At 44.0% G+C, this 288,358-nt stretch overlaps 4 protein-coding genes across 4 annotated transcripts in view; 3 read left to right on the top strand and 1 right to left on the bottom strand.

Annotated features, from left to right (window-relative positions):
* Positions 1-11,580, top strand: part of ZFAND1 (zinc finger AN1-type containing 1) — a 41,390-nt gene extending 29,810 nt beyond the window's left edge. Inside the window, exon 8 of the mRNA XM_082257768.1 lies at positions 11,346-11,580. Within this exon, the coding sequence (XP_082113894.1) occupies positions 11,346-11,516 (171 nt within the window). The 3' untranslated portion in view covers positions 11,517-11,580. The remainder of the gene's footprint in view (positions 1-11,345) is intronic.
* A 44,856-nt stretch (positions 11,581-56,436) lies between these two features.
* LOC309555711 (aquaporin-4-like) lies at positions 56,437-78,406 on the top strand. The gene is made up of 4 exons (XM_082257769.1): positions 56,437-57,009; positions 61,716-61,880; positions 76,142-76,222; positions 78,076-78,406. Exons 1-4 carry the CDS (start codon positions 56,644-56,646, stop codon positions 78,262-78,264), a joined length of 801 nt encoding a protein of 266 aa, XP_082113895.1. The 5' UTR covers positions 56,437-56,643; the 3' UTR covers positions 78,265-78,406.
* Positions 78,407-122,113: 43,707 nt separating this feature from the next.
* IMPA1 (inositol monophosphatase 1) lies at positions 122,114-151,019 on the top strand. The gene is made up of 8 exons (XM_082257767.1): positions 122,114-122,226; positions 128,425-128,558; positions 128,693-128,797; positions 129,850-129,899; positions 132,610-132,714; positions 141,753-141,861; positions 148,391-148,542; positions 150,621-151,019. The coding sequence occupies exons 1-8, from the start codon at positions 122,164-122,166 to the stop codon at positions 150,731-150,733; spliced, it is 831 nt and encodes a 276-aa protein (XP_082113893.1). The 5' UTR covers positions 122,114-122,163; the 3' UTR covers positions 150,734-151,019.
* Positions 151,020-153,160: 2,141 nt separating this feature from the next.
* LOC309555716 (E3 ubiquitin-protein ligase RNF31-like) lies at positions 153,161-271,427 on the bottom strand. The gene is made up of 16 exons (XM_082257775.1): positions 271,336-271,427; positions 256,925-256,963; positions 251,055-251,100; positions 219,810-219,877; positions 211,180-211,350; positions 207,096-207,260; positions 205,630-205,812; positions 203,821-203,919; positions 201,900-201,989; positions 200,335-200,431; positions 198,011-198,129; positions 180,053-180,166; positions 174,206-174,254; positions 173,232-173,307; positions 156,701-156,869; positions 153,161-153,369 (listed from the first exon to the last, which is right to left on the bottom strand). The coding sequence occupies exons 1-16, from the start codon at positions 271,378-271,380 to the stop codon at positions 153,316-153,318; spliced, it is 1,584 nt and encodes a 527-aa protein (XP_082113901.1). The 5' UTR covers positions 271,381-271,427; the 3' UTR covers positions 153,161-153,315.
* Positions 271,428-288,358: the final 16,931 nt, after the last annotated feature.

The following is a 288,358-nucleotide window of genomic DNA, read 5'->3' as shown; positions in this document are numbered from 1 at the left end:
AAAAAATCGCAATAAGCGTATTTTGATTGGTTTGCGCAAAAGTTATTGCGTTTACTAACAAAGGGAAAGATTTCTGTCATTTTTGGTGTTTTTTTTTTAACGCGTAATGGCGGCGATCTGCGATTTTTTTTTTTTTGCGGGACTGCGACATTGCGGCGGACAGACCGGACCCCTGACTGACATTTTTGACACTTTTGGGGGTACCAGTGACATTACTGCAGTAATCAGTGCTATATATATGCACTGTTACTGTAAAAATGACACTGGCAGGGAAGGGGTTAATTTTATTGGAGAGGGAGGGGTTAATGTATGCCTGGTGCTTACTGACGTGTAGGGGGGGAGGTGACTATGTGATTCATGGACAGATCGGATGTCCAGCTATGCTGAACAGTCCGATCTGTCACTCCCTGTCACTATGGAGATCCGCCCGCTGTGTTTACACACAGCGGGCGGATCTCCAGACTCGATCCCCGACGATCGGGTAAGAGCAGCGGCGATCGCCGCTGCTCCTCCCCTGGCCCGACTCCCGCTGTGAATGAAAACAGCGGGAGCGAGCCTCCGGCGGCGCGCAAGCGCCGCCCAGAAGGGGAGGAGTCCAGTCACGTTAATACTACGTGACTGGACGGGAACGAGCCACTCTGCCGCAGTAGTATTACCGTGAGCGGTAGTAGAGTGGTTAATCCCCTTTTTCTCTTCAGTTCTGTTATATACAGGGATAGAGACGCTGTGCAGTGCTCGCCGGTGTCTCATGTAAAGTCCCAAAATTGCCCAAAATGTTCCACTGATGGGGACACTTTCTCTTAAGGTGCACATTTTCTCTAAAGGGACACGCTGATGGGCACATTTTTGTTTAAGGTTCACTCTGATGGGCACAACAAAATGGGCTTATCAGCATGCCCCTTAACATAAAATATGCCCATCAGCATATCCCTTTGCATAAAATATGCCCATCAGTGTGCCCCTTAACATGAAATAAGGAGCATTCTGATGGGCACATTTTATGTTCGGGTTCACTCTGGGGGGCATATTTTATGTTAAGGGGCACGCTGGTTGGCACATTTTGTTGTGCTCATCAGAGTGCCCCTTAACCACATCAGCTCCAGAAGGTTTATCCCCCTTTCTGACAATTTGACCAGACAATTTTTTGTGATACAACGCTGCTTTGCTTTAACTGACAATTGCGCAGTCGTACGAAAGTGTACCGAAATAAAATGAATGTCCTTTTTTTCCTACAAATTGACCTTTCTTTTGGTGGTTTTTAGTCACCTCTGCAGTTTTAATTTTTTGCGCTAGAAACAAAGCACAACCATCAATTTTGAAGAAAAAAAAATTTCTTACTTTCTGCTCTAAAACACATCCAAAAAAAATGTAACATATTACATTTCTTCATCAGTTTAGGCCAATATGTATTCTGCTACATATTTTTGGTAAAAAAAAAAAAAAAATCCTAATAAGCGTATATTGATTGGTTAGCGCATACCTTATAGCTACAAACTATGGGATGGGATGTTTTTTATATATATATATATATATATATATATATAATTTTCTCTGTCGCTCATTGACAGACGTAGTCTTCTTGATTCACAAGAACTGGGTTATGTTGTCTCCGCAGGAGCAGGACTAGGCAGAAAGAAAAAACGTTCTGGCTCCACCTTAGGGGCAGTCCCTGAGGGTATATCCTCCCTCTCTCTGCTACAAGGCATCAGTTTTTTTTCTGTCTAGTCAGGAGTAAGGACCTAAGTTCCTTGCTGGGATCTTTTGGGTCCTGGCAAGATTTTTTCTTTAGAAAAAATATTTTTTAGGCCGTTTTCTCCAGTGTTTTTTTCCTGTGAGATCTTCAAGCAAATACGCCGGACTGGGCGACACTAGTGGTCACCCCAGCCGGCCTACGAGCGCGCGCAGACCATTGCATCGCGCTTGGTCGGCCGCGACACATTCAAGTAAGTATGCGGGGCCGGGCGACGGGCTGGATGTTGAGATCCAGTGGTCACCCCGGTTTCTGCCTACGAGCGCGTGCAGACCAGAGCTCCGCGCTGGGTCGGCCGCGACGGAGTCCCATTGGAGGGACTGACCTTGCGAGTTAAAAGTCTCGCTTGGACGCCAGGAACCAGAGAGTCGAGGCGTCCGGAGTGGTCCACAACCCCCCACCCCGGTGGAGAGGGTATTGTGAAGAGAGGGTGCCTGTCAGTTCGGTATGGTGAGTAAACGTTCCCTTTTTTCCTCGTTATGAGGCAGTATGAATTATGGGCCCCTCCATATATGGTCAGTATATATCTGACACTAAAAGTCCCCCTTGTAAATACAGTATGTGTTTGGTGGGAAGTGGACTTGGTTTGAGAGCTAACACTCTACCCAGCAGACTGTAGTATTACAGCAGACATAGGAGGTATAATCCTACCTTAATTGTAGTGTACCTCCTGCAGATCGATAAACCGCCACTTAGCAGAGATGCAGGTGGATGTGCTGGGAAAAACTATTTCGGCAGTCCGCCGCCATTTTGCCGTAGACCAGGTGCATGTATGTCCTCAGGTCACGCCGGCCGCCATGTTTTTGGAGTCTATTGTCTCCTGTATGGGGGCGGCCATGTTTGATGAGCCCAGCTACCTCGTGGAGAGCTGGGAACGCCGGAAGGCATACACAGGGGGCGGAGCCACGTCCTTCTACCCGGATAAACGAACACAGCTCTTTCCAGTCTGTAAAAGACAGACGCTGACTGCAGTTGGTTGGAAACTTCTCTGCATCGGGTGGTGAGCCTTGGGTGTCCCTCTCTCTCTCTGTGGGGATCGAGAAGCAGGTACTCTGAGGGGCGCTATTGCGCTAGGGGGAGACACATAAAAAAAAAAAAAATAAAAATATATAAAAAAAAAAAAAAAAAAGTTTTTTGTTTTTTCGGGCAGAGGTGTCCTGAATTAACATGGACCCTGCCACTCATGTATCTCCACCGGATCCCCTCGAGGTGTCTGCAGGATCCTCCAGCACCCCACTGACGGTTGAATCATTGTCAGCTATTATGGAAACTTTTGTGTCCCGGGTGGAAGTGGCTTGTCAGGGACAGGGCGCAAGAAAGCGACCCCCACCTAACCCCTTATTATCTGAAACTTCGGATTCAGACTCTGAGCCTATTTCTGCAGTTGCAGGTACTTCATCTGGGATTGGTGTCTCGGGTATTGTCTCTTCAGACAGTGAGGAGGATGTTTCGGCATCAGCCATAGCCCGAGAGGAAGCGTTGGTAAACGCACTCATTGTATCTGTTCAAGAAACCTTAAGATTACAGGGTATTCCGTCGGAAATAGCTGAAACTGAAATCCCTTTTGGGACTAAAAAACGCATGAAAGTGGCGAAGGTTTTTCCATTGCCCAAATGTTTTGGCAATCCAATCAAAGAAGAATGGAGTCTGCCAAAACGCACCTCTGCTATTTCTAAACGCATTAACAGGCGTTATCCGTTTGAGGAAACCCTCATTAAGAAATGGACAGAACCACCTGTGGTGGATTCACCAATTGCTAGACTGAATAAAGCCACGGTTATTCCTTTAGAAGACGCTCCGTCTTTTAAAGATCCAGTGGATCGCAAGATAGAAGCTATGTCTCGCACCATGTTTTCCTTGATTGGATCAGCTTTCAGACCAATAATCGCTATTGGTCTGGTTTCGCAGACTGTAACTGAATGGACCAAGTGGTTACGCCGGGACTTAGAAGAGGTCCCTCAGGCGGTATCAGATTTGTTGGAACAAATGATACAGGGGTTACAGTTTGTGTGTGATGCGGCGTTAGACGCCACTCCATTATTGGCGCGAGCATCAGTTTCAGCAGTGGTTCTCAGGCGTACACTGTGGCTAAAAGGTTGGTTAGCCGACCAAGGTTCCAAAAAAGCATTGGCTAATATCCCCTTTTTAGGAGAGCGTCTATTTGGAGCCAACTTAGATGAGATCATTAAGGATCTCACGGGTGGAAAGAGCACCTTTTTACCGCAAAATGTTAAGGGTAAAGGAACTCGTCAAAGACGAGGGCCTTCTTTCTCTGCTCACAAAAAGTTTTTTCGTCCCGCGGGTGAAAAAATTAAGTCCTCCAAAGCTCCTTCAGGAGGCTTCAGGGGACATTGGTCAGGCAAGCAAAAGCCCGCCCCCTCCAGACCTGAAGATAAATCGTCCAAAGCCTGAAGGTGCGCCCCCACCCATAATTGGGGTGGGGGGACGTCTTCGCCGGTTCCCGGATCCATGGCTTTCCAGAATCCTGGACAAGTGGTTTTGCGAAGTCATAAGGTCAGGGTACAAGATCGAGTTTCGATCTCTCCCACCGGCGCGATTCTTCCCTTCCAATATCCGACTATCCCCGGATCGTTTAGAAGATCTGCGGAGAGCAGTCACGGATTTACTACAACAAGGAGTGGTAGTCCACGTTCCTTGGACAGAACGTTTTCAAGGGTTTTATTCAAACCTATTTACAATACCCAGGAAAGAGGGCAAAGTGCGTCCAATTCTGGACTTAAGGGCACTCAATTCCTTTCTCAACATAAGGAAATTCAAGATGGAATCCATTCGCACAGTAGCAGCCTTCCTGCATCCAGGGGATGTCCTAGCGTCCATAGACATCAAGGACGCCTATCTTCACATTCCCATTTTCGCAGGACATCAGCGGTTTCTACGCTTTTCCGTAGAAGAGAACCACTATCAGTTTGTGGCGTTACCTTTCGGTCTCGCCACGGCTCCTCGGGTCTTCACGAAGGTGTTGGCCCCAATGTTGGCACTACTGCGCCAAAGAGGCATATCGATTCTAGGTTACCTAGACTATCTCCTGCTTCATGCAGAGTCTCCTCAGACCCTGCTACAAAACATAGAAATTACTATAATTTCTTTACAGGAATTCGGGTGGCTGGTGAACCAGCAAAAGTCATTTCTGGTTCCCACCCAGAGGCTCGAATATCTGGGTCTAATTCTAGACACAGTCAGGTCAAGAGTTTTCCTTCCGGTAGGGAAACTCCGGAAGATTCAATCAGCAGTCCAGTTGTTACTATCCAACAGCTGGTCTTCTCTTCGAACTTGCATGAGGGTTCTGGGGTTGATGGTGGCTTCCTTCGAAGCAGTCCCATTTGCCCAGTCCCATACCCGAATTCTTCAGCAAGAGATTCTTCTCAGATGGAATCGGAATCCGGAATCCCTGGACAATCGGATCCGATTGAGCAAACAGACCAGAGAGTCTCTGGTCTGGTGGCTTCGGTCTCCGATGCTCAGCCAGGGAAAGTCATTTCTGCCAATATATTGGACGATAGTGACCACGGATGCCAGTCTATCCGGATGGGGAGGAATTCTCGGTCAGTTATCTGTCCAGGGACTTTGGTCCCTGGAAGAATCCAGGTTGCCGATAAATGTATTGGAACTGAGAGCGATCAAACTTTGTCTGATTCACTGGACCGAGCAGCTCCAGGGCAGCCCGGTTCGGATCCAGTCGGACAACGCCACGGCCGTGGCTTATGTCAATCACCAGGGGGGCACCAAGAGTGTCCGAGCGGCCAAAGAAGTGGCTTGCATTCTTCGCTGGGCGGAACGATTTGTTCCAGCTATCTCTGCGGTGTTCATTCCGGGGGTGGAGAATTGGCAGGCAGATTATCTCAGCCGTCAGACTCTGGATCAGGGGGAATGGTCCCCCCATCCAGAAGTTTTCCACCAGTTGTGCCTACGGTGGGGCACCCCGGATGTGGATCTGTTGGCATCACGATTCAACAGGAAAGTACAGAGATTCATGGCTCGCTCCCGCGATCCTCTAGCAGAGACCGCAGACGCACTGATCGCCCCGTGGGGGCAATACCAGCTAATGTATGCCTTCCCTCCTCTTGGGTTACTGCCAAGACTTCTTCGCAGGATAGAGGAGGAAGGAATTCCAGTAATCCTGGTAGCTCCGAACTGGCCTCGCCGAGCTTGGTACGCCGACGTGGTCAGACTGGTGGCGGACGTCCCGTGGAGACTTCCTCTCAGGGAGGACCTACTGTCTCAGGGACCGATCTTCCATCCTGCTTTACGATCGCTGGCTTTAACGGCCTGGCTATTGAGACCCAGGTGCTGAAGGACAAGGGATTGTCAGCTTCAGTTATTCCTACTCTAGTTAAAGCAAGGAAAGCGACTTCCAGAAAGATTTATCATCGTACATGGAAGTCCTACATTGCATGGTGTGAACCTCTGGGGTTCCGTCCACGGTCTTATTCGGTTAGTCGAATATTAGCTTTTCTGCAACAAGGGGTTGAGCAGAAACTGGTCTTGAGCACTATCAAGGGTCAGGTCTCAGCATTAGCTATCTTCTTTCAGAAGCCTTTGGCTACTCATTCCTTGGTGCGGAATTTCATCCAGGGGGTGCGACATCTGGCTCCGCCAGTGTGCGCGCCGTTACCACCCTGGGATCTTAATTTAGTATTGTCGGTTCTTCAGAAACCTCCCTTTGAAGATATTAGGGAGATTCCTCTACCTACGTTGTCCCAGAAGGTGGCCTTCTTGGTGGCTATCACTTCTGTACGCAGGGTGTCAGAACTGGCCGCTTTATCTTGTTGTTCCCCATATCTGGTGGTTCATAGAGATAAGGTGGTTCTTCGTCCGAATCCATCCTTCCTACCAAAAGTGGTTTCAGAATTTCATCTGAATGAAGAAATTGTATTACCTTCCCTGTGTCCTAAGCCCAGTCATCCTCGGGAGTTTGCTTTACACTCCTTGGATGTGGTCCGGGCGATCAGGGTATACTTGAAAACGACAGACTCGTTTCGCAAGACGGATTCACTTTTTGTGATCCCGGATGGACCCAAAAAGGGGTTGCCTGCATCTGCCGCGACTATTTCCAAATGGATCAGACAGACGGTGGTACAGGCTTATTCTATTAAGGGTCGGGAGCCCCCGTTCCCTGTTAAGGCGCACTCCACTCGGGCACTTAGTGCGTCATGGGCCTTTCGCCATCAGGCGTCAGTGGTCCAGGTGTGCAAGGCGGCTACCTGGTCGTCGGTGCATACCTTTACAAAACATTATAAAGTTGATGTAATGGCATCGTCTGATGCCTCGTTTGGCCGCAAGGTTTTGCAGGCCGCCATTTGAGGAGACCAGTGGTCTGCCTCGAGGGTTTTTTTCCGTTGGAAATTTTCATTTGAGTCTCATTCTTTGTTTATAATGAGCCTTTAAAACTTCTAGTTTGGCACCGGTTGGGCCTTCTAGATTGGATTTTGATTTCGGTCAATCCCACCCCTCATTTGTGGCACTGCTTCTGGATGTCCCAGTTCTTGTGAATCAAGAAGACTACGTCTGTCAATGAGCGACAGAGAAAATCGGATTTTTGTAAGATCTTACCGTAAAATCCTTTTCTCTTAGCTCATTGACAGACGTAGTACCCGCCCCTCTATCATTGAGTTGGGTTGGGTTAAATTCTCTGTTGCTGCTTTGTGACAGAACTGATGCCTTGTAGCAGAGAGAGGGAGGATATACCCTCAGGGACTGCCCCTAAGGTGGAGCCAGAACGTTTTTTCTTTCTGCCTAGTCCTGCTCCTGCGGAGACAACATAACCCAGTTCTTGTGAATCAAGAAGACTACGTCTGTCAATGAGCTAAGAGAAAAGGATTTTACGGTAAGATCTTACAAAAATCCGATTTTTTACTAGTAATGGCGGCGATCAGTGACTTATAGCAGGACTGTGATATTGCGGCGGACAAATTGGACACCTAATTTACACTTTTTTGGGGACCAGTGACATTATTACAGTGATCAGTGCTAAACATATGCACGGTCACTGTGCTAATGACACTGGCAAGGAAGTGGTTAACATCAGGGGCGATCAAAGGGTTAAATGTGTGCCTAGGGAGTGCTAACTGGGAGAGGTGCTTTTTCTACCTGAAGACCTGGATCGGTGTTCCTGCTTTACAGGAACACATGGTCCATGTATTCTTTACTTACAGAATGTCAGCCCGCCTTGTTTACATACAAACGATTGGTGGGTCCCAGGGGGACATCGGGTCTGCGAGACCCGCTGATCCGCCCCCACTGTGTAAAATCACAGCAGGAGCACCCAAAAGGGCAGGATCACTTACTGTGTATATATACGTGATTCTGCACAGAGCGTCACCCCTGTAGCAGGAAATCCGCTATGGGGCGGTCGTAAAGTGGTTAACATAAAATGTGCCCATCAGAGTGCCCCTTATTTTATGTTTTTTGATTTTTAAAACAATTTTTATTGAGGAAAAAAGAATGCAATACAGAAATGTATAAAAACAGTAAATGTGCATCTGTTGTACAATTGGCAAAAATCCACTCCAAAAAACATACAGAAAAGTAAGGACAGTGCAAATGGTAGGTGAATATCTTTCAACAAACTCAAAAAGAACTCTCATAACAGAACATATTTTTGACATAGTACCATTCCCGTTCATCCTGCCGGGCCAGGAGCATGTGCTTCATGTAAGTACAGTATTCATGGCAGCTCTTAGATTTGGATCGGAGGCATAAGGCATGTACAAACCGGAGGATGCTAGGGAATGGAAATCAGGTCTAATATGAGTGGGTCCTGGGGTGAACTCCTGTCCTGGGTAGTAGTATCCATCATGGGGTGGGGAAAGTTGTCTGTAAAGCAATTTGGCAGACTAATAGTGTGCAAGTGATGTTGCATAGTCTGTAGGTATTCACCCTTTATCTTATGTTAAGGTTCACTTTGATGGGCACATTTTATGTTAAGGGGCACTCTGATGGGCACAACAAAATGTGCACATCAGGGTGCCCCTTAACCTAAAATAAGGGGCACACTGATGGGCACATATGTTAGTAGGGGTACGCTGTTGGGCACATATGTTTGATGGGGGCACGCTGATAGATATATTATATTAAGGTGGCACTGTAATGGGAACACCTGCTGTAAGAGGTACTGTGATGGGGACACCTGATGCAAAGGATCCCTCTGATGTGCACACCTGATGTAAGGGGGTCCTCTGATGGGAATACTTGATGTAAGGTGGCACTGTGATGGGGAAACCTGTGGTAAAGGAGCACTCTGATGGGCACACCTGATGTAAGGAGGCATTCTGATGGGGAGAAATTATGTAAGAGGGCACACTAACGGGAGACACAGTTGTAAGGTGGCCTTTTGTTGAAGAAACCTAATGTAAGCTGGCACTCTGATGGGGACACCTAATATAAGGGGGTACCCTGACAGTGGCAACTGATTTTTGAGGGCACCCAATGTAATAAATTACTTTGGTAGGTGCACCTGATGTAAGGGGGAACACTATTGGGGTCATTTACATTTAAAGAGTATTACCAGAGTTTGTGGAGAAACCAGTAAGAAATGTGCCAAAAAAAGGAAAGGACGTGTACAATCTTCCTATATCATATTTAATAAGGATATATATATATATATATATATATATATATATATATATATATATATATATATATATATATATATATATAAGGCTGCTAGCCATGCATTGCAGTAAAGTTCCATTATAATATGGTTAATATTATCCGATTACACTGTTGAAATAAGATAAATATATTGCAATGTTTTGCAGTATACACAGATGGTATCTCTATCACACATACATTACCACAGCATTTCATCCTCCACCCCAAATTGGTTTTCAAGCCATCCCCCAGTGCAGTAACTGTGGTCATCCTTGGGAGATTTTTGTGCACCTTTTTGGTGGTGCCCAAAATTGAAGAGATACTGGGAAGGAGTGATTAAAACTCTTAATGATCTTTTTGTTATTAAAGCGGTATAAACCCAAGACCACAAATGTACTATATTGCAGCTTACCAATCATTAGATGTGGTGGCTTCTTTAGTTTTCCTGTTTTTATTCTTTTTTTTGTGTTTTTTCCTTGTGATCTGGCCAGTAACACACCTCCTGTATTAGAGTGCCTCACTCTGGATGAAGGAGCACAGGGGTCACCTTTGGACAGCAGCATTGTCAGTCTGTGAGGAGGGGCATGTTAGACGTATTAGCAGATTTAGATACACTAACACATTTACTAACAAGTTTACTCACACAAGCAGTTACAGTAACCGTTTTTTTTCTTTTGGGATTTTTGAATAAATAAAAGCTGATCATTGTAAGCACCCCTGTCATTTGTAAATGGTTTATCTCAACCTTCTAATTGATACATATCCAGCTTGTTCTGTTGAAAAACCAGCTTGGGGCTCTTTCACACTGCTCCGTTGAAAAATTGAGGTAAAAATACATGCGTTTGTCTTTTCTGCCTGACTCTAATCATGGACATGTGATTCACAAAGTGCACCAGAAACGCAACCCTGGGATATTGATCTGGTCAGTTAAGTAGCAGAGGGGGTTAATCAGTTAATCAGCATGATATTTTTCCCCATTGAGATCTGATGTGTTTTCAAAGTGTTACTTTATTTTTTAAGTTGTGTATAATAAATGTTTGATTTTGGGATTAATATTGCTTTAATGTAGTGGTGGAACCACTCACCTGTATTCTAGGTTACTGTGATCTTTCCCTATGGATGACTGTCTGTCCCTGGTGATCGCTAGATCACTTTTTGTTGCTAGCTTGATGCTTGCACTCTATTGGATATCAGTAACCCCTCTCTCTGTATAGAGCGTTGGCTGTCCGGAATGAATAGATGTCTTTTATTAGAAAAACACATGTACGTCTTGGGGTCCTTTCACACGAACGATCGGATCAGATCCGCCTGTCAGTTTATCAGGCAGACCTGATCGGATGCTCCATGCATCCCTATGGGGCAGCGGATGTCAGCGGAGACACCTCTGCTGACACCCGCTTCCGATCCTATCCGTGAAATCCGGACGGATGGAAACCCTGTTTTCCATCTGTCCATCGGATCGGATGAGAATGGACAGGCGGTCCGTTCTCATCCGATCTCCCTATAGAGGACAGCAGGGATCTGACAGCTCCATCTCTGCACATAGAGCGGAGACGGAGCTGCCATCCGCCTGCTCAGCGGGGATCGGTGGATCGATCCCCCGCTGAGCAGAATGGACCTCATCGGACACACCACCGTGTGAAAGGACCCTTATGAAATGCAATGCATAAATTTGACTCCATCTGGTGTCGCTGGATGGAGCTGATGTGTCTCCTTTTTAACCTAATAGTGGGGTTTCCTGACTTTCTCCTATTATATGATACTTTCTTCTATTGTATATTACTGAACCATGTTCTGTTTTTACAGAGGTAGGACACCCAGTGTAATGAATCGCACATTGTCTTCTCTTCTACCTCCCTGTCTTGTGTGACAAGTTGTTTCTTTGTAGATTTTAGAAAATTGTTTACTTAAAAAAAAAAAAAAAATGTGGTAAAAAAAAATATAAATATATTGCATTCTAAGTATTCTTTCCTGTTTCTTGTAGAAGCTAAGAGTTTGTCACCCAGAAACAGGACAGGCTCTGCCTTTGGACAGTACAGTGGAAACATGGCTTTCAAGTCCGGAAAATACTTTGTACAACGGCGGAAATATTATCATAGAGTACCTGGATAATGACTGCAGTGCTGTTGAAGATACCAGTTCCTATTTAAACTAGTATTAACTAACACTGGATGAATGCTCACGTTTTTGTACATATTTATACATACAATAAATATTTTTCTTTTAAATATTTGCAATTCGCCTCTACCATACCCACTTCTTCACACAGGGATAATAGGGAGTTATTTAGGTGTAATGACAAGTACTGTATGTATCACAAAGAATTTTTCCAGAATATAAAACCATCCACTGAAAAATGAATGTACTACATAAAAAAAGTAGAGTACTGTTCTAATGGCAATGCAGGATAAGGTTTTAAAAATAAGGTGGTGTTTAAAAAAAATAAAAAATAGAAATCTTCTTAAAAAATAGGCAATGGTTTATGATAGACAGTTCTTTAGCAAACTAAGAGTTTGTCAACTTTAGGTTGTTAAATAGGGGAGTTGGAATATGATTGCTGCATCGCGATTCAGACGTTAGCGATTCTGCATCAATGCTGAGAGTCGGCCGATTCGATTGCTGATGACATCATCCAGCACTCTGCCTCTCCTGGAGAAAAACAGAGGCAGAGCCTGCCTGGTGAATAAAGCTCCCCCCCCTTCCAGATGGACACTGGAGCAGAAAGTCAGCTGATGAGCCAGTAGAATGAAGGGAGAGGAGCTGGAGGAGACCCAACGTCAGGAGAGGCATCACTGGAGAAACTGGAAGGGAGAAGAGCAGCAGAGACACACTGAGCATGGAGGAGGGGGAATCGTCTGACACTGAGAGCAGGTGAGTGTCAGTATCACTGATCTCATCCCTCCACCGCCATCCCTCTGCCTGATCTCATCCCCCCCCCCCAACCATCCCTCTGCCTGATCTCATCCCCCCCCCAACCATCCCTCTGCCCGATCCCATTCCTCCTCACCGCCATCCCTCTGCCCGATCCCATTCCTCCTCACCGCCATCCCTCTGCCCGATCCCATTCCTCCTCACCGCCATCCCTCTGCCCCATCTCATTCCTCCCCACCGCCATCCCTCTGCCCCATCTCATTCCTCCCCACCGCCATCGCTCTGTCACTTCTATTTTGTGCATTTAGGACAGGAACACATTTCAGGTCTTTGTTGAAACAATGTAAGTGAGCAGCCCAGAACTAGTTTGTGAGAGAGTCAGCCTATTCCACATTTGCACAGTTCTTACGAGAAAAATAAGCCTTTCTGCTTTTCCTCTAGATGTAAAGAATGCCCCTTTGTTCTCTGTAGTGAACTGAAAGTGAATAACTTGTAGCAATCTTATGGGATAGTTATGAGAATTCCCCTCCCCAAATAGGATATTGCGCTAAGAGCAAATGGCAATAAAAAAATTGAGTTCTTCTGACTGCTTGAATTCTTGGATAAAAACCGTGAGCGTTAATCGTGATACATCGCAGAATCAAATTGAATCATTGATAGGGTAATCAAATCGTGAGGCCAATGGAGAAGCACACCCCTTTTATTACATTTACAAGCTTTTAAAACAGCACCTGTGTTTAGTTTTTTTTTTTTTTCCTCTTTGATTACCTAAGTTAGCCCAAAAAGGTACTGGTTGTTATCCAAATGTGCCCAAAATGCATGCAAGTAACCTTCCCTTAAACTAAGAGTGAAAGTGCTGCCATTTTGTATTTTGACACTAGGTGGCAATGGTGATCTGTATTCGATGAAAGGGGCTTCCGTGTTACAGAGCATTATGCCTATTAGGTGCTGTGCAAAAGCTGCTAGTAATCTAATGTCTTAACCACACACACGCTTTTTAGACCAGCGTGCTCAGACATTATTTAACCAAAATATCATTTTATTTATCCTTTTATTTAGTTTGTGTTGTGGGGGGTTGGGGATAAAGTTAAGGTTTTTTTCCTTGTGTTTTTTTTTATTTTTTATTAACAATGCATACTGTATAGACACATAAGTCATGGAGCTTACAGTCTTAAGGTCCCTATCTCGCATACATACTGTACTGGGGCCAATTTACCTACCAGCATGTCTTCGGAGTGTGAGAAAACATAGGCAAGTACAGGGAGGCCATGCAAACTCCATGCAGATAGTGTCCTGGCCGGTCAGGTTTTGAACCAAGAACCCCAGAGCTGCATTCAGAAGTACTGATTTCCTAATGTCACTTCTGCACTCCTTTGAAGCTTAATGAGCACAAACCATACTCAATCCGCTTCTTCCCCGGTCATAGCAGCCACAAAATGACAGAGCTCTGATCACTTCTGGGTCCAGCACTAAGTTTCCAGAATCATTCTAGGGAATATCAGCCAACACATTTAGTTGGGGATTTTTTTCCTTCACTTCCTGTACTGTAGACACAACAGTAAGTGAATGGAAATTTTTCAAAAGTAACAAAAATCCTGTCTTAGTTGTCACCAGGTGTCCCCATTTTAAGATTTCCCCCTATTGCTGTTCTGGTAGCAAGTTTGATTCTTAGAAAATCATATAATAAATAACTCGTGCAATGTGAATAAATAAATACATCAAAACATCAGTGAGCAGCTGCTGTACACCAAGTGCAAAACTCAGAAAATTACAATCACAATATTACATCCATGTCCTTTGTTGAAGCCCTGGAGGAGGGGCGAAAAGAGTTGAAGCATTTCTGGTTTTCATCTAACCAACGACGTCGCTTCCTGTCTGCTGTGGAACGCACGCTACCAGTGCTGAACCCGGAAGAGCCTCTGACATTGATATATGCCTGTATTTTCTGCGAATCTTGTAAGCGAAATAAACAGTGTTTTATTGTACTTCACTATGGGCAGTGGCGGTCGCTTTATATGGGCGCAGGGGCGAAGCGCCCCCCCCCCCCCCCCAATCTGTGGCAAAGAAAAAAAAAATTAACATTTGCAGCCCACTAGGGGCGCCGGACCTAGTACTGGCTATGGGGGGCTATGGGGGGGTTTGCACCCCACGTGCACCAGGCAGAGGCGCCGATTGGCGGCCTTCTGGGGGTCATCAGGGCACAGAGCAATGCGCCCGACACTCCCCACTGTAGTCCTGTCCTGGCTTTGATTGGTCCAGACTCCAGCCTGGACCAATCATACAGGAGGACATCCTGGGTGACGTCGCGTGGGGGCGGTGCGTGCGTCAGTCACTCACTGTCCCGGCGTTACGTCATCACCTTCCCGCCCGCCGTCAGACGGTCAGAGAGGAGGAGCAGCGGGCCGCCGCACGTGATCGAGGAGGAAGAAGAAGACGTCTCGTCTCCAGACTCCTGACTCTGAGTCCCATCAGCAGCAGCACGCCAGGAACCAGGCAGTGTGAGTCGGTCCGGTTGTCATGACAGGAGAGCCAGCCCAAGAGCAGGAGGTAAGTGAAGTGATCAATGCTGCCTCAGACTCAGTGCCTCCCTCCTCTCTCTCCTGTGTGCGGGCAGCGGGACTGCGGACTCGTGTCTGTCCAGCGGTGGGGAACTTTGCAGACTCAGAGTCTGTGTGAGTCTGACCAGGCCAGCCCAGCCAGGACACCTCTTCTTCCTCCGAGTCCTCTCTCTCTCCAAGCCAGCAGCAGCCAGCCAGTCTCCTGGAGGAATGGATATTCTCAACATGCCAGCCACCAGAACCATGATGTTGGGATTGGGAACCATCTTATACCAGGCCGCTGTGTGCCATTTACTATAAATAAATATATAGTGCCAGGCCAGCAGCCTGCTTAGCAGTGAGTGTACACAATATAAGACAGAGCAGGCCAGGCCAATTACATTGTACATCAGGTAAAGTGCTATGCTAACTTAGCATAGCACTTTACCTGTGTACAATGTAATTGGCCTGGCCTGCACTGTCTTATATTGTGTACACTGCTAAGCAGGCGGCTGGCCTGGCTGGCACTATATATTTATTAATAGTAAATGGCACACATCGGCCTGGTATAAGATGGTTCCATCATGGGTATGGACTGGTGGCATGATGAGAAGTCCTTGTAGTAGTTCTGGCCTCATCCAGGACAGGGAAGGATGCCACTGCCCACTCTGCTATTAGGGATGCCCCCCTCATATGATAATAAGGAGTTCAGACAGCCTGCTGAGCCACCCTCCCATTCCTGGATTCACACAAAGGTAAATTGAGTAAACTTGCCACATTTTAATTCAGTTTTAATAGTTATCACTGATGGAAGTCACACAGTCTAGGAATGGGAGGGTGTCTCAACAGGCTGTCTGGACTCCTTATTATCATAAGACGGGGGAGACATCCCAAATAGCAGAGTGGGCAGTGGCACCTTCCCTGTCCTGGATGATGGAATGGATCTTGAGGACTTTTTTTATAGTGACCTGTAATTCGTTTCTTTATTTTCATTTGCTGATCCTGCTAGTAAGTTCATTGTTTTCAATAGAACAAGCTGTCCTGCAGATGTAGCACTGTTCCTTGATTACTGAAGGCCCCTTTCACACTTGTGTGACGTCAAAGTAATGCAATTTTTTACCGCGTTTTTTGCCGCGAATCAATACCTATTACATTTTTCTTTTTGCGCCCCCCCCCCAACAATTTTGAGCACCAGCCGCCACTGACTATGGATACCATTTTATCTCATTGAGCCCGAAGGTCACTAAAGTCACCCCAAGACCAACAGTTGGTGGGACTCGATTTAATTGTTTAGCGAGCTGGTTTCAATCTCACCAGACACAAGCTTGGTTGACCCCCAGACTAAAAAGCTGTGGGTCCGCTATTTCCGGTGAGTGGGGATACGAGAGGGGAATGTGGCGCTCTTCACTGCATGTTTTACATGAAACACTTCAGCACTTTGTACTTTTGAGTTCGGAGCACTTGAGCACTTTATATTATGTTTTTTTAAAGATTTTTTTATGATTTTCACCTATGGCACATAAAATTATAATTTTTTTGAGCAAGCGCTGTATTATTGTGATTGTAAGTTTTTCCTTTTTGCATTTCTCTTCACTTTTTGTCCTGATGATAATGATCTGAGTGAAGCTCTCCAGAGGGGACACAGGCAGCAATGAAAGTCTGACAGGGGGTCTAACCCTTCCATACTCCACCCAAAATTTAAAAAAAAGCTTGGGTTATATACAGTTAAATATGTATTTTAACGACTTTTTAATACTTGTAAATCTGATTCTTTCATTAATATAATCCCTGGTGATCCTGCTACAAAGGTCCTTGTTCAGGCACTTCTTGTTATAGGGTGTTCTGTCCCTGCTTTTTAACTGTGCTCCTGCATTGCAGATTTATGTAAGAGACTAAAAGTGGCCTTTTCAACACCCATTGCACAGGCATTTTCCACTGCCTTGAAAAATGCCATGCAGCCATCGATATATATATATATATATATATATATATATATATATATATACAGTGGGTACGGAAAGTATTCAGACCCCCTTAAATTTTTCACTCTTTGTTATATTGCAGCCATTTGCTAAAATCATTTAAGTTCATTCTTCTTCCTCATGAATGTACACACAGCACCCCATACTGACAGAAAAACACAGAATTGTTGACATTGTTGCAGATTTATTAAAAAAGAAAAACTGAAATATCACATGGTCCTAAGTATTCAGACCCTTTGCTCAGTATTTAGTAGAAGCCCCCTTTTGATCTAATACAGCCAGGAGTCTTTTTGGGAAAGATGCAACAAGTCTTTCACACCTGGATTTGGGGATCCTCTGCCATTCCTCCTTGCAGATCCTCACCAGTTCTGTCAGGTTGGATGGTAAACGTTGGTGGACAGCCATTTTTAGGTCTCTCCAGGGATGCTCAATTGGGTTTAAGTCAGGGCTCTGGCTGGGCCATTCAAGAACAGTCACGGAGTTGTTGTGAAGAAACTCCTTCGTTATTTTAGCTGTGTGCTTAGGGTCATTGTCTTGTTGGAAGGTAAACCTTCGGCCCAGTCTGAGGTCCAGAGCACTCTGGAGAAGGTTTTTGTCCAGGATATCCCTGTACTTGGCCGCATTCATCTTTCCCTCAATTGCAACCAGTCGTCCTGTCCCTGCAGCTGAAAAACACCCCCACAGCATGATGCTGCCACCACCATGCTTCACTGTTGGGACTGTATTGGACAGGTGATGAGCAGTGCCTGGTTTTCTCCACACATACCGCCTAGAATTAAGGCCAAAAAGTTCTATTTTGGTCTCATCAGACCAGAGAATCTTATTTCTCACCATCTTAGAGTCCTTCAGGTGTTTTTTTTAGCAAACTCCATGCAGGCTTTCATGTGTCTTACACTGAGGAGAGGCTTCCGTCGGGCCACTCTGCCATAAAGCCCCGACTGGTGGAGGGCTGCAGTGATGGTTGACTTTCTACAACTTTCTCCCATCTCCTGACTGCATCTCTGGAGCTCAGCCACAGTGATCTTTGGGTTCTTCTTTACCTCTCTCACCAAGGCTCTTCTCCCCCGATAGCTCAGTTTGGCCGGACGGCCAGCTCTAGGAAGGGTTCTGGTCGTCCCAAACGTCTTCCATTTGAGGATTATGGAGGCCACTGTGCTCTTAGGAACCTTAAGTGCAGCAGCAATCTTTTTGTAACCTTGGCCAGATCTGTGCCTTGCCACAATTCTGTCTCTGAGCTCTTCAGGCAGTTCCTTTGACCTCATGATTCTCATTTGCTCTGACATGCATTGTGATCTGGAAGGTCTTATATAGACAGGTGTGTGGCTTTCCTAATCAAGTCCAATCAGTATAATCAAACACAGCTGGACTCAAATGAAGGTGTAGAACCATCTCAAGGATGATCAGAAGAAATTGAAAGCACCTGAGTTAAATATATGAGTGTCACAGCAAAGGGTCTGAATACTTAGGACCATGTGATATTTCAGTTTTTCTTTTTTAATAAATCTGCAACAATGTCAACAATTCTGTGTTTTTCCGTCAATATGGGGAGCTGTGTGTACATTCATGAGGAAGAAGAATGAACTTAAATGATTTTAGCAAATGGCTGCAATATAACAAAGAGTGAAAAATTTAAGGGGGTCTGAATACTTTCCGTAACCACTGTGTGTATATATATATATATATATATATATATATATATATATATATTCTCTGCCTTAAGACCGCCTCCCATGCCTCAGACAGCCTTGTGTACAGCCAGCTACAGTCCGGTCTGGTTATGGTGCCAGCCATCTATCCACCCACAGGCCCTAGTTTCAGCCACCCACAGGGTGCCAGCTGCCAGCCATTTGACCTACAACAACAGAACAGGCCAGGGAGCCAGCCGGCCAGCATCCAGCCACCCAGCCACCCAGCCCACAACAGGGTTCCAGCAAGCAAGCAAGCAAACCAGCCACCCAGACCCAGATGACACCAAGCCAGCCACCTACCACCATAACCAGTGACCACACAGTGTTCCAGCAAGCCAGCTACCCACAATAGGCCAGGGTGAGTGAGTGACACCAAGCCAGCCACCCACACAACAGGGTGACCCCCCCAAGCCAGCCACCCACCACACTGTTCCTGCAAGCCAGCCACCCACCACAGTGTTCCAGCCAGCAAGCCACTCACCACAGTCTTCCAGCTACCAAGCTACCTACAACAGGGGGACACCAAGCCAGCCAGCCACCACAGTGTTCCTTCAAGCTAGCCACCCAGAACAGGGTGACACCAAGCCAGCCAGCCAGCCACCACAGTGTTCCTGCAAGCCAGCCACCCAGAACAGGGTGATACCAAGCCAGCCACCCACCACAGTGTTCTTGCAAGCCAGCCACCCATAACAGGGTGACAGCAACCCAGCCAGCCACCACAGTGTTCCTGCAAGTCAGCCACCCATAACAGGGTGACACCAAGCCAGCCAGCCAGCCAGCCACCCACCACAGTGTTCCTGCAAGCCAGCCACCCATAACAGGGTGACACCAAGCCAGCCAGCCACCACAGTGTTCCTGCAAGCCAGTCAGCCACCACAGTGTTCCAGCAATCAAGCCACCCATAACAGGGTGACACCAAGCCACCCACACTGCCAGGCGTCAGCCACCAACTCACACTGCCAGGCGTCAGCCACCAACCCACAACAGGGGGCCAGCAAGCCTCCACCCACATTGCCAGGCGTCAGCCACCAACCCACAACAGGGTGCCAGCAAGCAACCCACACTGCCAGGCATCAGCCACCAACTCACAAAAGGGTGCTAGCAAACAACTCACACTGCCAGGCGTCAGCCACCAAAGCACAACAGGGTGTCAGCAAGCAACCCACACTGCCAGGCATCAGCCACCAACCCACAACAGGGTGCCAGTGCCAGCAGCAGCAGCAACTTCAGCAAGCCATTTTTTAAATTTTTTTTTGTGTCTTTCAAATTAAAATGGAGATGGATGAGGAGAATAAAAGTAAAAGTGTGGTCTGGGACTATTTCTCATCTCAACCTTCTCCAGGAAAAGCAGCAGTGTGCAAAACATGTACAAACAACATAAGCATGGGATCAGTAACTGCAAAAAACAAAAATACGTCAAATCTTTGGGCCCATCTAAGAGTTCATCATATTGAATTGTATCATGCAGCACACAAAAAACTAAATTAATATCAATGTGATTTTGATTCAATACCTCCTCCACTATCCCAGGCAACAATAACAGATATGTTTGTGAAAAAAAAAAAAAACACATCACTGTCTAGATTCAGATGGAAGATCCCAACTGCTGGACAGAGTAATTACAGAGAAGATTTTTACTGATAACCAGCCATTTACAATGGTGTCTGACTCAGGATTTCAGCGGTTGATGTCCATACTTGAGCCAGGCTACACACTGAAGAGTGAGAAGTATTATCGAACCGAAATGCTGCCAAAGCTTCACCAAAAGGTGGCTGACAAAGTAAAGGCTATGCTGCAACCAGAGAATGCTGGCAACTCTCATTCACGACAGACTGCTGGTCACAAACAGAGTCAGAGTCACTACTCATTCTTACATGCCACTTCATTGACTGCAGATGGACAAAACGACAATTGGTGTTGAATACAAAAGTGATGCAAGGATCCCACACTGGGGAGTACAGTAGAGAAATGTTTCTAGGCATGCTTGAAGAATGGGGAATCGACAAAGACCGTGTGATGCTTGTGCAACTTTGAGACAGTGGAGCAAACATGCAGAAAAGAATGAGGCTTGCTGCTATGTCAGACCTCTGTGTCATCATGGCACACAACACTCTCCAACTTTCAAATGATGGTCTGTCAAACCAAAGAGCTTTGATTGATATATGTTTTGAGAAGCATGAAGAGATAAAATGTTGTGCTTGCAAGTCTTTTGAATCCTCAATACCAGAACCATGCTTTCTCTTCTGATGATGTTTTGGCTAAGGTAAAACAATGGCTGACAGAAGATATTCAACAGGAGGTGCAGGAGGTTCCTGCCGAAAAGACAAGTCCAGAACACTATTTTTATAAAGAGCAGCATGCTGCAAAAACAGAAACATTTCCAAAAATACATTAACGAACAGAAGAGAATCGTCTTCATCATCGTCAAATTGATCAGGACATTTTCTGTGTTTTATTGGGGCCTCATGCAGAGGATTCAATTTCTTCTGAATCTGCAACTATGAGCCTGGATGATGAACTTCATCTCTATTTGAAATAAGCCGTAATTGACAGAAGAAGTCATCCTCTTCAATGGTGGAGAGAAAATGAGGCACGCTACAAAAGACTTGCTTCCCATGCTAGAAGATACCTCTCTCTTTCTCTCTCTCTCTCTCTCTCTCTCTCTCTGCTCCTCTGTCCTCCACTCCTCCTGGCAGCATTGTATGAACAAAACAGAAGACCTTTAACAGGTGACCATGGACATGCTGAAATGTTCTGCTTTCTGCATTATAATATTGTTCTTAACTGGGAGTATTGAAAAGAGTCGTGTCCACTCCAATCCACTGTCTAGCTTTTTTTCTAGCACTTTTGCACTGACTGCTGTAGTTGCAGTGAGTGACCTACTGCAAAGAGTCCAATCCAATCCACTGTCTAGCTGTTGCCTAGTTTTTTTTCTAGCAGTTTTGCACTGACTGTTGTAGTTGCAGTGAGTGCCCTACTGCAAAGAGTCCAATCCAATCCAATGTCTAGCTGTTGCCTAGCTTTTTTTTTCTAGCAGTTTTGCGCTGACTGCAGTAGCTACAGTGAGTGCCCCACTGCAGAGAGTCCAATCCAATGTCTAGCTGTTGCCTAGCTTTTTTTATAGCAGTTTTGCACCGACTGCAGTAGTTGCAGTGAGTGCCCTACTGCAGAGGTAGTCCGCTGACTCCAATCCACTGTGTAGCTGTTGCCTAGCTTTTTTTCTAGCAGTTTTGCACTGACTGCTGTAGTTGCAGTGAGTGCCCTACTGCAGAGGCCATCCACTGACTTTAGTCCAATCCACTGTGTAGCTGTTGTCTAGCTTTTTTTTTTTTCTATCAGTTTTGCACTGACTGCACTGCAGTAGTGATTGATTACAGTGAGTGAGTGCAGTACTGCAATATGCATTGCATAAATGCATAATCAGATGATGTGAAACTGATGTCCCTGCAAGTGCACTTTTCCTATCAGTTTTCATGCAGTTAAGGTGTGAAGAATGTTAAAAATGTTAATAAATAAAGATTAACATGTTTATTAACAGATTTGTGTCGAAATTTGTGTTCATTTTGCAAAATTTTAAATGTGTGAAAATCTCGGCCAGTATTGGCCGATACCAATATGCGATCGCCAAAATATCAGTATGGGCAACGAAAAACCGATATCGGTCGATCAATAGTACACTCCCCTCTCTTGCCAGTAAAGCTTATAGCAAAACAAGGTACTCTACTTTGTATCATGGTAATAAAGCTTTTTATACAGGTTAAAGCTAAATACACAAAATATAAATCTATGTTTTTACCTACTAAAGGATTTGTATTGCTGTCCATCCAGTTCTGAAATTTAAACAGATCTGTCACACAGCACAGACCTGTTTACCAGGATAGTAAACCAATTTTCATTTTCTCTGCTGCAGCTAAGCTAAGCCCCTTTCACACGGGCTTACCGATCAGGTCCGCCTGTCAGTTTTTCAGGCGGACCTGATCAGACGCTCCATGCACCTCTGCTGACACCCGCTGCTATCCGATCCTGTCTGTGAATTCCAGACAGATGTAAACGCTATTTTCATTCATCTGGAGGATCGTATCAGAGACAGATCGGATGAATATGGACAGGCGGCCCATTGTGAAAGTTCAATTTACTAAGGATTTAGCGTTTAATAACGAATGCAGTATTTTTTCGATTGTTCGGTAACTACCGCATTTTCTCATGCGGTAGTTTATCGCACCTGTCAGTGGTTAAGGTTTTTTTAAGGTAATTTCCTTTTTATAATATTTTACTTTTTAACATGTTTTTTTTTTTTGCAAGAAAATGTTTTATAATGTAAATTTTTTTACAGTAATCTGTATTTGAAGGCAGAACTACCGTCTCAAATCTCTCCTGATGTTTGGTAATCAAAGTTCCTTTACTAAATCTATCATGCCATACATTCATAAAAAAGGTGTTTTTTTTTTTTTTTTGTTTTGTTTTGTTTTTTGTAAATGTATGGCCTACTAGAGTTGTTGAAACTGCTCTTTTCTATGTTTTTTTGGCACAATTTCGTGCTGCTGCCTATGCTTATAATTTTTTAAACATTTTTGTTTATTTTTCATGTTCCTTTGCAAATTTAACTTGTAAAGTGTGCATATAACCAAAACTAACACAGTGGCCACTTCAAGAGGTCACTTCTAGCTGGAGTAATTGTAATGGTTGACATATTCCATTGTTGCACTTTTGTAAAAGTTTACTTTACTTTTTACTTTTTTTCTTGATGTTAAATTTCAGCCAACGTTAGCATTTAATTTGCACTGGACGTCATGGCTTTTTGATTTAAAAAAAATACTTGTGTACTCGTGATGTATAATGCCACATTTTTGTGTGTCCACTGCTGGTGGAATAGTGTCAACTTTCTGTGGGTGGAATTAAACCCCTCTCTGAGGATAGTATTGCACCCCTTCCTGTGGGTGAAATAGTACCCCTTCCTGTGGGTGGAATTAGGACCCTTTCTGTGGGTTGAATTAAGCTCTCGTGGGGTGGAATGCCCCTTTCTAAGGGTTTGAATAGGCCCCTCTTTCTGGTACCGCACTGGTTACCGCCATCAAAGGGGTGATGCTAAATATTGCACCTTTTTTTTAGTTCCTCTATTGTTTTGAATTGGACTCAACAGATTAAGTTTTTTTGTGCAATATTCACAAACAATTTTTTTTCTTTTTGTTGTTTACTGCAAAATACTTTTTTTTTTCATGAATTGGACTTTACCAAGCAAGCATGCAATAATTTTTGGCAATGAGTAACATGATAGCATTACTGCATGTGAAAAAGCTTAGTGAATTGACCCCAAAGTCTTGTCTAGATTTGAGGCCTTTGTTTCTATCTACTGTCGTTTAATTCTTACTGTCCAGAATATTGCTTTTATTGTGCCTTAATATCACTTCGCTAGATAGTCCGCAGATGTTAATGTTGCACAGGCATATAAATACAGCTGCAAGAAAAAGTATGTGAACCCTTTGGAATGATATGGATTTCTGCACAAATTGGTCATAAAATGTGATCTGATCATCATCTAAGTCACAACAATAGACAATCACAGTCTGCTTAAACTAATAACACACAAAGAAAGAAATGTTGCCATGTTTATATTGAACACACCATGTAAACATTCACAGTGCAGGTGGAAAATGTATGTGAACCCTTGGATTTAATAATTGGTTGAACCTCCTTTGGTAGCAATAACTTCAACCAAACATTTCCTGTAGTTGAAGATCAGACGTACACAATGGTCAGGAGTAATTCTTGACAATTCCTCTTTACGGAACTGTTTCAGTTCAGCAATATTCTTGGGATGTCTGGTGTGAATCGCTTTCTTGAGGTCATGCCACAGCAGCTCAATCAGGTTGAGGTCAGGACTTTGACTGGGCCACTTCAGAAGGCGTATTTTTTTCTGTTTAATCCATTCTGTTGTTGATTTACTTCTATGCTTTGGGTCATTGTCCTGTTGCAACACCCATCTTCTGACCTTCAGCTGGTAGACAGATGGCCTTAAGTTCTCCTGCAAAATGTCTTGATAAACTTGGGAATTCATTTTTCCTTTGATGATAGCGCTCCGTCCATACCCTGATGCAACAAAGCAGCCCCAAACCATGATGCCCCCACCACCATACTTCACAGTTGGGATGATGTTTTGATGTTGGTGTGCTGTGCCTCTTTTTCGTCACACATAGTGTTGTGTGTTTCTTCCAAACAACTCAACTTTGGTTTCATCTGTCCACAGAATATTTTGCCAGTATGCCTGTGGAATAGTGATGGACGAACATCAGCCGGGGCGGTTCGCGAACGTCAGCCGCAAATTTTCTCAAATGTCCGCGAACTGCAAGTTTGCGGCGGGCCCCGTTGACTTTAATGGGAGGCGAACTTTAAAAACCTTTTTAGGTCATATTTGCAGCCACAAAAGACTTACTAGCTATGCACAAATAGTCCCACCACATGGACAATGTCATAACAGAAGTATTGCAATTGGAAAAGTTGCCCTAAAATTTTCTTTTTTTTTTTTCATAAATCAGCTAGAACTGACAGCAGCCGGTAAATACATGTCAAATACATATAGGGTCCATTCACACTGTAAAATGGGTCAACATCCATTCCACATTTTGGCAGAAAGTTTACAGACCCATTGATTTTCATTTCCAGTCTTAAAAATTAGGCATTCACAGCCATGAAAGGCCCCAAAAATTAGCCCACATGGGTTTACCTGACAGCTAAGAATGTTGTATTCTGTGGCTGAAGGTACATTAGGCATTCACAGGATACAGAAGTAAGTGTCGGTCATAAAAGGCCCCAAAAATTAGCCCACATGGGTTTACCTGACAGCTAAGAACATAGTATTCTGTGGCTGAAGGTTCATTAGGCATTGACAGAAAAAAGAATTGTCGGCCATGAAAGGCCCCATAAATTAGGCATTCAATGGACATGAAATGCCTTTTATGCCTTTTATGCCGCTGTAAGACAAGGACCAGGAATTGTTGTGGGTGGATGGCGGTCTGGCGGATATTTGTGGCCTGTCATGAGGAATTTCAATGAAACATGGTCTACTGGTCACATGTGTTCAATTCCTCAGAGATCCATGCCTCATTCATTTTTATAAATGTGAGGTATCTAAAAAAGGTGCGTACATAAACAAAAGCCCATATATGCACTAGCAGCGCTAATACGCCCTTACTTTCAAGGGCGGCGAATATATAGATATAATTTATAACAAGTAGTGAACTCAATAAATAATGTTCTTTTATCTGGTCATGCAAAACAATGGTGGTAAAAGTCTTTCTCCAATGGAACAAGGTGGGAATGGTGTAGAATAGACCCAGGATATTCTCCTTTAATTCAACCAAAAACTGCCAACAATTGCCTTCACCACACCGCCGTGCTCCCCCCTAGGTATTAAACACGTACCCTTGTTGAAAAGGTCAAGCGCTTTAAGCAAAAACAAGTGATCCTCCACTGTCCAATGGCGATCCACCTTTTGATCCTGGTATCAACCCGTCAAATAGGAATCAGCACCTCCTGATCCACGCTGGTGGCAGACATTCTCCTGCGGAGCGGCCTGTGCTCCGTACGATGTCGGTGTGTGTGTGTGGGGTGGAGGTGCGTACAGAGCCGGGGGGGGAATCGCAGTCTATAGGCCCGCAGAGGGCTGAGCGTTCATGTAGAGGTGGATCGCACACACATCGGAGGGCCCCGCTAGGCACACATCCTTAGTCTGTAGACAGGGCCTCAGTGGGGGGCTCCTGGACTCCTCCTGAGTGCGGCGCCCTGACAGCTGTGTACAGGGAAAGGGCAGTGAGGACACCGCCTCCTGTCTCTGGTGCTCCTCGGCCCCGGCTCGGCTTCTTCTGCTCGGGACAGGATCTCTCTTCTCCACAATGGCGGACGAGGCCTCGCACTCTCACTTCCTCTACCTGGTAGAGGAAGTGAGAGTGCGAGGCCTCGTCCGCCATTGTGGAGAAGAGAGATCCTGTCCGGAGCAGAAGAAGAAGAAGCCGAGCCGGGGCCGAGGAGCACCAGAGACAGGAGGCTGATCTGCCAGTGAATACAAAGCTGAAAGGAGTGCAGGACCAGTGTAGCTCTTGGCTTCCAGGCACAACAGACGCAGCACAGCATGGCAACGTCTCACCTGGCATGTGGAATAGGTTCTGGGGATCTTGGGTGGCGCAGCGGAAGAAACAGTAGCAGCGGAAAAGAAGGATTCAGCCGAGGAGGAGAGGGAGGATGGAGGAGGAGGAGAAAAGGCAGTCCTGCATGCAATCCGTGGCGGTACAACCAAATCTACATGGGTGCCACGGGTTACATGCTTGACAGCCATCAGAAGGTTCACCCAGTGGGTATTAAAACTGATATACCTTCCCTGCCAGTGTTTGCTAGACCATGTGTCTGTGATCAGATGTATCTTGGCACCAACACTGTGTGCCAGAGATATATTCACTTGCCGCTGAACATGGCCATACAGCTCTGGAATGCCCTTCTGCGAGAAATATTTCCTGCCTGGGACCTTCCATTGTGGTGTTCCAATGGCCACAAATTTACGATATGGCAGTAGTTGGCGGGCTATCAGTTCCGACAAGCCAGCAGTCAAACGTTGGGCAAGAGGGTTATCCGGCATCATCATTTTATTCCGCTCCAACATTTGGGCCACAGAAGCCTGCCTTCTTCCAGAACAACGTGACGACGGCATCATGGAAGGTGGAGTGGAGGACAATTGTGAGGAGAGAGGAGAAGGAGAAGAGGCTGGACGGTAAGAGACTGGAGTGTGGCTTTGTAGGTTCTGACAGTGTTGCTCCCACTGGGCTCGGTGATGGGAGTTCAGGTGCCTTCTTAAGGCGGTTGTCCTTAGGTGAGTGTTGGGCTTAGCACGACTTATGTATTGACTGCAAAGGCTGCAGATGGCAACACTGTTGTCAGCAACGGACACATTAAAAAAAGCCCAAACTGCGGAGCCATGTGCCGTCATCCTGGGAATGCCAGATGTGACTGTACATGGTTGATGGCTCGCTCCTGATACATTTGCAGTCTGCTTTCTACCTCTTGAGCAATGCAAGTTCCGCCTGCCTCTCCTCCCTATCTGCTGGTTCGTCTATCCCTCTGAACTCCCCTCTTCCTCTCTTGTGGCCACGTGACGTCCATAGACATGTCATCATCCACGTCACCTTCCCCACCACTAACATTTGAGATCTCGGAGTAGGCAGCAACAGCGGGGACCAACCTCCTGGGGCTAATCTGGGTACTGTCGTCAGACTGCTGAGTGGTGGCTGTTGCTACCTCCTCTACCTGATCCGCTGCGTATCACAAATGTCGTTTGATGGATCGGAAAATAATTCCAGTGACTCAAGCAGAGGGTATATGGTGGTGGTGGTCGTGTTTGTGGTGGTGTCTTTGGGGGTGCACACAGCAGAGAGTGAAGAGGGTGCAGATAGAGAGGATGAGGAGGGTGCAGAAGAGGAAGGCTGAGTGAGCCACTCAACCAAGTCTGGTCCGTCCTTTGACGTAATCAAACGCCCCTTCTGAAACTTCACACTTTGGCTCCGGCCTACTGCTCCTGCCCTACCGCTACCACCCCTGCGGAAGGGCCTGCCTCTTCCTCTGCCTGTCATTTTTTAAATTACCCTGTGACAAAAGTCTCTAGAGAATCACAGTATATCTGGAAAAAGGTATATAACAACCCGCTTCAATCTGTGGTATTGGGGGGCCACAGGTTTATCACACCAGTTCTACAAATAATTGGCCAGTAACTGTTGTCACTGTGTGGAGCACAGATAACACAGCAAAAGAGGCCAAATTTTTGCAGGACTAAAATACACTCTTAGAAAAGTATAATGTTAAATTACACCCCACTTCAATATGTGGTATTGGGGGGCCACTGGTTTATCACACCAGTTCAAAAAATTGGCCAGTGAGTTTGGCACTGTGTGTAGCAGATTTAACACAGCAAAAAAGGCAATATATTTGCAGGACACAAATACACTTATGAAAGTATACTCAAATAACACCCCGCTTCAATCTGTGGTATTGGGGGGCCACAGGTTTATCACACCAGTTCTACAAATAATTGGCCAGTAACTGTTGTCACTGCGTGGAGCACAGTTAGCACAGCAAAAGAGGCCAAATTTTTGCAGGACTAAAATACAATCATGTAAAAGTATACTGTTAAATAACACCCCACTTCAATATGTGATATTGGGGGGCCACAGTTTTATCACACCAGTTCTACAAATAATTGGCCAGTAACTGTTGTCACTGTGTGTAGCACAGTTAACACAGCAAAAGAGGCCAAAATTTTGCAGGACTAAAATACACTATTAGAAAAGTATAATGTTAAATAACACCCCACTTCAATATTTGGTATTGGGGGGCCACTGGGTTATCACACCAGTTGTTCAAAAAATTGGCCAGTGAGTTTGGCACTGTGTGTAGCAGAGTTAACACAGCAAAAGAGGAAATATTGTTGCAGGACACAAATACACTTATGAAAGTATACTCAGATAACACCCCTGTCACGTACCTGATCCGAGGCTGAGATGCAGAGAGGGCTCCCCTTGCGGCTGAGTGCGGCACACCGCTGGGTTTGAGACAGAGGGTGTAGCGCCCACAGAAGCACTGGTTGCCGGCAGGGTACTGATGGTAGACAGGCGGTCTCTAGCAGAGTGCTGGGCAGGAATACACCGGACAGTCCAAGGAGGAACCAGGAACAACCAGGCAGTAGGTGCAAGACCGGCCGGGGGTCAAACACAGGGCTCGGCAGGAAGATGCAACAGGTGCAAGCCAAAGGTATAGCAGGAAGGCCAGAAGCAGACAAGTCCGTAGGAAAGCCAAGATCAGGTACTGGAGGGCAGGTAGATAGGAAGCAAGTCCGTGAGCCAAGCCGAGATCAGATAACAGGAGAGCCAAACTGGAGCAGGGATGGTCAGACGAAGCCGGGGGTCAAAGCCAGGAGAGAGAGCAGACAGGAAGTAGCAATGCTCAGGAAACAGGAAGAGCTGAAGACAATCCAGCAATCTGATGGGCTGAGCAGAGTCCTTTTATAGGCCAGTGAATTAGTCTATGGCCTGAGTCCATTGCGGCCATGGGAAGTACTGGCAAAGTTGCCAGTTGCAGCACAGCCATTTCACTGACAACGAGTCTATGGCCTGAGTCCATTGCAGCCATTGGAAGTACTGGCGGAGTTGCCAGTTGCAGCGTGGCCGTTTCTCTGACAGTGTCCCCCCCCAAGGGGCAGCCTCCGGGTGCCCAACCGGGCCAAGCTTCCCGGGAATCTCCTGTGGAATTCCTGTACCAGCCTGGGTGCATGCAGGTTACTAGCGGGTTCCCAGGAATTGTCTTCAGGGGGTAACCTTTCCATTTAATGAAATACTGAGTTTGCCTCCCTTTCTTTCGGCAATCCAGTATGGACTCAACTTCAAATTCCGTCTCACCCTCGATCGAGACAGGAGGTGGAGGTAGCTCGTCTCTCCCAGGAAATGGACTGGGGACAACTGGTTTGAGCAAGGAGATGTGGAAAACTGGGTGTACCTTAAAGGAGTCGGGAAGTGCCAGCTCAAAAGCCACAGGATTGATCACCCTCTTGACTTCAAACGGACCGATGAACCTTGGCCCAAGCTTCCTGGATGGGCATGAGAGTTTAACCACTTAAGCCCCGGAGGATTTGGCTGCTAAACGACCAGGGGGTATTTTGCGATTCGGCACTGCGTGACTTTAACGGACAATTGCGTGGTCGTGCAGCGCTGTACCTAAACGAATTTGGCGTCCTTTTTTTCCCACAAACAGAGCTTTCTTTTGGCGGTATTTGATCACCTGTGCGATTTTTTGATCACGTGCTATAAACAAAAAAAGAGCGTCAATTTTGCAAAAATAGCAATATTTTTCCCTTTTTTTTATATGAAATTCCCCCAAAAAAAATGTAAAAATCAAAATTTTTTAACATTTTCGGCCAATTTGTTTTATGCTACCTATGTTTGGTAAAAAAAATCGCAAAAAGCGTATTTTGATTGGTTTGCGCAAAAGTTATTGCGTTTACTGACTAAGGGAAAGATTTTTGTCATTTTTGTTGTTTTTTTCTTTAACGCGTAATGGCGGCGATCTGCGATTTTTTTGCGGTACTGCGACATTGCGGCGGACAGATCGGACCCTTGACTGACATTTTTGACACTTTTGGGGTTACCAGTGACATTTCTACAGTAATCAGTGCTATATATATGCACTGTTACTGTAAAAATACACTGGTAGTGAAGGGGTTAACTTTATTTGAGAGGGAGGGGCTGTGTGTGTCCCTAGGGGCGTGATTCTTACTGTGATTGGCTGTGGCTTCACCTGTATGCAGAGTGATCAACGGATCTACATAGTAGATCCATATGATCAGCTCTCATACAGAGGGGAGAATGACAGGCAGCTTGTTTACACAAGCTGCCTGACTTTCTCCCTCTCCCCCGCCGATCGCAGAGTGGCCGGCGGACATCTGGTCCGCCGGTCACACGCGCGGGGGGGTCCGTGACCACGTGGGAGCGGGAGCGCGCCTCCGGCGGCGCGCGCTCGCTCCCTAGACCCTCACAAGCTAGTGACGTAGCCCTACGTCACTTTGCCTGTGAGGGGCTGACCGCCGACGTAGATCGGCGTGCGGCGGTCGGCAAGTGGTTAAGGTTCAAGGCTGACAGCCAGACTTTGTCTCCAATCTTGAGATTCGGACCTTTCTTTCTTTTACAGTCATGAAACCGTTTATAGTCCTCCTGGGCCTTACGCATGGCTTCCTGTAGGGTTTGATAGTTGGTTTGAATGAAGCTGATCCGATCTTTGACAGCAGGGACTGATGCTTCCGGAAGGGTGTTAGGCAGAAAGGAGGGATGAAGTCCATAATTTGCCCAGAAAGGGGACTGGTTGGTGGATGCATGAAGAGAATTGTTGTAAGCAAATTCCGCACAGGGGAGGAGCGAGACCCAGTCGTCTTGGGAACAGGTGCAAAAACATCGTAAGTATTGTTCTAGAGTTTGATTAGTCCTCTCTGTTTGCCCATTGCTCTGAGGATGGTATGCAGAAGAAAGAGAAACTTCAATGGACAGGGATTTACAGAGATCCCTCCAGAACCTGGAGGTAAATTGCACTCCTCTATCTGAGATAATGTTGTCTGGAAGACCATGTAGCCTGACTATCTCCCTTATGAATATGTTGGCTGTGTCCAGGGCTGAAGGTGTGCCAACCATGGGTAGAAAATGGGCCATTTTGGAAAATGATGGAACCAAGATGGTGGAAAATCCTTCTGAAGGGGGTAGTTGAACAATAAAGTCCATAGATATCTTTTTCCAGGGTTGCTCAGGAATGGGAAGTTGTCTTAGCAAACCCCAAGTCTTGGTACTTGACCCCTTGTTACGTTGGCAGATGGTACAAGAGCCGATGTAATCCTTGCAATCCTGCCCAAGGTTGGGCCACCAAAAAGAGCGTTGGATAAGCTCCGAAGTCTTCCGCACCCCAAAATGCCCAGCAAGTTTACTGTCATGAAATATTTTAAGAACTCGAGGTCTTACTTGGGGAGGGACAAAGATTTTATCCTGATGCCACAGCAACCCTTCCTGTTTTTTCAGGGAGGGTACTGCAGGATCCAAGCAAAGGGCTTGCCATCATCAGGTCAGGCTGGATAAGGAGAAAATTATGGGCAGAAAGGATGGTATCAGGTTCTGCTGTTTCTGGGGTATCTGGAAACATCCGGGAGAGAGCATCTGCTTTCCCATTCTTGGAGCCAGGTCGATAAGAAATATGGAAGTTAAACCTGGAGAAAAACAGCGCCCATCGGACTTGTCTGGGTCTCAAACGTTTGGCAGTCCTGAGGTACTCCAAGTTTTTGTGGTCTGTGAAGATCATAATAGGATGGGTGGCTCCTTCCAATAGATATCTCCACTCTTCTAGTGCAAATTTAATGGCCAACAGTTCTCGGTCGCCAACGTCATAATTCTTCTCTTCGGAGGTGACATTTTCCTAGAAAAGAAGGCCACAGGATGGAGGAGAGATTTGTGCCCTTGACGTTGCGACAGGATTGCCCCGGTGGCCACTTCCGAGGCATCGACTTCCAACACATAGGGCAGAGCCGGATCAGAGTGTTGTAGGACAGGTGCAGAAATAAATAGCTGTTTAAGTTTGTCAAATGCCATTTGGGCCTCCTGAGACCACAGAAAGCGGGACTGATGGCGGGTTAACTGGGTGATGGGGGAGATGATGGAAGAAAAATTTTTCACAAAACGCCTGTAAAAATTAGCAAAGCCCACGAATCTCTGAACACCTTTCTTGTCACAAGGAGCAGGCCAATCTAGGATTGCTTTCACTTTTTGTGGGTCCATTGCGAACCCATCGGTGGAAATGATGAGTCCCAACAACTGAATGGACCCCTTTTCAAAGTCACACTTCTCCATCTTGGCATAGAGTCCGTGTTTTCTCAAGGTAGAAAGGACTTTTCTAACGTGAACCCGATGGAGTTCCAGTGAGGCAGAAAAAATTAGGATATCGTCAAGGGCTGAGAATAAGGCTTACTGGGTCTCACGGGGCAGTTCCGAAGAAAATGTCCAGCCCCGCCGCAGTAGAGGCATAGGTTGGCCTGCCGACGTCGTAGTCTCTCATCAGGAGTCAGGGAGGAGCGGACCAGGCCCAGCTGCATAGGTTCCCCTTCAGATGCTGCCATGGGGGAAGAGACCGGAGGTGCAGGTGGAGCAGAAGAGATCTTGCTTGTGAAGCGTCCAGGTAGGCCAGAATGTTTGGAGACGCTCAGAGCGTCGCTCCCGAAGACGTCTATCAAGTTGAATGGCGAGTTGAATGAGGCCCTCAAGAGTAGCAGGGGTCTCCACTCGAGCCAGCTCATCTTTTAATGTCTCAGAAAGTCCTTGGTGAAACTGATACTTGAGGGCAGCCTCGTTCCAATCAGTGTCAGCAGACCATTTACGGAATTCAACCATGTAGTCCTCTACTGGGCACTTGCCCTGTAGCAGGGTGTGTAGGGCAACCTCTGCAGTGGCCGTGCGCTGGGGATCGTCGTAAAGCTGAGCCATAGCCTCAAAGAATGTGTCCACAGAGTCAAGAACAGGGCTCTTCTGTTCCATTAAGTTATGAGCCCAGGTTTGGGGTTCTTCAGACAGCAAAGAGATGATGAACCCCACTTTCACAGAGTCCAGAGAAAAGGTCCGGGGTTGCAAAGCCAAGTATAGCAAGCAGGCGTTCTTAAAGGCCCTGAACTTCTTTCGATATCCAGAAAATCGCTCAGGCATGGGTACTCATGGTTCAGGAGGTGGGACTAGCATGGAGTGGGCGGAGCTAGCGTGTCCTTGTGGTAACGGGGATGAAGAGGTGCTGGCAGGCGATAGATTGGAGTCTGTAGGAGGCGAAACGGCCAGGTGTTGCAGGCGACCTTCCAACTGGAAATAACCCTCCTGGAGTCTTTGCACTGCCTGAGTGAGGGCGGTGACTTGCTGGCCCAAAGCCTCAATTGGGGAAGCACTTCTGTCGGCCTCTGACATGGCTGTATTGTACTGTCACGTACCTGATCTGAGGCCGAGATGCAGAGAGGGCTCCCCTTGCGGCTGAGTGCAGCACACCCCTGGGGTTGAGACAGAGGGTGTAGCGCCCACAAAAGCACTGGTTGCCGACAGGGTCCTGATGGTAGACAGGCGGTCTCTAGCAGAGTGCTGGGCAGGAATACACCGGACAGTCCAAGGAGGAACCAGGAACAACCAGGCAGTAGGTGTAAGACCGGCCGGAAGTCAAACACAGGGCTCAGCTGGAAGCTGCAACAGGTGCAAGCCAAAGGTATAGCAGGAAGGCCAGAAGCAGACAAGTCCGTGGGAAGCCAAGATCAGGTACTGGAGGGCAGGTAGACGGAAAGCAAGTCCGTGAGCCAAGCCGAGATCAGATAACAGGAGAGCCAAACTGGAGCAGGGATGGTCAGACGAAGCCGGGGGTCAAAGCCAGGAGAGAGAGCAGACAGGTCAGGAACAAGCCGGGTCAAACTGGAATCCAGGAAGTAGCAATGCTCAGGAAACAGGAAGAGCTGAAGACAATCCAGCAATCTGATGGGCTGAGCAGAGTCCTTTTATAGGCCAGTGAATTAGTCTATGGCCTGAGTCCATTGCGGCCATGGGAAGTACTGGCAAAGTTGTCAGTTGCAGCACAGCCATTTCACTGACAACGAGTCTATGGTCTGAGTCCATTGCAGCCATTGGAAGTACTGGCGGAGTTGCCAGTTGCAGCATGGCCGTTTCTCTGACAACCCCACTTCAATATGAGGGTATTGGGGGGCCACAGGTTTATCACACCAGTTCTACAAATAATTGGCCTATAACTGTTGTTACTCTGTGTAGCACAGTTAACACAGCAAAAGAGGCCAAATTTTTGCAGGACTAAAATACACTCTTAGAAAAGTATACTTTTAAATAACACCCCACTTCAATATGTGGTATTGGGGGCCACTGGTTTATCACACCAGTTCAAAAAATTGGCCAGTGAGTTTGGCACTGTGTGCAGCAGAGTTAACACAGCAAAAGAGGCAATATTGTTGCAGGACACAAATACACTTATGAAAGTATACTCAGATAACACCCCACTTCAATATGTGGTATTGGGGGGCCACAGGTTTATCACACCAGTTCTACAAATAATTGGCCAGGGAGTTTGGCACTGTGTATAGCTGGGTTAACACAGCAAAAGAGGCAATATTGTTGCAGGACACAAATACACTTATGAAAGTATACTCAGATAACACCCCACTTCAATCTGTGGTATTGGGGGGGGCTACAGTTTTATCACACCAGTTCTACAAATAATTTGCCAGTAACTGTTGTCACTGTGTGTAGCACAGTTAACGCAGCAAAAGAGGCCACATTTTGCAGGACTACAATACACTCTTAGAAAAGTATACTGTTAAATACTACCCCACTTCAATATGTGGTATTGGGGGGCCACTGGTCTATCACACCAGTTATAATACATTAAAAGTGTTTTTGTCACTGTTTGTAGTATTGCTGCAGAAACGCTCACCACACCTGTCACAATGCTGCACAGTGCACAATACAAATCCACTATAATATAATTTCTATATTACAAAGTATATTATACGTGGATTACACCCCTATATAGTGCACTGAACACCTATACCAAATAGCAACCCTTAAAATGACTTCTGTGGACCTTAACAGAGCGATTTGTGTCACTGACTATCTGTCCCTGGTGCACACAGCATACCTGTCCCTAAACTGAAAAGAGACTGCAGACCTACGCCAAATACCAGCCCTGAAAGGGACTTCTGTGGATCTTAACAGAGCTATTTGTGTCACTGGCAATTTGTCCCTGATGCACTTGCCAACCTCTCCCTACGCTGACAAAAAGCAGAATGTGAAATGGCCGCCAGCTCTGGTCCATTTATAAGGTAGGTAAAATGTTTCAATTGACTGTCCCGTTCCACCTGACGGCTGTGTCATGGGTCAAAGTTCCTCCCAATGTAAACTAATATGGCCGCCGCGAACAATGCCATGTGTTCGCAAAATTGGCGGGCTGCGAGCAAGCAAAATTTGACGCAAACCGACCGCCGGGCGAACCACAAGGCCATCCCTACTGTGGAACATTCAGGTGCTCTTGTGCAAGCTGTAAACGTGCAGCAATGTTTTGTTTGGACAGCAGTGGCTTCCTCTGTTGTATCCTCCCATGAAATCCATTCTTGTTTAGTGTTTTACGTATTGTAGATTTGCTAACAGGGATTTTAGCATTTGCCAGTGACTTTTGTGAGTTTTTAGCTGACACTCTAGGATTCTTCTTCACCTCATTGAGCAGTCTGCGCTGTGCTCTTGCAGTCATCTTTACAGGACGGCCACTCCTAGGGAGGTTAGCAGCAGTGCTGAGCTTTCTTCATTCATAGACAATTTGTCTTACCGTGGACTGATGAACAGCAAGGCTTTTGGAGATACTTTTATAACCCTTTCCAGCTTTATGCAAGTCAACAATTCTTAATCGTAGGTCTTCTGAGAGCTCTTTTGTGCGAGGCATCATTCACATCAGGCAATGCTTCTTGTGAAAAGCAAACCCAGAACTGGTGTGTGTTTTTTATAGGGCAGGGCAGCTGTAACCAACACCTCCATTCTCATCTCATTGATTGGACTCCAGTTGACTGACATCTCACTCCAATTAGCTCTTGGAGATGTCATTAGTCTAAAGCAGTGATGGCGAACCTTGGCACCCCAGATGTTTTGGAACTACATTTCCTATGATGCTCAACTACACTGCAGAGTGTATGAGCATCATGGGAAATGTAGTTCCAAAACATCTGGGGTGCCAAGGTTCGCCATCACTGGTCTAGTGGTTCACATACTTTTTCCACCTGCACTGTGAATGTTTACATGGTGCGTTCAATAAAAACATGGCAACATTTCATTCTTTGTGTGTTATTAGTTTAGCACACGATATAGAGCATCCCATCGGCAAGCAGCGATCCACAAAATAAGATTCCTGTCAATGGCAGCCCAGCAAATGGAAACCCTGAGGATGAACAAAATGGACAGAAAGTAAGCGAAAAACAGCCTCAATGTCCTCAGCGCCCCTGCCATACTTGCGAACTCAAGAAACGGCTGCATCAAATGATGTATAGGTAACCGCACATGCCCGCGGGTCAATACCATCATTTACTGAGCCCCCCCCCTTCAGATAAGAAAGATGGTGAATCAGGCAAAATTTTCCCGGTTCCTTTTTGGGCACTACCCCTAATGGTGACACCACCAGCCCTGAGATCAGGGGGTCAGAAAAAAGACCACTTATCCATCCCAGAGCTACTTCCTTAAACAGTTTCTCTGAAACCACCTCTGGTTTGTATTCTGCACAAATGCAGAATACAAATTTGAAAATAAGGGCAGAATTCTATTTAAATTGCAAGGAATACGAAAATTTGCTTTGAGAAGTCGAGCAGCCCCTTGATCGGGGTACCTATTTAGAAAAGGAACCATCTTTTCCACCCTCAGCGGTGTCCTCCCCTTTTTGGAGCTGCATCCCCAGTACGCCCTTTTTCTTGCTTAAAACAGCGTGTGAAGAAATGGCTGCTGCCGCATCCATCCAAACTACAAGAACTGATGAAATGACAAGTTCTGTCGTTTGAACTCCCAACATACCCCTTTCTTCCAAGAGGCCGACGGTACCGAGGTGACGTTACCACCGGCCCCACCTGGAAAAAACTGATTTCCAACCCTGGATAATGTCATCAACATAATCCAAAGGCTGGTATCTTTATGATCTCAGTGGATGGATGGCCTCACTGCTTGTCGCTCACAAAACTGTTAGTCGTAACGAAGCCACTCAACGTGGCCATACACCCTATGGGGCTCTCCAATGGCATCTAGATAACAAAAAGGAGAAACAATTTTCAGGCGCCTTCTCCCCAATGACGCTCGCCAGAATTGCAAAGGCTTGCAACCAATTGGCAAACATACGAGGAATAAGGCGATACCTCCGCTTCTCTTCATCTTCTTGCTTTCATCCTGTTTTACCCTATCCAAATTAAATTTTTCAAGCGGGAGGAGGGAAAAAATCTTGATATATTTGCCTCTCCAGATCTTTTCCCATATGTTGGGTTTAGGATGAGCTCCAAGGGGTCCCCCGAAGCACACGTACACCTCACACTGCTAAATCTGCCAGTCTCACCTTGTCTGCTTCCTTGTTCCCATCTGTGCACTTATCCGCGACAGATTAAACTGGTTCAGAAGCATCCTCATCCGTCTGTGTACCCACCACTGACTGCCCCCTGGAGGCAGAAGGAGCGACATTGTTTGACTTTACTTGTCCCTGTCGCGTGGCCCACACTGACACAGGTGGAGGGTCCCTCTATTTACTCGCCCCCAACTTACTTAGCAAATGCCCCCAGGCTCACAAAAACTCTCCCTGCGCTCTGCCTGTGACTTGGGGATTCCCCCCATGGCTCCCACCCGCAGAAGCAAGCAACCTCTTGACAGGGGCGCCTTGAGGGTCTCTATTGGGGCTCCCACGTCGGCGCTGAGCCCTAGGAGCATGGTCAGGACTGAAGCGCACTGGGGGCTGAGACCTCAGAGCATGTGCAGAGGCAGGCCTCATCAGAGGGGGACCCTGTCTTGCCCTTAAGCTGAGACCTGGTTTTGAACCCATGCAGCGCCATGAACAGCAGCCACCTCCCTAAGCTGGGAAAGCAGTCTATCTAAATCACTTATTTTTTCTCACAGGTTGAGACGCAGAAGACGACTAGACTGATCTGAGAGTGAGCCAAAACCACTCCTCCCTAGCAACCAAATTCTCCAGCTCTACCCCATCACCACGTCTGCTCTATCAATCAGGTAAGGTTCATTCATTGACTGCCCACTTTCAAATAGTTAGCCCCTCCAGCTTGGTTCCCCTTCCACACAGTCATGTATGCCCTCTACGTAATTCGTTCCTCATTAGTGCCGCGCCTATCTTTCAGCTGATGTCTACATTTTTTCTATTTGAACTGTTCGATATAGTCAATAAAATCTTTGTTAAAGAAAAATAATGTTGTTGCTGATTGGTAATAATCACCATTCTTTTAACCACTTGCCATACCCGTTCGCCAGCCTGGAAGCTGATCTGTGGGGCCGGCTGCATCGATTGCTCCTCGTGGAGACAGAACAACGGTCTTCTGTTTTAAACACTGCAGACCGTTGTTCTGTCAGCAATCAACACACTCCTGTGTTTCTCCCATTTAGGAACACAGGTCCCTGTGTTGATTCCATAAGCCCATCCCCCCCACAGTTAGCCCCTGGTATAAACCCCTTCCCTGCCAGTGTCAGTAGTGTATCAGTGCATATTTGTAGCACTGATTACTGTAGCAATCTCACTGGTCCCCCCAAAAGTGTCAAAAATGTCAGTTAGGTGTCCGATCTGTCCACCGCAATGTCGCAGTCCCACTAAAAATCGCTGATTGCCGCCATTACTAGTAAAAAATAAATAATTAAAAATGACATAAATCTTTCGCCTAGTTTGTAGACGCAATAACTGAAACCAATCAAAATACACTTATTGGGATTTTTTTTTACCAAAAATATGTAACAGAATACAAATTGGCCAACAATAATGAAATTAGATTTTTACATTTCTTTTTATTGGGAATGTTATATAGCAAAACCTGAAAAATATTGTTTTGTTTTTTTCAGAGTTGTTGCTCTTTTTTTTTTTTTGTTTATAGCGCAAAAATTAAAAATGGCAGAGGTGATCAATTACCACCAAAAGAAAGCTCTATTTGTGGGAAAAAAAGGACATCACTTTTATTTGGGTACAGGATCAAACGACCGTGCAATTGTCACTTAAAGTAACGCAGTACCGAGTCGCAAAAAATGGCCTGGTCATTTAAAGGGGAAAATCTTCTGGTCCAGCAGTGGTTAAAGTAAGTAGTGTTTAGCTACCTGAATGGCAACTTGTATAGACTTGACTAGTATAAATATGACAGTTCTGCTTATATGTATTACTGATTGGGATGAACAAATGTTATAGGACTGTCAAGTCGAGGCCAAGATCTGTAATGAAAAGAATGTATGCCTATAGCTATGTAAGATAAATACTGGGCTAAACTCCAATCTTTCCTCTAAATATGTGATAAAGTTCTATTGCAGAAGTCTCGAAACTTTCTAAATAAATTACTAGTTTACTGTCCTTCAGACTTTAGGCGGGCTGGACTGTGATCAGTGTATAGAAAATGTCCTGGCGTCAGTGAGAGTACACAGTTTCTCAGGACTGTGGTCAGTGGGAATATAAATTTACATATCACCTATACTTAGTCGGAAAAGGAATAGTGCCCCATGATTGGTATTAATGGGAGGAATAGTGCCCCATGATTGGTATCAGTGGAAGGAATAGTACCCCAGTATTGGTATCAGTGGGAGGAATAGTGCTCCATGATTGGTATTAGTGGGAGGAATAGTGCCCCATTATTGGTATTAGTGGGAGGAATAGTGCCCCATCATTGGTATCAGTGGGAGGAATAGTACCCCGGTATTGGTATCAGTGGAAGAATAGTGCCCCATGATTGGTATCAGTGGGAGGAATAGTACCCCAGTATTGGTATCAGTGGAAGAATAGTGCCCCATGATTGGTATTAGTGGGAGGAATAGTGCCCCATTATTGGTATCAGTGGGAGGAATAGCGCCCCATGATTGGTATTAGTGGGAGGAATAGTGCCCCATTATTGGTATTAGTGAGTGGAATGGTGCTCAAAGGTTTTTTATCATTGGGAGGAATAGTGCCCCATTGTCGGTGTTAGTAGTAGGAATAGTGCCCCATCATTGGTTTCAGTGGGGAGAAAAAAAGCCCTATCATTGGTTTTAGTGGAAAGAATAATGTCCCACTCTTGGTGTTAGTTGGAGGAATAGTGCCTTCTATTAATGGGAAGACCAGAACCTCATATTAGTGGGAGGAGCCCAGAAGGGCACATACAGGCAAGCAAAGGGCCACATTTGGCCTACAGGCCGCAGCTTGGAGACTACTATTCTATAGAAAATGTTCATAGAACTGAGGCAGAACCCTATGTGAAGTGTATTTGTTGTCATTCTCCAGTTTCCATAAAGCCAGCCAAAGGTGTTTAATCTGTTTTTGCAGAGTGTCTAATCTGCTGAGAATGTGTACGATGAAAGTTGAGAAGCGCTGTGGGTTCAAAGAAATAATGTTGAATCATTGATAAAATCAATAATTTAAGATTTCTAAATGTCTAATAATTCTGGTTAGGGCTTGAGACCTAAAACCTCACATATAGTTACAGTACATAGTAATAAAACTTGGTGTTCACACTGACAAATAGCAAATCTGTATGTTTGGTGAGCATCAGCAAAAGAGAGGCTTTATAAATGTGGTATTAGATGTCATAGGAATTTATAACACTCTTGGTATCGGTCAATGGAGTTCAACCTCATTTTTTGCAATACTTGTAAAGTTTCAGTTGAGAATAAATGCTGGCCTATGCACATAAAGTATTTAGGATAAAATCCTGATTCGAAGGGTGTCATGAACAGTGATGAGCCAGCAGGATCCAGAACAGCAATTCAACTACAAACACTAGCGACTAATCACTGCTAAAATCAACGTGTGACCATTAGGTATCAGTAAATGTTTACTATGGAAACATTTTGTACATTAAACTTTGAAAACAATGTTGTACTGAGACTTGGGTTTCCCAATGAAGAATATTAAATCCAGATATGTAAAGGATGTTGGTGGAAGACACTCAAACAAACAATGATTGTTTAAATGATACTACCTCCTTTAGTTCTTCTAACAGATACCTGTTGGCAAATATGTTGTGAAATGTTGGTGAACTTGTCATTTCCTGTTTTTAGCTATGCCTCACACACTTTCTTGCACAAACCTAAATGTTTTACTGACTATTGTAAAATATATTAAAACAATGATTACCTCTCCTTCTCTGCTCAGTCTGTGCCCTTTGGTGTCCTTCATTCCCGATTAATTTTTTTTTTTAGTGCATTATACTGGATAATTATCATCTCCCCGCACTTGCCATTCTAGACTGTTCCTCGCTTCTTTTATTATGAGAATCAAAGCCCCCCCCCAACTCTCCCACCAATTCCCCCCTCCTCTCTTACTAATGCCCCCCCCAACTCTCTCATCAACTCCCCCCTCCTCTCTTACTAATCCCCCCAGCTCTCCCACCAATTCCCCCCTCCTCTCTTACTAATGCCCCCCCAGCTCTCTCACCAATTCCCCCCTCCTCTCTTACTAATTCCCCCCAGCTTTCTCACCAATTCCCCCTCCTCTCTTACTAATGCCCCCCAGCTCTCTCATCAATTCCCCCCTCCTCTCTTACTAATGCCCCCCAGCTCTCTTCCAGATTCCCCCTCCTCTCTTACTAATGCCCCCCCAACTCTCTCACCAATCCTCCTCTTATCTTACTAATGCCCCCCCCCCAGCTCTTTCCCCATTTCCCCCTCCTTCCTTACTAATGCCCCCCCCCCCAACTCTCTCACCAATTCCCCCCTCCTCTATTACTAATGCCCCCCAGCTCTCTCATAAACTCCCCCTCCTCTCTTACTAGTGCCCCCCAGCTCTTTCCCCATTTCCCCCCTCCTCTCTTACTAATGCCCCCCCAGCTCTTACCAGTTCCCATTCTCACTTACTAACCCCCCCCCCCAATTCTCTCACCAATTCCCCCCTCCTCTCTTACTAAGGCCCCCCAGCTCTCTCACCAATTTCCCCCTCCTCTCTTACTAATGCCCCCCCAGCTCTCTCACCTATTCCCCCCTTCTCTCTTACTAATGCCCCCCCCCCACCTCTCTCACCAATTCCCCCTCCTCTCTTACTAATGACCCCCCCAGCTCTCTCACCAATTCCCCCCACCTCTCTTACTAATGCCCCCCCAGCTCTCTCACCAATTCCCCCCTCCTCTCTTACTAATTCCCCCCAGCTTTCTCACCAATTCCCCCTCCTCTCTTACTAATGCCCCCCAGCTCTCTCATCAATTCCCCCCTCCTCTCTTACTAATGCCCCCCAGCTCTCTTCCAGATTCCCCCTCCTCTCTTACTAATGCCCCCCCAACTCTCTCACCAATCCTCCTCTTATCTTACTAATGCCCCCCCCCAGCTCTTTCCCCATTTCCCCCTCCTTCCTTACTAATGCCCCCCCCCCCAACTCTCTCACCAATTCCCCCCTCCTCTCTTACTAATGCCCCCCAGCTCTCTCATAAACTCCCCCTCCTCTCTTACTAGTGCCCCCCAGCTCTTTCCCCATTTCCCCCCTCCTCTCTTACTAATGCCCCCCCAGCTCTTACCAGTTCCCATTCTCACTTACTAACCCCCCCCCCAATTCTCTCACCAATTCCCCCCTCCTCTCTTACTAAGGCCCCCCAGCTCTCTCACCAATTTCCCCCTCCTCTCTTACTAATGCCCCCCCAGCTCTCTCACCTATTCCCCCCTCCTCTCTTACTAATGCCCCCCCCCCACCTCTCTCACCAATTCCCCCTCCTCTCTTACTAATGACCCCCCCAGCTCTCTCACCAATTCCCCCCACCTCTCTTACTAATGCCCCCCCCCAGCTCTTTCACCAATTCCCCCTCCTCTCTTACTAATGCCCCCCCAGCTCTCTCACCAATTCTGCCCGTCCTCTCTTACTAATGCCCCCCAGCTCTCTCACCAATTCCCCCCTCCTCTCTTACTAATGCCCCCCAACTCTCTCACCAACTCCCCCCTCCTCTCTTACTAATCCCCCCCAGCTCTCTCACCAATTCCCCCCTCCTCTCTTACTAATTCCCCCCCAGCTCTCTCACCAATTCCCCCCTCCTCTCTTATTAATGCCCCCCCAGCTCTCTCACCAATTCCCCCCTCCTCTCTTACTAATGCCCCCCCAGCTCTCTCACCAATACCCCCTCCTCTCTTACTAATGCCCCCCAACTCTCTCACCAATTCCCCCTCCTCTCATACTAATGATTCCCCCCCACCTCTCTTACTAATGCCCCTCCCCAGCTCTCTCACCAATTCCCCCCTCCTCTCTTACTAATGCCCCCCCCGTTCTCTCACCATATCCCCCCTCCTCTCTTACTAATGCCCCCCAGCCCTTTCCCCATTTCCCCCCTCCTCTCTTACTAATGCCCCCCAGCTCTCTCACCAATTCCCCCCTCCTCTCTTACTAATGCCCCCCAGCTCTCTCACCAATTCCCCCTCCTCTCTTACTAATGCCCCCCCAGCTCTCTCATCAATTCCCCCCTCCTCTCTTACTAATGCCCCCCAGCTCTCTTCCAGATTCCCCCCTCCTCTCTTACTAATGCCCCCCCCAACTCTCTCACCAACCCCCCCCCTCCTCTCTTACTAATGTCCCCCAGCTCTTTCCCCATTTCCCCCTCGTCTCTTACTAATGCCCCCCAACTCTCTCACCAATTCCCCCCTCGTCTCTTACTAATGCCCCCCCCAACTCTCTCACCAATTCCCCCTCCTCTCTTACTAATGACCCTCCCCTGCTCTCTCACCAATTCTCCCCCACCTCTCTTACTAATACCCCCCCAGCTCTCTTATCAATTCCCCCCTCCTCTCTTACTAATGCCCCTCCCTTGCTCTCCCACCAATTCCCCCCTCCTTGCTTACTAATGCACCCCCCCAGCTCTCTCACCAATTCCCCCCTCCTCCCTTACTAATGCCCCCCCAGCTCTCTCACCAATTCCCTCCTCCTCCCTTACTAATGCCCCCCCCAACTCTCTCACCAACTCCCCCTTCCTCTCTTACTAATGCCCCCCAGCTCTCTCACCAACTCCCCCCTTCTCTCTTACTAATGCCCCCCCCAGCTCTCACCAGTTCCCCCCTCCTCTCTTACTAATGCCCCCCCAGCTCTCACCAGTTCCCCATTCTCACTAACTAGTGCCCCCCCTCCAGGTCTCTCACAAATGCAGATTGATTTGAATTCCTGTGCTGCTGAAGCTCCGAGTGTCGGAACTGTAGCATGGAGGCAGGGAGGAGTTTCACAGCACTTCACTCGGCTCCATGCTACAGTCTTGACAGGCGGGAAAGAAGACCCCTCCAGTCCCTAATTAAACAGGAGTGTGCCCCCTTTCAATGCAGAATGACCAGCGTGCCCCCCTTTCAATGCAGAATGACCAGTGTGCCCCCTTTCAATGCAGAATGACCAGCGTGCCCCCTTTCAATGCAGAGAGATCAGTGTGCCCCCTTTCAATGCAGAATGACCAGCGTGCCCCCATTGGATACAGAATGACCAGCGTGCCCCCTTTCAACCCTTTCAATGCAGAATGACCAGCGTGCCCCCTTTCAATGCAGAGTGACCAGCGTGCCCCCTTTCAATGCAGAGTGACCAGCGTGCAGTGCCCCCCCCCCACCCCGAGACCAGTGCACTTACCTGCAGCGGCGGCCTCTCCTCAGTCCCCCGGCGTCTCCTCGAGTCCTCCCGCCTCCTCCTTCAATGCAGAATGACCAGCGTGCCCCCCTTTCAATGCAGAATGACCAGTGTGCCCCCTTTCAATGCAGAATGACCAGCGTGCCCCCTTTCAATGCAGAGAGATCAGTGTGCCCCCTTTCAATGCAGAATGACCAGCGTGCCCCCATTGGATACAGAATGACCAGCGTGCCCCCTTTCAACCCTTTCAATGCAGAATGACCAGCGTGCCCCCTTTCAATGCAGAGTGACCAGCGTGCCCCCTTTCAATGCAGAGTGACCAGCGTGCAGTGCCCCCCCCCACCCCGAGACCAGTGCACTTACCTGCAGCGGCGGCCTCTCCTCAGTCCCCCGGCGTCTCCTCGAGTCCTCCCGCCTCCTCCTTGGCCAATGGCATGGTTTTGCCTTTTGGACAATCAGGAAGTGGGCCTTGGACCCGCTTCCTGATTGGCCAGGAGGAGGATTCGTGTGACAATAGCGAATTTTCATTCGCTATTGTCCCACAATGGGTGGGCTCGGGGCGCACTGCTCTGCCCCCCGGGTCCACCCTTTTCTGAAGCCTATTAGAGCCTCTGGCTCTAATCAGATGACTCAGAAAAGAAAAAACCCCATTGAGTTCCATGCGTCCGGCGCCCCGCTTGTAGATTAGGGGGCCGGACGCATGGATAAGGGGGGCGGCGCTGCGCCCCCAACGCACCAGCCGCCACTGATCAGGGCAGCCGAGAGGCAGGATCAGGAGCCACCGAGAGCGGACATGAGAGGGAGCTGCCAACTTTAGGACAGCTGAGAGGCAGGATCGGGAGCCGAAGACGGGGGCGGAGCTGGGGGGAGGAAGGGGCAACAGAGATGGCCGGCCAGATTTTCCAGGACTTCAGCCCAGCGCCGCAGGACCCCGGGACTCACTTCAAATTGCGGGACAGTCCCGCGGATTACGGGATGGTTGAGAGGTATGCCTAGCTTGAGAAACCAGCAGAGTTGTATAAAGTACTCGAAACCCATACTTGAGTAAAAGTACAAGTGCTCAATCAAAAAGTGACTTGAGTAGAAGTGGAAGTGCTCAATCAAAAAGTGACTTGAGTAGAAGTACAAAAGTATTCAACATTTTTTGTACTTAAGTATTGCAAGTAGTTTTTTTAAAAATTTTGCTACTCAAGTACTGAAAGTAAAAGTACCAGTAGTTTTAAAAAAAAAATTGCTACTCAAGTACTGAAAGTAAAAGTGCAAGTACTGTGTTATGTAGTTATTAAAGAAAGAAGTCAAAAGTTTGAACATCATATTGTTTTTTATTATTTCAAATGCAGCTTTCCTGTCAGTCTCCATGGCAGCCTACGTGTGGGTTAACCCCGCCTCAACTCCAAGGGTATAGGACCCCCCTCCCATAAATGTCAGCTCTCAGGTACAGCAGGTGTTCCTTTTTTGTCCTCCTCCAAGGACCTACATTTCTGATGTTTTACTATCGTCCGGCTTACCTTAGGATACTTTAGATGGTGTCTGCATGTCCAGGGCCCAGCCACGGGCGGGTGAGTGACATTTAAATTCCCCTGCTCTCTGCGGTTGACTGAAGCTTGGCCGGCATTTCCTGACATGGGTCTGAAGATTCGCATTGCATCCCTTCATGGCAGCGGTATTTGTCATTTATGTGCACCTTGTTTGTCTCTCTTTTCTATCGCTTTGCAAATGTTTGTTTGGCCCCAATGGCGCTGGAACGCTTCCTGCGTTCCAGCAACCCTTCCTCTTCCTCCTCTGCTTCTGGCGTCCAATCGGTAGACGCTTCGTGGTCCCGCACATGCGCAGTATGTTGCGAGCGAAGCCGAGGCTTGGTTCGCGCATGCGCATTAGCGTTTGTGGCCGCATCACCGATGACGTCATTCCGGCTGGAGATTTAAACAGCTGACGGTTCCCCTGTACTTTGGGAATGTACTGTGGGCGTTGCGGCAGCTTCCCAGTGTCTCTGGATTCCTTGCTACAGGTATGTTCAATAGATACTTGACTGCAGAGGGGGTGGGGGGGGCGGATGGTTGCTACCTCACAATGTATCACTGACATGGCGTCTGATGTGTATTACCTTTCTTTATCAGTCTGGTTGTTTGGCCTGAAGTATGGATCCTGCGTCACCGCCCTCCTGTGGCCAGCCCTCTCACAACAGGTGGGTGCTGGCGTTTTTCAGGGGGGGGGGGTGGGGAGGGCTTGCTGGTCCCTATTTCATGGCTAAATCCAGTGTCTCCCCGATTTTCTCTTTCTCCATCAGCTCTTCCAGGCCTGATTTGCCACAAGAAAGAGACCCTGTCAGACCTCGTGGGAGTTCATCCTCCAGATCAAAGCGCCATGAATCTCCATCAGGGAGTAGGCAGCAGGGGAGACGCTCTAATTCCTCCCCCAGACACCACAAACAACACCAGAGTCACCGCACATACCAGAGAGCCTGTTGAGGTTGCGGGGCGTAAGTCCCGGAGGACAAGTCCCTATGTGAGCCATGTTTTGCTCAAGCAGCCGGTGAGAGGGTGCATGAGGACCAAGGATTGGAATCTCTAGTGAAGAGAATAGTACAACAGTCCCTGAAAGAATGGGGTACAGTCCCACCACCTGGTCCCACTACATCTAGTTCTCCAGCGGAAGTGCAGGAAGATCAAGGCCCCTCTCAACCGAGCATTACTTCTGCAAAATCATCCGACAGTGATTCGGAAGAAGAAGGGGCTGTAGGCGGCTTTGAGTTTGCCCTGGTTTCACCCCTGATCAGAGCCATTAAGGAAGCTCTAAAATGGGAGGATCCTGTGTCTCCTCAGAAAAAGCAGCGGAAGTTCTTCAAGCACCTTGGCAAGGAGCGTGTTAACTTTCCTTCCCTCTCTGAATTACAAGAGGTGATTACTGAAGAGTGGAGTAAAGGGGATAGTAAGTCTTCCTTATCCTCCAAACTTGGGAAATTATATCCCTTTAAACAAAAGATGTCGCCCGTCTGGAATCTGCTCCCCTTGTGGATGCGGCAGTTACAAGATTAGCAAAGCATGTCACTTTGCCCCTAGATGACGCGGTCTCCTTCAAAGACCCCTTGGAAAGAAAAATAGATCTAGACCTAAAGAGGATCTATGTGACAGCCGGCGCGGCCTGCAAACCCGTTATGGCATTAGCTACGATGTCTAAAGCCTTGGAAGTCTGGGTATCTGATATTGAGACTAAACTTGGAAGCCTCTCAGAAGAAGCTGTGGAAAGTTACCCTATTCATGAACTCAAGTTGGCTTCAGTATTTTTAGGAGAAGCATCTATCGATGTTCTGCGCCTTCTGTCCAGATCGATGTTATCCTCAGTGACAGCAAAAAGGGCCTTGTGGCTTCGCCCGTGGCTTGCGGATCCAGCTTCTAAACAAGCATGGTGTAAAATCCCTTTTGAGGGTACTTCCCTTTTTGGGAATAAATTAGACAGTGCCATTGCTAAGGCTACTGGCGGAAAGTCAGGCTTCCTCCCGCAGGACAGACGATTGTTCGGTCAGAAGAAGCCCCAACCTAGGAGGCAATACACGGAGAGATCAAGAGATGCACGCTCTTACAAACCTAATAGAGACTTCCGGAGAAACTGGAGAGGTGGTCAATCCTCTACTCGGAGGTCATCGAAAAATCCAGCGCCTGCTGGACAAGATTCCACTAAATCTTTTTGAGATTGGGCCCGTTCAGGCATGTCAGGTGGGGGCACGTCTTCTCCATTTTCAGCATGTATGGACGGCCTCAATCACGGACTATTGGACCGTAAGGACGGTCTCTACAGGCCACAGATGGTCATTTCTGGCAGATCCAGTTCCACGATTTATCTCAACTCATTTGCCCTGTCTAGAAGAGAGAAGAGAAGTTTTGCTCGCCTATGTAGACGCTTTGGTGGCTCAAGGAGCGGTAGCTCCAGTTCCAGAACAAGAAAAATTTCAAGGGGTTTACTCACCCCTCTTCCTAGTCCAGAAGAAGAACGGGGCCTGGAGGCCTGTTATAGATCTCACATACCTGAACAAGTTCATAAAGAATGAAAAATTCAAGATGGAAACACTCTCAACTATTCAAAAGGCAGTACTGCCGGGAGACTGGCTCGCCTCAATAGATTTGAAAGATGCGTACTTTCATGTACCTGTGGCAACCGACTTCCACAAATATCTCCGCTTCTGTGTTCAGAATCGGCATCTACAATTCATTTGCCTACCCTTCGGCCTGTCTACCTCGCCCAGAGTATTCACCAAAGTTCTTCTGGCTGTAGTAGCCTGCATAAGATTGAAAGGTATACGTCTACATCATTACTTAGACGATCTTCTGCTGCTGTCTCAAGAGAAAGATCAGTTATTAGCACACAGAGATCAGGTCATTTCGACCCTCAAAGAGTTTGGCTGGCTGTTAAACCTACAAAAAAGTCAGCTGGAGCCCACTCAGTGCCTAGTCTATCTTGGAGCGCAATTCGACACCGTCGAGAATTCAATCTCTCTCCCATTAGAGAAGATACCGGTAGTGAGGGAGAGAATCCTTCCGGCTCTTTCTTCTCCTCGGCTGAAAGCCTCTCAGTGCCTCAAAATCATTGGCACCATGGTGTCTACGGCTCCAATGGTCAAATGGGCTCTTTGGCATATGAGGCCTTTCCAGAAAGGGTTCCTACAGCAATGGAACACAGAAGAGAAGGATCAGTACATTCATATCTCCTCCTGCATGAGATACAGTCTTCTTTGGTGGCTGCAACGCAGGAATCTGCTCAATTGTCACTCTCTGATTCCAGTCTCATGGACTATAATCACAACAGACGCCAGCAACTCAGGTTGGGGGGCTCATTGTCTGAAAGAGATGACACAGGGAAAGTGGTCTTTTCAGAGACACACACCAGTCTCCAATATACTGGAGCTCCGAACAGCCTACCAGGGTCTTCGGTCTTTCCAACACCTGCTAGAGGGGAAATCTGTATTAATTCGGATGGACAACACCACGGCAGTGTCTTATGTGAAGAGACAAAGTGGGACACGGAGTCTCTCTCTGCTACGAGAGTTAGACCCAATCATGTCCTGGGCCCAGACTCACCTAGTAAATATCTCGGCAGTCTACATTCCAGGTTCACAGAATGTTCAAGCAGATTTTCTGTCCAGGGTCCAGTTGAACCACAACGAGTGGTCTCTCCATGTGGAGTCGTTCAAATGGATCCTGTCGTTGGGAGTTTCTCCCGAAGTCGATCTGTTCGCCTCTCCTTGCAACCACAAGTTGGAGAAGTATGTCACGAGAGGCAAATGCCCTCAAGCCTACGGGACAGATGCGCTAACTGACAGGTGGGAGTTCAGCAGGGCTTACGCCTTTCCTCCAGTACCCATCATTCTCAAATTTCTGCAGAGACTTCAAGCGGAAGATGTGGAGATAGTGATGGTGGCGCCTTTCTGGCCGAACAGGCCATGGTTTCCGCTGCTCCTACAGCTGAGTTACCGGGACCCGGTCCCTCTTCCCCTCAGACCAGACTTGCTTCTTCAGGGAACATCAGTGCACCCCTGCCCTGCAATTCTCCGGTTGACGGCCTGGTTCTTGAGAAGGAAAGGTTGGAATCGCTCGGCTGCCCATCTACAGCCATTTCCACCTTGATGAATGCTAGACGACCAAGTACTAATAGAGTAGAATCTGGGCAAGATTCATGAAGTCTGCATATCCAGAAGGTATGTCTTCCTCAGTCCCTGGGATTCAAGAAATACTAAGTTTTCTTCAGGCTGGTCTGGATATGCCTCTTTCAGTGGCAACCCTTAGAGTCCAAGTTTCGGCTTTGTCTGCCTTCTCTGGGGTCATGTGGGCCCAACACCCACTGATTCAACAGTTCTTCAAAGGAGCAGTCAGGCTCAACCCTCAAAGAAGACCTAGGTTTCCGAAATGGGATCTACCTCTTGTCCTAAATGCCCTCTCAAAAACGGGCATAGATTCCTCTTCTTCTATCAAGGATTTGACCATCCGAACTGTTTTCCTGGTAGCCATTACTTCGGCTAAAAGGGTCTCTGAATTAAGTTCTCTCGGATGTAGAGAACCATTTTTGACTTTCTTCCCGGATCGGGTAGTACTAATACCCAGGCTGAATTCAAATCCAAAAGTCACCTCGGTGTTTCACCAGAATCAGGAGATCGTCCTGCCTACCTTCCAGTCATCTAATGAGTCCAATCCTCATCCGTTGGATGTAGGAGAATCCTTGAAAGTCTATCTTCAAGCAACTGCACCATTCAGGCAGTCTGACAACCTCTTTGTCCTGTTCTGGGGAAAGAACAGAGGTAAACCTGCTTCATCCAGGACTATCGCATCATGGATAGTGGCAGCTATCCAGCAGGCCTATAGAGCTGAGGGGCTGGCTCCTCCGGAGGCAGTGACGGCGCACTCTACAAGGAGTATCTCTACTTCCTGGGCGGCCTCGCGGCACGTGGCTCCAGATGTAATTTGCAGAGCGGCTTCGTGGTCATCGGTCAATACTTTTATGACCCACTATTGTGTAGAGCCTGCTTCTCTGTCCTCAGTTAATTTTGGTTTGACTGTTTTGTCTGCAAATAGCATGAATTAAAATTTTCTTTGCTAAAGCATTCCCACCCGTGTGGCGTGAGCTAGTTATTTCCCACACGTAGGCTGCCATGGAGACTGACAGGAAAACGGAAAATTCCTATCAATTACTTACCGTAATTTTCCTTTCCTGATAGTCTCCATGGCAGCCGGAGTACCCACCCTCTCGCCTTGGATTCGGCTAAGATATGGAACACCTGCTGTACCTGAGAGCTGAAATTTATGGGAGGGAGGTCCTATACCCTTGGAGTGGAGGCGGGGTTAACCCACACGTAGGCTGCCATGGAGACTATCAGGAAAGGAAAATTACGGTAAATAATTGATAGGAATTTTCAGTTTTTATTGATACATACAGTAGCATTTATTTTCGTATGCGCTGATAATACACATGTTTTGAGCTTCATGAAACATGCCATCTACTGTTCTGGCAGTGGTCATTTTTATATTTGTAACGAGTGACTATGCAGCACAAAAAAAAATATCAGAGTAGAAGTATTGAAATCATCGAAAAAATGTAGTGAAGTAAAAGTGGAAGTAGGAGAAAAAAATTCTACTCTAGGAAAGTACAGATACCGCCTTTCGGTACTTAAGTACAGTAGTGAAGTAGTTCTACTTAGTTACTATACATCTCTGGAAACCAGCCATACCGATCCAGGAATTGGGACAAGATATCCCATAGAGATCTCAGGAGGACTTGCAACAGCCAGATCAATCCATTGATTGGGACGTGACACCCCTGTAGGGGTTTTCCGTTCTGATAAATGCAGTACTGGGAGAGCAGGGAGCACAAGCACTTTTCACCATCCACTTTCAAGCTTTGTCTGGGACTGGCATTCCCATGAACTATATATTTATATATTCTTATTAAATTTAAAGAGTGACTTCCTCTCTTTTTTATTTTTTTTATTTATTCATACAATGTAGCACTTTATCACGTTATTGGATATATCACCATAAAATATTTTTGTGTAATGGTCCACAACCCTTATCACACTTTTTTGCACTCTAGTCACTTTCAGGAGTAGTGTCAATGAAGGAACTTTATTGATTGAATTATTTATATACAGTTTATTCACAGATTTTAATTTATGATTATGGTGTGTATTATTGTTTTTTACAATGGAAATTAATTATTTATTACTCTTTAGCACACGTCACTTTGAATAATATCAATTACGTAAGAGCTATTATTATTTATATGTGGTATATTTATTTATAATTGAAACTTTCACTTTTACACTTTTTTTTCTCCTTTTTTTCACATTTGCATAATTCAATCATATTTTTAATTTTCAGGTGGTAGTTCACCAGACTGAATTACCACTCACCATTTTCTCCATATGCAGCGCCATCTATCCTTTCCACCTTCTTTGTTTATATCCTTTGTAGTTATTGGGAATTTTATTTAAATTAAAGTTTTTTGTGCTTAGATACAGTATATGGATGTGAATAGGGTTCAGAAGAGCAGTATTTTTAATATGAATCAAGAAAACAGGGACATGACTTCAAACTAGCAGGAGAAAAGTGAATACTATTTAAGGCCCGTACACACGTACCGATCGTCGGCATACAAACGTCGGCGGACGAAAGATCTGCCGATTGTACGCGTGTTAGTATGGTGCCTCCGACAGATGTCTGCGCACAATCCGCGGACAAAAGTCTTTCTTGCAAACATGAAAATTTTTGTATGCCGACACCAGAACGGACGATTGTTCGCCTGTCAGTACACAATTCGGCCGACAGACCGCAGATTTGCAAGACTGGGCATGCTCAGAAAATTAAAAACACAGGGAAAGTTAACCATTACATGACATCACTTCTGCAGTCAGCTGAAGTCTGCAGACAAAATTCTTGTGCTGTCCTTGTGCTGTCTTTGCACTTTTCAACAGACACCGACATCCCGGGGAGAAAAGAGGAACATTTGTATGCCGACGATCGGTACGTGTGTACGGGGCTTAAGACTTACAACAAAAGTACTGAGCCATTCAACAGTATGTGGATTGAAACCCTTGTAGGGCAAACATAAATAACTTTGACATAAAATCTATCTTTCCATTTATTTATCTACCGTGATTGAATCTGATAAATGAGCGATTTTCCACTCTGCCTATTGCATCTACATCTTTCCCTCCAATGAGTTTTGGGAGTACAATCATTTTATATGTAGCACTGATTCCTTGGGGGCTGCTGAATGATGGGTGTTCCTCAGCACTCCTGTGACCCTGTGAACCATCCAACCCACCTGACACTCTAGGCTCTGACATTATATGTATACCTTTAAGAACAGACTAACATCAGATAAATTAGATTTTGCTGATTACTTAAAGAATAATACAGGTACAACTCTATCAGTCTGCCGAATCCCACTTAAACCAGCAGGGTTCAGCAAGATTGATATAAAGAAATACCAAATAGAGAACTACAATATCAATAAACAGTGGTAGAACAATATTCTAAGATTTGAAACAGTGACTGATGACCTTTATAATAGTATTATGACTGTTAGTGTAAAGGAAAACTTAGAGCTATCCTAGTGCTATTAGTGTTCTTACTATCAATCCTGTAAACAAACCAAGTCTGTCCCCTTTAAGATGTAGCAGGTGTCGACCCCCCTCGCCTAGCAAGGCCTTCCTAATCTTTACCGGCAGTTGGAGCTCTTATCACTGTCCAAAGTGATCATTTGTAATCCCAAGGGAGGTGATGCGGGCAATAGTGTCTGCGGTCAGTGTGCTGATGGGAAAGGTTATGCTTGCAGTCAGAATTCCACACAGGCACCCTCTCTCTCTTGGATGTCAATTTGTGAGGGTCCTATAAGACAGGCGTCTGGGAGTGAGCGATACTCTGTTTCCTCAGGCTGTCAATCTGTCCTTCACTCACTTCCTCTTCAGCTATACTGCGACAGCATCCACAGTGTAGCTATTAGCATCCGCTCCGCTGAGGACGAGCTCCGCACGCAGGTTAGGCCTCGTGTACTAAGCCTCAGCCACCACCAGTCCTGTACGCACACAACAAGCTGATCCACACTTATTGAGTCCCGGAAGCAAGAGAGCATTCACACTGTGGAGCAGATAGGTTTATAGTCTCTCCCATGATCCTTTACTTCCCTGTTGCTCCCTGGGAGAACAGTTCACTCAGCAATCCAGAAAACTGTCTGCTCTTGATTCAGAACTACATCTTTCACAATCCAGTTCTTCCACTTCCTGTGAGAGGCCGATTTCCACTGAAAGCAATCTTAAAGGGGCACACAGACAACTCCAACAATAACGATAGGCATATAAATATATATATATATATATATATATATATATATTGTAGAAGTCCGATCCCGGCTACATTTATTTCCCCTAATCCTGTATTTTGGAGTTATTAACCACTTGCTGATCAGTCACTTATCTGAGTGGTTATACCGGGATGTTTTTTAGAGTTGACGTTCAACTCTCCTGTAAAAGCAATCCTAGTAAACCAGAAGCAATGACCTTTATATCACTTCCGATTTACCTGGATGTAAACGGTGCCATTTTCAAAAAAAGCAAAAGCATTTGGTCACAATGATCTTAGTGTGATCAAATGCTTTTAAGGGCAGAGGAGGGATCTGGGGTCTTATGGACCCCAGATCTATCAATAAAGAATACCTGTCACATGCCTATTGCTGTTAAAATGAATGTTTACATTCCTTCTAACAGCAATAAAAGTGATAAAAAAATTAAAGCAACAGTGTAAAAATAAAAATAAATAAACATTTTAATGTGCCCCTATTCCCCCACGTGCTCAAACACAAAGGCGAACACACGCATTGGTTCCTCATGCATGCACTGCGAACGTCAGATCATGGGCAGTAATTCAAGCACTAGACCCCCTCTATAAACCTAAAGTGGTAACCTGTACAGGCTTTTAAATAATTGGCTATGGATAGTAAAATTGACATTGTTTGTCGCCATTGCATGGGCATGCTCAATTTTAAAGCATGACATGTTTGGTATCTATTTACTCGGGGTAACATCATCTTTTATATTTTACCAAAAAATTAGGTTATGTATTGTGTTTTTTTACATTAGAATTCAAAGAAGTGTATTTTTCCACAATAATTTTGTTTAAAAAACAGCTGCGCATATACCGTGTGCATAAAAAATTGCAAAACCCACCAATTTATTCTCTAGGGCCTCGGCTTTAAAAAAAAATATATAATGTTTGGGGGTTCTACGAAAATTCCTAGCAAAAAGTGCTGAGTTACATGTAAATAAAAAGTGGCAGAAATGGCCTGGCCTGAAATACTAATTTGAAGTCACTGCTCATCTTTTTTCTGTAGATGTTCCTAGCAGATTTAGCTTCCTCCGCAAAGTGTAACCTATGAGAATCACTCACTATTATGAGTTATGTACTCTAGTAATTACCTTCCCTATTCAGATTTCCTAGAAATTATAAGTTCTCATGTCTGTACATACAAGACACTTCACAGGACACTGCAGAGAATGGTCTAGCACTTGCAGCAAAGTTGGTAAGGATGATTTGGGTGGGACCAGCAATGACATAGAATAATCCTCTTTAGATTTTTCTATATTATCCCATCCATGCTTTTACAGGCCTGCTTCTCTCGGAGATCAGAGCACATTCCTTCAGGCTATAGACCGATAAGTTATTTCTAGCAAGAAGTTTCTGGTGTAAGGAAGGGGTTGTGTCACCAACACGTCAATACCTGCTCAACCTGTTTCTCTGCTGCCTTTTTTCAAGTAGAAGAGCCCCTCGTCTACCAGATCTTTCATTACTCCTAGAGTGTCCTCTCACAACTTGCTGAAAATGACAGCCTTCAAGGGAATATGGACCAGAGAATTCTGGACTTCAATGGCTGGAGAATTCTTAGCTGTCTTCTTGTTCCTGGTAATCAGTTTGGGATCCACAGCAAATATGAATCCAGTGGGAAACAGTGAAACCCATATTGCCTTCTGCTTTGGACTGAGTATTGCCATATTAATTCACTGCTTTGGACATATATGTGAAGCCTTCCTGAACCCTGCAGTAGCAATGGCCATGATATGTACCAGGAAGATCACAGTGGCCAAAGGACTCTTCTATATTCTCATTCAGTGCCTGGGGGGAATTGCTGGAGCTGGAATAGTGGCCCTCATTACCCCACAAGACAAATGGCCAGTCGGTGTCACCAAGGTAAGTGCACAAACTATAGTGGAAAGAGCTTGAAAGTCCTCCCTAGTTTTGTAGAAGATTTTTGGTTGTAGTAAGTAATTGTGGGTCCGTATAGGAAGATCTAGCCATCTGGTAGTTGTTTCAAAGGATCATGGAAAGAAGTTAAGCCTATGTTCACACTGCTCTGTAGCAAAAATCACTGTAAAAATGCATCTTTGTTAGTTTTAGATGCTCTCCCAGTGTGTTTTTGGTGCGATTTGTCACGTTTTCTATTTATTTCAATGGGTTGCTGCGTTTTTGGTGTGGTTTTAACAACTGCACTAAATACTTCTCAAAATGCACTGCACCTGCATTTTGGGGTTCCTTCAGTGTTTTCTAGGGATTCCTTGAGGATTGAGCAGATTTTGCCTCTCAGGTAAGTTACCACTGACACCAATGATTTTTTTAGTTATGTTTAAGGGGGAAATTTTTCGCACTGTCCATCTATTGAGGAAAATTGTTCCCACAGGCCACCACATTAACCACTTAAGCCCCGGAGGATTTGGCTGCTAAAAGACCAGGGGGTATTTTGCGATTCGGCACTGCGTGACTTTAACGGACAATTGCGCGGTCGTGCGACACTGTACCTAAACGAATTTGACGTCCTTTTTTTCCCCACAAACAGAGCTTTCTTTTGGTGGTATTTGATCACCTGTGCGATTTTTTGATCACGCGCTATAAACAAAAAAAGAGCGTAAATTTTGCAAAAATAGCAATATTTTTCACATTTTTTTAAATGAAATTGCCCCCCAAAAAAATGTAAAAATCAAAATTTTTTAACATTTTCAGCCAATTTGTTTTATGCTACCTATGTTTGGTAAAAAAAAATCACAAAAAGCGTATTTTGATTGGTTTGCGCAAAAGTTATCGCGTTTACTAACAAAGGGAAAGATTTTTGTCATTTTTGTTGTTTTTTTTTTTAACGCGTAATGGCGGCGATCTGCGATTTTTTTTTTTGCGGTACTGCGACATTGCGGCGGACAGATCGGACCCTTGACTGACATTTTTGCCACTTTTGGGGTTACCAGTGACATTTCTACAGTAATCAGTGCTGCACTGTTACTGTAAAAATACACTGGCAGTGAAGGGGTTAACTTTTTTTTGAAAGGGAGGGGCTATGTGTGTCCCTAGGGGCGTGCTTTCTACTGTGATTGGCTGTGGCTTCAGATGTATGAAGAGTGATCAACGGTTCTACATAGTAGAACTGTATGATCATCCTTCATACACAGGGGAGAATGACAGGCAGCTTGTTTACACAAGCCGCCTGACTTTCTCCCTCTCCCTCGCCGATCGCAGAGTGACCGGCGGACATCGGGTCCGCCGGTCACACGCGCGGGGGGGGGGGGTCCGTGACCACGCGGGAGCGCGCCTCCGGAGGCGCGCGCTCGATCCCTAGACCCTCACAAGCTAGTGACGTAGCCCTACGTCACTTTGCCTGTGAGGGGCTGACCGCCGATGTAGATAGTCGTGCAGCGGTCGGCAAGTGGTTAATGTGCCCTAAGCTGTGAGTGTAGTAAGAGCGTTTCCCAAGAGCTGAAAGTTATTTCAAGGAATCCTCTATGTAAAAAGGTTAGGAAAAGCTGGTTTAGACATCTACACTGACAACTGTTTCATACTGCAGTTTCAGTACATAGATAAGATGTGCTAGGTGGGGAACACGTGCTACTGTGCTCTATGGAAAATACAGCCAGACTGCTGTATGCAGGGGTTTGAACCCGCTCTGTCACAGTGCCCTGCATGTAAGCACAGATATATTGTATAGCTAGCTATAATGCATAGCTCCCAACTGTCCCTGATTTCGAGGGACTGTCCCTGATTGGAACAAAGTACCTCTGTCCCTTATTCCTCCTCATTTTTTCCTCATTTTGGTCTGATCTATATAATTGTATACAAAAGGCACTTTTTATTTTTCAAAAAGTGTTTCCCAGTGCTAAACCTTTCATTCAATTTCTAAATGGCTGTATTTGTAAATTTCAAAGGCCAGTAAAAAGGTATAGTAGTGGTTAAAAAAAAAAAAAAAGCAATTCTGGGTTTTACTAATTAATTTTTCTTGTATAATTCTCCTTTAAGGGGGTGTGACAGGGGGTGTGCCCTATGCCTACATACTTTAGGTGTCCCTCGTTCCCATCTCAGAAAATTGGGAGGTATGCTATAATGTCGCTGAACAGTACCTCACATTTACTGCACTTACAACATGCAGACACACTACAATAATATAATAAATCCTACAAATGTATTTTTTTCCCGGGTTTTATCAAGAAATCACATATTAAATTATTGATTTGGTTGCTGTAATTTGTGACTAATTGCCACATTGCCACTTTCTTCTACCTGGAAATGAGGAAATGATTCTGTTTTGAGATCCCTAAGGACAAGAGTTAGAAAAGACTGTTATCTAGCAAAGGTGTTCCCTACAGCAGGGAACTCAATTTATCAGCCTCGGTAATAGATTTTTTGATGATTCATTTTGTTTTTAAACTGACAATGAGATTTATTCCTATGTTTTACTTTATTATTAAAATGCTATGTAAAATTGTTACATATCAGCAGCTATGTCATCTTAAATAGTCTTATTTATTTATGCCTCTTTAAAGAACAACGCCCCACCACTGATACTCCCTATCCTGTGCTACCCCACCTCTCCATGTCTTTTGTTGTCAGAAGTTGTAACCTTGCGTAATTTCCATATTGAATGGTGTTGAAACTTGCACAGAGGCAATGACTTGCCATTTGTAACAGTGTTTGGTCCCATACTCCTCCATACTTAAAAACATTGGGTATTTCCAAGCAATGGAGCATCTTAGGAGAGTATTAGAAGGTTAGGATGTGTGGGGTATTTTTTTGTTTAAGAGAATTTGTCACTTTGTCCTAAATAGGTAAAGTGACAGAGTCTCTTTAAAGCCTAAATACTACTAAGGCATTTTTGCATGGCTTGTTAAAAGGTGATGCCCAGGTCTTTTTCTCATTTATCCATAAAGAGAAGTTTGGTCAGGCCCATGGAATCTGTAAGGGATGTATAAAGGGCAAACACTAAACCTCTGGAGTAGGGGTCCCTCTGGCAGTGGATCTTGAAGGGGGTCAGGTTTTTAGGGTTAGAAAAGAGAAATGGACAGAGGGCGCACCAGCCTAGTGCATTATCTTTAAAACATTTTATTGTAATAGACATATATACACATTATACTCACAAAACGATTATGAAACACGGGCAATAAGCAATGAGGGACCACCAGGGGTCTCTACTGGGCATCCTCAGCTGCCGCAGGCCGTGGAAGGATGTAGACCTCCAAAAAACAGCTTACGCGTTTCGGAGTGTTCCCCCTTCATCAGAACTAGCTCTGATGAAGGGGGAACACCCTGTAACGCGTAAGCTGTTTTTTGGAAGTCTACATCCTTCCACGGCCTGCGGCAGCTGAGGATGCCCAGTAGAGACCCCTGGTGGTCCCTCATTGCTTATTGCCCGTGTTTCATAATCGTTTTGTGAGTATAATGTATATATATGTCTATTACAATAAATTGCTTTAAAGATAATGCGCTAGGCTGGTGCTCCCTCTGTCCATTTCTCTTTTCTAGTATCTGCTTTGGGTTACCACGACCCGTTGAGAGTGGCAGCACAGCCTGAATTTACTACAATGTGCGTGGAGGTGTAGCGCTAAAATGTAAAAAGTCAATCCGCAAATAGTAAGAGTCCACATTGTTATTAGTGATTTTGTTCAAAGATCATTTTGTGTAGCTGCTTCACACATAATACGGTTTAATATTATTATATTAACTTATATTTTTTAATGTTAGCGCAGCAATATCTGGATTTATATTATTGAATTTACTACAATTCGACCTGAATCGCATTTTCAGGATACCAGCCGCAAGGCCACCCCTCAAGTGCAGGAGTCATTTGCTCTTTGTAGGTGTTTAGGGTTGTCTGTGCGGCGAGTAACCAAGCTAGAGAAGGTATGCCATATATGTGCACACCAGAAAAAAATTCTCCTCCTGGCAGGTTCCAGTGCTTATGTAAGTAATTGAAAGGTTTCATTCCATTGAGTTCGAATAGTATACGTGACTCCTCTCAAGCTCCACCATTGGTAGGCTAAGGGGTTGTCATGTGCCTGGGTAAATAAGGGGTTATCCAGAACAACTAAACATTTTTGATAGGATAGGGAAGGGTTATAACCTCCATCTAATCTCCAAGGTGGGGAAGGGTTATAACCTCCATTTAACCTCCAGGGAAGGGTCAGAATCAGAACCTCTATAATGCTTTTTCCTACCATCTGTCTGTGACCCCAGAGGGGACATTTCCTCTCATTTTCTGTCATTTTGATACTAGGTGACACCAGGACAACATGTGTTGTTGGACAAGGAGAAAAATCGAACAGAGGTTCCATGTAAAAAGATGTCTTGCTGTCTCAGACATTAGTGGAGCTATTTGTCATCCCGTCTTCTGTAAAAGTTCTCATTATCCATGTCATGGTATAGCTAGTAGAATTTGGTCACTTTCAACTGGACTGTCTGAGGAAGTTCTGTGCTGTAAATTGTTGAGCAGTTTCTAAACCCTACAAAAATGCTTTGTATATAGAAGTTATTATTGGTCAGTATAGCAACTGCTGCTAACTGCCCAACCGCAGTTATTTCATGAAGAAATTATATTTTTACAAATAGTTTATTCAAATTCTAAAGCTTTATTTCTGTTGCAGGAGAATACAACTATCTCACACGGACAGGCTCTTCTGGTGGAAACGATCATCACTTTCCAGCTGGTCTTCACAATTTTCGCTTCCTGCGACAAGAAAAGGACTGATATTAAAGTCCCCATTCCTCTAATCATTGGCCTTTCAGTTACCATCGGACATCTTTTTGCAGTAAGTGGAATTGTTCTAAAACCTTTCTATAAACTAGGCTACTTTTTATTTAGTGCCTATGTAGTCTGCTGAGAGCCAGAAGGACATGTGATCTGGGGGGAAGTTAAAGCGGAGTTCCGGCCTCAAAAACAACTTTGCCCATCCGCTCGCTTTTTTTTACCTGAAAAAGAATTGGATGATTTACATTTTTTTTTCAATTTACTTACCTTGTTTTTAAAGAAAATATACTTACCTTCCTTCCTCTTCCTCCCTCTGCGGCCACGGCCTGCGCTGTCTCTTCCTGCTTGCATTGACTCCTGGGAGATGAGCGTCATCGCTCCCAATAGTCAATGCGCCTGCACCGGCCCTGCTCGTTACTTCCGGTGCAGGTGCGTCATTCCCTGCAAAACAGCTTCTGGGACTCCAACGCCACCGAAGAGGACGCCCTGGCTTCAGCTGCCCACACCTGAGATGGCAGTGCTGGAAAAGACATTTTCAAGGTAAGTATTTCTTCTAAAAGGTGAGTGAAACAAGGGACAGTTCAGAGGCTATCGTTGCTGAAATGCACTAGCCCTGACTGTCCCAGGGGTGTTTTTATCTAAAAGTTTTTCAGGGTGGAACTCCGCTTTAACTCAAAGGTGTACAGCTACTCAGTGAGTTCACACCAACTATAAAGACATGCCCGGTGCTAGGAGGAAAGGACTAAGCAGAGGGTATACATGACTGGGTGAAAGGGGAATTGTGCAGCAAAGGTCAAGTGGGGGATAAAAGTAGGTGGTCTGTTAAGGGGTACTTACCTTATTGGTCAGTTGTCCGGGCAGGGGGTGGAGATGTTGAAATATAGGTTCAGGGTAGGAGGGGTCAGGTCAATCTTGAAGGAGAAAGCGTGGAAGAAAGTCCCTCCCTCCCGCCCTATTGTTTGTTTTTCATGGGGTTAACACTTTTTGGGGGGGAATGTCAATTTTTGCTTATAAAGGTGGGCGGTTTGGGGTCCTTGACAGGGGTTCATCAAACTGTTTTTTTTGGAAAAAATGGTGGGGACCCATCCGGGGTATGGCGTCCTCTAATTGGTACAGTTGGGTGTCTGAGGACGGCTGGGTTAGTCTCCGAGGCGGTGCTTAGCGGCTGGGGAAGTAACTAAGCCAAATGGTGATCCAGACACAGAAGTTGGTTTATATGGTACTGTCAAGGATCTACAATCATGAGTATCTGGGTTATTGTTATATTGTTATTCAGTGTTTTATATTTTGTTATTTAATAAAAGGCCATGTCGAACATTTTTACTCCAAGATGAGTAGCGTGTTTATTATATAGTTATAAGTGTGTGTGGGTATTGGGGGGATAGGAGGTATTTATAGTAGTCCAGCACGGGAGCTCTGATCTACCCAGATCAAGTGCAGTTTCAGGATTTGATGGCCCACTTTAAAATTTAAATACATTTCAAACAAACAGTTGTTCTTGCAGAGGGATTCCACCATAATTTCAAAACATGACATGTGTGACAGGTCAAGACTCTGTCACGGTGAAAGTGGATGTTTAAAGGACACAGAGTGTGCACATTGGCTCTGTGCAAGACTACAGCGCATAGATGTGCAGTGGAGAAGACTGCTGTTGCAGCTTTCTCCAGGTTTTGGTTTACCTGAAAGGGGCTCTGTAGTTTGGAGATTTCAAAGTGTCTTGGGAGGGACGGAATCTCCAACTCTGTGTCCATGTTTTGTTGATGACCAGCAGGGTGTGTGCTCAGGTGCACACAGCCCTTATAATCAAGGGTTAGGAAGACATCAGGGCTCCCAGTTGGAGACTGTTTCAGCCAGCAGACAGGAGGTCTGTTCGTGGGGAGTCAGGAGGACTCCGATAATCTCCGGGAGTCAGTGGCTGCAGGTGGCAGCGAGAGCACATATGTGTGTGTCTGAAGAGACAGGAGACGGCCTGAGGACCGAGGCCACAGTGAAGCTGTCAGCTTTAGACAGTCCATGGTCTGGGGACCAGCATAAAGTGCAGAGGTACTGCTGAGGAAAAACTGCACGTTTTGTATTTACTGGCGAAGAACCCCTGCATGGGAAACTATGTTATGGACTTTCCTTTCGTTTTAATAAAAATGGGCTGCCTGCCATGCCCTTAAACCACAGTCCTGACTACAGTGAATCAATGGAAAAACGCATCTCCCACTGAGCTAATGGTCCCCCATGTTACACATGATTATCAGCCTCCTGGCTGTCTATTGTAGAGCTACTATTTACACAGTGGCAGGGCCTAGCAGTGTCACAGACATCATAATGAAATACATATCCTCACATTCTAGAGGTTGTTTACTGGGCCATGTCACTTGGATTTTGAAAGCACCATTACAACAATAAAACAAACAAACAAATATACTCACCTGTAGAAACAAATGGCCACTGCCCCCACCTATAACTGGCCTTCGCGGCAAGAAGCACATGGAAGGGAAATGCATGTAAAACAAAACCAAAGAAAATTCCAAGCTCAACTTGTCAGCCAGCCTGCAACCAATCAAATTAACCTGTCTAACAGTTTCTGTAAAAAAAACAGGTTTAGTTTGCACACATTTGCAAATACATGCGTAAGTTGCTGAGGCTATGACAAGGCGGCACACCATTATTATACTTGTGGGGGGCGCGCTGGACACCTTTGCTGCCATAGTGCTGGGTGTCCAGTGAGCCCCTGTGCCTGCCCTCTGCCTATCCATTATAATGCATGTCCTTCCACTATGGAGGCTCTCAAAAATGTATAGTGTTAGGACTGCAGATAACACTGGGGTGCCTGGTTGCAGTCTCTGCAGCTTACGCATGTATCTGCAAATATGTGCAAACTAAACCCGTGTTTTTATTGGAAACTGTTAGACAGTGAGTTCAGATGGTTGCAGGCTGGCTGACAAGTTGAGCTGGGAATTTTCTTTGGTTTTGTTATATATACTCACCTTCCTGCCGCAGCATCGGTCTGATGCTGCAGCTGCCCCATGCAGCTCTAAGCCCAAGAACCGAGTGATCACATGACCACTGATCGCTCCGTTCTTAGTCAGCCCTGAGCAGTGACAGTCAGTTACCGCTCTCTGCTCTGCCCCTCCAGCACTTACTGGAGCTCCAGCCTGGGTAGGGTGCCCTGAGAGGTTTGAGCCAGCAGCCGATCAGGCATTGGCCTGGATCCCAATATTATTGTCTGGATCCTTACAGAAACTTGAGTGGTTCAGTGACTTCATCCAACAGCGGACTTCAGCCCACCATCGGCTGATTCTGGATCACAGGAGAGCATAAGTAAGGCTCCGTTCACCCCTGGGTAATTTAAATCAGAGGTGGGATCCTCTGCCCACAATTCCAAATCAGGGCAAATCACGGGACGCGTGTGAGATGTCATTACTTCTTACTGGCACCCCAATCGGGCTGTGTTTGTCGCGCAATAAATTGTGCAGCAATATCAGCAAATCGCAATTTTTGCCGTGATTGCAGCGTGATTTATCATGCTAAAATTGTGGTGCGATTGGGGATGCCATTAAGAAGTAAAAGCATTGCACATGCGCCCTCCAATATTCCATGATTTGGAATCGTGGGCAGAATAGCAGCGATTCCACCCACTATTCAAATCGCCCAGGTGTGAGCAAAGCCTAAGCCCCCGTTCACACTAAGGCGACCTGTGAGGCGACCTGGTCGCCTCACATGTCGCCGAAGGTCGCCTCCCATAGGGAAGCTGCGGACCCGTTCTAATAGGAGCGACACAAGTCGCTCCGACTTAGAAAAAGGGTCCGGAGCTTCTTTGGGGCGACCAGGAGGCGACCGCCATAGACGTCAATGTTATGAAGTCCGTGGCGGCCGCTCCGAGGTCGCGGCGCGCTGCTCGCACCGCGATCTCGGAGGTCGCCCCGGGAAGTAGCGTCGCGGTAGTGTGAACCGGCGCTAAGTGTACTCCTGTGATCCAGAAGAGAAGTATGGGCAATAAGCTTTGTCAAAACTTCTCTTTTAAAGTACAAAAGTAGAAATGTGTTATTTATCTGTCGCTTGTGCCTGTACATTTCATTGATAGTAAATTGGAGGATTGAATTTTTAGTTTGTCTCCCACAACCAGGTTTACAAAATGTGAAATCTTTGTAAATACTTGTCACAAGATTTGTAATGTTTTCAGGTACAGTATTGATTTATTTCCCAATACAAGTAACCTGTTGTACTAGTGGGGAGTACAGGGATGTTTCTTACTCCACCCTGATTACATCATTTAGATGTATTTTTAGTAAACCCTGACAAGACAATGATAAGATTTTTCACTGCCTATCACAGTAATAAGCCCCTAGTGAGGTGTTAATTAATGGTGATAAATCAGATAGGAACTAAAATCAAGGAATATTGTTTTCTCAGGACCATAAATTCTCAATGATAAGCACACAGAAAAAAATAGGAATGTACAGAACTTGTTTCACCTCTTCAGCTTTTTGAATGTGTATGGAACATCCAGAGCTTGAAGAGCCGTGAGCTTTGTATTAGTTTTGTTCAGCTGACTATAGATAACTTTTAGGGCTCTGCTACAGCGGTGACATCATCACGTCTGCCGAGGTGCTGATCCGTAATTACTGGTGTTTTAATGCAATTTATCTGCCTATGTTTGTGAGTAGTTTTCACTTTTTTAAAGGCTGGATCTTAATAACTGCTATGCACTATCAGATATTTTCTTGCTCTTGCCCACTACTGAGTTGTAAATACCATGTGGTAGATTACTGCAGCCAGTGGGATGAGTTCCATCTGATACCTAGGAGTCATTATCCATCCATCCTTGTGGGTTCTTTTCCAAAGCGCAGCCAGACCTCCTTCTTTTGAGGTCTTAGGCCCCTTTCACACAACGTCAGTTGTCATCCGTTTTTCGTCAGTTGTTATCCGTCTTTCATCCGTTGTCATCCGTTTTTACATAGAGATGCATTGATGTCCGTTTTTCATCCGTCAACGGATGGATGAAAAACAGATAAACGGACAGCGTGTGTGAAAGGGGCCTTAAAGCATTACTGGTGGTGCACACCTGGGTGAAAAGTGTCACTTATCTTGCTGGATTACTGGAATTTATCAGCAGATGAATTTTTCTATGGACTTTGCACTGAGCACTTTCTTGATTATGTGGGACTTATCTGAATTGATTTTCTGAGCACTTACATAAAACTTTTATTGATCTGTATTTTTGAGGACGTATATGTATCCATTTAATTTTATTCTCCACTTGATGTATTTTCATATACTGTATTTATTTAGGCATTTGCACTTTAATTGTGGGAGAATACCTGACAAAGCTAAGTTAACGTGTGATTTACTAAGAAAACAGCACACACAACTAGCTGCATTAACATAACAATTAAAAGAAACACTCAAAATACAGAAAAAACAACCTAGAAAACCTTTATGAGGCTAGGTTCACATCTGTGCAGTTTCCCTACTGTCAGGTTTGCTCAGGCACAGCAGCCCATTTGTTTGAATTGGTTGCTGTACCCAATGAACTTGCAGGCAAAAGGTCCCTGCACCTTTTAAGAAGGCACGACTTGCAGGGAAACCACATAGTAAAGTGCAATTTCCAGTGCCTGGGGGTGCCATTAGGATTAATGATACCCCCACCCATCTCCTAACCTGCATTACATTTTTAGTGCGGGTGTGGTTTACACGCCATCCCATAGCCCGCACTAATGTCTAAATACCTAGCCTAAAAATGAACCTAACCAGTAGAAGTGACTCCAACTAAAGTAAACAAGATTAAACCTTCCTAAAATTAACGAATTAAGCTGTGTACAGACTGCAGGATAAATAGGGCAGAGCAGGATAAGGCTGAGGAGCAAGGATTAGCAGGTCAGGTATCGGTTAGGATGAGGAGACGGTACATAGGAGCTGGTACAAGCAGGCAGGATCAGGGTTACAGCTTACCAGGAAAAGAGCACATGGGCACACATGCAAAAGGTTGAGGCACTATGGAAAGCTATAGGAGGGACTAAATACCCTCCCAGAATCCAGAATCACATACAGAATTATTCCTGGAACCTGCTGACTGATGGGAGACACCCGCTGGTTGACACTGGCACTACACCTTTCTTGTCTGAAGACCAGTGTTACCAGTAGGTGTTTTTGTTCTTGAGAGTTTCATGTTATATGTTATATTTCATGTTATATGTGGCACATATAAATTGAAATTAAACATCAGAGGAGAAGCTGCAACACATGCAGGAAATCCAGAAATTTTGGAAAGAGAAGGCCAGGAGACAGGCAGCACTAACAATGCGAAAAAAAAAGTATGTTTTAAGTAAGCTTTTTTCGGATTGTCAAAAATAGCTACTGTTGATATTGCTATTTGTATTCTGTGTAACAATACAGTGCACCTAACACTTTATATCATTCATATTCAATGCATCCACCTATCCCCATAGATATAATTAGATAAGTCAGGCATACACCAGTTAAGACCTATTTAAAATTCATTCTTAAAAGAAAACCCTCAAATGTGTATTTTGTCTCTAGCAGCTTTGGACATAAAATTGTATTTAATTCTTAATGAGAGTTTGATAAAAAAAAAAAACAACACTTTGGGAGCCTCTAGTGATGTATTGGAAATAATAAATACAAGTAAAAGTAGAAAATAAAAAAGGTTTAGAGTCAAATAATGTTTACAAATTAAAGTTTAAATACATTTATTTAAAAAATACTGGGGGCTTTTCATGTGGCTTAATGGGCAACGATGAAATTATACAAATCCTTGAAGTAATTTGCTTGGGATATAGCTGCATATGTGGTTAAGAAACAGTATGATTTAATGCTTTTGATAAAAAAGGGAAAAAATGACATGGAGTTCCCTGTAAAACAGCCAGGCCCTTATCTGGGCATGTGACCTGGATGGCTAAGAAAGGGAGGGCAGTGAGCATGTGCCCTCTCCCTTTCTGTACAATGCAAGGCTACATGCCTTGTTAAAATGTTGAAGGACAAGGGCGACTTCCCCAAACCAGGACCACCAAAAAAGGTTATGGGGTTTGAGGGACTTATAGGATTCTGGAAGCCTCTTTTATAATAAGGATGGCCTTCTATATCTGCACCCTCCCAGGTGAATGAATACAGGGGCACATTATTATCCCTTATTACCTATCCCCCTCCAAAAAGAAAAAAAGCAAATATGTAAAGTTACAATGTCCCCCAATGTAACCAGTGTCAATGACAATGAATGCTACCCAAGAATGGTTCCCTGTTGCAATCTTGTCACTAGAGGAGAGATTCCTGGGGGCGTAGCTAGCAAGGGCATGTGAGCGATTGCACCTTCACAAGGCTCCCAACTCTTACCCTGCACTGATCCTTACCTCCCCCTCTGACTGGCACCTCTCCACTCCTGCCTGTGCCCTGTGAAGCCTCCGACAGTTTCTTCTAAACCCCCGCCGCCGTTATGATAACTAACAAAGGCCGAGAAGATGCAGCGGCCTCAGCGGCTCCCGAATTCCAAGATGGCGCCCAGCTGCCTCTGCAGCAACAGATCCCATGAGGAGGAGGGGAGAAGACTAGAGTGTACGTGAGTGGTACTCCTAAACCCCCTGAACAGCTGGGGAAAGACCCCCCAAAGGACATACCTTACTATGCTCAAAAACTTCTGTGGGTCAGCCTCTGTGGGACAAGCCGCTCAGGAGGAATGTGTCCCCTCCCCAGATCCTGTGCAGTACACTGAGGCAGCTGTGAGTGGGGAAGAAGAACTCCTGGAGGGTATGCTGACACTTGAAGGATCCTCCACAACCCTCTCTTAGTGAAATTTTGCACGCCATACATAAATGCACAGCATAAGTGGATGATTTAAAGGAACGGTTTGGTGGTTTGCGTGAGGAAGTTTCACTCCTTCGTCAGGGCCTGCAAATGATAAGGGAACGAACTGCTGCGACTGAGAGCAGAATTAGCGACATAGAAGATCAAATCCCTGGACTTACCTGCAGAGATGGTGGACCCGGGCGCCCGGGGGGGGGGGGCTGGAGCATGCACCTGGGACGTCTTCCCCAACGGTCTTTTCCTTTCCTCCCTTCCACTTTCGTCTCCTCCTATAGCCTTCTCTGTTCCCCCTGGACCTTTCTCCTAATCCCTCTCACTGACCACCGCCTTCCCCCCCCCTTTTTTTCTCCCCCCCCCCCTTTTTTTTCTCTTTCTTCTCTCTTTTCTTTTTTCCCTAGCCCTGCCGGTTCTGACGTGTTGGAGAGCCCGACTGTGATTGACCCCGTGGGCAGGTTGGGCTGCTCCTTTCCTCTGCATATGCACTGTTACCTCCACTTTGATTGTTGCCCACATGGCCACAATATGTGTCCCATGCCTGTCTCGTCAATGTAAAACGTGTTAATGTTACTATCCAAAATGCTTATGTGATATTTTCATGCGCTCTTTAGAGCAAAGTTTGTAAACCCCTTTTTCTTAAATTTGAATAAACTAAGAAAAAGAAGATCAAATCCCACCCCTCGCCCGAGATGCCAAAATGGGGCTCAACAAGTAGCTGTCCCCAACGACAAAGCTGATGACATAGAAAACCATCTCTGTCACAACAATGTGCGCATTGTAGGGCTCCCTGAAAAGGTTGAGGGGCGGGACCCCACTACTTTCATTGAGAATTGGCTGCTGGAAATCTTCGGCAAGGAGATCTTTACCTCTCTCTTTGCAGTGAAAAGGGCACACCTTATGCCACCAATGCCTTTGCCCCCTGGAAATCAGCCTTGATCCATGTTGGCCTGTAGGCTGATTTACACGGACCGTGAGATTAAATTGCGGCGGGCAGGAGAAAAAGCAAACATCCAGTACAATGGAGTGCGGGTTTCCTTCTATCTGGATTTCTTGGGGGAGGTAAAAAGCAGAATGGCAAAATCCCAGGATGTGAAAAGAGGCTAATACGCCTTCAACTTCCATACGCCATGTTATATCCTGCGAGTTTGAGAGTTATCGCAAGGGGCTAGACCCATTTCTTCGAATTTGCTCATAATAACGCTTCGTGGTTGGATCAAAATGAACAAAGCCTACGGAACCAACGTGCTGGAGGTGATCAAGGCTGACATACCCTACTCTAATTTCTGCTAAGTGAAAGTGGACCAACCCTCTTTGTCCATCTTCTACTGGGAATCGATTTTTATTTGCTGGGAGGGTTTTTTACTTTGTTTAAGTGTGTTCAACGTCCGGTGGACTACTGCTTTCCCACATACACCAGCTGCTATACGTGTTCTTAACTGGGGGGATTGCTACCAGATGGCTTCTAGGGGACTAAGCTGTCTCTGTTTGTATACCCTGGCCCCTGTACTAGCCTTGACCTGTGGTTGGGGACTTACCATTGTACATGTTCATACGATTGTATTTTTAGTTTGCTATGGCTGATATTCCTCTTAATCATGAAATGTCAGGGGTGTTAAGGATCTTTTGAAAAGGGCCACGATCTCTGCCTGTATTAGATGTTTCCAACCTGCTATAGTATGCCTCCAGGAAACTCACCTTACTCCGTCTCCCGCCTTTAGTATTATTGTCTATTGGGGAGCTATTACTCCACACATACAGCTTCCTCCCGCAATGTCAGTATCCTGATTGTTAGGGCCCTGACCTTTCAGGAATTGGGCTCTAGGGTGGACCCAGATGGCCGAATTATTTCCCTGTACTGTCAACTGTATATGATTTCTGTTGTGCTGGCGTTTTGTATATATACCGTCCCCCTTTTATGGGGAGGCGTTACGGGAACTGCTGTCGTACCTGGCTGACAAACCAGAAAGCCCAATACTCATTCTTGGGGATTTTAATTGTTACCTAGGGAAACTAATATCGGAGGTGGGTTGGATTGATTTATGGAGGTTTAGAAACCCCCTGGATAAACAATGTTCTTGCTTCTCTAAAACACATGGGTCGTTATCCAGTATTGACCTTTGTCTTGTTAGGACGTCTAGTATTTCCTTGGTGTCCCGACTGGAACATTTTCTGGGGAGAGTATCTGATCATTCCACCATGTTGGTATTGTTATGAGCTCAGCCTCCCTCATCACTCCCTAGGGCCCCTTGGAAACTGAATGCCTTTTGGCTGCAACTTTTTTCTTTCATGATAGAGTAGTTACACAGATACAACATTTTTTTAAATAAAACCCCCTGCCAGGGAATGAGTTGGTGTGTTAGGAGGCTTTCAAAGCTTTCTTACGGGAAGTGTTAATAGTGGAAATACATGCCATAGAGCAATCTTCATCTGAATTTATATTACAGGTTGAAAGCAAGGTACTAGAGTTTCTCTACCTCACAGGATTCCATGAGGGAGGCATGGGTGTTGACTCAGGACTCGATGGACAGGCTGAGAGCCTCCGCCACATGACGTAAACGGCTCTTTTCTAAAATGGCGTTTTACAAGGAGGGGGAGAAAACAGGCCATTTATTGGCTATGATAGCTCTCTCACACCAGGCCTCTCTTGCCATAGGAGCAGTTCTTGCTGCTGATGGCCATTACTAAACTGCCCTGACTTTATTGCAGCTGAGCTGAACAGGTACTACGAATCCCTTTACAAATCGCAGTGTCACTATTCCATGGACGAATTGCATGCCTAAATCTCTGGAGGTTATTTCTTAACATGCAAACACCCGCTGACAACATGGGACAAAGGGCGCTACTATGATTCGCTGTAATCATTCAGTAGCGTAGAATTTAAGTATTTATGGGCAGTGCTGACCAGATTTGGCTTTAGCGAGGTTTCTTTCGTGGGTAAAGCTTCTGTACAATGCTCCCAAGGCCGCTATAAGATATGCTGATAGGGTTTCTCCTGTCTTTTTGCTGGGATGGGGTACTAGGCAGGGGTGTCCTCTTTCCCCCCTGCTGTTTGCAGTTGCCATAGAATCACCGGCTGCCCTGGTCTGCGCCAATCCACTAATTACTGGGTTCTGCTATGGCGGTCTCCATGAAAAGCTCATGTTGTACGCAGTCGACATGTTGCTTTTTCTGGGTGACACCAATGTGTCTCTGGAGGCTGTCATGGCTACGATTTCTAGATTTGGATATTTTTCTTGCCTTAACATGAATTGGACGAAATCCGCACTTTTGATATTGGAGGGCGGCGAAGGCCAGATAGTCTTATCAACCTATCCCATCCCCACCGTATCCTCATTTAAATATCTGGGGGTTCATGTTACCGCCAATTTGCTTGATTATTTTCGCCTTAACTTACACCCCTTATTGTCCAAATTTAGGGATAAGGTGTATACTTGGAGTAAGTTGCGGCTGTGAGTAGCCGTTAGAACCAATTTAATTAAGATGATTCTAATGCCCCCAACTGTTCAATCCATGCATAATTTGCCCATGGTGATTCTTTGGAAAACATTCAGAATAGTCAATTTGATTTTTAGAGCCCTGATTTAGAATAGTGGAGCCCCTAGAATTAAACTGGAGCAACTATAGAAACTAAAGGATCAGGGAGGCCTGGCACTACCTAATCCCTGGTTGTATTATGTTACGGTCCAGTTACAGCACCTTGTGGGGATGTCTTCCACACCTTCCACTAGCCCTTCCAATTTACCATTCTCAGCGGCTTGATTTATGCTGCATTGCACTGGTGCGGACTCCATCCCAGAGGGCTTGGAAGCGGGGTTATTTGCCAAACCACATAGACATTTTCCTACATATAATCTCTTAGATAACATTTGGTGGAAATCAAGGCAGCTACAGTGGGTGGAGGGGTTCACTGCATATAGCCCAATCTGGGATAACGGATCTTATAAGGAATTGGGCAAATTGACGCAGGGTTATAGATGGAGGAGGTTTGGGGTGACTCATCTGACTCACGTTTTCCAGAATGGGACTCTGCTACCTTTCTCAGATACCCAGAGGTTCTCCCTTCCCTCATATATGAAGTTCTACAACATACAATTAAAGCATGCCATTAGGGCCCAGGGAGTGGAGGCTGTATGGACCCTGTCGCCAACCCCTATTTTGCATTTAATTTCTTCAGTTACTCATGCTAAGGGCCTTATCTCCCAGTGTTACAGTATGTTGCTGAGTACACATTTGGATGGCTACCCCTCCAAGGCTCGGGAAATGGGAGGGAAACTTAGGTCAACTTTCTGGGGACCCTTGGAGCCTAAATGTGGTCTATTGGGCAATGCATCCTAAGTGACATCATCCCAGAGGAACCCACATGGGTGGCATTTAACCGTGCCCTATTCGAGGCTCGGAAGGTGATTCTTCTGCTCTGGAAGTCATCTGACCCCTCCATCACATCTGCTATGGATAACACATATGGGAAACACCCTAATATTTGAAAAGTATGTATATCAACATAGTAAATGTCCTGGAAAATGTGAAAGATTATGGGCACCTTGGTTGGATACCCGGGTCTTAGTCCACGCAAACTTGTACAGACGTGGCTTCTGCAGTGTCCAGGTCGCCCAAAATGATCCCCATATGGCCTTAAATATGCCTAATGGCTGGGTTATTTCGGTCTGACTAAAAAGCTATACCCAGTTTACACTCAACTGTGGGCTAGAAGGTGTTATTATTGTACTTATTGATGACATATTGTTTTTTTTTTTCTTTATGTTAATGCTTAATATAATGCGGGGGTGGAAAGTGTTGTCTTCCTCCCTTACGATGTTTTGTATCGATCTGAAATGCTACCGGACTGTGTTTGTTTGTACTTAACCTTGTCCTTTTTATATGCAATAAAGAACCTGTTTGATTTTAAAAAGAAATGAGAGATTCCTGGCTGCTGTGGTATTGTAAACACGGGGCTTAGGGATCCCGGTTGATGTCATCCACCATCATTTTTTTTTTACAATGGTGGGGATTTTGCAGAACTCACTGGATTCACGGATCCTCTCACAAACTGAACCTAATCCCATTCACCCATCCCTATTCACATCATCCAGCATTGTAAACCCATCTTCAGTCATGATGACCTGCCACCAAATTATATATCCCTGCAGCACTCCCATCGCTAAATGACAGATCCCCCTGGCACTGTGGGAATGTAAACAAATCTAGGATGTTTTTACTTTTATTAAATTCATGTTTAATCCATATTATATTCTTTATTATCTTACAAAAAGTTTGGATTGTGTTTCTCTTTTTTTTACCTATTTCTAAAGAATATCCTATGACCATTAACTGTGGGTCATAGGTTTCCTCAGACAAGACATTGCTGTGCACCTTCATGAACAGAATTCCCATGTTCCTTTCTGTGCTTATCATGTACAGTGGTATATTTGCTGCCTTTGAACCTGGCACTTACTTGTAAGATGAATACCAGAGGATGCTTATGTGATCCTGCAATACAAGCTTATCATAGCAATTTATCCTTCCTGTTATTCATTTAATTTAGTAGACCAGGACTGTTATCTCCATGCACAATATGAGGTCTACTGGGCAACTGCCAATTCCATCATAATTGTAAATAGACTTTATGCCCAAAAGTAATATTTCAGTAATACGTGTAGTTTCATGGATTAGATAAAAAGAGTGGGGCCACCTTGTAGTTGTGGTGGCAGCTGTACAGAGTGCAGACCATAGGAACTTAAGTTCCAAAGTTCCAAAAAGACCTAATTCTGTGTGGTGAATTAATTTTCCAACATTTGCACTGTCCATTTCTTTATCAATTTTGAAGTGTACCTCTCGTGAGGGAAATCTAACATTTTAGAATCGTCTCAAGAACAAGAGGTTAGGGAAATTTTCCAATGGAGACCCCTGTTTTGGGGAAATCTGTGTAAGAGTGAATTTCACCTCTTGTGAAGTAAATGGAAATCTCTCCAATGGGACACATACTGCAAAAACTAATCTAATAGGTTTGATCATTCCCTACTCTACCCAAAAAAGGTTTGGCTACAGATATACTTTAAGGGCATAGAATGCCAACATCCGCTTCCTCTCCAAAGGACTCCTTAGCACCTACAAAGATTGTTTTATTTATAATTGTACTAAATTGATATTGGTCAGATGACAACCCTATCCCTAAATATTTTTACATGTTACGCTCAGTGACCTGCTGTGTGGTTCAGATGCGATGCCTTTACATAAAACTCTTCTATTGATGCATGGTGACCCTTGTTTGAAGATGATCTATGAGTATAGAAATATGGAAGCTGCCATTGCTGACTTATGCAGAACATTGTGCAAACTCTGACATTCTGATTCTTACTTCATTGCTTAGTGAGTCATTGATCTTGTGTAGGCAGAACAGGAGTAGAGACTTTTCAGTCTTCACTGACTGCATGCTTGTACCTATTCTCATAGTTACACATTAGCTACTGTATTCTTATTTTTAACTACTGTATATCTCATTTTTTACCTCCTCTTTAGATTCCATACACGGGTGCCAGCATGAACCCAGCACGATCTCTAGCGACAAGTCTTGTGTTTAACCAGTGGGATAGCCATTGGGTAAGTGTGAAAAAGTGTGCATACATTATACAGTATATGGATTATATATAACAAGAGAAGGAAAACTAATAAGAACTGCTTAAAGTGGAGTTCCGGCCTATTTTGCAACTTTAGTGTTTCCTGGAGTGCTCGCTATGCTGATCTACAATTGGGCATTTTCAATTTTTTTCGGGGGTCCCTTACTTTACTTTCAGGGCATTTTTGATTGTACTTCCTCCTTCTCCCCCCTCTGTGGCCACGGCCACCGACATCACTTCCGCCTTTGCATTGCATCCTGGGAGCTGTTTGTCATCACTCCTAGGGGGCTGGAATCAGGAAGAACTCCCAGAACACTCCCTGGATTTAGGAAGAAGAACACAGCAGATTACACTGTGGCTTCAGATGGCCGCGCCCAGACAGCGTTTTTAAAAGTAAGATTTTGAATAAAATCCAATACTGTACACCTTGTAAGAATGAGAATAGTGGTTCTGTAAAGGGCGATGGATTAGTACTATAGGGGTATTTTTAGTTAATAAACGTATTTTAGGCTGGAACTCCGCTTTAATGGATTTAACCAGTACTTTGCAGACTACTACTGTTTAAGTTTTGAATAGACACATGAAGAGTAAATACTTCTATCATTCTATTCTATCTTCTTATTTCTGTGTGTTACCTAATTTGATATTCTCACCTTTCCTGTCTTTGTGATGGCAGAACAAAAATGTGGGGAGCTGATGTCACTGGAACAGGGAGATACAGACACTGATAACCTAACCGAGAGAGTGAAGATATTTCCCATCACTCCCTGTCTCCACAATGGGGACACAGACCACAAATAATTATCAAACAGAGATTTTCTTCCTTGCCTACTTTGTCACAAACCAGAAAAAGTTTTAGCTGGGCTTTAAAAAAGTTTTATCCAAATATTGCTTTTTTATCAAACAAACTTTTTTCTGTCCTGTCTCCTCTTCCTTCCCTCTCTTCTCTCCTTTTCTCTCCTTCACTTCTCTTCTATACTTGGAAAAAAAAGAAACCGTATAACCATACAACAACTCTGGTTGAAAATTCTAGCTCCTTTATTCAATCAATTAAGACCACAATCATCTTGAAGACATCGCAGTTCATCAGGGATGCCTGTACAGGTCTTAATCAATTGAATAAAGAAGTTGGAGTTTTAAACGGGAGTTGGTGTGATGTTATCCAGTTTCTTTTTTTTTTCCATATGCACACAATCACAATCTGAACCTGCACCCATCTATGGATTCAAGGGTTGAGGCAAGGTGGACCAACCTGGAGCAGTGCCTACTTGTCCGTCACTTCTATACTTCTCCTTTCGATCTCTTATCTCCTCTCAGCTCTCCTTTATTCATGTCCTTCTCTTCTCCCCTCTTCACCTCCTTTCTAATTTTCTTCCCTCCCTTCTTCTCCCCTCTGCTCCCCTTCTTTCTCTCCTACATTAATCTCCTACCATAGTTCTCTTCCCTTCCCTTCCCTTCCCTTCCTTTCCCTCCCCTTCTCTTCTTCTCCTTTACCCTCCCCTTCCCCTTTCTCCCCTCCCCTACCCCTACCCTTATCTTTCCTTCCCTTCCCTAACCTTCCCTCCTCTTCCCTTCCCTTCTCTGCACCCCTCCCTACTTCTCATCTCTTCCCCTCTTCGTGCTTTTCTTTGTCTCCCATCTACTTTTTTTCTCCTCTCTCTAATTTGTCTTCTTCCCTCTCTTCCTATTTTTCCTCTCATCTCTCTACCTTACCTTCACTTCTTCCCAATCTACCTCCCAAAGGAGAATTTTCAAAATTAAACATTTTATACAATAAACAATATCAGAAATCATATACAGTATGTTGCACATTTATTTTTCTTCAACTCTCTGCAGGTTTACTGGATTGGTCCAATGATGGGTGGTATCCTCGCTGCTTTTATCTATCAATATTTATTCTGCCCAGATCCCGAAATGAAGTTTAGAGCTAGCTTTAGGAGACCTCAAACTGAAGATGAATCTGTTCAGTTGACAGTGGTACCTGGAGGAGAATATAACAAGCTGACATCCTCGTCTGACACATGAGACGTTATTATCCAGTATGCTGCCATATGTTGGAAATATAAACTTTTGGAGCTTAGTGCTCCAGTTCCTACTACATTACAGATGGTCAACTTTGACTGCGGACGAAGTATAAAGCTGCTTATTACTACTGAAATAAAATCTTAACTTTATTCAGTTGCAAAAGAGCCAGTAACATAAATTACAAGCTGGTTTACATAAAGATGTCTTAAAGTGTATGTATAGCTAAAACTTTGAATAGAGTAGGGAATGGTTTAAACCCTTGTCAACTTCTGTTTTGCTCAGTGTGCCCCTTTGGAGAGATTTCCTTTCACTTCCTGTCCCTAAGATGCAAAGGGTAATATAAAATCTCTATAAAGAGAGCCAATCTCCTCCAAGACAGCTGTCACTGCAACTGATTTCCCTTTGAAAGATTTACCCTCCTCTATGGTGATGACTGTAAAATTGTGGGTTTTTCATCACGTTGTCTTTGTGGCAGTACTCATCAGAATAAAAGAATCTCCACCAAGGACACAGAAAGCAGTATAAAGTTGACAGAGGCTCTAAACCATTCCTACTCTATCCAAAATAAATGGTAAATGAGTAATACGGTTTAAAAAGTTTACCTTTAATATATTTCAGATAAAAATTTGGTAGGTATGTGAGGGTGAATTTTACGAAATCCTGACAGAGGTTCTAAACCTTCCTAACACTACTAAAAAATGTGGGTTTTTTTTTTTCTTTTTTTTGTTGGTGCTTGTGCCCCAGATGGGGGATATCTCCTTTTTCATGGACAGAACATGGGGGAAATCTCTCAAATGGGGACATAGGAATAAAACCAATCACATGTTCTTGCTTTTTCATGCTATCTAAAACCTTAAAAAAAAGTTTGGGTTGTAATTTGACCTTACTTAACCTGGGAAGCAATCGTCTTGAACTATCTCCTGGTTTCCCGATGATGTCATAGAAAAATTCCTTTAAAAACAAAGTTAAAAAAAATACATAGAAATGCATTTAAATTCTGCAAAATGCAACACTGTACTTCAAAGTGCATTAAAGCACACTGAACACGCAAGTAACTCTACAGATATTGGTTATGGATGGTTTTTCATATGCATTTCTAATTCTTAGTAGCGCTTGTAAAAATATATAAATTGATCTGTATTTTGTTTTACTGGTCCTTTAATAGTTGTTTTTTTTTTTCTGTAGGTCTTGACATGTTCGTTAATATGTTATTGCCATATGAATAGTGTTTCTGTATTTAATGGTTATATCAAACTATGGATCAGCTATATTAAATGCACTGGTTAAAGCTAAACTCGAGGCTAAACAAAAATGTTTTATGTACAAGAGGCACATGTATATTTCCTTGAATCTTGGAATATATAACAAAGCATATCTTTCTAAAAAGGGTACTTGCCTCATTCTAAAGCACTGTGTGTGATCTCTGACTGTTGCAGGCCTGCTTTGCTATGTGAGTCATTTCTCACAGCTAATGCAAACTCCAGGGAATAGAGGGGGCAGGGAGGGGAGCTTCAGCACACTTCCTGTGATTGTCAGCCTCAGATGTGCGTCTTTTCCTATGAGTTTGTGCAGGCGGGGGCAGGGTGTCCCTTCCCTGCACTCGGGTCTCAGGTTACACTCAGCTCCCTGCCCTATGATGTGTAGTTTTGATGCCAGATTACATAGTTACATAGTTACATAGTTAGTGAGGTTGAAAAAAGACATCAGTCCATCCAGTTCAACCTATGATGTGCGTGTGTGTTTGCTGTTAACCGTACATTGTATACCCCTGTATGTTGTGGTCTCTAAGGTGCCCATCTAATAGTTTTTTGAAACTATCAATGCTTCCTGCTGACACGACTTCCACATCCTTACCGCTCTTACAGTGAAGAACCCCTTACGCATTTTAAGGTTAAACCGCCTTTCCTCTAGTTTAAGTGAGTGGCCACGTGTCTTATTGTATTCCCTTACTCTGAATAGTTTGTTCCTTATGCTAGGGTCGCCAGTACAGTATTTGTACATTGATATCATATCCCCCCCTCAATCGTCTCTTCTCCAGAGAGAATAGGTTCAGTGCTTGTAGTCTTTCCTCATAGCCGATGTCCTCCATTCCCCTAATTATTTTTGTTGCCCTTCTCTGGACTCTTTCCAATTCCAGCACATCCTTCCTGAGCACCGGTGCCCAGAACTGGACAGCATACTCCAGATGTGGCCGGACCAGAGTCTTGTAGAGTGGGAGAATAATCTCTTTATTTCTGGAGTGAATCCCCTTTTTTTATACATCCCAGTATTCTGTTGGCTTTGCTTGCCGCGGCTTGGCATTGCATGCCACTGCCAAGCCTGTTGTCTACCAGTACCCCCAAGTCTTTTTCCATCCTAGACTCACCCAGAGGTTCCCTCCCTAGTGAGTAGCTTGCTTTCTGGTTTCTGGCCCCCAAGTGCATTACTTTACATTTTTCAACATTAAACCTCATCTGCCATGTAGTTGCCCACCCTGTTATTTTGTTTAGGTCCGCTTGTAAGGTTTCCACATCCTGTCCAGAAGATATTGGCATGCTTAGTTTAGTATCATCCGCAAATACTGAGATTGTACTCGATATCCCCTCCTCTAGATCATTTATGAATAAATTAAACAGGATTGGTCCCAGGACCGAACCTTGGGGGACCCCACTTTCCACACCCGCCCAATCCGAGTACTCCCCATTAATCATCACCCTCTGGACTCTCCATACCCACCCCCTGCCTTCTGGAGCTCTAAAATGCTCTGCAAATTGTGTGCTTTATGAGGCTGCAGAGAAGAGAAGACTGCAGGTAAACAGATACAGCTTATGTAGGAAGATTTGTCTCATTACTGTGTATACCCTTTTGCTAGTTACTTCATTTCGTATATGTAAGGTTTACAACCACTTCAAGCCTTAGAGAGGATCAGTCACATTCTTTTGTGTAACCCCCCATTCACAGCAGTGTGATGTGAAATTGGGTGCAGCTCCAAGGTGGTTATGCTCCTCTTTACTTATGGTGAGTGTTTGGTACATTTGGAATACATGCTGTCCATGATGGACTGGAGTTAACGGCAAGTTGTTGTGAATAAAATGTCAGTTTTTCTCCTATTTTAAAAAGTTGTGTAGAAAAGTTACCAAAAAATATTTGATACTGAAAATATTACTTATTTGGATCAGTCCACTCAGGAATCTAGACCCGAAGCAGAAAATAGTTTGTTGGAGCTGCATTGCCCCAATGCATTGGTATGGCATTCAAAATGACATTATGTATGTTGCATTAATGCAAGCATTATTCTACCGCACCAACAAGGTGTAAATGGGCTCTTAGTCATGGGTTCTTCAGTTAAAGGTGAAAACCACACCAGGGAGATTAATGGCTATAGAAGAAGGGTGGAGTTACCCATCAGAGAAATATGACATTATCGGCTGATTCAATCTTCTTGTTTGTAGCCAAGCCTGAATTATGTCTTTTCCATATCAAGGATTCACTGCAGAACCATATTAAAGGAGTTGTAAAGGCAGAAGGTTTTTTATCTTAATGCATTCTATGCATTATGATAAAAAGCCTTCTGTGTGCAGCAGCCCCCCTCGGCCCCCCTAAAACTTACCTGAGGTCCCCCTAGCTCCAGCAATGTTGTGGGAATGTCTCGGCTCCCCTCCTCATTGGCTGAGACAGCAGCGCAGCATCATTGGCTCCTGCTGCTGTCAATCAAAGTCAGTCAGCCATTGAGAATAGAAAGAGGGCGGGCCAGGCCGCAGCTTTGTATCTGAATGGACACAGGGAGCTGTGACTTGGCTCGGGTGCTCCCATAGCAAGCTGCTTGCTGTGGGGGCACCCAACAGGAGGGAGAGGCCAGCAGCACCAAAGGGACCCGAGAAGAGGAGTATCCAGGCTGCTCTGTGCAAATCCACTGCAACAGAGCAGGTAAGTATGACATGTTTGTTTTTTTTTATTAAAATAAAAAGGAGACTTTACAATCACTTTAAGGCCCAGTGGAGCTCTGAATAAGATGATGTGCCTTATACTCCACTTCATTGTTGGTTATGTAAACTGTAAACTGTAACTTACTTTGATTTTGATGACTATGCATCTTTGTAAAGACACATAAACCAACTAGACTGAAAATCAATAGTTATAACTGCTAATGATAAGTGTGCATGAATCTCAAAGGCCAAAGTGCAAGCAACCGAGCAGTGCCAAAGATCGGAGACAGGCGAGTAAAAGACTAATGGCTGGGGGATTAAATAAATAGGTATACCTACACTATTAGTGCACTGAAGCCTTGTACACATGATCAGATTATTGGACGAATCTTCATCCGTTTTTTGTTGCATGCTAGTCTCATATCGAAAATGAAGAGGTTACTTTCATACGAAAACTCTCATACAACAGAATTCAACTTCAGAAGTGATGTAATGTTTTGAATTGTTTTGTATGTATTCTTTTGTTTCTGAGCATGCTTAGTCTTGCTCTTACAGTTTTTTTTTTTCGGATGAATTAAACTAAAATCATACATTGTGTTCACGTACAATACAAATTTTATAGCCTGCACATTCAGTTTTTGACGTCCAAAAATTTTTAATCGGCTGTCGAAAGCACTATACTAACGATATGAAAATTAGGCAGATCGTTAGGATGAAATTTTACTTCTGATTTTCTTACCGTATTGTGTGTACGGGCCTTTACACTTTGGAATTGGGAGGACAAGCACTTACCAGGTTTGTATCTATTGCTTTCTCTCCTATAATCCCTTAAAATCTGGTGGGATGACCTAATTTTACTTACTGTATATCATCTAATTTTCTACTGCCAAGCCCATACACATCCAACGGACGCCTAACTTATCATTATACCTTGTTGTATTGGTTGATAAAGGGGAGAATTCGATCATTCAGACTGAATAAACTAACAGAGTAGAATGGATAATACCATTTAACAAACATTTCTCTGTTAATGCTTCCTTTAAAACCAAGTTCAAACATAAAACCTAACTGAGGACAACAATGCCAAGAACAATATGGAATCAAAGCTACGGTATCCCATAGCAGCCCATTAATAATAGAGTTTTTTTAGTGATTTATAACTTCAGTAATCAATTCTTATAGGTTGATGAAGGTTACTGTGTATTGCATGCTATCATTACTCGTTACAAAAACACCAGCACAATCTAGAGTCCTACAAAGTGCAAAGCCGATTACCCACAGACTGTAGGAAGGGAGCTTTTTCCACTATTTTTGAAACACAACACATACATCCAGACTTCAATGGATGCAAGCTTCATCTTCTCTTTTATATTCAAATACATAAATAAATATAAATATTTCAATTAATCCGATAAGATCTTATCTTCTAAAATCTTCCAAAGGTAAAAATGTAGCATTAAATGCTTTTGAATTTAATGGTATATCAGTGTCCCTGATCACACAATAGTTCTCCTTATAGAAAGCATGTTACTATAAAATACATGCCAGGATGCAGTCCTTTAGCCAATTCTAAAACTTTGAATAAATTCAGCAGAACTTCCATGGAATCAAAAATAAGATACTTATCATATAAAGTCCTCTCTTGCAGCCATTCCTCCCGATGGTCTTCTACTCATGAGGTATATCTTTGGAGTATGACAAGATTCACAAGTATAATGCCATTCAAGGGAGTCAGTAGTAGCAAAATGCTCAGAGCCTGACCAGTTTCTTCAGAGGCTGTCATACTTATGTTTCCTGTTTTCTTTGGAATTGGGAGGACAAGCACTTACCAGCTTTGTATCAATTGCTTTCTCTCCCTTCAAATCCCTTCAAATCCGGTTGATGACCTAATTTTACTTACTGTATATCCTCTCATTTTCTACTGCCAAGCCCATAAATGTCCAACTGATTCCTAACTTATCATTATACCTTGTTTTTGGTTTATAAAGGGGAGAATTAGATCATTCAGACTGAATAAACTAACAGAGTAGAATGGATAATACCATTCAACAAACATGTCTATGTGAATGTTTCCTTTAAAATCAAGTTCAAACATAAGACCTTACTGGGGACAACAATGCGAAGAACAATGTGGTATCAAAGCTGCAGTATCCCATAGCAGCCCATTAATAATAGAGTTTTTTAGTGATTTATAACTACAGTAATCAATTCTTATAGGTTGATGACGGTTACTGTGTATTGCATGCTATCATTACTCTTTGCACTTCCCTTAGTAAGTCCACAATGTCTGTGCTTTAGAAGAATGACTGATTGTTGCACGTGTTATATATATCAATGCTATCTTATGTATACACAGTATCTCACAAAAGTGAGTACACCCCTCACATTTTTGTAAATATTTTATTATATCTTTTCATGTGACTAAGCTGAAGAAATGACACTTTGCTACAATGTAAAGTAGTGAGTGTACAGCTTGTATAACAGTGTAAATTTGCTGTCCCCTCAAAATAACTCAACACACAGCCATTCATGTCTAAACTGCTTGCAACAAAAGTGGCAACAAAAGTGAAAATGTCCAAATTGGGCCCAATTAGCCAATTTTCGTTCCCGGTGTCACGTGACTAGTTAGTGTTACAAGGTCTCAGGTGTGAATGGGGACCAGGTGTGTTAAATTGTGTGTTATCGCTCTCACTCTCTCATACTGGTCACTGGAAGTTCAACATGGCACCTCATGGCAAAGGAATCTCTAAGGATCTGAAAAAAGAATTGTTGCTCTACATAAAGATGGCCGCCCTAGGCTATAAGAAGATTGGCAAGACCCTGAAACTAAGCTGCAGGCCAAGACTATACAGCGGTTTAACAGGACAGGTTCCACTCAGAACAGGCCTCGCCTTGGTCGACCAAAGAAGTTGAGTGCACGTGCTCAGCGTTATATCCAGAGGTTTTCTTTGGGAAATAGACATATGAGTGCTGCCAGATTACTGCAGAGGTTGAAGGGGTGGAGGGTCACCCTGTCAGTGCTCAGACCATACGCCGCACACTGCATCAAATTGGTCTGCATGGCTGTCGTCCCACAAGGAAGTCTCTTCTAAAGATGATGCACAAGAAAGCCCGCAAACAGTCTGTTGAAGACAGGCAGGGTAAGGGTATGGATTACAGGAACCATGTCCTTTGGTTTGATGATGCCAAGATAAACTTATTTAGTGCAGATGGTGTCAAGCATGTGTGGCGGCAAGTAGGTGAGGAGTACAAAGACAAGTGCATCTTGCCTACAGTCAAGCATGGTGGTGGAAGTGTCATGGTCTGGGGCTGCATGAGTGCTGCTGACACTGGGGAACTACAGTTCATTGAGGGAACCATGAATGCCTACATGTACTGTGACATACTGAAGCAGAGCATGATCCCTCCCCTCAGAGACTGGGCCGCAGGGCATTATTCCAACATAATGACCCCAAACACACCTAGCCGACCACTGCCTTGCTAAAGAAGCAAAGGTGATGGACTGGCCAAGCATGTCTCCAGACCTAAACCCTACTGAGCATCTGTGGGGCATCCTTAGACGGAAAGTGGAGGAGTGCAAGGTCTCTAACATCCACCAGCTCCATGATGTCGTCATGGAGGAGTGGAAGAGGACTCCAGTGGCAACCTGTGAAGCTCTGGTGAATTCCATGCCCAAGAGGGTTAGGGCAGTGATGGAAAATAATGGTGGTCACACAAAATATTGCCACTTTGGGCCCAATGTGGAAATTTTCACTTAGGGGTGTACTCACTTTTTGCCAGCGGTTTAGACAATAATGGCTGTGTGTTGAGTTATTTTGGCGGGGACAGCACATTTACACTGTTATACAAGCTGTACACTCACTACTTTATATTGTAGCAAAGTGTAATTTCTTTAGTGTTGTCGCATGAAAAGATATAAGAAAATATTCACAAAAATGTGAGGGGTGTATTTACTTTTGTGAGATACTGTATATCAAATAATTATTTGAAGGAATGAGGTGGAGAGGATGGGATGGCGTCATCACAATCTCTACCTCGTCCAATTAGTGATGTTGCTTATTCAGGTTGTGCATAGACTAATAATGTAATAAACACACCAAGTAACCAGCAGTGTAAAGTAACCCATAACAATCATATAAGATTTTATTAGCTGCTATGGGTTATTGCTGTTTGCGCTGTTGTTAAATAATTAACCGAGTTGTAATGTTATTGCTACATTTTGCTTTAAGGATTAAACTCAATATATAGAAATGATTTGGATTCCAGAGCTGCCAGCAATATGGAAGATTGTTTTTTATATAATATTATCCTGTAAAACCACTACGACTTTCCTTGTAAATGCATTTTGCTATTTTCAGCCAAAGATAAATAAAGATCTGCCTACATTTTTGTGTACTGTTTGTGTAAATGTACATTTTATGTTTTGCATTATCTAAAATCAGACATTTGCATGTATACCACTGCCTACCATTACCTTGAATAAAAGTATTTTTTTTTTTTTATAATAAGGTTTTGGATTGTTTTCTGTTGTTGAGTGTCCTCTTGTATATATATATCTATATATATCTATATATATCTATATATATATATATGTTAATAGAAATGAAATGCATAAATAAAGGTTTATGAGGAAGGCACTGTGACATATGGAGGGTCTGTCACTGTGTAAAGATGCAGTTAGGGCCTGTTTTAGCAGTAAAAGTGTCCCTGATTAGGTGTAAGGGTCTAAAATCCAGTGGCTGGTGTGCAGTGCAATCTGGCCTGGATAACTGCAGTGCCGATGCATTATACTGTTACCTTTTTTTTTTTTTTACAAACCTTATTGAAATGTCACAACGGTGACATTTCAAAAAGTTCTCTTGACCGTCATGTGGTGCAAGGCAATCCACTGCCTTGCACCACATGACGGTCAAGAGAACATTTTGAAATGTCACTGTTGTGACATTTCAATAAGGTTTGTAAAAAAAAAAAAAGGTAACAGTGAGCTGCATTGGAAAAAGTATCCTGTAGCCTGTGGTGCTGTACATTTCTTTCATTTCTTTAGTGCACACTGCCCGCACACCATTACAATGCAGTGTTCTGAACTTGGCACATAGGAGACAAGTCATAGCCACTAACACAGTCCCACTGCACCTGGTGTGAGTAGGCCTGAAATAAATAGGGGTGATTTTTGGATCCCCTCTTTTATAAATTTGTACTATCGTGTCTGTTCCTATAGTTAGCTAGTCTATCAAAGCTCTGATAATATTATTGGTGATGGCAGTGGCGGCTGGTGATAACATTTCCATCTCCCACCAACATCCCTCCCCATCCCCCAAGCACCTGGTCCTGCTGACTTCTTCTATCTGGTGTCCTTGTGCAGCGCTTCTCCTGGGGGGATCTTCTTAAGCTGGGAGCCCAGGGACCGGCCAGAAGCTCAGCTCCTCTAAAACCTTTGCTTCTTCCTCCTGGGCACTGAGTTGAACAGCCAGGGGCAGAAAGCAAATTTTTTAACCACTTACGGGAGTAATCTGCAGCCACATGTCCAGATAATCACATTAAAGTCCCGGTTTCTTCTCTATCGATACTACTTTAATGTAATTGCCTGAACATGCGGCTGCAGATTACTCCCGAGAGTGGTTAGTTTGCTTTCTGCTTCACCCCCCCCCCCCCCCCCGCACACACTAAGGCATGGGACTCGAGCGCAGGTACAGGAAAGCTGGTGGTACCCCTTATAGGCAGCCCTGAGCTAGATAAACAAACCCCCCCCCCCCCCGCCAGGTCCACACTTACCCCTTCCAAGTCGCGGCTTTCCTGGCTAATCTGGTCTTAAGAGTCACCTCCTGTCCTGATTGGCCAGGAGGAGAAGCCGGAAGACAATAGCGAATATTGTCACCCACTTGTGACATTAGCGAATCGGAGCACTGCGCCCCGAACCCAATCTTTTTAAAGCCAATTAGAGCCCCAGGCTCTAATCATGTGCTTCAAAAAAAAAACCTTATAGAAACCTATGAGTCCCTCGCTCCTTATGAACTGGCCACCACTGGGTGATGGTATAATAACAATACAATGCTCAAAGAAGCAAAGGTCTTTTTACAGAGAAAAGAGAACACTAACAGAAATCAAAGAATTTTACAGAGCATATAAAACAAAAGAGCAGAAATGATACGTTGCGTAAGTCCGTCCTCAGTGTTTTGTGTCTCTTAGCTAGGCTCAATTATAATGATTGAATAGGTTGTTCATTGCTGGCCTTTGCATCTTTTACCATTCACAAGCAACACCCATATCGCCAACCTGTATAGTTTCATGTCCAATGAGCAAAAAGCAGTAAACTATCAGGACTTTTGTTGCTATGCCGATATTCTCCAGCAAAGGTCATTGACATATTACGGGCAAACGCCTGGCCCAGATCAGAATTCCAGCAACAGCTGGCCTTTTGATGTATTGGTTGCAGGCAAGGCAATTAGGCACTTTAATCTTCACATCACCAGGTAGTCTGAAGCAAAGCTCTCCAAGTCCCATACTCCACTGCCAGGAGGGGGTGATCCTCTTTTTTCCAGATGAAGAATTCTGATATTCGCTCTTCTGTTATACACACCCAGCTGGGTAATCCTGCTTGGAAGGGCATCCCAAGACTACCCCCAGCAATATCCAGATGGCTTAGGTATAACCAGGTTTCAACAGTCCAGAAATATCTGATATTAAAAAACATGTTGCACCTTCCCGCAAGGCCCTAAGACTTATTGGGGACAGGTGAGTGAGCGCACAAAAGAGAGTATCCTCCATTTAGCCCATGATCCATGTGTGTAGACAAAAAAGCAAGGAGTGTGTGTCCAGGCCTGTCTGGCCTTCCAGATAGGCAATTGACCAGGCTGATGCTAAGAGATGCTCAGTCTGGGCCAAAGCAGAAGGCTTAATATTTACTGTATCTGATTGATGCTGAAAGCCCTTGCAAGGATAATCCCACTCTTAAGTAGCTAAAAACATACAGTAAGTTGGCAAATGTATTGAGTCAGTCATAACCCTCCATTTAGAGATAAATAAATCAACTTTTGTTAAGCCGATTGGTGCTGACAAGGCCACCGTGGCTCGAATTGTGGCCAAGAAGTCAATTTATTTAGGGCCATCTTACCGCATGGCCAAGCATTAGTCCCACTGCCATGTCCCACCTGAATGGTGACACCCAGAGCCGACCACCGGACTGCCTCCACCGCTCACTAACACAGGAGAGCGGAGCAGGAGGCACTGAGGCAGAATGGGAGTGAGAGAGACAGCAGCCCTGAATAAACAGTGGGAGCTGCCGGAGTGAACTTTCTAAGTTAAGGAGTAGGTGATTGGTTGCTAGGACCCCTTAGCAACCAATCACCTGCTGTGAACTTGGAAAGTTAACTAAGGCAGCTCGTGTTGTCTATTCAGGGCTGTGGTTTCTTTCTGCCTTAGTGCCTCCTGCTCCCTGCCCTGCTGTGTCATATAAAGGGGTCCATGGGGGGCTGTGTAATGTAAAGGGGTCCATGGGAGAGCCTGTATAATGTAAAGGGGTCCAGAGGTGTGGGGTGGGGAGCTGTGTAATGTAAAGGGGTCCATGGGGGGCTGTGTAATGTAAAGGGGTCCATGGGGGGGCTGTGTAATGTAAAGGGGTCAATGGGAGAGGCTGTGTAATCTAAAGTGGTCCAGAGGTATGGGGTGGGGTGGGGAGCCGTGTAATGTAAAGGGACCCATGGAGGGACTGTGTAATGTAAAGGGGTCCATGGGGGGGCTGTGTAATGTAAAGGGGTCCATGGGGGGCTGTGTAATGTAAAGGGGCCCATGGGGTGCTGTGTAATGTAAAGGGGTCAATGGGAGAGGCTGTGTAATCTAAAGTGGTCCAGAGGCATGGGGTGGGGAGCTGTGTAATGTAAAGGGGCCCATGGAGGGACTGTGTAATGTAAAGGGGTCCATTGGGGGCTGTAAAATGTAAAGGGGTCCATTTGGGATGGCTGTGTAATGTAAACGAGCCCACAGGGGGCCGTGTAATGTAAAGGGGTCCTTGGGCGGGCTGTGTAATCTAAAGGGGTCCATGGGGGCTGTGTAATGTAAAGGGGTCCAGAGGTGTGGGGTGGGGAGCTGTGTAAAGTAAAGGGGTCCATGGGGGGTTGTGTAATGTAAAGGGGTCCAGAGGTGTGGGGTGGGAAGCTGTGAAATGTAAAGGGGTCCATGGGGGGGCTGTGTAATGTAAAGGGGTCCATGTGGGGGGGCTGTGTAATGTAAAGTTGTCCATAGGGGGGCTGTTTAATGTAAAGGGGTCCATTGGGGAGCTGTGTAATAAAAAATGAGCTTTGCAGCACAATGGGGCAGCAGCGTTTGAACTGGCTTTCACTCATGTGTATAGAAAATTACATCCTGAAGACCTTTGACTTCAAGCAAATTATAAAAGAATTCTCTACAAAGACGTATCGCAAATTTAATAACTAATTCATAGTGTTTTCGTACTGCGCCATTTCAGTCTGTAATTTCTTGTTTTTCAAGCCCGTGTTATAGTGTCCAAACATTCTGTTAATGTTTAAACACTGATTTTGTTGGAAGTACCGATAAATACAGACTTTTTTTTTTTTTTTTTTTTTTTTTTTTTTGATAAATACAGACTTACCGATAATTTGCATTTTTATTCTCGTGGGTGATTGTGTAAGCAGGGCCCCAGTGCACTGCATTGCCCGGGGCGCCTATAAAGCTCTTAAGATGGCACTGAATTTATTTAGCTCCAAATGGAGAGTTTTAACAGTCTCCGTTCACTCGCTAACTTGTGCCTTTAGAGGTTACCAGCCACATTTAATGACACCACTTTGAACCATCCAGTTTGAGTAGTTTCCAACACTTGGGTCTGGTTTGTACACATCTACGGTAATAAAGCTTTTTTCATTGTCTGTCATCTAGGTTCCTTCTCATCCTTTCAAGTTTCAATCATTGCTGGTGGGAGTAATCAAGACCTGTAATATACAGTATATGTAATTGGTAGGTCCCACTTCTCCAACCCCGACCAGGAGAGAAAGATGTTTGGTATGCCTTTGTCTTATGGTACAAGTAAAATTCATGTCCTGGAACCTGTACCAATGGAAAGGTCTTTGTCTCCACTTTGGGTAAAAAAGCAATCCTCTACAGATCAGTTACATACTTAGCAAGGATTTTAGGCCTCATGCACCCAGGTGATTTGCTCCATCAGCATCAAATCCGACCATTTTTGGGTTCCTGGGCAGCGGCGGAGCTAGAATTTTAAAACAGGGGTGGCAAAGGGGTGGCAAGGTATCCACCCCCCCCCCACGTCAACACCGGTGATGGGGCACTGTGTCGATCCCACCACCCCCCCCCCCCCCCCCCCCGCCAACACCAGAGATGGGGCATTGTTTGGGAATAAAATCATTGAAAGTAACACTTGCAGGGCACATAATGCTCCCAGTACTTTTATACCAAAACGTTTTTTATTTTTAATTAAATAATATAATAAACACTTATCCAGATAAAATAGTTAATATTCCTTATAAAGTGCAATATTATAATAGAAAAATAAGTGAATAAAAACGTCAGTGTCAGCCAGCGATATAAAATAGGTAGCATAGAAAGACCCACTATATATGCTATGTGCTACACGGACGTTTTTAATCACTTATTTTTCTATTATAATATTGCACTTTATAAGGAATATTAACTATTTTATCTGGATAAGTACTGGTATATATTCTGTTTTTTGGCGCGCTGCATTGATTCTTGCATGGACACTGTATAGCTATAGCGCTGTAAGGGGCAGCTCGGCACTCACATGATCGGAGCTGCTTTTCTCCTCTCTCTCCTCCCTCGATCTGATTCACTCCCTCACTGACGTCAGCAAGAAGGCGGAGAGGAAAGGAGGAGAGGGGGGTCGGTCATGTAAGCGCCGAGCTCTGAGACACAGTGTGTGCAGCTGGCGGCTTTACAGAGGAGACGGCGCTGACAGGCGGGGAAAGTCCAGAACGCAGCGTAACTAATCGTTGACAACGACTTTCATTATCGATTATTATCGATTTCGTCGATTAGTTGTTTCAGCCCTAAATCAAACAGTGTAATGTTTTCAGCGGGGTGGCAACAGGGGTGGCAAGGACTTTTTCTGGGGTGGCAATTGCCACCCCAGCTAGCCCTCCGCTACTGTGCCTGGGAGGCATAGGTACAGCCTCCAACCCTGCTGCCAGCAGCCTGTCAAAATCTATAACAGGCTGCAATACGTGAGAATTAGACGTGGCTCAACACTGTATTGAGCGGTACTCAACACAGAAATACTGCGATCAGGGCATACATCCCTGAATGCTTTAATATCACTTTTGTAGTAGGGTTCTATATTTAACACGGAAGTCAATTTCACAGTATAAAAACACACACATGTCCACTATATTTTCTCTGGCTTTACAGCAAGGTTGAGAACTATGCAATTGCAGACATACCCAGCTCTACCCACCTACAGACAGTGTGACTTCAGCAGCACACCTAGACTGTCAAGCTCTGACTTCAGATACAACTGGATTTTCATGACACATCATGAGTCAGTCAATTGTGTTTCCTGCTATGGAGGAATTTCCTGTGGTATAAAAGCAACAAAGGTAAACCAGTAACAAAAATGCATATTAGGGACACTCCCTGCTCTCTACACCTAGAGGCAAGATATACGGTGACAGTGACATTCCTTCCAGTATGCACTATGCAGTATGATGGTTTAGCAATGACATCGCTGTATTGACACAGTAAAGGTTAAGTAGCGTCAAACTGATAAAAAAATAATTCCCTAACATAGGGTGCAATTTAGTGGATCCCATTTTTATGCAGAATGGTATATACCAATTTAATAAAGTTCTGGAAAATCACAAGATTTAGTGTCGGTTCACACATATGCGATGTCAGACATCACGTGTGATTCGCAGTGCACTGCGATTCCTGTCCGAACTGACAGTTCGCACTGCGATATGCAAACTGATCTGGGGGTGTCGTTAACTTTGTATTGACACCCCCAGCAATTCACATATGGCAGTGTGAACTGCCTGTGAGTTGAGTGCGATGTGGGAACCCGCAGTGGATTCTCGCATTGCATATGTGTGAACCAGCACTTAAACTGAACATAAAAGCCAGAAGTCTGCTTTTAATGTTGACAAAAATGCAAAAAAAAAACCCCACAAATAGTCAAAGTAGTGGGAGTAGGTGATTAAAAGCACAGAACAGGATGTGTTGGTCATCCCATAGCAACATTTATTACAGCTCCAAAATTCTGCAGACATCTTTGTACATAGGACAAAACTACTTATTTTTTAAACATAAATGTTATTTTTTAAAGTACCAGGATTTCATGTCCAGCAGTACTGCAAAGTTCATTTCACCACATACAGTCCATGTACAAAAATGAAAATTAATGTATAGCACTACTCCCATAGGAGCAGCTGGCTATTTGGGCCTATTTTCCTCATTCAGAAATGTACAGCCAGGCACACAGCGTTTTCAGCATCCTTTGGCTCAAAAATCAGTCTAGGCGTTTCTTGTTGTGTTTTTATTAAAGAACAATGAACTTGGACAGGATAGGGAGCATGGGATACCCCCAAACTGTAAAAACAGTACTTGAACATCTTGAGCACTACTACATTTCTGGCAGTTCAGCACAACCCTTGAAATTCTGGCAGAACTTTGTCTGCACTCTCCAAGCAAAGTCCCATAGAATCTCCAGCTGCATGTGACCTGCACTAAGTCCCAAGTACCTCACTGTTACCCTTGCAGCACTGGGGTCTTGTACCCATTTAGCCACCAGGATCATTGGTTGCCTCCTGCCGATATCCTTCCATGCTCGTCCTAGTGATGGAGATGTAGACTCACACCGCATCTTGGACAACTTGGGCTCTCTCCCACAGTTTCCCACCGGCTCTATCCTGTGAACTGTCTCCTGACCCTCTGGATTCTTGGGTTGCTTTGTAATAGGCCCCCTAGTTAGGCTTAGCTGGGACCTCAGTGTCTTCAGGCTGGCCTTCATTCCCCATTCCCTGCCTTCTGCCCAGGAAGGCAAGGCCCCTCAACAGGAGTCTCCTCTAACAAGTTGGATCCAGGAACACTGCCCTACTGCTACATACAGCAAGCTGCTCTTAATGCACAGGACTCAGACTATTTATAGACTTACATTCTCGGCACATCTCCCCAGGGATTGGATGAACTTCCATAAATATTCAGGTTACAGTCTATGCCCACCATCCCTCTATGTTCTAAGTATCAGAGCAGCAGCCTGTGAAACCCTGAGCAGCCCCGATTAATCAACCCCTCCTCCACTGATCCTCCACAGGATATGGTTCCAGTAATCCATGTCCTTAGTCTGCTTGTCTTCAGCAAACTGTTTGTTGGCTTTCTTGTGCATCATCTTTAGAAGAGGCTTCCTTCTGGGACAACAGCCATGGAGACCAATTTGATGCAGTGTGCAGCGTATGGTCTGAGCACTGACAGGCTGACCCCCACCCTTTCAACCTCTGCAGCAATGCTGGCAGCACTCATATGTTTATTTCCCAAAGAAAATCTCTGGATATGATCAATCAACTTCTTTGGTCGACCATGGTGAGGCCTGTTCTGAGTGGAACCTGTCCTGATAAACCGATGTATAAACCGCTTTATGGTCTTCGCCACCGTGCTGCACCATGCTGCAGCTCAGTTTCAGGGTGTTGGCAATATTCTCATAGCCTAGGCCAAAGATGGCGAACCTTGGCACCCCATCACTGGCCTAGGCCATCTTTATGTAGAGCAACAATTCTATTTTTTAGATCCTCAGAGAGTTCTTTGACTTGAAGTGTCATGTTGAACTTCCAGTGACCAGTATGAGAGAGTGAGAGTGATAACAGCAAACTTTACACACCTGCTCCCCATTCACACCTGAGACCTTGTAACACTAACGGGTCACATGACACCGGGGGGGCAATGGCTAATTGGGCCCAATTTGGACATTTTCACTTAGGGGTGTACTCACTTTACACTGTTATACAAGCTATACACCCACTACTTTACATTGTAGCAAAGTGTCATTTCTTCAGTGTTGTCACATAAAAAGATATAATAAGCTATTTATGAAAATGTGAGGGATGTACTCACTTTTGTGAGATACTGTATATATATTTATATGTATATATTCAGATATAATGTAAAACTAAATATTAAATACAGACCATAGCTAATCAATCAAAGCTGCTCTGTACTTGAAGCTGAATTCCAGGCAGATGCTTAAATACACAGATGAAATACATACTGTATAGGGGGGCTTCTTCCCTGGATTTGTTTTCCCTTCCATTCAGTTCTGGGTTTTACACGGCTGTACTACATAGCACAGTTCTGTTTGACAGGACATGGGAACTGATTTTTCTCTACTGCAGTTAAAGTCTGCAGCCTGCTAGTGACATACTGCTACTCTTTGCTCAATTGTATCATCTATCTGGTACTACAGCAGTTGGTCCAAGTATTGCTGTAGCAGAGTGCCCATTTACTAACCATACTCGGATGCAAGTGTAGGCCCAACCCTTGGGTTTCTAGACATGCCCAGTGGGTATAAATTCCTCAGGCTCTCTCCCTTAGCAGCTTAGAGAGGACATACCAGATGAGGATCTGCAGCCAGGAGAGCATCTCCCCACCATCAGAACTGGGGTGCGGGCAGTCGGGCTTGAGCCTAATAACATACCGTACAGCTGTTCCCCGGAAGACCCAGCTACTGTAGGAATCACCTCCCTGATTGCTATCAAAGTATTCCAGTTCCATTCGGATGCCGCCTCCATTCCCCCCTCCTCCACGGTAACCCCCCATCTCTTCATATGTCCCCAGTGACTTTCCAATAGTAATATATCAGGCACTTACAGATCACAGAATACCAGAGGAGCACTTCCTTAGGAGGTGGCTATGATATTGTTTGGTCAAACTGTGACTCTCAAATGACCATTCAGATAACTGACTGCCAGTGTGATACTGTTCTAGGATGAGGAGACACCTTAAATGGCCCCCTCAACACAAAGGGACACTTCACATATATTGCCAATACCTGCTGTAACACCCTACAGGTAGGTGCTAGGTAAAGGTATAGTAGGCCTTGTCTGCCTAACAGCAGGGCTGTGATTTATTAGTCAGGATGTCATGGTTTTCAGGTGTGCCTGCTGAAGGGGGAGTCTCCTCACTGGGTCCTGTGAGAGGCTTCTCATAGGGCGGTGGAGGAAATCCAATCAGGGGACACATCCAGGCTTGTAACTACCCCAGAAGGCAGATTGTGCTGCAAAGGATTCTGGGAGTGGGTATAAGTTTGGGGGTGGCACATGACACGATGTCTTTGGCGGGAGCACAGTCCCAGGATGGAGAGTGAGGCTGTCTCTCCTCCTGTCTGAGGGAAGAGGATGTCTCAGGGTGTCGCCTGAGAATCCAGAGAGTGCTGAGTTGAGCTGAGGGGATCTGGTGTCCCGAGAACCTGCGGAGAGAGAAAGGGGTTCAATCCCAGGAAAGCCTACACAGGTCGTGAGTACTGCGGATTGCCCCTGGGGGTCTGACAGAGTCAGAGGGGACCACTCCGGAAAAAGTTCTGGGATCCAGTGGCAGCTAGCTGAAAGGGGGTGCCTAGGTTGAGGACCCTGAAGTTACAGAGGGAGGTGCCTAGATAGAGAACTCCGAAGAGTTCAAAGTTAAAGGGGGCACCAACTATTGGGCCCTGAATTGTACAGTGTGTGCCAGTTGGAATGTACAGTTTGACAGGATTCTACAATATACTACCTCAAGCCAAAGCAAGGCAGGAGGGAAGTATTTAGCGACTTGTTGCAGTATAACAGTGTCATTGGTTCTACAATTTCACAGTCCTGGATCTTCTGGACTACAAGTCAAGGATTCAGCACTTCCCTTAAGTTACAGAGTGTTCTCAGAGATAGTGGGCGTTGGCTGGCGTCAAGGAAGCGCCAACAGGCATTTTTCAGGAACGAAGTCCGAAGTGTATATAGTTGAAGCCTAAAGGAGTATCCCACTCATTCCCTTCTCCCATCCCCTTTTATCTACAATAAAACAACAACACAAAGATGCCGGAGTGGTTCATGCCTCAGTCTTCACACTCAGGGCCACAGCTCACATGGGCTGGAAAGGTAACCGGTAACTGGCAGACCCACATCAGGCCACAGGCCTGGAAAACCTGCTACATTTGGGGGTTCGTTCGGGATTTTGCCATTAGTTACTGGGCCAGTTGCCCTTGGCAACGGCACAAGAAAAAGTCCAAAAAATACATTTTTGTGTCCGGAACTGCTATCCAAGCGCCAGGCCGGGTGTGAGACTGCAACTGCGGGAGGCAGGGAGAGTGGGTTTAGGCTGGAAGCCCACATAGAGGGATGCTTATGGCAGCTCAAATGCTCTCAAAGAGACTGTAAAGTGACCAAGATTTTCCATATGGACTATGAGATGTATTCTGCTGTCAGAAAGTGGAGAGCAGGAGGCAAACGTCTCAGGATGCATGAATGCAGCCACTGTCTAATAGTAAAGAGTCCGGGTGTGGACAGTCAGGATGGCGTCAAGGGTCCAAGGGAGGACAGAGAAGTGGACACCGGAGGTCCTAGTGAGGACAGTGAAAATGGAGGCCAGGGGCACTGGGAAAGAGGTGCCAGGGGCTGGGTGGTGGTGCACGCTATGTGGAAGAATGTTGACCGTGCATTTGACAGCAGAACATTTATTCTGTATAGTTTCTGCACGCATACTGTGGGGATCGTAGTCGGCCATGCCAAGACGGGCAGTGGGGCTAGTCCTGGAACCAGTATGGAAGATGAGAATTACATGTGTGTAGCAAGGAAGAGGAGTATCGACCGTGCAATTGGTAGCGGGATACTGCTCTTGCCGAGCAAGGAGGGACAGCTGGCTTTAGTCGGGAAAAGCGCAGTGGAGACCCTAGTGCAATTGAGGTGGGCGGATGTATATCTAGTAAGGGATATACTCGGCTTTGCAGCTACTTCCCAAGTGTTTGCAGCGCAGCAGCATGGCAGGGGAAGAGTTACAGTATCAATCAAGAAAGCGCGCCATGAGCGGGACTGCACAGAGGGAGGAGCAACCACCCAGTATGGTGAATGGGTGGAGACCGTGGGAACATCCGGCAAATCAGGAGTGGCCCACAGGACCCTATTAATATCCCCTCCTCCGGGCGCGGCCGTCCGGGAGACACGTGTAGGAGAAGGAGGCATGTCATTCACAAGAGGAGCGAAGAGTGTTCCCACTATGGCTGCCACCATGGCCAAAAACCCTGCGGAGCAGAGCCGAGAGCAGATCTACCCACCCTATCCCCCGTTAGTTTGGGATATCGGTATTCAGATGGTGCCAGGTGGCGGACTCGGGTTGTGCACCGGAGGAGGTCGGGAGTTTCTTTGGAGTGGTATGTCCCCAGTGTGCCACTGTAACTCTGAGGGTGCAGGCGTGGGTTCAATGTGGGCAATGTGGTGATTTGCTGCTCAGGGCAGAGAAGAGCGAGGACCATCCCAAGAAGCTTACAGTTATGTGGGAGACAGGCCTCACTCAAGAGGTGACGGGGAACGAGTCAAAGTTCCTCCGCAGAACAGGAAGAGGCATCTTCAGGCTGATGATGCAGATGGAGGCCCTGCCTGTAGTTGGTGGGCTTACAGTCTGAGGGAAGAGAGTTAGATCGCAGAGCTCCATAGGGAGGGGATCCGTGTCTACCCAAACAGTAGGGACCCGGCCAGAAGTATCGTCGGTCAGGGCCCTAACGGAATCTGCCCCTATAAGTATTCCCCAGCCTGTCCAGACAGAAGTTGCCAGGGTGTCTTCTTCCAACGCCAGTAGTAGTAGTAGAGGGTGAGAAGTGCCCTGTCAGAGTGGATTCCCCATCCTTCACTTGAAACATGGCTCCTTGGAAGAAGGTATGGATGACTGGGGATCCATGGAGGAGACCGAGTGGGAATGGGGATCAGAGACTGGAAGCAGCTCCCCAGGTCCCGAAGTTGTTGTACCCCTAGACCGGGAGGCTCAGGAGGCTATTGAAAGAGGGGAACTGGCCCAGAAATTGGGGTTCTGTGGTGCCTATGTCACAAGGGTCCCAGATCTCATCCCCCCCCCCCCCCGGGGAACATTGCTAGGGCCAGGGACCAAAACACGGCCTATGAGGAGATGATCCAAAAAGTGCACACCCCATTTTCTCCACCAGGTTATTTAGGATGCAGCGGTGTATGCAAAAGAAGGTGGCATTGGAGTATGGCTACGACTACCCATATGCTCCCAGGGAAGTCATGCTCCTGGTGGAAAAGTTCAGAGACTGGTGGAGCGATGAACTTATTTGGGATTACCTCTTTGTCCCAAAGCCGTACCAGGACTCTCCGGAGGAAGGGTTAAAGGAGAAGATTTCTAAGGTTAAAGCTCAGTGGTACTACGGATGCTCCATTTACATAGATAGAGTGGAAGTCACTCGCCCGTATAGGTATATATGTATGTACACATGTATTGAAATATGTTTTCCCAAGCATATATGGGTATTGTGCAGTTAAATAATGTTTTTTCAGCAGATCCAGATGTGGTAGATGGGATGTGTATTCTTCTGATTTTTCAGGAAGAAACTCCCTAGGCCCCCCCTTTCCCTCCCCAATTTTGGGAGGGGAATTTGGGTGTTATATTTACACGTTAAGCGCCTCCACACTGGTATCTCTTTTGACTTTCAAATATGTGCAGTTGTGCTCACGTCATGTGTCGAGTTTATCTCGACGTGTGGGATGGATACTGCTGCTTATTATGACTTAGTTAACACAATTGCATGTATGCCAATTTCATTTGACAGGACAGCTGCATACCACCTGTGGGCATCGTATGTGTGGTGTCCATTGGAGCAACATTATTCCCCAATTCCCTATTATGCAGTGCCCCGCTCAATTCCCATGAGGTCAGGGGATATGGCTATGTCATTTGCCAAATTCGATTTTTCTGATCCCCTTCTTTTTCATCTTTGGGTTAGACCATTTTGAGGGGGTTCTTTTTCTTAATTATTTATTATTATTATTTTATTTTCCCCCCCCTATTTTCATCCCCAAGTAGTGACCAAACTGCTCCCTGGTTTTCTTTTGGGATGGGGTTTTTGTCCCATGTTTCTCCTGTCCAGCGCAGTTGGCTGGTACTTCACCCTTCCATGTCCTGATGTGGATGAGTGATTATGTTCGCCCAGATTTTTGTGGGGGATTTGCTCTTTTTCCCTCCTTGGTCTGGGGGACAACCAGCACCCGCGCCAGCGGGAATCGGTCCTCTCTGTGTTAATGTCTGGTAATCAGCGGTAGCCTCGGCTTTGCGGCGCCCGCTGATCCCGACATTTCCGGTCACTTCCGGTTTGGCGCCACGAATGTGACGTCACTTCCGGCGGAAGTGGGGGCGTCTCCAGTGCGGTTTTTCCCGCGTTGGCGCCCTTTTTGAGGACGCCGAGGTCCGTGACTGGCGTCAGTCTCTTGGAACTCCCTTGCAGAAGGGGTGTTCCACTTTGTGGGGACCACTAAGCACATGATTGGGGGTGGCCTAACTGGAGCCTCTTTTGACCTTAATCGCAACTAACCAACAGAAACGGACTCTGTGTCTTTGGACCTATGCCCCCATTGGTGGAACCGTTTTTCTCTGGGATACCATGTAAGTACAATTACTGCATAGTTGATCTTTGATAGATCGATAGTGTTACGGAACAGGGCACCCCTGAGCAGGTACCTCCGTTGACAGATGCTCCTAGTGCTTCCCGAGGGCTCCAAGCACTCCACCAGACACCGTAAGCACTTCAGACTCCACGAACCGCCCCAGCTTGGTTAGGGTCTTGGCATCTCCTACCCACCCTGGACCAACGACAAGGCTCCAGGTTCCTGTGGGTGAACCTCTCTTTCCCCAGAGAGTGCAGCACGAACAAGCTCTACACAAGCTCTTATAAGAGCTTAGTGATTCTCTAAGGGAGTATGGAAGACCATAGCAATCCCTGCAGCAGATTCCCCCAATAACGAGACAAAGCTCCGAGATGAGGGTAAAACAGGAACAACCTTTATTGGAAGAACAGAGCACACTTTTATACAGAAATTGGAACATCCCTCCCCCAACAACCGCCTTCCCATTGGTCAATTGCAAAGCACTTGCAGTTCTCACCAAGGTCCTCTCCAGTATATGCAGATGAGGGCTTAAAAATGAGTCAACAGGGATTGGTCAGATAGCTTTGACCAATGCAAGGAGACAGAAGCCCCAGGGGGCAATCAATGCACACAACAGTCAGACACAGAACAATGGTTCCCTAACGAGCCCTCAATACACATTACTCTGAGTGTCAATAGACCGCCCGTCTCCTCAGAACTTCCTGTAATGCCCATATTAGGAGTTGGCTTCCTGTTCCTTACAGTTTACAGGAATACGTTTTAGCTTCCAGGAGAGGCAAGGCTCCATTAGCCACATGTTTAAAGAAACACAAAAAGACACAAAAAATGCATAACTCCCAGTCTACTGAACCGAACCCCTACATTCAACCCATCCCCAGATAGCCTGGATCTGAGCGCTCAACATATCCAAACAGCGTTCCGATGCCACAAACAGTCAAATTGCCATGGGGGTTTACGTTTAGCCTGGGCTGATGAGAGGGTCCATAGTCATATTGCAGGAGGTGAGCAACCAGGCTTCTCCAACGCCCAGTGGCAAGATTGGTCTCGTCACAGATAGGTTATGCATTCAATGTAACATTCATAACAGCATTTGATGCCCTTCCTTTTTTAAGGTGCATCAGTTTATATGCTGGCCTTTAAACAATGACCCAGAGACCGTTAGCATTAAAGACAATGTACAGTGATTTGAGCTGCAACTATTGTCTTTTTACTATACACATATATATGTATATTTTTTACAGTGCTTCTGCTGGTCGGTTGGTGAACATTTCTTATTTTTCCTGCGGCCCTACAGGAGAACATGGGACCTACCTATCTTAGAAAAACTTGGATGCAGACACTTGGAATTCATCCCAAGTAAAAAAAGTTTTTTACGCATGTTTTTGCTCCTAGAGGAATGATTTATGGGGATTTTCATTTGTTTGTTTTTCCCTTCAATGGTCAGTCTGAATTTGGTAATCATATCCATACATATGTTGCCATTACCCATATATGGACATGCTTGCGTTTTGTATGCAGCTGTTTTATTGTGTTTTCTATTTTATTTCTCTAGAGTTGAAATCTATCTTTCCCTGATGAAGAACAGAACTGTTAGTTCTAAAAAAGTTTGAAACGCGTTGGATCAGGATTTATACTCTGCTAAAGGGTTTTTTACTCAATGTAATATTGGTTCATGTATGGTAGCATATCCTAGTGTTCCATGACATGTTTTATGCTGTGATATATATGTATAATTTTGAATCTTATCTATGTATTTTTGAATAAAAGCAATGATTTTTTACCTTTTTGTGTCTGTTTGCCCACAAAATCCCAAACTGAGGAGACCAATCCTTTTACTCTTATATATAACCAGGGATGGTGGCAAACTATACCAACCTTAATCTGAAAATTTTTTGTGCTATTGAAAGAGGGGAACTGGCCCAGAAATTGGGGTTCTGTGGTGCCTATGTCACAAGGGTCCCAGATCTCACCCCCCCCCCCCCCCACCGCGGGGAACATTGCTAGTGCCAAGGACCAAAACACGGCTTATGAGGAGATGATCCAAAAAGTGCATACCCCATTTTCTCCACCAGGTTATCTAGGATGCAGCGGTGTATGCAAAAGAAGGTGGCATTGGAGTATGGCTATGACTACCCCTATGCTCCCAGGGAAGTCATGCTCCTGGTGGAAAAGTTCAGAGACTGGTGGAGCGATGAACTTATTTGGGACTACCTCTTTGTCCCAAAGCCGTACCAGGACTCTCCGGAAGAAGGGTTAAAGGAGAAGTTTTCTAAGGTTAAAGCTTAGTGGTACTACGGATGCTCCATTTACATAGATAGAGTGGAAGTTGGTCGCCCGGAAGGGTCAAGACATGCTTGGTCCATCTGGGTCAGAAATGAACAAGGAGAGTATGTCCAAGTGCCCCACCCGGAGTATTACATCTGAGTTTGTCAGAGTTCTTTGAAAGCAAGCGTAAAAAAAAAAGAAAATTGTGTGGCCGGCTGGCTACCACAACTGACCAAGGAAACTTTTTGAGATGATATGATACTGAATCCAAGTTGAAAAGTATTGGGAGTTCAACCAGACCCCTTGGGCCATCGGGTCAGGGTCCTTTTTGCAAAGTCAAGTGCTGTGATGTCGCGCTTTTAGGGCCATTGGGTCTGGGGCTTTTGGGAAGTTATTTGTGTGCTAGGTCTTTTGGGCCATCGGGCCGGGGCCTTCTGTGGATTACAAATGGCTGTGTGGGACCTGACCCACAGTCTGTACAGATTAAGATGTTGCTACAAGTTACAAAGTTTGTGAGTGTCCAAGAACTTTGGGGTTGGGTGCCCTGCTGAACCCCTGAGATGTTTCCCTGACTCAGCAGGGCTGTAGGCCATGAGAGACTATGACCTGCCCTGTTTCCTCACCGAAGTGCACAAAGGGACAGCAGAGGGTGCTGTGTTTCACTTCAACAAAGAGGACTCTGTCTAGACAGCTAGTGTTAGGGGACAAGTTCTTCCAAGTTAAAGGAGGACCCCGGCGTGTCAAGACACTGGTTGGCAGAGGCAGTCAGGGAGGGAGTGGAAAGGTCACCCTGGTATTTTTGAAGGAGGGTCTTTCCATTCAATTGTTCAGCTAGTTAGATATGTGATGTGATTCTTATGTGAAGTGATGAGATTGACTAACATTTGCTTCCTTTCTCTATACAGGTGGGACCACCTTAGAGTTAGACAGTCAGGATGTTATAATGTATTTTCTTTGTGGTTCCCCACCAAGTTCTCATGCACCTTAAACTGTGTATCATATATGTACAGCAGATTGTAAAGATATATTTTTTCAAGCTAATTTATTTGTAAATTCGTTTTTCCCTTTTCCCCTTCTTCAGGTTTTTGGGATACTCCTGATTTTTTAAAGTTGGTAAAGGTATAGTGGGCCTTGTCTGCCTAACAGCAGGGCTGTGATTTATTAGTCAGGGTGTCATGGTTTCCAGGTGTGCCTGCTGAAGGGGGAGTCTCCCCACTGGGTCCTGTGAGAGGCTTCTCATAGGGCGGTGGAGGAAACCCAATCAGAGGACACATCCAGGCTTGTAACTACCCCAGAAGGCAGATTGTGCTGCAAAGGATTCTGGGAGTGGGTATAAATTTGGGGGTGGCACATGACACAATGTTTTTGGCAAGAGCAGAGTCCAAGGATGGAAAGTGCGGCTGAGGGAAGAGGATGTCTCGAGGTGTCACAGTGCAGATGGACAATGACCCGAAGCATACTGCGAAAGCAACCAAAGAGGGAAAGAAGTGGAATGTTATGCAATGTCCAAGTCAATCACCTGACCTGAATCTGATTGATCATGCATTTCACTTGCTGAAGACAAAACTGAAGGGAAAATGCCCCAAGAACAAGCAGGAACTGAAGACAGTTGCAGTAGAGGCCTGGCAGAGCATCACCAGGGATGAAACCCAGCGTCTGGTGATGTCTATGCATTCCAGACTTCAGGCTGTAATTGACTGCAAAGGATTTGCAACCACCCGTATTAAAAAGTGAAAGTTTGATTTATGATTGTTAATCTGTCCCATTACTTTTGGTCCCTTAAAAAGTGGGAGGCACATATGCAAACTGTTGTAATTCCTAAACTTAGAAAAGTTTTTGATCTCTATGATCCTATGTATAGTCGGGTTTGCTGTTGTCCCTGGTTTAAATTATGTAAGTTGTTGGTACCTCAGGCCAATGAGAAATGGGACTTTTAAGGCAAGTATAGGTAATCGGGAAAAAGTACAAGCAAAGTAAATAATAAAGTAGCATTTAATACTTAAAACACATGTACAGATGAGTACATTAAGTGATAGGGTTATAGACCCTTGTGAAAGTGTGTAGTAGATAGAAGGTTGGTGACACATGGTTTATGGTGACTTAAGGGTATATCTCTGTCATTCCATGCTGTTTAAGCATTAAGGTAAAAAAAAAACCTTAAGCCTTGATCAATGTATATTTCTTGCATTTTGGAAAACCTTAGTTGGACATACTGTAGTCTGCAAAGGGTCTCTGTATACAGAGCAAAGCAAGGTAGTCCGGGCACCAGTAAGAGCCCATCACCAGCACCCTTTGTGTGGGAAAGTCTCCTGTCTGTCCTTACCAGGAGCTCAGCTGAGACCTGCACTGTGCTAGCAAATATATTGCTGGGTGTAAATCTCTACCTTCTCCAAGGACATCTTGATATCTCTCTGTGTCTATACCCTGGGTAAATCAGATTCTTTTATATGTCTACAAGACTGCTGAGAACTTAGCACTTTATTTCATCTCATTTCTGCTTACCTGCAGCATCCTAGCATCAAAATGGAAACATTCAGGGCCTGTATCCATGGGCTTGAGGCTTGTGTTGATGGCATCAGTTTGAGATCTGAGATCATTCAGAAATTCATAGATAAGGATGAGACCTGCAGGTGACCTCCTTCTGACCTGCTTTTGACCCGCTTCAATCAGGTTTTTCATTCATATAGACTTGTATGGGACTGAAAAAACATTTTGAAGTGAAAAAGCCCATCAACCACTTGACCTCTGGAAGATTTACCCCCTTCTTGACCAGGCCATATTTTGGTACTTCGGCACTGCATTACTTTAATGAACAATTGCGCGGTCCTGCGATGCTGTACCTAAAAAAAATTGATGTCCACAAATACAGCTTTCTTTTGGTGGTAATTGATCACCTGTGCGATTTTTATTTTTTGTGCTATAAACAAAAAAATTGCGACAATTCTGAAAAAAATTAAAACAATATTTTTCACATTTTGCTATATAACATTCCAAAAAAAAAAAATTTAAAAAATCAAAGTTTTTTAACATTTTAGGTCAATTTGTTTTCTGCTACATATTTTTGGTAAAAAAAATCGCAATAACCGTATTTTGATTGGTTTGCGCAAAAGTTATTGCGTCTAATAACTACAGGAAAGATTTATGTCCTTTGTATTGTTTTTTTTTTTTTACTAGTAATGGCAGCGATCTGCGATTTTTTGCGGGACTGCGACATTGCGGGGGACAGATTGGACCCCTAACTGACATTTTTGTCATTTTTGGGGGGACCAGTGACATTACTACAGTAATCAGTGCTATAAATATGCACTGTTACTGTAATAATGACCCTGGCAGGGAAGGGGTTAACACTGTGGGTGATCAAGGGGTTAAATGACCATCCTTCTCTCGAAGCGGGGAGCGATCGTGGGTGTCAGGCGGCAATCAGAGCCGCCTGCCCGCTGCATCGGCTTCCCTGCTGCCGAGCCTCCTCCTGCCTATTCTGTATAAAAAAGATTACAGTCTGCTTACATGAATCTGCAGATTTACTCATCTGTGTAAGGGAGTCCTCAACAACGACTGTGAGTTTGTGGAGCAGTGACATCATCTATAGGCTTCTATGGCTCAGCCGTTATCGTTATCGGTGCTCCCTCCTCTCCCCTGCAGGCACCACTCACTCAGACACAGGGGAGCCAGAGCTATAGGATCACATTATTGGACCGGAGAGCATTAAACGTAAGTATGAAGATCTTTATTATATAGGTAGGATAGGTTGGAGGGGGGGGGGGGGGCATTTTTAAGAGTAATTATGATTAGGCTTTTCCATACCTCCCAACCGCCTATTAGCAAAAATATGCAGGCATAGGCCACACCCCCTGCCACGCCCCCTTAACCACTTGCCGACCGCTCACTCGAGCTCTACTGCGGCAAAGTGGTTTGTTATTGTCCAGCGACGTAGACCTACGTCGCTGGACTCCTCCCCTTGTGGGCGGCGCTCGCGTGCCACCGGAGGCTCGTTCCTGCTGTATTCATTCACAGCGGGAGTCGGGCCAGGGGAGGAGCTCAGTCACCTCCCCCCACACATGTTAGTAAGCACCAGGCATACATTAACCCCTCCCTTTCCAATAAAATTAACCCCTTCCCTGCCAGTGTCATTTTTACAGTAACAGTGCATATTTATAGCACCGATTACTGTAGATATGTCACTGGTACCCCCAAAAGTGTCAAAAATGTCAGTCAAGGGTCCGATCTGTCCGCCGCAATGTCGCAGTCCCGCAAAAAAAAAATAAATCGCAGATCGCCGCCATTACTCGTTAAAAAAAAAACACCAAAAATGACAGAAATCTTTCCCTTAGTTAGTAAAACGCAATAACTTTTGCGCAAACCAATCAAAATACGCTTATTGTGATTTTTTTTTTACCAAACATAGGTAGCAAAAAACAAATTGGCCAAAAATTAAAAAAAAATTAGATTTTTACAAAATTTACACACTTTTTTTGTTTATAGCGCAAAAAGTAAAAATCGCACAGGTGATCAAATACCACCAAAAGAAAGCTCTGTTTGTGGGAAAAAAAGGACGTAAATTTTGTTTGGTACGGCGTCGCACGACCGCGCAATTGTCAGTTAAATTTGCACAGTGCCGAATCGCAAAAAGTGGCCCAGACGTAAGACAGCAAAATCCTCCGGTGGTAAGGTGGTTAAAGAAGAATTATACAAAAAATGATTAGTTATACTCACAAGTGCTTTTTTTTTTTTTTTTTTACTACTACTATTTCTTAATACTGGTTTTTGAAATTTACAAATACAAGATTTTAGAAATTGGATGAAAGATTTAGCACTGAGAAATACTTGTTGAAAGATAAAAAGTGCATTTTATATACAACTATACAGATCAGACCAAAATAAGGGACAAATGAGGAGGAAAGAGGGACAGATGGACATTGTTCCAAATCAGGGACAGTCCCTCGAAATCAGGGACAGTTGGCAGCTATGGTTTTCTTCCACTTTAAGGATGTAGATATGTTCTTTATTTCATCGCTGATTTTCCCAGGGTCACCTCTATCTAGTTATTATGATGTATATTGAAGAAATAACTTCCTCTGGGTAAAGCTGTGATCGATAATTTTTTACTTCAATGAGGACATCTGGTGGACATTTTTGGCAATACATGTTTTGAAGTGTTAACCCCTGCAGTTCAGCAATTTATATGAACTTTCTGTGCTTAAAGCGCAACTCCACTTTTGATTAGAAAAAAAAAACCATTCCCCTCTGGGTGATCTATGTACATTGCAAGGATTTTGCTGCAGATTCCTACCTTTTGTTATTCTGAAGAAATTACTGTTTGTTCCTCTGTGCTGAGTGGGTCTAATGGGAGTGGTTTCATAATTATCAATCAGCTGTGCAGCTTCAGAGCTGTGCTTCTATTGGGAGTATCTCACCAAAAATGACATTTGTGTTGCAGGGGATGCCTGAAATCTGACTTGTATCTTAGTGCAGACTTCTGGGAAAAATCAGCGAGCCAATCACACAAGCAAGAAAATGATGTTTCTGGGGTGTGGTCAATATACATTCTGTGTACAGAACACCTCCAGGTAGCCATTTTGCATTGCATTTATAGAAAATTACAGCCGCTGCAGATTGAAAAAGGAAAGGTCATTTTTAATAACAATCAATCACAATATGATTTGTGTCACAATTGTATATGTAGCAAGGTTTCCAGGCCTGTGGCCTGATGTAGGTCTGCCATTAGTACCGGTACTCTCTCCAGCCCATGTGAGCTGTGATCCTGGGTGTGATAACTGAAGCAGCGACAACTCTGGCATCTTTGTTTGTGGTTTTTACTTGATTTAAAAGGTATGGGAGAAGGGAATGAGTGGGATACTCCTTGAGGCTTGAACTAATTACACATGGGACTTTTACTCCTGAAAATGCCCGTTGGCGCTTCCTTGCCACCAGCCGATGCTCATTAACGCTGAGAACACTCTGTATAGCAGACGAAGTGCTGAATCCTCGACTTTTAATCCAGAAGACTCAGGACTGAGAACTGTAGAACTCCTGACACTGTGATGCTGTATAAATCACTGAATACTGCCCCCCCCCCCCCCCGCTATGGCCAGATTGAGGTAGTATGAAGTAGAACTCTGTATAGCTGTACTTCCAACTGACACACTTTATACAATTCAGGGCCCAGCTGCAGGTGCCCCCCTTTGACTTTAACTCTTCAGGGTCCACTGACTATGTACCCCCTTTGTAATTTCAGGGTCCTCAACCTAGGTACCCTGTTTGCAGCTAGCTGACACTGGATCCCAGAATCTCTTCCAGAGTGGTCCCCTCTAACTTTAGGCAGACCCCCAGGGGCAATCCTCAGTACTCACGACCTGTGTAGGTTTTCCTGGGACTGGACCCCTCTTACTCTCCGCAGGCACTCGGCACACCGGATCCCCTCAGCTCAGCTAAGCACTCTCTGGATTCTCAGGTGACACCCCGAGACATCCACTTTCCTCAGACAGGAGGAGAGACAGCTGCACTCTCCTTCCTGGGACTCTGCTCCCGCCAAAGACACCGTGCCACGCACTTCTCCCCAATATTATACCCACTCCCAGAATCCTTTGCAGCATAATCTGCCTTCTGGGGTAGTTACAAGCTGGGATGTGTCCCCTGATTGGGCTTCCCACACTGCCCTATGAGAATCCTCTCACAGGAGCCAATGGGGATACTTCTCCCCTCAGCAGGCACATCTGGAATTCCTGACACCCTAACTAACAAATCACAGCCCTGCTGTTAGGCAGACAAGGCCCACTATACATTTACCTAGCACCTTCCTGTATGGTCCTACATATACGCTATATTATTTTTTTTATTTGCTATTTTTTTTCCCCACAAAAGTGGAGTTACCCTTTAAAGGATAAATTCACCCTTGAGAACATGTTACATGTTCCTTTCATTTTTAAGGTGGAACATGTAACATGTTCTCACTGCTGCAGCCTCTCCCTGACCCGCCGCCTCTAGTGACAGCGAACCGAACTTGCTGTCACAATTTAAAAACACAGAACATTGCTGTGCATGGCTCCACTCACCCAGGCCGCGTCATTTATTCACAGAGTTCTGTGCTTGAGGTGATTGTAGCTGTATTAGTGTACTTGCGACAGAAACAATTGAGTATTGAGTAACAATACTGCTGGGACCATGAAGAAGGGGACATACCTGAAAGTTTGTATGTTCGTGCAAATAAAAGAAGTATCACGGACATTACTCAATTGTTTCTGTTATAGAGTTCTGTAAATGGGAGAGCTACAAATACCAACATCCTCTGCGGCTGTGGGCTTGTAGTTCTTAATGATTTACCACAGCACTGTTGCTCTGGTAGTTCATTGTTTCTTCCTGTCATTGTGTAACTGCCTGCCTGTATGAGGTACGAGCAGACAGATACACTGACAGTCTGCAGGATCACTGGCAATCTGCTGATCGCGGGTGCAACGCTTTACAGGCTCCTAGTAAAAAAATTATAAATGCACATATTTTTACCTGCAAACAGATGTGCATTTATTATTTTTTACGAAGGTGAACTTGTTCTTTAAAGCGGAACTTCACCCAAAAGGGGAAGTTCTGATTTAAGTCCCCCCCCCCCCATCATATTTGGCATGCCGTTTTTGGGGGAGAGGGGGGGCGTGTACCTAGTTTTTACATCTGAGCAGAAGTTCTCCTCAAGCCCCCCCAAGCCGCCCACCCCAGTGTTTGGGGGCACAGGTCCCAGAAGTCTATGGGACTGTTCACATAGTGCATGTGCAGTGAGCAGCCAGCTTTAAAGCCTAATAGCTTGATCACACCTGACTACATTTCTAACGCTTAAAGAGGAAGTAAACCCTCCTCTGCAAGTTTTACCTATAGGTAAGCCTATGATAAGACTTACCTATAGGTACTGTAAATATCTCCTAAACATGTACCGTTTAGGAGATATTTACCTTAACCACTTAAGCCCCGGAAGATTTTACCCCCTTCCTGACCAGGGGGTATTTTGCGATTCGGCACTGCGTGACTTTAACGGACAATTGCGCGGTCGTGCGATGCTGTACCTAAACGAATTCGACGTCCTTTTTTTCCCACAAACAGAGCTTTCTTTTGGTGGTATTTGATCACCTGTGCGATTTTTTGATCACGCGCTATAAACAAAAAAAGAGCGTCAATTTTGCAAAAATAACAATATTTTTCACATTTTTTTATATGAAATTCCCCCCCAAAAAAAAGTAAAAGTCAAAATTTTTTAAAATTTTCGGCCAATTTGTTTTATGCTACATATGTTTGGTAAAAAAAATCGCAAAAAGCGTATTTTGATTGGTTTGCGCAAAAGTTATCGGGTTTACTAACAAAGGGAAAGATTTTTGTAATTTTTGTTGTTTTTTTTTAACGCGTAATGGCGGCGATCTGCGATTTTTTTTGCGGTACTGCGACATTGGGGCGGACAGATCGGACCCTTGACTGACATTTGTGACACTTTTGGGGTTACCAGTGACATTTCTACAGTAATCAGTGCTATACATATGCACTGTTACTGTAAAAATACACTGGTTGTGAAGGGGTTAACTTTATTTGGGAGGGAGGGGCTGTGTGTATCCCTAGGGGCGTGCTTTCTACTGTGATTGGCTGTGGCTTGAGCTGTAAGGACACTGATCAATGGATCTACATACTAGATCCGTTTGATCAGTGTCTTTACAGCGAGGAGAATGACAGGTGGCTTGTTTACACAAGCTGCCTGACATTCTCCCTCTCGAGTGACCGGCGGACATCGGGTCCGCTGGTCACACGCGCGGGGGGGTCCGTGACCACGCGGGAGCGGGAGCGCGCCTCCGGGGGCGCGCGCTCGCTCCCTAGACCCTCACAAGCTAGTGACGTAGCCCTACGTCACTTTGCCTGTGAGGGGCTGACTGCCGACGTAGATCGGCGTTAGGCAGTCGGCAAGTGGTTAAATGCAGCCAGTGACATCACTGGCGCATGCGCTCTGAAGGAACGGCTGCTGGTGCCGTTCCTTCAGAGCCCTGTGCCGTCACCGTCGGCTCCCGCGCACATGCACGGGAGTGACGTAATCGCGGGTCCAGCCAATCAGATGGCCGGATGCCGCAATCCCGGAAGACGGGTGACTAAACATGTCGCCCGTCATACAGGTAAGCAGGTGGCACGGCGGGGCTCGTTCTAAGGTAAGTATTTCATAATGAGCTAGTATGCGATGCATACTAGCTCATTATGTGTTTCTCTTTCAGGTTGGAAAAAAAATAAAACATTTCAATGGAGTTTACAACCTCTTTAACAAACGCTCCTATAGCATTGCTATGGGCATTAGACTCACGTTAATGAGCTTTAGTATGGGCTTTAGACTGGTGTTTTACAAGCCTTAATGAAAAGTTAAAAGTGCTCCCTAAATGCCCTATGGGCAGTTTTGAAGCGTTTTATGAGCGTTAGGCCGCATTCTGCTCCACAAATGCCTTTTTTTTATTACAGTTAATAAACAAATCTTAACACCCTGCAACTGCTCTGCAACTGTGTGCCAGAGCATTTGCAAAGTGTTACCATTGACTGGAATGGAAGGCGTTGAAAGACTTCAAATGCCTTCTGACTCAAAATTAGGTTTCAAATTTGAAGTAGCGTGACACTAACGCTTCATGTTTTGATAGTGCGAACAGCACTGTGTGCTGTCCATTGTATTATTTTCATAGGCATGTGAGGGGCATTTTAAATGCCTGCTTTTAATGCCAGGGTGCCAGTTAGCCTAAAGCGGCATAGCTGGCTGCCCACAGTTAGGATGCGGTGCTGGGAACCCAAAGGCTAGTGAAGAACTAGCTTAAGTGAGGACGTGCTGGATTCCTGGACAGGTAAGTGCCCTTTTATACACTGACCTTCTTTTCTTCTGCCAGATTATACTTGCATTACTCTCCAGGCTGCTAGAAAGGAGCCAGTGCTACCAAGGAAGCATTGGCATGTGGCTCCTGCTCCCTTCACCATTACCTGCTTTTTCCACCACTGCTGTCGGCTCAATGCACTCTGATACTTTGGAAAGGCGGGCCAGCAAGCCCAGGTTGCAATCAATGGGTTGCTGGCCCTGGGCATTCATTTCCCTGGGTTGAGAGCCACAGGTTGAGCACCCCTGCTATATGCTTTGTTCATATTCCCTGTCTGAGGTTTACAATCACTTTAATACCATTAGTTCCACTTTAAAACTCCTATCCATGTGCCTGTCAGTGTGATGACACAGGGGGCAGGGCAAGAGGGAGGGCATGTACTAAGGAAAGAGGGCCCAGTGTTGTTAACATCAACGCATTTCCTGTACCTTTCTCTGATTGGGCAAAATCCACTGTCACCGCTGTGCCCCAAGGGGATTCTATTGGGGGGTATGACCTCAGATTGTTTCCATACATTACACTGTTAATGACTTACAGGCCTGTGTAGCACTACTCCCTTGGGAGCTGCTGGTGACAGGTTCCCCTGGGTTACCCATAGCAACAGCACAATAGTTTAGTGACTTTAAAGTGCTTGACTCAGTCAACAAACAGTCTGGGGGTTTTGTTTTTTTTTGTTGTTTTATTGAGAACTTGGATAGAAGGGAATGAGTGGGATACTCCAACTTTAATACACTATGCACAATTTGCTGCAATGTTTAACTGCACTTGAATGCGGCAAGGCCACTGCTTCACCTTGTCAATAGCAATGAAGTAGTAATAAATGAACCACTTTAGATAAACTGTACTCTACTACAGAACACTTTTCAGGGTCCTTCCTGGCACCCCCTTTTGTTCCTATTCTTCAGGGCTTTTTACATGGCACCCCCTTTACTGTCATACTCTCTGTGTGAGCTGGCTCCTTGATCCCCTGACATCACTGGAGTGGTCCCCCTTCCTGGGCCGACCCTTTGACAGGTCCCTGGTACTCAGGGACATTGTTTTTCCCGAGAGACTCTGCCAGCAACTCCACTGTCAGCACTCTGGATCCTCTGCAGCTCAGCTCCACACCCAGTTCACAAGGCCGACCGCCTAAGACCGCTTTCCTCTCACACTGCAGGGGCAGAGACAGTCGTCCACCTACTCCTGGGACTCTGCTTCCCACTAAAGATGCCCTGTCACATGTCCAATCCGTGTTTATGGTAAATCCCAGAATGCCCTCCCACTGGGACTGCTATAAAACATGATATGTCACTGGCTGGGTTTCCTCCACTGTCCAACAAGCTCCCTCATTGGATGCAGTGGAGATGCAGTGGAGACACTCCCTCAGTGAATCACACCTGGAAACATGTGAAGGCAACCTAATAGATCAGGCTCCCCTGATAAGCAGCAGGAGCAATACATGCTTTACCTAACTCCTACCTACCTAGGAGGGTGCTACACCTGTAACAAACAGCTTTATTGTGCTGATCACATGGCCAGAGAGAAATGATCCCAAATAATCGGATTTGTAGTAGAAGTGAGACATACACGAAAAAAAGAAACAGTACTACTAGAGTAACAAAATATTTCGTTGTATTTCAAAGTCTATCAGAAGAAGCTGAGTGATGGCTGAGATGGAGCGGAAAAACACAAGGGAACCGCACATGCACACACTGGCCAGAGGTGGCAGTAATGAGCCCTATGCTAACGCCACCTGACGAGCACAGCACACTCTCGTCTTCTACGGTACCTGGCTGAGCTTCATTAACATATAACACGCCCACACACCAACACGTTACTTCCCCGTGACACGCCTCTTTAGGAAGTATAGGAAATGGATGACGGGAGCTGTAGTACCAGCCGGTTTAAGGAAGTGACGTATTTTTCTATGAGCCCGCCCTCCGTTGCTTAGTGATGTGGGCGGAGATGTGAGGTTACTGTGTGGAGGAATGGTACAGTGAAGAGTATACGGAAGAAGTGGAGAAGAGCGGACAGAACGTCTCATCCATCCAGGTAACCTATACACCAGGGCTTTGTGTTCAGCGGATATACCCATAATACACCGGGGCCGCCCCCGGCACTCCGCTCTACTCTGATCACAGACGGCTGTCATGTCACCATTATGTGTGATCATTGTACTGTATGAGGAAGAGTCTGAGCCTCCTCACCCGGCGTGCATGTCTATGGGACAGAGTGTGTGTGCTAGGAGCATAGCCTGTCTGTGAGGTGGCCCGTGTGTGAGATGACAACCGTGTGTGAGGTGACAACCGTGTGTGAGGTGACAACCGTGTGTGAGGTGACAACCGTGTGTGAGGTGACCCCCGTGTGTGAGGTGACCCCCGTGTGTGAGGTGACCCCCGTGTGTGAGGTGACCCCCGTGTGTGAGGTGACCCCCGTGTGTGAGGTGACCCCCGTGTGTGAGGTGACAACCGTGTGTGAGGTGACAACCGTGTGTGAGGTGACCCCCGTGTGTGAGGTGACCCGTCTGTGAGGTGGCCCGTGAGGTGACCCGTGTGTGAGACACCCCATCTGTGAGGTGACCCGTGTGTGAGGTGGCCCGTGTGTGAGATGACCCGTGTGTGAGGTGGCCCGTCTGTGAGGTGACCCGTGTGTGAGATGACCCGTGTGTGAGGTGGCCCGTGAGGTGACGCGTGTGTGAGACACCCCATCTGTGAGGTGACCCGTGTGTGAGGTGGCCCGTGAGGTGACGCGTGTGTGAGACACCCCATCTGTGAGGTGACCCGTGTGTGAGGTGGCCCGTGTGTGAGATGACCCGTGTGTGAGGTGGCCCGTGTGTGAGGTGGCCCGTGTGTGAGGTGACCCGTGTGTGAGGTGGCCCGTGTGTGAGGTGGCCCGTGAGGTGACCCGTGTGTGAGGTGACGCGTGTGTGAGACACCCCATCTGTGAGGTGGCCCGTGTGTGAGGTGGCCCGTGAGGTGACCCGTGTGTGAGGTGACGCGTGTGTGAGACACCCCATCTGTGAGGTGGCCCGTGTGTGAGATGACCCGTGTGTGAGGTGACCCGTGTGTGAGGTGACCCGTGTGTGAGGTGGCCCGTGTGTGAGGTGACCCGTGTGTGAGGTGACCCGTGTGTGAGGTGGCCCGTGTGTGAGGTGGCCCGTGTGTGAGGTGACCCGTGATGTGAAGTGTGAGATGACCCGTGTGTGAGACACCCCATCTGTGAGGTGACCTGTGTGTGAGGTGGCCCGTCTGTGAGATGACCCGTCTGTGAGATGACCCGTCTCCTCTGTCAGTGCTCAGATCTGATCATATTATAATTACAGGTGACAAAATACTTCACACTCCTACTTCAGTCTCTGCACCCAAGGAGCTCACAATCTAAGGCCCCTGTCTCACATACTAGGATCATAGACCTTATCCTACCAGTATGTGATGGAGGAAAGCAGAGTGCATGGAGGAATCCTACACACTCCATGCAGACAGTATCCCGGCTGGGATCACTGATCACAGAGCACACAGGTGCAGGAATGAATCATATACAGAAGGAGAATGTCTGAGCTCACTTCCAGTGCAGTAAATGATTGGTATCGGTGCTGATACTAAACATTGGTACGGGTACTTGTTCTCTGATACTGAAACCCAATACCTTCCGGGCTGGTTTGCAGTTGGGTTGCAGGTGCGATTCCAATGTGATTTGTAGTGTATGAAATCACACAGGACTCTTATTCAAATTCACTGCAAACAGCCTGTAAAAAGTAAAGGACAACGGATGTCTCTGCAAGCGAAATCTGTGCAGTTTTCCCATCAGTCTTTTTGCATGTATAATTACATATATAGTTAGTGAGGTTAAAAAAAGACACCCATCCCTGCAGTTCAACCTATGATGAGTTTGTTTGTTTCACTAGTACATCGTATATTCCTGTATGTTGTGGTCAAGGTGCCCATCTAATAGTTTTTTAAACTATCGACGCTCCCTGCTGATACCACTGCTTGTGGAAGAGAATTCCACAGCCTTACCGCTCTGACAGTAAAGAACCCTTTATGCAGTTTAAGGTTAAACCACTTCTCTTTTAATTTCAGTGAATTCGCGCTTGACCTTTTAAATTCCCTTTCACCAAAAAGTTTGTTCCCCCTAGGGTCACCATTACAGTATTTGTACAGTGGGTACGGAAAGTATTCAGACCCCCCTTAAATGTTTCACTCTTTGTTATATTGCAGCCATTTGCTAAAATCATTTAAGTTCATTCTTCTTCCTCATGAATGTACACATAGCACCCCATACTGACAGAAAAACACAGAATTGTTGACATTGTTGCAGATTTATTAAAAAAGAAAAACTGAAATATCACATGGTCCTAAGTATTCAGACCCTTTGCTGTGACACTCATATATTTAACTCAGGTGCTTTCCATTTCTTCTGATCATCCTTGAGATGGTTCTACACCTTCATTTGAGTCCAGCTGTGTTTGATTATACTGATTGGACTTGATTAGGAAAGCCACACACACCTGTCTATATAAGACCTTCCAGATCACAATGCATGTCAGAGCAAATGAGAATCATGAGGTCAAAGGAACTGCCTGAAGAGCTCAGAGACAGAATTGTGGCAAGGCACAGATCTGGCCAAGGTTACAAAAAGATTTCTGCTGCACTTAAGGTTCCTAAGAGCACAGTGGCCTCCATAATCCTCAAATGGAAGACGTTTGGGATGACCAGAACCCTTCCTAGAGCTGGCCGTCCGGCCAAACTGAGCTATTGGGGGAGAAGAGCCTTGGTGAGAGAGGTAAAGAAGAACCCAAAGATCACTTTGGCTGAGCTCCAGAGATGCAGTCAGGAGATGGGAGAAAGTTGTAGAAAGTCAACCATCACTGCAGCCCTCCACCAGTCGGGGGGCTTTATGGCAGAGTGGCCCGACGGAAGCCTCTCCTCAGTGTAAGACACATGAAAGCCCGCATGGAGTTTGCTAAAAAACACCTGAAGGACTCCAAGATGGTGAGAAATAAGATTCTCTGGTCTGATGAGACCAAAATAGAACTTTTTGGCCTTAATTCTAAGCGGTATGTGTGGAGAAAACCAGGCACTGCTCATCACCTGTCCAATACAGTCCCAACAGTGAAGCATGGTGGTGGCAGCATCATGCTGTGGGGGTGTTTTTCAGCTGCAGGGACAGGACGACTGGTTGCAATCGAGGGAAAGATGAATGCGGCCAAGTACAGGGATGTCCTGGACAAAAACCTTCTCCAGAGTGCTCTGGACCTCAGACTGGGCCGAAGGTTTACCTTCCAACAAGACAATGACCCTAAGCACACAGCTAAAATAACGAAGGAGTGGCTTCACAACAACTCCGTAACTGTTCTTGAATGGCCCAGCCAGAGCCCTGACTTAAACCCAATTGAGCATCTCTGGAGAGACCTAAAAATGGCTGTCCACCAACGTTTACCATCCAACCTGACAGAACTGGAGAGGATCTACAAGGAGGAATGGCAGAGGATCCCCAAATCCAGGTGTGAAAGACTTGTTGCATCTTTCCCAAAAAGACTCCTGGCTGTATTAGATCAAAAGGGGGCTTCTACTAAATACTGAGCAAAGGGTCTGAATACTTAGGACCATGTGATATTTCAGTTTTTCTTTTTTAATAAATCTGCAACAATGTCAACAATTCTGTGTTTTTCTGTCAGTATGGGGTGCTATGTGTACATTCATGAGGAAGAAGAATGAACTTAAATGATTTTAGCAAATGGCTGCAATATAACAAAGAGTGAAAAATTTAAGGGGGTCTGAATACTTTCCGTACCCACTGTACATTGATATCATATCCCCCCTCAAGCATCTCCTCTTCAGAGAGAATACATTTAATGCTTGTAGTCTTTCCTCATAGCTGAAGTCCTCCTTTCCTTTTATTATCTGTTGCCCTTCTCTGGACTCTCTCCAGTTCCAGCACATCCTTCCTGAGGACTGATGCCCAGAACTGGACGACGTACTTGAGATGCGCCAGAACCAGAGTCTTGTAGAGTGGGAGAATTATCGTTTTATTTCTCTGGAGTGAATCCCCTTTTTTATATACATTCCAGTATTGTGATGGCTTTGCTTGCAGGAGCTTGGCACTGCCAAACCTGTTGTCCAATAGGAACCCCAGGTCCTTTTCCATCCTTGATTCACTCAGAAGTTCTCCCCCCCCCCCCCATTTATATTTTTGGCACGCAAATGCATTACCCTAAATTTTTCAACATTAAACCTCATCTGCATGTAGTTGCCCACCTCATTATTTTGTTCAGGGCTTTTTGTAAGATTTCCACATCCTGCATAGAAGTTATTGCCCTGCTTAGCATTGTGATTGAGCTGTTTATTCTCTAGATCGTTTATGAATAAATTAAACAGAATTGGTCCCAGTACAGATCTTGGGGGACCCCACTTTCCACACCAGACCATTCCGAGTACTCCCCATTTATCACCCTCTGGACTCGTCCCTGAAGCAAGTTTTCAATCCATTACTGATTACAACCAATGATCCTGTTTTGCATTACTAATATCTGTCCTTATCATCCCCTCCAATATTTTACAGACTACTGATGCCTGAAGTTCCCAGGGATATGTCTCGGCCCTTTTTTAAATATTCGTGCCACGTTGGCTTTTCTTCAATCAGCTGGCACCATACCCGTCAGTAAACTGTCCATAAAAATTAAGAACAATGGTCTGCCTATCACCTGGCTGAGCTACTTAAGGACCCTCAGGTGTAAGCCATCCGGTCCCGGGGACTTATTTATGTTAAGTTTTTTTCAAGTCTATTTCTGACTCCGTCTTCTGTTAACTGTGAGGGTGATTCCTGTGATGTGTTAACTTTAACATTACAGTCTAGGTAACTGATTCCCCCCTAATACTTTTGAAGACTGAGAAGAATTTATTCAGAACCTTTGCCTTCCCTCTGTCCTTTATAGCCAAGTTTCCTTTATCATTCTATATGTTCTGGCCCCACTTTACTATTTATTTACTTAAACAATTTCTTTGTTTTTTGTTTTTTTTTTTTTTTTTTTTTTTTACTCTCTTCTGCTATGTGCCTTTTGTGTTCGCCTTAGCAGCCCTGATTTGCGCTCTTACATTTCTTATTGCATTCTTTGTAATTTTGAAATGCTGCCAATGACCCTTCAGCCTTGAATTTTTTGAAGGTCTATTCTTCTTCTTCTTCTTTTTTTATTTTAATGCATTTTTATGTTGTAGTTTAGCCACCCAGGGTTTATTTTAGCTTTTAGACTTATTCCTTGGTGGAATGGTGTGAACAAGTCCTAAAAACACGGTCACATGACACTAAAAAGAAGTATCGGTAATTGGTATCAACGAGTACTTGAGAAAATGTATCGGTATTTGTACTCGGTCTTAAACTGACATTGGTGCAACCCTACTATACCATATAGACCGCCCTTGATCAGTATTATGAGGTGTGTGTGTGTGTGTGTGTGTGTGTGTGTGTGTGTGTGTGTGTGTGTGTGTGTGTGTGTGTGTGTGTGTGTGTGTGCTGGCCACTGGCACCATAGCAATCCATGATGCTGTAGGGACAGGACATGCAGCATTGGTCATTGCTATACTGATGGTGACTGCCTCACCTGCACCATAGCAACGCATGCAGGGCCAGACCCAGCAATCAGGAGAAGATGGGAGTCCACCTCCCACCCTTGGCCATGCTGCTAGAGCCAAAAGGTTGGGATCTGATGTGATTAGGGGGGGGCTCTGTGATGGGAGGAATGTGTGATTGGTGGGGTGGGGGGAACCTATGGCATGAAGGGGTGAATCTGATGTGATAGGGGGGGAGACTTCTGAGGAATGTGAAGTTGAATCCAGAAGATTGTGTACATAGTCCCAGGCTCAGGTTTCCCATTGATAAATAACATTAACGATTTGTATATTTTACACTGGAGTGTATTGAGATTTTGTAAACTTTAAAGGGAGCCGGGACTGAACATGGTTAAGAAATGCTGCTCTATCCGCCTCCCGGTGATGTCACTACTACTACTACGATCTGTGTATGACTGAAGTGACATACCGTGCGGGAGGGCTGGCGCGCGGCCGCTAATACGGTAGCTGTAACTATGTGAGCGCTTCACTTCCCTGTCAGTGGGAGACGATGAGCATGAATGAACTGACCTGACACCGGGCGGGAGAGCGGGGGCAGCGGCTGCTAATAGCTGTAACTATGTGAGCGCTTCACTTCCCTATCAGAGGAGATACCCGCATGACAGGGAAGTGAAGGCTAACATAGTTATAGCTATTAGCGGCCGCTCCCCCCGCCCTCCCGCCCGGTGTCAGGTCAGTTCATTCATGCTCATCGTCCCCCGCTGACAGGGAAGTGAAGCTCACATAGTTACAGCTACTGTATTAGCGGCCGCTCGCCCGCCCTCCCACCCAGTATGTCACTTCATTCATGAACAGATCATAGTAGTAGGGACATCATTGAGAGGCGGGCGGCCGGCCAGAGGCGGGACTTTTTAAACCTGCTAATTTCGGCATTTTTAACCCATTATCAGCCAAAATGGGATAGGCCCATTTTCGGCGCATCCCTAATTTTTAGGTGTTTTGCCACGGCACCCTGGTTGAAAAAGGCTGCTCTAAAATTTCCACACTAATTATATATTCCTGGAGTAAAAGTCTAATAATATTATTTATGATATTAAGGTTTGAACATGCACTACACAGATTTGGCCATTGTGATATATAACGTCTTAAAAATCAATATTTTTTTTTTTTTTTTTTTAGACAAACAGCGCAACTTTAAAATAGAATAAGCTGTGAACTCTACTGGCTGTATTTGCCCTCGCACATATTACCTGAATATATTACCTATATTAAGAAAAAATATAAAAAAAGTATTTTCTTAATTTTTCTCCTTCAGCAGCTTAGTAGATGCCCCTTACTTATGTGGCAGTGCAATACATGTTTAAACTTTAATGTGCTCTTATTACAGGCTCTGAATGAAATTGTGTTGCTGGTTTAGAAATGACCAGCAGAGTAGTGTTATTTTGATGTCAATTTTCGATTAGTTTTAGTCTTAGTCTTTTGACTAAAATGTAATTTTAGTTTTAGTCATATTTTAGTCATCTCAATTGTTTTAGTCGTATTTTAGTTGACTAAAATAGTTTTAATTTAGTCGACGTAATTAACACTGATGTAAGTGTACTTAGTAAATGACTGCAGATGCATCTCTTGTCTATTGATACTTCTTTATTGGAAGGTTTTACATTCTTTACATTGAGAAAAGACTAAACTTCTTGTTTGTTCAACTCAGGTAGACATGGCAGACCTGTGGCAGGAATGTCTGGATTTTGCTGTTCAAGTAGCCAAGAAAGCCGGTGCAGTATGTATCTTATATTTTTTTTTTCTCCCTCTATATATATATATATATGTGTATATGTAAAGATTAGCAGAAAATTTTTCCTTTCCTTTTGAATATTACATGAAATGTGGAAGAGCTTTCTAAAACAAGTCTTGAGTACAGTTTTAGTCATATGATGAACAGTAGATCCTTTTTAAGAATTGTGTAGACAACAGACTGAGAAATATGTAAGCTTTTATGTGCAGGGTCCTCTTAACCAGTGGTAGTTGGTGCTAAAAAAATTTTGGGGGGCGCAAGCAAATTGAAAAATGAAACGGTTAGTAATGGAGGACTGTAAATCGCCATTTATCAGGTGATTATGTATCCTTACTGCTAGATCAAATATTGAAAATGTTAGTCAACTGTAATGCAATAAATGTACCATGAATCAGTGAATTTGAGTTCAATGTGGATTTATTATCTGTATCCATTTTATAGTAGTATTATCAGTATGAGTTAAGAAATTTTGCCCTCCCTTCTTTCTGGCTTGTAAATTTCTCAACGACCTTCTGGTTGAAATCCGTCATCTCAGTCACCACTGCTACGCTTCCCAAAAAACTGGAGCCTCATAGTGTTGTCAAGATGGCTTTGGCTACTTTCATGCCACTTGCACTTTTCAGATGTTTTAAGTCGCAAACCATCTCTAGATTTTACAGAGAATGGTGGGAAAAAGAGAAAATATCCAGTGAGCTGTAGTTGTGTGGGGGAAAATGCCTTGATGAGGTAAGAGGAGAATGGGCAGACTGGTTAGAGATGATAGAAAAGCAACCGTAACTCCAATAATCACTCGTTACAACCAAGGTATGCAGAATACCGTCTCTGAACTCACAATAAATCGAACCTTGAGGCAGATGGGCTACAGAAGCAGAAGACCACACCGGTGCCCCTCCTGTCAGCTAAGAACACAAAACTGAGGCTACAATTCGCACAGGCTCACCAAAATTGGACAATAGAAGATTGGAAAAAACGTTGCCTGGTCTTATGAGTCTCAATTTCAGCTGCGACATTCAGATGGTAGGGTCAGAATTCGGCGTAAACAACAACATAAAAACATGGATCCATCCTGCCTTGTATGAATGGTGGTGGTGTAATGGTGTGGGGGATATTTTCTTGGCACACTTTTGGACCCCAAATCAAAATGAGCATCGTTTAAACGCCACCACCTACCTGAGTATTGCTGACCATGTCCATCCCTTTATGACTACAGTGTACCCACCTTCTGATGACTCCTTCCAGCAGGATAATGAACCATATCACAAAGCTCAAATCATCTCATACTGGTTTCTTGAACATGACTATGAGGTCCATGTACTCCCAATGGCCTCCACAGTCACCAGATCTCAGTCCAATAGAGCACTTTTTGGGATGTGGTGGAACGGGAGATTCGCATCATTTATGTGCAGCTGACAAATCTGCAGCAACTGCGTGATGTTATGTCAATATGGACCAAAATCTCTGAGGAATGTTTCCAACACCTTGTTGAATCTATGCCACGAATAATTAAGTTCCGAAGGCAAAAGGGGGTGCAAGGTGTACCTAATAAAGTGGCCGGTAAGGGTGTGTAAATATTATATAAATACAATATCTCACAAAAGTGAGTACATCCCTCACATTTTTGTAAATATTTTATTCTACCTTTTCATGTGACAACACTGAAGAAATGACACTTTGCTACAATGTAAAGTAGTGAGTGTACAGCTTGTATAACAGTGTAAATTTGCTGTCCCCTCAAAATAACTCAACACACAGCCATTAATGTCTAAACAGCAAAATGTCCAAATTGGGTCCAATTAATAATTTTCCCTCCCCGGCGTCATGTGATTCCTTAGTGTTACAAGGTCTCAGGTGTGAATGGGGAGCAGGTGTGTTAAATTTGGTGTTATTGCTCTCACTCTCTCATATTGGACACTGGAAGATCAACATGGCGCCTCATGGCAAAGAACTCTCTGAGGATGTGAAAAAAAGAACTGTTGCTCTACATAAAGATGGCCTAGGCTATAAGAAGATTGCCAAAACCCTGAAACTGAGCAGCAGCACGGTGGCCAAGACCATACAACGGTTTAACAGGACAGGTTCCACTCAGAACAGGCATCGCCATGGTCGACCAAAGGAGTTGAGTGCACGTACTCAACGTCATATCCAGAGGTTGTCTTTTGGGAAATAGACGTATGAGTGCTGCCAGCATTGCTGCAGAGGTTGAAGGGGTGGGGGGTTTCAGCCTGTCAGTGCTCAGACAATACGCCGCACACTGCATCAAATTGGTCTGCATGGCTGTTGTCTCAGAAGGAAGCCTCTTCTAAAGATGATGCACAAGAAAGCCTGCAAACAGTTTGCAGAAGACAAGCAGACTACGGACATGGATTACTGGAACCATGTCCTGTGGTCTGATGAGACCAAGATAAACTTATTTGGTTCAGATGGTGTCAAGCGTGTGTGGCAGCAACCAGGTGAGGAGTAAAAGGACAACTGTCTTGCCTACAGTCAAGCATGGTGGTGGGAGTGTCATGGTCTGGGGCTGCATGAGTGCTGCAGGCACTGGGGAGCTACAGTTCATTGAGGAAACCATGAATGCTAAACTCTACTGTGACATACTGAACCCGAGCATGATCCCCTCCCTTCGGAGACTGGGCCGCAGAGCAGTATTCCAAGATAATGACCCCAAACACACCTCCAAGAGACCACTGCCTTGCTAAAGAAGCTGAGGGTAAAGTTGATGGACTGGCCAAGCATGTCTCCAGACCTAAACCCTATTGAGCATCTGTAGGGCATCCTCAAACGGAAGGTGGAGGAGCGCAAGGTCTCTAACATCCACCAGCTCTGTGATGTCATCATGGAGGAGTGGCAGAGGACCTCAGTGGCAACCTGTGAAGCTCTGGTGAACTCCATGCACAAGAGGGTTAAGGCAGTGCTGGAAAATAATGGTGGCCACACAAACTATTGACACTTTGGGCCCAATTTGGACATTTTAACTCGGATACCCCCCAAATATCAAAGTGAAAAAAATTATGCAGCAGGCTAGTCCATTTTGCTGAAATTTCATTGCAACAACTCAAAATGGTACTCAGTAGTTTGTATGGCCCCCATGTGTTTGTATGCATGCCTGACAATGTTGGGGCATGCTCCTAATGAGATGACGGATGGTGTCCTGGGTTATTTCCTCCCAGATCTGGACCACGGCATCATTGAGCTCCTGAACAGACTGAGGTGCAACCTGGCGGCGTCAGATGGAACGAAACATAATGTCCCAGAGGTGTTCTATTGGATTTAGGTCAGGTAAGCCTTGGGGCCATTCAATGGTATAAATTCCTTCATTCTCCAGGAACTGGCTGCATACTCTCGCCACATGAGGCAGGGCATTGTTGTGCACCAGGAGGAACCCAGGACCCACTGCACCAGCGTAGGGTCTGACAATGGGTCCAAGGATTTCATCCTGATACCTAATGGCAGTCAGGGTGCCATTGTCTAGCCTGTAGAGGTCTGTGCATCCCTCCATGGATATGCCTCCCCTACATTACATTAATCAGTCAATCCAAAATAATATAAAATAGCTGCGCTATGCACCACTTAGCTAAAATTCATATAACACTTGTTTGAATAAATTACATAAATGAATATAAATTTGTAAAAAGCAGCCACACAAATTGATACTGAAAATATAAAGCATGAAAAGTGTAAAATTGTAGCGCTTAAAACTATTAATAATAAAAAGTCAGTGTGATTTAAAAGGAACAGTCTTGGTCTGTCCCAAGTTCCCAGGGCCCTGTCTGCAGAATACACCGGCTGTCCTATCACTGCGGGAAAGTCCCATCCCAGGCAGGAGACACCCTGGCCACTGTCCTCATCAGGGTCACCAGATCAAGTGCGAGAGGATATCAGCGTTTATGATTTAGTGTGCCTTGGATATCTGCTGGGATCGATCCTATGCCTTTGATGTCTATATCTGTGTACTGCTTAATACATGGTGAGATCTGGTAAGGGTATTTAAGATACCTCTCTTGGTGGTGGTCTATGTCACGTGGCCTTTTCAAGGGAAAACGGACTGTACACTATAGTTTCCATCCACACGTGGTTATCCATTGCTTGGATTGGTTTTAAGGACTTTTCCTTTTAATTACACAGACTTTTTATTAATAGTTTTAAGCGCTACAGTTTTACACTTTTCAGTCAATCCAAAATGTTAATAAACCCCGAAACTGAATATTTAAAGTGTTAGTCCACCCTAAAATGGAAATCCCTGCTTCTTTAGACATCCATGATCTAACACTAACCTATCTAGCCCTGTAAAGAAGAAATCAGGCAGTCCTCTTTCACATAAAAGTGGTCCCAGCGGCGGATTGGCCACGGGATCACTCTTATGGGCGGTGCCCATCCTCCTCCTGCCGCTTCCCAGTCGTTTTCCCTGCTTACTGGAGCTGTCGTAGCAGGGAAAATTATCTGATCCTTTCGCCTGATGGGCAGGAAGTCGAGTGAGAGCAAGATGGCCCCCACTCGACTCTATGCCCTTGGAGGACCGGAGCAGCGTTAAACGTCACATGAGATTTGAGGTCTCTTTGTCCCCAGATCTCAGATTAGAGGTCCTGTCCTGCTTATTGAGAGCAATAATTCTAGCACTAAACCTCCTCTGTAATACTAAAATGGTAACCCCTAGAAATTTCTAAACCTTCGCCTATGGAGATTTTTAAGTACCAAAGTTTATCACCATTCCACACGTGTGCGCAATTTTGAAGCATGACATGTTTGGTATCAATTTACTCTCCGTGACATTATCTCTCACATTTTAGAAAAAAATTGGGCTAACTTTACTGTTTTCTAAATAAATAAATATATATATGTGTATGTAAGACCGCTGAGCAAATACGATGTGGCATAACGTATTGCAACAATCTTCGTTTTGGTCTCTAGGTCTCTGCTAAAAACTGTTTGGGGGTTCTAAGTAATTTTCGAGCAAAAAATACTGAGTTTAACTTGTAAACAACATGTCAGAAATAGGCTTGGTCCTTAAGTGGTTAACCCATTAGCAGGACCGGTATCTGCTCCTTTTGTATAAGGAGGATCAGGATGAGTCACTGGTGTGAATGTCTGACTGAACAATCAAAAACAGACTTCATGACGGTAGCCTGAGAGCTCGACATCCTCTAGGATATCCTCTGGGCCCTGTCCTCACTGACTGGCACAGTTGCTTGATTGGCATTTGTCATTGAACACCAGATTTGGCAGGTCTGCCACTGACACCCTGTGCTTTTCACAGATGAGAGCAGGTTCCCCCTAAACACATGTAACATACATGAAAGAGTCTGCAGAAGCTATAGTGGTGGGTTAGTGATGGTCTAGGGAGGCATAACAATGGAGGGATGCACAGACCTCCTACGGGCTAGATGATGGCACCCTGACTGCCATTCAGTGTCGGGATGAATCTTTGGACCCATTGTCAGACCCTACCCTGGTGCAGTGGGAATACCCCAGGACACCATCCGTCGTCCCATTAGGAGCATGTCCCGACGTTGTTAGGCATGCATACAAGCACGTGGGGGGCCATACAAACTACGAAGTGCCATTTTGAGTTGCTGCAATGAAATTACAGCAAAACGGACTAGCCTGCTGCATCATTTTTTTTCACTTTGATTTTCGGGTGTCTGAATTCAGCCCTCTGTAGGTTGATAATTTTCATTTCCATCAAACGATGTGGCATCCTTTTGTTCTTAACACATTACCCAGTCAATATCCGTATTGATATGCAGCATAATATTTTTCCCAATTGAGATCTGATGTGTTTTCAAAAGTGTTCTTTTAATTTTTTTTTTTTTTTATATAATTTACAGAAGACTGTTATTGGCAAGATATGCTAGAGCTAACGATCAGAGACTGTTCTAAAGGAGTGGTTGAAGAAAGTCAGAGACTAGATCTGTTGCATGACACTGATAGAGATTACTCCTTATTAAAGGCCCTTTTTACTAATCCTTGTTTCCACTTCTGACTGATGGGACCACACGTGGCCCTCTTGTTGCAGGTTGGGTACCAGGGCTTTAGAGTCTTTGTTGTAACCTATGTTCATAGTCCGGGCACAGGTGCACTTCGTCTGTAATGCCTCTTGCATAGATAAACCATAGTAGTAGTCGTAGTATAATAGTCTTTGCCATGGGTTAATAGGTGACCTTCTTAGTGTACGCTTTGTCTTGGCAGGTGGTATGTGCAGCACTGAAGGAGGAGATGTCGATAATGGTGAAGAGCTCTCCAGCAGACCTGGTGACAGCAACTGACCAGAAGGTGGAAGAGATGATTATCTCATCCATCAAGGAGAAATATCCAACTCACAGGCAAGGCTACGATTCACTATAGACCACACTGAATGCCATTCGGATATTTGTATTGTTCCAAACGATGCTATGTATGTAGGCTGACCAATATCCTTACACACAACTAACTTTGTGCCCCCCCCTCTCTCTTTCAGCTTTATTGGTGAGGAGTCTGTAGCAGCAGGTCAGAAAAGCATACTGACCGATAACCCAACGTGGATCATTGACCCCATCGATGGCACCACTAACTTTGTACACAGGTAGTTTTTATTTTTTAACAATCGTAACCTATAGAAAGGAACGTTTTCCGTGGCATATAATTTATCTATATAGGTGATTTTGATATGATTGGTCAAAATCTATTGCATCAATGTGGTTTTTAATCAGTGAAACATCAATTTTATTAGTTGTACAACTGAATATCCCAAAACTGAATTTGCTACCAAACTAGTCACAAAATGTAGCAATTCCGTTGCTCAGACCGCCATATAACTGCAGTGTCTTCTCTACATTTTGTTCTTGCATGTGACTACTACTCCTCAAGATGCCGCAGTTGGGCTCCTTTCACAAAGCCAGTTTGTTACAGCCTCCAGGTTCCTACAACAAGAATTTGTGTCCAGGCTTGGACCTCTGTCCCAGAACTGCAGCTAATCCCAGTGTGTGTGGCTGCATGCGATCAGCAGCGACCGTTGTCAGCCCACCTTTAGTTTAAATTGGCTGAGAGACCGATGCTGATCACAAAACCCAGTCTATCCTGCAGCAAGGTTTAGTGAAAGAGGCCTTAAAGCGTAACTCCACTTTTGTTGGGAAAATAAATATTCCCCTCCTATGTGATCTATGTACATTGCAAGGATTGGAACAACCTTTGTTGCAGATTCTTACCTTTTTGTTGTTCTGAAGAAATCCCTCTGTTTCTCTGTGCTCCTGTGGGAAAATTAGTCTAATGGGAGTGATTTCATAATTCTCAATCAGAAATGTTTTTTTTATTTTTTTATTCAAACATAGACTTTATAGGCTATGTGAACCTCTTTTCTTAGTACTGGATGGATGCTGTGCAGCATGTCCTAGCTGATCTTTAGACTGCTAGGAAAAATGTATTGGAATAGTGGAGTACTTGTAACTCTGCAGACATCGGTTACTTGGTGGAGTTTCAAAATATAGGCAGTCAGCAGGTTCTTCTACCTTCCAGTCTCCAGACATTACTGAACAATCTGTTCTGGATTGACCATTCCAATTCAGTGCAAGAGGTTTAGGAGGGCCCTGCTCATGAGAACTTACAATCTAGATCTTATTGTGTCATTTGTTTGCCTAGGTTTCCATTTGTGGCGATCTCTATTGGATTTGCTGTCAATAAGAAGGTAGGTTGCACAAACACTTTATATATTGATTTATATTTGCATCGGCCACTTTTATTAGGTACACCTGTTCAATTGCTTGTGAACACAAATTGCTAATCAGCCAATGACATGGCACCAACTCGCTGCATTTAGGCAACTAGACATGGCATGTGGCATGGTTGTTGGTGCCAGACAGGCTGGTCTGAGTATTTCAAGAACTGCTGTTCTACTGGGATTTTTACGCACAACCATCTCTCAGGTTTACATAGAATGCTGGGAAAACGAGAAATCAAGTTAGCGGCAGTTGTGTGGCTGAAAATGCCTTATTGATTTCAGAGGTGAGAGTAGAATGGGCAGACTGGTACGAGATGATAGGACAACAGTAACTCAACTACTTGTTACAACCAAGGTATGCAGAATACCACTTCTAAAAGCACAACACATCGAACTTTTAAAACAGATGGGCTACAGCAGCAGAAGACCACTCCGGGGTCCACTTCTCTCAATTAAGAACAGGTAACTGATGTTACAATTCACACAGGCTCACTAAAGATGTTTGCGTCATGTCTCTTAATGGCAGTGTCTTGGTAGAGGAGCTAGATTTTGCTTTTGTCATATCCGAGCTGCCCCCCTGGTGATTGGCAGGGTAATAATCAAGAGGAAGCAGCAGGAGAGGTTTAGGAAGCACAGTTCCACAGAATGAGTGAAGTGGAAGCAGAGAGATCCTCACCTACAGCAAGGATAGAAATGATCAGTACAGTAGTGACATCATCAAATTTCACTACAAATCTTGTAAAATTAGCAGTGGAAGGCAGCAGTGCTTTGGATCCCACACTTCTAAAAAAACAGCTATGAGGCTGTAGGCACAGGAGGGGCAATGAAAAAGAGAAACTTTAAGATATGTTTAAATCTTTCAAGGTGTTGCCTAATTCAGGGGTGCTCAACCTGTGGCCCTCAACCTCAAACCAGGGAAGTGCATGGGTTAGCAGCCTGTTGTTCGCAATCTGGGCTTTGCTGACCCGCCATTGCAGAGCATCAGAGTACATGGAGCGGGCGCCAGCAGCGGAGGAAGCTGGCGGCTGTGGAGGGAGTAGGACCGCAAAAGCCGATGCTGCATTTTTGCAGTGGGCATTTCAGCACCTGTATCAGGCTGCTGTCACACTGTTCTGCAGCTGCGGCTTTTCTGCAGGTTAGCTGCACTGAGCCATAGACTTCTGTTATATCCTGGGGGTTTGGTGAGCTTTCTGAAAGCACACCAAAACTCGTGAATGCAGGCGTTTTGGTCCCTTCGGAAAATCCAGCACACCCGCAGGATATACTAGAAGTCTTTGACAAAGGTGCGCTGCACTGCATCAGCCTTATAAGGGGCTCAGGACAGTAAGGGCTTGTCTACATTTGCGCTTTGGGGGGGGGCGGGGCAGTAAAACCCCATAGTTTTTACCACATCTCTCGACCAGTCTTGTAGAGGTAGCAATGACAACCCTGTCTAATGCTCCAGGGGGCCTGTGTGACCTACCTGTCACATTCTGTTTTACACTTGGACAGGAAGGGTGGCAAGGGGGACATATACAGGACCTGATTTCCCCCCCCCCCCCCCTCCATTTTGCTCCTGCAACCACTGAAAGCCGGATTCTCCTCCTCTCCCTCCCACCGGCATTCAGCGAAAGCAGGAGGCAAATGTTCATTGTGCTATTCAAAATAAAAATAAATTGAAGTTCTGAACAATGTCATTTAATTGTGCCCCCGTGACCAGTAACCAAATCGCTCGATCTTCAAAAGGTTGAGCACCCTTGGTCTAGATGTTTCCTATTAGATGGCAAACCTTCACTATTTTGAGTTTGGATCCAATTTAATTTAAATTTAAAATAATATAATTTCCAGATTTAGCATAGTTATATATTTGCTGGATAATTAAAAAATCAGTCGCGGGCCCTGATGATGCAATGTCAGGAATATGGTGGTAGCGTACAAAGCGGCTTAGATCCAGGAATAGTTACACATGTTGAGCACAGCTGACGAACAGAGCTGGCACTGATGCAAAGCAAACACACAGTCAGAACTAGTCATTTGCCTGACTTTTTTTTTTTTTAATTGAACTAAAATATTCATCTTTATTTTCTCTCATCCACATTGACTACACCCAGTCATTAGAAATGTGTAATTCATAACAGAATCCCTCATTTATAGCAGACTGCTAACCATAATTATACCTCAAACATGCTTCTCTGTGTTAATATAATGCTGTGATTCATTGATGTGTACAGTATATAGTTTAAGGTTTTAAAGCACCAATCATAAAATGTCAGTAAATCTATTGGACACTCTTCTGTAATTCCTTCTGTAAATGTTACTTCTGTGTTTTGTCTTTTTCCAGCAGTCTTAAAAAGAAAAAAAACACATACCGACTTAGTAAAACCATGCAGTACTTTACCAGTCAATCATATTACAAGTTACTGGAGTCTGATCATTAAAGTAGAACTAAAGGCAAAACTTTTTTACCATCTGTGTCCTCTTAGGGAGATTTCCCTTTTACTTCCTGTCCCATAGCCTAAACAGGAAATGAGAGGAAATCCATCCAAAGTCACTGAACTAGTGACTAGAGCTAGTGTCCTCCATTGGACGTTTTCCCCACTTTTACTGTTCTGGAGACAATGCAAAGAATGGGCTTTTATTTTCAATGACAAACCCCTGACATTAGATAACAAGTCTGTGTGTGTATATCTTTCCTTAGGTAGAATTTGGAGTTGTGTACAGTTGTGTAGAAGATAAGATGTACACTGGCAGAAAAGGAAAAGGAGCCTTTTGTAATGGTCAGAAATTGCAAGTCTCTGGACAGAAAGGTAAGTGTCTCTTCAGGGTCTCAAACTGATGTCAAGCTAATACCATCAACACAAGCCCAGAGCCTATTGACACGGGTCCTAAAAGTTGACTTTTTATCTTTTTGCCCTGATTACATTAGAGGTCACCTCAGTTGGTGCCAACAGCAGGAAGCAAACATACAGACAGGGAGGGGACTAGAGAGGGGGACGGAGTGCTTCATTTACAGCATGGGATGGTTTAGGGAAGTCGAACACCATCAGATATACTAAGTGTAGTGTTGTATGCAGGGCTGCGGTTATAAAACACGGGCCCCATACAGCCAACCTAACAGGGCCACCCTCAAATAGTATACTGTGCTTCAGTTGTGAATGACCACAGTGAGTGAGACTAGTACCAATCACTTCTTCTGTTTATTTAGGAAAGGATTGGGCTGGTAAATGACATTTATTGGACCCTTACCCTTCTTTCCATCCTTAAGGATCCTATTGTGTGCATGCAGATGCCACTGGGAAGGAAAGGAGGGAAGTCGGAGGCACTGTAGGGGTGGGGGAGCACACTGGGGGGCCTGGGCAGCAAGGGGAAACATGGTGCACAGGTAGGGTAATCAGTGTGGGGGGGGGGGGGATGCAATTACTGGAACTGATCTCCTGTTTGGCTCTTTCTGCAGCAGCTGAAAGCCAGTGGGAGGGGGAGAAGATTCCAGCTTTCAGCTGCTGCAGAAAGCCATACAGGGGATCAGTTCCAGTAATTGCACCCCCCCCCCCCCCGCCCGCCCTAATTTCCCCTCTTTCCTGCTCTATCTACATGACAGTGGGGCATGCACAGAAAATTTACTAAAATTATAACCCTTCCCTACTGTTCAATCTTTCTACTACTGATATTCAGCAAAACCAGTGTGAGCGATGTTGCCCTTTGCTCTCCACTGCTAGACATACTGCTCACTGTAATAATGCCCACATTCCTCTCCAGCAACTACTCAGTGCTTTCATATATTTTTGCAATCAATTCCTTCAAAACCTGTCCATCTTCTTTACCTCTGACCATCTCTAGCACATACTGCTCAATACCATTGTGTCTGCACTCCTGTTCTGCACATGCTACCACTTATAACATCTACACTCCTCTCCTGCACACATACTGCCTGCTGTCATACCCTCTGCCCTTCACTCCTGTACATACTACCTGCTGTCATACCCTCACACTTCTCTCCTGCACATACCGCCTGCTGTCTTACTCCTTACTCACTCCTCTCCTGTATATTCTGCTCACTGTCATACCCTCTGCACTCCTCTCCTGTGCATACAGTGAATATAAAGTCTACACACCCATGTTTAAATGTCAGGTTTCTGTGATGTAAAAAAATAAGACCAAGATAAAAAATTTCAGAACTTTTTCCATATTTAATGTGACCTATAAACTGTACAACTCAGTTGAACAGCAAACTGATATTTTTTAGGTGGAGGGAAGTAAAATAATATGGTTGCATAAGTGTGCAGAGCAGACCCTTAAACTAATACTTTGTTGAAGCACCTTTTGATTTTTAGCTGCGTACGAAAAGGTGCTGGTGGACTCACTGATTGTGTCTGTGCGTGAGACTTTTAAAAAAATGGAGGATGCAGCTCAAGCTGCGGCGGAGGCGCCGGTTCTCTTTGGCACTCACAAGTCGTCTGGAGCGGCGAAGGTGTTTCCCTTCTCCTCCTATTTTGAGAGATTTGTCGCAAAAGAGTGGGAACGTCCAAAATGTCCCGATTTGCAATGAGGTACCCTTTTGAAGAGTCCCTCCTCAAAAAGTGGACTGTTCCCCCGATGTTGGATCCCCACCAGTTTCCAGGTTGAATAAGACAGCCATGATTAATGTTGAAGAGGATCCGGCTGACAGGATGGTGGAGGCTGTGGCCCACAATATGTTTTACTGTTGCGGGTTCGGCACATGCTGTTCATCATTGCCCTGGTGTCACAAACTCTGACCGAGTGGACTAAACTTTTATGCCGTGACCTGGAAGGTGAGCAAGTCCCCCTGGCCTTTGCTAAGCTGGCAAACCAGTTGGTCCAGGGGCTGCAGTTTATCTGTGATGCCTGCTTGGATGTGGCTCCCCTGGTTTCTATACTGTCTGTCTGTTTCGGCAGTGGTCCTTGGGCATGTTTTGTGGCTCAAATGTTGGTCTGCGAACCAGATCTCTAAAAAAGCCTTAACTGATCTTCCTTTTCCTGTTTGGAGCTACCCTGGATGACATCTTTAAGAGTCTTGCAGTGGGGAAGAGTACTTTTTCTTCGGCAGGCTAGTAAGGGTAAGGAACCTTGTCGCAGACTGGGCCCTTCCTTCTCGGCTCACAAGAAGTTTTTTTTATCCCCCAGGGTTGGCTGACAAGGGTTCAAAGCCTTTTAAGGCCTCTTCAGAGGGATCCAAGCTTCCTTGGTCTGGCAAGCCAAGAGCAAGATTTTTCAGACCCGCGGACAAGGCTCCTTAAGCATGAAGGCATGCCCTCACCTGTGCCTGGGGTGGGGGGACGTCTTTTCTGGTTACTGGACCCATGGATTTCCCTGGTGCAAGACAAGTGGGACCACAAAGTGATATGGTTCAGGTACAAGATCAAGTTTCATTCTACCCCTCTGGAAAGGTTCTTTCCTTCCAACGTGCGTCTGTTTCTGGACTGATTACAGGTTGGAGGCAGTGCAAGACCTGTTACTTTGGAGGCAGTGCAAGACCTGTTACTTCAGGGGGGATTGTCCCGGTTCTAACCTCTGAATGCTTTCAGGGGTTTTATTCTAAACTGTTCACGGTCCCAAGGAAAGAGGGCAAGGTGCGTCCAATTCTGGACCTCAAGTCACTAAACTGCTTTGTGCAGGTGCAGAAGTTCAGAATGGAGTCCATTCGCACGGTGGTGCCATCCCTGCATCAGGGGGATTTCCTTGCCTCTATCGACATCAAGGACACTTGCATACACATTCCAATATGTGTCTGTCACCAGCACTTCTTCTGCTTTGCCGTGGGAGAGGAGCATTATCAGTTCATTGCGTTACCTTTTGGTCTCACCTCAGCTCCTCGGGTCTTCACAAAAGTGTTGGCCCTGGTGCTGGCATTGTTAAGCCAGCGGAGGGATCGCAGTACTGGACTACTTCCAAGTCCAGAGTCCCCTACTGCTCTGGTGGACAACGTGGAAATCCATATACAGACTCTGGAGTTCAGCTGGCTTCTGAATTATCAGAAGTCTGCTCTGGTTCCTTCCACAAAGTTGGACTATCTGGGTCTGGACTTGGCTTTAGCCAGTGTGTTCCTTCCTCTGGACAAACTCCAGAAATGGCATGCTGCTTCATCTCCTGGTGTCCAGCAGGTGGTCTTCCCTCCGGACTTGAATGCGGGTGCTGGGCCTGATGGTTTCCACCTTTTGAGGCAGTCCTGTTTGCACAGTTCCATACGTAACTGCAAAGGGAGATCTTGGCCAAATGGGACAAGTGTCCGAAGTCTGGACATTCAGATCCGGCTGAGCCAGGAAACAAAAGGGTCCCTGATCTGCTGGCTTCGCTCTCCAACTCTTCGACAGGACAGATCCTTTCTCCACTTGTATTGGACAGTGGTCACCATGAATGCCAGTCTGTCCGGGTGGGGAGGTGCCCTGGGCCTGAGCTCCGCTCAGGGGGTCTGGACACTGGAATCCAGACTACTGATAGATGTCCTGGAACTAAGAGCGATCAGGCTGTGCCTGGATCACTGGACAAATAGTCTTTGGGGGTGTCCAGTGCGAATTCAGGGGGGCACAAGAATTGTTTTGGCAGCTCTGGAGGTAGCTGACATAATACGATGAGCAGAAAGATTTGTTCCAGCCCTCTCCACAGTACACATTCCAGGGGTGGAAAACTGGCAGGCAGATTATCTCAGTAGCAGGCGTTAGACCAAGGGGAGTGGTCCCTTCATCCGGAAAGGGTTTCATCCGTTGTCTCCGGTGGGGCACCCCCGAGGGGGGTCTGTTGGAGTCTCGACTCGACAGAAAGGTGCAGAGGTTTGTGGCACGGTCATGGATCCTCTGACGGACGCCACCGACATGCTGGTGACCCCATGGGCCCAGTATCATCTAATTTTACGCCTTCCCTCCTTGAGCTTCTGCGGAGAATCTTGCGCAGGATCGAGGCAGAAGGGATTCCACCTTAAATACCATCAAGGACCAGGTGTTGGCCTTGGCAGTCTTCTTTCAACGACCCTTGGCCACACACTCCCTGGTGCGTTTTTTTTTTTTTATTCAGGGGGTTCAACATTTGACTCCTCCAGTGCAGTCGCCATTACCGCCTTGGGAACTCAACTTGGTGCTTTCAGTCCTCCGTAAGCCACCATTTGAAAATATTCGGGAGATTTCCCTGCTTACGCTGTTCAATAAGGTGGCCTTTTTGGTGGCAATAACCTCTGCGTGCAGGGTGTCTGAATTGGCGGTGTTATCTTGTCACTCCACTTACTTGGTGGTCCACAAAGATAAGGTTGTTCTTCGCCTTGTCCATTGTTTCTTCAGAAAGTTGTCTCTGATTTCCATTTGAATGAGAACATTGTATTACCTTCCCTGTGTCCTAGGCTGGAACATGCTAAGGAAGTGGCGTTGCATGCCTTAGATGTGGTTTGGGCGATTCGGGTGTACCTGGCAGCTACAGTCAGGTTCCTCCTTTCCCTGTCAAGGCGCACTCTACTCGTTGCTTCCTTGGCCTTCTATCATGAGGTGTCCGTGATGCAGGTTTGCAAAGCTGCCACCTGGTCGTCAGTGCACACTTCCACAAAATTCGATAAAGTGGATGCTTCTTTTGACCACAAGGTTTTGCAGGCTGCTGTTTAGAGGACCTGTTCCCTCTTTGGGGGTGTAATGTTTTCAGGTGGGTTGCAGTTGTTGAGCTCCTGTTACCTGGTTGGCTACGGTTTAGCCTTGGGAATTTTCTCTTGCTGTTCCCACCCCTCATGTTTGACACTGCTTTGGGACGTCCCAAAGGTCAAGAAGATCAGGAGCTTTGTCCGTCAATGAACAAAAGAGAAAATGGGATTTTTGACTCGCCGTAAAATCCATTTCTCTGATTTACATTGATGGACACAGCACCCACCCCTCTATGGAATTGTGATACTTCTGACTCTGCTTGTAACAAAACAGAGTACCTACAGCAGAGAGAGGGAGTATACCTCCAGGGACTGCCCATAGACGTAGCCAGTCGTGTTTTTTTTTTTTTTTTTTCTCTGCCTAGTGTCCTACTTCTGTAGGGGGCAGTATAACACAATGGTCAAGAAGATCAGGAGCTGTGTCCGTCAATGAACATCAGAGAAATGGATTTTACAGGATGTCAAAAATCACATTTTTACCACAAGCTTTTTGAAGACTTCAGATGTTTTTCTTAAGAAAAGTCTTCCATCGTGCCACACTACCCCATAGCCCAAACGTATAAAGAATACGGGAGTTGCTGTCACATGTACTTGCCAGATATTCCTGCATCTCCTTTAATGTTGCTGTAGGCCTCTTTGCAGCCTCCCTGACCAGTTTTTTTTTTTTTTTTTCTTGAATTTTGAAGGGACGTCCAGTTCTTGGTAATGTCACTGTAGTGCCATATTTCCTCCACTTGATTAATGACTGTTTTCACCGTGTTCCATGGTATATCTAAGGCTGGATACGCATTATACAACTTTGGTTGTTTGATTTCCTTTAGATTTACCATCAACTGTGTAGTGTAAGAGCCTGCCTGATTGCATACAAATTGAAAGTGTTTAGGTTTAACCTCATATTTTATGGTTTTGATAAATTGTAAGATAAAAATCTAAAGATAATTGTATAGTGCGTATCCAGCTTAATGCCTTGGAAATTCTTTTGTACCCTTCTCTTGACTGACACCTTTTAACAATGAGATCCCTTTGGAAGCGCTCTGCGGACCATGGCTTTTGCTGTAAGAAAATGTCAAAGACCTACTAGAACTGCTGAACTTTATTTGGGGTTAATCAGAGGCACTTTAAATGATGGCAGGTGTGTACTGCCTCCTGTTTAACTATTTAACATGAGTTTGAGCCTAGGTTTACACTGAATGCGGGTTTGAAATCGTCTGAGTTCAGCTGAATTTGCACGATTTCAAACTGGCATTTCAGTTCGACTTCAGAGGTGATTTGAGAGACATCTGTGCGAGTTCATAGAGTTCTATTGAAATTGCCCCCGAAGTCCCCAAAAATAGTGCAGGAACTACTTTTAGGAATCAGTGCGGCGCTGTTGTCTGCAAATCGCATGTCAAATTGACTCGATGTCATTGGGGGCTGAATGTGATTGCTTAATTCTGAACACAACTACATCCCCAGGTGTAGGGTGTGCACACTTGTGCAACCACATTTATTTATTTGAATTTTTTTTTTTATGATTACTAACTCCCTCTAAGCGCCGGTTCACATTACCACGACGCTACTTGCAGGGGCGACCTCCGAGATCGCGGTGCGAGCAGCGCGCCGCGACCTCGGAGCGGCCGCCACGGACTTCATAACATTGAAGTCTATGGCGGTCGCCTCCTGGTCGCCCCAAAGAAGCTCCGGACCCTTTTTCTAGGTCGGAGCGACTTGTGTCGCTCCTATTAGAACGGGTCCGCAGCTTCCCTATGGGAGGCGACCTGCGGCGACCTGTGAGGCGACCAGGTCGCCCCAGTGTGAACCGGCACTAAAAGATTTTAGTTTGTTTTTTCAATTGAGTTGTACAATTTTTATAGGGCACAGTTCTGAAATGATTAATTTAATCTTCGTCTCTCTCTCTATAATATAATATTATATATATATATATATATATATATATATATATATATATATATATATATATATATATATATAAAATCACACACAGAAACCTGACATATTTTAACAGGAGTGTTTTAGACTTTTTATATCCATTGTACTGCCTGCTCTCATGCCCTCCACACTTCTCTCCTGCACATTGCCCCCATTTTCTGTGTGTGGAGACAGAGCTGTCAGGTCCCGCTGTTCTCTATGGGGGAATCGGATGAGAACGGACCGCCTGTCCGTTCTCATCCGATCCGCTCGACGGATGGAAAATTGGGTTTTCATCCACCCAGATTTGACGGACCAGATGTCAGCAGACAAGTCTCCGCTGACATCCGATGCCCCATAGAGATGATTCATGGGGCATTCATTCAGATCCGCCTGAAAAACTGACAGGCGAATCTGAACGGTCCGCAAGTGTAAAAGGGGCCTCACACAGATCAAGACAGATTTGTGAACAATATTTGAGAGAAATAGGCCTTCCCTGTATATAGAAAGTCTGAGTTCAGCTCATGAAAAATGGGGGCAAAAAAGTGTTGTGTTTTTTCTAATTTTGTTCAGTGTAAAAGACTCAGTATTACACTGAAAAGTACCCAGGCCATTCACATTCTGAAGCCAAAAGCATACATATATGTAGCTAGTACAAAATTGTTTTTATTTCATATAGTGGACTATAATAGCTTAAAACTAATATTGCGGATACAAAATGCCTTTTTTTTTTTTTTTTATTGCAGACCAGGATTCAATCCTGTAACCCAAGGTTGTTAAAATGTACTTTTTACAAAGGTTGGGGGATTAGGGACACTAATGATCCTATTGTCCAATTGATGTCTTCTTCTAATCCCGTGCTGAGGGCTGGTTCTCACCTGGGGATGGGTCTCCCAAATACTGTATCCCCTTTTTCTCTCCCAACAACAAATCTGCTTAGGAAGGTTTGGTAGGCAACCAGGGAGGCACTTTCCATTACCGGACCTATGGAGTTCACTCCATTGTGGAGAATTACCCTGAAATGTATATAAGCTACAGGGATTTTCCTTATGGAGGCAGCAGGGGATATGGTTTTTCAGTCAGTTATACTATAGTAGGCACTCTCTAGGTGTATGATCATTTATGTGCGGAATTCCGATTAACACACACAAATTTCTATCAATATCTCCATCTCAGGCAGGTGATACAGACCCAAAAACAAACGCTAAATCTGGCCGTCTCTAGCTCCTTGCTGCTGCAAGAGGTTATGCGGAACCCATTGGACCACTGATATTGGATATATAGATAGTGATCAATGGGACATGATCCTAGAGGTCTCCTCCAGTTGTGTCAGTATCGGCTTCCCATAAACTTTCCCAACTATTTATCCTGCACAGAACTTCTCATACGTCTACTAAACGATTTGATTGGGGCCGGAGGGATTCTCCGCTATGCCCAAAATCTACAGTCCACAAAGGAGACTTTATACACATGATATGGTGTTGCCTGAAACTTGCACGATATTGGGCAGAGGTTATGCAGACTATTTCTGATCTAGCCCAAGCACCTATACCGCTCACCCTGCTGGTGTCTGTTGGGTGCGATCGATGCTAAAATGTATCCAAAAGGTATTTATATCATGGAAACCAGATTACTATACCTTACTAGAAAGTTGAATGCCTGATTTTGGTTGGCATCTACTTTGCCCACTAGGGCCCAGTGGGTTGCATATGTTAACGCTAGTCTTCTTGGGGAAAAACTGGCCTATCGCCATCGTAATGTGGTCAAAAAATGTAACCTGGTCTGGCAGAACTGGCTAGATAACCCTAGCCTTGCCCCTCCACAGCTAGTGATGGATAGATTGTTATGAATTTAAACCCACCAAAAGTCTTGTTGAGGTTTGCCGGAGCTTGGGACTTTTCCTATGTTCTATATATCGGCGTAGTTAAAATGATATCTTGAGCAGATGTCCATTAACAAGCTTTTTTCCCTGTTTTTTGCCCCAAAAACTGCATATGTGCTACATATCTGACTTTTATTTTCCTGTCTATATATGTAATACTATGTACAATACTTGTGTTCTGATTGATCTGTATATCGTATTATTGTACTGTATGGTAACTTTTATAATTGTCAATAAAAAAAAAAAAAAATTTGATTGGGGGGGAAAAAAAAATGTACTTTTAAATGAGTGCTTTGGATTCCTGATGGTTGTTGGTTTTTTTTTTTTTTTTTTTTTAACCCTTTAGTTAGTCAAGTCCTCTATTTTTGATTTACAGCAGTGCTGAATGAATATAACATATATTCCTGCTTTATATTTTGCAGATATAACCAAATCCATGATTATCACAGAGCTTGGATCAAATCGTAACCCAGAGGTCATTCAAATTGTTCTATGCAATATGGAGAGACTGTTGTGTATTCCAATTCATGGGTAATTTACGACCTAGTACTACAAATATTGTGACTGTTTTTATTTCCTTTGTCCTTTTTTTATTTTTATAATGGTCCAAATTGGTAGAACATGTGCCATGATGTGTTCTCAGCACATGCTTACAGTTGGTTGTGATTTTCAAATAGAACAATGACATTCTTTTCAGCCCCGGCTCACACTTGTGCGAGTGCGGGGTTCGCATGTAATGTCGGAGCGCACTGCTCCTTCATTACATGCGATCGGCTGTGCGGTGCGAGTTTAGCCATACACTTTGTATGGCTAAATTCGCACCGCAGCCGCAGCAAACACGCACAGGGACCCTTTTTGGAAGCCGCATCAGGATCGGATTGCACAGCTGTACACACTTGTGCGATCCGATCCTGTGCGAACTGCACGATCGCACTGCGATATGCGATCAAACTGGGGGTGTCGTTAAGATTACATTGACACCCCCAGCGTATCGCATATGGCAGTGTGAACTGCCGGGGGTGCGTGTGCGATGCGGGAACAGGCTGCGGATTCGCAGACTTCCCGCACTCGCATAAGTGTGAACCGGGGCTAATACTGCTTTGCTCTGATTCGATATTTTAAAGTGATACTAGACAGATTTTTTTTTGTTTATTTTTTTATTAAAAATAACAAACATGTCATACTTACCTGCTCTGTGCAGTGGTTTTGCACAGAGGAGCCCTGATCTTCCTCCTTTCGGTTCCCCTGCCGGCACTCCTGACCCCTTGCTCCTGTTGAGTGCACCCATATCAAGCAGCTTGCTATGGGGATACCCGAGCAGGCTCTCTACTGAGGCACTGCTCTGTCTGTCCACTCACACATGGAGTGTGGCTCAGCCCTGCACTCGCTCTCTCCTCAGTGGCTTACTGGCTGTGATTGACAGTAGTGGGAGCCATTGGCTCCCACTGCTGTCTCAGCCAATGAGGAAGAGAACCAGAAGGTAAGTGACTTGTATACATTGCTGAATCGAGATGGGGATCAGGTAAGTACAGGTCCCTCTCAAAAAATTAGCATATTGTGATAAAGTTCATTATTTTCTGTAATGTACTGATCAACATTAGACTTTCATATATTTTAGATTCATTACACACAACTGAAGTAGTGCAAGCCTTTTATTTTAATATTGATGATTTTGGCATACAGCTCATGAAAACCCAAAATTCCTATCTAAAAAAATTAGCATATCATGAAAAGGTTCTCTAAACGAGCTATTAACCTAATCATCTGAATTAACTAATTAACTCTAAACACCTGCAAAAGATTCCTGAGGCTTTTAAAAACTCCCAGCCTGGTTCATTACTCAAAACCGCAATCATGGGTAAGACTGCCAACCTGACTGCTGTCCAGAAGGCCATCATTGACACCCTCAAGCAAGAGGGTAAGACACAGAAAGAAATTTCTGAATGAATAGGCTGTTCCCAGAGTGCTGTATCAAGGCACCTCAGTGGGAAGTCTGTGGGAAGGAAAAAGTGTGGCAGAAAACGCTGCACACCGAGAAGAGGTGACCGGATCCTGAGGAAGATTGTGGAGAAGGACCGATTCCAGACCTTGGGGGGACCTGCGGAAGCAGTGGACTGAGTCTGGAGGAAGACTGGGGAGAGGGAAATGCCAAAATGCCTGAAGTCCAGTGTCAAGTACCCACAGTCAGTGATGGTCTGGGGTGCCATGTCAGCTGCTGGTGTTGGTCCACTGTGTTTTATCAAGGGCAGGGTCAATGCAGCTAGCTATCAGGAGATTTTGGAGCACTTCAAGCTTCCATCTGCTGAAAAGCTTTGAGATGAAGATTTAATTTTTCTGCACGACCTGGCACCTGCTCACAGTGCCAAAACCACTGGTAAATGGTTTACTGACCATGGTATTACTGTGCTCAATTGGCCTGCCAACTCTCCTGACCTGAACCCCATAGAGCATCTGTGGGATGTTGTGAAGAGAAAGTTGAGAGACGCAAGACCCAACACTCTGGATGAGCTCAAGGCTATCGAAGCATCCTGGGCCTCCATAACACCTCAGCAGTGCCACGCCGCATTGAAGCAGTCATTTCTGCAAAAGGATTCTCGACCAAGTATTGAGTGCATAACTGAACATAATTTTTTGAAGGTTGACTTTTTTTTGTATTAAAAACACTTTTCTTTTATTGGTCGGATGAAATATGCTAATTTTTTTAAATAGGAATTTTGGGTTTTCATGAGCTGTATGCCAAAATCATCAATATTAAAACAATAAAAGGCTTGCACTACTTCAGTTGTGTGTAATGAATCTAAAATATATGAACGTCTAATGTTTATCAGTACATTAAAGAAAATAATGAACTTTATCACAATATGCAAATTTTTTGAGAGGGAGCTGTATTTGGGGGGGGGGGGGGGGTGATTGCTGCACACAGGTTTTTTTCCCTTTTATGCATAGAATGCAGAAAGGTTAAAAAAAACCATAAGACTTTACAACCACTTTAAATAGTGTTGTAAAAAAGTGGCAACCACCCCAACCTAATAACTGGCCTTTGTAGTAAGATGCACATGGAAGGGCAATGCACATCACAAACTCACAAACAAAGGTTTGCCCAGCACACTTGCCAGCCTGCAAAGTCATCATGAAGGCCAAGAAACACATCAGACAGGTCAGGGATGAAGTTGTGAAGAAGTTTTAAAGCCGGGTTGGGGTATAAAAAAAATATCCCAAGCTTTGAGCATCTCACGGAGCACTGTTCAATCCATCATCCGAAAATGCAAAGTGTATGGCACAAATGCAAACCTACCAAGACGAGGCCATCCACCTAAACTGACAGACCGGGCAAGGAGAGCATTAATCAGAGGCAGCCAAGAGGGCCATGGTAACTCTGAAGGAGCTGCAGAGATCCACAGCTCAGGTGGGAGAATCTGTCCACGGGACAATTATTAGTCATACACTCCACATATCTGGCCTTTATTGAAGAGTGGCAAGAAGAAAGCCATTGTTGAAAGAAAGCAATAAGAAGTCCTGCTTGCGAGATGCCATGTGGGGGACACAGCAAACATGTGGAAGAAGGTGCTCTGGTCAGATGAGACCAAAATTTAACTTTTTGGCCTAAAAGCAAAACGCTATGTGTGGTGGAAAACTAAAACTGCACATCACCCTGACATCGTGGCATCATCATATTGTGGGGATGCTTTTCTTTAGCAGGGACAGGGAAGCTGGTCAGAGTTGATGGGAAGATGGATGGCACCAAATCCAGTGCAATCTTAGAAGAAAACCTGTTGGTCTGCAAAAGACTTGAGACTGGGATGGAGGTTCACCTTCCAGCAGGGCAATGACCCTAAACATCCAGCCAGAGCTGAACGCCACACTTTTCAGATATTTATTTGTAACACATTTTGATGACCATTTTATCATTTTCTTTCTACTTCACAATTGTCACTTTGTGTTGGTCTATCGCATAAAATCCCAATAAAATACTTTTATGTTTTTTGTTGTAACATGACAAAATGAGGGAAATTAAGGGATATAAATACAAGGCACTGTAAGTGTTCCAACTTGGGAGGATCTGAAAATTTATAGTTAGAACCGCAGTATACAGAGGCACCTTGACGTGGGCACTGCGGCTTACACATTTATTTGCAAATCTGTGAAAACAAAACCCTCTGTTTTTATGTGAATTGATGGACCGGATCAATTTGGTTGTTTTGCAGTCTAATCAGTAAGTGGGAAATCTTCGTTTTGTAAAGTAATGCTGTACCTTAAATCAGGGCTCGACAAACCCCAGGCGCCAGGTCGCATTTGCAACTAGAATTAGTGACCTGGCGCCTGGGGTACCCTGCAGGAGGTGTCCTGTCCCTTTTGCGCCCCCACTTCCTCCCCGAGTGTACGGACTTCCGCGCCGTCCAAAAATTGAGGCCCCGGCTTTTCGGCCTTCTTCTGTGAGTGAGAGAGGCTTCCAATGGGGAACTGGCGCCCTCTTGTGGTGGCCGGGAGTAATGACTTTCCACTGCCTGTTCTCAATGCAAGGAGAGGGAAGTTTTTGCAGGCTTCATCTCCCTATCCAGTTACCTTTGCTTAAAGGTAGGTGGACAGGGAGTGTGGTTATTATTATTATTAATAAATGTTTTAAATTAAAAAATAAATAATAATTTTTTTCTTTTTTTTTTTTTTTTTTTTTTTTTTTTTTAATTATTAAAAAAAATTATATATATATATATATATATATATATATATATATATATATATATATATATATATATATATATATATATATATATATATATATAAATTATTTTTTTCCGTCATCGCCATGGCACAGCCGAAGGCCCCTTTCACACGGGCTGTCTGATCAGGTCCGCCTGTCAGTTTTTCAGGCAGACCTGATCGGACCCTTCATTCTCCTCTATGGAGCAGTAATCTGCCGCCATCTGATCCTGTCTGCCAAAAACAGACGGATGGTTGTTCTATTTTCTATCCATCCCAACCGTGGATCGGCTCAGATGGCAGCGGATGGAAAGACAGTCTGTTTCCATCCAATTGCGCTATAGAGGAGAGTGGGGTTCTAGTCGTATTTATGTGTAAATTTAGTATCAGTTTTATTAACTAAAGCTTGGTTGTTTAAAAAATAAATAAACTGGCTCCTAACTTTTTTAGCTGGCTCCTAGATTTCAGGCAAATTTGTCAAGCCCTGCCTTAAATACTAAAAACCTTGTATGGGTTTCCCCACGCCATTCCTATCTATTATACTTGATCTTTTCAGAAATGCTTTAGCCTTTTCCCTTCCTAATGGCTGACCTGAAAGGGAAAAAAAAACAAAGATGGATATAATTGTAGTCCTCCCTGGGTGACCAACCATGGCTCCCTACATAGATAGTTGAGACGTGAGCATAGCAACACTAAGAGCCCTTTCACACTGAGACGCTTTTTCAAGCTCTTTGGCACTAAAAAGAAAAAAAAAAAAAACGCCTGAAAAGCTCATAAAAATCTATTGCCATTTAAAATCAATGAATGCTTTGACACTGGGTCTGTGCACTGGCAGGGCAGTGAAAAAATCCTGCAAGCAGCATCTCTGGAGCATGTGTGGAGCACTAAAAAAGCGCCTTAAAACTCCCCTCTCTATTGAAATGAATAGGTAGAGCCTAAAGTGCCGGAAAATCGATTTAAAGGCACCTCAGTGATTCTTGAAGCAGTTTGAGTCATGTGTCCTTAACCACTTTACGACCGCCCGCCGCAATTATACTGCGGCAGGCAGCTGCTCCTGCCCGAACTGCCGTAACAATACGTCGGTCGCGCGCAGGCAGCTAGGGGACGAGCACCCTCCCACCCCTGCTTGTCAGCGGGGATGCCAATGCACGCGGCTCCGATTGCCGTCTGACACCCGCGATCGTTCCCCGCTGAGAGAGGACGACAGGCAGCTGTTGTAAACACAGCTGACCGTTCTTCTCCCTGGAATGATCAGAGCTCCTGTGATCCTTCTATATAGGATCACATGTCTCTGTGATTAATTTCCCAAGCCCCTCACCCCACAGTTAGAAGCGCTCCTAGGTACACATTTAACCCCTTGATCACCCACATTGTTAACCCCTTCCCTGCCAGTGTCATTATTACAGTAACAGTGCATATTTTTAGCTGCAATTACTGTAGTAATGTCACTGATCCCCCCCCAAAATGTCAAATGTCAGTCAGGGGTCTGATCTGTCCGCCGCAATGTCGCAGTCCCGCAAAAAATCGCAGATCGCCGCCATTACTAGTAAAAAAAAAAACCAAAACAATAAAAATGACCTAAATCCTTCCCGTAGTTAGACGTGATAGCTTTTGCGCAAACTAATCAAAATACACTTATTGCAATTTTTTTTTTTTTAACCAAAAATATGTAGCAGAAAACAAATTGGCCTAAAATGTTAAATTTAGACTTTTTTAATTTTTTTTTTTTTTTAATGTTATATAGCAGAATGTGAAAAATTATATATATATATTTTTTTTTCAGAATTGTCGCTCTTCTTTTTCTTTTTTTTTTTTTTTTTTGTTTATAGCGCAAAAAATAAAAATGGCACAGGTGATCAAATACCACCAAAAGAAAGCTGTATTTGTGGCAAAAAACAGGATCGCACAACTGCGCAATTGTCCGTTAAAGTAACGCAGTACCTATTACAGGTACTTGTATAGCGCTGGCAATTTACGCAGCACTTTTCATATATATATATATATATATATATATATATATATATATTGTGCATTCACATCAGTCCCTGCCCTCAAGGAGCTTACAATCCAAAGTCCCTAACTCACATTCATACATATACACACATACTAAGGCCAATTTAGACAGGAATCAACTAACCTACCAGCATGTCTTTGGAGTGTGGGAGGAAACCGGAGTACCTGGAGAAAACCCACTCAGGCACAGTGAGAACATGCAAACTCCAGGCAGGTAGTGCTGTGGTTGGGTTTCAAACCTACAATCCCAGTGCTGCTAGGCAGACATGCTATGTTTTAGTATTCAAGCTGCCATGATCCCTTTTTAATGAATATTTTGAGTATGCTACATTATGCTTGTCCTATGCAGGATCCGTGCAGTGGGAACAGCAGCTGTGAACATGTGTCTGGTAGCTACCGGAGGAGCTGATGCTTATTATGAGATGGGAATCCATTGCTGGGATATGGCTGCAGCATCGGTTATAGTTACAGAGGCTGGTGGAGTCATCCTGGATGTAAAAGGTTGGTATTTTCAACAGTAAGTTACTTTTTAATATGTACAGAAAATAAACTTATTGGCCTATATTTTTTAAAGTACTATATTTATAGTCCTAAAAGTAATTTGCAAATGTTGGAGCATCTTCACAAAAATCAGTTCTAAAACCTTGCAACTGTCCTTTATCAGTCCACAAAGTGTAGATTCAGTTTGAATTGATATTAAAAATGACCCATTCTGGCCGGGGGGAAAAAAAAACAGTAATGCTCCTTCAGGAGATGGATTAAACACTGAGAAATTTTTGGCTTAGTATCCTCCTATATGTTTATAACTGAACAGTGCTGGATCAGAAAGGAGGTGAAGATGGACTTTAATGTCCCAATTTTGACTGCGACATATATTTAACTACCTCCCATCCGGCAATAGTGTATATATACGTCCTGCAGTTTAAAGCTAAATACCGGTGTTATGGCAGCAGATAGCTGCCATAACACTGGTATTTTTTTAAACTGCAGGCGATCAGCTTTCCGATAAGGGTGGTCCCAGCGGCGGATTCGCCGCGAGATCACCCTCTGGGATGGCGGAAGGGGTGCGCCGCCCCCCCCCCCCCTCCCGCCGCGTCCCGGTCCTTTTTCCCCGCTTACCGGACCCGCCGGCAGCGGGGAAAACAATCGGGTCCCGAATCCTCACAGACAGGATGTCGAGTGAGGGCAAGCTTGCCCTCACTCGACTCTATTGTCTTGGAGGACCGGAGCGACGGCAAATGTCGTTGCCAAGCAACTGGCTTAAAGGTCCCTTTTTTTTTTTTTTTTTTTTTTTTTTTTTTTTTTTTCCTTTCTATCTTTATTAGTGTACTTGTGAGATCTGAGGACTTTTTGACCCCAGATCTCACAAAAAACAGTTCCTGTCGTGCCTATTTCTATTACAAGGAATGTTTACATTCCTTGTATTAGAAATAAAAATGATCAATTTTTTTTTTTTAAAAAAACGGTGTAAAAATAATAAATAAAATAGTAAAAAAAAAAAAAATTAAAGCGCCCTGTCCCCGTTAGCTCGCGCGCAGAAGCGAACGCACACGGAAACCCCGCCCACATATGTAAACGGTGTTCAAACCACACATGTGAGGTATCGCCGCGATCGTTAGAGCAAGAGCAATTATTTGAGCCCTAGACCTCCTCTGTAACTCTAAGATGGCAACCTGTAGAAATTTTTAAATTGTCGCCTATGGGGATTTTTAAGTACCAAAGTTCGTCGCCATTCCGTGAGCGTGCGCAATTTTGAAGCATGACATGTTGGGTATCTATTTACTCGGCGTATCATTATATTTCACATTATGGAAAAAAATTGGGCTAACTTTACTGGATTCTTATTTTTTTATTAAAAAAAGTGAATTTTTTCCAAAACAATTGCGTTTGGAAGACCGCTGCGCAAATACGGTGTGATAAAAAATATTACAATAATCTCCATTTTATTCTCTAGGGTCTCTGCTAAAAAAAAATATATAATGTTTGGGGGTTCTAAGTAGTTTTCTAGCAAAAACAACTGATTTAACTTGTAAACACCAAATGTCAAAAATAGGCCTAGTAGGCAAGTGGTTAAGCAGAGTGAGCACAAGCCAATTATTATTCTGGCTGTGTGGTTTCAAAGATTAGCTCAGTTGCATATTAAATGCCTTCTAGATTTCATAAAATTTAGAGAAAAGTGTTCATGGGGTACAAGTTTTTGGAAAATAAAAGTTCCACGTGTCCCCTTTGCTTTTGGAAGTCCACGGGTAAACGACTCTTGCATTGCATTCTATGGCAGAGCGAGCTGAGCAGGTGGAGCAGCTCTGGTCAGCTGGGCCATAGAAGAGCGGTGTCTCCTAGAGCAGGCATTTGACAGATAATCTGAGGTCTGTACTGTGGAATAGGTTGGTTTGCAATGCAAAAAGGGGGGTTGGTAACCCCAATGTATTTGAAAAATATTGTTCTCTTTTAATGACTGCACTGTACCTTTTTTTTTTTTTTTTTTTTTTTTTTTTTTTTTTTTTCCCCCAATTCTTTCCACAGTAAATTGTTTGTGGGTTTTTATTTTTGCTAACTCTTTCCATCTTCCTATGTTTCAGGGGGATCATTTGACCTGATGTCTTGTAGAGTGATTGCAGCCAGCAGCCCAGAAATTGCAGAGAGAATCTCCAAGGAGCTGCAGCTTATTCCATTAGTGCGGGATGATGAGTAGTAGGAGTCGATCGATTTGTTGGATGCACTGTATTAACGTTGCACTCTAGAGTCACTCAGGTGGACATGCTGCCTCTATATGCAACCATATCAGGATTTTACCGCCTTCATTTTTCTTAAGTGACTTTTTATGTCAAATACTTGACAATATTATTTTTAGGTTAAATATTTTTGTTGTTTGTCATTTCATTTTGTCAGTCAAACATACACCAGGGGCCAGCGAGTAAGAACAAATTCTGAGATCGGTTTATTACTTGACACAGCACACATGGTTTATGATTCTGTTGCATTTTAAATGATATTAGTTACTTATGTTTTACAAATGACAGTAGCTTGTTTGTTATGCACTCACTTTAACAGATATATTGCAATGTCATGCCATAACAGGTGCAGTGTATTTTACTGTGTTCCATGACTTTCTGCAATGTTCGTGTTCCATTACTAGAAGGCATGTGGCTGAAAAGAAATCATACAGTAACTTGGAAAGCCCTTTTCTGCTCTCAGTTGACTATATGCAATGACACTCCTGTCCAAGTGCTATCTGGGAGTTTCCTTTTATGTATTGTGCAAAATTAAACTATAGATCTACAGCTGCTGTGTTATACGTGTTCCTCTGTTCTATTAATGTGTGTAAAGAGTCAAGGTTTTCCACTTTACCTTTTGGCTCCAACTGTACATTGGTGGGCTATGTGACATTCATAACCCTGCAAGTCATCTGCTTGAAAGGTACTACTAAATGGTCTGAAGTTATCACTTCTTGGACCTATATGGATTTTTCTGGCATGATACAGTCTAGACCTTGGAAACCTATTTACAAAGGCTGTGGCTGGGCTGCACTGTACTGGAATATGCAGTGCCTCGTGGAGTCTGATAGTGGCTAAAGGGATCAATCAATCCGTACTTGGTGGTATCGGGTATGATTAGTGCAGCCACTGCCAATCAGCATGCAGGCAGCCTTTCCACCTCCAACAACCCAAGTTCAATGAGTGGTTTATGTCCATATACAGAACATCCTAGTTTAGAAAATAGCAGCAGTGTGTGTGTGTGTGTGTGTGTGTGTGTGTGTGTGTGTGTGTGTATATAAGCGATGTTTAGGGGAAAAAAAAGTGCTTTACTTTTATTTCATTATTAATATGTTAAGTTGACATCTCTATACTGTGTAACTTGTGTTGCTCCCATCTTAGCTATTTTACACACACACTCTTTGCGTTGCTGTATTTGTCGATTAAAATGAATTTGAACTGGTTAGCACAGATGCTGAAGCTTAATGATCAGACAGTAAGATCTCTTGAAATCCCCAGTCCTGTTGTTGGTGATCTGGAAAAATCCCTTTTCTTGCTTGTTTGTTAAAGCAGTGCAAGTATATATAGACACACCTATGGGCTAGGGTTTTTTTCTGAAAGCAATATGTTCGACTGCAGTGTTAAAGTTATGGTAAAGGCTTGGTTTAAAAATTAAAAAAAAAGTTACTGAACGGGAAAAAAAAAAACCCGGAGCGGACTGTGTGAAAGGACCCTTACACTAGTGAGTAATGTGATTGGTTCAGGAATACTAGACTAGAATATTAGAGGTCCATCTAGGTGAAATGTGTTATTCAGAGTCATTTATGTCCACAAATATGTAAAAAAATTAACTAAAAAAAAAAAAAAAAAAAAGTTGAGTTTCTGCTATATTACCTTTTATTTTACATTATTTGAAATAAACAAGAAATTTACAATGTACATTACAACTTGTAGTAAACATTTTCCACTTGCTTACTTGAAGTAAATACATTCATGAATAATATAATTTATATATAAAGTTATTCATACATATAAAAAAAGGAAAGCGATTGTTTAAATATTAAACATTTTTTTTTCTCCTCATCTCTACATCTAGCTTTACAATACAATAAGATTTTTACAGCATTCTCTCCCCACATGAATAGGGTGGTGACGGATATTGCTTTCTGTCCATGTGACCACACAGGAAGTGAGCTAAATCTGCATAGGGCGGTAGTGAGACAGCAGGAAAATTGACAGAGGTTCTACTAAATAAATAGTGTTTTGTTTTTTTTTTTAAAATCTCATTGAGATTTCCCGCATTTCCTGTCCCAGTGACCTCTTAGCAACTGGGAAAACTCTCCAGTGAGGCAAGTTGTCCAATCTTGCTGATTTTACATTTTTCTACTTCTGTATCTCACCTGGCTGTGCACATAGCTATGCACAGGAAGACTACATACAAATTACAAATTTACAAAATGTACGGTATTTGTTAATAAAGCTGAAAAATACAAACCAACTAGTAGTGGTGCTGCTGTTATTTATAACCATAAACAGAGATGTACAGTTATGTGAATAGTGCATTTTAAGGGTAGTTGCAAGCTTACATTCCAGATCAATGACACAGACATCTAGCTTTAGGTAAGAGTGCCATTTTATTTTCTGGTTGTGATTTATTAATATGATACTTCCAGATTCTTCACCTTCAAAATGAAGTCTTGTTGATCATAGTGACTGTGCTTCTCAACTGAGGTCTTAGGTGAAGTCACCCACCTGTTAGGTGCTTGTGCTGCTTTGTAAATGCTTTAGGTAGGTCTCACAGTTATGACTCCTTTTGATCTGGGTACACAAACAATGGTATGTCTTGCTTTATTTTCTGAAAGACAAATACAAGTTCTTTAAAAAAAAAAAAAATACATTGGTGTGTATTCAGTTAAGTGATACTAAATTAAATTTGGGGGCTTAAAATAAAAAAGATGTTATACTTATCTGCCCTGTGCAACAATATTGCACGGAGAGGTCACTTACTATGGCAGTCCCCCGCTGGCACTGTCTGCTTCTGCCTCCTTAGCAAACCGGGTGCTATGGAGGCACCCATGTCCATGCGCTCCTGAGCTGGGCTGTGTGCATACATAGACAAAAAGCAATGTTTAGCCATGCCCCTGCTCTCTCCACACAGGAGTTTGACAGCAGCAGGAGCCTATGTCTCCCACTGTCTCCTGTGAAACAAGAAGTGAGGGGTAGCAGTGGTGGAGCCAGATAGGGGAGTTTGGAAATGGTGGTGTGTAGAGCAGGTAGTGGGGCTTTTTTTTTTTTTTTTACCTTTTTAGAAAATGCTTTAAGGTAGAAAAAAATCATTTTGACTTTAGGATAAGGAATAATTAATGAATATTCTAATAAACCATTAATTGTCCTTTATGATACTTCCACCACCAGAAGCTGAAGGCTGCTTTGAAAAGAAGAAACCTATCTACTCCTGCACTCTACAACTTTATTTTCTTTATCTTAATGAGATTCTTGAGCCCTAAATCAGGGATACTGTAAAAACTCCCTAAACGTGTTGGCTTTTTAACCTTGAACTTATGTGATGTTCCGCAGACAGGCTGTGGCACCGGACAGGGCTGTATAGTGAAGATCACTGGAAAAGGAGCAACGTGAATCCTCTATTTACCATTGCAGACAATGCAGGTGGGGGCAAGTACAACAATACACATTAACTAAAGAGGAACTTGTACTTTAAACATCATGCTGCTAACGGCAGACCTGAATGATGAGTTTATGACAACAAACTGGTATGCAACGTTAGGCACTATATGGGGCCATCCAACACATGGTGAATTCTGAATAATTCATATAACGCAACAATGCAATAAAGAGACCAAAATAAACCGCATGTATAATAAACTAAAACATTTATAAGGAGGATCAAAGTAAGGGGAACAGCAGGATTATAATGGTAGGAAAGGATGGCACCATACTGAAAGCCATACTACTTCTAGAAGGAAGTTCAGATGTGAGCAGTAATGGATTTGCACGCACACAAGATAACAATATTGTATGTAATATCTTTAGAGTGATTGACTGGAACTGTCACAAATCATAACGTCTGGGTCACCCTGGAAAACAGAATCAGTGACATACCCCTCCCCCTCTTACATATCCCTAGCTTTTTGAAATCTCACCCAGCAAATGGCCCTATCCTAAAAAAAATCCATAAAGTCATGCAAAAGCCTAGCAGCATTTCCACATGCTAAGTAACTCGAACACAGTTGTCTGGTTATCCTAAGTCACCCCCCCTCCCCAGTCTACAACAATTCTTTCTTAAGGACTGGCAATTGGGTAAACAATCTATAGCCCTCTATTTCACCAACAATGTTGGATGAACCAGCATTCAAAAATAATGCTTTCATTCCTCTAAAGATTTATTTGCAAATCTGACACTAACTCTAAAACCATAAAGACGAGAGATGTATTCCTACTACCTCATTTGAGCTATCATACTGAGTGTCTTATTCCTCACTAAATCAAATTAACTGTAAACAACCGCCAAATTTGCAAATCAAATTTGAAGATGCCTTGCAGACTCAATTTTAAGAACAATGGGATAAGATTACCTCACTAACCCATAAATGTTCTGTTGACTCTAGAATCCAAAAAATGTCATATAAACTTCTGCATTTGTATATTAGCTTTGCTGGTATGGCATACCACAGAAACTTTCTTGACTATAACAGATAAAAGCTGTGGCACCATCCTACACCTGCCACCTGATAAAACTTTTGAGCTGACATCCCTGATATCCTAAGTGGGGTTTCTGAAAGCGGCATAAACACTTGCCACAGACACCCTCCCAAAAACTTCAGACAGACTTGGAAATACTGGATTCAAGTAAACATTCACCTGTAAATCCCTAGCTTTGACAATTCACAATCCCCAATGAAAATTTAAACCAGGGCCCTCCATTTGTTCAGGAACTACTATTCTCATCATGTCTAGTCATGTCTGCGAATATCAGAGTTTTGCAATGCCTCATGGGACGTGTAGTTCCGCAACAGCTGGAGGGCCATATTTTGGAGATCCCTGATCTATACTTTCCTTGGTGAGACATAAACTTTAGATGGTATTGTCCATCCTTTCCCCCCTTTTTAGCTTTCCCCCACCCTCCTTTTTTTTTTCATTTCTCTTTTCCCCATCCTTTTCTCTAAAGACTGCCCATTTCCTCCACCTCCCGTGCCTATTTTACCAATCCTTAGATCATCCCCACTCATTTATTCACAAAATACCCTCTCAAGACTTTCCTACTCTCTTCTCCATGGCTTGCCCAAGAGACACAAACCTCCTATTCTTGGCCACGCCAAAATGAATCCCAAAGAACCTGCTGTTTCTGAAGAGTTTTCATTTTGTCTAGGGAATTGGAGAGTGCGAATATACTTGCCTAAACCCCCCTCTGCTACTTAACTAGTAGATCAATATCCCTAGAGTTTAATTGACTTGATCCTATACTCTGATTAAAAAGTTTTCCTTTTATTTTTTAGAGCAGTGTAGCTGCAAAGGAGGGGGGCAACTTAATTTTGAACCCTATGGACTAAGACTGGGATGCCATCAAAGTTCATGTACCTGTTAAGGCAGGCGTCCCAATACTTTTGGTAATATAGTGTATATGCATAGCAACTTGTATTTCGATTTGGAAAGGCCATTTCCATTCTTGAATTCCAATGCTAGAGAGAAGTAAATAATATTTACAGTATTTCCCAGCATCTCTTTGGATGTCCATCGTGCCCCACATATCACTGCCATCCAATCATAACCTAGTTTAGTGAGCATGTACATCTTGAGACATGCTAGGGATGCATTGCCATTCTTGATTTAACTTTGTATCCACAAAACCTACTGTCTGAACAATACTTTATCGGGTAAAGTAGGGAAGTTTGCACTGGCAAGAAAATTGATGATCTCAACTCTGAAAGGACAGCAAAAAAATAAATAAAAAGGAAAAGATTTTATTTGCAGACTTGCTTGATTGGCTTTTATATATAAACGCTTTAATACATTTTAAAGGGGTTAACAGCTCATTGTTGAAAGTACCCCATCTTAATCTGATGGAATTATTTGGATTGGTTGGGAATCCCCCACTTGTGGATAAATACTGCTATGATACACTGGCCACTAACACCTCAGTTCGTATTTATCACACCCTCAATAGTTACCTTTTTAAGTTTTTCCAGATAAGATTCTTCACTGTCATTTCTACTGGGATCAGGAACTGATGACTGCCATCGCTGGAGCTCTTGTTTCATCTCCTGTTCTGTGTACTGATCCACTGGGTCCAGGAAGTTCGCATTGATTAAATGGACCAAGAATTCTTTCTCTGCAGTACTTTAAAAAAAGTAAAAAAAATGAATTATCTATTGGATAATTTAAATATTTAAATGAAATAGCATTTCACGTTAACAGCAAAAACGATACAGGGATTCTTTATTTTGAGGAACCTGCTCTGTTTTTTCTGACAGTGGGATATGCACTATGTCTACAGACCTACAGCTGTCTTTATAGTCCTAAGAACAGGCAATAGCAAGCAAGCTGGTGTTCAGTCAATAGCTAAGGCTAAACCTACCCCCATTCTAAGCCTATTCTATCTAACCCTGTAAAGAAAAGATCTGTAGACCTATTCTGAATCCACTCTGGTCCAGTCAGATGGTCTCTTCATCAGTGGCTTCTGTGTAGAGGAGAGATCACTGACGAAGGCTGCAAGGATGGCAAGAGGGTGCCACTTATAGGCTTACTGTGGGCCATCCATTTTCAGCTGTCACTCTTCTACATTGTAAACCCTTCATGGTAGTGTCCTAACATCTCTCACTGCTACTTTTGTTGGACAGGTTGGTAAAAAAAAAAAAGGCATGTGAAGTAAAAAGTGGGAAACCATTATGATTTAGTCTCGGTTCACACTAGGTCGCTCTGGTTTAGGGGGCGACCTGTGAAGTCGCGTGCAGTGCGACTTCGGCGCGACTTGCACGGACTTCATAAAATTAATGTCTATGCAAGTCGCCTCCAGGTCGCCCCGAAGTAGTACAGGACCCTTTTTCTAAGTCGGAGCGACTTGTGTCGCTCCTATTAGAACGGCTCCTGTACCGCACAATGGGAGTGTGACGGACCACGACATGTCAGGCTGACAAGTCGCGGTCCAAGTCGGACTAGTGTGAATGCGGTCTTAGGGTCAATGTTATTTTGTGTTCCTTTTTTATGTAACTGTTTTCACGAAAAAAAACAAAGATGAATTTAAAATCTCCTTATGCAATACTGCACATTTAGCACTGCCCCTTTGAGGACTGCTGGATAACACACTCTCGGGTCCCCTGGGTTACCGTTAGCAACACTGGCATTCACAGATTAACACTTTACTTCTTGGCTCAGTCAATGATCAGTCCAGGGGTATGTAGTTGTTTTTGGTGTTTTATTTTAAATAGGGATGAGTGAGATACTCCAGATTAAACTATTCACAAGGGATGAGGATTCCTGTCTGAAGATTCAGCCCGGCTGCAGATTCACCTTGCCACTAGATGACTTTAGGTTAAGTCTCTGTACAGACAACTTAGTTGGGTAGATTATCTTCAGGATACCCGCCTAGTATCCCCTTTCACTCCACAGACTGACACCCGTCCTCTGACTATCCTACACCGGGGTGGCCCCCCTCAGATCAGGCCCCTATACATGATTCCCTGTACTCATGATACTGTTTTTCGAGGGTCTCCAGTGTCTCTACCCCTCTAGTCAGTTCTCCCGGACCTCTGGGTTCAGGTTCCTTTCCTCTAGGCCCCAGGCCAACTGCCTGTGACCACATGCCACTGCTACAGAGGAAGAGGCAGCCGCCACCCTCCCTCCAGGACTCTGCTCACCAGCCAAAGACCCAGCAGCACATGTGCTCTTGGCTTTTATACAGTATCCCATAATGCCCTGAGACAGTCAATCTCTACTAATCACCGGGACTGTATCAAAGCCTGTGTACCCATTGGTCAGGTTTCCTCCCACTGTCCAACATGCCTCATTATTGGACCAGCGTGAAACACTATCTAGACCCAATGAATCACACACTGAGCAGACCTAACTCACAGATCCTGCTCTCTGGTAGACAGAAAGCAGTATAAATTTTCCTGCTGCTCCTCTGATAGGCAGACGTAGCCAAAACTATACTCTCTCACTAGCACCTACCTAGGGTGCTACACTCACCCCCCGCCAAACCGAGCCATGTCCTCACTGGCTCTGGGCAGCCGCCCCTACAAAAACTATTTTCCAAAAATTCCTACGGAGTATCCCACAAACCTGGTAAGGGAGAAAAGGGAAGTAACAAATGTACAAGGCCATGGGGCATACCTCATGTGGCCGATAGATATAATAAATTACGTAAAAATATATATATATATCTGCTGTACAAATATTTACAGGGTTATTTACACACTTTTTTGCATATGGGGTTGGTGCCTCAGGTCAAAATTGGGACTTTATGGGCTTAGTATATATATATTCATAGAAGATTATTGATTTTACATAAAAGGTGATTTATTATATGTATTGCCACATATAATGTATTTACAAAGTTATTACAAAATTCAATAAAGTATTTCAAGAATCATATATGGTGTATGGGTTATAGACCCATTGGTGATTGTGAGTAAGTAAGAAAAATAAGAAGTGACAATGTGGTATAGTGACAATCACTGTCTCTCTATTGTTCCACGCTTGGATGTAGCGTCGGATCCATAGGGAGGGTGTTCAATGTCCTACGCGTTTCGGCCATAGGGCCTTTATCAAGGAAGATATGTCACCACATCTGTAAGTATAGTAAATCAATAATTGAATATATATTATTTGAACCAATTGGAATGTTTGTTTTCCTTTGGTCATATAATAAAGAAACATACTTGTTAGGAAAAGATTCTGCTTCTGGTTCTTGCCTCCGGTCCTTATCTTATCACATAAGAATCGTATTGCCGCTGCTGCTGGAGTATAATTTTGAGGGGTGTAAGTTTATTTTCAAATTTGTAAGGTTTTAGTGAATTTCACATATGTTAGATACTTACTTGGTCAATTCATGTATTTCTTTGGCCAAGAGGGGGAAGATAGTGCTATCCCAGGTCTGGTCCAATCTGCATTGAAGTGTAAGTGTGCTTTTAGTTTTTTTTAATATAGTGCATATTTACATGTTTGGTTTCTCTAGTTTTTTGCACTTACTTGTGTGCATATGTACTGTATTCTCCAGGGTGGCCACTAGATGGCGCTGTAGTATTGCAGATCCCCTTCTATTCTATTCTATCTAGATAGATAGAAAGGGGAGAACATAAATATACTTTGTAAGTAATCAAGTACCAACAATGCTTGAAAATAGCATTGTGGTTACTTACATTTGCTTGCAGCAATGTTCCCAAAGTGTTTCCAGGCAGCAGAGTCCGGGCGTCCTCACTCTCCCTCGGTCCGAGGGAAGTGGCGCCCTGTTCGATTCCCGGCCTATTTATATGCCGCGGTGCGCATGCGCAGATGAGCGCAATGACGTTGCTTCCGGGTTTGTTTGGATGACGTGGCGCGGGTGCGCGCGTATCCTGTCATAATGTTGCGAGGTTGTTTTCAAGGCGGCCGCCGACACAGGAGAGGAGGCTGATCCCTGGGAAGGGATTTAGCAGTTGGATGGTGCTTACTGCTGGCCTCTTGGGACCCCGGTTATAGCAATACCGGGGTTGCCTGTGCCGGATGTGAGAAGTAAGGAGGTGAAGATCGCCCAGAGTTTTGATCTTATCCTAACTAAACTTAATACAATAGGTTGACAGAGGAAATAAAAATAATAAAGTATATAGTAAATGCATTTTTACAATTTTTCTTTTGGAGACGGATCCGAGGATCGTCTTTACATAAGTTCTGTATAAAAACAGTAATGTATGTGTATATATATTTTTTTACACAGCAATAAGATATTTGATAGGTAGGTGTTGGGTCAACTAAAGGAGAGCCTATTATGGCAGCGGTGTGGAACCCTAGTTTGAGCTGGGTAGTATATAAACCCCTTGTGTATGGATGGGTAATGATCAATTTTTGTTCTTTTTTGGATTTTTTGAGGATCCATGATTGTTGCATTTTGAATGGGCAATTTTGTTCCAATTTTTTTCAATCGGTTTTGCCCGATGAGAACCCTTCCAGGAACGGACGATAACTTGTGTTTTCGTTTAGGCCCGGTGGTTGAGCGGCATTCAATTTTTTGATCCATCTTAGTTCCATCTGGAGGAGGGTCTTATTCCAGTCCCCCCCTCTTACTGGAACATGTATTCTGTCTAATATAGAAAAAGTAACTTTTGGCATCCTGTTTTTGTGGTAGTTAGCCACATGACGGCCTAGTGGGAGATAAAAATTACTTATATGCATACTATGCAAGTGTTGGTTCACCCTGAGGCCAAATTCTTGTCGTGTTTTACCGACATAGAAACTGCCACATTCGCACTCCATGAGATAAACTACGCCTTTTGGTTTTGCAATTAACGTAATGTTTAGGGGTAAAAAGTTCTCCATTAGGTAGTATTTTGTGCGTGGATTTTTTTTATAACAGTGCACTGTGCGCATGACCCGCATGGGAAGGTACCCTTTGTTTTACAGGGGTCTCTTGTATTCTTTAATTCACTGTGTACTAAAGATTGTTGTAGCGAGTGGGTTTTTCTATAGGTGATCATGGGATTTTCCGAGATTAGGTCTTTTATAATGGGATCCTCGGTAAGGATGGACCAATTTTTTTGTAAAATATTTTTGATGGATCAGTGTTCGTTTGAATATCGCATGATTATTCTTGTTGGTTGGGTGGTGGTGTCATCTTTCGAGGAATCTTTCTTGTAGAGAATCTCCTGTCTGTCCATTTTTTTAACTTTATTGAATGCTTTTCTGAGGCATGTCTTGGTATAGCCTCGTTCTTGTAGTCTACGATTCTGAACTGAAAAGTTCTTTAGGAATCACACACCTACACAACAGGGTTATTTACACACAGCAGATGCATTAAGTCAATGCCAAACAAAAATCTGCTTTGACAGGTAAAGAAAATGATCCTGTCTAGCTAACTAGGTACAATATGTACTTTGCATAAAATGATGGAGGGCCAAGCCAGACCCGGAAATCCAAAGCAAGCCTGCAAAGGAATTTAGTGGCGACTTTCTCACCACATTGTTCCTAACTGCACATTCACATTCACAGATCTTCTTAAATTCCTGTCCCCTCTGGACACACTTGACTCAGCATTTCACTGGTCCTCCTGGAACAGGTAAGAATTAAACCCTGCCAAGCTAACTATCTATTCTGTGTGTACCGTTCTTAGTGACTAGATGATAGGTACAGTCCCTTCTCAGCACTAGGGCACTGACTCTCCTCCCATCACAGTCAGACTCACAAGTTCAGAACCAAGACATGCTGAGTCTACCCGACTGGTATTCACAGCTGTCCTTTCCTCCTGTAACCCCCGAGGCAACATGTCTTTTCTCTGTGACAAGCGGTTTTTCTGGTGCCTGAGCAAACTTGTCCAACTTGTGAGAGTTATGATTCTCTTCAAGGGGCCCCTCACTCCGGCATTCCCCTTCTCTGAAGAGACACTAAGCCACCACCCGCTGAGGTAGTAACTTGCACAAGGTTTTTTCAACTGGCCCAACAGGATCTTCGCAAAGTGTCCTTTGAGCAAAGTATCTTTGTGAAGGGAACCTCTTTTTTTTGTACTCCTTCCCTTGGCTTGATGGCCCATGTCCATTAACTTGTTCCATTAAGTGATCCTAGCCCGATGGCCCAAAGGATCTTGATAGAGCATGTGGTGAAGATAAGTTCTGATAGTGAATGAAACATGACTACTTAAATCCTTTTGAACAGAAAGACTGATGTGTGTTAGAGAGTCGGCCCTCTTTGATGGTACTGCCCAGTGGTAGCAGTTCTGCCAATCCCTTTTGCAAGGATAGAAGGGAAATGGGTATTTGGGAATAGGGCTCTGGCCCTAGCAACAACAACTTGAACTTTGTACTTGAACTTGTACTTGAAATTCGGGCTCTCCAGCCCCTTTTTTCTTCTCCACAGAACTCTCAGGCTAGCCTGCCTTACAACTGTACCTCTGCAGGGGTGGGATCCTACATCCTTAGTAGTAATGGTCGGGATCAGGAATCCGGACGGACTTCCCCTCGGGGTCTTGAACACGGACAGACCAAGTCTGGCCTGTTCCGTTTGGACGGCGAACCTCTACACGATCTATGTAGATGGCCCGCCCTAGATTCCAGTTGCTCTTCACAGAGCAGAAGGTGTCCCATAGTTCAGGCCTTTCTTTGTTCCGGTACGGCTTGGGAATGTAGAGGAGCTCCCAAATCTCCAACATGATCTCCTGGGGAGCATAGAGGTAATCGTACCCATACTCCAGGGCCACCTTCCTCTGAATTAGATGCTGGCATCTTAAAAACCTGGGGAGGGTTTGTCAGTTTCCTCTCCCAGGCGGGGAATACAGGGTCTCTTGTCTCCTGATGAGCTTGACATAGGTCTGGTTTTGAACCCGAGCCCAGGTGTAGGTACATGGTGGGGAAAAAACCTGGGGCCCTTGTAGCATAGGCCTCACAGAACCCTAAATTCCTGGCACATTGCATGTGTACCACCGAATCCCTTGTCTCCTCATCAGGTAAACTGGGACTTGTAGAGCTGCCCCTTTCATCTGCTCCCCAGTCCCACTCTGTCTCTATCCCTTCCTCTAAGGATCCAAACCAATGCTGAAAGCTGGGGGGGGGGGCCTCGTATCAATGGTTCTGGCCTCCCCTTCACTCGTCACACTGGAGCCCCTCTTCCTGGGAACCCATTGATTCCCCTCTGCCTTGATGGAAGTTAGTTCTGCCTGTGCAGGTGTAGCTGGCCCTCTTCCTGGCCGCGACCCAGCCTGAATCACCTGGGTGCACTTCACTTCTGAGGTGTGAGTTTCCCTGGTCTGGCAAATGGCAGTGTAAGTCAGCACTACTGACCCCAGGTCCAGCAGTGCTTGCAAGACTCCCCTTGCTCTGCCTACAGGGATCCTCATGGGCACCAGCAACTCCTGAGTGAATCCTGACTCCCAGCTCACACACAGCTTCCTGGGCTGACAATTACTCAGCACCTCCTGCTCAATTAAATCACCGCAGTTTCCATACTTACTCCAGGCCTGCAGCCACTTAGACACATTCAAGCATTGGCTACATACCAGCCCAATATGCTCCTTGTCCTTCCCACTGCACAGCACCAGTTTTCCCTTGGACATCAACCACACTCTGGTGTCCCACAGGACTGACTCCAATGATTCTACCAACTTCTCAGGTACTTTGCCAATACGCAGGGTAGCCCCTGCGCTCTGGCTCACTCCGGCATCCGCCATCTTGCTCCTCCACACACTTGTCTGCGCCTCAGCTATACCCGCAGGCGGAAGTGATGTCTCAGCTCTCTTCCTCCCATCGGATTGGCAGTCTGTGGGCGCCAACCCCGCCTAGATCTCCAGACTAGCTGACTCTCTGGCGGTGGCTCCTCCTGTTAGGCAGATCTCTTCAGCATGCGCTTTCCCGCACGGTTCAGTAACCTCTTCACTGCTGCTCCAACTCTGCTCAGCCAGCACGAAGGTCACTGCCTGGCAGACTGTGTTCCTCAATCCACACACATCCGCCATCTCTGTCCTGTACTTGGGCTTCAGTTGCATTTCTATCTTGCCAACCCAACTGGCCTCCCACAATGCTTAGGAAAATTGTCATGAATTGAACGGTCAAAACTTTTCTCCACAGCATATGTACAGACATGACTTCCCATACTGTTTAGGAAAATTGTCCCACTGTCATAAATTGCACAGTCAACACTTTTCTTCACAGCATATGCACAAACATGGCCACCGATCCCTGTGTCCCGGATCACCATTTTCTTCATCCACACTTGCACCGATTACTGTAAAGCAGACACAGTCCTTTTGTACAATACAGTGCATTTGTACAATACAGTGACACCTGTCCTCTGACTATCCTACACTTGGGTGGCCCCCTCGGGTCAGGCCCCTAGACACGATCCCCTGTAGATATGATACTTTGTTTTCACCTGCTGATCTGGCCAGTAAGTCTCTTGTCTTTTAACATAACCTGCTGTCCTGCAGATGTAGCAGTTAGGGGGGTTGAGACAAAACCATTTACCACTCACAGGGGTGCTTGCATGCCTCCAAAGACACCCCAAAAATGCCCGATAAATGCCAGCAAAAAAAAACGCCCAGGTGGAGAGGAGCCACTACCCTGCTCTATTAATAATTATAAGAAAAATTATCTTTTTTTTCTGGTTCTGGACAGGCTACAGAGATGAAACTTCACAGGTACACTTTTTAGATCCCCCAGACACTAAATCCAAAAAAAGTCATGCCTGCCTCCAAAAATCCCCGATAAATGCCTGCAAGAAAAACGCCCAGGTGGAGAGAAGCCATATGCCTGTGCTACTAAAAATTATAAGAAAAATGATCTTTTTTTCTTGTTCAGGACCATTTTAATGGAAAGTCGGATCACAAGTCGCTTCAAATTAGATAAGGAGGCGACTCCCTTTGAAGTCTATGGGACAAGTCGGACACAAGTCGCCTCAAAGTAGTACAGGACCCTTTTCAGAAGTCGGAGCGACTTCAGTAGTGCCAATTAAGACGGCACTCATTGATTAACATTGCTTTTGTTATGTCAAGCGACTTGAGGGCACACAAGTCGCCTCACAAGTCACGGCAGTGTGAATGGACTCTTATTCTCTAGGGCCTCTGCTAAAAAAAATGCAATATTTGGCAGTTCTGAGTAATTTTCTAGCAAAAAGCTGATTTTTACATGTAAACAAAAAGTGTCAGAAAAGGCCTGATCATTACACTTGTATTTATTTTTTAGACTAAAGTAAGCATGTTTTGCAAATTTCCAAAAGTATCCTCAATTTGTTGTGTGTATACTGTGTATATAATATATATATATATAAAAAAAATATATATATATATATATACATATATACACACACACACACACAGTGGGTAAAATAAGTATTGAACTCATCACCATTTTTCTAGGTAAATATATTTCTGAAGGTGCTATTGATATTTACCACATGTCAGTAACGAAATATGCAATCCATGCATACAAGGAAACCAAAACAAATAAGTACAGAAATTAAGTTATGTGTAATAAATTGGAATGATACAGGTAAAAAGTATTGAACACATGAAGAAAGGGAGGTTCAAAAAGGCCTGGAAAGCCAGGACACCAGCTGAAATTTACAGTGTCAGTAATTAGAAAGCAATCCTGCCCCTTGTCAGTGCAAATTAATATCAGCTGGTTCAGTCTCAACTGATGGCCTATAAAAAGGTGTCTCATTACCAAGGTGTCACACAAGAAACATCCCAAGATGGGTAAAAGCAAAGAGCTCTCGCAAGACCTTACCAAACCTATTGTGGCAAAACACACTGATGGCATTGATTACAGAAGGATTTTTATACTTCTGAATGTTCCAGTGAGCACTGTAATGTTTCAGAAGTGGAAAGATCATCATTTCACCATAAACTGGCCTCTACCAGGAGCTCCTCGTAATATTTCTGACAGAGGAGTGAAAATAATTAATAAGAGCCAAGGACCCCTTGTGGAGAGCTTCAGAAAGACCTGGAATTAGCAGGTACAATTGTTTCAAAGAAAACAATAAGTAATGCATTCAACTTCCATGGCCTGTATGCACGCTCACCACCCAAGACTCCATTTCTAAAGAAAAAGCATGTTGAATCTCGTTTAAAGTTTGCTGCACAACATTTAGAAAAGCATGTGAAATACTGGGAGAATATAGTCTGGTCAGATGAGACCAAAATTGAACTCTTTGGATGCAATAATACACACCTTGTTTGGAGGTAAAATAGCACATCACCCCAAAAACACCCCATTCTTAACAAAAATCTGCTGTCATCTACCAGAATGATAAAGAAGAAACGAGGATGGAAATTTCAGCAAGGCAATGATCCCAAACACAAAGCCAAGGAAACTCTCAATTGGTTTGAAAGAAAGAAAAGAAAGCTTCTAGAATGGCCCAGCCAATCACCTGACTTGAATCCAATAGAAAATGCATGGAAAGAACTAAAGATCAGAGTTAATAGAAGAGGTCCACGGAACCTTCTAGATTTGAAGACTGTGTGGAAGATTGAGCCAAAATCACACCTGAGCAATCCATGTGACTAGTTTCTCCATACAGGAGGCATCTTAAAGTCATTACCAACAAAGGATTTTGTACCAAGTATTACATTTCAGTTAGCGTGTTCAATACTTTTCCCTGTGTCATTCCATTTTATTACACATAATTTCTGAACTTATTACTTATTTGTTTTGTACGGATTGCATGGGTCGTTACCGACATGTGAAAATTTTCGTGTCAATAGAACCTTCAGAAATATATTTACCTAGAAAAATGGTGATGTGTTCAATACTTATTTTACCTGCTGTATATATATATATACATATATATATATATATATATATATATATATATATATATATATATATATATGCACCATTGTGTTCTGACAGTGGAACTCTGCTATCAGGATACAATCATCCGCACTACAGATGACTGGTTGCATGCGCTGAACAAATAAATCATTTCCAACATTCCCGTTTGACAAAAGTCGATTGTGAGATTGACTTCTCTCTAGTGGGAATGGTTATAGAAGAATCAAAATTCGGATGGTTCTTGCTGAACAGGCCAAATTAGGATCCATCTGTTGTCAGTTTAAGATTTCCTCCAGAGGCACAGAGACGCATTCTGTTATTTATCTGCTGTACATGTGGGCTATCACTAACTAATCTTAAAACTGCTCCTACCCTCCTTCTACCACCTATACTAACTAACCTGTAAAAAAAAGTTGCTTATACTTACCTAACCTATGGGGGCTTATACTTACCTAACCTCAGGGGACTCTGGTCCGGTCACGTGATTGGCTTCCTGTGTCATCCAGAAGAGGAGGGAGAGCCGATAATGGATAGCCCATAGTAAGTCTATGGGTGAAGTCACTACTCAGGCATTCCAACTATTGTTGGAGCATACTTTCCTCTCCCCTGTAGCCGGTACTGGCTGACACAGGGGAGATCATATGATCGGTGTGTCCTGGAAATAGGTATATATAAACATCTTTCTTTTTACTTTTACTGCTTTCCACCCAGGTCATTGTAAAATGACGTTCGGAGGGGAACCCTATTGTTCTGGAAGGATGTCATATGACATACCCCTAAGAACATGCCTCATGTGGCCCCTCTGGGCCACACTGACAGTAACACATGATCACTGTGACCAATCACAGCAGATAACATGGCAATTTCAATTTTGTTACTAGCTGTGATTGGTCACAGTGATCACATGGTACAGACAAGGCCAATCACAATCCATCTGTACCATGTAATAAGCTTTGGCCAATCACTGCTAATCACAGCAATACTCTGTCTATACATTGTCATTCAGTAAAAATATTCGCTTATAGCAGTGAAATTCACTGCTATAAGCAAACATAGTATGTAAAAAAAAAAAAAAAAAATCCTGATCAACTCCCCAGAGCTACAGTACTATGGTAACACTGTAATGCTCTGGCCACAGTATGTGAAAAAAATAGAAAATACATTTTAAAAAAATATAAACAAAATGGAAAAAAAGTATTAATTATTTTATTTTTTTACATACTGTCACCAGTCAGTATCCCTTTTCACCACCACACCAGCTATATGATGATGCTGTACTGCGCTGGTGACAGTATGTAAAAATGAAAAAAAAACAGAAAATGTGAAAAAAATAAACAAACAAACAATTTTTTGTTTATTTTCCAAACAATTGTGACAAAAATTACAACTTCAAAAAAAATGCCATGCCATTTACTAAAAACCTCAGACTGTTTACTTTCCAAAAAGGGGTAATTTGGGGGGTATTTGTACTGGCATTTCGGGTCTCAAGAAATAAGATAGGCCGTCAGTACATCAGGATTGATCAATTTTCAGTTATATACCAAAGTTTGTGAACTTTCCTGCAGACTAATATACACTGATTGGGTTATTTTCAACAAAGAAATGTAGCAGAATACATTTTGGGCTTAATTTATAAAGAAAGATACATTTTATAACACAAATGAAGAACACTTTTTTCGAAAGTTTAAAGCCTTTTTTCATGTATTTAGCTAAAAAAACAAACAAAAAAAAACCCATTGGTGATTAAATATCACCAAAAGAAAGCTCTATTTGTATAAAAAAAAAGATAATTTCATATGAGTACAGTGTTGCATTACCCCACAACTGTCATTCAAAATGTGACTGCGCTGAAAGCTGAAAATTGCCCTGGGCAGGAATGGGGTAAAAGTGACCGCTATTGAAGTGACTAAGCACTTAAAGTGGATGTAAACCCCATTCATGAAAATTGTAATGTTTACTTTTCTCTCTCCAAAGCCCCAAGTGCCATGCCTTTCTGCTGCTCTGTTCCTCTGTTATCAGCATGATAATTTCTGACAAGTTCTCTGACACAGGAGATAAAAGCAGCTGGAAGTGTGTGTCGGGATGGATGCATAGAGATAGATTAGCAGAGAGATGGTCTATGCACAGCTCTGCATGTGTCTTCCTTCCTCTGCCTAAGGGGGGGGGGGTACCTTTCCTCCAATCAGCTCACACACAGTGTATGCCCAGACTGCCCTCCCACTGCTGAAACAGGAAGAAAAACTTCTAACACAATGTGCACTTTCTAAAGAGTCTATAAAGCTGAAGACAGCAGATATCCATGTAAAACTCGTGTAGGGAGATTTGTTTCATCTCTGTGTATCATCTGAGGCTTCTCACTTCACTGGGTATATGTGAGGGGTTTACATCCACTTTAAACAAACCATTTTTACTTGTATCTCAATAAATTGGTTTAAATGATTTTACGCTATATGCAGTATCTGGTTTATGTAATTTCTACTTTACTAAGGAACTTTCACTGAGCACTGGGTGTGTCCTGGAGTTGTTTGTGTGTATTGATCACGGTGGTTGCAAGTTTTAAAGAAGAAAGATTTGCAGAGTGCACTGATATCTATACACTGTATGCATTTCTCACAAAAAAACATTCACTTACTTTTTTGTGATTATAATTATTGTGATTATATACCTGCAAACGCACCCGATGCTGATTGGATACAAGAACGGCAGTGGGGGTTCCCAGCAATTAGCTGCGAAAGCAGTCCCATTAAAAGCAATGGGAATCTGCCAGCTCCGTCATGTAATCGCAGCCACTCTCATGCAGCGAGTGGCCGTGGCAGCGTAAACATACGAGCGGCTGCAATAAGCTGTGAGTGCTGGTAGCCTCTTATTGCTTTCTCCCGCTGAGATTCTCGCATGTAATTGCCAATGAATTTATTTGCAGGTGTGATTGAACCTTTAAGTTTGCACATCAGTGGTTTGATGTGTGGCTCACATATGGGATTGGGATTAGTTACTACAAAGCACTGCACTATTTGTGTTATTTGTTAGCTCAGTAACATTGCCCATTATAGCGCAGCATTAACAATCTGGCAGCTTGGAGACTGACAGCAGAGCTGTAAAGCCCCATTGATTGTTATGGTGCAGCCATACCCAACAAGGCTGTATGGCCTAGCCACCTGCATCCAAGCAGCCTCCAGCGTTCTAGCAACCAGTGACACACAGCCGCTGAGCATCTTTGGTTGTTAGGATGCTGGCGGCCAGGCAACAAAGTCATTGGTTGCTGTGTCAACATCCTAGAAATCAAAGAAGTAGGTGACAAAAATGTGTTATCTGGAGTTTCAGTTTTATAACCATGCAGCATACCACAATGCACACACGGTTTACATTTGTGCATGGTGGTGCACTGAAACACAAGTGCTTTGCCATGCGCTGACATGGAGCAGACTAAATTTCCAAAATAAAACCTTTTAACAATGGCAAATTCAAAAGCTGTCATAACTTACTTGTTATGTGTAGTGGTGAGGCGCTGCTACTTATTGGTATAAAGTGCGGATAGAAGATACAGAATAAACTTTTTTTACGATATTATTATAATATAAACATTTCATGCAATAATTTATGTGACCAGGTGGTTTCAATTCCCATGTTAGGGTGACTGTATACCGTTCACTTTATCCACAATAAACATATGTAACAGTCAAAGAAAATTATGTGATTGTGACTGCATACTCAGAAAAGTGCCAAAAAGAATAAATACCAATAATAAATAATGCCAAATAGGTGATAAAGTGCTAGTGCAGGACCCTACTATTAGTCCATTAGAGAGAGTTTGTATATATAGAGCGCCTAGGCAACTATATATGGTGAATAGTATATACCTATATATTATCACATACATACTTTCAAATACACTTCCCCTTGCCAAAACGACCTATTACTAGTATTATGAATCCATTTTGAGTATCACATAATTAATGAGGAATGTCAGGTGTTTTTATTATGTATGTCCTTTTGGAATTTTTAAATGTTATCAACGTGTACACCACTGCGCGGCCAATCTGCACAAACGGGTTCTAACTGAAATCAATATTATACTTAAATTTCACATATTCTGTTTTAACCTCCCTGGCGGTATGATTCTTTCGGATTTTAGGTGCTGAAAGTATATATATGTATATACAGTGGGTACGGGAAGTATTCAGACCCCCTTAAATTTTTCACTCTTTGTTATATTGCAGCCATTTGCTAAAATCATTTAAGTTCATTCTTCTTCCTCATGAATGTACACATAGCACCCCATACTGACAGAAAAACACAGAATTGTTGACATTGTTGCAGATTTATTAAAAAAGAAAAACTGAAATATCACATGGTCCTAAGTATTCAGACCCTTTGCTGTGACACTCATATATTTAACTCAGGTGCTTTCCATTTCTTCTGATCATCCTTGAGATGGTTCTACACCTTCATTTGAGTCCGCTGTGTTTGATTATACTGATTGGACTTGATTAGGAAAGCCACACACCTGTCTATATAAGACCTTCCAGATCACAATGCATGTCAGAGCAAATGAGAATCATGAGGTCAAAGGAACTGCCTGAAGAGCTCAGAGGAGAATTGTGGCAAGGCACAGATCTGGCCAAGGTTACAAAAAGATTTCTGCTGCACTTAAGGTTCCTAAGAGCACAGTGGCCTCCATAATCCTCAAATGGAAGACGTTTGGGACGACCAGAACCCTTCCTAGAGCTGGCCGTCCGGCCAAACTGAGCTATCGGGGAAGAAGAGCCTTGGTGAGAGAGGTAAAGAAGAACCCAAAGATCACTGTGGCTGAGCTCCAGAGATGCAGTCAGGAGATGGGAGAAAGTTGTAGAAAGTCAACCATCACTGCAGCCCTCCACCAGTCAGGGCTTTATGGCAGAGTGGCCCGACGGAGGCCTCTCCTCAGTGTAAGACACATGAAAGCCCGCATGGAGTTTGCTAAAAAACACCTGAAGGACTCCAAGATGGTGAGAAATAAGATTCTCTGGTCTGATGAGACCCAAATAGAACTTTTTGGCCTTAATTCTAAGCGGTATGTGTGGAGAAAACCAGGCACTGCTCATCACCTGTCCAATACAGTCCCAACAGTGAAGCATGGTGGTGGCAGCATCATGCTGTGGGGGTGTTTCTCAGCTGCAGGGACAGGACGACTGGTTGCAATCGAGGGAAAGATGAATGCGGCCAAGTACAGGGATATCCTGGACAAAAACCTTCTCCAGAGTGCTCTGGACCTCAGACTGGGCAGAAGGTTTACCCTCCAACAAGACAATGACCCTAAGCACACAGCTAAAATTACGAAGGAGTGGCTTCACAACAACTCCGTGACTGTTCTTGAATGGCCCAGCCAGAGCCCTGACTTAAACCCAATTGAGCATCTCTGGAGAGACCTAAAATGGCTGTCCACCAACGTTTACCATCCAACCTGACAGAACTGGAGAGGATCTGCAAGGAGGAATGGCAGAGGATCCCCAAATCCAGGTGTGAAAGACTTGTTGCATCTTTCCCAAAAAGACTCCTGGCTGTATTAGATCAAAAGGGGGCTTCTACTAAATACTGAGCAAAGGGTCTGAATACTTAGGACCATGTGATATTTCAGTTTTTCTTTTTTAATAAATCTGCAACAATGTCAACAATTCTGTGTTTTTCTGTCAGTATGGGGTGCTATGTGTACATTCATGAGGAAGAAGAATGAACTTAAATGATTTTAGCAAATGGCTGCAATATAACAAAGAGTGAAAAATTTAAGGGGGTCTGAATACTTTCCGTACCCACTGTATATATATATATATATATATATATATATATATATATATATATATATATATATAAAGTACAGTAAAACTGCAGGTAAGGGCACTGGGGGGCAAACTAATGTGAATTTATTTTCTTTTGTACTGTATCAGTGTGTTTGGTGTGTTTTACTTTTGAATTTGCCGCCGGGGCACAGAGAGCATCGGGAGGAAGATCCGCCACCGCACACCACCAGGATACATCGCTGGATCCCGGTGACAAGATAAGTATCCTCTCTTACAGGATCCAGCAATCTTCCTAGCGGTACCCCAAGTGTGGCTCGGGATTACTGCTTTTGGCACTGAAATTTAGTCCCGAGCCACACTCGGAAATACCGCTAGGAAGGTTAAGTATCATTACTTAAATTGTGGGCAGCTCTACCCAACATATTATTAATTTACCAAAGGGGGGCGCCGTACTTCTTACATTTTCTCACATAACTTACTTGTTATCACCACTGTCTTCTGTGTTTTCTTCTTTGTCGTCATCCTGCCTTTTTTGTGTGTTTTCTTTTAGTATTCCTGAAAATGAATACATTCTGTATATAATTACCTACTAAGAGACCTTTGATTTTTAAAATGCCAAATTATTTAAGGCCATGTCTGTATTTCAAACGTTCTTACAATGCATATAATAAATAGATAATCTGATACACTCTATATGATTAGTATATTGCTATAGTTAGGTTATAAGGATAGCAAATTAATATTACTGTCTTTATTTGCAGCTAGTGGGGCTGGTCAGTGCACCGTGCAGTATCCTTTTTCAGGACAATATGTGCTCAGGGACAAATGCTTGGAATGCAGGCTGCTTACATTCCAGGTATGCAACCCTGGGCGCATACTGCCCTAAATGTAAGCACTGCTAGGTGCACCATCCTGCCCTCTCCAGCTACAGCAGCTGTGAGCCTCTCATAGCGTTTAACAAGCAGCAAGGTTGGATGGTGCACCTGTGCCCTCCGCTAGAGCTAAATATCAACCTTATGCCTAACCCTTGGTACTCAGTGTGAATGGGGCCTTAGTAATAAAAAACTTCTTACAAAAGACAATACTGCTTAAATTTAGACTGATTCCAAATGGAGAAATATTGTGCTAATCTTATGTGTCTCTTGGGTGAAATTTTCTTATTCAAGACACATAAATGAGGTTCACTATAGACCAGGGGTCTTCAAACTACGGCCCTCCTGTGATTCAGTAACTACAATTCCCATCATGCCTAGTCATGTCTGTGAATGTCAGAGTTTTACAATGCCTCATGGGTTGTGTAGTTCCGCAATAGCTGGAGGTGCGTAGTTTGAAGATCTCTGCTATAGAGCTTGCAGATAGATACCAAATAAAGTTTTTGTTAAAGGTATAGCCTAAAACATTTAGATTAATACAATTTATAGAATTTAGTGGGGGGCTTGCCAACTCCACTTACCTTGCAAGGAATGCTCAGTGGGATCATTTTCATATTGTATTCCATTTTGCTGTAACAAATAACAATACTCATATTAACATGCAAATTATGCAACACAAGCTAGAACAGACATTATGCCAGTTGATTCAAATGTTTTCCTATGTCACGCAGAGAACATTTCAGTCCAGACTTCATTCACTCCACTCTAGTCCAGCCCTGATGAATGGGGTCCCAAAGAGCCCCTAAAACCCATTGGCTCTTTTTACTGAACATAATAAAAATATTCTCTGGACACATACTGCGTCATATCGGTGGAGTAGCACATTCATTCCCCATTCTTGGTCCTTCCGACTACCATTAGATCTCACATGTTGGTGATGAATTTTTGGATAGTCCTCTAAGTTATTATGAAATGTACCCAATAGTATGTCATGTTTAGATTTGTATATTCTTCCTCTAATAAATGTCAGCAAGGTAAGCAACACAGTGCTCAATGCTTTAACCACTTCAACCCCGGAAGGTTTTACCCCCTTAATGACCAGGCCATTTTTGAGATTCGGGACTGCGTTACTTTAACTGACAATTGCGTGGTCTTGCAAGGCTGTACCCAAATAAAATTGATGTCCTTTTTTTCCCCACACACAGAGCTTTCTTTTGGTGGTATTTGATCACTTCCATGGATCTTACTTTCTGCGCTTTAAACAAAAAAAAAGCGACAATTTTGAAAAATATTTTTAACTTTCTGCTATAAAACACATCCAATAAAAAAAATGTAAAAAAATTGAATTTCTTCATCAATTTAGGCAATATCTATTCTGCTACATATTTTTGGTAAAAAAAATCCCAATAAGCGTATATTGAATTGTTTGTGCAAAAGTTATCGCGTCTACAAACTATGGAATATTTTTATGGCATTTTTATTTATTTATTTTTGTTACTAGTAATGGCGGTGATCAGCAATTTTTAGCGGGACTGCAACATTGAGGTGGATGAATCGGACACCTAACTGACGCTTTTGACACTTTTTTGGGGACCACTGACATTCTTACAGTGATCAGTGCTAAAAATATGCACTGATACTGTACTAATGACACTGGTATGGAAGGGGTTAACATCAGGGGAGATCAAAGGGTTACATTTGTTCCTAGGAGGTGCTTGCTAACTGTGGGGGTGCTCTGACTGGGGGAAGACAGAGATCTGTGTTCCTGCTTAGCGGGAACACAAGATCTCTATCTTTTCCCCTGTCAGAACAGCGATCTGCCTTGTTTACATAGTAAGATCGCTGTTCTGCATCTCTCTGGAATGATTGGGGGTGGTGGGCAGACATCGGGTCCACCGGACCCGCTGATTGGCTCCCCCTCTGTCCAATCAACGTGCGATTGCGCTTCCGGCGGAGCACGCACCACCTACTGTCTATTGCACGACATGACGTACAGGTACGTGATTTGGCACAATACAGCCACTTTGCGCAGTAAATGTACTTTAGGCAGTCGGGAAGTGGTTAAAGGCCGCCATTTTCTATGTAAGTAAATTAATGTTATGACACAAAAAGATTGTAATATGGTAAATTTTGTGCATTTTGTTTCTCTCCCATAACATATATATATATATATATATATATATATATATATATATATATATTTCTAAAAAAAAAAACTAAAGGAACACTTTGAAAACACATTAGCATTCAATGGGGAAAAAATCTCATGCTGGATATCTATACTGATATGGACGGGGTAATGTGTTAGAAATGAAAGGATGCCAGATTGTTTGATGGAAATGAAAATTCTCAACCTACAGAGGGCTGAATTCAAAGATACCCTGAAAATCAAAGTGAAAAAATGATGCAGAAGGCTAGTCCATTTTGCTGAAATTTCATTGCATCAACTCAAAATGGTACTCAGTAGTTTATATGGCCCCCCACGTGCTTGTATGAATGCCGGACAAGGTCGGGACATGCTCCTAATTAGATGCCGGATGGTGTCCTGGGGAATTTCCTCCCAGATCTGGACCAGGGCATCACTGAGCTCCTGAACCGACTGAGGTGCAACCTGGCAGCGTCTGATGGACACAAACATAATGTCCCCGAGGTGTTCTATTGAATTTAGGTCAGGCGAATGTGGAGGTAATTCAATGGTATCAATTGCTTCATCCTCCAGGAACTGGCCGCATACTCTTGCTACATGAGGCTGGGCGTTGTTGTGCACCAGGTGGAACTCAGGACCCACTGGACCAGCGTAGGGTCTCTGACAATGGGTCCAAGAATTTCATTCTGATACCTAATGGCAGTCAGGTTGCCACTGTCTAGCCTGTAGAGGACTGTGCATCCCTCCATGGATATGGCTCCCCAGACCATCACGGATCCACCACCAAACCGGTTATGCTGATCAATGTTACAGGCATCATAATGTTCTATACGGCTTCTCCAGACCCTTTCTCATCTGTCACATGTGCTCAGGGTGAACCTGCTCTCATTTGTGAAAAGCAAAGGGTGCCAGTGGCGGACCTGCCAATGCTGTTGTTTAATGAAAAATGACAATCAAGCTTCAAGGTGCCAGGTAGTGAACACAGGGCCCACTAGAGGACGTCGGACCCTCAGGCCACCCTCTTGAAGTCTGTTTCTGATTGTTTGGTCAGAGACATTCACACCAGTCATTTTGTAGGGCTCTGGCAGTGTTCATTCTGTTCCTCCTTGCAGAATGGAGCATATACCGGTCCTGCTGATGAGTAAAGAACCTTCTACAACCCTGTCCAGCTCTCCTAGAGTAACTGCCACTCTCCTGGTATCTCCTCCATGCTCTTGTGACTGTGCTGGGAGACACAGCACACTGTCTGGTAATGGCATGTATTAATGTGCCATCCTGGAGGAGTTGGACTGCCTGTGCAACCTCTATAGGGTCCAGGTATCGCCCCATGCTACCAGTAGTGACACTGACCCTATCTAAATGCAAAACTAGTGAAAAAAAGTCAGAAAAGATGAGTAGGGAAAAAAAATGTCAGTGGCCTCCACCTGTAAAACCATTCCTGTGGTCTCATTGTTCTCCATCTAGTGCACCTGTTGGTAATTTCATTAACACCAAAGCAGCTGAAACTGAATAACAACCCCCTCTGCTACTTAACTGACCAGCTGACTTGATGCTTTACTCCAATTAAAAAGTGTTTCTTTAAATTTTTGAGCAATATATATATATATATATATATATATATATTTCACTTTCTCCATCCCCCACAGCTATTACCTTTTGTATCAATTGACCCTCCCTTTTAGATTGTAAGCTCTAACGAGCAAGGCTCTCTGATTCCTTTTGTACCAAATTGTATTGTAACTGTAACGCCTGCCTTCATTTTGTTAAGCGCTGCGCAAACTGTTGGAGCTATATAAATCCTGTATAATAATAATAATTATATATATATATATATATATATGTAGCAAGGTTTCCAGGCCTATGGCCTGATGTGGGTCTGCCATTTGTACCGGTAATCCCTCCAGCCCATGTGAGCTGTGACCCTGAGTGTGACAACTGAAGCAGTGACAACTCCGGCATCTTTGTTTGTGTTTTTTTATTGGAAATACGGGATGGGAGAAGGGAATGAGTGGGATACTCCTTGAGGCTTAAACTAATTACAATTGGGACTTTTACTCCTGAAATGCCCGTTGGCGCCAGCCAACGCTCACTGACTCTGAAAACACACTGTAGAACAGAAGTACTGAATCCTCGACTTATAGTTCAGAAGATCCAAGACTGAGAACTGTAGAACTCCTGACACTGTTGTACTATGAAAGTCACTGAATACTTTCCCCCGCCTGGCACAGCTGGAGGTAGTATATAGTAGAACTCTGTATAGCTCTCACTTTAACTGGCATGCTCTGTATAATTCAGGGCCCAGACTGCAGGTGTCCCCTTTAACCTTGAACTCTTCAGGGTCCACTGACTATGTACCCCCTCTGTAGCTTCAGGGTCCTCAACCCAGGTACCCCCTTTACAGCTAGCTGACACTGGATCCCAGAACCTCTTCCGGAGTGGTCCCCTCTAACTTCAGGCAGACCTCAGGGGCAATCCTCAGTACTCACGAACTGTGTAGGCTTTTCTGGGACTGGACCCCTCTCTCTCTCTCTCCGCACACCGGATCCCCTCAGCTCAACTCAGCACTCTCTGGACACTCAGGCGACACCCTGAGACATCCACCTTCCTCAGACAGGAGGAGAGACAGCCGCACTCTCCTTCCTGGGACTCTGCTCCCACCAAAGACACCGTGCCACACACTTCCCCCCAAACTTATACCCACTCCCAGAATCCTTTGCAGCATAATCTGCCTTCTGTGGTAGTTACAAGCTGGGATGTGTCCCCTGATTAGGCTTCCCACACTGCCCTATGAGAATCCTCTCACAGGAGCCAGTAGGGATACTTCTCCCCTCAGCAGGCACATCTGGAAGCCCTGACACCCTAGCTAAATAAATCACAGCCCTGCTGTTAGGCAGACAAGGCCCACAATACATTTACCTAGCTGTAGGGTGCTATATATATATATATATATATATATATATATTGTGGCAGTGCAATGCCCTGACACAGTGGTGTAAAAAGGGTTTTAACTACCCATGGTCCTTATCCAGGTTGAGGGGCTCCAAGGTGGTTGTCTTATTCAGAGGAAACTGTTTTTAGGTTTTCTCGCTGCTTGGTGAAACCTGGTTTGGGACCTGGAGTCCAGAGACTTCATAGAGATTTGGGAGGGATGAAGTCTCCAATCCTGTGTCCAGATTTTGCGGTCTACCACGCACTGATTGTGCAGGTGAGTGTCGAAACTTTAGTAGAGTCATGGCTAATGTTCAGGGCTCTACCTGTGCAGACAGGAGGTCTCAGCACTGATGTTGGGAAGGCTCCCCTTAAGACACAGGTGTGAGCCTGTATTGTTGTGTGCTCTAAATTTTGGACAGAAGATTGTCTGTAGGAGACCAACAAGGACCTGGGGATTGTGTGCACTGAGTAAGCCAGGAGGCTAATGAACATTTGATCAAACACAAAGCAATGCACGCTGCATGTGTTGCTGCATTGTGCTGAATGACACCCCAGTGTACTAAGGCAACTCACTTGCATTGCAATGCACCGAAACACCTGGCAACACATGGTAGTATGATGAGGTGCACTGTACTACAAAAAAAGAGTGATGTCCAATGTTTGGCATGTCAGGGTGCATTTGCAGCTTATTATTTTTAACTGGGTGTCTTAACACAACAAACACGTGTTACTGTCCATTAAATCACGCAAAAATGTAATTGGAACCCCAAAACTAGGCAGAGAATAACGTGTTGACAAATGTCCAGTGACTTCAATTAATAAAGTGCTTTTAATAATAACTTTGTATTTTAGCCTCAATCATTCAATCAAATTCTGATGCATCTGACCATTTGCTTTATGGCCATACAGATAGATCTGAGACTCAGTTCCCATCAGAGAAATTATCTGCTGGGAGTTTGCATGTTCTTGTTGTAGTTGTGTGATTTTCCTCCAGATTTTCCATTTTCTACCCACAATCTAAAAAGCTGTCCCTGCTGTTTGTCCATGTGTGAATGACAAAGTTGGTGCAAGCTGCCCATGGGGTAGGGATTGATGTGATTAGTTACATAGTTAGTCTGGTTGAAAAAAGACAAGTCCATCTACTTCAACCAATAAAAGGGAAAAAATATCATAAAATCAACCGGATATTCCCTGGATCAACTGTAGACTGTATAAATGTTAGTATCCAGTTATATTATGTACATTTAATATTGGTTCCATGTAAAATTGAGAATATTTGCACTGTTATAACGGATAAATATGTACTGTATATATAAATTCTCATTGTTTGTATTTCTGGATACACAGCCACCTGCAGAAGTTGGTGAAGTCTCTCAGTGCTCCAGTCTCTCAAGTAATAGAAACAGTCACGGGTGTGATGGGCGTGTAATCCCTTTCCTTGGCATTCCTCAGAGAAATCACAATCCTGGCAAGAAATAGTGACAAGAAGAACCATTACGGTCTATTCACATTTAGACCTATACATTATATTACCTGGTAATGCATGACATGACAGAATCTATTATATTCAATGGTGCTTGTTCAGGTCTGTGCACAGCAGATCTGATTCAACATCCTCTCTGCTTTATCCATAGGCATGCACACAGGGTATACCAGGTGTGCCTGGGCAGACCCTAATTACCCTGTGCTGCACAATTTCCCCATGCTCCCTGAGCAAAAAGTGAGACATCAGGGGCCTGTGTAGACCCCAGATATTTCACCAAAGCCCCCCCAACATGGCTCCTAAAATAATTTTAAAAAATACTAAAAAGTTATATTGTCAAAAAAAATATATAAAAAATAAAATTGTAAAAAATATATAAATAATAAAAATAAAAACTACTGACACATTTGTACTACTGACACCATCCAGTGTCCTACTGACACCTTGATAAATGTTTCTTTACATTTATTTATAAGAGTTTGTGTACCATATACAGCATATATATATATATATATATATATATATATATATATATATATATATATATATATAAAAATATAAAAAAATATATGTGTGTGTGTTTGAGCTTTGGGGTGCACACCCTAATGCAATGGGTTGCTCACACCAATGGCTTAATCACCACTCTGGTTCAAACGGATCAAAATAGTTTGAAAGTGCTATGGTTGTGAGTAATGTAATGACACTAATACACCAGGCTTTATTTATGTCCTGGGATACCTCTCTAATATTACAGTAAAGCCCCGTACACACGCGTCGAAAATTGGCAGGGAATTTTCGGTCAACGTCCGATCTGCCGATTTTCGGCTTGTTAGTATGATGCTTCCGACAACCAATTCAGACTTTTCAGCTGAAAAAAATCTGGTGTGCAGGCTATAAAATTTTTGTTGGCCGTCAAAACACGGCCGATTTTCGTGCAGTCAGTACAGATTTTGACAGGGAAAAATCTGATGAGCAAGTCTGGGCATGCTCAGTGAAGAAAAAACAAAGAAAACAAACCAACACATGACATCACTTTTGAAGTAGAATTTTGTTGGCTGAGAAAATTTGTGTACAGTCTAGGCACATTCCAACCAACAAAACACAACTTGGACAAAAGTCGGACGATCGGTCGGCCGATAATCATTGCGTGTGTACGAGGCTTTAGGCCAGTTAGAGAGATTTACTAAAAATGGTGCAGAATGTGGTACAACTGTGCATAGTAACCAATCAGCTTCTAACTTCAGCTTGTTCAATTAACCTTTGATAATAAGACCTAGAAGCTGATTGATTACTATGCAGAGTTGCACCAGATTCTGTGTGCACCATTTTTAGTAAATCACCCCCAGTATGTATTATACCATTTACCTGTGTAGGGTCATGTTTACCCACACAGCGGTCATGTGAATTCAGCATTAAGGTGGTATTCCAGACTTAAAGGCGAGCAGAATAACTTTGTCAGGAAAGCTCTGGCAGAGGATTAGTTAAACCCACAGGCTAATCCTGGCTCCACCCTTCTCATCAAGGAACAGCACTATTTAAGCTGGATCAGCACACAGGTTCAGTGCTGTCTCGTCTTCAGCTTCCCCTGTTTGTTCCTGCATCTGCTACCTGTCTCCTGTGAAATACCAACTCGGCTTGCTTTTGACCACCCCTGCCTTCTGCCTGCATCGACCTCGGCTTGACCTTGACCATCCTTCTGCTCCAATCGATTTAATCTGATCTGCTCTTCCTGTGTATGACCCGGCTTGTTTAACTCTGCTTACTTTCAGTTCCTGGAAACTCCCAGTCACACCCGCTGCCTTCTCTCCACTGGAGTTCTGTGGCCACCTGACATCCTACTCTGCTATTAACCGGAACTTTTTCAAAAACTCAGATCAGCAACGATCTTTACAAAACTGGATCTTCGAGGAGCGTATAACTTGGTCCGCATACGGGCCGGGGATGAATGGAGGACGGCATTTCGTACCCGATTTGGGCACTTTGAATACCTGGTGATGCCCTTCGGTTTGTGTAATGCACCTGCTACATTTCAGCATTTTGTCAATGATATTTTTCGAGACTTTTTAGACCTTTTTGTTATTGTCTATCTGGACGACATTTTGATATTCTCTTCATCTTTGGAGATTCACAGGGAACATGTAAGGAAGGTGCTAACTCGTCTTCGACAACATGGTCTATACGCCAAACCAGAGAAGTGTGAGTTTGAGCGGTTGAGCATCCAGTTCCTGGGACTGATAATTTCTATCGGAGGCATAGAGATGGACCCTCAGAAGGTTTCTGCGATTCTAGACTGGCCTGCTCCCACTGATAAAAAAGGAATCCAACGTTTCATTGGTTTTGCAAACTTCTATCGAAGATTCATTAGAGGATTTTCAACCATCATTTCCCCTATTACCCAATTAACCAAACAGGGCAACAGGTTCTCCTGGACTGCTGAGGCCCAGTCTGCCTTTGAAAACCTCAAACAATTATTCACGTCAAACATAAAAAAACTGGCGCAACAGGACTCAAAAATGAACCTCAATAACCTCCTAGGAAAATATTAATGGGAAGATGCACGGACCTGGATGTTGTGTGGCAAAGTCCAAAAAGTCCATAAAAAGCACCGGTCTGTGCACTCCAGAAGGCTGCTGATTCTCAAGACGAGAAGGAACTTGCAATATACTGGAAGATAAGAACAGCGCCACTCTAAGTGCAGTAAAACCAATACTTTATTTGACATAAAATAATGCTGGGTACTCACAAGATAAAACGTTTAAAAAGCATGGTAAACGTATGTAGAAAAATCCATTAATCCAGTGCCTGGGCAAGGAGGGGCTGATGTGCTCCAAATAGATCCGTCCGACTGCGGTAGTGAGCAGTATCCGGACCCCGAGGACACCTGCAACGCCTCTGGCGGCGGACTTCCGGGTTGGGCGTAGAGCGTGGGCGTGATGACGTAGGCGACGCGTTGTCGGAGCATGCGCTCCTTCCTCAGGCCTATGAACCCGCCATCTTGGAGAAGGGCATTATATAGGGGAGGAATGCTCGACTGCCGCAGGGTCCTAAGAGGAGTCCTGTGCGGCAAATACCCACACTGAGGACACCTGGACGGCAGTTCTAACCTAAGAGCTAAGCGGATATGGTAGAATATATGCACACAGGGTATATATCAATAGATAAAAGTGGTCATATAATACAAACTATAGAATTTACTAAAAGAAGGAAATAGACATGATGAATAAAAACCTAATAGTAGGAAATATTGTATCTGGAACCGATCCTAATGGCAGCAACAAATAATAATAATAATGATAAATAATAAATATAATGATAAATAAAAATTGAATAAAAAAATTATATATAATAAAATAAAATGAATAAATAATAAAAAAATAATAAAATAATAAAATAAAAAAAATATATATAATTATGAAATAATAATAATTAAATGAAAATTAAAAAATTAAATTAAAAAATACTAATTAATAAAAATGAAAAAAATAAAATAAACAAACAAACTAAATGAAACCTGATGGAATAACTTTGAATGGATGGAGCTAGTGACAATTTAGATAAAAAGAAGGGGAGTAGTAGACTATAGCATACACTCTCGCAACCTACTTTTAGATGTGAAGAAGGGGAACTCTGTGCACATGCAAACAGTGTCGCAACCTTCATTCACTATCAAGTTTAAAATACCAACTAGACTTGTATAAAAACTATCATATACCGCCTAAAAAAATACACATACATATATGTATATATGCACATATACACATATATATATATAAAGGCATGATAGTAAAATGGTAAAACATATGGGTTGTGAATTATAAATGGAAGTTGAAATAAAAATAAATAAGATGATAATATTAAAAAATTCTGATATTAAAAAAGGAGTGATAGGTGGTGTCCAATTCAAGAGAAACTAAATATATCATAGCACATGTAACAGAGGATCATCTCTCTCCCACTCTCCGTTAGCGTGACCCTATTCTTCCACATGGCTGGTCAAACCCCAATGGGTCAGGAGCCTCATACCAGGGAGTTGGTCTCTACTTCCTCGTTAAGGCCCCCAGGTGCTAAAGTATCTAATGTATATATCCAAAACGCTTCTCTTTGGCACAGCTGTTTGAAGCGTTGAGCTGCTGAAGGCATGGCGGGTATGGATTCTAAAACCCAGACTCGTAACCCTAAAGAGGAATGATCATGGTGGATCAAAAAATGGCGGGGAACACTGTGCTTGTCATTACCTCCTTCCACAAACCTACGGTGCTCACCAAACCTCTTCCTTAGTGTGCGAATAGTCCTGCCAACATAAAACAAGCCACAAGGGCATGTTAAACAGTACACCACAAACTCTGTGGAGCAATTAAAGAATTTTTTGACAGGATAGGTTTTTCCTTTTATGTTGTACTCTTTCTGCCCATGGGTCACATGTTTACATGTCAGACATAGTTTTTTCCGACACTGAAACATGCCCACTAATGGAATCATGTTTAGATGGAATTTTAGGGGGATACTTTTAAGTTTGCTCGGTGCCACCAAACTCTTAATATTTCTGGCTCTTCTGTACGTGATTTGGGGCCTAGGGGGCAAGCTACTCCTCAGATGTGGGTCTTCCAAAAGAATAGGCCAATGTTTCACAATCAGTTTTTCCATCTTCCTAAACTGGTTGTGAAACTGTGTAACAAAACGTGGACCTTGGGATTGTGTGTCCAATTTATTTGTTTTCTTTGCCAAGGGGCCTTTTAGATATAAATTTTGTGCAGTGTCCACCAAGGTTTCGGGAAAGGATTTTTCAATAAATGTAGTTTTCAGATGTCCACTCTGTTCCAAATAATCTTCTTTATTTGTGCAATTTCTCCTCAACCTACAGTACTGGCTCTTCGCAATGTTTTGAATCCACCTGGGGTGGTGACAGCTGTTAAAATGGAGGAACGAGTTCCCCGCTGTCGGCTTAGTATAATTTTTGGCTTTAATCCTTCCTTCTCTGTGGTACAACAACAGATCAAGGAAGGCCAATTCCGATGGGCTAGAGACCGAGGTGAAGGACAGATTGTATGAATTTCACCTCGGTCTCTAGCCCATCGGAATTGGCCTTCCTTGATCTGTTGTTGTACCACAGAGAAGGAAGGATTGAAGCCAAAAATTATACTAAGCCGACAGCGGGGAACTCGTTCCTCCATTTTAACAGCTGTCACCACCCCAGGTGGATTCAAAACATTCCGAAGAGCCAGTACTGTAGGTTGAGGAGAAATTGCACAAATAAAGAAGATTATTTGGAACAGAGTGGACATCTGAAAACTAAATTTATTGAAAAATCCTTTCCCGAAACCTTGGTGGACACTGCACAAAATTTATATCTAAAAGGCCCCTTGGCAAAGAAAACAAATAAATTGGACACACAATCCCAAGGTCCACGTTTTGTTACACAGTTTCACAACCAGTTTAGGAAGATGGAAAAACTGATTGTGAAACATTGGCCTATTCTTTTGGAAGACCCACATCTGAGGAGTAGCTTGCCCCCTAGGCCCCAAATCACGTACAGAAGAGCCAGAAATATTAAGAGCTTGGTGGCACCGAGCAAACTTAAAAGTATCCCCCTAAAATTCCATCTAAACATGATTCCATTAGTGGGCATGTTTCAGTGTCGGAAAAAACTATGTCTGACATGTAAACATGTGACCCATGGGCAGAAAGAGTACAACATAAAAGGAAAAACCTATCCTGTCAAAAAATTCTTTAATTGCTCCACAGAGTTTGTGGTGTACTGTTTAACATGCCCTTGTGGCTTGTTTTATGTTGGCAGGACTATTCGCACACTAAGGAAGAGGTTTGGTGAGCACCGTAGGTTTGTGGAAGGAGGTAATGACAAGCACAGTGTTCCCCGCCATTTTTTGATCCACCATGATCATTCCTCTTTAGGGTTACGAGTCTGGGTTTTAGAATCCATACCCGCCATGCCTTCAGCAGCTCAACGCTTCAAACAGCTGTGCCAAAGAGAAGCGTTTTGGATATATACATTAGATACTTTAGCACCTGGGGGCCTTAACGAGGAAGTAGAGACCAACTCCCTGGTATGAGGCTCCTGACCCATTGGGGTTTGACCAGCCATGTGGAAGAATAGGGTCACGCTAACGGAGAGTGGGAGAGAGATGATCCTCTGTTACATGTGCTATGATATATTTAGTTTCTCTTGAATTGGACACCACCTATCACTCCTTTTTTAATATCAGAATTTTTTAATATTACCATCTTATTTATTTTTATTTCAACTTCCATTTATAATTCACAACCCATATGTTTTACCATTTTACTATCATGCCTTTATATATATATGTGTATATGTGCATATATACATATATGTATGTGTATTTTTTTAGGCGGTATATGATAGTTTTTATACAAGTCTAGTTGGTATTTTAAACTTGATAGTGAATGAAGGTTTGCGACACTGTTTGCATGTGCACACAGTTCCCCTTCTTCACATCTAAAAGTAGGTTGCGAGAGTGTATGCTATAGTCTACTACTCCCCTTCTTTTTATCTAAATTGTCACTAGCTCCATCCATTCAAAGTTATTCCATCAGGTTTCATTTAGTTTGTTTGTTTATTTTATTTTTTTCATTTTTATTAATTAGTATTTTTTAATTTAATTTTTTAATTTTCATTTAATTATTATTATTTCATAATTATATATATTTTTTTATTTTTTTTTATTTTATTATTTTTTTATTATTTATTCATTTTATTTTATTATATATAATTTTTTTATTCAATTTTTATTTATCATTATATTTATTATTTATCATTATTATTATTATTTGTTGCTGCCATTAGGATCGGTTCCAGATACAATATTTCCTACTATTAGGTTTTTATTCATCATGTCTATTTCCTTCTTTTAGTAAATTCTATAGTTTGTATTATATGACCACTTTTATCTATTGATATATACCCTGTGTGCATATATTCTACCATATCCGCTTAGCTCTTAGGTTAGAACTGCCGTCCAGGTGTCCTCAGTGTGGGTATTTGCCGCACAGGACTCCTCTTAGGACCCTGCGGCAGTCGAGCATTCCTCCCCTATATAATGCCCTTCTCCAAGATGGCGGGTTCATAGGCCTGAGGAAGGAGCGCATGCTCCGACAACGCGTCGCCTACGTCATCACGCCCACGCTCTACGCCCAACCCGGAAGTCCGCCGCCGGAGGCGTTGCAGGTGTCCTCGGGGTCCGGATACTGCTCACTCCCGCAGTCGGACGGATCTATTTGGAGCACATCAGCCCCTCCTTGCCCAGGCACTGGATTAATGGATTTTTCTACATACGTTTACCATGCTTTTTAAACGTTTTATCTTGTGAGTACCCAGCATTATTATATGTCAAATAAAGTATTGGTTTTACTGCACTTAGAGTGGCGCTGTTCTTATCTTCCAATTATTCACGTCAGCATCCATTCTTAAGCATCCTGACCCGGTTCTACCATATGTCCTGGAGGTTGATGCCTCAGAAACGGCAGTAGGGGCAGTACTCTCCCAGCGCCAAGGAACCAAGGGCCTTCTGCATCCAGTTGCGTTTTTTTCCTGTAAACTCTCTCCAGCCGAGAGGAATTACGATGTAGGGGATCGTGAACTCCTAGCGATCAAGGCAGCACTGGAGGAGTGGAGATATCTTCTGGAAGGGGCAGCTCATCCTATTCTTATTTTTACAGATCATAAGAACCTGGAATACTTAAGGACAGCAAAACGCCTGAGGCCACGTCAAGCTAGGTGGGCATTGTTCTTTGCGAGATTCTGCTTTTACATAACCTACAGACCTGGGTCAAAAAATACTAAACCAGATGCCCTATCCCGAATGTTCGTAGAATCTGAAGAAGCTGATCTCCCGGACACCATTCTATCTCCCGGAAACTTCCTCCTGTTGCAGGAAGACTTAATTTCTCGAATCAAGCAGGCTTCTGTAGGAATTCCCTTGCTCCCTGAGACACCTTTACAAACCAGGGATGGTCTATTATGGCACCAGGACAAGATCTTTGTACTGGAAGGTGTACGCATTTCTGTTCTGAACCTGTGCCACGACCATGCGTTGGCAGGACATTTTGGGGCCAGCAAAACAGCCGAATTAGTACTCCGTACATTTTGGTGGCCCCATTTACAGGAAGACTGTAGGAAATATGTGGGGGCATGCACCACATGTATCCGGAACAAAAGCAGCAGGACGAAAGCATGGGGTTTGCTCAAACCACTGTCCATCCCAGACAGACCTTGGAAAATGGTGCCAATGGACTTTATAGTGGAACTTCCCCCTTCTGAGGGGTGTACAGCCATTTTTGTAGTCGTCGACCGTCTTTCTAAAATGGCACACTTCTTACCCATGAAAGGCACCCCTTCTGCGTTGGAAACAGCACAAGTGTTCATTAAAGAAATTGTGAGGCTTCATGGAGTCCCGAATAATATTGTATCTGATCGAGGGGTACAATTCACCTCAAGATTCTGGAAAGCTCTATCTGAGGCCCTGAAGATTGAGTTATCCTTTTCCTCAGCCTACCATCCTCAAACAAATGGACAGACGGAAAGGACGAACCAGACTCTGGAACAATACTTACGGTGCTTTTCCTCCTTCTCTCAAGATGACTGGGTAAAACTGCTGCCATTAGCCGAGTTTGCATACAACAATACTAAACACTCAGCTACCCAGCAAGCTCCTTTTTTTGCTAACTATGGTTTTCATCCATCTTTTCTTCCCAATTCTATCCCTGAATGTCCCGTTCCAGCTGTGATGGAAACAGTAACCTTCCTCGAGGCTAACAATAAATTGTTACAGGAAGCAATTACCAAGGCACAGGAATACAGTAAAAGAAACTTTGACAAGAAAAGACGTGGGGAGTTAATCCTGGAACCTGGCGATCAGGTATGGTTATCCACAGTTAACCTGAAATTAGCCTGTCCTTCAAGGAAATTGGGACCTAGATTTGTAGGACCATTCCCAGTAAAAAGGAGAATTAACAACGTAGCCTATGAATTGGAACTACCAGCTTCCTTTAAAATCCACCCGGTTTTTCATGTCACCCTGCTAAAACCTGCCACCCCTGATCCTTTTCCTGAGCGAAATACAGGTCCCCCTGAGCCAGTAATTGTGGACGGTGAAGAGGAATTTGAGGTCGAAGCAATTATGGGTTGCAGGAAAAGGAGGAATCAGGTACAGTACCTGATTAAATGGAAGGGGTATGGTCCTGAAGACAATTCCTGGGAACCTGAAGAAAACATCCATGCCAAAAGACTCATACAGGCTTTCAACCGGGCCCACCCAGCAAGAATGGCCCAGTTGGGCATCCGGAGGCTGCCCATTGGGGGGGGGCCATGTCAGGAAAGCTCTGGCAGAGGATTAGTTAAACCCACAGGCTAATCCTGGCTTCACCCTTCTCATCAAGGAACAGCACTATTTAAGCTGGATCAGCACACAGGTTCAGTGCTGTCTCGTCTTCAGCTTCCCCTGTTTGTTCCTGTATCTGCTACCTGTCTCCTGTGAAATACCAACCCGGCTTGCTTTTGACCACCCCCTGCCTTCTGCCTGCATCAACCTCGGCTTGACCTTGACCATCCTTCTGCTCCAACGATTTAATCTGATCTGCTCTTCCTGGGTATGACCCGGCTTGTTTAACTCTGCTTACTTTCAGTTCCTGGAAGCTCCCAGTCACACCCGCTGCCTTCTCTCCACTGGAGTTCTGTGACCACCTGACATCCTACTCTGCTATTAACCAGCACCAGCACGCCATCAGGCACTCGTGCGACTCTGTACTCCTGCGCCTCCTGTTTACACTACCAGGGGCCCCGAGTCAGAGGTGTAAGAGAGGCCTTCCTCAGCATATTCAGGCTCCACCCGCCAGGTACGTGATAAACTTGTACACTTTGTAGTCTGTGGCCAAACGTATCCCCCTTTTGATACTAAGCACTTCGGACGTAACTTCTGTTAGAGTTCACCTCCTCCCAGGAGTGCAGCATTTCTGAGCCAGCACAGCAAAGTCACCCGTCACCTCACTCCCAGTGATCAATACATATGTTACAAACGGATGCAGGAAACACACTTCTCAGTAACTCCATGCTTGTTTTCTTCCTGGGGCCACACTACTTATTCCAGGCTAGGCTAGGTCGCTGGGTACTCTGTGCCACAAGGTCGGTCCTTGAATGTGGGTCGCAAGTGAAGGGGCCAAGCATAACACTACCAGTGTATCCATGTAATGTTCCGATACCTTTGGTACCCTAAATTACACTTTCCACAAGTGTATGCGCCCTACCATTTACTTTTGGAAAGGTGCGCATACACCTTTAAGACTGGAGCTGTCATCACTCAGCGCCGGACTAGATGGCTATTTAAGGCGTCGGTTCTCACTCACATGTGTTCGTTCAAACACCCTTACTTGGATGCTAACCTTGCTTGAAGCTTCCATGCTTGCAAGCTTACTTCGCTGATGGAACCTCGCTGCGCTGATCCCTTTATCCCGCTACTGGATCATCCGCCTCTCCTGAACCACCCTTCGGCTGTATCGCTAATAGTGCTAAGTACCCCGCAGGGGAATTCTCTATAAACTTATACTAAGCTTACACTATCTAGCTCTGCATAGTAAAGACTGTTTATTACATCTGCATAAACTAGATTGCTAGCTCTTGAGACTACTGCTACTTTTCTGCACTGGGTTGATCTCTTTTGTATGTCCACCTGCTATTCTATCATCTGCTATCATACAACATTGCTAAACCTTCCTGCATCCATCTGCTACTGTCTCACCTTCAAGTGTCTATCACCTATCACCTCCACTCAACCTATCCCTCAACCTTCATCATTGTGTTACCACATACATAAAGTCATTCTAGGAACCAGCTTGCTAACTGTGTGTATTTACTGGCTGAAATAAGACCTTCCACACATGATGAGTCATTGAGGTTGGGAATGGTATCTCAGCATATCTCTTACATGACTACTGACGTGGATCTATTTCTGCAGCTGAAAATCCACACCATATAAGAAACGCAGGAGCGTTACAGATTGAACGAACCTAAAAATGGATTCAGCAGAAATAACCACTCAGGTGACACAATTAAAACAGCAAGTATCTGCGTTAATACACGCACTTGCTGAATTAAAAGAAGACAATCAGGCTCTGTCGCAGCAGGTAATTAGACTGACACAACTTACCTCTGCTCAGTCCCCTGAACCCAAGATAAATCCCACTTTGGTATTTCCAGGCGATCGCAAAAAATTTCGCGAATTTAAAAACGCATGTGAGTTACTTTTTTTGCTAAAACCTCGTACCTACCTTACTGATCACATTAAGGTTTGTACTATTATTTCTTACCTATCAAGCGATCCTCGAGCCTGGGCAGATTCTCTTTTTGAGAAAAACGACCAGCTTCTCAACTCCTATGCCTTGTTCCTGGCAGAGCTCACTAGCCTATATGATGACCCCAATAGGCAGAGTACTGCTGATCTTCAGTTAAGATCCTTGAAACAAGGAAGCAGGCCTGTAGAAGACTTTGTCGCAGAGTTCAAGAGATGGACCCTTGATTCCGAATGGAATGATGCATCTCTGAAAACCCAATTTAGGCTTGGCCTATCAGAAGCCGTTAAGGACGAGCTCGCCCGAGCGGATCTGCCAAAAACCCTGGATGCATTAATACAACTCAGTATTACCATAGATAGAAGACTACGAGAAAGAAAGGCTGAAAAGATGGGAATGCCATTATCCGTTTCCTCTCGGAGTCTGGCCGTTCCTATGGAGGTAGGAACCATACGCCCACCGCTATCAACTATGGAAAAAGCCAAAAGACGAAATGAAAATCTCTGCTTGTACTGTGCATCCCCGGATCACAAGATAAACGTCTGCCCCCTAGTCAACAAAAAGAAGTGTGAGTGTTCACATGTCTCCCTAGGAGGATTGACAACTTCATTCACTAACCCCTACATTTCTGTTTTGTTGACATTACAGTGGGACCAGAACAGGATTACTACTAAGGCCATGATTGACACAGGATCTTGTGGAAATTATATGGATATATGTTTTGCTGCTTTAAATAAAATTCCTATTATTTCTAAACTCAAACCTGTCTCAGTAAGTCTTATTACCGGTGTTCCGTTATCCTCTGGTCCGATCACCGATCAGACACAAGCACTTCTAGTCACTATTAACGAGTCTCATAGGGCGACTTCTACCTTCGATTTAATACCATCACCCCACTTTCCCATTGTGTTGGGACTTCCCTGGTTGCACACACACCAACCAACCATAGATTGGAAGAAACGGTCCTTGACCTTCCCTTCTTGTTATTGCGAGGAACGTGTAACCTCCCGTTTTCCGGGAAGATTCTGTCTGTGGTGACAGATGAGATTGCACCACTATGTTATCAGGATCTTTCTGAGGTTTTTCTTGAGAAAAATGCTCAAGCATTACCTCCTCATCGAGACTATGATTGTAGCATTGATCTACTCCCAAATAGCAAATTGCCGTTCGGTCATGTTTATCCTCTTTCACAGGATGAACTTGCCCATCTCAAAACCTATTTGGATGAGAACTTGGAAAAAGGTTTTATTAGACCTTCCACTTCTTCCACAGCAGCAGGACTCTTTTTTGTTCGCAATAAAGATTCAAGTCTCAGACCTATCATCGACTACAGGAAATTGAATGCTATCACAATAAAAGATCGCTATCCTCTACCGCTTATCCCTGAGCTCATTGAGCAGGTGCGTGGAGCTACCTATTTTTCAAAATTAGACCTGAAAGGAGCATACAATCTCATTCGAATCCGTGATGGGCACGAGTGGAAGACTGCGTTCAGAACTAGATACGGATTGTTCGAATATCTTGTGATGCCATTCGGCCTATGCAATGCCCCTGCAGTTTTCCAACGATTTATAAACGATATTTTTAAAGACTTACTAGATGTCTGTGTTGTGGTATATCTGGACGATATACTTATATATTCACGGACCCTGTCTGAACACATAAGACATGTAAGACTTGTATTATCGAGATTGCTTGCACATAATCTTTATGTGAAGCTGAAGAAATGCTTGTTCCATAAAGATGAGGTACTCTTTCTAGGCTACATCATATCCAAAACAGGAATCGAGATGGACATGAGTAAAATATCCTGCATTCAGGATTGGCCTACACCAACTACACGCAAGGCGCTACAGCGATTCCTGGGATTTTCAAATTTCTACAGGAAGTTCATAAAAAACTTTTCTGCTATTGTGAGACCCCTCACACAGCTCACTAGCTTAAAAATACCATTTAAATGGTCAGAAGAAGCAAATAAGGCTTTCCACTTGTTAAAGACAAGGTTTACTTCCGCTCCCATATTACGCCATCCAGACCCATCCCTCCAATACATTCTGGAGGTAGATGCGTCAAACCTGGCAGTAGGAGCAATACTCTCCCAACGACCTACCCCCACTTCACCACTTCATCCAGTCGCCTTTTTTTCTTAATCCCTAAGCAGTCCCGAGATAAATTACCCCGTGGGTGAGAAGGAACTGCTTGCTATAAAATTGGCTCTGGAGAATTGGCGACATTTACTCGAAGGCACCCAATTACCAATAATTATATACACGGACCATAAAAACCTCCAATATCTTCAGACTAGCAAAACTCTCTCGCATCGACAGGTACGATGGTCACTATTCTTTCTAAGGTTTAACTTCCTAGTGACCTACACACCTGCAGATAAGAACAAAAAGGCGGATGCACTATCACGACTAACTGAAGAAAACTACTTTGAAATTCCTTCCGTTCCTATAATACCTCACAAACGCATTATTGGAGTTGTCCGTTCCTTGAAGGAAGAGGTTCTGCATGGTATAAGGTTGGATTCACCCCCACCACAACTAAATACCGATGCAGAAGGCTTCCTCTACTACAACGATAAACTTTACATACCACCTACCCTACGCACCAAGATCTTGGAATTATCGCATGATGTGCCTATGGCAGGACATATGGGTATGACAAAGACTTTCAATTTGATTTCTCGGCAATTCTGGTGGCCTGACATGAAAACATCTATACAAAAATTCGTCTCTTCATGCAATGTCTGTGCCAGGTCCAAAATTGACACTACGAGACCATCCGGTCTACTATACAGTCTACCAATACCCCAAACTCCATGGGAGGTTCTGTCATTGGACTTCATCGTAGAATTGCCTCCTTCCAAAGGATTTAATACCATCTTGGTGTCAGTGGACCATCTGACAAAGATGGCACATTTCATTGCTATTCGCAGACTACCTTCGTCCAAACAAACGGCAGAACTCCTGATGAAACATGTCTTCAGATTACATGGTATCCCAAAAACTCTTCTGTCTGACCGTGGATCCCAATTTATTTCTAAATTCTGGCAAGAACTATGTCACATACTACGGATTGAGCGGAAGCTCACTTCTCCTTACCATCCGCAGACCAACGGACAGACTGAAAGAGTCAACCAATGCATCGAGCAGTATTTACGTTGTTACACTTCTTACCAACAGGATGATTGGTTGGATCTTCTCCCCCTGGCAGAATTTGCCTACAACAACGCAACTCACAGTACAACCAAGCAGAGTCCGTTCTACTTGAACTATGGGTTCCATCCCTCTATTCTCCCTCCACGCATCCTTCCTTCAAATAACCCAGTAGCCTCAGACTATCTTTCCCAAATAAAGGATTCTCTGGGTTTACTAAATACTACCATTGCACACGCTCACAGTCAACAAAAGAAGTACTATGATCTTCGTAGAAGACCTTCTCCACAGTATACTATCGGGGACCTCGTTTGGCTCTCAACAAAAAACTTGAGACTGAAGATCCCTAGCAAAAAGCTTGGACCTCTGTTCTTGGGACCTTTCCCAATCAAGAAACTTATTGGAAAAGCTGCAGTGCAGCTTACATTGCCAATGGACCTAAAAATCCATCCCATTTTCCATGTGTCGCTACTAAAACCCCATGTTCCGGACCAAGGAATAAGGCCTAATATTCCACCTCCCCCTCCTGTACAAGTTGAAGGTGGAGAAGAATACGAGATAAAAGAGATTCTGGATTCTCGTATCTACAGAAGAAGACTTCAGTACTTGGTTAGATGGAAGAACTATGGGCCCCAAGACGACACCTGGCTAAACACCTCTGACATACATGCCCCTAGATTAATCCGCAATTTTCATGCGAGATACCCAGACAAACCAGCTCCAGAGGCCTTCAGGAGCAGGCCTTAAGGGGGGGGGGGGTATTGTAATGTTCCGGTACCTTTGGTACCCTAAATTACACTTTCCACAAGTGTATGCACCCTACCATTTACTTTTGGAAAGGTGCGCATACACCTTTAAGACTGGAGCTGTCATCACTCAGCGCCGGACTAGATGGCTATTTAAGGCGTCGGTTCTCACTCACATGTGTTCGTTCAAACACCCTTACTTTGATGCTAACCTTGCTTGAAGCTTCCATGCTTGCAAGCTTACTTCGCTGACGGAACCTCGCTGCGCTGATCCCTTTATCCCGCTACTGGATCATCCGCCTCTCCTGAACCACCCTTCGGCTGTATCGCTAATAGTGCTAAGTACCCCGCAGGGGAATTCTCTATAAACTTATACTAAGCTTACACTATCTAGCTCTGCATAGTAAAGACTGTTTATTACATCTGCATAAACTAGATTGCTAGCTCTTGAGACTTCTGCTACTTTTCTGCACTGGGTTGATCTCTTTTGTATGTCCACCTGCTATTCTATCATCTGCTATCATACAACATTGCTAAACCTTCCTGCATCCATCTGCTACTGTCTCACCTTCAAGTGTCTATCACCTATCACCTCCACTCAACCTATCCCTCAACCTTCATCATTGTGTTAACACATACATAAAGTCATTCTAGGAACCAGCTTGCTAACTGTGTGTATTTACTGGCTGAAATAAGACCTTCCACACATGATGAGTCATTGAGGTTGGGAATGGTATCTCAGCATATCTCTTACATGACTACTGACGTGGATCTATTTCTGCAGCTGAAAATCCACACCATATAAGAAACGCAGGAGCGTTACAATCCATCACCCCTGCCATGTAACCCTTTTCTTGGTTGGTTAGCTGGTTTAGCAAGTGACAGAAATACCATAGCCATTAGCAACAGCAATTTAGCCTACTTAGAACAGCTCCTCTGTTAATTTGATCTTTGTACTGCATCTTCTCTAACCTCTTCAGTCCCCTGTTATAAGACCTGTTCTTTTAATGTGCCTTATATGCACCATTTTAGAGACTTCAGACCAGGCAGATTAGATGAACCATAAAGATCTTTTACTGAAGTAGTTAAAGGTACCTAATGAACAGTTCTCAAAAACATCTTCCATGCACTTTTCTGTACAAATTTCTCTAGTGCCCCTGAGTAGTGCCCCACTGAATTCGGCAGTAGAGTCCATAAAAATCCCTCTCAAGGCAAGAGTCCATAATTAGCAGCTAATCCACAAGAGGTAGCATCATTCCATAAGCAGGGCCAAGCATAAGGTAGCACAAGTCAATAAATATCAACAGGCTCCAGACCCCACTGGGAACTCCCGACTGGGCTCCCCCCAAAGAGTGGTTCAGACCGACAGCATGACGGCTACATTTTGGCAGTCTTTCTCTAACTGACCCTACCCAACTCCCTCAGAGCACTAATGAGCCCTTTTATATGGTATGATCTGGGGGGGCTGTAACCTTCCCAAAAAAGTGCACAAAAAACCTAGCCAGCAATGTTAACTCTTCTTTCTCAGGAACCTCCAGCTCAACAGATCAACCGAGGACACCTACGCTTTCGCAAATGGCTTTTACACATAAACACAGTTAAAGAATAGGTTCAGGCAAAACCTGACTAATGGTAAACCTGCTCTGTGCCACATTCTAAGACTATTCTATCTAACACTGTAAAGCTAAAATCTATGTACTTACCTTTTCTACACCCGATCCAGTCCGGTCTTCAGCGACAGAAGCTCTGTGCAGGAGAGGACCGACAATGGCTGTGAAATTAATGGGAAATCATGTCACTCATAGAGTTGGTAGGGCTTCCATTGTCAAGTGCCTCTCCTGCACCCACCTCCACGCTGAAGCCACCGCTGACAGCTCAGTGTGGGACTGGACCCGATCGGCTGCAAAATAGGTAAGTACAGTGATTTTTGCTTTACAGGGTTAGATAGATTGGGTTTAGAATGTGGCACAGAGCAGGTTTAGCAATAGTTAGGTTTTTGCCTGGACTTATCCTTTAAAATGACCAAACCTAGAGTATATAACATAGCAGGAGAAACCCTTTTAACACACAGAACCTTTTGGAAGCACCTGCTTATGCAGAGGTTTCCATGAATTCCCATGGAATCATTTACGGCAATGACAGGATGAAAAACAGAAATCCCAAGTAGACCGTCTTCTACATTTCAAGGTTTAAAGTATACAGTATATAAAGTCAAAAACCATGGATTGCTCTTCAGAGGACATTTGACGGAGAGTGAGGAGGCATTATGTCTCCTCCTCATCACCTGTTTTAAACCCTAAAAACCCACATCACCGCCCTGCAACTACATGCATTGCATGGAGTTATGGCATGGACCCATTCAGCTGAATGGGTTGTGTTCAGATGAGCACGACAGTGAGGATAAATGTTGCTACATTGCGATTCTTAAGCATCACAGATACTGCGCAAGTACACCTGGCAGTTGCCTTTGCAGCTTAGGAGGGAGCAGTTGGGGGAGGCAGGGGGCAAAAATGCAGCTCAACTACTTGTTTTAACCATCCCCAACTGCAAATGTAAATTAAGCCTTACTTTGCCAGCAGAGAACAAATGATTTTTCTAACCTGTCCCTGATGAAAGCGTTGCTTGCACCCACCGCAGAATTCACACTGACACTGTGTGCACTTGAAGTGTAGACATCCTCCTTTCCACAATTCAAACTGGAATTTACAGGAAGGACATTCTGTACAGATTTTAAAAAAAGAAAAAAAACTGAGATAACTTGTGTTGTGATCACAAGCTATGCATTTTATATGAATACGTATTATTCCTTCTCTGCAAAGCAATGAATATTATAAAGAAACACACACATTGTTTAATCAAACATGCACTTCTCATCATACAAGATATATACAGTATGTGGTGTGAATACATTTGTAGCACCCTCCTAGGTAGGTGCTAGTGCGAAAGGATAGTTTGAGCTCTGTCTGCTTATAAGAAGAGCTGCAGGTAAATCTATATAGTTCTCTACCTACCAGAGAGCAGAACCTGTTAGTGAGGTCTGCTCATTGTGCTCAGAATGAAACTCATTCTATCTAGAGAGTGCCTTGGTGCATGGTGGGATACTGTATAAAAGCCAGGAGCACATGTGCTCAGGGTCTTTTGGGTGGATAGCGGAGTCCCGGAGGGAGGGAGCGGCTGCCTCCTCCTCTGTAGAGGTGCCATGTGGCCTTCAGGGGTCATCCTGAGGGCCTGAAGAGTAGCAGAGAGGAACTGAACCCAGAGGTCCAGAGAAGCTGACTGAGAGGGGAGACACTGGAGAATCTGTCTTGGCAGTACAGTGAGTACAGAATCTTGTGTCAAGGGGAATGACCTGAGGGTGGCCACCCCTGCTCCTAGGATAGTCAGCGGATGGGTGTCATTTGAAAGGGGATGCTAGTGAGAGTGTCCTGAAGATAAGTTGTCTTGTCAGAGAGTAAAGAGAGCAAGAGACTTAACCCCATCTACACTTGTGGCAAAGTGGATTAACAGCCTGGCTGTTCCTAATTCCTAAGAAAGTCCTGAAGATAGAAGTCCTCAACCAGTGTGAATAGTTCAGTTGGAGTATCCCACTATTCCCTTCTCCTATCCCAATCACAAATAAATAACAAAAAACCAACATCCCTAGACTGTTGATTTGTGTGACGAGCCATCGGGAGCAAGAAGGGATCCAGGGACTTTATCTAAAGGTAACCATGTGCTAGTAATCAGGGGAGCCTGTCAGGACACTATTCAGCAGGTCCTGTGGGGTCAGTGCTACACATTGTATAACTTGTAGTAAATCTTTAGTATTCTATGAATGAGTATCCATTTATGGTGGAATTGAGAAGAGCTAGTATGACAAACCATAAAGTATACCCCTGAAAGGGGTGCCATAGTCACTCCTTCAGTGTTTCGTTCAATACTATGAGTTTAGTAATGTCTGTCTCCCTGGCTCTACAGAGAGAGTACACTTTGCATTTTCTAAATGAATGCAAACCATTCTCTGGATAGGGTGGAAAGTGAAATATATAGCCTGATGGGTATGGGGGGTTAAAGTGAACCTGTTGCTTTGCACAGATCACACATCCTTTGGTATGCCATTACACTGATGTCTGGACAACATACTTCCAGTCTCTTTATAGGCAGGTGCAGTCTGACCTCCCTGCACAGGTGGGGCTGTTGCGGCCATGCTGCCAAGAGAGAGGAGTAAGGAATAATAGACATTCCTTTTGGGCATCTATTTGGGTCATCAGGTGGGCTGTTGTCCGATTGGACTCTGCCACCTGAGTGACCCCTGCAAATATCTTTAGTAAGGGCAGTGATTATAAAAAGCACTGTCTCACTGCTGTTGGCACACATTTTTGTGTGTGGCTAGGTTAGGGACAGGAACCCATTTGCCAGGGAGAGTTTGCCTAGCTTAGGGAGATGTTCAACATAGAGAATGTCATCAGAGCTTCAAAAGAGAAACTTTCCGCCACTATTCTCTGCTGCATCTGCCTTCCAGCCGCCCTCTGCACCAGGTGCTACTGGTCTTTGTGCATCGCTCCCTGCAAGTACCGCATAACTTCTGAGTCGCTGCCTAGACTCTGGTATTTATGCCTTCTCTTTGGGGTGTCTGCTGCCTGGGCCACCCCCCTACAGCCTACATGTTTTTCTTTTTTTTACAGGGTTGATCGTTTTAGCTGACATGCAAAGTACAAGGAAGATTTTCACTATTACAAAATGCAGACAAAGCTCGCTGTATACAAATAAACCTAGTAATCATGGAAAAACAGGGCATAGGGCTTCACTTAAAAGCCTTTTAGATTCCCTTTTACTTATCTGCACACATTTTCCACTTCCATCTGCAGACTTCCTACATGTACTTTGTACTTCAGGGCAATAAATCTACTAAAAATGCAAATGTTGATTGCTATAATTATAATACCTATCCCATTTTTAAAAAGAAATTCATCCAGTTCCTGGTTTTGTAGCTTCCACAATTTGAATTCCTCGCAGCTCATCGTCTCATGTATGTCTTCCCACTGTGTGATACAGAGCAAGAGATAATCACTATTCTGCACAGAAAAATGCTGCACTTGCAATGTTTGTAGTGTGTCTTAAAGAATCTGGATATCAAATTAGAATAATAAACCTAATCTTTTTTGTTCATTAGGAACAGCCAGGAAGGCCCCTAAAGCTCAACTGGGTACAATGCTTTCTTGGTTAACTAAGTAAAGCTTGGTATTACATATTTACTGACAGCTAATATTTTCATTATACATGCCAAAGACATTGGAGGCTGGTTGGTTTTTACACCGAAGAACTAACATTTTACAAGCAGTAGCCCCAAGGTTTGCCCATTACGTTAGCATGCACCAGAGATCAGGGCCACTGAAAAGGCAGTACAGCCGGCCCTTCAGTATCGGGCCTAGTCCCCATCAGCTCTACAGGGAGGCCCGGGCAGCTTTGCTCATATATTAAAGTGATTGTAAACGTTTTTTTTTTAATTTCAATAACTAACATGTTATAATTACCTCTTCTGTGCCAAGGTTTTGCACAGAAGAGCTCAGATCCACCTTTCTGGGGGGTGCCCCATCATCGCTACTGGCTCCTCCTCTTCTTCGGGTGCCCCCATGGAGAGCCAATTTTCATGGGGTCATCCGTGCACACTCCGGAGTCTTGCTGCTGCGTCCATTGTCAAAGACAGCAGGACTCAGCCCCGACCCCCGCTCCCTTGTCACCAGATTTGATTGACAGCAGCGGGAGCCAATGGCACCCACTGCTATCAATCTATCCAATGAGGACCCGAGACAGTGGCTGGAGCTGCTGGGGTTGTGCTTGTCACTGGAACGATCGGGTTCAGGTAAGAAAAAGCGGGAGTCTGGGGGGCAGGTGAAGCAGAAAAGGTTTTTCACCTTAATGCATAGAATGCATTAAAGTGGTTGTAAACCCACTTTAAAGACTTTTACCTATAGGTAAGCCTATATTAAGGCTTAACTATAGGTGCTATAAAAATCTCCTAAACATGCACCGTTTAGGAGATATTTACAGTGCATGCAGCCGATGACTTAATCGGCGCATGCGCTCTGAAGGAACGGCCACCCGTGCCGTTCCTTCAGAGCCCAGTGCCGTGGACGGCAGCTCCCGCGCGCATGCGCGGGAGTGATGTAATCGCGCCGCCGGCCAATCAGATGTCAGCCGTCCTGTCAGCACTGCGGGGGCTTTGTTTTTAGGTAAGTACTTCATAATGAGCTAGTATGCGATGCATACTAGCTCATTATGCCTTTGTCTTTACAGGTTTACTTCCTCTTTAAGTTGAAAAACTATGAGACTTGCCTAAAAAACTGACCGGCAGATCTGATCTGATCGCTCGTGTGAAAGGACCCTAAGAGTTACTTTAAATGTTGCATAGTTCAGTTCAGATGAACTGTAATATATAGGGGACACTTATCCTTACCTTTTTGTGTTAAAATATAATACTTGCTGCATAATTATTTATTAAATACTTACTGGCTGCTTGCAGCTGAAACAAGTGCTTTTATTGCAAGTTGGACATTCCATTTTTAATGTGTCTCTCTCGTGTAGAACTCCAAAAGGACACTAAAAAATGTGAAACAGATTGAGAAATATTAAAAACATTTTCATTGCGACTTCCTTTAAGACATGTCTGCAACGAAACATATATAAAAATCTGTACATACCCCACCAGTGCCATGGTGTAGAACAATGTCACCACAGTTAAGTATTTGGAAGTGCCAAACAGTATGTACACATTATATAATAGAGGAGGTTGGTTTAGGTAGGCAGCTCAGAGGGGACAATAGTGACTGGACATGGCTTTCTCACCTGTCTAGTTTATTTTTCCCTCTTTGAGAGAGCTAGTCTATGGCTTTCATATAATTGTAGAACACATATTGTGTACGCCCTACAAGGACCTAAGAAGGTTAGCATGTCCTTCTATCATATTATCATATATATGTGATGATTTTCCACTCAGTACTGGCTGACTCAAGAGATGCTCATGCCATGCCTATGGACAGCTTTTAGGATGGCACAGACAGTAGAGGTTGGTTGGATCACACCTCTACATCCACATTTCTGACAGGTTCCTAAACAAGATATTGGCCTTGGTTGACCATTCATGTTTAGGCCTATGAAGCAGGAAAGGGTAAGCAGCCTACAGACTCCTGCCTGTTCATTAGGGAAAACAATAGTGATCACACAAGGTTTTTTAACCTGTCAAAATCACTGTTTCCTCCCAGATGCCTTGAAAAACAGTATCTGTCAGTAAAGCCCCGTACACGCGATCAGATTATCGAACGATCTGTCGTCCGTTTTTTGTGGCATGCTAGTCTGATGTGGAAAGTGAAGAGGTCATTTTCATACGAATTTTCCCGTACGACAGAATTCTACTTCAGAAGTGATGTCATGTGTTGGATTGCTTTGCATGTGTTCTTTCGTCTCTGAGCATGCCTAGTCTTGCTCTTAAAGCGGAGTTCCGGGCACAGAAGTCATTTTTCAATAAACATACCCCCGGGACAGTCAGGGCTAGCACATTCCACAATGGCTAGCCTCTGATCTGTCCTGGTTCGCACTTACCTTTTAGAAGAAATACTTACTTATAAAATTCCTTCCACAGCGTTTCCATCTCTCTTGTGGGCGGTCCTCTTCTGTGTCTTCTTCCGCGTCTTCTTGTCCCAGAATGCGCCTGCATTGTCGCATTGATTCCTGGGAGCGATGACGTTCAGCTCCCAGGAATCATCGCGAGACAGGAAGTGACGGGTGAGCCGCGGCGCTGAGGGAGGAAGTACTCTGAGGTGAGTATTTACGATCTTCAATTACGAGGTGAGTAAACAAAAAAAAAAAACCTAACTATCCAATTCCTTTTCAGGTGATGTCTAACTAGCGGAGGGGCACAAAAAAAAAATATCGATTTTGTGCCCGGAACTCCGCTTTAAGATTTTTTTCCGTCGAAATCTGTACTAATGAGACGAAAATCAGACGTTGTATTATGGACCACAAAAATTTTATAGCCTGCACATCAGGATTTTGTCAGCCGAAAAGTCAGAGTTGGCTGGCAGTTACGGGCCTTAACTCTAGACATAGACATGTGACTGTCGCTAGATCAGGCTAGACAATGCAACAGTCCATCTTGAGTTCTGGATGGAGTGTACAGTTTTATTTTATGTAATGTCTCTCCATTTAATAAATAGGTTGTAAACTTATAAACTATTTTAACGGTAGAAGATTAGTTACTTTATGTCTTGAGGGAAAAACAGTTTATACAATTCCCAGAATCATTAAGTTTCACTTTTTTAAGAGGTCATATGTAGACCTCAAATTTGACACCGGAGATTGCTATACGATATCTTATTTTCTATCCATTTGCTAATGCCAATTCTAGAAAAATCACTCCGTTTCTGAAGCTTACATGACTGCACCAGCTGAATTCAGGAATCTCCATTAGTGCTCTGTCTCTCAGCTTTCTTTGAAATAAATCATGGGTTGCCTGGTCAAGATAGTGATGGATCTGTAAAACAAAATAAAAAGCAGTTATGTGCACAGTATACATTTCCAATCTTCTGGATAATGGGTTACAGATAGACCAATTCTCTTATTGCTACCACAGTTCCCTTATTGCTATGTTTGTCTTAAATTTGACCTTCCAGAAACTTTACAAGTCTGTGTAAATATACCTATACCTAATGTGACACAATGTGCAGCAATCATACAGTTTTAAAAAGATCCTCTCTCTATCATTATAAAGCAGTCCATAAGCTTCAGTCAAGTGATGACGTTGCCTAGGCTAAGAAGATGTTACTATACTGCTTTTACTGCTTTAGCCATGAGAAAGCATTTCCCCCCATATGGAAGAAAAATATATTTCCAATATATTTAGGGAAAATGTTTTAGAAATATATTGAATATGGCCAAAATTATAGCATTTCAAATATATTTCCAATATATTTGGGGGGAAAAATAATTTTTTTAAAAATATATTTTAACCACTTAAGCCCCGGAAGATTTTACCCCCTTCCTGACCATGGGTTTTTTTGCGATTTTTTTACTGCGTGACTTTAACGGACAATTGCGCGGTCGTGCGACACTGTACCTAAACGAATTTCACGTCCTTTTTTTCCCACAAACATAGCTTTCTTTTGGTGGTATTTGATCACCTGTGCGATTTTTTGATCATGTGCTATAAACAAAAAAAGAGCGTAATTTTTGCATAAATAACAATATTTTTCACTTTTTTTTATATGAAATTCCCCCCCAAAAAAATGTAAAAATCAAAATTTTTTAACATTTTCGGCCAAATTGTTTTATGCTACATATGTTTGGTAAAAAAAAAAAAAAATCGCAAAAAGCGTATTTTGATTGGTTTGCGCAAAAGTTATCGCGTTTACTAACAAAGGGAAAGATTTTTGTCATTTTTGGTGTTTTTTTTTTTTAACGAGTAATGGCGGCGATCTGTGATTTTTTTTGCGGTACTGCGACATTGCGGCGGACAGATCGGACCCTTGACTGACATTTTTGACACTTTTGGAGGTACCAGTGACATTACTGCAGTAATCAGTGCTATATATATGCACTGTTACTGCAAAAATGACACTGGCAGGGAAGGGGTTAACTGTATTGGACAGGGAGGGGTTAAGTGTGTCCTAGGGGCGTGATTCTAACTGTAGTGGGACATGGCTATTGGTGTAAAAACAAAGATCAACGGTTCTACATAGTAGAACAGTCTGATCTCCACTTTTACACAGGAGAGAATGACAGGCGGCTTGTTTACATAAGCCGCTCTGCCTTTCTCCCGCTGTACCGACGATCGGCGAGTGACCGGCGGACATCGGGTCCGCCGGTCACACGCCCGCACTCCTCCCTGAATGAGCCGAGGCGGGCGCGCTCGCCCGCTATTGGCTCCAATCCCAGTGACAGGCGAGCGACGTAGGTCTACGTCACTCTGCCTGGCCGGGGCTGACTGCCGCAGTAAATATACTGTGCGCAGTCGGCAACCGGTTAAATATATTTTTCTTCCATGTGGGCACTATGAGGTTAGCAGGAGGCACCACTGAGAGGAGTTGCTCATGGACTCAACACAGACAATTTAAATGTCTCTGAATTTAACCCCCAGAAAATGCAGCACATTGGGGCTGCTGCCTCTGCCCCTCCAGCCTTAGACCCTATCTTATGGGTACCTTATATTAAATTTACAATTTGTTAACATTTGTATTTTTGGAACCTGGATATCCAGAAAGTTGAAGAACTCCATAGATTCCTCAGAGTTCCCGTTTTTCTCCAGTTCTGGTTTCTTGCAAAGTGGGCAGACCACATGTATAATACTTTTCTCTTTGATGACAGAGGAGAAATGATGAATGAAACACTGCTCACATAAAGAACAATTGCAATGTGTCATCTTCACGAACTGTAAGAAAATAAATGTGATAAATTAGCCATGGGGACGGGACTTTAGTACATTTGCCAAATCTCTATCTTTATTGTGTAGCTGTATCCTCACTGGCATAGTCAGCACTACCATTGTAAATATACAGTATATACAGTATATACAGTATATTTCTCAACATCCTTGAGTCTGTCTGGAATTACATAAAGAGACAGAAGGATTTGAGGCAGCCTACATCCACAGAAGATCCTTGGCTAGTTCTCCAAGATGTTTGTAACAACCTACCTGCCTAGTTCCTTCAAAAACTGTGTGCAAGTGTACCTAAAAGAATTGATGTTGGTTTGAAGACAAAGGGTGGTTACACCCAATAATGGTACAACAGTAGTTCTGATCTCTTTCCACAATCCATAACCTTTATCTTGATTGGGTGCTGATCTAACTTATGGACCAGAAAGATACTGCCTTCTTAATTGTGCTAGCAGACCCCCTTTTAGCCCCATGTTGCACCAATATGATGGGTTCCCCCTCTTCTTGTTTTCTGCTCTATGCAGAAGCAAATGCTGCACAGGCAGTATGCCTACCCCTGAACAAATCTATCAATGGTAGAAAGTGTAAGAGAGCTATATTTCAACCCAGGGGGGGCTTTGTGTGGGGAGTCTCTGATGTGTGGGGGGGTCTCTGATGTAAGGGGGGCTTTGTGTGGGGGGTCTCTGATGTGAGGGGGGCTTTGTGTGGAGGGTCTCTGATGTTGGGGTTCTCTGATGCGGGGGTCTCTGATGTAAGGGGGGCTTTGTGTGGGGGGGTCTCTGATTTAAGGGGGCTCTGTGTGGGGGGTCACTGATGTGAGGGGGGCTTTGTGTGGGGTGTCTCTGATGTGAGGGGTTCTCTGATGTGGGGGTCTCTGATGTGAGGGGGGCTTTGTGTGGGGGATCTCTGATGTGAGGGGGGCTCTGTGTGGGGGTCTCTGATGTGAGGGGGAGCTCTGTGTGGGTGCTCTCTGATGTAGGGGGGCTCTAAATTAAGGGGGACTTTGTGTGTGGGGTCTCTGATGTAAAGGGGGCTCTGTGTGGGGGGTCTCTGATGTAAGGGGGGCTAAGTTATTAGTGATCATAAAAAAAAAAGTCAAATAAAAGAGGTGCAAGAAAAAGCGCGGGGGGGGGGCGCCACAGGATTAGCTCGAACAGGGCGCCTGAACACCTAAGGCCGGCCCTGATGCTGGGTCATGAACCTACCTAATCCCAACCTAGGTTCTCATTTCCCCTATAATAAATCACCATATAATAAACTGGTAGAAAACTAAATACCTTGGAAAATGGATATTGGTCACAGCATAAGGGGCAATCATGCGAGAGATACTGGAGAGCAGAGTTGTAATCTGGACATGATGAAACAGCCTCTTCTATATCTTCCTGGCTCCAGGAGCCCTTGTTCACTATACATAATTGTTCGAAGATTTCTTGTTTTATTTCCTGTAACAAAAAAATAAAAATAAATTCCAGCTGAACCAATGAAAAGAAAATAAAGCATGTCGTAAGGTTTACATGATCAGATATTAGCAATAGTTAGATTTTTCCACAGCATATTTTGTTTTCTTCCCTGCCACAACCCCTGTGTCATGTTTTGTTTCCTCCGGCTGCAGTGCCATGGGCATCATAATGTTGCTGACACTGCGGTAATACCTGTACCAATCAATTACAGCAGCCTACTGGGCCTAGGTTACTCTGCACAGAGTTTCAGGTGATTCACCTTTTCCTGGTCCATTTTTAGTCCCCATGCACACAGGGCGTTTTTACAGCTGCTTTTACCAGCGTCAGACTTTTTTTTTTTTTTGCAGCTTAAAAACGCCTCTCCGTGTTATTCTATGTGTCCATGCACACATAGGCTTTTAAGAGCTGTAAGTGGCATAGGCATTTTAAAGCTGCAAAAAATACAGGGCCAGCAGGTTCTGAAGGCCAGTTAGGCTCCATGCATACTGGCAGCTCCTAAACTTGAGTTAAGGAGCTTTTGGTGTTTTTTTGCTCCTAAACTCACCTCAATATAAGCTTATGTGTCCATGTACACATAGGCTTTTAGGATAGTTTAGGAGCTGCTGCAGTTAAGGGAGGTTCAAGCTCCCCTAACATCCCTCTCCTGAACACGGAAAAATTGTGTTTAGGATAGGAACGTTTTGACCGCAGGCCGCAAAACCTGCAAAATCGCTGTAAAATCGTGGTGCAATTTTGCCACATTTTGCATTTTACCACAGCCAGCGTTCAAAGTAGTTCAAGTGTACATGCGACATGCCGTATCAAGCGTTTTTTTTTTACATGTCAAAATCAATGGTTCCCTACGAGAGCCGTCTTAACTGAGCTGACTTTCAGCCCATTGATTTCAATGGAAGTTGCATCCAAGTCAGATCATCATGATCCAACTTGTAGCATGCGACTTATGCTCTGAGGATCTTGAAGGGGAACTCCACGCCAAAATTAAAAAATAAAATGGCCTGGGGTCCCCCCTCAAGATCCATACCAGGCCCTTTCAGTCTGGTATGGACCTTGAAAGGGAACCCCACACCAAAATGAAAAAAAAAAAAAACAGAATGGCGTGGAGTCCCCCCCAGACCATACCAGATCCTTTGGTCTGGTATGAAATTGGGGCTCAATTAGAGTCCGTGGGTTGTGGTATACCTTCACTCCTTCGTTCTATGTTATATACAGGGATGTGGTGCATGCTTGCTGGGTTTATTGGCAATTTAGGCTTGGCGCTCTTTCTACATATACATGTCATGCTCTGTAGTAAGAGTGGAAAATAGAAGAGGCAGAGAAAGGCTGGTATGTGCAGGATAGGGGTGCGGTGAGTATGGCAGTGGGTGGTATGTGCAGGAAAGGGTTGCAATGTGTTTGGTGGTGGAAGATATGTGCAGGAGAGCGGTGAGTAGTGTATGGTGGTGGGAGGTAGGTGCAGGATTGGGGTGCGGAGTGTATGTCGGTGGTTGGTATGTGCAGAATAGGGGTACAGAGTGTATACAGGTGGGTGATATATGCAGGAGAGGGTTGCAGAATGTATGGAGGTGGGTGGTATGTACAGGAAAGTGGTGCAGAGTTTATGGTGGTAGGTGGTATGTGCAGGAGTGTAGTGCAGAGTATATGGCGGTGGGTGGTATGTGCAGGAGTGGGAATATGGAGTGTATGGCTGTGGGTGATATGTGCAGGAGAGGGGTGTAGAATGTATGGTGGTAGGTGGTATGTGCAGGTGAGCGGTGCGGAGTGTATATCGGTGGGTGGTATGTGCAGGAGTGGGGTGCGGAGTGTTTGGTGGTGGGTGGTAAGTGCAGGAGTGGGGTATGGAGTGTATGTCGGTTGGTGATACGTGCAGGAGAGGGGTGTGGAGTGTATGGCGGTGGGTGGTATGTGCAGAAGAAGGGTGCAGAGTGTATGGTGGTGGGTAGTATGTACAGGAGAGGGGTGCAGTGTGTATGGAGGAGGGTGATTTTTGCAGGAGAGGGGTGCAGATTGTATGGGGGTGGGTAGGAGAGGGGTGGGGAGTATGGTGGTGGGTAGTATGTACAGGAGAGGGGTGCGGTGTGTATGGCGGTGGGTGATTTTTGCAAGAGAGGGGTGCAGATTGTATGGGGGTGGGCAGGAGAGGGATGGAGAGTGCATAGCGGTGGGTGGTATGTGCGGGCCTGATCAGAACACTCATGGGAAAGGGGCCTTAAAAGAACAATCATAACTCATTACAATAAAGTATTTCTAAGGCCCCTTTCACACAGGGCAGACTCTGTCATGCGGATCCGCCTGCTCAGAGGGGGATCTGTCCGCTTATCCCCGCTGAGCAATTGGTTGACCAGTCCGTATGACCTCTGCTATGCAGAGGGGGCATGGAAACAGCCCGCAGTTGTCTATGGGGTGGTCGGATGGAAAGTAATTGTTTGTCTATTTCCATCCAACTGCCATCTGATCCTATCCGCTAGACGGATAAGGAACGAATACCCATCTGTCTGTTTTTGGTGGCCCGGATTGGATGCAGGTAAGTGTAAATGGACTTATGTCCTTTTACATCTGCCTCCCCATAGATAATAATGGGTGGTCCAACTGGGTCTGCCTGAAAAACGCACAGGCTGATCAAATCCGTCCGCTGGTGTGAAGGAGGCCTAAGTCACAGCTCCAACCCCTCCCCAGATAAAAGCTGCTCAGTGCTTCATCAGATCACATACCAATTAAACAGCAGTTATTGATGGGTCTCAACTGCCTTACCTTTCCCAGACTGGTGGCCTCCCACCAAAGCGCATTGATGCTAGGGAGGAACTATGTTTACTATGCTTCAGTTTGTGAATGAACAGGAAGCTGTTCAGCATAACACTCACTGTCCAGTGCAGCTGAGGCTGCAGAGAAAGGGACTTTTTCCACAGTCCCTTTCTCTGTCTCAAAAGTGAGACATCAGGGGTTTGTTTAGACTCTTGATATTTCACCAAAGCCCCTCAACAGGGCTGCAAAAAAAATAAAAAATTGTAAAAAAGATAATACATTTTTTTTTTGTAAATAATAAAAATAAAAAACTAATGACACCGTCCACTGCCCTACTGACACAAATCTCTGCTCTATTGACACACCGTTCACTGCTCTGCTCATATACACACATGTGTTTCTCTGTTCTCGAGTGTGTGCACACCCCAATGCAATAGGCTGCGCACACCAATGCATACAGGAGTATCTCCAACTCCACCGTGGACACTATTCCCAGCTCGACTGCCTGCAGGAACTACCAGCCCACCTGGCTGCTTTGAAGAGTTCCCAGGGCAAGGTATAGGAAGGGTTAAGCAGAATGCTGTCATCCTGAAAAGCTTGCTACATGTGGCAGTCTCTCCCCTTGTGAACCCCCTGGGTGTGCTGATGTACTCACACTGTCCTCCTTGCTCCCTGCTGGTCCTTAGGCAAGATTGCTTTGCAAACTGCACTGCTGTCAGGATCTTTCCAAGACAGCCTGGGGTCAACTTGGAGGCAGAGCCCCCCCCCCCTTAGACTTAGGGGGTCCATTTCCTGTCTCCTCAGCACTCCATCATCCACCCGACTCCCTTGCTGGCATGACTCCATATTTAAGGGCTGACCTAGCCAACCAGCCAGGACAGTATGCCTGCTGATTTGTCAGGTTCTCTCAAGTATGCAGATCAACCCTCCTGGCCTCCTACTAACTTCTCAAAGTTTTTCCAAACTTCCAGACCCAGGGGGAAGCACCAGAGATCTGCTTCTGTGAGTCATTCAGCCTGACCTGCAGTAAACCCTGACCCAGATTCAGGTTCACTTTACCATGAGTCAATAAATTTGCCAGCACTATTCAAGTAGCACACTAGAGGATGCTACAGTTGTGATGGTCAAGTGTCGCAAACCTATGACAGTATATTACAGTTACCTGTGAGGATTGAGGTTGATCATTGCACACTGGGAGTTCTTGTGAAAGGTACTGAAGGGCAGATGTGTAGTCTGAACAGGAGGAAACAGCCTCTTGTATGTCTTCATGGCTCCAGCAGCCATCGTTCACACTACATAGTTGCTCATAGATTCTTTGCTTTCTTTCCAAGGACTGTAAAATACAGTTTCATATTGAGAATTAGTAAAAGAAAATATTTATTAATTGAGATTATCAAATTACAGTAATTATTATATTTCCAAAAATATGGATACAGTATTATCAAAATGTTAAAAAGCATAAGAAAGCCATGTATATAACAACAATTTTTCAGTCCAATATCCATATGCCATAAATGCTCATTACAATGGAACCAAACAATGCAAAAAGGTGCGCTCAACTGCAAATATGTGAAATCAAAAAACTGCTGCAATCAAACACTCCTTGAATAGTGAGGAGAAAAAAAAACATTGTAAAATAAATAGATGCGCAGTTTTTGACTGAGATATTATCCTAAAAGTGACTAGGTAACACATGCAATAAACAATGTGCAATAAGCAAAATCAAACAATAGTGAATGCTCAAATGGCAAAGTGTCACTAGATTAGTGAAACTCTTGTTGCCTAGAATGATGTAACAAGTGAATTACATTAAAAATATATTTTTTGTGAATAAGTAGCCACAATCAAAAAATGACAAATAAATGGTGCAAAAAGTTTAAAAAAGGTGGAATATTTCAGCTGCACTACGAACAGTTTGTTGTATTTGCATGTGGGAAAGTTGGAGCATCATCTCTTCACTAAACATATTGATAGGGCCGTCTTTAAGGCAGGGCAAAAGGGACAGCTGCCCTGGGCCCCATCATTGTTGTGGGGCCCAAAGCAGCTGCCTCATACATGCCAACTATCCCTGTTTAAATTCCCTTAAAGTTTTAGTCCAATAGCTGCCCAGCTCTGCCCTATTGCCATGTACAGATGACTCACCTGCAGACCCTGTGTTTACCTGTAAATAACCTGCAATGATATGTAAATTGCATGCCATTAATATGTAAATAGCCGTGGACCAGCTGCATTGATATGTAAATAGAGGCAGCATTCATATGTATATCATGGCTCCCTGAGGTCATATCCACCTTCACTTCTGTTGAATGCTCCCTACTGGGGAGGTAAAGGCTTGAAAGTCCTGCCTACAACTGAGGTCATTAAGCCTACCATCAGCCTGTTCTGCAAAGGTAAGCAAATTGGAGGGGAACCTTTTTTTCAAAACACCACGGTGGCACATCACCATGAATTTTGGTGGATGTGAATACGCACATCTCAGCAGATGCGTGAAGGTGTCATTAACAATTAACACTGCTGTGTACCAGGTGAAGGGCAGCAAATTTCTGTGGTGTCAGGAAAGCAATTTTGCATGTTTTCCTGACACAATAAATGTGAATGCAGTCTAAATGTCTCAGTTACATTGGTGGTCAGTGTAAATCTTCTCATTACATTGGGGCTTGGGGAAAAATCCTTTCATTCACACTAGTGGTCAGTGTAAATGTCCCCCTTACTTTGGTTGTCAATGTAACTTCTTCATTACATTGGTGATCAGTGTACATTTCCCTTTACAGTGGTGGTAAGTGCAGAATTGCCCTTACATTGGTGGTCAGTACAAATCTCCTCAACAATGGTTGTCAGTTTAAACTCCCACTTACATGGAGGTCATTGTATATTCCCCCTTACACTGTTGGTTGGTAAAAATGCTCCTATTACATTGGTGTCAGTGTAGAAATCCCTTTTTATATTGGTGGGGACGTAAAATCACCCATTGCATTGTGGTCAGTGCAAATTGCCCCTCACATTGGTGGTCAGTGTAGAATCTCCCCTCACATTGGTGGTCAGTGTAGAATACCCCACTATATACTTGCCAAAGATTTCCTGCTTTGCTCTACATAATTCAGAATTTGCCACCATGTACTGCCTCCTGACTAATCCCATCCCTCCACCACTGCCACTGATCCCATCTACCCCTCAGCATTGCCACTGATCACCCCCTTTCCCCAGCAATGCCACTGATCTCAGGAGTCCTAGTATCCCTAGGAGTTTTCTATCTATTGATGGGTCCCCTCACCTCCCCAGTCCATGGTGTGCACCAAGCAATCAATCAGTGGGCAGTAATGATGTGCGCTAACCTCCTTGTAACCAATTATTGATCAGTAAGGATGTGCAGTAACCTCTAGCAACCAATCAGTGAGCAGTAATAATATGCAGTGACCTCTAGTAACCAATTAGTGAGTGGTAAGGATGATTAGTAACCTCTAACAACCAATCAGTGAGCAGTGTTTTGTACAGTAATCTCTAGAAACCAATCAACAAGCAGTAGTCATGTGCTGTAACCTCGAGCAAATAAACAGTGAGCCATAGTGTGTGCTGTAACCTCTAGCAGTCAGTCAGTGAGCAATAATGATACACTGTAACCTCTGGCAACCAATTGCAATTGCTGCCTGATCTGATTAAGTAAACGGATTTTGAGTCTAGCTGCTGTTTATTGTATGTTTCAGAGAAGGTGGAGAGCGAAATTGCATGGGGGGCCCAAGACAATGTTTGCCCAGGGTCCAATCAATATTAAAGATGGCCCTGCATATTGAATTGTGGAGCACTGGACTATTTATGAACTTTTGGCACCATTTATTATTTGTCATTTTTTGTGAACAGATTGTGGCTACTTATTCACAAAAAAAAATATTTTTGATGTTTGTCACTTGTCACACCATTCTAGGCAACAAGAGTTTCACTAATCTAGTGTTACTTTGCCATTTAAACATTCACTATTGTTTGATTATGCTTATTGCACATTGTTTATTGCATGTGTTACCTAATCACTTTTAGGATAATATCTCAGTCAAAAACAGCGCATCTTATTTATTTTACAACATTCATGGATATTGGACTGAAAAATTGTTGTTATATACATGGCGTGCAAAATCAAACAATAGTGAATGTTCAAATGGCAAAGTAACACTAGATTAGTGGAACTCTTGTTGCCTAGAATGGTGTAACAAGTGACAAACATCAAAAATATATATATTTTTTGTGAATAAGTAGCCACAATCTGTTCACAAAAAATGACAATTAATAAATGGTGCAAAAAGTTCATAAATAGTCCAGTGCTCCACAATTCAATGTGTTTAGTGAAGAGATGATGCTCCAACTTTCCCACATGCAAATACAACAAACTGTTCGTAGTGCAGCTGAAATAATCCACTTTTTTTAACTTTTTGTACCATTTATTATTTGTTATTTTCTCAGTCAAAAACAGCGCATCTTATTTATTTTACAACGTTTTTTTCTCCTCACTATTCAAGGAGTGTTTGATTGCAGCAGTTTTTTGATTTCACATATTTGCAGCAGAGCGCACCTTTTTGCATTGTTTGGTTCCATTGTAATGAGCATTTATGGCATATGGATATTGGACTGAAAAATTGTTGTTATATACATGGCTTTCTTATGCTTTTTAACATTTTGATAATATCCATATTTTTGGAAATATAATAATTACTGTAATTTGATAATCTCAATAAATAAATATTTTCTTTTACTAATTCTCAATATGAAACTGTATTTTACAGTCGTTGGGGAAAAAAAAGCAAAGAATCTATGAGCAACTATGTAGTGTGAACGATGGCTGCTGGCTGGAGCCATGAAGACATACAAGAGGCTGTTTCCTCCTGTCCAGACTATTCAGACTTTCCTCCTCTTACTATTAGGAACCATTTGAACATTCACTAATGTTTGATTTTGCTTATTGCACATTGTTTATTATGTAGCACCCTACAGGTAGGTGCGAGGTAAAGGTATAGTGGGCCTTGTCTGCCTAACAGCAGGGCTGTGATTTATCTAGTCAGGGTGTCAGGGCTTCCAGATGTGCCTGCTGAGGGGAGAAGTATCCCCACTGGCTCTTGTGAGAGGCTTCTCATAGGGCAATGTGGGAAGCCCAATCAGGGGACACATCTAGGCTTGTAACTACCCCAGAAGGCAGATTTTGCTGCAAAGGATTCTGGGAGTGGGTATACGTTGGGGGAAGAGCGTGATGGGGTGTCTTTGGCGGGAGCAGAGTCCCAGGAGGGAGAGTGCGGCTGTCTCTCCTCCTGTCTGAGGAAGGTGGATGTCTCGGGGGTCACCTGAGGATCCAGAGAGTGTTGAGCTGAGCTGAGGGGATCCGGGGTGCTGAGAGCCTGCAGAGAGAGAGAGAGAGGGGTCCAGTCCCAGGAAAGCCTACACAGGTTGTGAGTACGGAGGATTGCCCCTGGGGGTCTGCCAGTCAGAGGGGACCACTCCGGAAGAGGTTCTGGGATCCAGTGCCAGTTAGCTGAAAGGGGGTACCTAGGTTGAGGACCATGAAGTTACAGAGGGGGGTACTGAGTCAGTGAACCCTGAAGAATTCAAGTTAAAGGGGGCACCTGCAGTTGGGCCCTGAAGTGTACGGTGTGTGTCAGTTAACAGTTACAGTTTCACAGAAACCTACAGTGTACTACCTCAGGCCAGTGCAAGGCGGGAGGGGAGTATTCAGTGACTTTGCAGTACAGCAGTGTCAGTAATTCTACAATTCACAGTCTTGGGTCTTCTGGACTTATAGTCGAGGATCTAGCAATTCTAGCAAGCTACAGAGTGTTCTCAGTGTTAAGGAGCGTTGGCTGGCGTCGGCTGGCATCAAGGAAGCGCCAACAGGCATTTTTCTAGGATTAAGTCCCAAGTTTAATTAGTTGAGCCTAAAGGAGTATCCCACTCATTCCCTTCTCCCATCCCCTTAAATCCAATAAAACAAAGATGCCGGAGTTGTCCATGTCTCAGTTCTCACACCCAGGGTCGCAGCTCACATGGGCTGGAGAGGTAACCGGTAACAATGGCAGACCTACATAAGGCTACAGGCCTGGAAACCTTGCTACAATTGCATTTTTTACCTAATCACTTTTAGAATAATTAAAAACAGCGCATCTTAGGCCCCATGCACACAGGGTGTTTTTGCAGCTGCTGTTAGGAGTGTCAGACGTTTTTTTTTTGCAGCTTAAAAATGCCCCTCCATGTTATTCTATGGCCTCATGCACACACAGGGCTTTTAGTAGCTCCAAGTGGCATAGGCGTTTTTAAGCTGCAAAAAAACAAACCCAGGAGCTGCAGCGTCAAGCTGTAAAAAAGTCTGACGCTGCTAATAGGTGATTAACGTTGCTTATACAGCGTTAAGCCACGTTATACGTTATACGTGTTTGTTTTCTATGGTTCCTTATGGGAGCCTATTGATTTGAATGGAAGTCGCATCACAAGTCGGATCAGGACGATCCGACGCGTGGTGCGACTTGCGCTCTGAGAATCTTGACAAATCACGCCAAAATGGGAACAAAACGGCGTGGGATCCCCCCCAAGATCCATATCAGACCCTTATCCGAGCATGCAGCCCGGCAGGCCAGGAAAAGGGAGGGGACGAGCGAGCGTCCCCCCACCCCAAGCACCTTGCCCCCATGTTGATGAGGACAAGGGCCTCTTCCCAACAACCCTGACCGGTGGTTGTGGGGGTCTGCGGCAGGGGGCTAATCGGAATCTGGAAGCCCCCTTTAACAAGGGGGACCCCCAGATCCTGGACCCCCTCCCTATGTGAATGGGTATGGGGTACATTGTACCCCTACCCATTCACCCCATAAAAGGCAGTGTATGTAAATAATGACAGGAGACGTTTTAAGAAGTTTATTAAAAATCTTCATCTGGTCTTCTCCGCTGTTATCCCCTCTGCTCTGGTCTTCTACCCTCCACTCTTCTCCCCTCTGATCTTCTTCTTCCTCTTGTCTTCTCCCCTTTGGTCTTCTTCTTCCTCCAGTCCTCCTTCCGACGATGTCTCCAGTGATTATGCCGGCTCCGGTCCGTGCAGCTTAATATATAGCCATTAGGGGCGTTGCCTCCCGGTGACGTCACCTGTAGACCCCGCCCCTTATGTCACAGATGACGTCATTTGTGTCATAAGGAGGCGCGGTCTCTGGGTGACGTCACCAGAGGCCCCGCCCCTAATGGCTATATAATAAGCTGCACGGACCGGAGCCGGCATAATCACCAGAGACATCATCGGAGGAGGACCAGAGGAAGAAGAAGACCTGAGGGGAGAAGACAAGAGGAAGAAGAGCGGAGGAAGGAGAAGAGCAGAGGGGAAAAGACCAGGGTGGAGGGGAGAAGAGCGGAGAAGACCAGATGAAGATTTTTAATAAACTTCTTAAAACGTCTCCTGTCATTATTTACATACACTGCCTTTTATGGAGTGAATGGGTAGGGGTAAAATGTACCCCATACCCATTCACATAGGGAGGGGTTCCGGGATCTGGGGGGCCCCCGAGTTAAAGGGGGCTTCCAGATTCCGATAAGCCCCCTGCCCGCAGACCCCCACAACCACCGGCCAGGGTTGTTGGGAAGAGACCCTTGTCCTCATCAACATGGGGGCAAGGTGCTTTGGGTAGGGGGTGCAGAGCTCGTCCCCTCCCCTTTCCTGGCCTGCTGGGCTGCATGCTCGGATAAGTGTCTGGTATGGATTTTGGGGGGGGGGACCCCACACCATTTTTTCGGCATGGGGCTCCCCTCAAAATCCATACCAGACCCAAAGGGCCTGGTTTGAAACCTGGGGGGGGGGGACGCCCCCATGCTCTTTTTTTCCCATTTTGGCGTGGAGTTCCCCCTCAAGATTCTCAGAGTGCAAATCGCACCACACGTTGGATCATCCTGATCCGACTTGTGATGCGACTTCCATTCAAATCAACAGCCTGAAAGCCGTATCAATGACGGCTCCTAGGCAACCATTGATTTTAAAAGGAGGCAGAAAAAACGCTGCCAAAAGCCGACGTGGCCAAACGTGCAATAACGCCAATGGAAAAAGCTACTAAAAGCACGTTTTTACAGCTGCTTTGAAGTGGCTTTGCAGCTCGTTTTTTCTGACGCCCTGTGTGCATGGGGCCTTATTTATTTTACAACTCATTACAATGGGCACAGACCCAAAAGTGCAATCCCAGGAACTCAAGCACTAGACTTTTGCCTATAGGTAAGCCTATAATAAGGTTTACCTATAGGCAGTGTTGGGGTAGTTACTCAAAAAATGTAACTAGTTACTAGTTACTTCTGTAAATTGTAATGAGATTACTTTACTAGTTACTGCATTTGAAAAGTAACTTCACTTCTTATTACTTTACTTTCCTCTTTCTTAATTGACCGTGTAGAAGAAGATACATGACACTCTTTCTGCATAGAGTTTATTGTATAAACACAGGCTTTGGGAAACATGAGAACAAAACCTGAAAAAAACAGAATAAAATATAAAGTGCAACAAAAAGTCATAAACTTCCTCCCTCTCTATTCTTCGAAATAACAATTGTATCGCATGGCTTGGGTAGCGCAGGAAAGCGCGTTCCTATAGCCTAGTAAAGTAGTGTAGTTACCTCCTATAGCCTAGTAAAGTAGTGTAGTTACCAATATTAATATTGTAACTAGTTACTTTACTTAGTTACCAAAAAAGTAATGTAGTTACTGTAATCAGTTACTTTGTAACTAGTTACCCCCAACACTGCCTATAGGTACTGTAAATATCTCCTAAACTTGGACCGTTTAGGAGATTTTTACTTTTCATGCAGCCAATGACGTCATCGGCGCATGCGGTCTGTAGGAACGGGCACCCTTGCCATTCCTTCAAAGCCCTGTGCTGTGAACAGCGGCTCCCACGTGCATGTGCGGGAGAGATGTCATCATGCCTCCGGGCCGATCAGATGGCCGGAGGACACAAACCTGGAAGAAGGATGGGCGAAAATGTCTGCTGTGTTACGGTTAGCAGGCAGCACTGTGCCCACTGCGGGGGTTTTGTTTCAAGATAAGTATTTCATAATGAGCTAGTATGCAATGCATACTAGCTCATTATGCATTTGTCTTTCAGGTTTTTTTTTTTTTCTGAGGTTTACAAACTCTTTCACTTTCAGCATCTACCAAAAAACTAAAAATATTGTTTTTGTGGAAAGACTCCTTTGGTTGTAAATCTTCAATGAGAGATGAAGAAACTACTGTGTATCCTTCCATAGTTTACCCTATTCCAAAGAAACTAGTATGGTTTCTGTCTGCTCGGTCCTTCTTTTGCTATCTGCATGAGTCACTTCTGACAGCCTATGCATACAACAGCGAATTCCTGGAGACGGCCCACCTCCACCCCCTAAGCACACTGCAGCTGATTGACAGCCTCCGCTTATGTGACTGTGTAGAGAGGGGTGTGTCCATTTCCTCCACTCAGGTCTCAAATTACACTCGGCACCCTGCTCTATGCTGCGGTGTAACTTCAGATCTCCCCCCTTGCATTCTGGAGCTCAGAAATTATGTGTAACATGTGCCTTAGGAGGCTGTAGAGAACAGAAAGCTGCAGACAAACAGGTACACCTTATGTAGGAGGATTTGTTTAATCTCTGTGTATCACTTGAAGCCAGTCACTTCACTAGGTATATGCAAGGGTTTACAACTACTTTAACAGTGTTACACAATAAGGTGCAAAAATAAAACAGTAAAAGCTAAACATATTCTATAATTCTCATTTAGAAGACATAATGCATTGGTTAGTTCATTAGAATCAAAACCAGCAATCCTTACTTGAATGAAGCTTTTTCCTTTGGGGGTGGCTGTATTGAAAGCTAAGTTGCTTGTAGCTGTACCAGAATCTGTTTAAAACAAACTTTGATTAATTCACTGATGTGTCTGTTGGTAATATAACATTGAAGTTAGTTTTTTTAAAAACGTATTCGTTTGCTGTTACAGTGAGATTCATTCCCTGAAATGATTTTATACTTTGAGAACATTCATTGGATTTAAATTTGTTGCTTTTACACTGCTTGCGGAAAATATAGTCTTTCATGTCAAAGTGACCACAGATCTCTTCAAACTGATTTATATTAAAGCTGAACTCTAGGAATTATTCCATAGTTACACTGTTCTAGCTCGGCACAATGTAAGTATAGGCATCTCATATCTGATGGGCCACCAAGGAAGCTGAAAATCACTGTAGTGATAGCTGTGATCTTCCGGCCCTGCTCCATTTCTGTGTGAGTGATTTCCCCTCTGCAAACGGACCACAGGGGGTTGCTTGCTTGTCGCTGCTGCTATTCATAGAATACCTTGTATTTTTTTTCAGCAAATAGGAGGGGTTCTCTGATTGGACAAAGCGGAGAGTGTGATATCATGTATTTATTTACTTATTTATTTTGTTAGGTTAGGGGTTAAGTTTAGGAGGTAATATTTGGGTTGGGGTTTAATATTAAGGTTAGGGTTTAGGATTAGGGAATTATATTAGTGTTAAAGGTTCATATTAGGCTTAGGGGTTAGAATTAGGGTTTAATATTAGGACTAAGGTTTTGGTTAGGGAGTAGGGTTGAGCGAACACCTAGATGTCCGTGTTCGACGGGTTCGGCCGAACTTTAAAAAAAAGTCCGAGTCCGTGTCCCGGACTTTTACCGAACTTTTCCCGGACACCGAACCCCATTGAAGTCAATGGGGACCCGAACTTTAAGGCACTAAAATGGCTCTAAAACACCAAAGGAAAGGGCTAGAGTGCTGCAAATGGCAGCAAAACGTAATTAAGAGCATGGCAAGTGCTCTGCAAACAAATGTGGATAGGGAAATAACTTAAAACAACAAAAAAAAAACAGAAAAATAAAACAATGTTCTTCTTCATCTCTGAAGGACGAGGCCCATATGGAGTAGGAGGGAGGTTGAGGTGGTGGTGGATGTGGCGGTGACATAGGCGTGCGCACAGGGTGTGCTGGGTGTGCCTGGGCACACCCTAATCACCTAGGGCACATAGCATTGCCAGTGAGGAGATGGGAAAGATCTCCCTGGGACCTGCTCTGCTCTATTTCTCCTTGCCTACAGGTACATGGCCCCGATACATTACTCTCCCTGCTGGCAAACACATGCATGTGTATTTCAACTTTGGGGTGCACACCTTAATGCAATAGGCTGCGCACACCTATGGGCGGTGTAGGTGGAAGCGGCGGTGGAGGAGGACCAGGGCCGGATTAACAGCATCATGGGCTTGGTGCTGAGGATTTTGAAGGGCCTTAAGGGCCGTGCCTTGCCATGCACCCAGAGGAGGAAGGGTGCAGCCATGCATGCCTAATTCAACATGGGATGCTGTCTCTGAAGCCCATAAACACATCCATGCATCGCCAACTGTCCCTCCTTGTCCGGCCTTCACGCTGTGTGGGGAGGTTCTGAGGGTGCTGCCTGGGGAAGCGAGCATAGAAGCCAGACTTCTGTGTTTACAAGTGACAGAAGAGCGGTAACAGTGAATATGGCCAACCCGGGGCCTATATAAAAGGTAGGGGCCTGGAGCTGCAGCTCCAATAGCCCCTACATTAATCTGGCCCTGAGGAGGAGGACGAGGTAGCCAACACTGCTTCTTTTCAAAAATTTTAAATGAGGGTACACCCCAAAAGAGTGAGAAAGAGCAAAAATGGAACAATGGGTGGGTAAGGTCGGTATCCATTGCTATTCTGCATAAGGTACGGAAAAGTCCCGTGGGATCCATGCCTGGTTCATTTTAATGAACGTGAGCTTGTCCACATTGTCTCTGGACAGGCGGCTGCGCTTGTCTGTTATAACGCCCCCAGCCGTGCTAAATACCCGTTCAGATAATACACTGGCTGCAGGGCACGCCAGCACCTCCAAGGCGTAAAGGGCAAGCTCAAGCCATGTGCCCAATTTGGAGACCCAGAAGTTGAAGGGGGCAGACCCGTCATTCACTACATGTAGGCGTGTGCACACATACTGCTCCACCATGTTGGTAAAATGCTGCCTCCTGCTAAGACGTTCCATCTGAGCTGTTGGTGCTGCTGTTTGTTGTGGCGTGCTGACAAAGCTTTTCCACATTTCGGCCATGCTAACCCTGCCTTCTGAGGTGCTGGCGGTGCCCTGGTTGCGTTGGCGACCTCCTCCTCCTCCTCCTCTGCCTTGTGCTTCCACTGTGGCCCCGCTGTCAGATGGGAATGCCAGCAGCATGGCGTCTACCAGCGTGCGCTTGTACTCGCGCATCTTGCGATCGCGCTCCAGTGAGTGAATTAAGGACGGTACGTTGTCCTTGTAACGGGGATCCAGCAGCGTGGCCACCCAGTAATCAGCACAAGTTAGAATGTGGGCAACTCGGCGGTCGTTGTGGAGACACTGCAGCATGTAATCGCTCATGTGTGCCAGGCTGCCCAGAGGCAACGAAAGGCTGTCCTCTGTGGGAGGTGTATCGTCCGTGTCCTCTGTATCCCCCCAGCCACGCACCAGTGATGGCCATGAGCTGGCCTGGGTGCCACCCTGCTGTGAACATGGTTCCATCTCCTCCTCCAGCTCCTCCTCCTCCTCATCCTCCTCATCCTCCAGAACTGTGCCCCTGCTGGACAATTGCGTCCCTGGCGTTTGCGTGTGCAGGAACCCACCCTCGGAGCCCCTTGCGAATGACTGCCCTGAAAGCCTTGGAAATGTTACCTCTTCATCCTCCTCCTCCTCCTCATTCTGTGCCACATCCTCTTCCATCATCGCCCGAATTGTTTTTTCAAGGAGGCATAGAAGTGGGATAGTTAAGCTGAGAACGGCGTCATTGCCACTGACCATGTTGGTGGAGTACTCAAAACAGCGCAACAAGGCACACAGGTCTCGCATGGAGGCCCAGTTAAATTAAATAGCGGAATAGAAAATATGATCCAAAAAAAGTGTATGTATATCACACGTACACAACCACACTGGGCCCCAATTACTATTGTTTGTACCCCTAAAAGGCTAGATGAGGAGTAGGGGGAGTATGGAACAGGCAGCACCCTCAAACCTTCAGAAGTATGAGATGAACCCCAACAACTTGGAAAGGTGGATCTCTCTCACACGTACCGACACAGACTATCCCGCAATTCAATTGATCCTCAAAGGTTTTTATTGAATAGCGGAATAGGAAATATGATCAAAAAAAGTGTATGTATCTCGCACGTACACAACCACACTAGGCCCCAATTACTATTGTTTGTACCCCTAAAAGGCTAGATGAGGAGTAGGGGGGGTATGGAACAGGCAGCACCCTCAAACCTTCAGAAGTATGAGATGAACCCCAACAACTTGGAAAGGTGGATCTCTCTCACACGTACCGACACAGACTATCCCCCAATTTAACTGATCCCCAAAGGTTTTTGATTAAATAGCGGAATAGAAAATATGATCCCAAAAAAGTGTATGTATATCACACGTACACAACCACACTGGGCCCCAATTACTATTGTTTGTACCCCTAAAAGGCTAGATGAGGAGTAGGGGGAGTATGGAACAGGCAGCACCCTCAAACCTTCAGAAGTATGAGATGAACCCCAACAACTTGGAAAGGTGGATCTCTCTCACACGTACCGACACAGACTATCCCGCAATTCAATTGATCCTCAAAGGTTTTTATTGAATAGCGGAATAGGAAATATGATCAAAAAAAAGTGTATGTATATCACACGTACACAACCACACTAGGCCCCAATTACTATTGTTTGTACCCCTAAAAGGCTAGATGAGGAGTAGGGGGGGTATGGAACAGGCAGCACCCTCAAACCTTCAGAAGTATGAGATGAACCCCAACAACTTGGAAAGGTGGATCTCTCTCACACGTACCAACACAGACTATCCCCCAATTTAACTGATCCCCAAAGGTTTTTGATTAAATAGCGGAATAGAAAATATGATCCAAAAAAAGTGTATGTATATCACACGTACACAACCACACTAGGCCCCAATTACTATTGTTTGTACCCCTAAAAGGCTAGGAGTAGGGGGAGTATGGAACAGGCAGCACCCTCAAACCTTCAGAAGTATGAGATGAACCCCAACAACTTGGAAAGGTGGATCTCTCTCACACGTACCAACACAGACTATCCCCCAATTTAACTGATCCCCAAAGGTTTTTGATTAAATAGCGGAATAGAAAATATGATCCCAAAAAAGTGTATGTATATCACACGTACACAACCACACTAGGCCCCAATTACTATTGTTTGTACCCCTAAAAGGCTAGGAGTAGGGGGAGTATGGAACAGGCAGCACCCTCAAACCTTCAGAAGTATGAGATGAACCCCAACAACTTGGAAAGGTGGATCTCTCTCACACGTACCAACACAGACTATCCCCCAATTTAACTGATCCCCAAAGGTTTTTGATTAAATAGCGGAATAGAAAATATGATCCCAAAAAAGTGTATGTATATCACACGTACACAACCACACTAGGCCCCAATTACTATTGTTTGTACCCCTAAAAGGCTAGGAGTAGGGGGAGTATGGAACAGGCAGCACCCTCAAACCTTCAGAAGTATGAGATGAACCCCAACAACTTGGAAAGGTGGATCTCTCTCACACGTACCAACACAGACTATCCCCCAATTTAACTGATCCCCAAAGGTTTTTGATTAAATAGCGGAATAGAAAATATGATCCCAAAAAAGTGTATGTATATCACACGTACACAACCACACTAGGCCCCAATTACTATTGTTTGTACCCCTAAAAGGCTAGGAGTAGGGGGAGTATGGAAGTATGAGATGAACCCCAACAACTTGGAAAGGTGGATCTCTCTCACACGTACCAACACAGACTATCCCCCAATTTAACTGATCCCCAAAGGTTTTTGATTAAATAGCGGAATAGAAAATATGATCCAAAAAAAGTGTATGTATATCACACGTACACAACCACACTAGGCCCCAATTACTATTGTTTGTACCCCTAAAAGGCTAGGAGTAGGGGGAGTATGGAACAGGCAGCACCCTCAAACCTTCAGAAGTATGAGATGAACCCCAACAACTTGGAAAGGTGGATCTCTCTCACACGTACCAACACAGACTATCCCCCAATTTAACTGATCCCCAAAGGTTTTTGATTAAATAGCGGAATAGAAAATATGATCCCAAAAAGTGTATGTATATCACACGTACACAACCACACTAGGCCCCAATTACTATTGTTTGTACCCCTAAAAGGCTAGGAGTAGGGGGAGTATGGAACAGGCAGCACTCTCAAACCTTCAGAAGTATGAGATGAACCCCAACAAATTGGAAGGGTGGATCTCTCTCACACGTACCAACACAGACTATCCCCCAATTTAACTGATCCCCAAAGGTTTTTGATTAAATAGCGGAATAGAAAATATGATCCCAAAAAAGTGTATGTATATCACACGTACACAACCACACTAGGCCCCAATTACTATTGTTTGTACCCCTAAAAGGCTAGGAGTAGGGGGAGTATGGAAGTATGAGATGAACCCCAACAACTTGGAAAGGTGGATCTCTCTCACACGTACCAACACAGACTATCCCCCAATTTAACTGATCCCCAAAGGTTTTTGATTAAATAGCGGAATAGAAAATATGATCCAAAAAAAGTGTATGTATATCACACGTACACAACCACACTAGGCCCCAATTACTATTGTTTGTACCCCTAAAAGGCTAGATGAGGAGTAGGGGGAGTATGGAACAGGCAGCACCCTCAAACCTTCAGAAGTATGAGATTGTGTTCACTGTACCCCACAAAGATTGAGTTCACTGCACCCCACAATGATTGTGTTCACTGCACCCCACAAAGATTGTGTTCACTGCACCTCACAAAGATTGTGTTCACTGTACCCCCCAAAGATTGTGTTCACTGCACCCCACAAAGATTCTGTTCACTGTACCCCACAAAGATTGTGTTCACTGCACCCCAAAAAGATTGTGTTCACTGCACCCCAAAAAGGATGTTGTTCACTGCACCCCAAAAAGGATGTTGTTCACTCCACCCCAAAAAGATTGTGTTCACTGCACCCCACAAAGATTGTGTTCACTGCACCCCAAAAAGATTGTGTTCACTGCACCCCAAAAATGATTTTGTTCACTGCACCCCAAAAAGGATTTTGTTCACTGCACCCCAAAAAGGATGTTGTTCACTCCACCCCAAAAAGATTGTGTTCACTGCACCCCACAAAGGATTTTGTTCACTGCACCCCAAAAAGATTGTGTTCACTGCACCCCAAAAAGGATGTTGTTCACTGCACCCCAAAAAGGATTTTGTTCACTGCACCCCAAAAAGATTGTGTTCACTGCACCCCACAAAGGATTTTGTTCACTGCACCCCACAAAGATTGTGTTCACTGCACACCAAAAAGGATTGTGTTCACTGCACCCCAAAAAGATTTTGTTCACTGCACCCCAAAAAGATTGTGTTCACTGCAGCCCAAAAAGATTGTGTTCACTGCAGCCCAAAAAGATTGTGTTCACTGCAGCCCAAAAAGATTGTGTTCACTGCAGCCCAAAAAGATTGTGTTCACTGCAGCTCACACACAGAAAAATGGATGTGGATCACTGACACCTGCCTATCTCCAATCCCACACCACACAGCAATATCGATTGTAGTTTGTAGAACACAGTTTCCCTAAAATTCAGCAGACTCTGTCCCTAACAGGATTGAGAAGAGATCGTAGATCAGGATTGAGTGCAGATTCACCCCACCCCCCACACAGCAATATCGATTGTAGTTTGTAGAAGACACTGACCCTATAATTCAGCAGACTCTATCCCTAAAATGCCTACAACTCGCCCTGCCTAAACACTCCGACCTGTCCCTCAATTCTATCCGGACACAAATGGTTTTTTCCTGCCTATCTTTCCCTAATCAGCAGCCAGCACGTTGATGTGTGCTCTGTCCCTGAATCTAAGCAGCATAATGACGCCGCTGCGGCTGCCTCGAACTTATAAAGACTTGGTCACATGCTTCAGACGGCCAATCACAGCTACTGAGACATTTGCAGGCATGGCTGGGATGGCTTAAGGCACACCAGTTAAACGATTGTTGATTGGCTGTTGAAAGCCCGCCATGAAAAGAGCGCCAAAGCATGCAAAACCCGGAAATAAAACGACCGAACACGGATTTTTACCCGAACATACAGTAAAGTGTCCGTGTCCGTGTTCGGGTACAAAAAATCCAATTATTCGGTACGAACACGAATAATACAGTCCGTGTTCGCTCAACACTATTAGGGAGTTTTATTTATTATTTTATTTTTTTACTTTTTCTTATTTATTATTTATTTATTGCATTTAAGCAGAAAAACGCTCAAAAAATGCAAAAAAAAAACGCACTCAAAACTGCTTGAATCAAGCGTTTCCATGCATTTATATGCAACAAAAAAATGCTTCAAAAATGCACCAATCTGCCTGATTTGAGCTATAAAAAAGCTCTATAACTTTCTTGAGCTTCAGGCGACTTGTAGTGGAGATGTGAACCCGCTCTATAGAGAATAATTGTTTTTTTTCTCCTCCAACGTTTTGGAACTTCGAGTTTCAAGCTACAAAACGCTGAGGTGTGAATAGGGTCTAAGGTTCAACATTTGGCTCTGTCTATATGAGTATCAAAAAGGGTTCTCAGATATTCAAGCAGGGGTATCCATATCTATTTGGGTTATGTGAATCAGATGATGGGATTATGGGACTGAATCTCAAAATAATATAAAAAATTGAAACAGGAATCTCTGCATTATTGAAACTGTAATGAGATTTGAGAAATTGACCTGATGTGTCAGATGTCATGGAAATAATAAGATCGATAACTGTAGCTCAATTCTGTGTTTCGATTGCGCAAAAGCAACCATAACAATTTTACTGGATGAAGTTAGCTTGTGTATGCTGCAGTTTTTATCTTAATAAATGTAATAAAATGATTATCTCTTTTAACTGCTCTGTTCCTCCCTGTCTGTATATAAAGTAAATCCAAGCTATCGAAGTCTCTTAAAGTCATACTGTTACCTTATAGGACTGGTGATAAAGATAGTTACCAGAGTCTGGTGAAAGGGGTATGGGGACATATTAGGCAATCCACTGTGTTTATGCAAATACAAAAAGGTCAAGAACCCCTGTTCTAAAGTACATTTAAATGCTTAGTGAAAGATGTAATATCTTCCTCTGCTTGCTTTGGAAAGCAATAAAGTCACCAGCAGTGCAGGCAATGTGTACTGGGTGCTAATAAAAACATTTTTTTCACACAAATAGAGCTTTCTGTTGATGGTATTTGATCACCTCTGCAGTTTTTATTTTTTGCGATATAAACAAAAAAGGCAAAAAAAATTTACATTTTCTACTTTTTCTTATAAAAAAATCCAGTAAACTCAATTTCTGTCATACATTTAGGCCAAAATGTATTTAGCTACATGTCTTTGATAAAAATCTCAATAGGCGTATATTTATTGGTTTGCGCAATAGTTATAGCGTCTACAAACTATAGTCTATATACTGGAATTTACACAGCTTTTTCTTTCTGACTGTCTATCTCAAGTGCTAAAATGGCCTGGCATTACAACACCTCCTCCCCCAAATTGCCCCTTTTTGGAAAGTAGATACCCCAAGGAATCTCATGAGAGGCATGTTGAGCCCATTGAATATTTAATTTTTTTGTCACAGGTGTTTGAAAAATGACAAAAGAAAGTTGTCTTTGAAATTATATATTGCTCACACATGCCATGGGTATATGTGGAATTGCACCCCAAAATACATTCTGCTGCTTCTCCTGAGTACGGGGATACCACATGTGTGAGAATTTTTGGCAGTCTAGCCCCGAAAACCAATCACTGCCTTCAGGCTTTCTAAGGACATAAATTGTTGATTTCACTCCACACTACCTATCACATATAGCCATGGCATGTTTGAGCAATATATAATTTAAGTGACAACTTTGTGTAAAAATAAATAAATAAATAAATAAATACATTTTTGTAATTTTTCCAAATCTTGTGGTAAAATATAAAATATTCAATTTACGCAACATGCCTCTCAGGAAATAACTTGGAGTGTCTACTTTCCAAAATGGAGTAATTTAGGGGGGGCAGGGGGGGGGGGTTGTGCTATCTTGACATTTCAGGGCCTCCGAAACTGTGATAGGCAGTGAGGAAGTACAATAAGCAATTTACGCCCTTAGAAAGTCTGAAGGTGGTGATTGGTTTTCAGGGTCCCGCACACGGTTAGGCTCCCAAAAAGTCTCACACCTGTGGTATCCCTGTACTCAGGAGAAGCAGCAGAATGTATTTTAGGGTGTAATTCCACAAATACCCATGGCATGATTCAGCAATATATCATTTAGTGACAACTGTAAAAAAAAAGAATATAAATAATTTTCCCGAAACTTGTGGAAAAATATAAAATATTCCATGGACACAACATGCCTCTCAGCGAATAGCATGGGGTGTTTACTTTCCAAAAAGGGGTATTTGGGGGGGTGTTTGAACTGTCCTGACATTTTATGCCCAATATTAGAAGCTTATGCCACACATCACCCATTCTTCTAACCACTTGAAGACCAAGCCTTTTCTGACACTTATTGTTTACATAAATTTTTTTTTTTTTTTATTAGAAAATTACTTTGAACCCCAAAACATTATATATATTTCTAAAGCAGAGGCCCTACAGAAAAAAATGGTGAGTGTTGCAATTTTTTTTTTGTCACACAGTGTTTGCGCAGAGCTTTTCCAAACGCAATTTTTTGGAAAAACAAACACCTTTTTTAAATTTAATGCACAAATATGATCTTATGCCGAATACATTGATACCAAACATGACATGCTTTAAAATTGCAGCGGCGACAAACTACGTTCATTTTTAAAAGCCTTTAAAGGTTACCACTTCAGATTTACAGGGGAGGTCTACTGTTAGAATTACTGCCCTTGATCTGACATTTGCGGCGATACCTCACATGCTGTTTACATATGACACAAGACCGATGATTGCATTCGTCTTTGCGCGCAAACACGGGGGGACAGGGGTGCTTTCATTTTTTTTGCTATTGTTATATATTTAGCTTTTCTGGGTTTTTTTCTACACCTTCCCTTTCATTTTTTTTTTTTTTTTTTTTTTAGCATTTTTATTGTTATCACAGGGAAAGTAAATATCCCCTTTGATAGCAATAAGTAGCGACAGGTATTCTTTTAAAAAAAAAATTGGGGTCTATTAGACTCTAGATCTCTTCTCTGCCCTTAAAGCATCTGACCGCACCAAGATTGGTGTGATAAGATGCAATCCCAAAGTCATGAAATACTCGTAGCTTCTGATATCTTAGGCCATAGCGATAATTGGAGCCATTCTGGTCTCCAAACAGCTCTATGGTCAGCTGACGGAACCACGGGCTGAAGCCTCGGTGGGACAGGAGAGTCCGAGAAACCCGTGGAAGGCGGCAGGAGGAGAGAAGTCCCCTCCCACTGCTTGTAAAAACAGTCTAGTGGCTAATTAGCCACTAGGAATGCTTTTACATGAAAGCCGAGCGCTGGTTGTAAAAAACGATACCAAGATGATGCCTAAACCTGCAGCCATCATTCAGGTATGACCACTCAAAATCTAGTGACGTACCAGTACGTTGCTGGTCCTTGTTGAGCATATACTGTATTGTAGGGTTCTTTTTTAATGCAGCCTGTGGACTGAACAAAAAAAGAGAACCTAGCAAATTCCTCCATTCACATCGATCCATGTGGATGAAGAAATTTCTGTCAGAAAGTGTGTGGCATGCCCACCATTAGACCGCCCAGCATCCATCCACTTCTAATGATGGGCATACATGCAATGTTCCCATGGGCTGAACGAAAAAAAAATAACATAACAGATTCCTCCATTCACATCAATCAATGTGGATGAAGAAATCTCTGCCAAGAAAAGTGTAAAAAATAAATGGCGAAGCATAGGGGAGACCCACCTTCTGTGTTCGTCCCATCCCCTATGCTTCGCCATATATGCTCTTTTTTTTAACTGCGGTGGTAAAATCACCTCCTACAGCGCTGCAATCATTGATTTACGTATATGTTGAGAGCAAACGCTGTTGCTTTCAGGTTACACAAATTAGTGCTGCAGCTGATGGGCATACCTGCAAAACAATGGTTAACAATAAAACACAGTAACAATAAACATTACAATATAATAGTATACAGTGCAGTAAAAGAGTAGAATGGCGGTATTTGCACAGCTAACTATGGTTAACAATGAAAAAGCACAGCAACAATAAAACACTGAAAGGTGCATGAAAAGTCCATAAGCCAGAGATGAAAATAAAGTGTCCATCATGCATATAGAGTGTCAGAACACTCACCAGATGTCATATCGAAAATTGCAGTGAAAATTGATAGATCAAGTGTGAATAGTAATCTTGAAAAGGTGCTCCTCCTTCACCATACGTATACACTGACCAGAAATCACATATAAATGAGCCTAAACAACAATCTAAATGAAAGCTGGAAAGCCGGCCCGGTCTGTAGGACCACCCCTTAGGTCGCCATGCACTGCTGTATAGATGCTCACCAAACGGAGCCAGAAATGCTCATATAGTGTAATATTTATTTAAAAGGTATTAAAATACATGTACATGTCTAAAAATGAACAAATGGCCAACACTCACATGGATAGACCACCGGATACAAGGATAGGGCGGCCTGACGCCAGCATGTAGGCCCCTCCCGACGAGTTTTGTGTGCTAACACGTTTTCAAAGGGATCTGCCCATCACTGGCGCCAGATACTTACTAAGATTAAGTAGCCGGAGAAACGGAAGTTGGGCCACATGTAACAGAAGTAGTCACGCCGCCATATTGCGGGAGAACTGAAGTGACCCGGACTCCATTTTGTCGGTGACCAAGGATAATGAAAATGGCATACAAGCGAGAACCAGGAAGTAAAAGCTCATATCACCAAAGAATAAAAATAAAATGAATAAAAATTGGCCCATCGATTAAAGGACCATAAAAATGGTGTATAAACTCTTTTAAGGTCGCAACATAACGTGACTATATTAGTTATCTCTTGGGTAATAGATCTATTCAGGCCACAAGTAACATCCATGTTTCTGGTCAACAATACAATCACAATGGAAATAATAATACATATTAAACATATATAAAAGACCCTCCAAAAAATAATAATCATAAACACTAATTTTAAGTTAATTGGTCAAAAGAAAAATACGTTTTCCCACAAAGACAAAACTACTGATAAAAAATAGGAAGCGAAAGTACCTTTGATGTAATTTAAAGGGACATGCAACATAATGACCATGTCCAAAGAGTAACATCAAATGATCCATACATATGTCAATATAGTGCAATATACTGATCCATTACTGATTAAGGGGGCTGGTATTAGTATATATACTGGTACTTAACGTGTAAGTGGATAGGGTAAAAGAAAAATATGCATCCCAATCTACCAAATCTAACTATTATCCAGAAAGCAATTGATATCTAAATCCACATTTAACCCCTAGGTACCAAACTCCCCATGTCATATATCCATTCTGTTTCCCTTCCGGAGACCTCCCTCCTTTTGTTGTTACCTCTCCAGTGTTGCTCCACTATATCAATATCAGCAAACTTAAGAACACTAGCATCCCTTCTATGAAATCTCCTAAAGTGAGTGGACAAATGATGACACATTTTCTGCAGGGAAAAAACCTTTCATGTCTGTAAAAAAATGAGGTTCTAATCGGGGGATCAACTACATTTGGTGCTAACTTATCCCTTAGAGTTGGAACCCTCTTAAATACCACCTGAGGCTGATCAGGTACGTTAGAATTAAGAACAGAGCCATTCCTCAGAATGTCCCAGTGTTTCTTAGTAATCTTTTTTATTTGAAAAAATTGTGTAGAAAAAACAGTAATAAAAGGGCAGAAATCCTCTTTGGGGGGTTCTTTAGGTTTAATACGAAGTAGAGCCTCCGTATCATTACTCGCTACCTTCTGTACTAAGTCCTCCAAAACATGGGCATCATGTTCCTTTTCAATTAACCTAGATGTTAATACTGCAGACTGGGCATAAAAGTCTGCTTGGTTGGAACAATTGATTCTCATCCTAATAAACTGACCCTTAGGGATATTCTTTAGCCAGTTGGGATGATGACAGCTATTTAATGGAATATATCCATATTTGTCCGTAGGTTTAAAAAAATACTTTGTACTAATAGATGATCCTGTGTTAGTCAGGTTGAGGTCCAAAAAATTGATTTCCTCCTGACTTCAAGTGTAGGTCAGCGCTATATTCAGTGTGTTATTATTTTGGGTACTCATAAAATTATCCAATGAGAACCTATCCCCCTGCCATAGGAAGAGGACATCATTAATTTACCTACAGTAAAACGTAAGTTCAGGCCAATCCCTGGCATAGATGATGTCCTCTTCCCATCTGGCCACAAAAAGATTGGCAAGGCTCGGGGAAAACTTGGCCCCCCATGGCTACTCCTTTGATTTAGAGAAAAAATTTATTGTTAAACCAAAAATATTTATGTGACATCCCAAAACTCAATAATTCAATAGAAACGATCTGTCACGATCTGGAGTCAGACTCGAAGACCAATAGCTATAGCAGCTTACTCAGGAACCAGCTGGATAGGAACACAGGCATGTCACATTGGCAGATGACGCAAGCTCACCTGAGGTGCGGAATCTAAGTACTAACCGGTGTTCACCAGCGCTCCTGATGGTGGAGATGGATTTTGCTGCGTGTTAGTACCAGGTCGCAGTCCTTTAGGATCGCCCCACAAGGAGGTGAGCAAGCCAGGGTCCAGTTGCAGATATAGCAGGTCAGGATCAAGCAGAAATGCAGTCTAGGAATAGCCAAAGGTTGGTAACAAGTAGTTGCAGGTCGGGATTAGGCAGAAGCGTAGTCGAGGAACAAGCCAAGTGTCGATAACGAATGGTAGCGAAGATAGGGACGGCAGCAGGAGAGACAAGCAAGATATTGGCTGGTGAAGGCACAACATTCTGGCGACCCGGAAGTGCAGAGACATGGCTTAAATCAGGAAGTTCATGGGAGGAGCAAAGAGTTCAAGGTTCAAGGCAATCAAGATTCATAGCAGGATCATTCAAGGATTTGTCCAAGGAGCTGTCCAAGGAGCTGTGCAGCATTCCAGGTGGCTCAGCAAGTAGAGTCATTGCCAGACACACTGGAGGTCCCAGGTTCAAGTCTGGGTCCTGACAGTACTCCCCTCCTCCCAGGACGTCCACTGGACATCTTAGGACCAGGTTTATGAGGGAATCTTTGGTGGAATTCCCTTTTTAATCTAGGGGCATGAACATTTTCTTCAGGCTCCCAAGAATTTTCCTCTGGCCCATATCCTTCCCATTGAACCAGATATTGTAACTTGTTCCTAAAGATCCTGGAGTCAAGAATTCTCTCCACCACATATTCTTCCTCATCCTGAACATCCACAGGTGGAGGAGGGGGATGACTTCTTCCCCAAAAAGGATTTTCATGAAATGGTTTGAATAGTGATATGTGAAAAACCGGGTGAATCTTCATATTGTCAGGATGTTTTAAGCGAAAGGTGACTGGGTTGATTTGAAATCTCAAAAGGTCCTACAAACTTTTGACCCAATTTGGCAGACGGAACATGGACCTTCAAATTTTTGGTAGATAACCAAACTTTGTCACCTACGAGAAAGGTGGGACTTGATCTACAATGTCTGTCAGCGGTTTTCTTGTAATATTCCTGGGCTTTCTTCATTGTTTCTCTTGAATCTCTTGTAATGTAGTTAATCTGTCGGTAACAGCAGGAATTGGAGTCGAGATAGGGAGATTAGGAATAAAAACTGGATGATATCCCGTGTTCAAGAAAAAGAGGCTTTGGGAAGTGGAGCTATGTTTAGAGTTATTATAAGCAAACTCTGCTGTAGGAAGGTAGTCAACCCAATCATCCTGCAGATAACTCACAAAACATCGAAGGTATTGCTCCAAAGTTTGATTGGTTCTCTCGGTCTGACCATTAGCCTGAGGATGAAAAGCTGAGGAGAGATTAATTGTTACACCCAAAGCTGAGCAAAAATTTCTCCAAAATTTTGAGGTAAACTGTACTCCCCTGTCAGACACTACATAATCAGGAATTCCATGTAGTTTAAAAACTTCTCGAACCATTACCTCTGCAGTATGCTCCGCTGAGGGTACACCTTTAACTGGTATGAAATGAGCCATCTTAGTGAGACGGTCAACAACTACCAGGATAGTGGCCATACCTTTTGAAAGGGGAAGATCAACCACAAAATCCATAGAAATTGACCCCCATGGTCTGGATGGAACAGGTGGTGGTTGAAGTAACCCCAGAGGAGAAGATCGGGGTGTCTTATTGCGAGCACAGGTCAGACATGAGGCCAAATATCTCTTGACATCCTTCTTGTACCCAGGCCATCAAAAGGTATGTGATAAGAGTTCTTCTGTTTTAGAAACCCCAAAATGACCAGCAAGTTTAGAGTCATGAACCAATTTGAGGGCTTCTACCCGAACAGATTCAGGTACATAGAGGCGATGCGCTTGAGTCCAAAAGCTGTTCTTGTATTTGAGATTAATGTTCCTAGCAGGATGATTCAGAAGTGGGTCATTCTCATACCCCTCCTTAAGAAGATTAGAAAATGTTTTAGAACTTGTGGCCCCTAGAAAGTTATTTTGAGACAGAATCCTACATTCGGAGTTGCTTTCCTGAAGAGGCCCAGACAACATCCGCGATAGAGCATCAGCCTTACCGTTCCGTGACCCAGGGCGGTACGAAATAACAAAATTGAACCTGGAGAAGAATAGGGTCCAACGTGCTTGTCTAGATGACAGTCTTTTGGCAGAACAAATAAATTCTAAATTTTTATGATCCGTGAGATGCTTAGCCCCGTCCAACAGATGCCTCCACTCAGAAAATGCTTCCTTAATTGCCAGCAGCTCCTTGTTTCCGATGTCATATCTCTTCTTGGCAGAAGACATCAGTCGGGAGAAATGAGCACAAGGATGGAGCTGCATTGTTTTGCCAATTCGCTGAGAAACGATAGCTCCCACAGCAGAATCTGAAGCATCCACTTCTACGATGAAAGGTAGCTCTGGATCTGGATGTACCAGTATTGCTGCAGAAGTGAAGAGAGTCTTTAATTTAGTAAAGGCGCCTGTGCCTCTGGCGACCACAAAAAGGGCATCCCTTTCTTTGTCAGCTGCGTAATTGGAGCAATTACCTTGGAGAAGTTCCTTATAAATCTTCTGTAAAAGTTGGCAAATCCAACAAACTGTTGTATTTCCTTAACATCCTTAGGGACAGGCCAATCAACCACTGCTTTGATTTTATCGGGATCTATGCTCACTCCTTCAGAAGAAATGATGTATCCCGAGAACTGGATCTTAGTTTGTTCAAACTCGCATTTCTCTAGTTTAATGTAAAGTTGATTCCGCCTTAGTCTCTCGAAGACAGTACAAACATGCTTGCGGTGTTCTTCCAAATTATCAGAAAAAATAAGAATATCATCCAAATATGCTATTACAAACTGATCCAACAAATCCTGAAAAACATAATTAATGAAATGTTGGAAGGTTGCGGGAGCATTGCAAAGTCCAAAAGGCATAACCAAAGATTCAAAATGTCCATATCTGGTTCTGAAAGAAGTTTTTAATTCATCTCCAGGACGAATGCGGACCAGGCTGTATGCCCCCTCATAAATCTAATTTGGTAAAGAGCGGGGCGGAGCGTAGTCTCTCAAGCATTTCTGGAATTAGTGGAAGTGGATAGCTATTTTTAATTGTGATCCTATTTAACTCCCTGTAGTCAATACATGGACACAGGGTGGAGTCCTTTTTCTCTACGAAGAATAAGGCCGCTCCAGCAGGAGAAGTTGAGTGTCTAATAAAACCTTTTTTTAGATTCTCATCAAGCCACTCCCTGAGCACCTTCAGTTCAGGTTCAGATAAGGAATAAAGACGGCCAAAGGGAATCTCTGCCCCTGGAAGCAATTCAATGGGACAATCATAAGAGCGATGTGGAGGCAGCTGATCAGCATTTTTTTTTATCACAAACATCCTTAAATTCAAGATATTGTGGAGGCAGCTCTTCGTATGACTTGGTAGTTACCATAGCTGCTTGTGAGTCCTGGGTTGGTGGTGGGCTTACTTGGTAAGATCCTTTGCAATGTTCTTTGCAATAGCCAGAGGTAAGTTTTAAAGAATGTGTCTCCCAGTTGATGGAAGGATTATGGATAGAGAACCAAGGAATACCCAGGGAATTTAGGCAATGTGATCAGCCGAAAGCTGATAGTCTCCTGATGGTCAGTCTCGATTAAGAGTTCAAGTGGGACAGTCTCGTGGGTAACAGGTCCTGAAGACAAAGGTGAGCCGTCCACAGTTTCCATATCAATTGGGGAAAATTTATTTCTTCTTTGTATGTTATTATTTTGGGCAAATTCAATGTCCATGAAGTTCCCCCCGGCCCCTGAGTCCAGCATAGCAGAGCAAGGTATTTCACTGCTTTCAGTGATAAGCTTTACAGGGATGACAAAATGAGAAGATAACAAATTAACTTTATTAGCTTCTGGAATCAAAGGAGAGACAGACTGAGAAATTGAGTTTATTTGTTCCGATACCATAAGATCCGTTGCTGCAATTGTTCTTAAATTGTTAATAAATTTAAAATAAAACACATTGATTGTGTAATGCCCAGATTCTCCACAATAAAGGCATAAGTTTTCTGAACGTCATCTTTCTTTCTCCTGAGTGGTAATAGATCTTTTAATAGCATCCACCTGCATAGGTTCAGGAGTGTCAGAACCTGGAAGAATTCTTGGACCCTTAGGAGTATACTGAGTAGTAGAATAACGCATGGCACCATTACTGCCTAGAATTCCCTGCCTCTCTTTTCTCCTTTCAGTAAGTCTTTGATCAATTTGAAAACATAATTTAATAAAGGCCTCAAGGTCATCAGGACTTTCTACTCGGGCACGCTCATCTTTTACTTGTTCAGAGAGTCCTTGACGAAACTGACATTTTTGCGCTGCTGGATTGCAATTGGTATCTGAAATCCAACGTCGGAATTCAGTTGTGTGCTCTGCAACAGAGCGCCTCCCCTGCCGTAAATTGTGAAATTTTGCCTCAGCAGTAGCGCAGCGGTTGGGGTCATCAAAAACTTGATTCATGGCAGCCACAAAATTATTGGAATTAACCAGGATAACATCATCTTTCTCCACAAATATTCACCAACTCTGGAGGGCAGTGAGTTAATACCACTCACTATGGGTCTACCCGTTGGTGATGTTAAATTCTTGTTTATCTTGGGCAAACAATAAAACACCGGTAGCCTGGGTGCTATTGGCCACAGAAAGTCCCTCTCTTTCTTGTTCAAAATCCCTGTCTCAAGGCCTACATTAACCAGTTATATTAAAGTACATTTATATTCTCCAGTGGGATCACGAGGAAGCTCAATATATGTGTGTGGGTCAGAAAGTTGTCCCAAGCTTTCCTTAACAAATTTATGTATATCTATATATGTTTGAAATGTATTAAGTTTGGTCTGAGGGGCAAACTTCAAACCCTTTAGCAAGGAAATCTCTTCCGCAGAAAGTGGGACCCTGCTGTGATTAAACACCTCTCCATCTATTACATCTTTCCTTTTTTGGGTTTTATGTACCCTCTTTCCTCCTCTTGTACCTCTCCTATGTGGATGCTTCTCTTGCGAGAACGGCCTTCCTCAAAAAAAAGGTCAGTATTTACATCTTGTCTAGGAAGGGATAATGAAAAGAATTACCTTGTCTAGGGGGAGCCCAATCAAAAGATTGTTCAGACTGATGACCATAATTAGGGGTCCCTCTGATTAAATTAAAGAGGGGATGAAACCCCCGGTATTGTAGTCTGTGCGGTAGGGATAGAGTAGAGTAGGTATGATTGAACTTTTGAAAAGTTCGGTTCGACCAAAACACCCGAATTTCCCGAAAGTTCGTTTTGGATTCCCGAACCCCATTGAAATCAATGGGACACGAACTTCGGGAATCAAAAACAACAATTTTGAAGCCCTAAAACCTAATAAATGCCCCTAAAGTGCCTAGGGTTCTGGGTCATGCCCCAGGGACTATGAATCAGGCAAAAAAAAGTTTGTAAAAATTGTCTTTTTTGATCGAGAGCCAATTATTAATAATTGAAAAACTATTGAAAAAAAAAATGAGATTTTTTTTTTTGGATTTAGTATCTGGGGGGGGGGGGGGGTCTAAAAAGTGTACCTGTGAAGTTTCAGCTCTGTAGCATGTCCAGAACCAGAATTATAGCATGCCAAATCTTCAAAAATGACTTTTTTGCTTAACCGCACCTTTCTTTTGCTCCTAATAAAGCAGATGTGTGTGACGCCTTTTGCAGTGGACTTAACGCTTACAACAAGAACAGGCGTTAACTTGTCACTGAGGCTTTAAGTCCACTGCAAAAGGCTTTGCTACTCTGCGTCACACACATCTGCTTTATTTAGCGACAACTTTGGGTCGCATAGCAGTGTGCATCTTGCAGGTGATTTTCACATCGCACAGTTGATAAAGCCTCAGTGACAACTATACATAAATTAAAATTCATCACAAAAAAAACAGATTATTTTTCTTAGAATTTCAGTAGCGCAGGGATGGTGTTACCCTCCTTTCATAAATTGCATATATAATCCAAAACATCCAACTAAGCAAGAACAGAGTCCTTCAAAAGTCTTTGTTTATGTAGTGCCAGAGCAATACACAGTGCCTTTAATGCAGGGTCATTGGTGTCAGTTATAGGAACCACCGTACAATGTCACCACCACCAGCTCTGGCACTACATAAACAAAGAATTTTGAAGGACTCTGTTCTTGCTTAGTTGGATGTTTTGGATTATTTATGCAATTTATGCACTTTATTTATTTGCACTTTATGAAAGGAGGGCAACACCATGAGGCTTTGGCAACTCTGCGCGGTGAAATTCACCTGCAAAACGCACACTGCTATGTGACCCAAAGTTGTCGCTAAATACAGCAGATGTGTGTAACGCAGAGTATCAAAGCCTTTTGCACAGGCGTTAACTTGTCACTGAGGCTTTGGCAACTCTGCACAGTGAAATTCACCTGCAAAACGCACACTGCTATGCGACCCAAAGTTGTCGCTAAATACAGCAGATGTGTGTATCGCTGAAATGTATTTTGCACAATAGCTGACTAGCAAGCAGGTATACCTGCTGTAGATATATCAGCAGTGCAACATGCTCACTAGACGTAACCCTGACACTTAAAACTATCCCTACAAAAACTAGATTATTGAATCTAACTATAGTGGTATATAGTACCCTAACTACACTGCATATCCCTTTCCTCAAACTAAAAAAACAGCTCCATACAGCAGAAGATAATTTCTAACTGACACTGTCCCTTTACATTTTTTTTTTCTAACTACACTGACAATCTTTCTGTAAGCTGACTGCTCTTCTGCTGATATGGAGCTTTACAAGCAATCGGCTATGCACAAATGCTTCCACTCTCCTCCAAAGCCTCTGTATTACAGTGCTAGAGGTTAGGCGGGGCTATGTTATATACTGGGGGGCGTATTCACTCCTGATTGGCCTCTGGTCCCCGTAGTCACTCCAATCACGTTCCTAGCAGACTCCTGCCCCCTCATTGGCTTTTACTGACGTTTCTGGGCCAATCATGGGCTTTTAAAGCCCACTTCCTGTCCCATTGCATTTTGGGCGGTTTTGGTGACCGAATACCGAACTTTTACAGCACAAAGTTCGGAATTCGGCCGAATTTCGAACACCCAATGTTCGGGTTGAACTGCTAGTTCTTGATCCTTTGCTTGCCCCTATTCACACCTCCAGAGGTGTTATGGGGTGGTTATGTAAGGTGAATGTACATAGCCACTATTACGGTTACTGTCATTTGACCTTTTAGGTTCTCTAGAGAAATTGTTTTAAGGCGGACAGACGCAACATAAGAGATAACTAATATAGTTGCATTATTTTGTGACCTTATAAGAGTTTATACACTGTTTTTATGGTCCTTTAACCGATGAGCCAATATAAATTAATTTGTTTTTATTCCTTGGTGATATGAGCTTTTACTTTCTGGTTCTCGCTTGCATGCTGTTTTCATTATTCTTGGTCACAGACAAAATGGCATTCGGGTCACTTCTGGTCTCCCGCAATATGGCGGCATGATGACTTCCGATTACATGTGGCCCAACTTCCATTTCTCCGGCTACTTAATCTTAGTAAGTATCTGATTCCAGTGATAGGCAGATCCCTTTGAAAATGGTGTTGGCACACGAAATGCGTCAGGAGGGGCCTACACGCTGGCGTAAGACCGCCATATCCTTGTTTCAGGAATGGCGGTCTCCCTAGTATCCAGAAGGTGCTGTGGTTCAAATTCACAATCCAGATGCAGTGAGCCGGCTGCATGAGAGGCTTTTTCCTGGATGTCCTCTCTTGTACCGCTACCCAAAGAGCACCCCAAAGAAGATGTTGTGTCTGTAGAAAACGCGGATATTGGCGTCACACCCGCTATTTTTGTCCTGCCTGTCCTGGCCAGCCTGGTCTCTGCATCGGGGACTGTTTCTGTTGCTACCACACACTAGATGAGTATTAGTATCGGGTACAGCCCGGCACAGTCTAGGGCACACTTTCACACAGGGTCTCGAAAGATGTTAGATGGTTATCGCATTTTGAGAGACCCTAGCCTGGAACGTTTAATGTTTTTTTTACAGTTACAAATAAAGTATAAAAAAAAGTAAAAAAAAAATAAAAAACACATAAAAAAGCTTAGTTTTACTGTACTTTATAATATACTGCTATACTGTAATGTTTTATTGTAAAAAACACCATTAAATCCAAAGATATTAAATGGTGCTAGTACCACAGACAAAACTTAGCCAGGATCAACAATTAAATTGTCACATATAGCATAACTGTTAAACACCAACTTATTCCTAAGGAAAATCTGGCTTTAGCAATGTAAGCATAACATAATCTGACATAGATAAAGGTTCTTTAGAATGAAGCAGACTCCAATCCAGAAAACATGCACGATCTTAACAGAGTCTATAAATAGATGGATATAATCTGCTTCACAAGGAAGGGATCCCTGCTATAACATTCACGATTTTCATATAGTCTGTAGATGGATTGATGCAAACAACTCCAGAAGAAAGAAAGCAGATATCCAGTGTGTGACGGAAATACACCACCTCACTTTCCTCCACCAGTGAAATAGTTAATCCGGGAAAAATGGAAACTCACCAGAAAGGAATGCCTACCCACTCTCATGGATAAGGCATACACAGCATTAATTATTAACCTCCACAGGTTCCACTGGAATGGTGGTCACTTCCGCCTCCGCACACACCTCTCACTGATTGAAAAAAGGGCATCCACCAAAGATTCCCCTAAAGAGTGCAATCACCTTCTCCTCCAATCAAGAATATAAGATAAAAATTCCACTAATTGTGTCATGAGTGCACCAGGAACAATCCCCGGGTCTCCTCACCCTCTCCACGCTAGTGTGGTGTCCCCAGTAGCTGTCCACACGTCACCCCGAGTAGCTTCCGGTTGCCGTATGGTCACGCGCTGACGCATTTCGTCATTTCCGACTTTGTCAAAGGGAGTGACCATGTGGCCCGGCTAACCGGAATATAAGCCGAACGTCACACAGCTGCAGCCTAGGTAATGATTACCATGGTGATCCGACTTCACATATGTATATATGCTATTGGGCAGCAGTAAGCACACCATAGCTGAAATAGTGATCTTAAGCTGATATACCACCCGGAAGCCAAATTAAATTAACGCCATCATACTTAAAGTCCAGTGACTTCTGTATAAATCTTTTCTGGGCAAAGGGGATCTCATCTCTCTTACTGAGAGCCCACTTTAATGTTAGAAGGGCATCATCATGTTGGATGATGGTGTAAAGTGAGGACACGTCGGCCGTCACTAAGAAGGCAAACGAATCCTCACCCAACATCACATCATCCAAAGAAACCAACAAATTCTTTGTATCTTGATAGATACAAAAATAGGGTTTCCATCCGTCCGGATTTCACGGACAGGATCGGATACGGATGGCAGCGGGTGTCAGCGGAGGTGTCTCCGCTGACATCCGCTGCCCCATAGAGCTGCATGGAGGATCTGATCAGATACACCTAAAAAACTGACAGGCGGATGTGATCGGATCACCCGTGTGAAAGAGCCCTTAGTGCAAACTACACTCGGCTAAAGAAATTTGTAGAGGTATTGGCCCAACCTCGCTGTCACTGATCCAATACCATTGACGATAGGCACTTTTCGTCCTTATGAATTTTAGGGAGTGTGTAAATCGTAGGAATTCTACATACACTCGGAGTCAAATACTTTTTTTATTTTTGTTAGAACATGTGTCCTGGAGCCTAAATTGACTAAGGACTTCAATTCAGCCTCAAAACATTTAGTTGGATCACCGGTCAACCTGACATAAGTGGCCCGGTCATCCAACATGTTCATCAACTGTTGGTGATAAAATGTTTTATCAAGAATCACCACTCCTCCTCCCTTATCAGCAGGTCTTATAATGATGTCCTTTCTTTTCTCCAAGGACTCCAAACCCTCCACAATATGTCTACTATTATTATAGACTTACTTGTGGGGTACTAACTGCTGTAAATCATCCAGCACAAGATTTTTAAAGACCTTAATGCAATGGTTGTTACTCACTGCGGGGTTTGAAATTTTTTTTTTTTCAACCCGCTGCGACTTGTCTGTAATCGGACTTCATAAATAAGGGATACTTCATTTGTTTTTTCAGAGAAACACCCTGACTTGGGGGTGTTTAACCTTGCCATTGAATTTTATACTATCTATTTATGATGTCTGTATTCACATATCATGTTGCCACATGTAATATTGTGCATATCAATAAATGTAATTATTTTGTTCCATCAGTCTGGTCAAATTATGTCTCTCATCTAAAGTCCCAACCTTTTTGCAATTGTCAATTGATATTAGGGATGGAGACGCACGGCAATTCCCACCGTGCGCTTCATTTAAAGTCCCGCCCTTCCCCCTCCTTTCTTACTGAATCAGGGATGGAGAGACATGACATTGACAGACAGGGTTATATAACATTGTGTTACTGTGCACTGACCGTATACAGTGGCTTATATCCCTTAGCCCAATACGCTGTGTCAGTACAGATTCCCTCCGGACCAGTTGGGGGTTTCTTTGCACTCCTAACACATATATGAACCTGATATTTTTTTTTTTATACTCCATGTATATGCTACTTCTGTACATACATTGTATCAATTGGTGACTTGCATCACCAGTCTTTACTCTTTGCTGCACAGCGTCTCTGGCCTGCTGATGGGCGGGGACGTTTCCTACTGTTCTCCTCGGGAGCTGCGATGTGCGGCGGCCTCCCTCTCCCTACGCCCGTTCGGGCGCGGGGTGGCGGGTGGGCGGTGCCGCCGCACATCGGCGCCACGCCCTGCGCCGACGTGCGACGTCATTTTGGCGCCAACACGCCGACGGCTGTTTCTCCACCTCAGTGCATTTAGAGGCAGTCCGGTGGATGGTTTGGCAATCTGCCTGCAGTTCCCGCGGGTCCTCATGCATGCACCGACGTGACGCTGGGAGCCTTAGTGTCGGTGGCCAACGGCGAAGTCGGAGCACACTCCCTGCTCACTGTGGTATCTCCTCATTCGGTAATTCACATTTCCACCTCTGTATTTCTCACAGGCTTATGGCTTTTTACTTTATCCAACACTTCACTGTATCAGCACAATTACCACTCGGTTTTTAATTCATTCAACCTTTTCACTGGTTTATTTCACCCTCTCACTGGTATACTATATCACCAGTTTTTTTAATTTGTTGCATGGCTACTTCGCTATCTCTTTACCCACTTGACTGTGTTTTTTACCCACACTTTTTTAGTCTATACCCCTACTCAAAAATTTTTTATATATTAATATGCAAGTAACATGAAGTCCTTCTATACAATCTAAATAATACATACTCTCATATATCCCCCTTTACTCATTCCATATAGATACTTCTATACAATCATTCAATATATACTCAGTAATCACTTCCTTTTACTCATTCCATATAGATACTGTGTTTACGTGATTACAAGCATCAATCTCATCACTTTCATCTATATTTCCCTTGTGTGCGGCGTGCTTCGCCCTGTCCATGGACCGTATGCTCCCTCAGCTCCCGTGGGAGGCGTTTGGGTCTCTGCCTCTGCCTCCAGCTTTGCTTTACCGCCAGTCTCACTGTGTAAGTTTGTGGGAATGTGGGGATTATTTCCCCTCCCCCCCCCTCCCAGTCTCTTTACCATCATATAACACAATGTTTCTTATACACATTTCTTATAGATATCGATCATATACCTACTCTTGAAGAAGTGGAAAGTTTAGTCCACGAAACGCGTCAGTTATGAATGGTTATGATGTACTTTTATACTCTGTTACTCTTTTACATTGTCATGCTGGTTTAATTGAATCTGACTTGGGGGTGTTTAACCTTGCCATTGAATTTTATACTATCTATTTATGATGTCTGTATTCACATATCATGTTGCCACATGTAATATTGTGCATATCAATAAATGTAATTATTTTTTTCCATCAGTCTGGTCAAATTATGTCTCTCATCTAAAGTCCCAACCTTTTTGCAATTGTCGACTTCATAAATAAGGGATACTTCATTTGTTTTTTCAGAGCGCAGGGGACTATTGCACTTTGTGTTTTTTTTTTTTACTTGTAATGTTTTATTGTCACTGTTTTTCATTGTTAACCATAGTTTGCTTTGCAGCCATTACCGCCATTCTACTGTTTTACTGTATTGTATGCTATTATAATGTATTTATTATTCAAAACCATGTGTTAAGTGAGCGCTATAGGACCTCAGCCGCTAGCAAAAAAAAGAGAATATATAACCTTCTAAATTAGAAAAACCAAAAATGTGTGCAGCACTAGAACAATATTAATGATATCAATAAAACACTAAGTGCTGTGCTTGTGAACTAGATAAAAAGTCCAAAGGTGCATGAAAAGTCCATAAACCATGATCTCTTCCTGGAATTTTAGGAAGGATCCACTTCCTCCTGACGCTTTGCATAAGCATTCAGCAGAGCCAAATGGAATAAGTATACAGACACTTTTTTATATCAGTGTCTGGCCTTACGGGCAATTAAGTACGGTGCCATTATCTGGACGTTCAAGTCCACCCCTCCCATGTTAAGGTTTTATTTGTGGACACAGAGGGGCTTCTCAACAACACCAGTCGCCGTTGTAATTTGGACAGTGGTATCTGCGTGAATGGAAGACAGAGCTAAAACATTCCGTGTGTCCCTTCACTTCACTGCAAGCAATTTATTACACTTCAAGCAGGCTCTTTCCCCCGTCTAAGTCAGGAATCTACAAGCCGTTGGGGGAAGCCCCGGTGATTAGGTCACATGGTGCCACGGTGCCAATTCTAAAATCAAAAAGGTGACTAAAAAGTGGCTCACTTGTGTAATAATTGTCCACAAATAAATAGTACCCCTTTCCGAAAAGGGTGACACCAAGTCCCAAACAACTTGCCGCTGCTCACTATGTAGGCAGGGCAGATGGGGGGCTCCACATTGCTATCTTTTCCCTCGTAAATCCGGAAACTACATGTATAGATTCAGGTCCATAAATATTGGGACATTTACACAATTCACAATTCTAATCTTTTTGGCTCTATACACCACCACAATGGATTTGAAATGAAACAAATAAGATGTGCTTTAACTGCAGACTTTCAGCTTTAATTTGAGAGTATTTACATCCAAATCAGGTGAACAGTGTAGGAATTACAACAGTTTGTATATGTGCCTCCCACTTTTTAAGGGACCAAAAGTAATGGGACAGATTAACAATCATAAATCAAACTTTCACTTTTTAATACTTGGTTGCAAATCTTTTCCAGTCAATTACAGCCTGAAGTCTGGAACGCATAGACATCACCGGACGCTAGGTTTCATCCCTGGTGATGCTCTGCCAGGCCTCTACTGCAACTGTCTTCAGTTCCTGCTTGTTCTTGGGGTATTTTCCCTTCAATTTTGTCTTCAGCAAGTGAAATGCATGCTCAATCGGATTCAGGTCAGGTGATTGACTTGGCCATTGCATAACATTCCACTTCTTTCCCTTAAAAAACTCTTTGGTTGTTTTCACAGTATGCTTTGGGTCATTGTCCATCTGCACTGTGAAGCGCCGTCCAATGAGTTCTGAAGCAATTGGCTGAATATTAGCAGATAATATTGCCCGAAACACTTCAGAATTCATCCTGCTGCTTTTATGATTTTGTTATTTTTTGTGATTTTGTTATTTGTTGCACTATTTAGCACTATTTGCACTTTCATCACTATTATGTATAGTGCTTACTTGCACATGGACTTTTGTTTAATTTGTTAATTTATGGTTAGCACATCACAGCACTATTTGCTGTTTACAGCTGCTATTTACTTCTTTGTATCTTCAGCACAACAAGCACTTTCACCATTTTATCTATTGATTGATCACTGATCACGCTATTGATTTATCTAATCATTAGCACTTCAGCACTTATTTTGCTATTTGCACAATTTGCATTGTCATGTACGTTTATTTATTTCATAGATGAATTGATATATGAATATTTTATATCCACATTGCTATTATTCTTATTTTTATGATCATTATCTCTGGATATTTCCTGATTCCTCATATTTTTATTGACCCTGCACATAACATTGGTCTTATCTCCACTTCATCTCCACGTCTTTTTGGTATCTCTGAGGTCCACCATTCTCAGAAATCGAGCGCTGATTTTTCCCTCCTTTTCTATTAATGGCTGTGTGTTAAGTTATTTTGAGGGGACAGCAAATTTACACTGTTATACAAGGTGTACACCCACTACTTTACATCGTAGCAAAGCATAATTTCTTCAATGTTGTCTCATGAAAAGATTTAATAAAATATTTACAAAAATTTGAGGGTTGTACTCACTTTTGTGAGATACTGTAAATTCAGAAACAGTGATACGTTTCCATGCAAATTCTCTGACAAGGGTCAAATTTGGATTTGCGGTGATAAATTGATTGGCATATAAATTGCTTTGGTCCACAATAGAGTACAGATCTTCTGTGAAAAACAGCTCATAAAAACCAAGGGGAGTAAAATCAGCTGTTCCCATCTGAATTTCAGGTCGGCCAGTGAATGAGGCAAGTACGGGCGCAGCAGAAGTTGTGGGCTCCCAATCAGGATTTGCAAGCACATCAGGAAGGACACTATGGGCTCTACGGGCCTGTCTTCGAATTCTTGGTGGCTGCGGGACACTACATGTGCTAGCCACCGCACCAGCTTGAACTGCACTTTTGCCACCAAGTGTTACTGCAGTGCTGGTTTGTCTACGACCAGGATGTACTATGCCGCTGGTGCTTGCCAGTTCACCAGGAGGTTAAGCGGCACTAGTACCAACACTCTGCTGCATACGAGAACCATGTGATTGTTCCACCTCAGCAACAGAAGAACGGGGTCAGGTATGCCTGACCTTAGCAGGGACCACTACTCTGTCATCAGAGCTATCTGTCAGTGTGCCGCTGCTCTCAACAGGTTTGAATACCGAGCCTGATTCTGACAGTGAGGTTTCCTCATCGCTCTCATCTATCATGCTCAGCATCATTTAAGCCTCTTCACTATTGTACCTCTGTTTGGACATTTTGGCCCATAAATTTATAGGTACCTAGTGTGATTCACAGATAAAAAAGCACCTGGCTGTCAAGGACTTTTTGAACCGCTAACAAAAAATTTAACTGCTAGCGCTAGCAGAGATCAGGCCTGACTCTGCTAAAGCTGTGGTTTTGTGTGCTATGTATCGAAAGTGACAATGATCTGCTGATATTGCACTTCTTGGGGGCTGGGCAGAGAGGGCAAAACACAGGTGCTGGCAGGTGTTGGGGCTGATCCTGCTAACACTTCATTTTGGAAACACTATACTATACTATTGGAGACACTAGTATAGTTCTGATCAGATCAAAGATATTGATTCGTTCAGACACTATACTAGTAATGGAGGTCTTTAGTGTGTTTGTGTCACTGACAATCAAAGGGTTAAAATGTATTACTAAATATGTGGAGGGCAATCAGACGCTGTCCTGGATTGACGCTAACTAACATTAACACTAACTGACGTCACCTGTAACACTAATACAGTCATCAGAAAAAAGATCTGTACACTATAATAGTGACACTGTGACAGGGCAGTGAAGAGGTTAACTGGGGGTGATCAGGGGGTTAAATCTTTATTAGGGGATATATGGCGTATACCCTAAACCTATATGGGACAGACACTAACTACCACTAACTGTCGCTCACAATAACTGGAGTCACAAGTGACACTAATACAGTGATCAGTAAATTATCTGTATACTGTATATAGTGACACTGTGACAAAGAGTGAAAGGGTTAACTGAGGGGGGATGATCAGGGGATGGCACATGTGCCTATGTGTACTGGTGTCAGTGTACTGCTTGTGTACTCACTGTCAGATGCTTTCTCCTCTCACGCTGGAACCGAAAAGGGCTCCAGTAGAGGAGATTTCATCATTTCCTGTGCCTGTCATTGGTCAGAACTAATCACCAGGTCCAGGCCATAAATCATTGATGACTGACCATATCAGATCCCCCCGGGGACGGCGGGCGCGCAGCCCCTACCCCTGCGCGCCACCGGCATACAGGTACCTCGATTCGCGCAGCTGAGCCACCTTGCCACAGTAAAACTGCAGCGGGTGGTCGGCAACTATTTTAACCACTTGCCTACTGGGCACTTAAACCCCCCTCCTGCCCAGGCCAATATTCAGCTTTCAGCGCTGTCGCACTTTGAATGAAAATTGCGCGGTCATGCAAAACTATACCCAAATGAAATTTTTATAATTTTTTTCAAACAAATAAAGCTTTCTTTTGGTGGTATTTAATCACTACTGGGGTTTTTATTTTTTGCTGAACAAACAAAAAAAGACCAAACATTTTGAAAAAATAAATAAAAAGCAGTTTTTATAGTTTGTTATAAAATTTAGCAAACAGGTAATTTTTCTCCTTCATTGATGTGCACTGATGAGGCGGCACTGATGGGCCTTGATAGGCACTGGTAGGCTGCACTGATGGGAACTGATAGGCTGCACTGATGGGCACTGATAGGCTGCACTGATGGGCACTGATAGGCTGCACTGGTGGGCACTGATAGGCGACACTGATGGGCAATGATAAGGCGGCACTGATGGGCACTGATAAGGCAGCACTGATAAGGCAGCACTGATGGGTGGCACCAATAGGCACTGATGTGCGGCACTGATGTGCGGCACTGAAGGGCACTGGTAGGTGTTGCTGAAGGGCACTAATAGGCGGCACTCATAGGCACTGATGGGCACTAATAGATGGCACTGATGGGTTGCACTCTGATAGGCACTGGTAGGTGACACTTATGATGGGGCACTTATAGGGGGCACTGGTGAGCACTGATAGGTGGCCCTGGTGGGCACTGGTAGGTGGCACTAGTGGGCACTGGTAGGTGGTGCTGTTGGGCACTGGTAGGTGGCACTTGTGTGCACTGGTGGGTGATACTGGTGGGCACTGGTAGGTGGCACTGGGGGCACAAATAATTCCTTTCCTCTTCGGGACCGATGTCCCTCTGACAGCACTGATTGACAGTGTGAGGAGAAAAAACAGCTGATCGCCGGCTGCTGTTTACATGATCAGCTGTCATTGGCTGACAGCTGATTACATGGTAAGGGGGCGGGAACGCCCCCTTACTCCGATCTGTGATCAGGCGGGTCTCATGGACTCACTGATCACAGAGCGAGCCGGGCACGCTTCGCAGGAAGAGCACAGGCAGCTCATGCACGGGAGGACGTCAATGTGCTCCCTCCTGGCAATTTAGGTCCGCGCTGTAGCAATCTTTCGGCTATAGCATAGATGGCAACTAGTTAAGTACACATTAAATATTTAGAGGTATGCGCTATACTACAAGTTGCTTGTAAGTAGACACATCTTTACATGATAAACATTTATGAAGTTTACCTTTTTGTTTACAGCAAAGGCAACTTAAACATCGACGAATGAAAATCTAAAGTCAAATAAAGAGAGAAGTCATTTTTACAAGGCCTAAAATTGAACTACACGTAAAGTTTTTTTTTTTTGTTTTTTTTTAAATTTTGAATAGAGTAAGGGAGGGTTTTAGCCCCATCATTTTTTTTTTTTTGCCATCTGTGTCCCATTGGGGAGATTTACCTTCCCTTCCTGTCCCATAGCCAAAACAGGAAGTGAGAGGAAATCCCTACAAATTAAGAGAATCCCTTGGGGTGCCCCAGGTCACCAGAACTAGTGTTATCATTGGAAGATTTCCCCTCTATAACTTTTCTAGGGACAACCCAAAATGTTGAATTATCTTTCACTTTAGATGATAATGGTAAACAGGACAAATAGAATGAATCTCCCTAATGGGGACATGGAAGGCAATAAAAACCTGAGAGGTGCTCTAATCCCTCTACACTCTATCCAAAACTGAAAAAAAAAATTCTGATTAACTAAAGTGTGATAAAAGGTAAAGAAAAGCAAAATTATTTATATAAATGAAAAGCTCAATACAAAAAAAATAAATAAATAACAAAAAAGTAAAGGAACAATTCCCAAGTGTCTGACTGACATTTGTAGAGAACAAATATTCATACCTTAATGTGGACCTTCATTCATTTTTTTCATCTTTCCGTCTATTAAATCCTCTGCCCTGTTGTTTTGACTTTGGATAGTAAAACATTTTTTTTCTGCCAGTAAATACCTTATACAGCTCACTTCCTCCTTTTGGTAATTTGCCTAGGCTAATGACATCATGCACAGCTCTCTCTCTTTCACTTTAATGAGAGTTTGCCAGCAAGGGATGAGAGATGAGTCATAGGAAAGCCAAGAAGAGCTGCAGAGCTGTAGGGGGCTGGACGAGGGCGGAGATAACAGGAGACTGCAGAGATCCATGTGTATTCATCAAGAGAGGAGAATGGTGCAGGCAAGCAGTGGTGTGAGTGTGTCTGGTTGTATATATGTGTGTGCCTCTATGTGTCTGTGTAAATCCAGGAAGAGAGCAGGCAGCAGCTTCAGCTGCCCACAGTTAAAACGGCTGCAGCCAGACTTAGTGGAGGGAGATTTCTGGTAGCTCCATCCACCACCCCAATCCCTTCCCAGCTCTATCCATCCCCTGGTCCCATCCACTCTCCATCCACCACCCCAATCCCATCCCAGCTCCATCCATCCTCAATCCCATCCCAGCTCCATCCATCCCCGATCCCATTCCAGCTCCACCCACCACCCCAATCCCATCCCAGCTCCATCCATTCCCTTGATCCCATCCCAGTTCCATCAATCTCCTGTCCCCATCCTTGGTCCATCCATCCCCCGAACCTATTCCATATCCATCCATCCCCTGATCCCATCCCGACTCCATCCACCACTCCAATCCCATCCTGACTCCATTCATTCCCTGATCCCATCCTGGCTCCATCCACCACCCCAATTTCATCCCTGCTCCATCCATCCCCTGATCCCATCCCAGCTCCATCCACCACCCCATCCTATCCCAATCCTGGCATTCCCATACAATCCCATCCCCATCCCGTGTCACAGCTGATCCCATCCCAGCTCTATCAATCCCCTTATACCATCCCGGCTCCATCCATTCCCCCAAACCCATCCCAGCTCCATCCATTCCCTGATCCCATTCCGGCTCCATCCACCAGCCCAATCCCATCCCAGCTCCATCCATTCCCTTGATCCCATCCCAGTTCCATCAATCTCCTGTTCCCATCCTTGATCCATCCATCCCCCCAAACCCATTCCAGCTCCATCCATCCCCTGATCCCATCCCGACTCCATCCACCACTCCAATCCCATCCTGACTCCATTCATTCCCTGATCCCATCCCGGCTCCATCCACCACCCCAATCCAATCCCTGCTTCATCCATCCCCTGATCCCATCCCAGCTCCATCCACCACCCCCATCCTATCCCAATCCTGGCATTCCCATACAATCCCATCCCCATCCCGTGCCGCAGCTGATCCCATCCCAGCTCTATCAATCCCCTTATCTCATCCCGGCTCCATCCATTCCCCCAAACCCATCCCAGCTCCATCCATTCCAGCTCCATCCACCACCCCAATCCCATCCCAGCTCCCTCCATCCCCGATCCCATCCCGGCTCCATCCACCACCCCGATCACATCCCGGCTCCTTCCACTACCCCATCCCATCCCGGCTCCATCCATCTCCTGATCCCATCCTGGCTGCATCCACCAATCCTAATCCCATCCTGGCTCCATCCACCTCCCATGATCGCATCCCAGCTCCATTAATCCCCTGATTCCATCCTGACTGCATCCATTCCCCAACCCACCCCAGCTCCACCCATCCCCTGATCCCATCCTGGCTCCATCCATTCCCCAATCCCATCCCAGCTCCATCCATTCCCTTGATCCCATCCCAATTCCATCAATCCCCTGATCCCATTCTGGGTCTATCCATTCCCCCGAACCCATCCCAGCTCCATCCATCCCCTAATCCCATCCCGGCTCCATCCACCACTCCAATCCTAACCCAATCCTGGCATTCCCATCCGATCCCATTCCCATCCTGGCATCCCAGGTCACAGCTGATCCCATCCCAGCTCCATCAATTCCCTTATCCCATCCCGCTCCATCCATTCTCCCAAACCCAAGCCAGCTCCATCCATCCCCTGATCCCATTCTGGCTCCATCCACCACCCTAATCCCATCCAAGCTCCATCCATCCCCTGATCCCATCCCTGCTCCATCTACCACCCCATCCCATCCTGGCTCCATCCACCCCCCAATGTCATCCCAATTCCATCCACCACCCCAATCCCATCCCAGGTCCATCCACCACCCCTGATCCCAACCCAGCTCCATCCATCCCCTGATCCCATCCAGGCTCCATCCACCACCCAAATCCCATCCCGGCTTTATACTTCCCATGATCCCATCCCGGTTCCATCCATTACCCCAATCCCACCCCAGCTCCATCCATCCCCTGATCCCATCCCAGCTCCATCAATCCCCTGATTCAATCCCGGCTCTATCCATTTCCCTAAACCCATCCCAGCTCATCTATCCCCTAATCTCATCTTGGCTTGATCCATCCCCTGATCCCATCCACCACCTGATTCCATCCTGGGTCCATTCACCACCCTAAACCCATCCTGGCTCCATCAACCACCCTGATCCCACCCCAGCTCCATCCATCCCCTGATCCCATCCTGACTCCATTCACCACCCCAATCCTATCCCGGCTCCATCCATCCCCCAATCCCATCCTGGCTCAATCCACCACCCCGATCCCATATCAGGTCCATCCACCACCCCGATCCCATCCCGGCTACATCCATCCCCTGATCCCATCCCAGCTCAGTGATCTATGGAGAGTTTTGTGCTCAATGATCTATGGAAAATTCTGTGCTCAGGGATCTATGGAGAGTTCTGTGCTTAATGATCTATGGAGCATTCTGTGCTCAGTGATCTATGGAGAATTCTGTACTCATCTATCCCTAGAGAGATCTGTACTTAGAGATCTATAGAGAGTTCTGTGCTCAATGATCTATAGAGAGTTCTGTGCACAGTGATCCATGTAAAGTTCTGTGCTCAGCATTCCATGGAGAGATCTGTGCTCAGTGATATATGAAGAGATCTGTTCTCTGTGATCTATGGAGAGTTCTGTGCTTCGTGATCTATAGAGAGTTCTGTGCTCAGTGATCTAAGGAGAGTTCTGTGCTCAGTGATCTATAGAGAGTTCTGTGCTCAGTGATCTATGGAGAGATCTGTGCTCAGTGATCTATGGAGAGTTCTGTGTTCAGTGATCTATGAAGCTTTCTGTCCTCAGCGATCCATGGAGGGATCTGTGTGCAGTGATCTATGGAGAGTTCTGTGCTCAGCGATCCATTGAGAGATTTGTGCTCAGTGATCTATGGAGATGCCTGTGCTTAGTGATTTATGGTGAGATCATGTGCTCAGTGATCTATGGAGTGTTGTGTGCTTAGCAATCCATGGGGAGATTTGTGCTCAGTGATCTATGGCGATTTCTGTGCTCAGTGATCTATGGAGAGTTCTGTGCTCAGTGATCTATAGAGAGTTCTGTGTTCAGTAATCTAAGGAGAGTTCTGTGCTCCATGATCTATAGAGAGTTCTGTGCTCAGTGATCTATGGAGAGTTCTGTACTCAGTGATCTATGGAGAGTTCTATGCTCATGATCTTTGGAGAATTCTGTGCTCAGTGATCTATGGAGAGTTCTGTGCTCAGTGATCTAAGGAGAGATCTATGCTCAGTGATCTATGGAAAGGTCTGTGCTCAGTGATCTATGGAGAGTTCTGTGATCAGCGATCCATGGAGAGATCTGTGCTCAGTGATCTGTGGAGAGACCTGTGCTTAGTGATCTATGGAGAATTTTGTGCTCCGTGATCTATGGAGAGTTCTGTGCTCAGCGATCCATGGAAAGATCTATGCTCAGTGATCTATGGAAAGTTCTGTGCTCAGTGATCTATGGAGAGTTCTGTGATCAGCGATCCATGGAGAGATCTGTGCTCAGTGATCTGTGGAGAGACCTGTGCTCAGTGATCTATGGAGAATTTTGTGCTCCATGATCTTTGGAGAGTTCTGTGCTCAGCGATCCATGGAAAGATCTGTGCGCAGTGATCTTTGGAGAGTTCTGTGCTCAGCGATCCATGGAGAGATCTGTTCTCAGTGATCTATGGAGACATCTGTGCTCAGAGTTCTGTAGGTTTGTAGGTATGTATCTTTGTCAGGCATGGTTTGCATGGTTTCAGGTGTAAGGCATGGTTTGCGCTTACACTGAAGCAAAGTGTACTGGACTACAAATTAAATGCACCCAGAGCCACCTCTGTCAAGTGATCCCAGCCCAGGCAAGGTATGCTTAGCTGTTCCCAGGTACGGTGCGGAGCACTCATACTGCTCCCCAGGTACAGTTAAAACTGCCAATGTGAGTATACCTTAAGAGGGGAATTCTGATAACTATTTATCCATTTCTACTCCTGTTGCATCTCTGGGAAAGGAAGTGAAGAAAACCTTAACTAACAGGACACAGACATCAAAAATTAAACTGAAAGGAGTGTGTAACCTTCCCTATTTGATCTTAAAGTGGTTGTAAATCTCTGAAATGAAAAATAACAAAGCATTTCCATCTATAGTGTGTACTTAGTTTCAAAGTACCTACTGTAATTTCTGTCTGCTCTGTCATTGCTCTGCTATTTGCATGTCTTACTTTTGACAGTCTATGACCACACCAGACAATCCCATAAGATGGCCCTTCCACCCCCCAAACACATGGCAGATGATGTGCATGTTCCCTATGAGACAGTGTGGAGGGAGGAGGTGGGTGTCTGTTTCCGCCACTCTCAGATTACTCTCAGCATCCTGCTCTATGCTGTGTAGGGTGTGACATCAGATCTGCGCCCTACCTCTGGACACTCAGAAATGCTGCGTAAAATGTGTGTTTTAGATGGCTGTAGAGAAGAGGTGGCTGCAGATAAACAGGTACAATCTATGTTGGAGGATATGTTTCAAATCTGTGTGTAACCTGAGGTTAGTCACTTAAATGGGTAAGGGTTTACAACCACTTTAAACTGAAAAAGAAAGTTGTGGAACTTTTTCTTTACATACCCTTTAAGTAAATTAAGTTGATTTTTACAGGCATCCTCTTTCTTTTTTAACTCAGTGCTGGTGATAAAAGGCATTGTTAATTAATGGATCCATGTGATCACCAAAACTGTGGCTACAATAATATAGAGTTAAAGCAAAACAATTATCCTGTAAATCATATTTTACAATTTTGCTGTCTCTTTTAGCAGACTGTCTCTGGCACAATGCCATGTACTGACCTGGAGGCAGGTATTTTCCACATGTTCTATTTTCATGGTCTGGAACATAATGACAATATTAGATTATACTGCAGGGATGAATTGTAGTATACAATTTACAACATTACAGTTTCCTTACAGCATTGACCATTTTCTTGGTTAATTTCAGAAAATGTACAGTATATTAATAATATTAATATATATGAATTAAAAGGAAACATTACTAAACTGATTGGTCGGGGATTCAATTAAAAAAACTTTAAAGCCATACTTCTGGTGTTGAGTTGGGCATTCTTCTAAACTCCCCAGGTCCCAATTTCAGTGAAATGTCCCCTCGATCACAGATAAAGCAATATCAGCAACATTTAACACATTTTATCTTCTTTTACCCAAAGACATAATTTCCAGCAGGGTTGATGCTTATACACAGCTTTTATGGATGGATAGTGGCTAGATGGATAGGATGGATGGTTGTGTGGGCTGCAATGTTGCTAAACTGATGGTGTAGCACTATAATGTTATCAAACTAACACTAACACTGTGTATTAAATCTAATAAAGTAAACTACAATACACCTCCCTTTACAGTGATATTAAAGTAATTTTATGGTGGCGTGACACTGGGATGTTACCCAACTGATAGTGTGACAGTACATTATGGTGGTATTTGATCACCTCTGCAATTTTAATTTTTTGTGCTATAAACAAAAAAAGAGCAACAATTTTGAAAAAAAAAAAAAAAACAATATTTTTTACTTTCTGCTAATAAAATCATCATTTTAGGCCAATTTTGTATTCTGCCACATATTTTTGGTAAAAAAAATCCCAATAAGTGTATATTGATTGGTTTGCGCAAAAGTTATCGCCTCTACAAACTAGGGGAAATATTTATGTCATTTTTGTAAAAAAAAATTTTTTACTAGTGATGGTGGCGTTCAGCCATTTTTAGCAGGACTGCAACATTTCAGCGAACAGATCGGACACCTAACTGACATTTTTGACACTTTTGGGGGACAAGTGACATTACTACAATACTCAGTGCTATAAAATATGCACTGTTACTGTATGAATGACACTGGCAGGGAAGGGGTTAATACCAGAGGCGATCAAAGGGTTAAATGTATGTCTAGGGGGTGTTTTCTAGCTGTGAGGGGGGATGGGCTTATGGAATCATGACAGGGACCTGTGTTCCTAAATAGGAGGAACACAGGAGCCCTGTGCTAATTGCTGACAGAACAACGGTTTGTCATGTTTATAACGACAGGCCGCTGTTCTGTCTCCCTGAGAAGTGATCGCGGGTGCCCAGCAGCAATTGCGGCCCCTGACGCAGCAGATCAACTTTCCCTCTCTTGAATCGCTGCGTGCGCTCCTGAGGAGCTACGTTTGGGTACTGCGATTCACGCAGCCGAGCCACCTTGCCACAGTATATCTGCAGTGGGTAGAATATGCTCCCAGTGTTGCTAATATTTTTTATGAACTAATGGGAGGAAGAACAAATATGTAGTAAAATCCGACCAAGCCTGAAGTTTTACAGGCAATATATAGACAATATCGACCTTTTATGGGAAGGCACAAAGGAAACATTACAGGATTTCTTCACAGAAATCAATCATTATAAGTAGAATATTTCATTCACCAGTCATTAAAGCATTAATTATCTTGATCTGGAGATCTTTAAACAAATGGCAGCCTGCATACTAAAACATTTTTTTTAAAACAAACAAATAGGAATGGCTGTATACCAACAACACGTTGCCACCTTCCTAAGTGGATAGAAAGCATACCAAAAGGAAAACTAATGAGGCCACGTAGAAATTGCCATTCCACAAAAGATTATGATGAACAAGCAGATATATTGGTAAAAAGATTTCAAGAGAAAGTATACCAGAAGTATGAACTAGAGTCTTCAAGAGACAAATGAAGAATATGAATACAAAAGTACTACTGGTGGACAACAAAAGGAGAAAAAACTGTACTGATAATCCAGAGGTAACATGTATTACAAGTTTAAAAAAAGACAATACAGGGTATTAGAAGATATTATAAAAAACACACTGTCCCATTGTAAAAAGGGATAGGATTGTATCAAAAATATTACCCAGCTAACCCAAGTTCATATATAAAAAATCCCCAATGCTTAGGAACTGTCTAGTACATAACATAATAGATCCACCTAGAAAAAAACAGTTTATTTACTAACTTAAAAGGACTTTTTCAGATGCCAGAGGTGCTTACCTTGTAGGGTCAGTCAGTGTCAACCCAAAAAGAAAGAGAAATTATCGGTCTACTGTGACTAACAGGGATATCATATTAAATAATTCATCACATGTTCCAGCACACAAGTCAACTACATTATAGAGTGCCCATGCCAGCTCCAATATGTAGGCAGAACCACTAGGACAGTGTTTCTCAACTCCGGTCCTCAGGGCACACAAAGAGGCCAGATTTTAAGTATTACCTTGGGGAGATGCAGACTAGAATACTGAAATCACTGAGCAGCAAATTAGATCACCTGTGATGTATTTCAGTTTTCTTGCAAACCTGGCCTGTTAGTGTGCCCTGAGGACCGGAGTTGAGAAACACTGCACTAGGAAGCTTTCAACTAGAAATGGGGAACACATCAATATTAAAAAAGAGTTACAAAAACATCTGTCAAGGCATTTCAGAGAGGTCCACCTCTGGGATCCCAAAGGATTGTTTTTTTTTTATGGGATTGACAAAGTTAGGGAACAATAACATGAGAATTAAAGTATCCCATAACAAAACAAAGTGGATCTATGAATTGGAATCTTTAAATCCACTGGGGCTTAACATAGACCTTAATTGCTTCATCTCTAATTTTTAACAATATTTTTTTTTTATTTCAGTATATTTTATTGAGTGTTTTCAGAAAAAAAATGTAAAGTTTGCAAACATTCATATAGGACATTTTTCATTTCCGAATAATGGGATATTAAGAACATAGCTGCAAGGTTAAACATAGACATTGCTAACTATAAAGAATAAATTGAATCAAAAAATAAGAAGAACATTGAGCACGGGGAGCTTGGTAACAGACTGATGTAGATGTCAGCTATACCTCCATAACACCCGAGCACCCCTGTTGGGAGCTAACTGTGATCGGGTGGGAGCAAAGCCAGCCATCTCTCTCTATTATTTTTGTTTTTATTTTTATTTCTTATACCCCCCCCCCCCTCCAAAGAATTTTCTTGGATGTATATAAGTTGCACTCTTAAAGATGAGATTTACACATATATCCTTGATTATCACCCGCTAATATAAGCAAACCATACCATCCTTCAAAAACATCAGATAATGTCAGGGGGTGATTGAGGCAGACATGTGAACCTCAGTAAGAGAAACAGATAAGTAAAGAATGTATAACCCCAACCCTACTTAGAGCAGGACTAAATATAGCACTTGTGAATCAAGAAAAAGTCATGGGTTGGTTAAAGCAAAGTGTATCCCTCCAGAGTGGAGGGGGTGGGGTGATGGGAAAGGAGAGCGGAGGAGGGAGAGGAAAGGTTGGAAAGGGAGAGAGAGCGAGAGAAAAAAGGGGGTGGGGATAGTGAGGGTGGTATTGTTTTGGCGGTCAGTATTTTGGCTTCATAGCCTTAAGAGGGTTAAAATAAGAGTTTTTTGGGGGTGAGTATCCTAAGGTTCAATGTCGATCTGTAATGTAGAGAAATGTTGAGAAGATCCATAAATAGGGAAAGGGGAATTAAGGGAAGTCATCTAATACCGTTTCCTTGTACAGTTTGAATTCTCTTGTCCCTTGTTCCCTTCTAATCCCCCGGGTCATACTCTTATCAACTTTTAGAGTTTTAGTCTTAACAATTTTTAACCACCTTTTTTGGTCGTAGTCAAATTAGTCAGGAGTTTCCATTTAAGGAGGAACACTAGGCCTTAACTGAGATATATATTTTTTTACATTTTTTTTTTTTTAACAGAATTGGTTACAGTACTGTACACAAGGGTGAGACATTAAATCTTCCATGTAAACCGGACACATGGTTCAAATGTGCAAAGCTAATACATAGTAATCTATTTTTATTATTTTAAATTTCCTTTCAATTCACTTAGCCCCCGCTCACACCAATGCCACTTGTCATATGATTTGACAGTTCCAAGTCGCACCCCATTGCCAGCAATGGAACTGTTTATATCACCACGACTCATGTCGCAGGGATTATGAAAAAGGTTCCTGCACTACTTTTTATTGATTTCATTGCGACTTACATGAAAATGCAAATTAAATGAAATCGCAAGCCGCAATGAAATCAGCAGTGCAAATCGCACTGATTTGTGGCTTTGAAAAGATATTAAAGGCTTGTTGTTTTTTTTAAATAACATATCATACTTACCTGCTTTGTGCAATTGGTTTTTGTGCAGCCTGGATTCTCCTCTTCTCGGGTCCCCCGCCGGTGCTCCTGATCCCTCCCTGCTGCTGAGTGTCTCCCAGAGCAAGCTTACACTGGGGGCACCCAAGCAGGCTCACTTCCAAGCCGTCGCATACTCTGCTCTTCTTTCACACACAGAGCCTCAGCTCCGCCCTGTCCCCTCTCTCTCCTCATTGGTTCACTGGCTGTGACTGACAGCTGTAGGAGTCAATGGCTCCTGCTGTTGCCTCAGCCAAAGAGGAGTGAGAATCCCCAGAGAGCTGAGGTTCTTGTGCACATCATTGGATCGCCATGGGGCTTAGGTAAATATTGGGGGGGGGGGGGGGCTGCAACATTTTTGAATTTTTCTATTTTTATTTTTATTATTTAATACATCTACATGAATCTGCGGGCACTCCTGACAGCAAAATTATGGCTATGTTCCACTTATTATACATTCGACCAAAAGGTACATGTATTTTTAACATGAATTAGTGTTGTTGTTTAGGCTGGTATCCATTGGAGACCAGGTAATGGTTAATCACATATTAAGAATGGCCACCAGTTGTTTGTGTACATGTTGCCTGGTTACTGAAGGGTATATATTGAGATGGGTGAAGCAAGATGGCGCTGCTCCTAATGACATCACACATCAATGGAACATATAGGGCAAAGCCACTTGCGTTGTTAAGTAACTTCTGATTTTGAAATTTTGGAGTGCAAGGCAGTGGTTTATCTTAAAGCTAAATTTGTTGTAAGTGCATTTTTAACATTTTATTGAATGCATTATGTGGTATAACACTATAGAGACTTGCCTTTGTCCATTCATTCCACATGGTCCCAGTATGTGGTGAACAAATAGAACATCGTAAAGGGAAGCAAAGAGCAGTCCTCATCTGCTGCCAGGAACTAGAGGAGTTATTTTTACACAGCACCATTTGACCCAACAAGAGGTCACATATTCAGGTGAGTGAGGTTCTGGAGGGGTAACACAAGTAGAAGCATCACTATGTCTGCTTGGAAAAAGCACGTTTATAATGCATTTATTAAAGATCACAGTTTGAGACTGTTTACAGGGTCTGTTACATGCCGTTTACTGTGGATTAATTTTCACTTTTAAGAACATCACCAACCAAATGAAATTTGTTTTTTATTTATCTATGTTGTTGAGGGGAGGGATTTGTAGTTCACTTTATATATATATATATATATATATATATATATTTTTTTTTTATGAGTAATAATATATTTATTGCCAACACCTTTACTATTGGGGCAGGTGTATTATAGCATCTAGAAATATAGGATTTTACACAATAATCACTCATCTTGCTACATAGCAATTATCTTGTATTACCGTCAAAGAGGAAGGTGTTTTGTAGTCCACTATATTGGATTTATAGGACTATTGGGCTATTTACCAAACACCAGTTTGGTAATAGAGTACTGTCACACTGTCCTATCAGTGGGGTAACATTTCAGTGTCACATCACCATAAAATCACTTTAATATCAGATGTATTGTAGTTCACTTTAGATTTATTACATTTTGTTAGATAACATTATAGTGCTATACCATCAGCTTGGTAACATTGCAACGCCACACCACTATCCATCTATTTCGTTTTTACTCTACTTTTTGGTAGATTATTGGGTGACGGCTGCTGCTACATATCCATCCGATTCTATAGCGCAGAACAGTTTTCAACATTGCCTTTGTCCCAGCCAGTGGCACCAATAATTCGATGGAATGAATAACTCCACTCCCTTTCAATAACAATTCTACATTGTCAGTGTGTGTTGGAACTGTTGGGGAGATCTGACAATTCTGTGTGGGGAGACATGCAGTTTTTTTTTTATATTAATTTTTAATTCATTTGAATTTTTTAATTTTTAATTTTGGCAACAGTACATCTCTTGTGATAGTGCTCAGCTTCTCATGTCTTTTGTTTAAAAAAAATCAATATTATCCCCACAAATGACCAGAATTGAAATAAAAGATTTGCCCCCTCTTGACTAGGCAATAGAGAAGGATTTGTGAAACTGTTTACGAATTAAACCAAGGCAGATTTGTTTCTCCCTATTTACAAGCATATTCAATAAGGCGCTACAAAAGGAAGCAATAATATGAAATTTCAAGCATCCCAATCAGATTACAATTTACTGTAGTCGTGTAATTAAAATATAATTTTGGATTTGTTGCTATGGGTTACTGGGCAATTTTCATAATCATCACTCTAATTCAATTTGATCATCAAACATCCAATTTGCACATATGTGAACTCAGCCTTATCACAGACTATATAAAGTAGCCTTCATTTTCCATTTCCTTAACCAAATGAGGATTTTCAAAGTAAGAGATACGTCCTACGTAACTTCAACAATGTTTAGATAACAGATATCTCTTACATCCAGCTCCTCTCTTCCTGCCGCCACTTCCCTGCTGCTATTACTGGAAATTATCAGCTGTCAAAATGACAGCCAGAAATTGCTTTGTATTACAGAGCAAGTGCGGTTGTCAAAATGCAGTCGCTCCTGATAGTCTTTCAAGTGTAATTAAAAAAATACAATGAATCGATGTATTGTTTCTCCATGAGTAAGCTCCGGTGGGCAGAGTGAAACGCGTTAGTTTGTGGCCTGGTGCAGTCCAGGCTGAGACTGTCATTCACTATCACACATACCTACCATTACCTGGAGCATAGACAAGCTCCCTTTCTGGCCAGCACTCACAATGGTGGGCATAGGACTGCATTCCCATACAGTCGAGTGGCTCACACACACACATCTTGTTTCATTGAATTTAATATTTCATTGATATTTAGATAAAAGGTGTGACCTTTGATCTACATACGATTCCAGTTACAGAAACCTTACACGTTACATTTGTTAAAAATAAAAATGTACAGGGTTTTTTCTTTGATACGAAAACTAACAAATTTTGAATTAGAACAATCGCCCTCCATAGCTCTACTGAATGATACTCCAGGCCAGGCACTGCGACACTCTAAATGGCTAATTTGTTTTATATTACAGGCGGCTAAGATTACTATTGCCGGAGCGTGGAAATCCCCCTCTGTGTCTGTATCTCGCTTGAAACAGAAGATATCCTAGATAATGTTACATGAAAAAATAGCTAGTATTATAAATGATAAACAAACGTTTTTTAAGGTAACCTGGGAACGGTGGACATTATATGTCAGATTGCCCCATCATCCACACTGAGCTGAATGCAGGATAACATCGCTCATAACTCACTTCTCTTCTCAACTCACCCTTTCTTAACTTTGCTATATTGCACTCCTATCCCCCTATAGGGCTGTGATTTTTCTTTTCTTTTTGTTTTTCTTACATGCCAGATCAGCAGATGAGGGGTGCACTTACTGTCACATGGTTAAAAGTCTTCTCTGCCTTTTCCTACGCATTTCTCTTTTTTCTTCCAACTTCTAAGGAATCCTGGTTTGCAATTGTCACAGAATTTGGGGTTCTAGATAAGCAAATCTGATGAATTGTTAGTCGAGGGGCGTGCCTAATCCCCCCCCCCCCGCCGAGGGGACGTTGGTGAGCTCCACATGTGCAATTTGGAAATCTGAGCGTGACAGGAGGTTCTGTCGACCCTGCTCTGATGCAGTATTGCTCCGGGGGGGGGGGGGGGGTGCAGACGGCTTTCCGGTTGCAGATGCAAAATTGATGCTAACTTCTATTTGAATCATGTGGGAAAACTCATATATACTACTGTAAGAGACCCAGTACTGTCATGTACTCACCCCTCTTATTTGTATGTACTGAACACTGGCAAAATCTGTTTATGTTTTTATATCTAAAAATTCAATTAAAAAAATTTAAAGTTAAATATACAATTTTATTTTTCCCATTTAACCCATTAATAATGTTTAGTTAACCCTAATAAACTCAAACAAACTAGTTACTCTAATTCTCCTATTTTTGCACACAATAAACAAAAAACATTCTAGAATAAAATTGTATATACGGTATATATATTTTTTCTAATTACTTGTTTAAAAACCTAACAATGGTCAAAAGAGAAAATATTTTTTTCAATTTTTAATGTCTAGGCCTAATATGTATTTATTATGTCAAGTAATTAAAAATGTACTGCCAAATAAACAGACCTATAGAGAAGTATATACATGTATATACAGTATATATACATGTAAGCAGTTAACAACATTTTAGGTGTTCCTGTTATGTAATTATTTTCAAGAAATCAGTTGCCATTTATTACTTTCACTGTGTTTAACTAATCCTCATCGGATAGGGGGACAGGAGATCCATATCAATAAATTTCCCTTTATTTCCTTTTTCAACCACAATGCCGTTAGATCGTGGTTGAAAAAGGAAATAAAGGGAAAATGCAAAAGTGAAAAAAACCCAACAGAAGGAATAAAGTACTGTATATCGAAAATCCAATAACAACAAAATAATATATTGAATCTTGCATGTTCTTAGACGTAGTGGAGGCATTATTCTTTTTTAAGGGCTCTGCGTTCCTGTGCGATGCACATGTGATCTGGGTGCAGTGGGATTTCAGCCTGTTCATTTGAATAGGCTAAAATTGAGCCAGATCACAGCAAATTTAGTGCATGCACTTTTTTTACAAGATGCAGAGCAACCGGATCACATGATTCTTCTTTAAAAAGTCATCTGGTACAGGCAAATGCACTGCATTTGCGACCTGCGTTTGGGGTGTCGTTATCATTGCATTGACGCCTGTTGCAGATCGCAAGTGCAGTCCGTTTTGAACGGGGTGTGGTGTGAACTACATTTTCTGAAAGTACATAAAATACCTGTTTTTCCTGTCAGAAATCCAATATTCCTGTAACATCCTATTTACTGAAATGAAAGCTCAAACTATGTTATCTTGGCTATCTTTTGTGAACAGCAAAACATCAGCCCTCATTGTAATAAAGGTGATAGGGATTGGTGGAGGGGGGGGGGGGGGTTGTAGTAGACAGAGCAAATTTCTTTCCTGCCATCACGGATTGCAGGGAAAGAAATTATTTACTTGATACCCCATCAACACAGTTAGTGTTGACAGCAGATCGATCAATCAACTTGGGTACATTCAACCTGTCCATACATGGTTCGAATCCGGGCCAGTTCCTGCTGAATTGACCAAGATTTGTCTATGGCTAGCTTAAGGTTCCTCCACAAAAACAGTACAGTGAGTGAGCATTGTCACCCCAGGACAGTATGTTATTGGCAAAATAATAGGCTGCAATTACATTTTTTTTGCTTGTTTTGTATTTAGGTAGGCTTAAAGTTATATTAAACTCAAAAACATATTACAATTTACCAATCCTTAAGACCAGGTTCACATATGTGCGACAGCGGCTCCCAGTATGGGGTCTGGTGCCGTGCTTTCCTGTTCACCGGTTCAGGTGCTAATCAGGTACGAATTGTTGCCTGAAGTCGCACCTGAACCAGACCCAAACACACACAGGACCCTTTTGGAATGCGGGCTGCGACCACCCCCGACCTGTGTGAACTGGCTCCATTGACAGTCAGTCACACTCGGGTGTCATGTGAATTGGATGCGGAGAGAAAGCCATGGGGATTTCAAATCCCCAGACCGGTAAAGCAGCTTTTCTGACAGTGGGGTATTGCGGCAATCAGGTACAGTGGGACCAGGGGGGGTGGGGAGGGGGTCCAGTATATGGCTCAACCTGCTGGAGGGTAGGGGGAGAGAGCTGCTGGAGGGTAGGGGGGGAGAGCTGCTGGAGGCTGAGGGGAGAGAGCTTCTGGAGGCTGGGAGGAGAGAGCTGCTGGAGGCTGTGGGAAGAGAGAGCCACTGGACGCTGTGGGGAGAGAGCCACTGGCGGCTGGGGGGAGAGAGACACTGAAAGGTTAGGGGGAAAGAGCCACTGGAGGCTGGGAGGAGAGAGCCACTGGAGGCTGGGGGGGAGAGAGCCACTGGAGGCTGGGGGGAGAGAGCTGCTTGAGGCTGTGGGGAGAGAGCCGCTGAAAGCTGTAAGGAGAGAGTCGCTGGAGGCTGTAAGGAGAGAGCCACTTGAGTTTCGGGGGAGAGAGCCTCTGGAGATTGGTGGGATAGACCTGCTGGAGGCTGGGTGGAGAGAGCCGCTGGAGACTGTGGGGAGAGAGCCACTGGAGGCAGAGGGAAAAGAGCTGCTGGAGGTTTGGAGGAGAGAGCTGCTGGAGTTTGGGGGAGAGAGAATGTCAGGAATGCACTAGGCATTCCTATATGGCTCTGCAGAGGCGCACTGGAGTGCGCAGGCGCGAACTCTCTTCTGCCCGTTTAGTGGCAAACAGGCAGTTGGTGCTCAAATGGCCTATTTAAGGGTAGCAGGTACACTCATTCTTTGCTGTCTTGTCTGCAGCTTCTCCTATACTTCTGATCCTGAAACCTGCTGTATCCTGATTGACCATTGATTGACCTCCCGGCTTGTCTCTTACTTCGCTTGTCTACTGCCCGCTCTGACCTCGGCTTGTCCTGTGACCACCATCCTGCCTTACCCTTGTCTGTTACACCATCGGTACTGGACTTGCTCAACCCCTAGTGGGGCGACCTTGAGGACTACGACCTGGTGCTATTCACGCAGTGAAGTCCATCCTCCCCATCTGAGGCTCTGGTGAAAACAGGTTGGCACTTAGATTCTGCACCTCAGGCTCACCTGTGTCTTCCACCAAGGTGACTCATCTGTGTCCCTTCCTCTGGATCCCATGAGGCCACCCTCTGCATGTCAGGCTTGCCACCAGCTCCCCGACAGAGCTGCTGGAGGCGGTGGGGAGAGAGCTGCTGAATGCTGGGGGGAAAGAGCCGCTGGAGGCTGGGGGGAGAGAGCTGCTGGAGGCTGGGGTAGAGAGCTGCTGGAGGCTGGGGGAAGAGAGCCGCTGGAGGCTGGGGGGAGAGAGCTGCTGGAGGCTGAGGTAGAGAGCTGCTGGAGGCTGTGGTAGAGAGCTGCTTGAGGCTGGAGGCTGGGGGGAAAAAAAGCCATGGGAGAGGCAGGAGGAGCTGCAGCTGCAGATGTCCACAGTGGGATGGGAGCCAGGGATGGTGGAACCAGTCAAGCAGGGGGATTTCCCTGCTCCTGTGTGAACTCAGGTTCAAAATCACTATGAAAAACCTTTGTTCATGCAAGAGCAGTGGGGAAACAGTATGCAATTCGGACAGGAATCGCACCACATTCCTGTTCAAATTGCGTACAATTCTTTGCAGTGCGATCTGCAATTCATTTAGTATAGGCACAAATCACACTGCAAAGTTTCGGTACACAGTATCGGTGAGTACTTGACTTAAAGTATTGGTACTCGTACTCGCCCATAAAAAAGGGTATCGGTGCATTCCTACTCTGGATGGAGAAGCAACATGGACACCTTTAAACAGCAACATTGTCATAGGTGTGCGCAGCCTATTGCATTAGGGTGTGCACCTCAAAGCTCAAACACATACAGTATGTGTGTGACATATTTACCGGCCTTTTCCCCACTCTCCATCCTGAAACAATGGGGGGAGGGGGGAGCAAGGGGGACTCAGGCAGCAGAACGAAGAGAAATAGGGACAGGAGCGGTGGCATATATTGATACCGATCCCCTGTATTTTCCTCCTGTGGCAGCTAAATGTCGGAGAAAAGGAAAGGAGGAGAAGCCTACTTTCAGCTGCTGCAAGAGGAAAATATAGATCGGGTTCCACTAAATTCCACCCCGCCACCCCTCTTGTCCAGGTTCTGGGGGTCAGCAAGGAAGGATCTTGGTTTACCTGTCACCTGTCCGTGACAGGATTAGGGTGGGCCCAGGCACACCTGGCACACCCCTTGCGCAGGCCTATGAACATTGGTAATCTGAGGAGAGTTGGATCCACTAGGAAATTAACCACTTCTAGACCGGAAGGATTTACCCCCTAATGACCAGGCAATTTTTGCTATGCGGCACTGCGTTACTTTTACTGAAAATTGTGTGGTCGTGCGATGCTGTACCCAAATAAAATTGATGTCCTTTTTATCCCATAAATAGAGCTTTCTTTTGGTGGTATTTGATCACCTGTTCGATTTTTATTTTTTGCGCTATTAACAAAAAAGAGACATTTCTGAAGAAAAAAAAACAATATTTTTTACTTTCTGCTATAAAACCTTCCCAAAAAAAAAAATCAAATTTTTTCATAATTTTAGGCTATTTTGTATTCTGCTACATATTTTTGGTAAAAAAAATCCCAATAAGTGTATATTGATTGGTTTGTGCAAAAGTTATCGCGTCTACAAACTAGGGGAAAGATTTATGTCATTTTTAATTTATTTATTGTTTACTAGTAATGGCGGCGATCAGCGGTTTTTAGCAGGACTGCGACATTGCGGCCCGGTCGGACACCTAACTGACATTTTTGACACTTTTGGGGGGACCAGTGACATTACTACAGTAATCAGTGCTAAAAATATGCTCTGTTATTGTACTAATGACACTGGCAGGGAAGGGGAAAACAGGGGCGATAAAAGGGTTAAATGTGCCCCTAGGGGGTGCTTTTTAACGGTGGGGGTGGGGGGTGGTGGTCTTGCTGCATGAACAATAAGAGGAGCACAGGATCCCTGTATTCATAACTGACAGAACAGAGGAGGTCTGCCCTGTTTACAACGGCAGACCGCCATTCTGTCTCCACAGGGAGCGATCCTGGCTGCCCAGTGGCAATTGCAGTCGCTGGCCCTGCTGATCAGCTTCCCCTGTGGCGAATGGGCATGTGCGCCCCCAATAGAAGTCCCACGAAGCGAGGTACAGGTACGTCGTTTCGTGGGACAGAGCCGACCTGCCGCAGTAAAACTACGACGGCTGGTCGGCAAGCGGTTAACCACTTGCCGACTGCCTAACATAGATCTACGTCGGCAGTCAGCCCCTCACAGGCAAAGCGACGTAGGTCTACATCGCTAGCCTGTGAGGGTCTAGGGAGAGAGCGCGCGCCGCCGGAGGCGCGCTCCCGCGCGTTCACGCACCCCCCCCGCGCGTGTGACCGGCGAACCCGATGTCCGCCGGTCACTATGCGATCGTCGGGGGAGAGGGAGAAAGTCAGGCGGCTTGTGTAAACAAGCTGCCTGTCATTCTCCCCTGTGTATGAAGGATGATCATATGGTTCTACTATGTAGAACCGTTGATCACTGTTCATACATCTGAAGCCACAGCCAATCACAGTAGAAAGCACGCCCCTAGGGACACACATAGCCCCTCCCTTTCAAAAAAAGTTAACCCCTTCACTGCCAGTGTATTTTTACAGTAACAGTGCATATTTATAGCACTGATTACTGTAGTAATGTCACTGGTACCCCCAAAAGTGTCAAAAATGTCAGTCAAGGGTCCGATCTGTCCGCCGCAATGTCGCAGTACCGCAAAAAAAATCGCAGATCGCCGCCATTACGCGTTAAAAAAAAAAACAACAAAAATGACAAAAATCTTTCCCTTTGTTAGTAAACGCGATAACTTTTGCGCAAACCAATCAAAATACGCTTTTTGCGATTTTTTTTACCAAACATAGGTAGCATAAAACAAATTGGCCGAAAATGTTAAAAAATTTTGATTTTTACATTTTTTTTAGGGGGAATTTCATATAAAAAAATGTGAAAAATATTGCTATTTTTGCAAAATTTACGCTCTTTTTTTGTTTTTAGTGCATGATCAAAAAATTGCACAGGTGATCAAATACCACCAAAAGAAAGCTCTATTTGTGGGGAAAAAAGGACGCCAAATTCGTTTAGATACAGCGTCGCACGACCGCACAATTGTCCGTTAAAGTCACGCAGTGCCGAATTGCAAAATACCCCCTGGTCAGGAAGGGGGTAAAATCTTCCGAGGCTTAAGTGGTTAAGATTGACCAAAACTCAAGCTAACGCTTTTTTAGCAGTTACAGTGACAGTTTTTTATTTTTGAGATAAAGGTTTTACATAAATTTAAAGCTGACCATTGTGAGTGGTAAATGGTTTGTCTCAAACCTCCAACTGTCACAATATTGTCTGGACAGTTTGGTCTATTGAAGGAAGTTTTAATAGAAAGGTATATATTGAATGCAGCAAGCTATTAATGATAGTAAGAAAAATAATTACCAGCTTGTTTGTCCTCTGTCTTGCTTTGGGAGATGGAGCAGTCATGCAGATCAGCGGAAACAATGAAGATTTCACAGAGGACTGATCCTCCTAGCACCACCAGTTCCCTCCTCCCCTCCTTTGCATGCATTCCCATATATCTGTAGACAGATCACACATCTTCTGAAATATTCTGTATTTAACTTCCTGCTATGTCTACATCAGTTCAGAAGGAAACATTCTTACATTCTTTAATAAAATAAAGCTAAGGGAAAATTTATAGAATGTATGCTGACAACATGACGTCACTAAGTCTTTCCCCACTGATAATCTGCATTTAGCTTTTATTTATGTGAGCAAAGTCTATCTGTTCTACTCTTAGAACACCTACATGAATCCCCGTGCTGCTACAAATAATCTCAATATTTAACCACTTTAAGACCGGAGGATTTAGCTGCTCAAAGACCAGGCCCTATTTTGTGATTCGGCACTGCGTGACTTTAACGGACAATTGCGCGGTCGTGCGATGCTGTACACAAACAACGTCATTTTTCCCCACAAATAGAGCTTTCTTTTGGTGGTATTTGATCACCTGTGCGATTTTTTTTTTGCGCTATAAACAAAAAAAGAGCAAAAATTTTGAAAAAATAACAATATTTTTCACATTCTTTTATATGAAATTCTCAAAAAAAAAAATGTAAAAATCAAAATGTTTTAACATTTTAGGTCAATTTGTTTTCTGCTGCATATTTTTGGTAAAAAAAAAATCGCAATAAGTGTATTTTGATTGGTTTGCACAAAAGTTATTGTGTTTACTAACTACGGGAAAGATTTATGTCATTTTTATGACATTTAGGACCCCTAACTGCCATTTTTGACACTTTTGGGGGTACCAGTGACATTGCTACAGTAATCAGTGCTAAAAATATGCACTGTTACTGTAAAAATGACACTGGCAGGGAAGGGGTTGACAGTATGTGTGATCAAGGGGTTAAATGTGTCCCTAGGGGTGTGATTCTAACTGGGGGGGGGGGGGGGCTTGTGAAGTCATCACAGAGACATGTGATCCTATATAGCAGGATCACATGACATCTGTGATCACTTCAGGGAGAAATACGGACGGCTGTGTTTACATCAGCCGTCCGTCCTTCTCTGTCAGCGGCGGGAGATTGCGAGTGGCCAGCGGCCATTGAAGCCGCCTGCCACACGCACTAGCTTCCCCGCTGACGAGCGGGGGTGGGAACATGCCTCTGACGTCACGTGATCTCCCCCTAGCTTCTCCCTGGCAAGAGCTGCTATACCCAAAATGCGCTTTACACATAACCGACAAACCAAATATAAGTGCAGCGCTCCCTCTACCTGTGCGAAAACAACACCCAATCCTTATTTATCAATATGTGTCATAAAAAAAAGAAATCAATCCATATAAACACAGAAAAATACTTATGTAATAATACTGCTATAAAAACTTCCAGTGAATATTATGTAAAACTTCCAATGAATAACGTGAATTAATATGAAATAAATGATGCAAATAAAAGAAATCGTGCACATAGACATACATTATATTGTGACAATTTAGCAAAATCCCAAAATATCCAGCAAATGTACACAAAATTACAATCCTTCCATTGACCTGTAAAACACACTTAGTGCCTTCTCCCAGGGCTGCTGATAAGGTAGTACAACTGGTCCTCTTGTACTGATGACTCATTACGGCACCCTGGTTGAAAAACCCTGCTGTAGATGAACATCAAAGCTGCCCAGGCCCCCATGTTTAAGGGTGCTGCAATGAGTCCTCAGGGGTTCTGTGGACACATCCCTGTCTGAGTGCTGCCCTGTTTTCTGTGCAGTGCGACTCTGCATGGAGAGAGAGAGCACAGCCCTCATGGCTCTTGACCCCTCCCTGCAGCTATGTGTACTGTTGCCAGCTGCCTGCCTGCGTCCTACCAACCGATGACATCATCGGCTGTTAAGGACATGTCGGGTGGCACAACTTTTTATTTTGCCAGCAATAGTACTAGTTCACCTGTTACCCAAAAATCATTGCATACTGGACCTCTGAGTCCCCTATGTGATCAAAATAAAAAGGTACAGATATATTGTTACATCCATGATCCACATGGCTTACAACCCCCCCCCCAAAAAATATATATATTTTGAGCCCCCCCCCCCCCCACCCAAGGTTTCAAAAATGGGCTAATATTGTGTGTAAAAAATGCAAAAACAGCTCTGCGATAGGGCATAATAGATGTACCCTAAAACTTGAGGAATATTTATTAGGCCTTAAAATGGGCTGTAGCAATCAAATTGGTAGGGATGAGCTTATGTGTGTTCAGATTCTAGTCTTAACACACCTGAGCTATCCTGCCAGGAACCTGTCACTGCACACTGACATTCATAAGCGCCCCAGGCATTCCCTGACCCACATCCACACGTATACACTCTGCGGAATGGGGAATGCTTCAATTGCTTATGATTAGCGGATCAATGTGAAGAGGATGGGGAAGGAGACCCTGTCAGTTAGGCTGTACGGTGCCCCTATGACTTCTCTCAGAAGCCCTGCCCTCTCTAAATTCACCTTGTGCTCTTCTTGGTAATGTTCTCTATGTAGCAGAGCTCTGTGTACAGTAGGAACATTTAATTGGGCTCCTCTGTAGCCAGAGGAGCCAGGGGTTAATTTGTTAGAGATAGCAGCAGAGCTCCAAGGACTGAGTCTCTGTTGCCTCCCCCTGGCTTCTAGAACTGCTAGAGAGTTCTAGAACTTAGAAGTCAGAGGGGCAGATCTCCAGGGAGGAAGAAGACAGCCAGGTGGACTGAGATGTATGCCTAAGAGGACTGGGAGAGAGCAGTCTGGGATGGATGCAGAGTCTGTCTGGGAGGACTGTGAAAGAGTAGCCTGAAGGGTTATTGAAAGGGACAGCTGCAGCCAGGTGGGCTGGCAGTGCTTGAAGAGGTGGTGCTGAGAACAATAGCCACAGGAGGAGAACAGCCGGGACTTTGCTACACAAAAATGGGGGTAGTCCCTGCCTGTAAAGGGTTTTTGCTTTTAATCTGACTGAGTCTATTGTCAGATCCCCCAACAGTGTTCCAGCTGGTCCTGGGAGTTGTAGTTCTGCAATGAAGCTGTGTGCAGGAGGCAGAGGAGAAGTGTATATACATATTGTATATAGTTGTGTCCCTGAAAATTTATATTGCTTTGATCAAGTGGGTATCCCATATTATCCCTATCCAAGTTTATTCCCCTCAATAAAACATAAAACAAAGCACTGGATTGTTCTTTGACTCAATTGTGCTGTGAAGATGCTGTGTGCATGGCTGTGCAGGGTGGGGGGTCCCTTTCTGCCTGCAGATCCTTAGGGGGTGCCCTACACATAAAATGGATTACCAATAGTAATAACACAAATTAAATGGGTACAGAGGATAGGGTTTTTACCGCTTTACGACCGCCCACCGCAGATGTACTGCGGCAGGCAGCCGCTCCAAGGCAAATCGTTAGAGAATACCTCAAGATATTGGATAGATGTACAAGTCACACTCAGGCCTTATAACAATAATGCTCTCGGGCAGATATCATTCTACCACAAGGAGCAATCCATCTCAGATTTTCAAAACCTGTATGCGAATATGAGAATAACTTGAGTTTTGAATTACAATAGTGTATATTATGTGTATGCCTTTAAAAGAGACAACAATAAAAGGTTTACCTATTGCCACCTGTAGAAAGACAAGGGACTTCAGGCTGTTATAGTATAGTTTGGCCTTAGAAAGAAAATGATATCAAAAAGTTTCTTACCCTGGATGCTAAGGGGTCCAAAAGACCTTAACCACCCCTGGAGAGTTTAAAGAAAAACAGTTGCAAAGTCTTCTGAATCACCAATATAATAGTAGGGACAGTTATTCAGCCTAAATGGCTAGTGTTTACCTTAAGTGTCTCCTGCAAGAGTGTGTCGTCCTCACAGGTAGCTGCAATGCTAAGAAGTGTTGCTTCTGGGCTCTATTTACATTGTCCCTCAACTCCAGCCTGCAATGACGCAAATGGGGGTGAGGATGCCGTGTATGGTCCACTGCGCATGTACAAGATGGCGCTGATCAATGACATCAAGCATGCGCTGTGACTTCACCGGCTCTATCTTGGAGAATTCTAATCGTTGATCTCGGCAGCCTGAAATGTTGCCAGGGACTGGCAAAAGAGAATTTAGGATGGAACAGTGCAGGGGGCCAAAAAATGGGACACTTCATGCACACATTGAAAGGCCAGGCATTTAGCCCATCACATATGTACATATCATGTCCTGGGTGTCCGTATGGTCACCCATCCATCCCTTAGCATGAAACAAAAATAAAAAAAGACTCAATTAATGCCATAAAAAAATCGTAAAAAAAAAAAGGTCAAAATTGTATTAAAGACCTAATCATGACTGGGGACCTTTACAAAAAATGCAAGCAACCATATGTCATATATTTGATAATAAATCAAAATGTGCATTGTTCAAACAATCAAACTACAATCGATACCCCGTAATCAATGAGATATTGAGAAATGCTATCCTCTTTTTTTTTTTTTAAACTAAAATATTAAAGAGGAAAACATAAATCCAAAGCAACAAAAAACAAAAATAATCATAAATCAAAGAGGAAACAGAAAAAGTGGCAAGCAATAGAGGAACATTTTGAAGCTCATGGATTCATTGAGTGCAGGAAATTTAGTGGCAGCTATAGTGTGAATCCATCTGGATTCTCACTGCAACAGCAAATTATCAATGTCATCACCCCTCTCATACTTGGGAATATGCTCAAGTGCAAAGAATTTCATCTTGGATGAGTCAAATTTATACTAGAGCCCTATGTGTCTACTCTTTGGTGTCTCCATTTTCTTTTTAGAGATCAGTGACACATGATCCCATATCCTATGAAAGAAAGGTCTCTTGGTATTGTCAAAGTAAAAAGCATTGACAAACCATATAATAGACAACACCAATGGTCTGACAATCCACTCGAAAATTTGGTTTATGAATCTGTCCATTGGGTAGAACCTGGAGCATTCATGACTAAACTACAAAAATTACATCTTCCACATGATCTGGTTTTCTTAACCTCTGGGGCTGAACCTCCCAGTTTGTTATGATAATAGCTCTTGATGATCCTTGAGAGGAGGATCTTCTGAAGGTAATCTGGGGACCTTTGTTCACATATTTTGATACAGTATCATCTGTTACCAACAAATGCCAGTGTTTATCCATAATTTGTCGTACCTGATTGTGGTGGCCAGAAAATGTTGTGAATAGTCTAACATTATTTCCTGGAGGGGGTCTGGGTCCTTTTTTGTGTATTAGCCTGTCTCTGTCCCGGGTGTTTGCTTTATGGTAGGCTCTTTTTAAACAAGCCTACTACTACTGCCATAGATGTGGAGGCTCTCTACAACTCCATCCCCCATTATTTGGGGGTTCGGGTTGTGGAGAGCTTCCTAGCAGAGAGGGGATTAACAACTAATCAATATACCAGTTTTGTCCTAGAACTACTGAAATTTGTCCTTTCTAACAATGTTTTTATGTTTGTTTGCTCCCACTACCAACAGGTGCAGGGGGTCACTATAGGGACTCATTGTACCCCCTCCTATGCGAACTCTTACGGGGGGTGGGGGTGTGTGAGCATGATTTGTTTTCAAATGATGACTTGCTGGAATACACTAACAAAGTATATTGATTTGGCGTTGATTTATAGACGATGTGTTTATTGTGTGGACGGGCTCTAGGGAAGAATGAACTGCCTTTTTGAAGAAAAGAACTTTAGTCTCAAATTTACCATGTCGTGCCACCAACGCACTATTTTTCTGGGTGTACAAATTTTTCTAAATTAGGATACAAGTATGGGCTTCTCATTATATAGAAAGCCCTCAGCGGGGAATACTATCCTCCATGTGGCTAGTTCCCATCCCTCGCCCTTAATCCAAAGTATACCATATAGCCAGTATCTAAGGCTTAAAAGAAATTGCCATCATCAACAAGAGTTTGTAGTTGAAGCTAAGGCTCTACAAACTAGACTATTAGCCAGGGGCTATAGTCGATCTTGTTAAAAAAGAGCCTACCATAGGGCAAACAACCAGGACAGAGGCAGACTAATACACAAAAAAGGACCCAGATCCTCTCCAGGAAATAATGTTAGACTAATCACAACATATTCTGGCCACCACAGTCAGGTATGACAAATTATGGATAAATACTAGAATTTATTGGTAACAGATGATACTGTATCAAAAATATTTGAATAAATGTCCCCCAGATTACCTTCAGAAGATCCTCCTCTCTTAAGGATCATCTGGAGCCATTTTTATAACTAACGGGGAGGTTCAGCCCCAGAGGTTAAGGGAACCAGATCATGTGGAAGATGTAATTTTTGTAATTTAGTCATGAATGCTCAGGAGGTGGTTTTACTCAACAGACAGATTAGATTCATAAACCTAATTTTTGAGCGGATTGTCAGATCATTGGGGTTGTCTATTATATGGTTTGTCAATGTCATTATCACGTACCTGATCAGAGGCCGAGGTGCTGAGAGGGTTTCCCTTGTGGCTAAGTGCAAGGCACCCCTGGAGGTGGAGACAGGGAGTGCTGTGCCCAAAGGAACAGGGGTCGCCGGCTGCGGCAAGCTCGGGTGAAGAGGTGACTGCTGTGGTAGTAGACACGTAGTGTGTGCTGCAATGCAGGTAGCCAGGCATGCGACAAGAGCGAGGTCAAGGTCAAGCCAAGGGGTCAAACACAGTTCATCAAGCAGTAGAGGAGTCTGAAGGAGCAAGCCAGGGGGTTATACACAGAACAGCAGACTGGAGCAGAGTATGTAAACAAGCCAGTGGTCGGAGCCAGGAGGAGAGACAAGACAGGTGAGGCAAGCTGGGTTGGTAACAGGTAATCCAAGTAAACAGGAACAGGAACACTGGAAGCAGGAAACAGGAAACTGAAGATCATCCAGCAAATAATGGCTGGACCAGGCTGGTTTAAATAGGCCACTGGGCATTAGTGTGAGCGGCAGATCCAGCTCTCTTGTGGGAAGTTCCCTGACAGTGCCCCCCCCCCCCCATGGGGCAGCCTCCGGATGCCCAATTGGGCCTGCTTCTCAGGATGCTTGTTGAAAAATTCTCTGAGAAGTTTGGGGGCATGAACGTTATTTGCAGGCTCCCATGAACTTTCCTCAGGTGAATACCCTTTCCACTTAATCAGGTATTGGACCTGTCTTCCCCTCTTTCGGCAGTCTAGGATGGCCTCTACCTCATACTCAAATTCCTCACCCACCGAGATGGGAGGTGGATCACCCCTTCCTGAAAAAGGGCCAGAAAGGCAGGCTTGAGCAAGGAGATATGGAAAACAGGATGGATCCTGTAGGAATTCGGTAAGGAAAGTTCGAAGGCTACATTGTTGATTTCCTTCTTGATTTTGAAAGGGCCAATGTACCTTGGACCCAACTTCCATGATGGGCAGGGTAGTTTGAGGTTTGCCATGGAGAGCCACACTTCATCCCCCACTTTCAAGGCTGGATTCTCCTTTCTCTTCTTGTCATATGAACTCTTGTAGTCTTCCTGCACTTTATGCATGGTTGCCTGGAGGGTTAGGTAGTTCTCTTGGATAAAGGTTACCACTACCAGGATAGTGGAAAATCCTTCGGAAGGGGGCAGTTCTACAATAAAGTCCATAGACAACATCCTCCAAGGCTGGTTTGGAACAGGCAGAGGTCTTAGCAGGCCCCAAGTCTGCGTAAGACTTCCTTTACTTCGGGTACAGGTCGTACAAGAACTTATATAGTCTTTGCAATCCTGTCTCAGGTTGGGCCACCAATAGGAACGTAGGATCGGTTCTAATGTCTTGCGGGACCCCAAAATAACCTGTCAGCTGGTGGTCATGGAACGTTTTAAGAAACCTGGACTCTGGCTCCCTCGGGTACAAAAGTCTTATCCCCGTGCCACAAAAGACCTTCCTGCCTTCTAAGTGTGGGGATTTTGGACTCTGGGCACCGGGCAGAAACCTGTTCCAGGGTGGCCCTTAGATCAGGCTGGATAAGAAGAATGTTCTGGGGAGACAGAATGGTGCTGGGGGTGACAGTCTTTGGGGTCTCAGGGAACATTCGTGACAGAGCATCCGCTTTACCATTCTTGGATCCTGGGCGATGGGTGAGGTGGAAATTAAACCTCGAGTAAAAAAAAAAGGCCCACCTGGCCTATCATGGTCTTAAGCGTTTGGCAGATCTGAGATACTCCAAGTTCTTATGGTCGGTGAATATCATAATTGGGTGCGCTGCACCCTCCAGGAGATATCTCCACTCCTCCAGTGCGACCTTGATGACCAGCAGTTCCCGATCCCCAACATCATAGTTCCTCTCCCACTGAGAAAGCTTTTGGGAGAAGAAAGCCACTGGATGCTATAGTACTTTAGGGCCCAGACGTTGAGATAGGACGGCCCCTGTGGCGACTTCAGATGCATCAACCTCCAGTATGTAGGGCAGGATGGGGTCGGGATGCTGCAGGACAGGGGCAGAAGTGAATAACGCCTTTAATTTATCAAAAGCCTCTTGAGCCTCCTGGGACCACTGGAAGCGGCAGTGTTGGCGGGTTTGCTGGGTAATCGGGGCGATAATGCCAGAAAAGTCCTTGATGAACCTACGATAGAAATTCACAAACCCTACGAACCTCTGAATGCCCTTTTTGTCCATGGGAGCTGGCCACTCTGGATGGCAGACACCTTCTGTGGGTCCATGGCTACCCCATCAATGGAAATGATCAGACCCAAAAATTGTACAGAAGTCTTTTCAAAGTAACACTTCTCTGCTTTCGCATAGAGTCCGTGTACCCTTAGTGATGACAGCACTTTCTTGACATGGATTCTATGTAGTTCCAGGGTGGGGGAGAAGACAAGAATGTCGTCCAGGTACACAATCATGAAGTTATCCAGGTATTCTCTAAAGATATGACTCACAAAGTGCTGAAAGGTAGCTGGAGCATTACATAGACCAAAAGGCATAACCAGGTACTCAAAATGCCCAAAACGTGTTCGAAAGGCTGTTTTCTATTCATCGCCCTCGTGAATGCGTACTAGGTTGTAGGCACCGCGCAAGTCCAATTTAGTAAAGACCCGGGCGGTACGGAACCTCTGAAAGAGCTCAGGAACAAGCGTAAGAGGGTACCGGTTTTTAATGGGGATTTTTTTGAGCTCTCTGTAATCCACACAGGGTCTGAGGGTATGATCTTTCTTTTCTACGAAGAAAATTCCAACGCCAGCTGGAGAAGATGAGGGGTGGATGAATCCCTTCTTTAGGTTTTCATCGATGTACTGGCGCAACACCTCAAGCTCAGTCTCTGAATGTGGAAAAATCCTTCCGAAGGGAACTTCTGCACCAGGTAATAGCTCGATAGGGCAGTCGTAGGGGCGATGAGGTGGTAGTATATCGGCCTTCTTTTTATCAAAGACGTCCAGGAAATCGTGGTAAACAGGAGGAATGTCCTGGCTGGAGTTGGAGACTGGCTGGACGGTCAGGCAACTAGAAGGAGACACAGGTTTAGGCATCAGACAGTGCTGAAGGCAGTAGGGTGACCCAAAGGAGATCTCCCTTCGGATCCAGTCTATCTGCGGTTTGTGTGCCCGCAACCATGGTATCCCCAGAATTATGGGGAACATGGGGGAACATAAAATATTAAACTTCAGGAACTCTTGATGGCCAGAGTCAGTAATGGTAAGAATAGGTACAGTCTTGTGAGTAACGGGCCTGGATCAAGGAGTGGTACCGTCGGCCAACTGAATCTTGAGTTTAAGTTGTTTAGTTTGAAGAGGAATCCGGAAGTCCTTGGCAAGGGTAACATCCATGGAGCAACTACACGCCCCTTCCACTACCTGTAGAATAAGATGAGTAAGGGAAGAGACTTGATGATACATGGAGTTGTGTGGGGAAGACTTACTGGGCCCCACAGTAGAGGCAGAGGTTAGCCCACCGGCGGCGGAGTCTCTCATCAGAGGTCAGGGCAGAACAAACCATGCCGATTTGCATAGGTTCTCTTTCAGAGACGGCTGGTGTGGCCGGAATGGGTGCAGGGGCAACTGGGACCTTAGGCAGCATCCAGGAAGGCCAGAAGGACTGAACACGTTCAGATCGCCGCTCCCACAGGCGTCTGTCCAGTTGGATGGCGAGCTGAATGAGGCCTTCCAAACTGGCGGGGCTTTCTACTCGTGCCAGCTCGTCTTTGAGGGTCTCAGATAGGCCAAGTCGTTACTGGTACCTGAGGGCGGCATTGTTCCACTCAGTATCCGCTGACCATTTGCAGAAGTCCACAGTGTAGTCTTTGGCAGGGCGCCTCCCCTGCTGTAAGGTACAGAGAGTGGCTTCTGCAGTGGCCCTGCATTGTGGGTCGTCATATATTTGGCCCATGGCTTCAAAAAAGGTGTCCAAAGAGTTGATGACAGGACTTTTTTGTTCCAATAGGTGATGAGCCCAGGACTGTGGTTCATAGGAGAGCAGAGAGATGACAATTCCCACTTTAACTGTTTCCAGGGAGAAGGTCCTTGGTTGCAGAGCCAGGTAGAGTGAACAGGCATTGTTAAAGGCCCTGAACTTCCTCCGATTGCCGGAAAAACGCTCTGGAGTTTGAACCCTAGGTTCAGGAGGAGGAGCCATCATCATAGGAGCGGGTGAGGGATGCTCCGGAGTCAGTGAGGCTGAGGCAAGACCTGCAGAAGGAGGAGCTGTAGTTGCGGATGATACTGCCAAGTTCTGTAAACGACCCTCCAACTGGAAGTACCCATCCTGTAGGTTGGTCACTGCTTGAGTGAGGGCTGCGACTTGCTGGCCCAGAGACTCGAGCTAGGAAGCACCTCTGTCGGCCTCTGACATATTGTGGCTGGATGATATTATCACATACCTGATCAGAGGCCAAGGTGCTGAGAAGAAGAAAAGGAACACAGGCGCCACTCTAAGTGCAGTAACTTGAGATTTTATTCAATAAGACGAAAAAGGAGGTACTCACAAAGGTAATGATTAATAGGGCTCATAAACAGCACTCCGGTGAGGATCAGGATTGCTGGAGCGGTTGCGGTAGACAGGCTGTGAGCGGCGGCTAGCCGCACTTCCTAGTCCCGGGAACACTCAATTGCCGATCCGTCAGCACTTCCCGAAAGCGAGATTACGTCATGGCGCCGGCGATGCGTTCTCGGAGCATGCGCTCCTTCTTCAGGCCGATGAGGTGCTGAGAAGGCTTCCCTTGTGGCTAAGTGCAAGGCACCCCTGGAGGTGGAGACAGGGAGTGCTGTGTCCAAAGGAACAGGGGTCGCCGGCTGCGGCAAGCTCTGGTGAAGAGGTGACTGCTGTGGTAGTAGACATGTAGTGCGTGCTGCAATGAAGGTTGCCATGAAGGTGACCGGAGAAGGTAGCCAGCCACACGACAAGAGCGAGGTCAAGGTCAAGCTAAGGGGTCAAACACAGTTCATCAAGCAGTATAGGAGTCCGAAGGAGCAAGCCAGGGTGTCATACACGGGAACAGCAGACTGAAGCAGAGTAGGTAAACAAGCCAGTGATCGGAGCCAGGAGGAGAGACAAGATAGGTGAGGCAAGCCGGGTTGGTAACAGGTAATCCAAGCAAACAGGAGCACAGGAAACAGGAAGCTGAAGATCATCCAGCAACTAATAGGCCACTGGGCATCGCTGCATTAGGCTCCATGTACACGGGACGTTGTTAAAAGTCCCTTTGAATGCTGGAATTTTTAGGACGTTTGAAACGTCCGTTCGGTCGCGTTTGTACCCGCGTTTAGCGGGCGTTTAGTGGCGTTTGCGGGCGTTTGCGTTTAGAAGCGTTCCTAGAGGTCAAAAAAATTATTCCCCTTTAAAATGGAAAAACACGAACGCTAAACGCGGGTCATCATGTTCAGACGCGTTCGGACGCGTTCGGATGCGTTTGTGCGTTTGAAACGCCGGGAAACACACGTTCGAACGCAAATAATTGCGTTCTAAAAAAAGTCCCTGAACGCAACTGCCTGCAAATGACTGTAAACGACCTGGTGTACATGGACAGATAAGATAAAATGTAGGTGGGTTCAGGGGCTTCTGAAAAAAATGCCCAACTGCTCCTAAACGGCCATTTCCAGCGTCCCGTGTACATGGACCCTTAGTGTGGGCGGCAGATCCAGCTCTCTTGTGGGAAATTCCCTGACAGTCATGCTTTTTACATTGGCAAAACCAAGAGACCTTTCTTCCATAGGATAAGGGCTCATCATGTGTCATTGATCTCTAAAAAGAGAATGGAGACACCTATCTGTAGACACATAGGGCTCTACTATAACTTTGACTCATCCAAGATGAAATTCTTTGCACTTGAGCATATTCCCAATTATGAGAGGGGTGGAGATATTGATAATTTGCTGTTGCAGCAAGAATCCAGACAGATTTACACTCTAGCTGCCACTAAGTTTCCTGGACTGAACAAATCCATGAGCTTCAAACCGTTCCTCTAATGCTTGTCGCTTTTTTTGTTTCCTCTTTGGTTTATTAATATTTTTGTTGCTTTTTGTTTTCCTCTTTATCATTTTAGTTTTTTTTTTTTTTTTTAAAGAGGATAGCATTTCTCAATATCTCATTGATTACAGGGGTATCAATTGCAGTTTGATTATTTGAACAATGCACATTTTGATTTTTGATCAAATATATGACATATGGTTGCTTGCATTTTTTGTAAGGGTCCCCAGTCATGATTAGGTCTTTTAACACAGGTTTTTAAAAAAAAAAAAAAAAGAATCTGATCACTTTTATTGCTGTCACAAGCAATTTAAACATCCCTTGTGACAGCAATATGCAGTGACAGGTACTCTTTATGGAGGGATCGAGGGTCTAAAAAACCCTCAACCCCTCCAATACACTTCCACATATTCAAAACGCAGAAAACGACATTTTTGAATACATTCACTTTTTTAAAACTGCCGCCTTTAACAGCCGAGTAACCCGGATGTGACATCATGGACGCCGCCTCCGGGTAACGTCATCGGAGACCCGATCAAAGCCACTTCCAGCTTTGATCGGGACTCCATCCAGCCGGCGGACGCGCCGGCTGGTAGCTCGGGTCTCCCGGTGGGACGGGAGACCCTGGCAGAGCCGCGGAAGGCGGCGAGAGGGGGGGGAACATCCCCTCCCGCTCGCCGGGGTAACGATCGAGCGGCTCCCGAGCCACATCGGTCGTTACTGCCGGAAAGCCGATCGCCGGCTCTAAAAAATGGTACCGGGATGATGCCTTTAGCTAGAGGCATCACCCCGGAACAACCATGCAAAGTCAGCCGACGCAGGTCTACGTGGCTGGTCGTAAAGTGGTTAATCATAAATAAATGTTTGATAATCATAAAAATAATATAATTGATAAATAAAATGGCTATTCCGTGTACCCTATCGCCTCCCAACTTTCTGAGATGGGAACGAGGAACACCTATTGACAAATATATAGCAGCCCATTTCATTTGAATGGACTGTTATACCTACAGAGAATGCAGCGAAAAGGTCCTTGATTTTTTTCCACAATCTTAGTCACATGAAAACCACATAGTGATATATGCGGTTCCTAGCAAGAGAATTAATTAATGGCAGCCCCGTGCCTCTGCTAGCAGCAGCGCAGTTTTGATGCGGGTGCAAGAAGGCATGCAATTACATGCAGTCCTGCTACATACAGTATGAACCTAGACTTAAAAAATATAAACAACATGTAAACATTTACAATACCGATAATCTGCCTGGCTTTACAGCTAAAAAGTCAAAACAGTGTGACACCTTGTAAGCAAGACTAGGCTAATGAAAGCTGCCCCTTAAAGAGGAAGTAAACCCTCATTAAGAAAATGAGAGGAAAAAAACCCTGTAAAGACAAAAGCATAATGAGCTAGTATGCATCGCATACTAGCCCATGATGAAATACTTACCTTAAAACGAAGCCCCCGCAGTGCTGCCCGCTCAGCAACAGGACGGCCAACATGTCCGACCGTCCTGTTTCCTTGTTCGCGTCCTCCGGCCATCTGATTGGCCGGAGGCGCGATTACATCATTCCCACGCATGCGAGCGGGAGCAGCCGTTCACAGCACTGGGCTCTGAAGGAACGGCACGGGTGGCCGTTCCTTTAGAGCGCATGCGCCGATGATGTCATCGGCTGCATGCACTGTAAATATCTCCTAAACGGTGCAAGTTTAGGAGATATTTATAGCAACTATAGGTAAGCCTTAATATAGGCTTACCTATAGGCAAAAGACTTTAAAGTGGGTTTACAACCTCTTTAAGATAGAAATCAGAAACAAGTTTTGTAGCCAATGGCTGATTATGTGTGTAACAGTGGGAGTGGCTTGAAGGGGGGTGAATGGAACCCATGCCTATTGGCTGTATACACTTCATACATACTGTATGCCACAATCCTTGTACTCACAAAATACTGCTAAATATTGTAAAAGAAGAAATGCCCCAGCATCTGTGTGAGGAAAAATGTCCTTGTATTGGTGGCATCACAGGAAGGAAAAAATGCCACTGAATCAGTGGTTTTATTGGAAGTTGATGGTGGAGACAGGCAGTTCAGAGGGGGCAGTTGATGGTGGGGACAGGCAGCACACAGGGGGGCAGTTGATGGTGGGGATAGGTAGTACAAAGGTGGGCAGTTGATGGTGGGAATACGTGGTACTCAAGGGGGCAGTTGATGGTGGGGATAGGTAGTTCACAGGGGGGCAGTTGATGGTGGGGATAGGTAGTTTACAGGGGGCAGTTGATGGTGGGAATACTTGGTACTCAGGGGGGCAGTTGATGGTGGGGATAGGTAGTACACAGGGGGCAGTTGATGGAGGGGAAAGGTAATACACAGGAGAGACAGTTGATGGTGGGGATAGGTAGTACTCAGGGGGGCAGTTGATGGTGAGGATAGGTAGTACACAGGGGGAGGGGGGCAATTGATGGTGGGGATAGGTAGCACACAGGGGGGCAATTGATGGTGGGGATAGGTAGTACACAGGGGGCAGTTGATGGAGGGGAAAGGTAGTACACAGGGGGGCAACTGATGGTGGGGATAGGTAGTACACAGGGGCAGTTGGTGGTGGGGATAGGTAGTACTCAGGGGGGCAGTTGATAGTGAGAATAGGTAGTACACAGGGGGGGGCAGTTAATGGTAGGGACAAACAGTACAGAGAGGAGCAAATGATAGGGGAACAGGCAGTACAGAGGGGGGGCAGTTAAAGGTGGGCAGAGGCAGTACAGAGGGGGGGCAGTTGATGGTGGAGACACACAGTACAGAGAGGAGCAGTTGATAGGGGGACAGGCAGTACAGAGGGGGGCAGTTGATGGTGGGGAGAGGCAGCACAGAGGGTGGCAGTTAATGGTGGAGACACACATTACAGAGAGGAGCAGTTGATAGGGGGACAGGCAGTACAGAGGGGGCAGTTGATGGTGGGGAGAGGCAGTACAGAGGGTGGCAGTTAATGGTGGAGACACACATTACAGAGAGGAGCAGTTGGTTGGGGGACAGGCAGTACAGAGGGGGGCAGTTGATGGTGGGGAGAGGCAGTACAGAGGGGGCAGTTGATGGTGGGGAGAGGCAGTACAGAGGGGGGCAGTTAAAGGTGGGGAGAGGCAGTACAGAGGGTGGCAGTTCATGGTGGAGACACACAGTACAGAGAGGAGCAGTTGGTTGGGGGACAGGCAGTTCAGAAAGAGTGGCATTTAATAGTGAGTGCATTTGGTCACATTTTTTTTCTTTACTGACAGAGCAAAGAAAAAAAAATCTGACAAGGGTGTTAACCATTCTCTACCATATCCAAATGCTTTACAAATGTTTAAAACCAATGTATTCTTACATTGCACATATCCAGGGCGAGGGATTTCCTATCTTTAATCACACAGCTTTTTTTTTTTCTGTGTATCGGGTGTTTGTATTGATTTAATACCAATTTTAAACTCAAGATGGCAGCAAAACTCTAATGCAAGAATTTAATGACAATAATAGTAATGTCAACTTACAATAATTGCTTTAGTATTCTTTCCTAAATTGTAAGTCGATTTGCTGGGCAACTAGTGCCACTGGACTAGAAACTGGGAATCTTACTTATCTGGAATTTGGAAAAAGCATGTGGGCTGGAAGTTACTGATGAATACATTTATGACCTTATACTACTGGACTGTTCAGATTAAATTGAGATAAAACCTTCTGCTTAGTTAATGAGGACATAATGAGATATCTACAATTTTGTATATTTTGTATATTGTCATACAAACAGACACTACAAGACAATTGTGCATCCATATTAATTATTAGTAGAAAAGATAAAAAATATTATTTTGAATTTGGGGAATGGATCTTATGTTCAGACAAAATGAATGTTAAACTGAAACTGAACCCATCAATTTAACTTGTTCCCAAAACAGTTGTATTCAATGCATGCCATGAATGATATTTATTATAATTGCTTTTGCTCTCAACCTGTCAAGCTATAAATTGGCTGCTGCCATAACTGATCACATGTGCAGCACCATGACAACTGTAGAAGCCAGCAAGGAAATGGCTCCTTCTTAGGGATGTGCAGACATGTGGCGGTCAGTAATTACAGAAACGCCAATGATGCGCAGACATGTGGCGGGTAGCACTGACAGAAATTGCAGTAAAGGGTCCCTGCAGCCCTGGACAAGGTCATGGTGGGACAGCCTATTAAAAACTCTGACTGTCTCAGCAAATCCGGGACAGTTGGCAAGTATGCTGCAGCTCAAACTAAGGTTAGGTTGGCAGCCTTCTAGGCTGTTAAAGGAGTTGTAAAGTCAGAAGTTTTTTTTTATCTTAATGCATTCTATTCCTATGCATTAACCTCCTGCCGTCCGCGCTACAGCCTATATACGGCTGCAGCGCGGACTCGAATTTTCGGGAGGCCGTTTTTAAACGGCCTCCCAGTGACACGCCCCCCACGCGCTCCCGCGAGCGCGCATCGGGGGGAATCTGTGTCGGCCGTGTCCCTTGGACACAGCCGATCACAGATCGTGGTGAATGGCCAATCACAGCGGCCATTCACCACGTGATCAA

Source organism: Pelophylax lessonae, assembly GCF_965119305.1.
Source record: "Pelophylax lessonae genome assembly, chromosome: 5".
In the NCBI taxonomy this organism is placed as follows: domain Eukaryota; kingdom Metazoa; phylum Chordata; class Amphibia; order Anura; family Ranidae; genus Pelophylax; species Pelophylax lessonae.
Note: the sequence above shows the minus strand (reverse complement) of the source record. Positions and strands in the feature narration are given on the sequence as shown.

Bases quoted from the DNA above. Each gene is read 5' to 3' on its own strand.
- LOC309555711 (XM_082257769.1), top strand. From the start codon at position 56,644: ATGACAGCCTTCAAGGGAATATGGACCAGAGAATTCTGGACTTCAATG. The intron at 57,010-61,715 runs GTAAGTGCACAA...TTTCTGTTGCAG, and splicing joins GGCCAGTCGGTGTCACCAAG to GAGAATACAACTATCTCACA. The intron at 61,881-76,141 runs GTAAGTGGAATT...CCTCCTCTTTAG, and splicing joins CCATCGGACATCTTTTTGCA to ATTCCATACACGGGTGCCAG.
- IMPA1 (XM_082257767.1), top strand. From the start codon at position 122,164: ATGGCAGACCTGTGGCAGGAATGTCTGGATTTTGCTGTTCAAGTAGCC. The intron at 122,227-128,424 runs GTATGTATCTTA...TTGTCTTGGCAG, and splicing joins TAGCCAAGAAAGCCGGTGCA to GTGGTATGTGCAGCACTGAA. The intron at 132,715-141,752 runs GTAAGTGTCTCT...TATATTTTGCAG, and splicing joins GCAAGTCTCTGGACAGAAAG to ATATAACCAAATCCATGATT.
- LOC309555716 (XM_082257775.1), bottom strand. From the start codon at position 271,380: ATGACTGCTCCATCTCCCAAAGCAAGACAGAGGACAAACAAGCTG. The intron at 174,255-180,052 runs GTGGCTGTGTAT...TATTTGTTACAG, and splicing joins GACTTCACCAACTTCTGCAG to CAAAATGGAATACAATATGA. The intron at 153,370-156,700 runs GTAACTATTGAG...TTTGTCTTTCAG, and splicing joins ATCTGGAAAAACTTAAAAAG to AAAATAAAGCAAGACATACC.